This window comes from Jaculus jaculus, chromosome 11 (genome assembly GCF_020740685.1).
Source record: "Jaculus jaculus isolate mJacJac1 chromosome 11, mJacJac1.mat.Y.cur, whole genome shotgun sequence".
Taxonomy (NCBI): Eukaryota; Metazoa; Chordata; class Mammalia; order Rodentia; family Dipodidae; genus Jaculus; species Jaculus jaculus.
In genome coordinates, this window is record NC_059112.1 from 42,759,137 (window position 1) to 43,047,494 (window position 288,358).

Genomic DNA, 288,358 nt, shown 5'->3' on the forward strand with positions numbered 1-288,358 from the left:
CATCATAGTCCAAGAGTTCAATACTCCACCATCATCAATAGACAGATCATATAAGCAAAAAATCAACAGAGAAATAATAGAGCTCAACAACATCATAGATCAACTAAACCTAATGGATATCTACAGAACATTCCACCCCAACTCTACAGAATACACATGCTTCTCAGCAGCCCATGGAGCCTTCTCCAAAATTGACCATATATTATCCCATAAAACATTCTTGCATAAAGTCAGAAAAGTTGAAGTAACTTCCCCTCCATCATGTCAGATCACAATGCTTTAAAGCTAGAAATTAACAAGAGACACATCAAGCATTCCACCAGCTTCTGGAGACTAAACAAGACACTATTAAACAATGAATGGGTCATGGAAGAAATCAAAAAAGAAATTGTAATTTGAACTGATGGCTTCTCAGCTGAATTCTATCAAACCTTCTTGAAAGAACTGAAACCAATTTTTCTCAAACTGTTCCACATAATCAGAGACCAAGAACTCCTCCTGGACTCCTTTTATGAAGCCAGCATCACCTTAATACCTAAATAAGACAGAGATGCAACAAGGAAAGTAAACTGTAGGCCTATATCCCTAATGAACCTAGATGCAAAGATCCTGAACAAAATCCTTGCAAACCAAATTCAAAACACATCAAAAGTATTATCCACCTTGATCAAGTAGGCTTCATCCCAGGAATGCAGGAATGTTTTAACATATGGAAATTGGTCAACATAATACACCACATAAATAAACTTAACCATAAGAACCACATGATCATCTCAATTGATGCAGAGAAGGCCTTTGACAAAATACAATACCACTTCATGATCAAAACACTGGAAAGAATAGGCATAGAGGGTGTATATCACAACACAATAAAGGCTATATATAAAGTTCCTAAAGCCCAAATAATACTTAATGAGGAAAAACTCAAGTAGTTCCCACTAAGAGTGAGAACAAGACAGGGCTGGCCATTCTCACCACTGTACTTCAACATAGTACTAGAAGTGCTAGCCCAAGGAGTAGACAGGAGAAAGAAATAAAAGGGATTCAAATCGGAAAGGAAGAAGTCAAGTTAACCCTATTTGCACATGACATGATCCTATATATAAGTGACTAGGAAAATTCGAAAGGTGACAAATTCTTTCAGCAAAGTGGCAGGATACAAAATCAATGCACAAAAATCAGTAGCTTTTCTACATGCAAAGGACAAATACACAGAGAAAGAAATAATTGAGGCTGTCCCATTTTTAATAGCAACAAAAAACATTAACACTTGGAATAACACTAACAAAGGATATGAAAGAACTATATAATGAAAACATTAAAACCCCCCAGAAAGAAATAGAGGAGGGGACTTGAGAAGATGGAAAGACCTCCCATGCTCCTGGATAGATAGAATTAATATTATGAAAATTGCAATTCTTCCAAAAGAAATATACAGATTTAATGCAACATCAATAAAAATACCAACATCATTCTCCACTGAGATAGAAAAAAAGATCTTAAAATTCATACAGTATGGGAAAAGTCTTTAGATATACAAACATATCCGCAGCAAAAAAAAAAAAAAGCATATCCAATATAAAGCTGTATTATGAAGCCATAGTGACAATAACAGCCTGGTGTTGAAATAGAAACAGAAACATAAAGCAATGGAACAAAATTTCAATTCTGACATTAGGTCAAGTAACTACTGCTGCTTGATCTTTGACAAAGGTGCCAATAATGTAGACTGGAGAAAAGACAGCATCTCCAACAAATGGTGTTAGACAAATTGGATGACCATATGTAGAAAAATGAAATTAGACCCACTCTTTTGCCCATATAAAAAATCAAGTCCAAATGGATTAAAGACCTCAATATAAGACCTGAAACACTTCAACTACAGGAAGAAAAAATAGGAAGCACTCTCCACTATACAGGACTAGGAATAGACTTCCTGAACAAAACCCCAGGAGCCCAGGAAATTAAACCAGCAATCAACCAATGGGATCTCATGAAGCTAAAAAGCTTTTGCACAGTGTTGCAGTCAGGTTCATATTGCTGGTAGAAATCACCTAACCAAGAGAAGCTTCAGGGAAAAAGAGATTTATTTTGGCTTACAGGCTCTAGGGGAAGCTCCACGATGGCAGGGGAAAACGATGGCATGAGCAGAGGGTGGACATCACCCCCTGGCCAACATAAGGTGGACCACAGCAACAGGAGGGCGTGCCAAACACTGACATTGGGAACCTGGGTATAAAGCCCATAAGCCTGTCCCCAACAATACACTCCCTCCAGGAGGCATTAATTCCCAAATATCCATCAGCTGGGGAGCTAACATTCACAACACCTAAGTTTATGGGGAACACCTGAATCAAACCACCACATTCCACCCCTGGCCCCCATAAACTGATAACCATACAAGATGTAAAATGCAGTGTGTTCATCTAACTTTAAAAGTACCATAGGTTTTATCAATTCCAATGATGTTCATACATCCCCATAGTCCAAGATCTTTCAACTGAGCCATAATACCAAAAAAATAACCTCAAAAAACCCATTATGGCACAGAATAAATACTCACACTGCAAAAGATGGCATTGGGCATAGCAAAGAAACATTTAACCAATACAAGATTTAAAACAACCAGGGCAAACATAAAACTCTGTAGCTTCAAGTCCAGCAACTCTAGCCAGTGAAAAATCTTCAAGTCTGATAATTCTAACCAGCAACAAGTCTCTGGCATTCCAATTCCACCCCTCTAGCTAGGTTACTCACAGTCCTGGGAAACTTCATCAGGGCGGGCAGCTCCTTGACAGCCATCTCATGGTCCTGGCATCTCCACTGGGTCTCTATTGCAAGCCACGGTTCATCCTCATGGCCCCATGGGGTCTCTATGCAGGCACCTAGCAAACCCGCTTCACACTGCCCATGCCATTTCCAAAACACAAGATCATGTTGCAAACTCAATGACCCTCATTTCTTTTACTCCACAATACCTGGTAGGATGCCAATTTGTTAATCCAGGGGGGAATAAAGCAGACTTTGAAGAACAGGACACTCCTTGAGCACCCATACCCCTTCAAAAAAGTCTACATTCTTCTTGTTGCCCCAGCGCAGGTCAGCTAGCCCAGTCTCAAAGGTTGTAATTTCTCAGTTGCAGCTGAACGGGCCACAGTTCACCCAAAGGTTTTTCTTTCTGTGCCATATCCCTCTGCTCACATCAGTTCATTTTTGCACAAAGCAACCCTGCACAATTTCTCAAGACATGGGCATGAGAGTAAGCTTCTCACACAAACTGCTAGCTCAGTCCAGGCAAAGCTCTTTCACACCCTCATAAGCCAAACCTCACAGTCCATCGTTCTTACTGCATTCAGGTCTTGCAGCTCAGACCAGAACAGTCCATCAAGCTGTACTTACAGCACTGCAAGGCATCTCTTAGGCCAAGGTTTCAACTCCTTCCACTTTCCTCTTGAAAATCAGCTACAAAAGGCTGAAGCCACATAGTCAGGTGTCTAGCAGCAACCCCACTCCTCGGTACCACTTTACTGTTGTAGTCCGGTTCACATTGCTAATAGAAATCACCCAACCAAGAGCAGCTTCAGAGAAAAAGAGATTTATTTTGGCTTACAGGCTCAAGGGGAAGCTCCACAATGGCAGGGGGAAAACGATAGCATAAGCAGAGGGTGGACATCACCCCCTGGCCAACATAAGGTGGACCACAGCAACAGGAGGGCATGCCAAACACTGGCATGGGGAAACTGGCTATAGAGCCCATAAGCCTGCCCCCAATAATACACTCCCTCCAGGAGGCATTAATTCCCAAATATCCATCAGCTGGGGAGCTAACATTCACAACACCTAAGTTTATGGGGAACACCTGAAGCAAAACACCACACACAGACAAACATACCATAAACCGAGCCAACAGGTTACTCACTGAATGGGAGAAAATCTTTGACAGCTATACCACTGACAGAAGCCTAATATCTAGAATCTACAAAGAACTCAAAAGATTCAACAATAAAAAAAAAAAATCAAAGAATCCACTCCAAAAGTGGGGCAGAGTACTAAATAGTGAATTGTCAAAGGAAGAATTATAAATGGCTAGCATACACTTAAGAAAGTGTTCAATATCACTAACCATTAGGGAAATGCAAATTAAAATAACTATGAAATGCCACCATACCCCAGTCAAGATAGCAAACATTAAAAAACCAAATAGAGGGCTGGAGAGATGGCTTAGCCGTTAAGTGCTTGCCTGTGAAGCCTACGGACCCCGGTTCAAAGCTTAATTCCCCAGGACCCACGTTAGCCAGATGCACAAGGGGGTGCACTCATCTGGAGTTCATGTTCAGTGGCTGGAGGCCCTGGCATGCCCACTCTCTCTCTCTCTCTGCCTCTTTCTCTCTCTCTCCCTCTTTGTCACTTTCAAATAAATAAATAAAAATAAAACAAAAAAATTAAAACAAACAAATGTTGGCAAGGCTGTGGAGAAATAGGAATGCCCATTCACTGTTGGTATGAATATAAGCTGGTACAACCACTATGGAAATCAATATGGACACTCTTGAAAAGAATGAATATAGAATTACCAACAGACCCTGTTATTGCCATACTGGGCATTTACCCTAAAAGTTCCACATCTCAGTTCAGAGATTTTGCTCAACTGTGTTTATAGCTGCTCAATTCATAATAACTAAAGACTGGAATCAACCTACGTACCAATCAGGGATGAATGTTAAACAAGATGTGATCTATCTACATGATGGAATAATACTTAGAAAAATTCTACTCAGGAAAAAAAACATGACATGTTGAACTTTGTAGAAAAATGGTCAAACTTGGAACACATCATTCTAAGTGAACTCACACAATCACAGAAAGACAACCATCATGTCTCATCTGCAGCTCCTAACCTGGATCAGCCCAAGTTGCTGACATACATGAATATCATCTTGAGGCTTGGACAATAGTGAGGGTAGAGCTTAGGGGAAGGGAAGGGTTGGAGCCACACAAAACTGAACTCAAATTGAACTGGTACCATAGAATTCTATATCCTGGAAGTTAGGCTAAAAGTTGGAGCCCTCAAGAGGACCCTAGGGGAGCACCTGAATCAAAGGGCCCTAGAGAGGGTGAGATAAAACCTAACCTCAAAGTTCCCCTGTTTCTCTTTCTTCTTTGTCTTTTTCTTTTTTTCTATTCCCTCAGCACTGGCAGCACTGGCTTGTATTTCCCTATACCAGGTTTTGGTCTACATCTGTAATGGGCTGTTGATCAGAGAGACCCATTAGATCTCCTGAAAGAAACAAGACGATTTCTGTCAGAACACTTGATTACCCACCAGAGGTTAATAGTGAGACTCTACCACTGAAGACACCAAATGCTGTTGGCACGGACCATGTACAGACCTGGTTGGAATCTAGAGGAGAGCCAGTCCCCAGACAATCAGCCCATCTAGTGCTGGAAGGTGCTACATGAGCTACCCGGGGAAAGTGGACAATATCTGTCCAAGCAACTCAAAGCCTAAGTGACTCAGAAGCAAACAACCTGACATGCCACCATGCCTGATGAATAAAGTTTTGTTTAGTTTGGGTTTGGTTTGGTTTTTCAAGGTAGGATCTCACTCTAGCCCAGATTGACCTGGAGTTTACTATGTTGTCTCAGGGTGACCTTCATCTCACAAGGATCCTCCTACCTCTGCTTCCCAGAGTGTTGGGATTAAAGATGTGTGCCACCACTCCCAGTCTTAATAAAGTATCTTTAAGTCTTATCCTCTAGTCTATGGATTTTAATTCTTTAAATTCATAAGACAAGAATCTGGGATACCCTAAATTTATTGGTACATCAGTGTATTGGTGTATTGGCAAGTATACCACAGTAAATCTATGAATGTAGTAAACCAGAATCACACACTTCAAGTACGCCTTTTTGGTATGATTGTTATTTTGAGCTCAGTGTTTTCAGAAACAGCTTACCAAGGAGAAGCATTAAAAAGAGAATGTACCACCCTTTCATAAAGGAAATTTACCTTATTGTAAAAGTGAATCTTTCCCTGTACCAAGATGAGACGTTAGCTCTAAGTAATTACAGACAAAATGCAGAAGGCATTGAGTTAAATCTGTGTAACAAACCTCATTACTGCTTACATTCTCTCCCTGCCTACCTTTCCATAACTATCCACTCCTTCACATTCTTCTTTTGTTTTGCCTAAAATGGCAATTGTATTAATCAATTTTCTCATCACTGTAGTCAAATACCTGACAAATAGTGACTTAAAGAGGATGGATTTATTTTGGCTTATAGTGTGTGGATGCCCATGGTAGGCAGAGCAGCAGAGCACTTCATGACTATGCAGCCTGAGCTTGAGGCTGCTTGGTCACAGGGTCATTCAGGAAGCAGAGCTGGGACAGGAAGTAAGGATGGGCTAAAACTTCAAGTCTGACCCCTAGTGACCCATTTTCTTCAACTAAGCTCCACCTTCTAAAGGTATCAAAACCTCTCAAAACAGTCATGCCACTAGCTAGGGACCAGTGTTCAAACACATGATATTATGGGACTCATTTCTCTTATAAAACCTTACATGGGCTGGAGTGATGGCTTAGCAGTTAGGCGCTTGCCTGTGAAGCCTAAGGACCGCGGTTCGAGGCTCGGTTCCCCAGGTCCCACGTTAGCCAGACGCACAAGGGGGCACACGCATCTGGAGTTCATTTGCAGAGGCTGGAAGCCCTGGCGTGCCCATTCTCTCTTTCTCCCTCTATCTGTCTTTCTCTCTGTGTCTGTCGCTCTCAAATAAATAAATAATAAGTAAATAAATAAATAAATAAAAAACCTTACAGTATTGGAACCCAATTTTTAGCAAAGCATTTGAGTTTACTCATACAAAATAAGGGTGTTTACTTATTTGGGGATATTTTATTAACATGTTAACTATTGAAGATTTTTCTCCTGTTGATCTGCTTTCTCCAACAGGGGATTGCACAAAGAACCTAGAAGGATAGAAGTAAAATAGTTTTTTGTTTGTTTGTTTGTTTATTGGCATGCACAGGTGACATATTTGCCACAATAAAAGTAAAAAATATGAAAATTTGCAGATCTGAAGGTATGCAGAATGTCTTTATTAACAAGTAGTCTATGTGTCTATTCCTGCATATATTCATATACAGAATAAAGTATACTTCGTTATTTGTTAATAAAAAGATATTGCTAGGATATCTCAAAATGTTTAATACTGGAAATTGAAAGATAAACAAGACAGCTTTGTCTATAAGGATCTATTCTACAAAGAAAAAAGAAGATACAAGCAGAAATTAGCTTTGAAGGCTGAGTAAATGGCTTAGCAGTTAAAAGACCTTTGCCTGCAAAGCCTAAGGACCCCAGTTCAATTCCCCAGGTCCCACATAAGCCATATGCAAGGGGGCACATGTGTGTGGAGTTTGTCTGCAGTGGCTAGAGGCCTTGAGGTGCCCAGTCTCTCTTTCTCTCGGCCTCTTTGTCTTTCTCTCTCTCAAATAAGTAAAGAAATAAAATATGTTTTAAAAAAGAAATTATCATTGAGAGCCTAGCAGACAAAGAGACTAGCTTTACCTGACATTGTAAGTCATGTAAAAGAAGTAAATGTAACCCGAGCACTCCTGAGGAAGAGGTAGGAGGAGTGTCATGAGCTCAAAGCGAGCTTGAATCTACAGAATGAGTTCCATGCCAGCCTAGAATAGAGTGAGACCCTACCTCAAAAAGAAGGATGGGGAGGAGGATGAGAAAGAAAAGAAAGGGGAAGAAATAAATTTCAGACTAGACCTTGAAGTATGGACAAGACTTATAAAGGAAAGAATAAAGGCCATACAAAAATAATAATTTTAGTAATAATAAAGTTAAAACCAAAGACAAAGTAGAAAAGGAAGTTTGAAATTCAGGATCCCTTCCTTCTAAGTCCAGAGGCCAAATTGATGTGAAAAGACCATGAACAACAAAATACATTGGAAAGCTACTTGAGATCTCATTATACCTACAGAGGAAGTTAATAACACACTTAAAAAGAGAAAGGTGGGCTGGAGAGATGGCTTAGTGGTTAAGCACTTGCCTGTGAAGCCTAAGGACCCTGGTTGGAGGCTCGATTCCCCAGGACCCACGTTAGCCAGATGCACAAGGGGGCGCACGCATCTGGAGTTCGCTTGCAGTGGCTGGAGGCTTTGGCATGCCCATTCTCTCTTTCTCTCTCTCTTTCTCTCTGCCTCTTTCTCTGTCTGTCACTTTCAAATAAATAAATAAAATAAAATATTTTTTTTTTAAAAAAAGAGAAAGGTATAAAGCTGGGCATGGTGGCATATGCCTTGAATCCCTGGTGTCATAGTTTTGGAGGTTAGGAAGTCCAGAGTCAGTGTCAGGTGCTTGTGGATTTGGTACCTGGTAGGGGCTCACTTCCTCAGAAATAGACCGGCTTTCTGTGCCCCACATGGTAGAAGGCACAAACAAACTCCCTTATGCCACTTTAAAAAATGTTTTCTTGATGGGGAGGTAATATGATGAAGAATGGAATTTCAAAGGGGAAAGTGTATGGGGGGGAGGTATTACCATGGGATATTTTTTATAATTATGGAAAATGTTAATAGAAATTGTGAAAGGAAAATAAAAGAAAAATAAAATAAAATAAATTAAAAAAAAAAGAATTTGGTGGGATCACCTTGCAATGACTTAGAAATCATGCCATCATCATGACTTAAAGAAAAAGAAAAAAAGGGGCTAGGAGATAGCTCTGCGGTCAGTTAAAGGACTTGCTTGCAAAGCCAGTCACCCTGAGTTTGATTCTATCAGAAGTTCAGAAGTTTGTTTGCAGTGGCAAGAAGCCCTGGTGTGCCCATATACACACTCTTTCTGCTTGTAAATAAATAAGTAAAAATGCTATCAATCCACATGCTTGGGCTTCAAGATCACTGAGAAATCTTGCTAGAGCTGAGGTGGAAACCTCCTCCGTGTAGACCAGCTGACAGAAAGCTGGAAAATGCTACACTATATGCAGTTTCATGGGAGAAAGAGAAGTCATCAGTAGAGATAAACAATAGTTGATACTGCAAGCCTTAAATTAGACCAGCCAGGCCAAATGAGCCAATGGGTACGATAGTGGCATGTCTGTTATGGGGGAAACCAGCTGCTCTCTAATTGGAATGGAGGCCTGCTTCATGGGAGGAAACACATGCCTGATACTAAAATCCTATGATGGGGGAAGTTATGAGCCCTAGAGGTGTAACACCTTCTGGTGTCTGACTTAATACATATATTATGCTCACCAAACTGCCCAGTGAACACTTCTCTTAATGTTCAAACCCATATATTAATGCTACTGTCAATTTTCATAAGAGAAGTTTCTCTTTTCAGATGGTGGTAACCTCTGGGATGACTCAAAAGGCACCACAATGCTGAGAAGAAGTGAAAAAAAAAAAGGAAAAAATGTTTTCTTGGGCTAGAGAGATGGCTTAGTAGTTAAAGTGCTTGCTTGGGAAGTCTAAGGACCCAATTTTGACTCCCCAGAACCCACGTAAGTCAGATGCACAAGACGACACATGTACCCTGCCACAAAAAAATGGTCTCTTGCCTCCACATGCACACAATACATATCCATGCACACCTCAAACATGTGTACACACATGCACATACCACACATGATGAAAAAAAAAGAGCAAGACTTTGGGAACCATTTACTTATCAGCACATCACACATAAATCACAAGATTATGAACAGAGTTAGCAATGTGCTAGTGCGTCAGCTACTTTTTTTGCTTCTGTGACCAAATACCTGACCATAAGCAGCTTTGGCTTGCAGTTAGGGGGACACAGCTCATCATGGTGGCAAAGGCATGGCAGCAGGAGCAAGGGTATGGCTGGTAACCTTACGTCTGCAGCCAAGAATCCGTGAGTCAAAAGGAGGTGGGACAAGGCTACAAAACCTCAGAGCCTTACCACCTCCCAGTGACACACTTTCTCCATTAAGGAACACTTACTCCATTAAGGCGTCACCTGCTAAATGTTTCACAACTTCTGAAACAGTGTTTCCAGTTGGAGATCAAGGATTCAAACACATGAGCCCATGAGAGATATTTTATCTTCAAATCACAGCAATCAGCAATACCTTTAATGGTATTACTCCTTGTGTCCTTGCTTTCTGTGGCACACGAATTCCCACATGATGTCTAATGACATTGTGTTTGGGGAATCATGACGTCACATATTTTGGTCTTCTAGAATGTTGTCAGGCCCTAATCCCTAACTTCATAAAACATTGTATCTACTTATTTTACTTTTTCTTTCTTTCTTTCTTTCTTTCTTTCTTTCTTTTTTTTTTTTTTTTTTTTTTTTGAGTTTGAGTTTCATTCTAGTTCAGGCTGACCTGGAATTCACTATGTAGTCTCAGGGTGGCCTTGAACTGGAGGCTATCCTACTATGTCTGCCTCCTGGGCACTGGGATTAAAGGCATGCAACATCATACCTGGCTATGTTGTATATGTTTAAAGTGTACAATATGGTGTTTTGAAATACATATACATAATGACACAATTACCATAGTTAGGAAATTAACATATCTATTATCTCACATAATTACTTTTTATGGCAAAAGCATCTCACATCTAATAAAAACTATAAGTGCAATATGATATTAATTTCATTTCTCATATTCCACAATAAATCAAGTAAACAGAGTAAAAGTGATATTGCTAAAATCATCAATTTGATAAACAATTCATTGGAGTCTCTGGCTCTTCATGCTTCCTTGTTCCGATGGAGAGGGTGCCTGATAAGAACCCAACAGTACCTGGTTATCAGTGGACAAGGAACTGACGGCTTTGGGCCGACTACCCATGAGTAATGGAAACTTGCTGACAAGCACTGAAGGAGATTGGAGGGAGATTCTGTCCCAGACCAACCTGAGATCACACACTGACACCCCAGCTACTAATTGGAAGTTGCTTTGTTTGTTTTGGTGGTGCTGAGGATTAAAGTCAGCCTTGCACATGCTGTTGAATTCTCTACCACTGAGCTACAGCCCCAGCCCCTTGCTTTGTAAGAACACTTATGGAATGGACCCCAAATGAACTACCTTCAATTTCTGGCCCTAAGAAATTATGTGCTATGAAATGTGTGCTATTTCAAACCATTAAGTTTGGAAGAATTTCGTTATCCAACCATAGATGACTAACACATGACTTAAAGTCACATCTTTAATATCAGCCACATTGTCACTTGCAAAAGACAGACCTACTCATCCCTCCACCCAAAATCATGCAGCACTTTCCTATCTCATGTAGAGTAAAACCCCAAATGCCACAAGCAAGTGCCGATGTGTTCCTATTTGGTCAGGGCTCATATTTGTTCTCTGACATTGTCTCTTGGGAGTGTCTTGTGTCTTTGCTTCACGCTGGTCCCCCAATTGTTCTGTAACATTGAAAGCATGCTTCCTTATTTATAGTCTATGCATTGCTCTTTCACCTGCCTGGAATACCTTTCTCCAAATACCCACATGGTTTACTCCTTCCCTCCTCCTAGTCTGTTCAAAAGTCTGCGTAACAGTGAGGGCTTCACTGGTTTCCTCAAAATGTACCAATGGTTTCTCTCGCACATACTGTTTATCTTCCTTTCTTACTTTATTTTGTCTCTCTACTTATGACCTATGCCTTTACTTATGTATTTCTGCATGGTCTTTCAGTCTCTACTAAAATAAAAGTTCCAGGAGAGAACTATGCATTCACTGCTGCTTTCCTAGCTCCAGAGCCCAGCCCCACTATACAGTTAACATTTGCCAAATGAATGAATGGTTCTTGAGCACTGGAACTGGTACATGTGGCCATTGTAAACATCTAATGAAAGAAAAATGAGGATGGTGCAGGGTCTTTTTCAGAAACTATGTAGCAGATAATATATATACAGCCATAGGAATATGAATTTTTATTAACAAGCCACCACTGGCCAGGAGATATAGCAAAATTGTAATTCAATGCTACTATAAACCAGTAATTTTTCACATAAAGAAAAAAAAAGATCTGTTCCATAATCACAGACTGTACCCCTAACCTTGGCTAATCATCTTGCAAATGCATGTGATTAGTCACAATGGGTAATGGGAAAAAGAGTGCCAGGAGCTTAGGCGGCACCATCCATCACCCACACAGGGGAAATAACTCAGGTTCTGTGTCCTACTAATGGTGGGTCAGTAACATCAATTTTGTATTTGAAGGACAATTCAAACCAAATTCCCTAAAATGCATCCAAAATTTGATAACTCTCTGCTAAAAGTAGCATAATATAGCTAAACAACAGATTTAGGATTAAGACAATGTATATCAGTTGGGAAAACAACAAAATTAAAAGTGTACAACAGAGGGCTGGAGAGACTGCTCAGTGGTTAAAGGTGCTTGCTTGAAAGCCTGACAGCCTGGGTTCAATTCCCCTGGACGCATGTAAAGCCAGGTGCACAAAGTGATGCACGCAGCTGAAGTTCAATTGTAGGGGCAAAGGCCCTGGCACACCCATTCTCATTCATTCTTATTCACTCCCTCTCTCTCTATCTCTCTCTGTCCTTGCAAATGAATTAAATAAAAAATTTTAAAAGCATATAACAAATTGTGCAAAGCAATCTTATACTATTTTTGTAGAACTACTATGTGGCTACTTAAAGGGATGGGGTTTTTGAAATGTTAAAAAAAATTTACTCGGCTGGGTGTGGTTGTGCTCTCCTTTAATCTCAGCACTCAGGAGACAGAGGTAGGAGGATTGCTGTGGGTTCAAAGCCACCCTCATACTACATAGTGAATTTCTGGTCAGCCTGTGATCCAGTGAAACCCTTCCACAAAAAAACAAAACAAAACATACTCACTTACTCATTTTTCATTGAGCCTAGTAATTTGTTACCAACTGCTCTTCAATACAGATACTATGTATTGAAAACAGATGGAAAATAAGATATATGGCCCCTCTGTGGAATCATTATATTTATCCTATGTTGTCATATTTTAAGATTGAAAATTTAGTGTAAAAAAAAAATAGTGAGAATCAAGAATTTTTAGGAGTAAAAAAAAAACCAACTAAGTAAAAAAGGGTATCTAAAGACATAAACGATGACAGAAATGACCTTTACAACTGTTTAGAACAAGCAAAAGTAATTGGACAGAAAATACACACACACACACACACACACACACAGAGAGGGGGGGAGGGAGGGAGGGAGGGAGGGAGGGAGGGAGGGAGGGAGAGCTAAGAGGTGATAAAACACTAAAATATTTCTATTTGGTCTCCTTCAAGCTGAAAAGGTCCAATTTTTAGAAAGGATTCTAGCTCAAGATAGTTGAGAAGATAATACAAAGGGCACACAGCCACTCTAAGTGAATTTAAGTCTCTAAAACCAAGCAAATTACATCCTCAAGAGCTGAAGGAATTTGTAGATGGAATCTCAGAACTGTTATTTAGGATGAAGAATGGTGTGCAAAGCAGAAACTTGAAGGTAGCTTTATGTCACTCTGGCTTTTCTGGGGTATGAAATAATACGTTTTTTCAAGTGACAAATAAAATTTGAGAGTGCATTTACTAAGCAAATACACTTTAAACATTTAGAAAATACTATGGCAATGGTGATGCATGAACAAGAGCTTATAAACCCAAGGTCTAAATCGATCTAGTTTGCACTGTTCTTGATTGAACTTTAGAGTTAGGAAACTGAACCTAGATTAGAATGTATCTAGATGTACCATTTTCTTTTGGGGAAATAGTTTCTCTCTCAATCTCTCTCTCTCTTCCTCTCTTCCCTGCTTATATGACTTCCTCAAAAGACTACTGTAAAGATCTCAAGGGTAAATTAAAGTAAAAATCAAAGTGAAGCACCTTTCATCTTTTCCAGCATATACTTATGAATTAGAGGAAACCCTCCATGTTTCTACCTTTGTAATTCCTTGTAGAAACACTTCAGCTATAGTACATTTTGGCCTCTCCCTACTCCACCCATTTACCTTTCTCTAGTGAATACGGGAGAAGAAAGAAGATCTGCCTACCTCAGACCTTCATCTCATACCTTTGGAGACAGCTTATTGGAAGGACACACACATTTTTGTCATATCTTTGCCCAAGCAGAAAATTTATCAAACAGGTTTGCTTCATGCAAAATGGAGACAAATTGTTTGCCAACACTACCTATGACTTGGGAGGTGAAAGTACCGAATGCCACAAAGTACTGAAAGCTACAGGCTAAGCCAAATTCTTCACTTCAGTTTGATCAACTTTCGCGTAACACAGGATAACTAGATAAAATTAAAGTGATCTTTAAGCTGTACTCACTTGTTTTTTAAAAAATTAATTTTGTTTCTTATTTTTACTATTTTGAGGGGGACGTTAGTGATCAAACCCTTACTACATGCTAGGCAAGGGCTCTACCACTGAACTACATCCCAGTCCTGGAATTTGAAGTTCAATACACTAATTCAATAACTTTGTGGTATTGCATGTGAAATGTCATCCATGGTCTCCTGAGTGCATTGTGTGGGAAGTTCTGGAAACTTTAGGATGTAGGCTCTCCCTAGAGGAAGTACATCACTGCGGGCAGGCACTTGGGTACACTGTGTCCGTCCCTGGTCCCCTCCTCTCTTTTTTTCTCTGCCTCTTGTCTATGGTGATGTAAAGGAGTCTATCATGCTTTCCTGCCAAACAATTGACACAACATTCTAAAACTGTCAACCAAAATGAATATTTCCATCTTTAAGTTGTTTTTCTTGGGTATTATGACAAAAAAGGCCCAACTAATACTCCTCTTCATAATGTCATTATTTTAAAATTATTTTTTTCTACCTAAAGCCTCAACATTGATTTAAAATTAGTATAAGTTCTTTATGTTCTGTCTATTAACTATACCAACCTTGACCTTTTGAATGAGCTGAGGCAATTGCTATCCAGTGACTATTAGGACCAGCTTCCAAACTGGACATATGGAGCTTTTTCTACCTCATAGCATCAAAATTTTAAAATATATCAGAAATAGACTATATAGTTCATACTAAAATGCATGTATCTATCATCCAAGTTCAATATCTACTTTGAGAATAACTTTATTGTATTTATAAGTCTTGTTCCCTCAACCTCCACTAACATATTTACCACTAATAAGACTGAAGAAATGTCTTAGTGGGTGAGGCCCTGAGATGACTGGAGTCTGATCTTCAGCACCCATGTGAAAGTCTGAGCATGGCTACATATACCTGCAATGCCAGCCCGTGTGGGGTAGAGGGCACAAAGGGGAATCTCTGGGTCTGGCTAGCCAGCCAGCCTGACCAGTGAAAAACTCAGTCAGCTCTAGTTTCAGTGAGAGACTAGTCTCAATAAGACAGTGAGGAAGAGCAATAGAGGAAGGCACCTGACATTCTCAAGCCTCCATATCTGGGTACATAGGGTACACAAGCATCTTCATATGTATGCATACATAATATATACAACACTGCACACATGTCATACACACGTGCCACCATTTTGGGGTTTTTTTTTGGGAGGGGGGCTTAAGGTAAGGTCTCTCTCTAGCCTAGGCTAACCTGTAATTCACTATGTAGTCTCAGGGTGATTTTAAACTCATGGTGATCCTCCTACCTGTGCCTTGAGTGATGGGATTAAAGGCATGCGCCACCATGCCTGGCTACCACCAATTTTTAAAATAAGTAAATAAACAAAACTAATGGTAGACAACATGCCATTTCAACCATAAATGTTAAAGTTGGTTTTTTTTTTTTTAACATAAACACAAGGATATGTATCCAAAGAGTACAAGCACAAAGGATCTGTGTGTATATTAGTAGCAACAAACCTGAAAGGTTGCTCAAGTTTGGGTATTCATACAATGCCCTGCTTGTAGGCTTGACATTATATACTACATTTTCTGCCCAAAGTATGGTAACTCTGAAAGCCATGCTACTCAAAAGCCATTAGGAAAAACAATTCAGGAACAGTTGTAGCACTTTCTATCATAGGCATGAGCTGATGTAAATTGTTCACCAAGCAGTGAACCCCCAGAGAGTCAGTAACAAAAGCAAGACAGTGTAATAAATGAGCATGAGAGTCAGAAAGAAGCTACCCCTGGCTACGGTGTGCCAGCAAAATTAGTAAGTATCCCATATACCATATGTTCTTGAGAAATCCTATACCAAAGTTACCAAGGCCACTATATACTCTCAGATTGCAATGATACTGTATGGCTATTGCTTGAAGTTATCCTTAAAGTGTGAGGGGAGGCTTTTATGTTGTGTTGTGGGTTTTTTGTTGTTGTTGTGTTTTTTTTTGTTTTTTTTTTTTTTAGATAGGGTCTTGCTCTCGCTCAGACTGACCTGGAATTCACTATGTAGTCTCAAGGTGGCCTCAAACTCACAGGAATCCTCCTACCTCTGCCTCCTGAGTGCTAAGATTAAAGGTGCACACCTGACCAAGAAGTTATAATTTATCTTTAAAGGAGGCCAGCACAAATGGGGCATGTGTGACTGTTCTTGCAACTTATAAGGATAATTTTGCTCTATGCGAACAATTTTTAAAAGATTTTGTACAGCTGAAGAGATGGATTATCAGTAAAGGCATTGACCTGTGATGACAAAGAACCCAGGTCCAATTCCCCAGGACCCACATAAGACAGATGCACAGCATAAGACAGATGCACAGGTGGCACATATGTCTGGAGTTCATTTGCAGCAACTGGAGGCCCTGGTGCACCAATTCCCCTTCTCTCTCTCTCTCTCTCTCTCTCTCCATCACTTCTCTCAAATGAATAAAAAAGTAAAAAGGTCTTGTATAAAAACTGGCTCCTATAATATCCCTATCCATGACCAAGCTAAGGTTGTTATTCACCGTATTATAGAACTCCACTTCTATATGGCTTTGGTATGTCAAAGTAGTGTGATGGCTTGTTATTATTGTCAACTTGTTCAGATCAGGAATCAAGTAAGACACATGCCTCCTGGGCAGGTCCAGGAATGACTGATGGGGGAAGGAAGATTTTTTTTCCCAGAGTGTGCAGCCCTTCTAGTGGTGGACTCCATACATGGAAGCTTCCAAGAGAACACGGGGCCCTTTGCCAGGCTGCCCATGCTGTGTGCTGGTGCGTGCACCTACCCTCTTGCTGTTATCTTTCATTGGCATTGGAACTCAGCTACATCAACCTTTCCAATGTGGACTGAAGACCAGCAGCTCTCAAGGAAATTTCTAGGCATCAGTACCAGATGGGCACTGCTAATGTAGCCAGCCTCATGGACAGAGTAGCCACCAGGGTCTTAGACTCTCTAGCTTTCAGACAGCCATTGTCAGAAAACCCAGCCTGTATCCAGAAAAGGTAATCTGATAAATAGTCCCCTTTACTCATTCTTTCAGTCCTGTTCCTCTAAAGAACCCCTACTAATATAGCAGGAAAGGAAGTCTAAATTCTTTGAGAATCAGAACTTTGGTTCAAGATGGTTCTTTTTAAAAATTGGGCTGGAGAGATGGCTTAGCGGTTAAGCGCTCGCCTGTGAAGCCTAAGGACCCCGGTTCGAGGCTCGGTTCCCCAGGACCCACGTTAGCCAGATGCACAAGGGGGCGCATGTGTCTGGAGTTCGTTTGCAGAGGCTGGAAGCCCTGGCGCGTCCATTCTCTCTCTCTCTCCCTCTATCTGTCTTTCTCTCTGTGTCTGTCACTCTCAAATAAATAAAAAATAAAATTAAAAAAATGTATTTATTTTATTTGAGACAGAGGGACTGATAGAGAGAGAGAGTGGGAGTACCTCAGCCTCCAGCCACTGCAAATGAATTCCAGATGCAGGCACCACTTTGTGTCTCTGGCTTATGTGGGTTCTGGGGAATTGACCCTGCATCCTTAGGCTTCACAGGCAAGCACCTTAACTGCTAAGCCATCTCTCCACCCCAAGATGGGTCTTTTAGGTTAGAAACATTGATTAGAATTGTGAGAGGATTACAGTAGTCCAGGTTTGGTGAAAATAGAAGGGCATATATACTTGAATATATATCAAGTATAGTAAGTTACAACATGTCTATTGATGCTTCCATTGAAGAATGGATGAGTATTTGGAAAAACATTGACTACTGAAGTACTGAAAATGAAGTATTGAACAGTATTATGATTTGGATGTGAGATACTCCCCTCAGGCTCATGTGCTGAACATTTGGTCCTGAGGTGGTGGTGCTGTTGAAAGGTTCTGGAACCTTTAGGATGTAGAGACTAGCTGAAGGAAGTGAGTGGAGTGGGTTGTTAAGTAGCAGACCTTGAAGGTTATGGCCCTTCCCTGCTAAGGTCTCCAGTCTCTCTGGTTCCTTGATACTCTGAGATGGGAGCAAGCTGCTGTAGGCTCCCACTGCCATACCTTCCTCACCAGGTAGGACCTCATCTCTTCAAACCATGAACCAAGATAAAGCCTCCTCCCTCAGATTGCTTCCTGTGAACTGTTTCTCACAGCCACGAGACAAGTAGCTAATACAAATAGTGAAGTCATGCTAAGGTGAGCAGTTATCTGTGGAGCATGGAGGGAAGTCAGCTTCTTAACTCTCCATTGCTCAAACTTTGGTGAGGGTTGGTGGTTTCAGTTATCAACCTTCATCTTCAAATCAGATATGTTTTTTTTAAATGTGTACGAGATAGGTAGATAAGCTATACAATACAGGAAAATGTGTACAAATATTTATAGATAACCTCTATACCGTATATGTTTTAATATAGTATGGCCCTAGAGAGTGTTTGGTCTACGAGGTTTGTGGTTAAGTTGCTACTAAGTATCAAAGCATGAGTCATTAGGTATCTTCTTTGTTTTCAAGTTATGCCAATTTTCTCTTTCTTGTAACTTCTGGTGTGGTCCCCTTTCATTTTTAACATCAGAGTCTTATTACCAATTGTCAGAAGTTCTAGTCTCTACCTGCTGTGATTGAAAGTTTTGGTTGCTAATGCAGGTGCATCTTTGTCTCTAGTCAAAAGGAAGGTCTTTCATCTATTCTTTCCACATATGCTTGCTTGGAATTACTTTGACCCCCCCAAAATGTGTTTTCTTTTTCTTTGTTTTTAGGGCTAAGGATTGAACCCAGGGCTAAGCACAAACACACAGCACCTAAGCCCCAAGAAATGTTTCTTATTCCATCAATGTTATGCAGAATGTCTGCAATGTGAATTAACACGTTTCCTATCCTCCCTGAGAACAGCAGCTTTGAAGGGGAGATGACTGACATCCTTATAATTTTCACCAGATTTTTTACTTTTGGCAAATAGTAAAAGTTGAGATTATTTGTTCAATATGTAGGTATCTTCACCAAAATTTGTGGGGAGACCTTTGAAATGAACTATTTTCATACTCATGCAGCAGCATGGACTAAATTTCTAGCAAGTTCTGAGGAGAGGACACACAGCGATCTGGGTCTTTCCAAGGCCCATGTGAATAAATTCAAAACTCAGCCTGTTTCCAATCAGCTTCTCAGCCTCAGGTGCAGCAGTCCTGCCTTTACTTCATGGAACAAAGCATTCATCTCTAAAGAAGAAGGCTCAAGGAGAGAGAGATGCCACAGTGCAGAAGAAATTGCATGGAAAGCAACTACCTAAGTGGATTTGTCAGCCAAGGAGTGTGCTTGACTTTCTGGTATCTGTTTACTAACCTCAGGGTCATTTTTAAAAAGAGCTAATACCTCAGGCAGCAGTAGTCCTTTAATAAGCTACTTTGGCACTCTCTCCTCTCTCTTCTACCTTGCTACAATAGCACAGGCTATCCTAGAACTCACTATATAGCCCAAGATGACCTGTAATTTGCACTGATACTCCTGCTTTAGTTTCCAAAGTGGCAGGACTACAAATATGCACTGCCATGCCTAGTTTCATTCTGTTTTCCTGGCTGTCCTCAGCTGTCATGAGTCCTCTTTGTTTCCACAGCACCTCCAAACCTTGTGCAAGTTGGAAGCATAGCTGTTGTCAGTATAAATGTCAGTTTATCTTGAGCGAGCTTGTACACTCCCGGATGGGCTATGGTTTCTACTATTTGTGCTGATTTAACCCAAGGTAGTATAAGAGAGTGAAAATACAGGTTGTTATGAGCGATTTGGACTCAACAATGTATGTTTTGACACTTAATTACATCACATGCATTTTGTAGTCCTCATGTCTCCAAAGGAGGTCAAGCAAGGCCACGACTGGGGCCGCTGAGGGAGGGGATCCTTAGGAAGTGGCTCCTAGCTCATTTGCTCATTTGTCAGCCAGAGAGTTTTCTTTTAGTGTGAGATTCAAGTTTTGGGGGTTTTCTTGGAAAGCCTAATCTCACAGCTTTTTGTTCACTACAGTTTAGGGCTTTTAATTTGTCCTAAATCACTGAAGCAAAAAAATCATGATAAAACATTATTTTACAACCCCCATGCAAAAAAAAAAAAAAAAGAAAAACATTTGTAGGAAAAATAGTTTTGTACATGGGATGAAATGAAACAATATATTTAAAAATTTATAGATAAGGGTTAGCTCTAACACCCATCTCTTTAAAACATTTCTATGAATATCTAGTCAAAGCCAACAAGGGATCTTCCTTGAAATGTTATCTATAGGGATTACCAGTAGACCATAAGACTGTGTATGGCCTTTGAATGTCCACAGAAGGCTCTGTCATTGAACAGGTTACAGAATGTAAGCCCCAGTGTCCTTTCTTTCCAATGGAAGAGGGAAAGACCGAGACAGAAAGAGCTATTCAAATTTTGTCTTTGTTCTTCGGGGCTTGAAGTCTCCGCCACCTCCTCTGCCTTTTTATGGTATCTGCTATAGACCAAATTATGTCTCTCTAAAATTCATAATCAGATGTTGAATGTACTTATGACTGTATGTTAATCACTTATGACTGTATCTGGAGATAGAGCCTTTAAGAAGGAAAGTAAATTTAAATGAGTGTCATGAGGGTGGGGCTCTGACCCAGTGGTTTGAATGTCCTTTTGAGATTCTCTTTCTCTCCCTCCCTTGTTTGTTTTCTCCTCCCTTTCTCCTCCTTTGCTTCTTCCATGTGCAGACACAGTGAGTCAGCTGCAACCAGTGAAAAGAGTGCTGACTGAATATCAACTGGCTGACATTTATTTTGGATTTCCCAGCCCCGAGAACTGTGAAAAAATTAAATTTCAGTCATTTAACTCACATTGTCATGGTATTTTGTTATGCCACCTTTGCTGATTAAGAGAGTACCCTATGGTCAGAGTCTGAGGGCCTCTGAATGTTTGTCTCCTGGCTGGTGATATTACAGAATTATCTCTGCAGAAGATCCCCTTGTGAGCTATATCAAAAATGAGAAAAATAGGGCTGGAGAGATGGCGTAGCGGTTAAGCACTTGCCTGTGATGCCTAAGGACCCCGGTTCGAGGCTCGGTTCCCCAGGTCCCACGTTAGCCAGATGCACAAGGGGGCGCACATGTCTGCAGTTCGTTTGCAGAGGCTGGAAGCCCTGGCGCGCCCATTCTCTCTCTCTCCCTCTATTTGTCTCTCTCTGTGTGTCTGTCACTCTCAAATAAATAAATAAATAATTTTAAAAAAATGAGAAAAATAATAAAGATATGAAACAGGGGACTAATTGAACCCAAGTTATCAGAAAAAAAAAAATTGGTTTCAGCCACTCTGAGACTACATAGTGAATTCCAGATCAGCCTGGGCTAGAGCAAGATCCTACCATAAAAAACCAAAATAATAATAATAATAATAATAAAAACATTGGTTTCATTTGAATAATGTAGTCTATGGAGAAATCATGTACTGAAAGGTGGCCATCCGATCATCTTGGGTGTAAACCAGTCAAGAGGAATTTCATGACCTCATTGTGACAAAACCTGGACATATACAAAGAATGAAACAACTTTCTCTCTTTATCTCTCTCTATGCATATACACACACACATGTATGTGTGTGCGCATGCATGCGCACGCGTGTGTGTGCACCAGATTCTGGCCTACTAGGTATTATTGGCCCAAGGTCATTTCAGGCTAAGGCTTCTAAGCATTCGAAATGCAATTCAAATATTCATATTGATTTTGCAAGCTGATAGCAAAAGAAGAACTCCATGGGTTAGATTCCCTCTCAAAATGGCTCTAAGTGCTTATAATTACATTTCAAACATCTGCTGCAACAATCACAGTTCTGTGCTAGTTTTTGCAACACATAGATTGACAGACACCATCACCACTGACAACAGCTCTAGTTCAGCCTCAGCTTGAGCTATGAGAATTCGTAGTTGGGAGCCTTATCGGAGCTGTCACCATTATGTCTTATCAACCCCAAGCAAATGGCCATCCCTGGATGGTGCACACTACTAAGATTGCCTCAAATAAGAACGGTAGAGGGACTAGACTCCAATATTTGCCACTTTTTTTTCTCCCCCTGAAGTTTAACATTTTCATTTTCAACAGCTAGAATTTAGTTTCCCTAGTTTGGTACTGGGAGAGGTGGCAGGTGGTGACAGCTCAAGTGAAGACCTGCCATGGTGGTCATCCTGCTACAAGATCGTAAGTTCTTATGGATTCTGTGTGTTTCAGTGGATAGGGGCAGGGGCGAAATCCAAATAACAGTAACATGGAAAATGTAAGAAATTAAAGTCACATGTGAGCGCTGTATAAAAGTCCAATTTCAGTGTCTGTAATACAGTGTAACTGGAACAGAGAAGCAGGATTCCTTTATACTTTGTCTGTTACTGTTTTCACCATAATAGTTGGAACTGCTCTTTGCACAAAATGTTTTCTGACTCCTGCTTTAGCATGCTGGAGACAAAGGAAACTCTCTTTGAAAGTCAGCCAATCCAAATGCACTAGCCTTTCCCCAAAAAGTAAATGTGTGTGTGATACATGCATATATGCATGTTTGCAGGTGTGCATGCACATGTGTGTGCATTCATGTAGAGGTCAGAGGTTAACCATGGATGTCCTCCCCCACCCCACCTTATTGATTGAGACAGAGTCTCTCATTAGAACACGAAGCTCACTGATTCAGGTATCCAACTTGCCCTTGGGTTCCTGTCTCCACCTCCCAAAATCTGGAATTTCAGGTAGGTTTCTATGCTCATCCTGCATTTACATGGGTGCTCTGGATCTGAATTCAAGTCCTCACACTTGTATGACAAACCCTTTAGTAACTTAGCTTTCACTTTAATCAAGAGTAAAGTTTTACTTAAGCTTTGTGACCATCTTAGACTAGATGTATAAGAGATACATATGGGAAAAGTTTGGTCACAGTTCAATGACTGATGGACATGTTATCCTTCCATTATGATCTGACAACAGACTACAGTAGACCACCAAGAAGCACAGTAAGCCAGCCATGGTGGCACACACCACAGAAAATTTGTCATGAGCTTTCACTTTACTCTGAAATGCTACACTGAACTGTTTTCTCCATCCTCTCCTCTGTTTTCACTGTCTAATTCTTCTGTTACCAATTCTTTCCTTCTCCCTTCTCCTCTACCAATAGTTAAAAGTAAGAGATGGAACTTAGGTAATCTATTTTGCATTCTATAACTTTTTTGCATAGAAAAATCTCAGTAACACCTATGGCTTCAAATAATGTTTATATACATTGACTAACAAGAAAAATAATAACATACACTATCATTAAAAAGAAAAAAAGGTATCTCTAGCTAGGACTGGAAATTCAGAACTATTTGTGATGCTCTCTATTTTATACAGCTTAAGTGTTTAAAGTGGATTTCAGACTCAGCATGTCCCAACAGCACCCGTGACCCTTCCTTCCACACTGGCCTCCAGAGGTCCTGTCTTAGAGAATGTTATCCTCAGCCACTCAGGGAAATCAAAACACTGGATGTCTCCTCCCTCAAGTGTTTCAAACAACCATAGAAATGAATCTTGTCATTTTTTTAACGCCTGCACTGTTCTAATATGACCAGTTGTCTTTTGTACTTTTATTCCTACAATCCTTCCTTCAGCTGCCCACATTTCTCCTGACTTGTGGCTATACTCCTAATCATTACCAAAATTTGTTTTTTGGTATAGCCCAGCTTCGCTCTACAATCTTACTGTAGGAGCCAAAAGAAACACAGATCATGCAACTTTTATTGCTTTAAACCCTTCAATGACTTTCAAGTGTTACTAAGGTGCAAATAATGTGAGCGTGTGTGCGTGCGTGTGTGTGTGTGCATACTATGCATGTACCTACACCTCCAAACAAAAAACATTATTTTTTTCCTTGTTCTTCCAAAGACAACATTCTTTTTCATTCATTCATCCTTTCTTTCTTTCTTTCTTTCTTTCTTTCTTTCTTTCTTTCTTTCTTTCTTTCTCTTCTTTCTTTCTTCCTTTATTTCTTTCTTTCTTTTTGTTTTTTTGAGGTAGGGTCTCACTGTAGCCTAGGCTGACCTGGAATTCACTAAAGAGTCTCAGGATGGCCTTGAACTCATGGCGATCCTCCTACATCTGCCTCCTGAGTGCTGGGATTAAAGGCATGTGCCACCTCGCCCAGCTTGACAGCATTCTTAATTAACAAAAGTACAAGCCCTGCCTTTGCAGGATTTTACCTGTGCCCATATCACAAATCTCATTAGTTGGCACTATTCCTGTCTCTTTCAGTGCCTTGGTCTTTTCTCATTTTCCCGTATTCTCTTTTCTTTCCAGATGGGGGAAACTTTCAGAATGTGTTCCCTCTCCTGGGATTCAGCAAATGTCCCTTCCTCCCAATAGAACTGTCTGATGATCTCTTAGGACCTGCAGAGATAAATAATGCTATTGAGCCTCAGAAGGGTCTTGGCCCTCAGAGGCTCTTCTCTATCCCTGTTCAAATTTACTCACATTTTCCTTCTAGTGATCTGATTGATCTACCATTGAAGGGATATGAAAAAGAACAATTTTGGCCAACTTATTAAAAATATAAGACTCCCCCAAGGCAAGGAGTACCTTCTTGCTTTTTATTTCTTACTCTTGCATAATGAACAGGCTTCCTTCAGGGGACTCCTTCCAGAAACAGAACATGTTCTGTGACCACTTGCTGTCTGCTGATGCCAGAAAATTGGAAAATGTTCTCACAGTTGTTTGCTCTTTGTCTATTTTTAAAAATCAATGTGTCTTTTGATTAAAAAGTAAAATCAATATGCCTTTGAAAAATAAAGATGTAGGGAGTTTTTTAAAGAATCAATTTAATAAAGCTGTAAATAATGAAGTATAAGTCTTCTTACAAGTCTTTTCATTATCAACACTGTCTTATATATCCTTCCAGAAATACTCCACGAATACACTGCACAAATACATGCACACACAGATGTTTATTGATAGAAATGAAGCCCCACTATGTCTCTCCTTGTAACCATCTAGGAAATCATCACAGATAGCATATATAGATCTCTCATGTGTATTCTCTTTCCTCAAGCCTTCATTTCCCTCCACTTGTACTTGAGAACAATTTACAATGTTCATTCACTTTAGTCACTTGTTCAAGGACATGTGTATTATTTCCAACTCTGAACATTATGTAAGAAAAAAAGCACCAGTGTTCCATGTGTCCTGTGTATATTAGGTGGGTATTGTATTCTAGGAAAGAGTCATTGAAACAATACTTTCTGTATCTTTTTGGAAGACCGGTACCAAGTCATCTTACAAAAACAGTTGTTTTGTTATCTGTTGCCCAAGAGATGATGGAGAATGTTAGAATGTTGATTTTCCTAAAACTGGAGGTCATTAAATATTATCTAATCTATTGTTCTGTTTTTTTTTTTTTTTTCAGTATGCTGGGTGAATACTGTTACTTCAGTTTTGGTTGGTGTGTTGCCATGTTTGCATGTATTTCTTTAGCCACTTGTCAAGAGTGAACATCTTCTCAGGATGTAAAACCTTCTATATTTTTTCTCTCCTGATCTAAGCAAGCTCATTTTTCATGTAGTTTCACTAGGTGACTAAACATTTTCTTATGAAAAACTTATTCTTTTTAATATATTAATAATACAATCATCATATATGTTGCCACTTTTATCAATTTAACTTTCAATTTTTGATATTTAAGTCTGAATTTAATATTCTATAAGATAAAGTATGAATTTATGTCTTACAGTGGTATGGCATGTATACACATAAATCTATGTGATTATATGTGCATATGTCTATATTATTTTAAGATATATTTTATAACTGAATTTCAGGCAAGCACCTTAACTGCTGAGCCATCTCCCCAGGACCCTATAGTTGTATTTCTATATTTAAGGTTTTGGTCTCTGTTAAGGAGGAGAGGAAGAAACAGGGAGCAAAAGAGTGAAGAACCATAACTGGTAACTCATAATGACCATTTTCATTGGCTGAAGGGCTTTAAAGACCCTCTCATCAGTGATTACATCAATGTTTGTTTATTTTACACATCTGACAACACACACCCTGAAGGCGGTAACCAAGTTTATTCTTTCTTTTAGTTTGTCTTCAGCACTCTTTTGAAGAGTGCTTTTCTCACAGTAGACTACTCTGAATGAAAAATCTTATTCATTAATTTAGTAACATAAATAAATGTAGAACATAATACTAGTATTGATGAGTCATGTACATTAAAGATCAAAGAAAACATGCAACAATAAAAAACAAAACATTAAAGCTCACCTGCAATGTTGCTATCCAAGTTTAACGTAACATTTTGTGATTTTTCCTTCCTAACATTTTTTTTTTCTTATCATTTTATATGATACTAGGAGTAAGAACAGGGTAGGAGATAGCTTTGGTCTTATTTTTGCCATCAGTGATCTATTTGAAGAACTCCCCCATCCTGTCCCCATTCTTGCAGGTGTTTAAACTTAAGGGAGAGAAATTGGAGCTTCACTGACCCACACATCCTTTTCAATCTTCAGGGGTGAGTGACCCAAAAACAAATCAATCCTATCCCTTATTGGGAATACTGGAAGGTAGGTGTGATGATTTATGTTGATTGTCCATTTGACAGGACCTAGAATCACCTGTAAATGATCATCATTGATTTTGGTTAGATTAATTAAATTGGGAAGACCCACCTTAACTGTGGGCACCACTCTATGAGCTGGGGGTCCTGGACAGAATGAAAAGGAGAGCGTTGTCTGAACAGCAGTGCACACTACTCTCTATTTCCTTACTGTGGGCTGGATATTACCAGCTCTGCTTCAAGCTCCTGCCATGGTGAACTGCAACCTGGAACTATCAGCTGAAATTCCTCCCTTACATTGTTTTTGGTCGGGTATTTTGTCCCAGCAATGACAAGGTGGGACTATTGCTTTTGTGTTTCACATCCTAAAATGTGAGTGTGCTATATGGGGTGCCGCTGGTGGTTCTTCCCTTGCAGGTAAGTTGTTCTTACTCGAAAACAAAGCTAACAGTCAGCTAGGAGACAGCATTGGAGGCATTATTTTCAACTACTCTGGATCCAGCTTTGGCTGAAGCAATTTCTTACTGATGTGAGCCAATGTTTCCAAGCTTAAACTACTTGGAATTGTTTGTGTCACTTTTACTGAGATTATTTGGCTGACATTGGAGGAGATTTTGTACTATTTGGAGTAGTGTGGTACTGGAGGAGCTGACTTGACTTCTCCTTTTAGAGTTCTGTTCCAGCTGGGAAAGGAGGGTTTGCAAGCAAAAGAACAGCAACAGTAAAGCTTATTTCAGGTACCGATGAGTCACAGCACCACACATGGCCCTAGGCAATATCTCCAGCTCAAGACTTTACACATTTCCATATCAGATGCCAGAGAGGTTGATTTCACTACATATTTCCATCAAAATGGACTGTGCTTTAGTTAATGAAGATTAGAGAACTTAATTAAGTGGATTTCAGAATTTAATATACATGGCTTTTACTGCCAAACAGGCTTCAAATAGATGAGTCATTATCTTGACTGGGGCTGGCTACGAAGTCAGACTGCTGGGGGTAACTGTTTATAATCTAGTGGGGATAGCATCAAACAAACTGTTTTTTAAGAAGTGTAACAAATTTCTCAACTGAGCTGAGAATTGAGTTCATAAAACTAAGTTCTGCTGATGGGATTAAGTTGTGGCTTTCAGTAGTCAGAAAAAGACAAATTAATAAAAAAGGTTATTTTTCTTTTGTTCACTCATTCATAAGTTCATTCCTCAGTAAATATTTATGGAGCACCTATTGAATGCCAGGCACCCTCAGAGTATAAAAACATTAATAAACAGGAAAAAGACCTTTCTCTCTCACACTGTACACTCAAAAAAATCTCAGTTACATCAACTTGAATTCAGGATGTGTGTATGTTGATCTGTGGATTGATGAGTATTTGCTTCCAAAGGAATGAGGACAATTGAGGTAATTAACTGTTCAAATAGGACTGTTAATATGGAGAACAGGAGCTTGCTTATTTTCTGTGTGGTTGTCTCAATTCCCTATTTTGCCTTGCTATTAGAAACATTATCTAAGAATGTTTGGGCAATTATTTCAGTGGAGTTTTAGAGATCCAGGGATGAAAGGAGCTGATCTAGCTAACTGTCATTTTATTAAAGATAAAATACTTTCATAGTTTATAATGATATTCTGTGATTAGATTGAATGTTTACCTAGGTGATTTCTCCCATGAGTCTCTAATGTGACTAACTAGAAGGCAGTTGGCCATCAGAATCTCACAATTTTACAGATAGGGTAATAGGTAATTAGCAAGTTACAGCATTTTACTAAGTTTGTCAGAAAATTTTCTCACAGGCTTATTAAAGGAAAGAAATTATACCAGCACAGCTCAGCTGGTTGGTTTAGGCTTTTATAAGAACCAAGGATAAGATTATGGGTACAGTTAATCTCTGTAAATCTCAATGTCTTCATCTGAATTATGAGGTAAGAGGCCAGATTCAGATCCCTCTTATCTTTTGGAATCATCTCTTATGTGCCAGATATGTGCTACAGGCTTTCAATGTTAGATCAACTTAAATTTAATTTCACAACCTATGAAGAAAAGTTATATAATATGCTTATGGTAACACAGGTAAACATAAACATACAGTCCATAGTTTCATCTGGTCTCCAGACTTCAAGATCAATGTATTTTCCCTTGTACGCTTTAGCATTGTGTATATTTTAATATTCTTGAACTTATACAGAAATGTACATATATTTTAAATTATCAACACATAAAGCAACATTAACATATAGACTAAAGGAACTCCAAATATTATAGATGTTTACATCATGGTTGAAATCATCAACATACCTAAGTTGTAATTTGTTTACGTTTGTCAAATTCATACCAACTCTTTGTGATATAGTAATGCTTGATGTTTGGGGCCACTAAGTAATAAAAGAAGGTGATTAAAAAAATAGTGGTGGGGGCTGGAGAGATGGCTTAGCAGTTAAGCGCTTGCCTGTGAAGCCTCAGGACCCCGGTTCGAGGCTCGGTTCCCCAGGTCCCACGTTAGCCAGATGCACAAGGGGGCACACGCGTCTGGAGTTTGTTTGCAGAGGCTGGAAGCCCTGGCGCGCCCATTCTCTCTCTCTCCCTCTATCTGTCTTTCTCTCTATGTCTGTCGCTCTCAAATAAATAAGTAATAAAAAAAAATTTTTAAAAAAAAATAGTGGTGGATCTAATTGGTAGAATGTTTGCTTAATATGTACAAGGCCCTGGGTTTTAGTTCCAGATCATAAAAACAAAACAAAAATGGAAATGAAAACAAAACTTAACAACAAATCCTGCATAAGTGTGTGTGTTTGTATAGGGAGTGCAAAACATAGGAGGTTCAGTGTGTTAACATTCTGGACAAAGGTTGATTCAAATTAGTAACAATTGCTACTTGTTGATAAAGGAAAAATCTCATTCTGCCCATCTCAACAAAAGATTTTGAATTATGTTACCTGCCTGTATAAGACAGGTTATATTTGGTACACAAACACAGGAAATACTGTGTTTGAGAAAACTATATCATGGATGATTTTACTTCTGCATTTCTCCTACAGCCACCGTTCCTTCTGTTTGGCGTCTTTGGTATCAATGGAGAATATTTGATCCTACTCTACAAAATGTGGTGGAAGAAAGGCAAGGTGGAGGAGATAAATAATATTAAGTATATAAGCAGAGAGTTATGAGATGCAGCAAAAATAAGAAAAGTAAATAGAAGAGGCTGTGGTAAGCAGATAAAAGTGATGGAATGTAGGGAGAACTGAGCAGATGACTCAGTGGTAAAACGTGCTTGTTTGCCTTGGGTTCAATTTCCCAGCCACCCACATAAAGCCAGATTCACTTGAAGTGGCAAGAGACCCCAACAATGGGTGTATTGTTGAAGTTATCTTTTGTGACTGGGACAAACATCTGACTAGAAGCAGTTTATGGGAGGAAAGAGTTTATTTCAGGCTTACAGCATCCAGGGGAAACACCATCCGTGGCAGAAGAAGGTAGCCTACACAGACACATAGCAGAGAGACACATCCAAACAGCCAGAAAACATGAGCAGCCAGAGCTCAAAACATGCTCTATACACACCTTAGGGCTAGACTAAAAGATCCACCTCTCCAATGACACCTCCTCCAGCAGGCTGCTGAAGATTCAAGTAGGAAGCTGAATCTTGGTCAAAAATGCGAGTCTATAGGACCATACATTCCCTTTCAGTCATCATATTCATTTTCCCATTGCATTACTTTTCATTGCAGGAACAAATACCCAACCAGAAGCACTTTATGGAAGGAAGGAGCATATTTTAGGATTATAGAATCTAAGGGAAGTTCCATCATGGCAGAAGAAGCTGACTCACTCTCATAGATCTATAGTGAAGAGAGACCATCAACAGCTAGCCAGCCAGCACCAACACCCAGAGCTCTAAATGCTCGCTATACACCCGGCAGGGCTGAACTGATGATGTGTTCCAATGACACACCTGTAGTAGCAGAGCTCCCTTATGAGAGTCTTAAGTGGGAAGCTAAACCTTAATCAAAATTTTCTGCAGCTATGGGGACATACTTTCACATTTAAACCTCCACATTCTGCCAGGCTCTCATGTACTCATGATTACCTTACAATGTAAATTGTACTCAGGCTGGGTGTGGTGGAGCACACCTTTAATACCAGCACTCAGGAGGCAGAAGTAGGAGGATCTCCATGAGTTCAAGGCCACCCTGAGACTACATAGTGAATTCCAGGTCAGCCTGAGCTAGAGCAAAACCCTACCTAAAAAAAAAAAAAAAAAAAAAAAAATGTACTCAGTCCAATTTCAAGGGCCCCAACTTTAACAGCATTCAATTCAGAAGTCCAAAGTCTCACCTGAGATTCAAGAATATCTCTTGGGACTGGAGAGATGGTTTAGCAGATAAAGTGCTTGTCTAAGGACCCATGTTCAAGTCTCCAGATAACATTCTCACCAGATGCACAAAGGTGAGGCAAGAGCAAGGTCACACATGCCCACTAAATGGCACAAGTGTCTGGAGTTTGATTGCAGTGGCTGAGGCCCTGGAGTGCCAATTCTCTCTCTATCAATCTCTATCTCTCTGAAATAACAAAATTTAAAATGTGATTGTCTCTTGACTGTGAGCCCTGTCAAATCAGAACACAAGCTACATACTGCCAACACATAATGGCACAATGAAAACATTCCCATTGCAAAAAGGCATAACAGGGAGAAAGTGCACCAATGCAAAATCAATGATCAGTTGGCAAACAGTGAACATCTGCAGCTCCAAGTTTGACATCTGTAACCAGAGATGAAAGTCTCTGGGTTTTAATTCTGCACCTCCACCTGGGCTGAGCAGCCCAAGAAAAATTCCACCCCATGCCAGCAATGCTCCATGGCAGCCATCCCACAGTTCTGGCATATCCATAACATTTTTGTGTCTACACTGCAAACCATGGTTCATCTTTATAGCTCTATACAATGGCCTTAGTCAGCTCGAGATCCCAATCTGGTTTCACATTGCTGCATCTCGGCTCCTGGAACTGGTTCATCCTCATATGGTGGCCTTATTGGGCCTCCACATAGAGATTTCACACATACTTCACATTCCTGGAACCAACTTCATGATCCATTTCCCTGCATTTTTCATGCTTCCATAACCAATATTAGGTGTGCAACATAGTCAAAATTTTAAATCCAGGGGGATAAACCAAAGGAATTTGCATTCTTACTAGTTTTGGGCTCATCATTGGGCAGCTTCCTTATTGTACCAATGCAAAGCAACTGTACTCTTAATCGTGGTAATCAACTTAACAATTGCAGCTTAAGTAACCTAAAACTAGTCCCTGTGCCAGTAACTTCAGGCTTGCTTAAAATTTTTCCTATGAAAAACCACACATCTTTCTTATCATCCTGATCTTTATCCAAGCACATCAGCCCATTACTTTTAAATTCAACCTTGATCAAACTCTGGGCATGGGTAGAAGAATGCAGCCAGCATTAAAATTTTTAAAAATAGTTTATTCATTTATTTGAGAGAGAAAGAGAGACAGGGAAAGAGAATGGGTGCTCTAGGGCCTCCAGCCACTGCAAACAAACTCCAGATGCATGCACCACCTTGTGCATCTGGCTTATGTGGGTCCTGAGGAATTGACCTGAGGCAAATGCCTTAACTGCTAAACCATCTCTCCATCTATCCAGCCCAGTAGCCAGCCCTTTCCCCTATAGCTCATTTTCAAAAAAGTTCTCTCTTTTCCCTTTAAAAGTTCATAAACTAAGCCTTCACAATCCAGAATTCCCTGTGCATTTAACATTGTCAAACACTCTGCTTATAGCACTGCAAGACTTTTCCAGTCCAAAATACCAAGTCCTTCCAGATTCATTCCTCCCACAAATAAGTTCCTAAAGATCAAAACCCACCTGGTCAGATTTGTCACAGCAACAACCCCACTTTTTGGTACCAATTTTCTGTTACAGTTACTTTCTCATGTCTGGGATAAACATCTAACTAGAAGCAGCTTATGGAAGAAAAAGGGCTTATTTCAGGCCTGTAGAATCTAGGGGAAGTTCCATCAGTGAGAAGCTGGCTTACTTCTATAGATCCATAGCAGAGAGACACCACTGACAGCTAGCAAACACCAACAGCCAGTGTCCCAACTGCTCACTACACACTCGGTAGGGCTGGATTGAAGATCCGCCCCCAATAACACACCTCTATCGTTATTACATCAATGCTTAACCTTAATCAAAAATCCCTGAGAGGCTGGAGAAAATGGCTTAGCAGTTAAGGCATTTGCCTGCAAAGCCTAAGGACCCCGGTTCGATTCCCCAGGTCACATGTAAGCAAGATGCACAAGGTGACGCATGCATCTGGAGTTTGTTTGTAGTGGCTACAGGTCCTGGAATGCCTTTCTTTCTTTCTTCCTTCCTTCCTTCCTTCCTTTCTTTCTTTCTTTCTTTCTTTCTTTCTTTCTTTCTTTCTTTCTTTCTTTCTTTCTCCCTCTCTCTCTCTCTCTCTCTCAAATAAATACATATAAATAAAATATATATGTTTGATGGAGAATGGAATTTCAAAGGGGAAAGTGGGGGGGTATTACCATGGGATATTTTTTATAATCATGGAAAATGTTAATAAAAATTGAGAAAAAGTATTTTTAAAAATCCCGGAGGCTGTGAGGGACATATATTCACATGCAGAACACCAAATCCATATGTATACACATAAATAAATAAATATTTTAAAGTGGCAGAATGTAGAAGAAAACCATATATACACTGGAAAAACGGAAGGTCTGAGGAAGTGCCTTCTATTTGTGAGTCACTGAATACATATGGTACACCTGAAGCCCTCAATATGCATGGGGTTGAAAATCAGCCACAAATCAGTGACATAGACACTGGTCCTCATGTTTTCTGTTCAAAAAGAACAAATACAGGATTTAGGGAGATGGCTCACTGGGTAAAATGATTACTTACTATGCAAGTAAGAGGACCTAAGTTCAGATCCCTAGCACCTATATAAAATGCTGGGCATGGGTGTCATGTACCTATAATTATAGTTTTGGGGAAACAGACCGGAGGATCCCTAAGGATTGCTTGCTAGATAATATGGCCAAATTGGTGATCCCAAGGTTCAGTGAGAGGCCCTGTTCCAAAAATCAGATGGAAAGAGACCGAGGGAAACATCTGATGTTGACCTCTGGCCTGTACATGCATGTGTACACATGTATGTCCACAGACATGTGAACACTCATAAACACATGCTACCCTAAGGAAAAGGAGGAGGAAAAGGGGGTGAAGATGCAGAAGTACAAACACTGTTCATAGTTCTTTCCTGGGCTTTTGTCTGGCTATAATTGTAGCCAGAATGATTGCTCTGCATCTGTGCAACAGAACAAATTGTCCCTAGTGTCTTACATTTGTCAGGCCACCTTGTTTTCTGGCCTCACATCTGGACATTCAAATTGTCCCATCATTGGAGGACACTTATGTTGCTGAGTTCAACGAGAAAGTGACACATACATGAATTAATCCAGACAGCACATATGAACATTGGGTAAGCCAGTTTACAGACAGAGATCCCTATCTTTCATGGGTTGTGTTCCTTCCTTGCTTTTCATTGTGCATTTAAACATGCAATAAACCATGTGATTTTAACATTTTAGTGTGGATTACGAGTTTTGTAGTCAGCTCCGCAATGCTGGGATGAAATTAGAAACACACAGTTTATGGGAGGAATGGGATTTCTTTCAGTTTACAGATCCAGGGAAAGTTCTATCTTTGGCGGAAGAAGTTGGCTCTCATTCATAAATCCAAGCAGAGAGAGAAACCACCAGCAGCCAGCAGACACAAAATAGACAGCAAGTAGGGACCCCAGAGCTCACACCTCCCTGCATAACTTTGTGTTGGAATTCAGATGATACTTTAGGGCTGGACTCCAGGATCTACTCCCAGTGACACCTCCTGTAGCCAAGCTGCTAAAGTCCCGAATTACAAGCTTTAAGAAAAAAATAAAATAAAATAAAACCTGAGTTGCTGGACATGGTGGCACATGCCTTTAATCCCAGCACTTGGGAGGCAGAGGTAGGAGAATGACCATGACTGCGAGGCTACCCTGAGACTACATAGTGAATTAAAGGTCAGCCTAAGCTAAAGTAAAACCCTACCTGGAAAAAAAAAAAAAAAAAAAAAGGTCAAAACAAACAAACAAAAACACTTCAGTTTGTGGAGGACATACATTTACTATAGTGAAATTTTCTGTTCCATGGCATCAGAGTTAGCCTACTTGGCTAGAGACCTTTTGGGGAACTGCTGTTGTATCAAAGTCAGTTCTCACAGCAGTGCTATCTGACTTTTGCCTCTCATTTCTACTTTATATGCATAGCTGAGAGCAAATGCACTGGAGTGGGTATGGAAAATATCATTTCAGGAAAATGTTTGGCCACTTAAAGAGCCCATTTTACTGTGACAGGGATATATTCAATGTAGTCTGGCAGCAGCAAAGAAAGACTTCAGGGTTTATCAGGACAGTCACAGCCTTGTAAATCTGTTGCAAGCTCAAACTGTCCTTTCAAAAAGTGAGATCTAGTGACTGCTGAAGGTCACTATATCTCATAACTGTAAGCCAAAACAGGAGCCAAACTGTCTGAAGAGGCTTCAGGGACATTTGAGATAGTACTGCTGATCCTATCTGTGTCCTGGGTAATGACCAGGAACACATTCTAGTACATGCCATGAAATCACTAAAAATATAAACCACAGCTGTCACAATTAATATATTAGCATTCAATGATACAAAACAAACAGAGAATATGTGCTTATTAACAAGGCTTATTGGAGGTGTCACAGACATGGTTCAAACATTAAAAACTGCAGTTCTTTTCTGTTGTTAATTTAATCATGACATTGCACTGTCTGTTTGAAACTTGAAGACTTAACTTCAATATTACCTGTTGCTTAATTCAACAAAATATTTGCTCATTATCTAACACAGTTGAGGAATTGTTTTAGATATTTGAAACACAAAAATGAATAAGATTTAAACTATTTGACTCAACAAATGCTTTCAATATTTATTTCTTTATTTATTCATTTACTTACTTATTTGCAAGTAGAGAGAGAGAAAGAGGAGAGATGGGGGGAGGAGAGAGAGAAAGAGAGAATGAGCGCTCCAGGACCTTAGTCACTGCAAATGAACTCCATATGCATGAGCCACTTTTGTGCATCTAGCTTTATGTGGGTGCTGGGGAACTGAGCTTAGATGGTTAGGATTTGCAGGCAAGTGCTTTCACTACTGAGCCATCTCTTTAGTCCAACTAATGTTTTTAAGTGTTTTAAGTTTTAGGTACCAGGAAATCACAACACTGGTATAAAACCAAAGATATTCATCATTGATAAAAAGAACTCTAGTGGCTTGATAGTTTAATTATGATTCCAGTGAACCAAATGGTTTCAGTCCCTCAAATATCTTTCATACTTTTGAATTTTTTTCCTTTAGGGTATTTGCCTTGTAAGCACAAAACACGTTTCACCTCTAGCAAGTTTTTACAAGACCATATCCAAAGTTAGGAGAATGTAAGTGATAGGCAAAAGATGGATTATTGGCCTTTAACAGTTTTATATTTTTGTTGTTCATTTATTTATTTATTTATTTGAGAGTGATAGAGAGAGAGAGAGAAAGAGACAGAGAGAGAGAGAGAGATTGAGAACGAGCACCCCAGGGCTTCCAGCCACTGCAAACGAACTCCAGACGCGTGCGTCCCCTTGTCCATCTGGCTAACGTGGGTCCTGGGGAACTGAGCCTCAAACTGGGGGTCCTTAGGCTTCATAGGCAAGCGCTTAACCGCTAAGCCATCTCTCCAGCCCCTTTTATATATTTTTTTTAATTTTAATTTTTTTTTAAATTATTTATTTATTTATTTGAGAGCGACAGACACAGAGAGAAAGACAGATAGAGGGAGAAAGAGAGAATGGGCGCGCCAGGGCTTCCAGCCTCTGCAAACGAACTCCAGACGCATGCGCCCCCCTGTGCATCTGGATAACGTGGGACCTGGGGAACCGAGACTCGAACCGAGGTCCTTAGGCTTCACAGGCAAGCGCTTAACCGCTAAGCCATCTCTCCAGCCCAATATAATTTTTTTTTTAAAGAGATATGTACTATGGAAGTTTATAATATCTCTTATTGGCCTCTTTTTAAAGATATTCACATTAGTAGTTTCTAGAACTATTGTAAAGTCTATGCTATTCTGTTGCAGTCAGCTTCATATTGTTAGGATGAACCTCTAGACCAGAAATAAGTTATGGAAGGAAGGGAGTTTATTTGAAGCTTACAGATCCAGGGTGTAGCAGACAGCTTCATGTTCACTGAGATGAACTTCCAGACCAAGCACAGTTATGAAGGAAGGGATTTATTGAAGCTTACAGATCCAGGGGAAGTTCCATAATGGCAGAAGAAGCTGGCCTGCTTTCACAGGACCAAGGAGAGAGAGAGAGAGAGAGAGAGAGAGAGAGAGAGAGAGAGAGAGAGAGAGAGAGAGAGAGAGAGAGAGAGAGAGAGAGAGAGAGAGAGAGAGAGAGGGAAGCGCAAGCCAAAAAGACAAAAACCACACAGTATGCTTCAGTAGCTCCAGCTAGGCACACTTTGCATATCTTTAGATTGAAATCTGAAACCCATCACCACACCTTAAGATCCACTCAGTGACACTGCCTCCATCCAGGTGGCTGCAGATGCAAACTACAAACAAATAAAAAAATGAATATATTGGGGGCCATCTATTCAAACCACCACACAGGGGAAGTTTCATGATGGTGGAAGAAGCTGGCCCCCTTTCACAGGTCCACACAGAGAGAAAATACCACCAGCAGCACCATAAGCAAGCACACTCCAAGAACCCAGACCAAGCTCAAGCACTCTGAATACCTTTGATTGGAACTCCAGATCTGACACCACAGCTTTGGGATGGTCCCTAGGATTCACCCACAGTGATACCTAGTTACAACCTTGAATAAAACTTCTGAATCTACTGGGGACATCCATTCAAACTACTACACTATTCAAAGTGATATCCATCAGCCACAGTCTAGTGAGCATTTGCATTGTGACTTGAGTGACTTAAAAAATAGAATTTTAAAGTAAACTTTGTCAAATTTTTAGTTTAAATTTATATACTATAAGTGCTTAGTGGTTACCATATTGGACAACAAAACATCAATTTTTTAAAAATATTTCATTTTTGTTTATTTATTTGAGAGAGAGAGATACAGAAATAGGCAGGTAGAGAGAGACAGAGAGAATGGGTGCACCAGGGCTTCCAGCCACTGCAAAGGAACTCCAGATGCCTGCGCCCCCTTGTGCATTTGGCTTATGTGGGTCCTGGGAAGTTGAACCTGGGTCCTTAGGCATTTGCAGGCAAGCGCCTTAACTTCTAAGCCATCTCACCAGCCCATTTTTTTTTTTTTTTTTTTTATTAAAGGTAGATCATAGCTGGGCATGGTGGTGCACACCTTTAATCCCGGCACTCAGAAAGCAGAGGTAGAAGGGTCACCATGAGCTCAAGACTATTCTGATACTACATAGTGAGTTCCAGATCAGCCTGGGCTATAGCAAGATCCTACCTTGAAATCTCCTCCCCCACAAAAGTAGATCATATGCTACTAATAGTTACAGAAGTGAGGGTTAGTAAGAGATTTGCTTAAAATGGAAAGTTTGGGGAGACTCCTGGGCAGTGGCCAACAGTGAATGCCATGAAAAACAATAAAACAGACCATTATGTTCCTGAAACTACAATGGGGGAGGCTCACCACAAAAATCATGCCAGGGAGATGGCTCAGTGGTTAAGAGCACTTGGTGCACAGGCATGTGAGCCTGAGATTGCCTGAGTTTGATTCCCCAGCACCCACATAAACAGCTGTGGGGGGGGGGGGGGTTAGCCACACATGTTTATAATCTAGTTCTGTGGTATATGTGTGTGGGAGGGTGTATGTGTGGGGGGGTGCAGAACCTCAGGATTCCTGGGCTTGTTGACTGAAAAAAAAAAAAAAACAGTGGTAATGTCAGCTCTGGATTGAGTGAGAGACTCTATCTCAAGGAAATTGCAGCTGAGCAAAAAGAAGAGGTCACCCAATGTTCTCCTCTGGCTCTCTCTGCATGCACATGCACAGGGCGCTTACGTCAGCATACACACTACAGGCCCATCACATTACACACCACACCACACATTCTCTACACACATATACAAATATACCAAAAAAAAAAAAAAAGTCAAATAAGGAAAAAGAAGTCATCAGGATTGTCTACCCTGTGTCTAGATTCTAGAGTAACAGAAAAGGATGGAAAGTGGGAGGGAATGACTAGAAAGCACTGGGGGGTGAAAAAAGTTTCCAGAACCTCATGTTCTCCTAGAGAGGTAAGAAAAATGTATAAAACGAAGTATCTGAGTGTCTTTTCTTAAACATTTTATTCTTATGTACTTATTTGAGAGAGAGAGAGAGAGGGAGAAAGAGAGAGAGTGAGCGAGCGAGAATGGGCACCAGGACCTCCAGCCACTGCAAATGAACTCCAGATGTGTGCACCCCCTTGTGCATCTGGCTTAAGTGGGTCCTGGGTAGTTGAACCTGGGTCCTTTGGCTTTGTACGCAACACCTTAATGGCTAAGCCATCTTTCCAGTCCCTGAGTGTCTCTTTGATATCTTCTACAAGCCTTATATAGTGTAGCAAGACAGCAAGGATTCATAGCACAGAAGCACTGGAATGTGGTCCTACCATCCTTAAATCAACAGCTGATGTAATACTGTTTTACTGGACTGTGTGTACATGTGTATGTTTACAAGCAATTTCTCAGTTTCTATAGGACTTTCTAAAGAGGGATAGTCACAAACCCTGCAAGAACTCTAAAAGAACCAGTGAGGTCCTATAACTTTAAGTATTGTGATGTGCTTGAGGCCCAAGGGGGGATTAGCAGTAGCTAGACCTGTTGGGCAAAAAGCTGTCAGGAATAGGATAGCTTAGTTCAAGCTTAGAGTTTGGTGTGACTAAGGGACAAAAGACTAACATATATATATATATATATATATATATATATATATATATATATATACACACACACACACACACATATGAGATTCACACACACACACACACACACACACACACACACACACACACACACGGAGAGAGAATGTGTATGGACCGAGGCCTCCAGCCACTGCAAATGAACTCCAGATGCATGTGCCACTTTGTGCATCTGGCTTTTGTGGGTGCTGGGGAATTGAACCTTGGTCTTTAGGTTTCACAGGCAAGAGCCTTAACTGCTATGCCATCTCTCCACCCCAACTGTAACTTTCAAATAGCATTATCCTCTAAGACCTTTGTTATCTGGAAAATAACTAAACAAATTCTCTTATGGCCTCAGTGCTCGCCCAGAATGACAGAGGGTTCTGTGTGCTCCAAGGACTAACGTGCCACTGTTCCAGCCTCACTGAATTACTACTTGTGATATTTGTGACCTTTACTTTTGAAGATGGTCTAAGTGATTTCTGACCAAGATCAGCTGAAATTATTCATACAATAGGAAGCATTTTTCCTTGGATTGGTGGTAAATCCTGTGATACCTCTTTTTATGACTTATTTCATGTAGCTTTCTCAAGTATGGTAAATAAGAAGAGGACACATACTAAATTAATATTGGTAGTTGTAGTAAACATATTTCAACATAGACAAGCACATCTCCTTTCACTATAGGTCTTAAAATATTTATATACCCTAGGTTCATAGGCCAGCTAATGGCTATATCAATAGTAACATGGTAATTAAAAGCTTCCATATGGCTATAGTAAGAAGACTTCATTTTTTTAAAATTATTATTTATTTTTAAGCAGAGAGAGGGGAAGGGGGGATAATAGACACCCCAGGGCCTCTAGCCACTGCAAACAAACTCCAGATACATGCACCACTTTGTCCATCTAGCATTATGTGGTTACTGGGAAATTGAGACCAGGTCATTAGGCTCTGCAGGCAAGTGCCTTAACTGATGAGCCATCTCTCCAGCCCAGAAGTTTTAATCTTATTAAGAAAACAGGCCATGATGATGTTGATGAGGATAATTTTTTACAGAATAACTTTTAAATAATTTCAACAGAACTGTGACCCAAGGTAACAGCTTCCTTTCAAGGCTAGTTATAGGTTTAAAGCCACTTACTAGTGGCCATAAACTCTCTCTTCTTCTACCAAGTTAGTGTGCAGGCATGTATGTTCAGCACAAACATGGGAGCCCCTGGGCATTTAGATTTCAGTTTATTAAAATGAAATTGACTGAAAAATCCACTTTTCACCCTTACTAGATCCATAGCCACATGTGGCTAACTACATTGGACAGGACAACCCTAGAACTCCCTGCCCCTTTCCTTGGGGTAATGTTCCTTGTTAGACCCAGGCCATTGTGAAGTGCTCTACCCCTCTGTCACATGCCCAGCTCAAGTCTAGAACAATTCTATTACCATGAAGCATATTATTAGTGTTGGACATTATTAGACTTACACAGTTCAGTCTCAAAAATGCTGGTCAAATGATCCACTGTTCAAATTTATTTAAGTGTAAAAAATAGAGGATATTTACTTGCTGTTGGGAAAGCCATTGGGAAATGGTCTCTAAAATAAAATTGTAGAGCCCTAACTAGTAGTGCTCTGTAGAACCAGGCAAGAAAATTCTGCCAGGGCCCCTGCATTTTACAGGCTACAATCTAACTCTCCAGTTTCAACATTTCCAGGGCCGGGACCCAGAGCTTTCCTATGCTGGGCAACATTCCCTGGGCTCAGGAACCCAGAATACTCCTGTGAAAATTCCAAGGCCATCTCCAGACCTCTTCCTACAGTTCGCTCACTGTAGAACCAAATAACTTCTGAGCCCCAGTGGCAGTCTGAGGGTTGCTGTTTGAAGGTGCTCATGGGTGCGCATGGGTGTTCACAGACTTGTGGTGCGCCACCGGTTGGATGGACAGGTCACAGGAAGTAAAAAGGGCAGGAGGTGTGCAGGTCAAGGGACTCTGGTACTCCTAACTTGCTCTTTCAGGGTGGAACTCCAAGGCCTGCGAGAAGTCTGTAAATAAAAGTGTCCTTCTAGGTCGTGAAGGAGGTATACTTCTCAGGATAGAGTAAAACTCATTGTTGTCTTGATATGAGTCCAGAAAAACTCATTGTTCTCTTGATATGAGTCCCTGTAAAATTTACACACAGGGTAGAGAAGCAAGGACTTCTCTCCCCCAACTTTCCCCACTCTCCCCCCTCCTCCCCAATGGTTGGCAGGTTCTTAGCTGATGGCCAGCAATAGCTTCAGAGCTCACTTTATTAGAGAAGAACCTGTTTCCCAGCTCTGGTGTAGTCAGCATGAGACCAAATGAGGTGGTAAAACAGTTTTCTTCGGAGATAACTGAGTTTCCAGTACTTTCTAGGTCAGGTTGGTTAGGAAGGCAATCCAAGCCTCAGGGCGTGTTCCCCAGGCGCAAGGGGCGGCCCCCAGGGGCGCACAGGGCGGCTTTGTCTGCAGCGGGGCAGACGCCCGAGTTGGAGTTTGGACTGGAACTTTTTTCCGGCCTGTGCACGAGTTACGGTGCCCAGCGGGGCGCGCACGCTCGGCTCCTCCGGAGCGGGCGCGCCCAGAGGTCTGGGTCGGGATCTGGCCCCGCAGGTCCCGGGGCGCGCGCGGGCCTCAGCCGCTCGGGAGGGCGCCGGGGAGTCGGGGCGGTGCCGGAGGAGGGGCCGGGCCGGGCCGGGCGCAGGGCGGTGGGGAGGAGCCGCCGCGGGCCGGGCCCGGGCGGAGGAGGAGGAGGCGGAGGAGGCGGAGAAGGAGGCGTCGCTCCCACCGGGCCGTGCAGCGGCGCTGGGCGGCCGTGACCCCCGCGGCTCCCGGGAGGCTGAGCGCGGCCGCCTGCGGACAAAGGAGCATGTCGGCGCGGAGGAGGGCCCGTGTCCCCGCCGTCCGGAAGCTCCGGGCGCCTCTGGGCCCGCGCGCCCGCTAAGGCCAGTGCGCCGCCCGCCGCTCGGCCCGCAGGCCCGGCTCGCAGCATGGAGCCGCCCGGGCGCCCGCGGGGCCGAGCGCTGCTGCCGCCGCCGCCGCTGCTGCTGCTGCTGCCGCTCGCGCTGCTCGGAGGAGGAGGAGGCGGCGGCGGCGGCGTGGGCGGCGGCGGCGGGGTCGGGGCGCTGCCTGCCGGCTGCAAGCACGACGGGCGGCCGCGCGGAGGCACCGGCCGGGCAACGAGTGCCCCCGAGGGCAAGGTGGTGTGCAGCAGCCTGGAGCTCGCGCACGTCCTGCCCCCGGACACGCTGCCCAACCGTACCGTCACCCTGTGAGTAGCCCTGGCGAGCTCCCGGTCCTCTCTCTCTCTCTCTCTCTCTCCCCCCCCTCCCCTCCCGGCTCTCTCGGTTTCTCCCGGGCGCCAACTTTTGCGGGCATCCTCGCTCCTTTGTGTGAACGGGGAGGGGGGTCAGGGGGGTGGTGCTGGGGAAAAGCCCTCGGCCGTGCTCGGCGGGCGGGGTGCAATGGTAGTGGCGGGGTGCCCGGCACGTGAGACACCCTCCGGCTCCGGTAGTTTGCAAAGAAAAAGTTTTTGGGTTCCCCGAGCGCGCCCCGCGCCATCCCCGTGGTTGCGCTTGGGCTGGCGGCGCCGGGCCACGTGAGGACGCAAGTAAACACGGCGGAGCAGGCTCATTCATCCCGGGCGGGCGCGCGCTCCCTGGAAGCGCGCTGGCAGATGCTCCTCGTCCGTCCCGGGCAGACTGAGTGGCACCCAGATCGTAGGTTGCAGAACACCAGTGCTCGGAACGTGCCCCTGTGATTTTTACCCCCCAGACCACCAGACGCCCTCGCCGTTTGCTATCTTAGCTTTATTGCAGTGTTAGAGCACCTTCCAAGAGACGTGTTATTAAGGGGTTAGGAACGTGGGCTGAAGTTGTGCAAGCCCCTTCCAGGCCCATTCTCCGCCCGAGAGAGCTCTTGTTCAACAGCCAAGACCTTGGGAACTGAAAACTGCGTTTGTGGAAGTGAGCCTTTCCACTCCACAGACTTTGGCATTTCGCGTTGAGTTTCTACCTGGAGGGAAAGATTTTAGTAACTTAACTGTGTTCTAGGAGCCACACTGTCCAGTTCTGCAAGCTTAGTTCTTTCTGCCAATCCTAGCTGCACAGTTGACCCCGGTGACTTAGGTTTTTTTTTTTTTTTTCTCTTCTGAACGATGAATTGGGTTGGGAAAGTTTAAGCCTGAGTGCTTCTAATGGATATTTTGTTAGACTGAAATGTGAGTCCCAGGGGCTGCTTGTTCCTCAGTGTTTTTTTGGTTCCTTTCCTCAAAAAGAATCAAGGCTACTATTCTACACATAAGAAGGCAAGAGCATGCCTGAACTCTGAAAGCGCTTAAAATGCAGTTTTTAACTTAGCCCAACATCAGCAAGAGGAGATAGGATGCAATGGATACAAATGGTTTTGTCAACACCCTTGTTTACTCTTCACTTCCTTTATCTTACTTTTTTTGGGGGGGGAGAGGGCGAGGATTAGCACACTCCATGTGTTTTGGTTCATGGATGGGTCCAGCCGGTTTTATTTTGTTTTGTTTGACTCCTTTATCAACACATTACCATTTGGTGGTAGCAGCACTTGGAATTACTGATTTCTTGGCTAGGTGCTTTGAAGTGGAAAGTATGGGTACCTTTTCACAGTCTTGAGTTTAGTGGGGAAAAGTCCCGTGTTGGAGAAGTCCCCATGGCTGAAAATCAGTCATCCTGCAAGGGATGTGATAAACTTAGGTTCTGGGTCAGTGAGTGGTACTCAAGTTGATTCCTGTTTATGTCCACTTTCTCTGGAATGACAATTCCAGCTGGACTGGGTCAAATGCATGTAAATTGTTGATTTTGACTTTGCTTTGCAGGGAAAAAACAAGATTATATTGTAGAAAATCACTTTTTGGCTTATTATTAATTTAATTATTATGCTATATTTTTCATGAGTGTATGCATGTAAATATCTTTGAACTATCAGGTTGATCATTTTTTTTTGCACTCAAAAGCTGTTTAGATGGAAATAAAATTAGAAATATTAATATAGTGAATGGTAAGCATCAGCTAAGGCTTATGTTTTGGATAAAGACTTCAGGGTGTTTCAGACCTATAAAGGGCCTGTTCAGGAAAACACTAGACCAAGAGCAGCTTGTGGGTGGGGAGAGGTTTTTTGTTTTGTTGTTTTTGTTTTATTGGCTTACAGACTTGAGGGGAAGCTCCATGATGGCAGGGGGAAACGATGGCATGATCAGAAGGTGGACATCACCTCCTGGTCTGGAAACAGCAAAGGAGAGTGTGCCAAACACTGGCAAGGGGAAACTGGCTGGAATACCCATATGCCTGCCCACAACAGTACACTGCCCCCAGGAAGTGTTAATTCCCAAATTGCTATCAGCTGCAGAGTATTCAGAACACCTAAGTTTATGGGGGACACCTGATGCAGACCACCGCAGGGCCTTAGGGACCACGTCTGGCGTTTATGGGGCAAGGAATCCAAAGCTCTGGGTAAATGGCAGGTCCAAGTTCGCAAAGCGATGTGGTTTCTGGGTCTTGTTCCCAGACTCATGCCTTGCAGTTCGTATTTTTCTCATATATCCTCCATTGCCTTTTTGTTACTGTTTGTTCAACATAGTTTTCATAGAGTGGCTCCTCTGTGGATGGAATCATGTGGTGGTTTGGATTATGTGTTAGTTTCCTATAGCTGCTGCAAATTGCCACACACTTGGTAGCTTGAAACAACAAATTTATTCTTCCACAGTTATAGAGCCCAGAGACCAAAGGGAGGTTTCAGAAGGACCATGCTCCGTCCAAAAACTTTTGAACAGAATCCTTTCTTGCTTTTACATTCTGATGTCCCTCAGTTTGTGACAGCATAACTCCAATTTCTCTGCTTTCATCTGGCTTTTCCCCTTGTGTTCTTGTGTCTCAGATCATCTTTTTTTTTTTTTTTCTCTCAGAATAACAGCAGGCATTGATTGAATTGAGGAACGACCCTAAGTCCCAAATGATCTATCTCATGTAAGATCCTTCTCTTCATTATTCCTGCAAAGACTGTTTCCAGATAAAGTCACATAGGTACTGACAGTTAGGACGAGGGTGTGTATCTTGTGGAGAGGTGCTGTGCAACTCATTACAGGATAGGAATCAAATCACCATCCAGGGCAGGCGATGTAGCTCAACTTGCTTAGCCTGTACACTGCCAAGAGAAATAAATAGTGTTTTGCCTTTTCTCCTCCAGGAATTTACAGGTATTTGGGGAGGAGAATCCATGAGTAAAGGTAAACACGTGATTACTGTGGTAAACATGTAGCAAAAGGAGCCCGGAGGTGGACAGCCAGGGCCCTCCTTTTTGAGCACAGTTGGTGTTATATCCAAGAATTCTGAGTCACTTTTGGAGAAATGAATGAGTCCAATCACTGAAGAAACGGGTGGAGGAGAGCAAGTGAGGAGAGCTGGAGTGGGCATAATACCTCAGGCCTGCTGAGGCCAGTGTTCCGTGAATCCTCTGCAGTTGGTGGTGGTGTTGGGATGCTAAAGGCAAGTGTCCGGTGCCCAGATCGTCATAAGAGAGGCTCTGGAGGCCAGTTTAAGGATGTGGCAGCCTCCCTGATTTTGGTCCTTGTCTCTTTCTTAGGTGTGGCCAGGGGTTTTTGGTAAGCTGTGATAGTGCTACAGAGAAGAAAGCTTCATTCATTGGAGGACGGCAAGGATATAATTAGCTTTCTGTTGATGATGGAATGGAACTTGCTATAGCCGGAAGCTCAGACTTTCAACAGTGTTAGTGACTAGCACTCATTTCTAGAGCCATGTTTACCAGTAGAAGTCTGGCAGAAGCGTTTGGTTGGCCATACTTGTGCCCAGGCTCTCACACAGACTTGTTGGAGGATGAAATTGCATGTGTTACTTTAGCATACAAATTGAACAACAACAACAACAACAAAGATAGATGTTTTTGCAGGACATGGCAATTACTTACCATATTCCCATTTTTTACATGGGTGATGTCTCCAAATATACATACATACATACATACATATGTTTGTTTGTTTGTTTGTTTTGTTTTTCAAGGTAGGGTCTTGCTTTGGCCCAGGCTGACCTGGAATTCATTATGTAGTCTCACTCACAGTAGTCCTCCTACCTTTGCCTCCCAAGTACTGGGGCTGAAGACATGTGTCACAGTTCCTGGCTGGCCTTGTTTTAAAATTTTAAGAACTCTATTAATGGAAAGTTTCACAGGTTTAGTCCTGTTTTTCCACATGTGTGTCTTCCTTGCAATGCCACATGCTGATTCTAGACAAACAAGTAAAATTATCATGGTTTGTCAGGGAAGTTAAGGAGAGTTGTTACTGAGGGCTGGCCATCTCTCTTTGAATCTTAGTCCATCACAAGGAAAAACACATTGTTCCTTCCACCCTGCTAACTTCTGTAATCATAAAAGGTCCTTTCCACTCCTTCCAACTTCCTCCCTCACCCTGTGTCACCTTTGAGAACACCAGAGCAGTGGGGCATGAAGCCCAGGTTTTTTTCTTGACAAATTACAATAATGTATAAGTTTGGGTTTTTACTATAAAAATGTTACATTGTTTCCTATCAAGTTTAACTGCTAATTAGTTGGACATTTGCAGTGTGGCCCAGTATCAGGTACAAGAACAGAAATGTCTGTATTGTTCACAAACTTAAACGTTGGGGAGAAAGGGTTTACTGCATAGGAAGCAGGCTCTTAGGATGCAGTTAGAGAACGTCTGGAGTGCCATAGGCTATCCATTGTTGCGGCTGTTTCTGTGTTTAGGGGACCTGAAAGCAGAGATGTCTGTGTTGCAGTGGAGCCTCTGGAAGAAGTCAGGACTTGCACATGACCTGGTGGAAGAGAGAGATTGGACTAGAGGAGTGAGAGCAGAGCATGGTGGCTGTTAGAGGAGGGCCTAGTGGCTGTCTTAGTTGAAGTGGAGAGAAACTTTGTTGAACCACTGATGGAGAGGCAGTTTTCAGACACGGGGCTTACTGTGGTATTTCAGATACCTGTCTTGTTGAGGTGACTGGGGGAGAGATGGGGAGGAAAAGGAGGGATTCAGGTAAGTCCACATGGGAACATGTGGAGCTTGGCAGGAGTCTCTGGAGGAGGAGCCACTAAGCCTGGGGCAGCAAAGGGAGAATTGGCCATGGGAGTCAAAGAAGTTAACATTTCAATGCAAAAGAGTTGCTTGTGGCAAGACCACTTGTGGGAAGATCAGGGCTAGGCTTTGGTGGTTCAGAGCTTGAGGTGCCCATGGCGAACAGTGTCCAACTAAAGATAAGTGCTGCTCTCATGGTTAGCCAGATAACCTCCTTCAGGGAGATGGTGGTAGATACTGTAGACTCCTAACTCATTCATCAAAGTAGAAAATAAGAGGCTGATGAGAATTCAGCAGTAAAGGAGATATAACACACCCTCCAAAGGCCCTGAGTGCATTGCAGAAGAGGGGACAAAAAGAATGGAAAAGCCAAAAGGTGGGAAGGTGTGTTTGGGGCATTGTCTCCTCCTCCAAAGACTGACCTGTGCATGCATGACTCCACAGTGAACGCTGATAACCCCTCTGAGGAGGACCCTTAGTGGAAGGTTGGGGGAGAGGGGTCAGAAGAGGAGAACTTGATGGTAATTTGACCAATTTGCAGTATATTCATACATGAAATTTCCCAATAAAAATTAATTAAATTTTAAAATTTAAAATTATAAAAAATGTAGTGTCTGTGGAACATTCAACGCAAGGGAAAGACACCAGGCTGGGTGGCTTCAGGGGAAAAATATGCTGGGAGATTGGAAACAGCACACGCATGAGGCAGATGGTATGAGAAACCAAATGGGTACAGTTTGGAAGGAAGGTAGGTTTCCTGGAAAGGTGAAGAGAGCACATTTGAACAGGACTGGTGTCAGTTCCCAGGAGGAGGAATGCAGTAGAAGGACTGGTGGGATGGGAACTGAATACAAGTAGAGAGTTTGGCATTTAATGGATGGCGAGTGATCGGAGAGAGGGTGGAAGTAGACACAGAGGAGGGCAGAGGCTGTGGGTGTCAGCGAAGGAGAGCTCCTGCCCCATTGCTCTGGTGTTCTAGTCCGTGGCAGGGAGAGGGAAGAAGGTAAGAAGAGGAGTGAAGGAGGAGTAAAACAAGAGTAGAACAGGTCTTCTGTGATTACAGAAGCCAGCAGGGTAGAGGTATGCCTACTTTTCCTCGTGATGGACTCAGCTTTGAAGGGAGGTGGCCAGCCGTCTTGTTTTCTCCAGATGTATTCAGCCTTGAGATGTAGTTCCTTGTAGGTACTTTGTTGCTTTCTTGCCAGAGGAGGGTAGTCAGGGGAGGAGGTGGCAGGAGTTCTGCCAGGGTGCCAGGGAGTTAGAGTCAAGAGTAATAAGGCTGTAATCTTTGGACTCAAGATGTTTCACATATATGAAATATATATATAGATGTTTTACTCTACAGCTGCATTATCCTGCATTTGGTGTAGATTAGTTTTCGTTTTCATAGCTGTCTTTTGAGGTCCTGCTTCCTTGCAAGTACGCCTTAGTGCTGGAGGCTCTGGGATTTAATAAGAAGACAGGCTGCTTTCTTTAAAAGTTCAGTCTCAGAGAAGTCAGAGCAATCAGCAGAGGTTGTATTTAGCTCCTTGTAGAAGCCTGGGTAAGACCCACCCCTGCCTTGGGACTTACGCTGTGGTAAGTTCTGAATCCTTTGAGATCTAGCTCAACTGCTGTGAATTTTTCAGGCTTTCCTCCTCTCTTTGAGTGCTTGTGTCACTTTCTATTCCTCCTCTTCTTCCCTCTTCACTTCCTCGCTGGGGGTCGAACCCACTGTCTCATGCAGGCTACTGTGCTCTGTACCATGGAGCTTTGTCTGCATTCCTCTTGTGGCCCTTTCCAGGACACTGGGTGTTGTCCTCATAAACACATACCCTTGAAGGGAAGGACTCTGAGGCCTGTCCTAGCGTAGCACTTGGAGAATGGGTGGGTATAAAATTGTCCTTTATTGGCAAAAGTATTCCTAACAAAGACACAAGGATAGATGGTAGAAAATCCAGACAAGTTAGGGATAAAAGAGGGATGTGAATTCAGAGTTTTACCCTGTTAAAAGCAAATGAAATCATTTGTTTATTTAGTTTGCTTCAGCATGGCATAACTGTGGGATCTGTGATTCAAAAATGGATGGATTAAATGTCTCTACAGTTACATTTGACCTACTTGATCGTATAAAGCAGCCTAAATTCTGATCAAGAATATAACTAGAAATACTGCACAGTTTGGGGTAAACTTAGGCATTAGGTCCTTGAATGTAAATGTTGGTTCTTTCTGATATGATGACAGTGTTTTATGGGACCCAGCCTCTGAATTCTGTTTGGAGTCCTTCAGCATCAGGAATACAGGAGAGAAGTTGGTGGGTTTGGCAGTATGCCAGATCCAGACACTAAGGAACACAGGAACATGTGGAGAGATTTGTTCCAGTGTTGTTTCCACTTCTGTCCCCAGGAGCCTATAACCATGTTAAAAAGCAAGCAAAAGACAAGTAAAAACAGCTGGAACAAAATTCAGAAAGTGAATGAATTCTTTCTTACTTATTTTTTCTGAGACAGGGTCTCACTGTATAGCCCTGACTGGCCTTGAACGTCGAGTAATCCTCTTTCTTCTATCTCCTGAATGCTGGGATTACAGGTCTTAAAAGTCCTGTAACAGCACCTGGCTAGTAGAATTTCTTCTAAGACTATTTGGTGACTTTTAACTCACTCAGCTGCTTCTTGGAAAGCATTTGTTTCTACACTAGCTTGACCCCATGGTAAGTCCAGAGAATATATAACTAATTCATTATTGTGTCAACATTTTTCCTATAAACAGAAAAATTCAGACTCATTCTTCATTAAGTTTTAGTATCATGTTAATTCAATTTTCACAGAGCTTAAGAAGCTATAGATAGAAACTTGCTCCAAAAGTTTTTAATTGTTGCCTGTCTAAATTTACTTTACAACTCAATATGCTTTTAACACACTATAAACAGTTTAGCTGCATGCATATTCAAATATAATTTTACTCATAGGAAAGCCCTTCAAAAAGGAAGTTCATCCCATGGTTGGGGTTTTCTTTGTTTCTTTTTAAAAATTAATTTATTTATTTATGAGGGAAAGATATATATATATAAAGAAAATGGGCAGGCTAGAGCCACTTGCCATTGCAAATGAAGTCCGGAAGCATGCACCACTTTGTGCATCTGACTTTACATAGGTACCGGGGAATTGAACCTGGTCTGGCAGACTTTGTAAGCATGTGTCTTGAACTACTCCATCTCTCCAAACCCAGATTTTTCATTGATTAAACTTTTCATCACTTTTGCATTGTCCAGTAAAGGAATCTCTGCATGCTGGAGTGGGCAGGGGACGGAGATACCGTCAGTGACTCCAGAGACTCTTGTGTATCTCTGTCACTTTGAGTGCCATACTGAGCAGAGCAGCTGTCGGGATTTGCATTTGCTTTTTACTTAGTGAAACATGTCTTGTCCTCCAGTTCTTCCTGTTTAGAACCTGGAGGGGACAAGAGCATGGCTGGACCCCAACTCCCAACACCCAGCCTTCTGCTCCTTCTATCTGAGTCTCTTTTTTTCTGCTTGTCTCTGTGCCTTCCCACATACGGTGAGGTGTCCAAAGCTAGAACTTACTTCTGCCAGCCACTCTTCTCTAGTGTTATTTTGATGGTAGATGCCCTAGTATTGAAACTGCTTGGATGCTTGTAGCAGATAGACATCCAGCATTTGTGGTAGTTTAGGAGAATCAGGTGACTCTTTGTCTCTGAACTTGACTGTTTTGGGCCTGTTACATGAATATCCTAGTCTCACGTGACCATTCTGGAGTTCCTCCACTTCCTTTTTAGCTGTCTGGTATCTGTCATGTCTCCTTTAGTAGCTGTGACTGTCCAGTTCTTGATGATGTGATCTACCCTGCTTTTGCCCCACTCGCGCTCTGCTAAGGCAGCAGTGCATGCAGAAGGGTGACTTGAGGGGTTTTAGAAATGCTAGCAGGCATGCAGGAGTTTCCATAGGGGAATTTGCATGACTGGCTTAGGAAGGGTCTTGCTAAAGGGATCTAAGTGGTGAATTTTCTTATTTCATGACCATTACTGTTTTCTCTTTCATGTCCATTTCCTAAGCACTAAGCCTTGCTGTAGCCCTGAACGTCTCAGACCTGCTGCACACAATTACTCCATTGTTTATGCAAGTCTTTCCAAGATCTTTCACATCATGACAGGACACCTAGGTGATGGTGTTATGCGACATGCCAAAATAAGCTGGTTAAGGTTGCTGTAGGCTAGACTGGCCTATAGCCATTAAGCTGGTAGAAGGGATCAACTATCTCCACTTTTCTGTAGCCTTCTTCGGAATGTGCATTTCATTTGTTTCAGCCAAGTAGCATTAAACCTTCATTCTTGGACCACCATTCCCTGTTTCTATGTTGTTGTTTGGGGGTGGGTCTCTGGAAATTGGTATTTTTCAGTGATTCCAATGTCTTCTCAGGTGGAAACCCATTGTATAGGATCCCAGCAGCTTGAAGGGTTGACTGAAGTCACCAGCTGTCACCCCCTGCAGCCAAAGAAGATGGACGAACCGAGGAACAAATGGAGGGCAGCTGTCTCTATGGAGGGAAGGGCTCTTCAAGTGGAGCAGAGCTGTGGAATCAAGTGCCATTCCTGAGACTGCCCCTGAGACAGATAGCTGAGGGCTGTAGGCTGGGCCCTTATTCATAGGAGTCAAGAATGGCTTCTTAAAATAAGGAGCCGTGTGCAGATGCTGGGTGTTAGGGCAAGCTGTGAGGCAGGGATAGTGAGGTGATAAGACATGCATGGAGGAGCCAAAGGAATAAACTTGAAAGGGCTTAACAACTGCCAGCATTTGTCCAGCTGGCATTTGCGGGCTTAGCGTGTCTTTGGATTGGGACAAATACAGTCCTGCTCAAGCCTCTTTAGTCCTTTTCTTAGATTTAAAAGAAGAGATTTGTTTCTTGGCTTTATTGGAGGCCCAGTTTCCTACGTGTGTACTTTCTGTAGAACTTTTTTTTTAACTTTACTAGTCTGATAAATAAATTAAAAAAATAGATTTGTTTTAGTCTGTATTCTAAGTGAGGTTTACTGTAATTTTTAAGTGTATAGAAACACCATTTGCATTTGAATACCACCTGTGAAATTCTTTTTTTTTTTTTATTTGAGAGAGAATGGGCATATCAGGGCTTGCAGCCACTGCAAACGAACTCCAGATGCATGCTCCACCTTGTGCATCTGGCTTACATGGGGCCTGGGGAATTGAACTGAGGTCCTTTGGCTTTGCAGGCAAGCACATTAACTGCTAAGCCTTCTCTCCAGTCCTGAATGTTTTTAATTTCTAATAATTTTTTTTCAGTTGACTCTTCCTGTGGAGACAAGCTATCATCTGATAGTATGCGCATTTCATTGTTTTTGGTCTGTTTCAGCTGGTGTGAGGGAGGCAGGTCCTTGGACCTCCTTGTATTGCTGACTTCACAGTTGGCATGGGTGCCAGCGAGGCCATGGTGAGAGATTATCAGGGCACATAACTTATTTGCTGGGCCATGTATTAGGTTAGCTTTCAGGAATTTGCCAGTTGCTTTTGGCTCCTTATCAATTCAGTTCACTGATATTCTTGGTTCTTAGCTTCAGTAAAACACAAATATTCCGACTTTTGTCCTTTTCCCCCCCTCTTCCCATATTTTCTCCTATGTTTAAATTTCACAATATGTGACTTGTGCATATTTGTAATCTTCCTGAGAGATTGCTATGGAAGGGTAGGTCTGTATGTTATCTATGCTACATGAAGAAGGCAGAATTGCTATCTTCACAGTTTGTCAAGAACTTTCATCAAACCCATTTATGAGCTCTTGTGATGACAAGCCACAGAGTGGAGAAACATCTGCAAGATTGCTGGCTTTGTGTGTGGAAGTGCTGCCCCCACCTGTTGAAGAAGTGAACTTGTAGACCCAGATGTTTTTCCACTTGAGGACTAAATATGCTCCTTTCAGGGCTGGAGGAAGTGGAGGCTCCCTAGCCTTGTCTGGACTCCTCATCTCGGCTCCTCGCTCCCCAGTCCCCAGGCACAGGGAATTGTATGTGATTGGTAAATGTGAGTTATACTTGTAACTTCTGTTAGGAAGACATTTCTCATGCGATTCCAAGTGACTGGCTCCACCTGAGCCTCATCTGTTCCTCAAAGGTGTCAGAGACTGGTCTGCTCCCTCTGTGGGGAGCACCTGCTGCGGAGACACACATCTAACAAGGACTCCTGCGCTGGCCTCACATTGTGGGTGCAAGAGCAGGCAGAGTGTGGGTCGCGCAGGGAATGACATACTGCTTTACATTTGCCCTAGACTGGTCGGAAACTTAGTTTCAAGTGTGGGACTATAATGATGGCTTTTTAATTAGTGTTAAAGTTATCTTTCTTCTTATTTATTTATTTGAAAGAGATAAAGAGGCAGATGGGGGGGGGGAGGGAGAGGGAGAGAGAGAGAGAGAAAGAGAGAAAGAATATGAGTATGCCAGGACCTTTAGCTGCTGCAAACGAACGCCAGAGGCATGTGCCACCTGATATATTTGACTTATGTTTAGGCTTGACAGGCAAGCGTCTTAACTGTTCACCTATCTTTCCAGCCCAAAGTTTTCAGTCTTTAAACCTATTTGAATCTAAGTTTAATTAGGTTGATTCTTAGCATTCTTGGATTGTGCAGTTTTTCTGACTGTTAATGAAAAAGGTGAGGAGGATTTGCTGTGTTCATCTCCAGGGTAGTGTGTAAGATGTCCTTTCTGTTAGATTCATGTTTTCATTTATAAAGCTGCCTTTGTTTGCTGTTCAAGAAGCCCAATGCAAACTCTTCCTTTAAATCCCAGACTCAGAATTCTAGACTGTTTCCGTGGAGGCATGAACCGCAGTCTACCCTCCGTGGACAGTGCTGGACTGTCTCCTCTCTCCTGGGGCCCACCTCCTACCTACAGGGTGACAACTGTCCTTCCTTTTTGAGATGATTGGCTTTGTGGTTCTTGCTGTCTTACCAGATTGTGAGCTCTTCATGGTCATACTGATCTGGATTCCCGGTATCTAGCATCCAGCACTCAGTAAGCCTCTGCAAAGAAATTCTATTTTTTCCCACTGTTCTTCTGGAGTCAGAAGAGTTGGAGTGGTAGGAGGCATCTCACATTATTCTCTTTTTAAAAATTGTTTTTAGCCTGGCGTGGTGGCTCATGTCTTTAATCCCACGACTTGGGAGGCAGAGATAGGAGGATTGCCATGAGTTCAAGGCCACCCTGACACTCCATATTGAATTCCAGGTCAGCCTGGGCTAGAGTGAGACCCTACCTTGAAAAATGAAAACAACAACAACAAAAACTGTTTTTATTGATGTCTTCCATAAATATATACCATGATCATAATACCTTCCCAAATCCCCCTCCAGTGAACCTCTTCTTCTTTCCAACTTGTCTGTCTTCTATTTTGATGGCTCACTTCTTCCCTCCTATATGCAGGTCTTGTGCAGGTGGCATCAGCAACTGTGAGGTCATGAATTTCTAGGCTACTTTGTGTCAGGAAGACAGCATTGTAAACATTCTTCTTCTTCCTTTGGCTCTTACATTCTTTCTGCCATCACTTCCTCTCAATGGTCCCTAGCCTTGGAGGGTGTGATAGTGATGACTCACTTAGTGCTGAACACTCTTCTGTCTTTTCATCTCAGCACTTTGATTAGTTTTGATTCTCCTATAGTCACCACCATCTGAACAGAGAAACTTCTTTAACAAAATGTGACATCAATATTAATATATAGGCATAAATGTAAGTATTTAGAGGGCTGTTTGGTGAACATATATCCATTTAGCCAGACAGCAGTAGTAGTTCCCCTCTGGGGCTTATGACCTGCCAAGCCATAGGCTTTTGAGTAGATTTTCAGTACCAGGCAGGAATTTCCTCCTTTGGAGCAGGCCTCAAGTCCAGTGGGAAAGCACTTGTTTTCCCCATAACAGACATGCCTTTATTGCATCAGTTGGTACCTTTGGCCTGGTTGGTTAGCTGTGAAGCTTGCAGGGTATCTCACATTATGAGATGGATCTGTGGTGGATGACTCTTCACAGGGGAGCATTCAGCATGTAAGCTTAAAGCATAATCTGCCACGCTATCTGATTGTGAAAAATGGCCTTGTTTCATTTTCCTTCCTGAGTTCTGAGAAAGCATGCCTATGTTTCCACTTAAACTTTTTTTCTAGTTTATCATACTTACCCACTGGCAAACACAGCCATGTCATTTCTTCTTTATTAAATACTTCTCTCATATGTGGATCCTAACTTGTCATGTTTGCATGTATGTGAAGGAAGAGATGTGAGACTGATTTCAGAGGCTATGATTTCAGAGGGGAGACCACAAGAGGGAAACAAGAAGTGATGAGAATTGAGGAAAGTACAAAAAGCAGCATAGTATGAAAGCAGAAAAGGATGCTAAGTTGGAGGGGAGAGTGGAAGGAGATCAGGTGTTGAAAATGGGGGAAGTAAAACAAAAATTGTCTGAAAATACCATAATAAAACCTAATTCTTTACATGTTCATGTTAATAATAATAATAATAAACTCACTGGCGTGGTGGCACACACATTTAATCCCAGCACTTGGGAGGCAGAGGTAGAGGATCACTGTGGATCTGAGGCCAGCCTGAGACTATATAGTGGATTCCAGGTCAGCCTGGGCTAGAGAAACACCCTACCTTGAAAAGCAAAACAAAACACCAACACCTTCCCTAAGTATGGCTGAGAGCACCATGCTATGTAACCCCTCCTTTTCCACAGTAACTTGCTTGATTCCATGATCTTCCTACCCCTACCTCTGATTTCACCTGTAACCCATGCTGTCTAGTTTCTTTTGTGCTTTTGCAGAGTCTGCTTAGATCTGAAACTTTCCTGATGATTCTACTACATGTTTGTTTGTTTGTTTTTTTCACTCTGTCCCTTTAGTTTGGCTGACTACATGTGTTATCATACTACCTGATTATTGCATTTCAGCCACTGAAACTTGGCTTTCATCCTCAGGTGGTTTGGGCTGTGAAGCTCATATGAGAAACAGGCTAGCATGACTACATGCTTTTCCTCCCAGGGTAGAATGATCCAGGTAAGGTGGCACCTGGAAACAGGATGCTTTTGATGGGAGGCTCTTGAGTGTCATCTAGTATAAATCAATGAGAAATAGTGATTGTTCGCGTTAGGTTATTTTTTGCTAGAGAAGCCTAGCTAACTATGCTCCTGAGATTTGATTTTTAGACTCTTTGTTGGTGAGAAAATAGGGTTTTGAATATGAATCGTGTGTGTGTGTGGGGGGGGGGGGGTTACTGGGGATTGAACCAGGCATGAACTAGGTATTTGATTTATTTCTTCAGTTGATGAAATCATCAAAACAATACAACAGCAACAAAAACCTTGCCCATCATCTTAGCTGGAAGTTAGCAACCACATCCTGGAATCATGACTGCAAGAACTTTGTAACATTGAAATTTACTTTTATGTTTTTTATATTTATTTACTTATTTGAGAAAGAAAGAGGGAGATAAACAGACAGAGAAAGAATGGTGCTCCAGGGCCTCTAGCCACTGCAAAAGGAACTCCAGATGCAAGTGCCACCTTGTGCATCTAGATTACATGGGTACAGGGGAATCAACCTGGATCATTAAGCTTTCCACACAATCACCTCAATCACTAAGCCATCTCTTCAGCCCCTATTTTTCTGGTTTTTTAAATTTTTTTTTTTAATTGACAACTTCCATAATTGTAGACAATATCCCATGGTAATTTACTCCCTCCACCCACTTTCCCCTTTGAAACTCCACTCTCCATCATATCTTCTCCCTCTCTCAACCAGTCTCTCTTTTATTTTGATTTCATGATCTTTTCCTCTTATTATGATGGTCTTGTGTAGGTAGTTTCAGGCACTGTGAGGTCATGGATATCCAGGCCATTTTGTGTCTAAGGAGCACGTTGTAAGGAGTCCTACCCTTCCTTTGGCTCTTACATTCTTTCTGCCACCTCTTCTGCAATGGACCCTGAGCCTTGGAAGATGTGATTGAGATATTTCAGTGCTGAGCACTCCTTGTCAGTTCTCAGCACCATGATGCCTTTTAAGTCATCCCAAGGTCTTTGCCATCTGAAGAGAGAAGCTTCTCTAACCAAAAGTGAGAGTAGCATTAATATACAGGTATGAACATCAAGAGAAGTGCTTACTGGGCAGTTTGGTGAGCATAGTATATATATTTAGCCAGATAGCAACAGATATTACACCCCTAGGGCTGATAACTAACCAAACCTGTTGTAGGTTTTCAGTATCAGGAATGCATTTGCTCCCATGGCACAGGCCTCCAGTCCAATTAGAGAGCAGTTGGTTTCCCCCATAACAGACATGCCACTATTGCACCTCTTGGCTCATTTGGCCTAGCTGGCCAAATATAAAGCGTGCGGTGTCCACTATTGAGTGTCTCCACTGGTGATTTCTCTCTCTCCCATGAACTGCATGCATTTCCACCCTTCCAGCTTATGAAATCTTTTAAATTGGAAGCACTCTGCATGACTTGTACAAGTGTGAAAGAAAAAACAGGAAGCACTGGAACATGTGAGCAGGTGGTGGCAGTTTTATAATAGGAAGGACAGTGTGAGTCCCCAGGATCCATGGCCAGTAAATAGACAGACTCTCTCTGGCCAGTCATTCCATGGCTGTCTTCCATGGCTCATTCAGATTCTGCATGCTGTTTAGTTTCTGTGCTGAATCACTAGTAAACTATGTGAGTTTTAATTGTCACGCTTGATTCTGAAGCAGAGTTTACTTTCCAATAATACATTAGTTTTTGTTGGAATATTGCAGAAGAGTAAAGCAAAGCTAAAGATCTGAGCCCTGTCCTCATTGTTCTCTTCTAAGACAAGGATTTCAGAATACATCTCCTAAGCTTTGGATGGATTAATTTTGAGATCTGATGGTTTCACTTTTGATGTAACCACATGTGAGTTGCCTCACCCACAGGTGTACTAGGGTTCAGAGCCAATAGTAGATGGATGGTTGGGGGGAGGTGGGTGAAATTGATCTGTTATGCGAGTTGGGTCACTTGGTTATAGAGACCAACAAGTCCCCTCAGTACGTATATTGGAGAAACAGGAAATTTGTAATGTGATTTAGTCCAAGTTAAGGCCCTAGAATGTGTGAGCATCAAGGTATGAGGTGTGGGGAGTGGTGATATAAGTAAGTCCCAGTCTGGATCTTTAAGATCCAGACTGCAGAAAAGGAGGTTGTCTAAGCTCTAGTAGAAAGTGAATTTGTCCCTCCTCCTTTTTGTTCTGTTCAGGCTCCTGATGGATTGGATGACACCCTCTCTCCCTCCCGCCAATTTAGATGCTGAGCTCTTCCCAAAATGCCCTTGTAGACACAGCAGAAATATGTCTTACCAGTTACATGTACATCTCTTAGCCCAGGCAAGTTGACACAGAAATCCAGTCATCTGAAAGGACTAAAAACTTGGATTCTCCTAAAACTAGTTTGGCAATTGTCAGAAACTATCATGCATGACTTGAAACACCAAAGTCTGTAGAGCTCTGATGTTTGGAACTGCTGCATCCGTGCAGCAGGCAGCTTCAGGTTCACTGCTGAACCTCCAGACCAGGCACAGTTACGGAGTAAGGGATATTTATTGAAGCTTACAGATCCAGGGAAAGCTCCATAATGGCAGAAGTTGGCCCCCTCTTAAAGGACCAAGCAGAGAGAGAAAGAAAAGCCCCAAGCCAAAAGTCACACATCACAGTTCAGGAACTCCAGGCACTTTGTGTATCTTTAGATTGGAATCTCAAACCCACCACCACACTTTGTAGACCAGTGGACTCTGAAGATGGATATTCTAGACCATTTTGATAAAGGTGACTGAGCAATGGGGAGGCAGTAACTGAAAAATTTCCCAAAGTACATATTAGCTCCAAGTGACCAATTATTGAAGGAAAGAATTTTAGCCACCAGTTTGTGCTCTTACCTAGTGGCTGTGGAATTGGCTATAGGTGGTAATGCTTAGGATTCAAGAATTGAGAATGTTGGAGCCTTCCTTTTTAGTCTCTTAGGTAGGCAGTAATGCAGGAGGTAGGGTGCCAGACCCTCATGGTCCAACAGAACTGTCACTGAATTAGTGCCTTCTGAATTCTTGTGTTAGGAATTTTGATGAATGAAACCCACAGACCAGAGGATAAAGCTTAGAAAGATTTTATTATAAAGAGCCTGTAGAGCTTAAGAGAAGGAAAGAACAGACTCCTGCCCAAAGAGGAGGTAGGGGGGTGGTTCCCAGAACATGGAAAATCCCACCTAGAGGCCCAGCTTGGGGTCTTTGTGGAGGTTTACTGGGTGGGGCTGATCTGGTCAGTCCAGTCCCTGGGCCCTAGGTGACTAGGTGCTACCAGGTTTTCTGGACAAGTGAGTAATCCCGTTGTATTCCTTTCTCTTTTAAGTAAGGAAGGAAGAAGAAAAAAAGGTCAGAGGCACATTTTCACATTTTCGGAATGGTTTTTTAGGAAGAAAGATGAGAAAATCCAGCTTCTTCCTTACTCCCTTTCCTACTCAAGGACATTCCTCACTTCCCTTAATGTTCTCATTTAGCTTCGCAGTTTTCTTGGTTATTCCTCAGTCAGGCTCGCTTTGTCTACGTGTGTTCTGCAGATTGAAATTTTGACTTGGGAATCACAAATGACCTGTCAAACCTAGCTGCCACATTCAGAGAGAAGGACAAAGAACACGGGGATGATGGTGGGGGGGGGGGCGGGGAGGCTACGTTTTGTTAGTTCTTCATCTCAAGTGAGAACAGTTCTTGCCATGCTTGGCATCGATCTTTTAGAAGGTTCAAGCTTTGTGTCCAGCTGTTGTGTGTATGCAGAGACTAAATTCCTTATTTAATAAAGATAACTAGAAAGGAAGATGCAGGAAAATAGCAACTGGCTGAATAGTTTCAGCAAAATTCACGTAGGCCTTAACTACCAAGTGGATTGTGGCTCTCAGCTAATCAGCATCTCTGGCCTTCACTTTTCTGACTAGTGAAATGAGGTTTTTGAACTAGATTGTCCTTAAGGGCTCTTTAAATGCCAGAATTTTGTGAATTTACATTTCCCACAAAACCGAGCCAAACCTGACAAGATCACTGAGGTGTTTTTTAAAAGGCACAGACGTTAATGAAGCCCCAGCAGTTTTATTAGAACAGATTCATTGCATCATTATATTGCGTTCTAACAGCAAGGGCAAGGGCTGTCTTGGAGGAAGGTGGGGAGGCTGGGCTCATTGTTAGCAGCAGGCATGCCTCCTTCCTTCCCCTGCCTGCTCCATCGCTCAGCAGCTCTAATTGCCCCTTGCTTGCCAGTTGAGACCTGCCCTCCTTCCCCTAGGGCTAATCCTAACATTGGGACCTTGAACTCTTCTTGTGTTAACCAGGTTTCTTTCTTATCCCTGAGTTCCTGTCTCTAAGAGTTGAACACTTGAGGGGCCCTGTTATCACATGAACCCTGCCAGACCCCTGTTCCCTCCTCCTCCACAGCCATACAGATCTTTTAACCCCAGTTCCCTGAGTAGGCCAGGCTGTGTCTCCAAATTTCTGAATGTCTCATGAAAGTATAGGTGTCCATGAAGTTAGGAAACTGACATTTATTTTTTACATAATGAGGATACACTTAATGACGTAATGTGCATAGGTGTGTGTGTATGCACACATAGACACACATACACATTTGCTTTTTTTTTTATTTTCAGACCTCACGTCCTCCAGATTTCACATCATATTATTATTTTTCTGGCTTGCATTTCCCTTACACTTTCACTGTTTTGCCTGTGTGACCATGTGTTTCTCATGGACTCTGACCATGCCAATGCTGTCCTTCATAGTAGTTCCCCCGCCCTCTTCCCCACCGTCACTTGACACCTAATTCAGTCTCAGGCCAGCTCTTGGTCATGACCCTTGCATGGGTTACAATAGTACATTTGGGTTCTACTTGTCTTTAGCATGATCTTTGCCATAGATCAGTGGGGCACAAAGATTGCCTTGCACATTCCGATGCTTAAGTGAATTGGGAGTGGATGGTAGGGTGCCAGGGCTGAATAGTGACCTGAACTCTGGTTGTCTCCTGACATATCCTGGTTCATAACTTAATTAATTCTTGGGCTTTATAGCTTTAGGATCATTTTGGCCTCTGCCATATGCTATGACTCCTCACTGAATGAGACACAATTTCGACAGCTTCTGTAAGAGTGGTTCATCTACCTACATTTATGAAAGGTCTCAAATGATGGTTTTTATAAGCAGTGGATTTACATAGATTCTGTCACTATTAGTATGCTCTGTTCCTGTCAAAAACATTGATTCCCTTCCTCAGCCATCTTTTCTGAAATGTCTATCCATTATTCTAATGCAGAGTAACTTCCAGAGGGTGGACCAGTTACCTATGGCTCTGTAGTGGGCTGTATTGCTGGTTCCTATGGATTGAGAACTCCTATAAATGAGTAAGGAAGGAACAATGATTTGTTGGAAGTAAGGCCTAATTATAACAGATAATTTTGCTGAGTATGCCAGATCTTGTGGTAAGTATAGAAGTGCGGTATTACTTTCTCGGTTCCCTAATGAGGTCATTATCACGATGATCCCTGTTTCATGCATGAGAAAATAAGGCTCATTAAGTTCCTCTGAGGTCACCCAGGCAGTAAGTGATGGAACCAGGTTTGAGCTCTGGCAGCTGGACTCCAGAGCCCATCCTTTAGTATGTTGGTAGTCAGAAGACACGCACGCACGGAGCAGTATAAATTGAAATTGTGAGGCATACTTCACCCCTCGGATTCCAGTGTGGCTGGCAGAAAGGGGATCTGTCTACATATATTAGTGGGTACATAATATCTTTTAAAGAAAATGTTTAATGGCTAAATGTCATTCCCTAAGTCAATAGTATTCGTGTTTGTATAATTATGATGTTCAAAATTTATTTACTTATTTATTCCTTTGAGAGAGAGAAAGGTAGATAGAGAATGGGCACGTCAAGGCCCCCAGCCACTCTAGACGAACTCCAGACACATGCACCGCCTTGTACATCTGGCTTACATGGGTGCTGGGGAATTGAACCTGGGTCCTTAGGCTTTGCAGGCAAGCACCTTAACCACTAAGTCATCTCTTCAGCCCATAATATTCTAAGTTTATCATTCCTTATCCATTGATTAGCTCTAGTAAGTCTAGCAAAGATACTTCACCTTGCATTAGTTACTTTTCCCTTCCTGGGATAAAACATCTGAAAAGAATCAGTCTAAGAGGAAGGGTTTATTTCAGTTTCCAGGCTCATGTCATGGTCTGTCGTGGCACGACAGCAGGAGTTTGAAGCAGAGCTGGTCACTTTCAGTCCACTGTGAGGAAGTGGAGAGCATTGAATGCTGTTGCTCAGCCATCTCTCCTGTTTTCTACAATGCATTAGCCTAGCCCATGGTATGGTGCCACCCACAGTTATGGTAGGTCTTCCTAGGCTGGGTATTTGGGAGGCAGAGGTAGGAGGATCACTGTGAGTTTTAGGCCAACCTGAGACTACAGAGTGAATTTCAGGTCAGCCTGGATGAGAGTGAGACCTTACCTTAAGAAAAAAACAAAAACAAAAACAAAAACAAGAAAAAGGGGCTGAAAAGATGGCTTAGTGGTTAAGGCATTTGCCTGCAAAGCCAAAGGACCTTGGTTCAATTCTCCAGGACCCACATAAGCTAGATGCACAAGGGGGTGCAGGTGTCTGGAGTTTGTTTGCAGTGGCTGGAGGCCTCTGTGTGCCCGTTTTCTCTCTCCCTTTCTCTACCCCTCTCTCTTTCTCTCAAATAAATAAAGTTTAAAAAAAGAACAAGGGAAAAAAAAACCCAAAACAAAGGTAGTTCTTCCTACTTTAATTAATTAATTAACCTCATAAAAATAATCGTTCACAGGCATGTCCAGCGTCTAACCTAATCCAGATAATCCTCCCCAGGTGATTGTTGGTCCTTTAAACTTGACAATTTCTGCAAACCATCACACCTTGATCACTTAGGAGATTTCCTAGAAGTCACTTAGTCTGGAAAAGTCAATATTAATCTTTGTTCCTTTCTTACTTACTTTCCAAGCAATGAAATTCTTTTCTATTTGTTTGTTTCTTAGCTTAAACTTACTGACCAGTCAGCCCCAGCAGTCCTCATGTCTCTGCTCCTCCCTCAGTGCTGGGGTTATAGGAATGCATCCTCATCATGCCCAGCTTTTTACATGGTTACTGCTGGTCAAATTCGGGTCATCACATTGACATAGCAAGCATTCTTACCCCTAAGCTATCTCTCCACCCTCCAGCTAATGAATTGGTTCTCTCTGTAGATCTTTGTCGTTATCTTTTACTCATATAAATGCTTTATTTAATTAAGAGTAGGTAAAAGTAGTCTTTTTTGGGGGACTGAGTTTTATGGTAGGGTCTCACTGTCTAGCCCAGGCTGATCTGGAATTCACTATGTAGTCTCAGAGTGGCCTTGAAACTCATGGTGATCCTCCTACCTCTGCTTCCCCAGTGCTGGGATTGAAGGTGTGTAAAAAAGTAAAAAAAAGTAATCTTTTCTGTTGAAAATGAAATAGAAGATTCATGTAGAATGAGAATTAGATTTACTTAGGATTTAGATTTTAATGGTTTGACTCTCTGTTGTTGTGATAAAAACACTGAAATCATGTAGACTTCCTAAGTAGTTTGTGGTAGTTTTAGTTTGCATTGGAAACTAAATGTGTTAGTAGTGTTCTTACTGCAGGATGTAATATGTGCTTTCCAGAAATGTCGCAGACTGGAGTGTACATGAGAATCCACTGGGATAGTTTGTTAGAGTGTGAGGCTCCTCTTTCAGGAGAGGTCCAGGTGCTTCACCCAGCTGCCAGTGTAGGATCCGAGACCCCACTTTTGGGTCTTTCTAGCCAGTCTGCAGGAGTTATGGGGCAGGAAAGTGGTGGCTGAACTGTCAAAATAGCACAACAAAGAATCCTCCAGAACCCTCAACTTTACTGTTTGGTTTTGAGACAGTAGCACTCACTATGTAGCCTAGGCTGGCCTGATTCTCCTGCCTCTGCCTCTTGGGTATTGGTATTGCAGGCAAGAGCTCTTACTGCAGGAGGGTTGGGCGGTGTCATCATGTTGCCAAGCACAAAATCAAGGGATAGATGTGGTCTTAGATACTAGTTTATACTACTGTCTATAGAGGATCTTTTGAGCTAATTAGATAATTTGAGTGTGATCTAGATATTAGGTGAGATAAAAGTGCTCTAAAGGGAGGGTGGAGGCCAGCAGCTGGAAATGCTGGCAGCAGGGGTACCTACAGATACCATCTTGTTTTATGCTGACAAAACCCACAGCTGTGTTTGTATGTGGGCGACAATATCAGGAATGAGGTTTATTAAGGTGTTACAGTGATCACCTCTAGATAAGGGGAATGTAATTTTATTTGTATTTTTATGAGAGAGCAAGCAAGCAAGACAGACAGATTTGGCATATCAGGAACTCCAGCCACTGCAGTTGAACTCCAGATGCTTACACCGTCATGTGTGCATGTGAAACCTTGTGCACTTACATCACCTTGTGCGCCTGGCTTACATGGGATTTGAGAGTTGAACATGGGTCCTTAGGTTTCTCAGGCAAGCACCTTAACCATTAAGCCATCTCTCCATCCCTGCAATTTTTTTTTTCTAATAATTCTTTATTTTTTTGAGGTAGAGTTTCACTCTACTTCAGGCTGACCTGGAATTCACCATAAAGTCTCAGGATGGCCTCAAACTCATGGTGATCCTCCTACCTCTGCCTCCCAAGTGCTGGGATTAAAGGCGTGTGCCACCATGCCTGACCCTTAATAATTCTTTATAGTATAAATCTCTTGCTACTATAATGAAAGTCATCTAAAAATAATCTATCATTTTAATGAAAATTGCCATTAGCCACTGTTCCCTAAGACAGTCTCTTTACTCATACCTCATACCTTGGTGTCTTAAGTGTCTGAAGGTTTTTTTTTTTTTTTAGTTTTCTCAAGAGAACTTTTCACAGGCCTCACTTACTACATACTGACTTGTTTATTTTTTTCCTGCCTTTACCTCACTAGCACATAGACTTTTTGAGAACTGGAATTTTGTTTCTGTAATCATCGGAATGCCTGATCTGATACTGAATGAGTAACAACTAATGTGAATATATACTGAGTTCTTTGAGGAAACTATGGGTGTCAGTGCAGTTATTTGTTTTTTAAATTTTATTTATTGAAAAAGAGTCGAATAGAAGGACAGAGAATGGGTGTGCTCGGGCCTCCAACCACTGCAAAAGAACACCAGACACATGCACTACCTTGTGCATCTGGATTACGTGGGTCCTGGGATATTGAACCTGGGTCCTTTGGCTTTGTAGACAAGTGCCTTAACCACTAAGCAATCTCTCCAGCCTATCAATGCAGTTTAAAAAACAATGTATGAAGTATATTTTGCTCTAATCCAAAAAGCCCTTAACTTGAGTTATCTTACGTCAAGTTCCTTCTGTAAGGAAAGATTCTAGAATAGAGAAGGCCAGCACTGGGGGCTGAATATGGTTCTGAATGTTCCATGGTACCATATATTTAGGTTATAGTTATAGACAGGGAAAGGTAATGATGTATAGAAACAACTTGATGGGCTTCTTTTGTCTTATATGGTTTTGACAACTGTCAGCCACCTAATTGGCTGGTAGTTTACCTGCTACAATTGGCTACTCAGTTGCTTGGTCAACAATATACTTTCAAGTTAGGTTATAGTTTATTTTCAGATGAAACAAGGTTAATTGGGGACAAACTTTTCACATTCAAGTAGAGAGACAAATTTAGACTTAATTTAACATCCTAAAAACACTATTTGTGTTAGAGTCATATACCTTGTAGGTCTATTTCTCTTACTTAAGATCTGTTTATTTTCAACATTCTCTCCCTCTCTTCTTCCCTCCCCCTCTTTTTCTTTCAATTAGAATTAGGCTCAGAAAATTAAGAGGGGTCAAAAGGGGGCTTGGTTCAGTGGTTAAAGACACTTGGCTTGCAAGCCTGCAAGCCCTGATTTATTTCCTCAGCCAACCGTGTAAAGCTGGACAGTTAATTGTTCATTTGCAGCAGCAGAAGATGCAGGCACACACGTGCACGCACACACAACACACATTCAATGTGCATGCAAGTAAATAAAAATTAATAAAAAAAAAGTGGGAGCAAAAAGGTTAGCTGTATCATAGTTTATATCTTTCCTCCTTAATGTGCCTTTTCTAGTGAAGCTAATTTTGTATTCTTGCATTGACTCTCTGCACACCAAATGAATTTTTCTTTCCTACTGCAAAGCTGTGATGTGGGAAGTGCCTTGGAGGGAACATGTTTAGTGGGGTTACTTGGCAACTTTTATTTCCTCCAAGCTGCACATTCTCAAGAGGAAGGGTCAACAAACTCCTGCTCTGCTGGCTTTTGTAAGTCTCAAAGCTGAAAATGTCTCTGCATTTGAGATTGATTTGGTGATCAGCAACTTCAATTAAGTTATCCTCTTCCTCTACAAGAGGAAACGTGTGCTTTCATTACTTAACTAGTATGTGAAACAGAGAATTGTTATGACCCTTGTTAAAATGACAGGGACAAGTATTTAAGGCCTCTGTGATAGATGTCAGTTTTATTACAACTGGGAGAGATACTGGGCTTAACTCCAAGTATAATAAGAGCAAACGGGGGCTTTAAGCCAAGGGGGTTGGACAGAGGGGTCAGTGGATGGAGAATTACTAAGAGGAGTCATTAAGGTGAGGAGATTGTCGCAAAACTGACCTAACAAGGTTCTTGCTGAAGGCAAATTAACCTGATGTGTTGTTACTGAGGGGTTGGGGTGGGGGCAGAGCTAGAGCATGAGGAATTTGGCCAGGTATGGGACTATCAAATATCAAGGATGGGCAGTTCGCTCTCACTTGCAGGATTCTCGCTGGAACTGGACTCTTTAAGTACATATGCAGATACCCATTGCGGAGGCCTCTCAAGAGGAAGGCCAATTGAAGTTTACTAGGAAGAACAATCATATTTGTTCTATTATATTTTGAATGTCACTAACAAATTATGAAAATTTGTTCTTTTCTTTGTATAAACTCCTATGGAGTCCTAGATCTTGCCTCGGGTATACAGCGCCTGCAATATCTGGCACTACTTGAAGTTAGTTGGCTGGCTGACCTCTGTTCTAGACTTGAGAACTGCCTTTGTGAATTAAACAGGAAGCTGACTGTTGACGTGTGAACCTAGGGCTCCTTGCTGGCTGCATGCAACCTCCTCAGGCAGAAAGGACTTCCTTCCCTAACCTTCTCTTTCTCCTGTCTTGAACTCAGGATCTTCTGCCTTTTTATTTGTGTGTCTGGGCACACACATGCTACGTTGGGTGTGCGTGTGGAGGTCAGAGGATCTCCTCTGGTGCCTCCTATTCTTGCACCTTCTTTTGTATTTTTTGTTTGTTTGTTTGTTTGTTTGTTTTGAGGTAGGGTCTCACTGTAGCCCAGGCTGACCTAGAACTCACTTTGTAGTCTCAGGCTGGTATCAAACTCAACAATGATCCTGTCTTTGCCTCAGAGTGCTGGGATTAAAAATGTGTGCCACCAGGCCCAGATTCCTTCCACCTTCCTTAGAGACTGGGTTTCCCTATTTTTTTTTTTTTTTTTTGCAGGGGCAGCTTGGTAGCTTCCATCTTCCCCTGGCTCTGCCTCCCATTGTCTTTGTCACACCCCGCTTTGCCCTCTGGCCTTATGACCACTTGAGACTTGAACAGGATGAAACCCTGTCAGCAGGTTTACAAGCAAGTATCTTTTAAGTACTGAGTGGTCTTTCCAGCTCCAGGGACCTTCTGCATTGTTGATGCCCAGGCCTTTAGCAGTTCCCTGATCAGGCTCGCTGCCTGCCTGGATTCCTGCAGAGCCGAGAGCTGACAGAGGTAAACTGTTCTGCAGCAGTCTGATGCGAGCTTAGGGCTTTGTGAGGCAACATCCAATTAAAAGGATTTTCTTCTTCCCCATTTGCCCATTAGCTTCCTATACACTTAAATTTCTTTCATCCTTTTTTTCCCTTCATTTTTTTACAATGTAGTTCTGAAATGCTTCCAATAATCATCTTATTTTTCAGCCACACTTAAATTTTGAGTTATTCCCTTTGGATCATTTATGCATCTTCTTACAGCATGGATACTGGATTCCTGTGTAATACCAGTCTTCGAGGTCTGTGTCTGTGTCCTTGATGTCACTCCCACCCACATAATCACTCAACTATATTCTGCACTAATGAGTAATTGATACACCATCAGCAATTGAGCTGAAAAATCAAAACTCTGAATCTTTAAGAACTTCAGTATGGTCCCAGTAGAGAGCTTTCCATTTGATTAAAATGCCAAATAAACTTGCTTTTATGGTATTCATAAATATTAAGTGTCCAGTGTTCTTTATGGTGCACCGACACCTTGAAAAATGGGCTTCCTTTTCTCGGGGAGCTAATGTGTTCATGGGATAAGATGAAGTGTTATTTCACAATAGTTTTTCATCTTTAGACATTTTTGAAAGATATCTAGTATGGTGTTTAAAAACATGTTAGGTTTTTTTAACCAAATACTATTCAACTTTGTGTAAACTCACCAAGGCAGAAACATAGGTTACTTACTTTTTATTTGAAAAGTACTAAATTAACCCAGAATGAGAAGCAAAATGCAGGTCTTTTTGTTTTTATGTCAGGGCTTTGATAAAAATGCCTGGCAACTTAAACCATTTGTCGAGTGAAGGGTGCCTGACTCCTGGGCAATGTGTGTTGTCTTAGAAGTTATTCATAGCCCTTCCTTTTAGTCTCAAGACCGTGTATGATGCATGTTGATATTTTTGACTTGCTGTCTCATTTTAAATAATTCACTTAGCTGGGATTGAAGTTGTGCATACTGTTTTGTGTTGAGAAGGTATAGTCAGTTCTGTAGGCTGAACTCTTCCCTAGAGTGCCAGGATTTCCTGGATGAGTAGAGCTGAGAAATGTTTAACTTCACAGATGTGAGTGTCTTCCATTTAGGCCTGTGGTCTCAGCTTCCTGAGTATGTATGATGAAAGAGCTCCTTGAGGGCTAAGGAGATGGCTCCATGGTTAAAGGTGCTTGCTGTGCAAGCCCGTCAACCAGGATGCAGATCCCTAGCACCCTTGTAAGCAGGACACAAAGTGGTGTATGCACATACACCTATTATTCCAGTGTGCCTATGGCAATAGGGGACAGGGATGGAGAATTCCAATGCTCAGGGGCCAGCTAGATGGGCTTTCCCAGTGGCAAAGTAAGAGACCCTGTCTCTAACAAGATGGCAGGGGAGAACCATAAGGTTGTCCTCGACCTCCACACGTGTGTGCATATAAGCACAGATACACATACATACATGTGTGCCCCCATACTTATAAGCATACACATGGAAAAAGCTCCTTGGTAGACTGTTTCTTTGATCTCTCCTGCTTCTGCTCTGGGTCTGTGTTGTTCATGATGTGGTAATATTCCTAAACTATCTGACCTGGGGGTGCCCTATCATCTTAACTTTTTATTGGGTGCCATCTACTGTGTTACAATATAAGGCTGTCAACAGCATAGCAGCTGTCAGAATTAGCAGGACTCTGTTGCCAGTCATCAGTGGGCATTGCTGCATGCAAACATCTCCTGTCAGTGTTGCCCTTTTCTAGCTGTCCTGACGTGTGGATCTCATGAGGCGCTGCTATGGGGTTTACTGTAAGTGCCTTAGCACATGTTCTGGCTTTCTTCCCTTAGAAGTGCCTGGGGTGATTTCAAGTCAGTGGCAGAGATTAAGAACCCATGCAAAATGGTGAAGCTAGCTCCTGGTGTTGAGATTCAAACTAAGGAAGTTTGCTTGCCAGAATCTGTGTCCTGTCATGGCATTACATACTCAAGAACTACTAGGGAAAGGCAGGACTCAAAGACACTGAGCCAACAAGTGGTTAGTCTCCAGTCAGGGAATAGAGCTCCAGCATTTTCCTCAGCCAGGCCTAGTATCTGATCTGCTTGGTGTATCCCCCCAGGAGGATGGCCAGGTGCTTAGAAAATCCTCCCTACTTCCCTTTCTCCTTTCTTTCTTCTCCCCCTCTCCTTTTCCCTCCCTCTCTCCCTTCCCTCCATCTCTTTCTCACTCTCCCTAGCCTATCTGCGTCTCATTTGTAAAGGATAATGTTACCTTCCTCAGGGGAAGACATAGGATGGAGTCCCAGCCTTCCTGAGGGCTTAGGAGAGGACGGAGGGAATGACTCCAGTACAGTGCCGTAACTGAGTGTATTGTGAGCCGACCTGGCTTACTTTTCTCCTAGTACTATGTTGACAGTGACCAGCGATATGACAGACCCACAGGGGGCTGAGAATAGAAAGGCCCAGGAGCACTGTGGCCCCATGGAGTAAGTGCAGCAGACAGGTCAGATTGATAGTGAAACGCCACAGCAAGGAAACATAGACTCAGGAGAGAAAATTCTGAATAACTAGAAAAATGCATTTCTGAACAGTATCCTGGAAGAGACCCAAGAATTGAAACTTAGGGAGTGGCAGTAGCCATGGGTAATGGGAATGAGAATGCTCTGCCAGGAAGTAATGACCTGGAGACAGCTGTTCTTGTGCTGCTGCGGTGTCTCCAGACATTGTGGTCCAGTTTGCCTGTGCTACAAAGCCATTGAGCTTGGGTTCAAACAGACTTCTGGTACTTTTTGTGTCTCCACTTCCAAGTTTCCAGACTTCTCAAACTCACCAATATGGCAGGTTTGCCGAATCACTTTCATTTTCATATATGCGAATGAACTCTTTGCAGCCACCTGGACAGATCAGCACACTAAACACCCAAGCAGGGTCATCCGACCTTTGAGAAGAAATCAGAGACATGAACAGCACTGAAGCAGTCTTGCAGAGCGATTGGCAAATGGTTCACAGAAAACTGCAAGCCCATTGTCTCACATGCAAGAGTATCACAGATCCATAGGGCAGGCACAGTTCATGGGAAAAGATGAGAACAGGAGTTTGAGCAGTTAGCCATGGGATTGTGTGCTAAGACGCGTTGGCTTTGGGTCAGCGGATAGGCTGAAGGGCAGACTGGAAACAACTCAGACCTAAAAAAATTAGTGGTCTGGAAAATTGAGCAGAGAAGATATTGGAAAATTCAAAGCAGATGGATTAAGACGAGAAATGCGGAGAGTAGATCTAAGAGACTGGTGCCAACCCAGGGGCAGCTGGAGCAAGGCAGCCAGGCTGAAAACAGCTCTGATTCTCAGATGCTATCACAGAGCTGCAGAGACAATCATTGCTCATAAGCTAGTTTCTCCCAGAGTGTGGGGTTCTCTTTCCCACGCCGCTAAGTACCATTTCTTCAGCACTGCCGTCTGTCTCCAGCCCTCTCATTTGGATGCTGAGTCACACCATTGTGATCTGCGTAACATCATTTTAACACCAATGCATTTTCTAAGTGACTTGCAAATAAGTTCAAACGTCCATAATCACCTTATGGGTAGAACCGCTTTGTATTTTTTTAAACCCAGAATTACCTGATATTTCTATTCCTAACATTTTGACCTTTTATCAGGATTTTTTTTTCTTTCTTACAGGTGTGTGATAAAGATATTTTAAATCACTGTTGTACTTGTTGCATATAGCATAACTCTGTAATTTAAAAATAAATGATTTTGACTTTCTTAGAATATCATTAGTCATAATACTATAATTTGCATGGCTCTGATGTGTGTTTTTATTTAGTTAGTTTATCAACTTCTTTTCTCATCTTTCTCCCCCACATTGAAACATGCATCTGTGAAAGTTTAAGCGTTTCTCTTACAAATAAATTACTTGATGGTGTAAGAGCCAAGTGACCTGTGGTTCTCCATGACATCCAGGAACATACCCAGCTATCCCCTCCAGGATGTTAAATGCTAGGAGCTATCATTTTTCTCTGCCATTCATTACACTTACTGTCATCAATGCTATCTACCTTAGTGTGGTATGACAGTGAAACTTTAATGTATGAACTTGAAACCATTGTTAAGGACCCAGGCTTACACTTCTGTCACCAACTATGTGTGGTGGGCCAACAGTGATAGCTACTATAAATTCCTAACTTTTTTCCCTTTCCTGACAGCAGAACATTTCTTTTCATATTAGTTTTAAATTGAAGCTAATTTTAGCAAGGTTATAATGTGGAAACATATCTTAGGACACTTTTATTGGGATTGGTAAATAAAGAAAACAAGACATTCTGGTAGGTTTGCAGAAAGTCTCAGAAGCCCAAGAAAGAAGCCAGTGGCTTGAGATTTATATTTTTCCACTGCACCACTAGAGGCCAGTAAATTACAGCTGCTGCATCACTCCATCTTCAGGGAAGGATCCTTAAGCCGAGGAACTTAAACACAGCCATATTTTCATTTTATGCATTTATTGAACAGATGTTGTGAGCACCTTGTCAGGAGGCCCCTTTGGGGCTGCACAGGTCAGTGTGGAACTACAAGATAATTTATTGGGGAAAACGACTGAAAAATAAAGGGAAAGGAAGCAGAGATTGGCGAGGGTGCAGGGTGAACACCCGCGAAAGCACAAGGGATGGAAGGACAGGGGTAGGCGAGGTCTTAGGCTCTCCCACAGCTACAAGCAAGTACGGGACATCCTAGTAGGAAGCTTCAATGTGGATGTTACCGCGGGGAACAAGTCTGTACCAGGCAGACAGCTAGGGATGCTTCTCTGCAGCCCTTGGCCATGGGCTGGTCTCTGCCTGTGGAATGAGCACCTTCTGCTTGAGCGCTGAACAGTGAGGCAGATTCTCTCTGCACCTGCAGCTGGAGGCTTTCCGCCAACTCCTGTCTTGCAGCATGGCCCTCAGGAAAGGAGATCCAGTGTGTACCTCCATGATCACAAATCACAGATGTGTACCAACCATTGTTAGAATCTTAACTCTGTCACATAGCTGTGAACTTGGACAACTTATGACTAGCTGTACACATTTTTGTTATTGTCCTAGAGAAAACGAGGAGACCTTTATTCTAGGGTTCTTAGCATGAGTGAGACAGTCCACATAAAGGATAGTGACCATACAGTATCGACCCTCAATATTTCCAATCGTGTTGTTTTGTAAGCATGTGGGATCCAGCAGTGACAGGAAGAGATGTGCACATCCTGTAGATCTTACCCTGTCATGGGAGATGTGACTGGACAGAACACTTTGAGGATGTGAGAAGCCCAGTTAAAGTAGTGAGGTGAGTAAAGGCAAGGCATCTGGTGGAACTCACAACCTGAAAAAATACCTAGACTACTTTTATGTAAAAATGAGTCAAGAGATGAACCTTTGATGAACTGAGTGGGCAATTGAATGTGGTCAGCCCTGGACTAGAATTGTGAGAAATGTGGGCTCACTGGTTCATATACAGGATAAATTAAACAAAACACTACACATTGATTTATGAGGTATTCCCATCCCGATTCTAGCTTAGGGAATATTGCCCTAAAGGTTTTAGGATGTATGCCAAGCATGGTTGGTGACTCATCTGGCTCCAAACCTAGCTTGCATTTGACTGGGGAGGGTATGGTATGAGTGTACATTATTCTACACAATAAATTTACTCGGTAACAATTTGTATTACTTAACCAAATCAGACATGCCAGTGGATGGAAACATACTGTGTGCCTCAGTCTTTCTGAGTGAATGCTAAGGAACTTTCTCCCTTTGAATCTAAGTCCTCCATCTTCTTGGCATCCCACCTGATAGAAAAAAAAAATCTATTAGTAGAACCCACTTAAAAATTCAGTAATCAGCTTTTACATATGCTTTAGGACAACGAGTTATTGGTTAAAACATACTTTATTTATCTTTGAGAGAGAGAGGCAGATAGAAAAAGAATACAGTAGGGCTTCTAGTCACTGTAGTTGAACTCCAGATGCATGTGCCGCCTTCTGCATCCATTTTTACATCAGTGCTGGGGAATCAAACCTGGGTCCTTTAGTTTCGCAGGTAAGTGACTTAACCGCTAAGCCATCTCTCCAGCCCCCAATCATTTTTTTTTAATATTCATAGAAGTATATAATACACAACATGTAATTTTTTCACAAGTGCAGTGTCTGTATAAGGTAGAGTTCTGAAGAGGAATCAGTGGAGCAGGTACTGCATGCTCATTGGTACTTTCTCCTACCATAGTGATTGTGAGTAGCTCAGAATACACAGTGTTTTCACATCATCACAAATATTATCACAGCATACCTGACAAGCAGTAACTGAAGATAGGAAAGGTTATGTTGGCGTACAGTTTGAAGGGTTTTCCAGCCCATGGCAGGGAAGGATGGTGGTCAGGAGCCAGAAGCAGCGGGTCACAAAGCTTCTAGTCAGGAAGCCGAGATGAATGCGGTGCTTGTCATGCTCCCTCCCAGTGAGGGTGGGCCTTCCGCCTCATGTAACCAACTTAGAAAATCCCTCACTGACACTCCCAGACATCTGTTTCCTAGAGATTCTAGATCCTTGGAAGTTGACAGTATTAACCAGCATAATTGGATACCTATTTCTTCTTTTCAATATGCTTTTTGAATTTTGAGAAGCACATGCCTACATTCGGTCTTGCTCCTTTATTCATAGTTCAGTGTGAATGATCTATTGGGCTGGGTCCTGTGTGCAGTGATAATTGACATCAGATTTCCTTACGATTTCTGAACTCAAGAAGTGTGAGTCGGCATGGCACCTCTATACATTGTCTATAGATCTTGTGATGTTAACATCATTAATGTAGAACAGCAATAGGTATATATAATGTGTTTTATAACTTTGGTCAAGTTTTATATTTTTCATTTACTTACCTCCTAGGAAGTTTGAAATTTCAAAGATGTCAGCAAAAATATTGATTATGAATGGGTTGTAGCTTTATCATGATATATGATTACATGCTTTTGCTAGTTGCACAGTCTCCCGTTTCAAAATTGAGCATAAAAGCTGTCTACAGAGTAGATTTATTCTTACTGATCCTGTTTTCCTGCACAAAATCCTTAAACACATCCAGTAATGTGTAGACAGAATATATTAACTTGAGGTTGTAAACTATATTTTTAAGGTTACAGTTATAACTTTTTAAGTGTGATGAAATGTCTTCCTTTTTCCTCTCCTCAATAAAGCCTACCATTTATTGTACTAAAAGCCTTTATGACTGAGCAAATGACAGTCCCTTTGCTGAAGCAGTCCTGAATCTCAGTGAAGGCAATCCAGCCAGTACCTGGCAGTTCTTTGCAAGTTACTTCCATACTGGGGCTTCATTCTTCACTCAGAAGTGGGGTTCAAAAGTCACTGAGCTGGAGAGTGTATGTTTTTTGTATTTTCATTTTTGGTTTAATGGCTGTAGATTCTAAGTCACTGTGAAGTGCCAAAGGTTTACTCAGACACGAATAAGCATAGCAACTTAGAAGAAATGGAAGGGGTTGTAGTAATCATTCTAATCTAATGTTTTCCAGTCCTAGGATGTGGTTGAATCCTATGTACTAAAGTGAAGTGGTTGCCATGAGGTTGAGTTGTTTGTTAGGCCTCACACTTGAGCTCCGAGTACAAACATTTGTTCTCCTTAGTTCTCTTTTCTTTTCTTTTTCTTTTTTTTTTGAGGTATGGTCTCATTCTAGCCTAGGCTGACCTACAGTTCTCAGGCTGGACTCAGTCTCATGGTGATCCTCCTATGTCTGACTCCCAAGTGCTGGGATTAAAGGCGTGTGCCACCACGCTTGACTGTCTTCCTAGTTCTTTTCATGCCTGTAAAGTTGCTGTGGTGGTTTGTTTCAGGTGTCCCTATAAACTTATGTGTTCCAAATGCCAGGTCCCCAGCTTGTGGTGCTTTGGGAATTGGAGCCTCCTGGGAGTGGGCTTATGGGTGTTAAAGCCAGCTTTCCTTTGCCAGTTTTTAACACACTCTCCTGCTGCTGTTGTCTAACTGATGTTGGCCAGGAGGTGATGTCCACCCTCTGCTCATGCCCTTGTGGAACTTCCCTTTGAGTCTGTAAGCCTAATAAACCCTTTCCTTCCACAAGCTGTTCTTGGTCAGGTGTTTTCTGTCAGTTATGTGAAGCTAACTGCAACAGTTGCCCACATTAACTACCACATGAACTGTTTTAAATATAAATGAAAAAATAGGATTCTTCAGTCTCAAAGCACAAAGTATTCCTTCAGGTTTTTTTTTTAAATTTCTTAGATTATGATTATACTCAAAATTAACTCAATTTTACTTATTTAGCTATTAAGATCTGTATGTTTATCATCAGAAGAAAAAAATAAAAATAAGAATCTTACTGTAGATATTTCAGAAGTTAAAGCAAAATCATAATAATCCCTCACTAAGATCATGAGCAACATGCTCCCAGTCTCTTCTTTAATATTTATTTTTATTTATTTATTAGTGAGAGAGAGAGAGAGGGAGAAGAGAGAGAGAGAGTATAGGTACACTTGGGCCTCCAGTCACTGCACACTAACTCCAGACTCTTGTGCCACCTTGTGTATCTGGCTTACATGGCATCTGTGGACTCAAACCTGGGTCCTTAGGCAAGATCTTTGCCTTCACAGGCAAGCGCCTTCACTGCTTAGCCATCTTTCCAACCCCCTAGTCTTTTTGATAGGCATTTTCTTTTTCCTCAAGTATTGCTTGACTTATTGTTAGTTTTTGCATTCATGCCTGTTGCCTGCAGTATCATAGTTGGTTCTTCCTGACAATTCGCCTCCTTAATAGCTTCTAGCCCTGTCTATTCCACATCAGGTTGAAATGAGGTGGCAGGAAAATCCTTACTGTTGGGCTTAGCGACTGTGAGCGTAGGTTTGATACCTGCTCAGGATGGTGAGAATTGGAGGCTCTTGGTGTACAGTGCCAGGCTCCTGGAGAAAGCCTGCTTCTGCAGTGATCCTGGGGACATGTGTATTTCAGATGACTGCTGGTGCCGGTGGCTACCTTTCTTTTAAAAAGCTTTGACATTTTGGTTTTTTTTTTTTTTTTTTTTTGGTTTTTCGAGGTAGGGTCTCACTCTGGTTCAGGCTGACCTGGAATTCACTATGTAGTCTCAGGATGGCCTTGAACTCTCGGCGATCCTCCTACCTCTTCCTCCCGAGTGCTGGGATTAAAGGCATGTGCCACCACGCCCGGCTGAGCTTTGACATTTTGATGGAAGAAAATGCTATTATAATTTTGTTGGGAATTTTTTGTACATAAATAAATTAATTTGAGAGAAAGAAATGAGAAAGAGGCAGATAGAAAGAATGGGCATGCCAGGGCCTCTAGCCAATGCAAACAAACTCAAGGTGGATGTGCTACCTTGTGCATCTGGCTTTACATAGGTACATGGGAATTGAACCCAGATCATTAGGCTTTGCAGGTAAGCACCTTAATTGCTGAGCCATCTCTCCAACCCCCATTGGGCTGTTTTTAGTCATCACATTTTCTCAGTCTTGGCATTTGAAGGACCCTTGCATCAGTAACAGCTTGGGGATGGGGCAAAACACGACCTCACAACATACTTGGAGTGTAAAGTATGCTTTGGCCATGCAGACATGGAAACGAGTGAGGATGTATGCTTCATGAAAACCAGATGTGGCTTAATGGCTGCTCCTGGGTGGTGTCACACCTTTTCTAATTTCTTGTTGTGTCTATGAGGGAAACTCCGTTACCAGAAGCTCCAGGATGGTTTGGAAGTGAGAAAGCTGGAGCCCAGACCCAGGCAGGCTTGGCTCTCAAGAGTTCCTAATCATCTCATGAAAACTGCTCTCATAAGATTTATCTCAGAGCAGGGAAATTTTTTTTAATCTGACATATTAAAAGAAAGTTAAATGTCACCTGACGATTTTTCACTTGTTTTAATGTAAACAACAACTTTTAGACAGAGATGCAAACCTCAAATGTTGCTGAGGGCTATCCTGCTGTCCTGTGTGCACATAAGACTGCTGTCCTGTGCTTCTGAAGGCTGCCCTTTGAAAGCTAGGCAGCATCGTGTGCCATGCAGAATCTTCTGCCCCATGCGCCAAGGGTGTGGCTGTCTGGACAACATGGGTGCATGTCGCGGAATGTGGGATGTGGGCGGGAGTTGCTTGGATTCAAAATATGACTGTCAGTTGTTTATGTAGTCTGCTCATTTACCTCTTGTCTTAGTCTTCAGTCTTGTCATTTTTTTATAACCTTAATATCCACACCCATTTGAATCAGAATTTTTTTTTTTTTAATCTTGTTTCTGGAAACTCCTGCTTATTCAGGCTGCAGAAGCCACAGAGCATTCCCAGCCTAGAGAAAAGGCGAGGTGGAGTACCTGTAGTTTCTCCTGCTGGGAGCACAGTCCTGAATGTGACTTTTTAAAAGCTGAGGGTTTTGTTTGTTTGTTTGTTTTTTGAGGTAGGGTCTCACTCTAGCTCAGGCTGACCTGGAATTCAATCTGTAGCCTCAGGGTGGCCCCAGACTCACAGTATTCATTCTACCTCTGCCTTCCAAGTGCTTGCATTAAAGGCGTGCACTACCACGCCTGCCTGGCTTCTACTTTTAACAAGCATCTGGCTTACTAAGTTGACCAATTACATAAATGCACATACTACTCTTGTTCCCACTGGTGCATGGAAACTTTTCTTCTATTTTGTTTTCAAGTTTTTGGCCAAGTGTGACAAGGATGATTTAAGATGGGACACAATGTATAAGTGGAGTTGTTTTGGGAAAGAAATTCACCTTTTCTCAACTGAGAAATTTTGGGTAGTGATTTCTGAGAATTCCACCTAAGCCTAAACATTATGAACTCAGTTAACTTTGATACTACTGGTGTTTACTAGAAAACTTATTCTTTTTTTTTTTTTAACTGTCATTTTTAGGATTCTGAGCAACAATAAAATATCTGAGCTGAAAAATGGTTCATTTTCTGGATTAAGTCTCCTTGAAAGATTGTGAGTATCCTTTCACTATATTTCTCTTGTTTTATATAGTTTATTTTCACTATAAACCTATGCTAAAGCCTCAGTTATCCAAAATAAAAAAAAAAAGAACTTTCCCAGAATTTTATCATGCAAAATTTGAGGAATTTAATTTTACAAAACAAGTCATCACTTAAAGTGGAGGTCAGCAAACTCTCCGTCAGGGGTCAGATTGCAAGCATCTGGGCTTTGTGGGCTGCGTGTTTGGCCCAGCGTCTCAGTCGTGCCCGTGAAGTCTGAAAGCAGCAGACACGGCAACTTCTCACAGATGAACTACGGAGGGCTGTACAGTGGTGATGGGTGAACCCAAGTGGGCTTTGTCCAATAAAACTTGATTTATGACACAAGCCATTGACCCATAGTCTGGTGACTACCAGCTTAAACCTAGATGTTTTGAAATTCTGTATCATGAAATAATTTGTGTCTTCTACTTGAAATTGTAAAAGCATGCATCAGTGGTGAAATCTAGTTAAACTGATATTTTAATCAGATATCTTTCAATATAAAGAGTGTGATTAGAAACGGAGTCCAGTTTTCTCATGAGCTGATATGTCACAGGTAGCACTTACTTTGGCTGCATGGATTTTAGGATGTGGATATGCCTTATGCTTGTGTTCCGAGCACTGTTCAGGTTTCCTCTTTCAAGTTGTCCCATTACTTATGCATTTAGGATAAAATTAAAACACATGGGAGCTACATGGAACATGTCCATTCCTGTGAAGGTACAGCCTGTCTTCATTTTTCTCAGCCTCAACCTTCTTTCCTTCTCTCTTCAGCTTTGCTTCACCATTTCACGTGGAGACTTTTGCAGCACAACTCCCACGGCACTCGATAAATTATTTACACTCACACCGCTGAGCGTTCTTTATTCTTGGATGTTTGTCCTTGTTTCAGAGTAGCTGCCTTTTAAGTTACATATGTGTTTACACACACACATACATGTAGCAATACACCCACATAGATATGAGTTTATATACACTTAATATACTTATATATGTGTGTGAGTGTGAATGCAGGAACACTTCACACAAAGCCACACATACAGATCCTTAACAGTATTCTTGGCACTGCAAGACTTAATGCTCAGTACATTTTTTGTTCAAGTATTCTGTCATGCCACATTCCTCACAGGCTGTGGGGCCTCCAAGGATGCTGGCTGCAGCCTCAGCTCCAGGCCTGACTGCTGAGAGCAGTCCTTTGTACACATTCTGCCTCTTCTGATTCAGGAATGGGCATGTCAATCAGTTGGATTGAGTGGAGATGTGAGTGAGGCTTTTGGGAAAGGTATTTGCTCACTGTCACTAGAAAGCTGGCACAGAACCCAGCCTGCTGGGCTGGGGCTGAGCACAGAGACAGTGGGGTGAGAATTGACACTAAGCAGTAGGGAGTCTGGAAGGGGGTGCTGAACTCACATCTTTGGACCACTAGAGTCAGGGAGACTGTACTCCCATCCCAAGATTGTTGGCAAATATCCCAGAGCGTACAGCAGAGGCCCAGGCATTGCGGAGCTGCTCAGATGATGCTCAAAGGACTCCTGCTGGTGGAAGAAGGACACTGGGCCTTGGGAGTTTGTATGCATACTTTCTTTCTGGCATTCAGGCTTGGTGTGGTTATACATGCACAACCTAGACAGTGTGGTCAGCAGGGTGAATGTTATAGACTGTGACGTGAATCCCTAGACTTCTTCCATGTAGTTTTAAATTTCTTTTGACTTTGTTCTTATTTTCAGCCCTTTGTTGATAATAAATCCCCATCCATGGCTGAAACAAATTAGGTTGCCATTTTTGGGAATTAAGATGCAGCACATATTTCTAGCCAGGGGCCTGTTTATACATCAATCCCAAAATACCATCTGTCTTATGGGAAAAACATACCGGTGTTTATGGACAGATATGTAGACACAGATATACATACAAAGGACTTTGAGAGACTATATTATTAATGGAGGCTGCAGCCAAGACCCCAGTGATGACTCAGGGACCCAGGCCTCTTGTGCTAGAGACATCTTTATCTGTACTCACCCATGACTAAGCTCTTGATGTGTACAATGAAGTCCAGACCAGACATTTGGATTTACTATTGCAAGGAAATAGAGGCAAGGCGAGGGAGAGGAATGGGCGGGTGGGTGGGTGGAGGGTGAAGAGAAGTAAAAGGAAGGGAGGAAAGGAAAGGGCAGGGTGCCCAGAGGAGACTTGTTATCCATACTATCCTTGTGGGAGAGGGGCATCTTCAGAAAGAAACTAAAAATGCATAAGGGAAGGAGGGAGTAACAGGGTCATAGAGGAAGCCTTGCATCACAGGTCTTGCGGGGACAGGAGCCCAGATGTCCCCCTTCTGAGGACAGACATTGTTTCTTCACATGGACTGCTCCTATGTGTCTTTCTGTTCTCTGTGTGGACACCTGGGGGCCACTGTGGCTTCATTCATGGCATGGAAATCGCCCCAGTCACCCTCCATCTGCTGCTTGTTGCTCTTAACCCTCACCTTGTGGAAGCTGCCTTGACTCACCACCTGGATGGGCCACCCTTAAGCTATAGTCTTCACACACCTACAGAGTTTGCTGTGGGATGGATTCTTTGACCACAACATGACCTTCTCTCACTTCCTGTTCCTCTTCCTCAACACACTCTAGGACCTCTGAGTAAACCAGACACTTGTGTGCTTCCCTGGGAGAATTGTGCTCAGAGATCCAACCAGCAATACACAGTGCTTGCACCCCAGAGTTGGCTACTAGAGGTCCTTGAAAACAAGGATGCATTAAATAAACAACTGGACAAGGTGACAGAATAGGATATGGTGTGATGAGTGCTTTAACAAGGGCTGCTCAACCCAGAGTCAGGGCTTCAAAGCTGTGTAGTCAAGTCATGCACGATGTAACAATGACTTTCTGCTTGCTGAGACAAATACCTGACCAGAAGTAGCTTAAGGAAGGAAAGGGTTCAGTTTTGGCGCATAGTTTGAAGAGGAGGTCTGTCATGGTGGGGAAGGCATGTCACATCACCTGAGAGGAAGTGGAGGAATGACAGCATGTGGGGCTGGGTTGTAGCACTTCAAGTGAAGCCCACTTCCAGTGACACACTTTGTCCATCAAGGCTTCTCCTCTTAAGGTTCCACAACCTTCTCCAAAAGCACCAAAAGCTGGGGATTAAGAATTCAAAGACATGAGGCTTTGGAAGACATTTTATTGCCACACACAGTAAGGAGTAAGATGTGATGGGGTCAGTAGAGAGGATGGCAGGAGTTGGCTGAGTTGAAATAGCAAACATGTATGCCTCAGTGATTGGAGAAACTGGGAGCCAGCGCCACCCTTGAAGGTCCTTTGAGTTGAAAGATATACTCATGGGAAGATTCGTTCTCATTCCCATATAATTTCCTCCCACTTGGACTCTTGTAGAACTAAGCCTTTTACATTTGTTCTGCATGCACTCATCCATCTCCCTCCCTCCCCCTTGCTTTAGGGTAATGTCACTCTTACGTTACATACTTATCAGTGGTTAGTAACATATCTTCCACATATTAGACCCCCTGATACCAGGGGTTTCCTGTTGATCAACATGGTTGATTCCCCCATTGTTAGCTACACTTCCCATGGTAGTCTGGTTGCCAGGGTAAGTAGCATCTCTCTCTTCCTGGCTATTGAAAGAGCTTGTTGTAGCTCATAAGAGATAAGGAGCTGTGCAAACTTCTAAGGAGATGCAAGAAATTTCTATTCTTTTTTATGACTTCGTGTCTGGAGGGCACCATGGTGTGTTGGAGGCACACACACAGTTCCTTGCTAAGGACAGATGTTCTCAGAGGTGGATGGATAGTCAGCCACAGAAACCACTTTACTGCTTGCTTGATTCTTTTTGATGTGAAGGGTTTTTCTTTATCTTGACAGTTGAAGGTGTTCTGATGCCAGGGTATTTTTCGTAGTAGTTGTTTGGTTTCATTTTATTTAAATTAAAAAATGTATGTATATGTTTGTGTACATGTTATTCGTGAGTGTGCACCTGCATGTGCACCGTAGCACGTGTGTGGAGGTCAGAGGATGTCGTGGGGTGTCACTCACCTTCCATCTTGTTTGAGGCAGGGTCTGTCTTGCTGTTTTGCCCAGGGAATGCCAGACTTGCTGACCCATGAGCTTCCAGATTCTGTTGGCTTTACCTCCCGTTGTAGTAGGTATGTTGCAATTACAGATAGGTGTGCCATTTTGTGCCTGGCTTTATAAGGGTGCTGGAGAATTGAACATGAGCTGGCAGGCTTGTGTAACAAGTTTGTTTAAATGCTAAGCCATCTCCCTAGGCCCTCATTTTGTTGTTTTGAGGCAGTGTCTCACTGTGTGTCCCTGGTTGTCCTGGAACTCGCCTAGATACTTCTGCATATACCTCCTGAGTTCTTGGGATTACAGGTGTGTTCTATCCTTGGCCCAGTCGGAGTGAGGGTTCTGATGCTTGCATTTGAGGGCATCCCATCCCATAGAGGTTCTTTCCTAAAGAGGTTAGTGCTTTTACCAAGTGTATTACCTATAGCTGCAATAGAGCACCTGGCAGAAGCAACTGAGCTCATAGTTCCAGGGAGTTCAGTTCATCATGGTGGGGAAGGCATGGTGGTGGCAGCTGGAGCAGTCAGGAGCAGCTCTGTCTGTCTGTGAGAGCTTGCTGCACACAGGAAGTGAAGAGTTCCTGTGGAAGTGGACTGACTATAGCCCTCAAAGGCCAGCTCCTGATCACCCATCTGTTTCCTGTCCCAAAGGTCTGATAGCCATCCAAACCCGTTACACAAGCTACAGATCAAATGTTCAAACACGTGAGCCAAAAGGGACATTTCACATTTAGATTATAACTAGGCACTGTTAAAATATTCCTTCAGTTTTGAAACTCGCCATGGTGGCGCACACCTTTAATCCCAGCATTTGGGAGGCAGAGGTAGGAGGATCACTGCGAGTTCTAGGCCACCCTGAGACTACATAGTGTATTCCAGTCAGCAGCCTGAGCTAGAGTGAGACCGTACCTCCAAAAAAAAAAAAAAAATCCTTCAGTTTTGTTAGAAACTTTCAAGTTTGTTAGTTTTTGTGCTTCTTTTAATGTCTATTTAAATGACCTAATGTTTCCTGGTTTAGCTCTACATCCTAAAGTTAGACTACTGTGGACTAGGGATTTTGTGGGTTGGTGAGGGAGGGAGATGTTAAATGATAGAGCCTGACTATAAATATCTTTTGGCAATGCCTGATTAATATGGCTGTTGTTAAATATTATATAATATGTCGAGAATTTTTATTATTAAAGAAAAGGTGTATCTTTAAATCATGTTATAGTACTCAGTATTCATGAGAAGTATTTCATGGAAACACACAGCAGTTCATCACTGACCACAGATTTATGTACTGTTTCAGCTAAACCAGTTCCTCTTGTAGAAGCTGTTTAAAACATGAAAAGGGAAACTTATGCTTTGAAAAAACATAGCTGACATTATATAATTCTATTTGCAGAGGTTTTCAACATATGCAAAACAAGTCGAACACATATGGATTGGGTTTCCTCATAAAATCACCTAATCTCTTTGAAGTCTAAGGTTGTGGCCGTTGGGGAATGGAGGTAGAGTTATGGTCATGAAGTGTAGAGATGGGGTTGTGGTCATGGGGGAGGGGGGTTAAGATAGGATCTAGTAAGTTGGGACTGATGATTTAGTTTGCTTCATGGAACTTAAGATCTCAGAAACTCAGAAAGGTGGAACCTTTAAAATTGAGGACAAAGTCAATTTTACGAAAATTTTCAGATGGGAAAAATATAATTGAAAGGACAAAGTTATCTCCAAAATGACTGATTTCCTTATTCATGTTCAACAATTCATTAACTGTTTGCCCCACCCAATTGGAATGTGTCTGTATAGCATACGTACATTTTCTGAATTACCTGAAGGTCAGTTAAAGTCATCATGACTCTGTTTACTGAGAAATACCAATGCCGATGAATGAGATGCAATGTTCTCTCCACTGTCTGACTTTATGAATATCCTGGTGATTTTGTGGCTAGCTGTAATTGACTAAAATATTTGTATAATCAAGGCTAGTTAAGGTAATTCTTCCTATCAGACTTGGTTTATTTATTTATTTTTATCCATACATCTCTCCATCCACCTACCATCTATTGAGTTTTTCCCTCTGTCTGGGCACAGCAGACCTTGGTTGTATGTGACTTTTGGTATCATGGGATCTTCTGGGGAAAGCAATGCAAGCAGCGAGAGCACATGGTGACAGGCATGGTAGGAATGTGCTTCAGACTATCCTGGAGAAAGCAGGATGTAGAGCGTGTTTGGCAAGCTTTTTTACCAAGAAGCTACACCCCCAGTGTCTAGATACACCCATCTCAAAAGGGACCAATGTAAATGAAGGTTAGGAAGGTTGAATGAGTGTGTTGGAAGGTGTTGTGCAGAGTAGAGATGAAGGATGGAAGCAGTAACGGTGGCCATGGTCATCATGGATAGCTTTGTGCATTGCTTTAGACACTTTGAACTTTTCTTCTGAGAGATTTTGGAGGTCTTAATCAAGCAGATACATGGTCAAGATAATGTTTGGAAAGACCACTTTGGATGGAGAGTGAGTGGCCAGGAGTAGTGAGGACATACCAAACAGGTGCAGACTGTGTGATCTCAGTCTGGGTTTCGGTAATCACGTTGAGGATGAGAAAGATGGTTGGCTTGAGACACTGCTGTCACAGTACAGTCATTCATGCTAAGTTTTCAAACATGGAAGTTGAAAGAATGTAACTGCAGCTCTTGGGTTTATTTATGCTCAACTTCTTGGCCCATTTGCTTGTTAGTCTCCCAAGTGGCCCCAAGTATAAATTTATTTGGTTCTGTGAGCACCTGACAGATGTAATTAGGTGCTGGCCACTTTCTGGTATCAAGAATTTTCCAGGTTTGTTAATCTTTCTACATGTGTACTTGGTTTTCTGAAGTAATGATACTACTTTCTAGGGTGGTTGTGAAGTTTGAAAGGGATGAGAAATGTCAGATGCAACTCATAAGGGATCTAGTGATCTGTGCAGTTGTGGCAGTCACTCACTGCCTTTCAGGGACAAAATACCTGCCCAGAAGCAGCTAAAGGAAGGAACAGGTTTATTTTGGCTTACAGTTTCAGGAGAATTTCCATCATGGCAGCGGGAGCATGGCAGGAGCAGGAAGGAAATGGAGACAGAGGGAGAGCACTCATTGGGGCTGGACTGTAAGATGTCAGAGGCCCTCCAGGGACACACTTCCTTCAGCAAGGCTCCACCTCCTCCTACAGGTTCCACAACCTTCTCAAGCAGCATTACTAGCTGGAAATCAGGTGTTCAAGCACATGAGCCTATGGGGTCCATTCTAACTGCCTCAGGAACCTGGCATTAGAACTGGATTTTAGCTGGATCGAGGAGGTCACCATTTGTCCCTTTTCCCCTATCAGCTGGCTCCATCAGACTGGCTGTTTTTTTGTCTTTGTATCATGAGGTCTTCCACTAACAGCTCTAAGATCTCTAATCAAATCAGTGGAAACCACACTCTTACCTTTGGTTAGATCAGAGTCATACCATCAGGTCAATTCTATATTCAGGGATATCTGAGGGAGAGTGCAGCCAAGGCTGACCAAGTCAATCTGGAGCGATGGGTTGAATAGAGAATTTGAAGTTTTATCTGTATCATTTGGAGAAGTAGAGTGCATTTCCTTAATCAAGAGAGAAGTCTGCAACTCCCCCTCCCCACATACCATAAGCATAGCATACTGATTAAGCATTAAATTATAGGCAACAACAATTAGCATTACCACAGTTGCCTTCTGGAATCTTTCTGCCTTTTCCAGTCTCTATCTACCCTCAAATTTCTGAATTTTTAGGTGACCTCTAGTTGGTTCCTGTCATCTTGGCGCTGGGTGTTAATTCTTGTCCTGTTTACTGGAAGGGTCATGTTACCAGCCAAGGTAACATGTGTTTTCTAGCAGCAGGTCCTGGGATGTGTTTAGCCGGTTTGATTAGGGATGTCAGCAGTGTTATGTATTTGAGTGAAAGACTGTAAAAAATGGGGCTGAAGGCCAATGTGCAGTGCCTTACGTGCCGCAGACTGCGGGGATTCTGTGGCTAGAGGCCATCCATTGACAAGTGTGACGATATGTGACGTGTGACGTTGGAGTGTGGCCCAGCCAGCTGGAGCACGCCTGTGTAAAGAAGGCCAAGGGTGTTGCTGTTAGGCAGACACAGAGCTGCAAAAAGAGTAGCAGGGAGTTTCTGTGCCAGTTGGTATCCATCTCCCAGACTGGTAGCCAGAAGCCACTCTGACTCCAGGGGCAAGGCCATAGAGTCCTGACATACAGGCGATGGGTGTCCAGCAGAGCTTCAGTGGCCTGTGAAATAGATAAAACTGAAGGTGGGTCTCCACAGAGGTCTAGCTCAACACTTGGATAAGGTATCTTCAGAGTCCCCACCTGAGCCTAGGAATGTAGAGGGACAGAACTTGGGCACTCACTACTGCTGCTGTATTGTCCTGGTGTGGGCATGTCCGCATGGTCCAGAAGGAACAGAAAATTGCAGGAGATGAAGCCTCCTGTGTCTTGGCGCTGGGCTATATGCTGTGACGTACAACATGTTTATTTATAACCTCATTTTATGGAAAACTCAATCATGGAATCCCAGGGAGGGAAAAAAAAAAAACCACGAAAAACCAAATGACATGATATTTAGAGTATTTTAAAGATGTGTTCTGCAAAAGTTCAATTTTATGTTTGTCATAAATGCAATTGCTGATTCATTTTGGTAGCCAAAGTATGGCATTTTAAGGAAGAAATTATAGAAACTGTGTGATTATGACTTAGTGATAACATTAAATTTGAGTAATTTTAGGATGTACGTACCTGTGCTGGTGTACGTGTGTGTTTGCGTATGTGTGTGCACATGCATGTGTCCTGTGCATATACGTGAGGAGGGCAGAAGAGGGGGATGTGTACCTCTGTTGTTCTTTCACCTTATTTTCTCGAGACAGGGCCAGCTACTATGTGAAACATGGATCTCTGTGTTTGCTAATTACACTGCTGACCAGAAAGCCCCCACCAGTCCTCCTCTCTCAGCAAACCTCGCTTGCTTGGTTTACAGGCATGTGCAGCCAGGCCCAGCTTTTTACGTGGGTCCCGGGAATCAAACTCAGGTCCCGCTATTCATATAGCTAGCTCTCTTACCTGCTGAGCCATCTCCTCAGTCCCCACATGTGCCTTTTAACGTATGCTTTTATTCATTTTTGCTTGTTTGCTTGTTTTGTTTTTCCGAGGTAGGGTCTCACTCTGGTCCAGGCTGACCTGGAATTAACTATGTAGTCTCAGGGTAGCCTTGAACTCTCAGCGATCCTCTTACCTCTGCCTTCCAAGTGCTGGGATTAAAGGCGTGCGCCACCACACCTGGCTATGCTTTTCTTCTCCTTATCCTCCCCCTCCTCCCCCTTCCCTCCCCCTCCTCCTTCTTCTTTCTTCTCCCTCCTCCTCCTCCTCCTCCTTCTTCTTCTTCTTGAGAATTTTATTTTATTTTGCCCAGTGAGAACCCTTGAACAGAAACATTCATATACATGTATATGGACATTTTCAGAAATACTAATTGATATTTTTAAATATATTGGCTCAATGCTATTTATTTACAATTTTAATTTTAATTTTAAACTGTTTGCTCTGTTGACATTTATATTTTTGCTGAAAAAGTACAGCAATGCAAAATAACTACAAAGTTTGTACACATTTTCAGTAATTGCATTAGTGGTTTTTAACAAAACAGTACACAGAAACTTTTACAAACCATATTCTAAAAGCATATTCCAGAAATTACCATAGAGGTGGTTACTGGGACTGAATAAGATTCAAAGAAGAGAAAAAAGTGAAGCAAATGGACACCACTCACATGTGCAATGTAAGGTCACACAGGTGCAAGCTCTACAGCATATGCTTGTATTCTTAACATTGACAAAAATAAGTGACTTAGAAGTTGGAGTTCTAAATTTGAATTCTGACTTTGTCACTTAGTACCAGAGTGACGTTGTCTTAAGCCCTTTGGCTGTGGTTTCCTCCCATTTTTATCATGACTGTTGCTTTACAGCAGGTAAGTGTAGTAAGTCAAAGTACTTCTTAAAGGGTTGGTTATGTGAGTAACTTTTATTTTGTCTTTAACAGGGACCTCCGGAACAATCTTATTAGTAGTATAGATCCAGGTGCCTTTTGGGGACTGTCATCGCTAAAAAGATTGTGAGTAATTTAAATTGCTTCCTTATGAACTTGAGTTATTCCTCTTACATTCACTGTGAACTTGTGTTAGCATGGCAAAAGATCGACATTTAGTAATTTGTAGAGGCTCATCTGGCCAGATGCCTGAGAGAAGACAGTCATCTGTTCTGTTTGGTGATAGGCCACTATGCCTGTCTTGTGCTAATGTAATCACTACCACCACAGCTTTGCACACTAGTTTACTGTGTATATGACTTTTAAATTGTGACTCTACTCAAACTCGATCTCTTATAAATTACAGAAATTCAAGTCCCTCTATTAATGATGCAAAGTTTTACCATTTCATGCATGTATTTGTCTTTGCATTATTATTATTTCAAAACCCAAAACCTGGTTTTAATGACTGTCATTGTAAACTTCGCCCATCATGCTCCTTACACAGTGTCTCACATGAGTGCAAAGCCACGTAGACTGGCTCACCACTCTACACTTACTTTAAAGAGTTTTTGGCCACTGCTGGTCATCATATCATACCTCTTTAGAAGAACTCAGTGTAGGAAAGGAGAACTGATTTTCTTTCTACTGTGCTAAGTTCTTATAGAAAAATGCTACCAAGAGAAAAGCAGACAGGTTTATTTTATTAACATGCATATTCCATATATACATAGGCCAAAAACCAGGAAACAGGTGACTGCTAAACAGGTGGCTTAGGACTCCAGCTTATGGAGCATCTGTAAGAGGGAACAATATATTTTTAGAGAACCTGCAGGATGAAGGAAAGGACCTGGAGTCTCCAGGGTCAGCAGACTGTGGGAAGGCAAATAGATGGGGAATTACTAGTAGATAAACTCTACCCTATCTGAAACGCTGAGGCTCCTTTCACCTTCCCAGTAATAGTGCTTAGGATCTAGAATGGTGTGTCCTCATAGCATCAGCTATAGCCACCACCCATTACTCCTTCATTCTGTGTTTCCCACCATTATAATCACAGCTGCTTTGGCATTAGGAAGGTTTTTGTTAATAGTACCTGATATCAAGATACAGGCAGAAGGGCCTTGCTTGCTGGGAAAAAGCAGTGTCTTGAGGATGTTTTGAAGATCTTACAGAATATTATATGTTCTTCATCTAGTAGTTCTTAATCTTACATAGTTTTTCAAATGCTACCATGAAAATAAATTTAAAATTTTGCAATTATTAGCATTTAATTAAATTACTGATAATTGTACTAGGCTTTGCCTTAGCATTTATCCATCTCATCACACATTAAGTAGTCTCTTATGTTCTTGCCTAGGATGGTAATTGCTGTTTATAATGTTCTTCCCACCAGAAAATACATCCTAAATTCCAAATAATTGACTTGTCATTGAATTTACAGTGTATGACTTGTCTTGTGTATAGACACATGGCATCTACAGACTGCCATTTAGTAAGTTAATGTTTGCTAGTTAATTATAGACCCAGTCACTCTTTACAGGGCCCTAAGTCTCTCCTTTCAGTGGCTACACACAAATATGCTAAAGTACACCGTGATTTTGCCTGTTGCTCATAGATTATTTGAGTCAGGAAGATTAAGTAGCTTTTTAAAAATAAACAAGCAGAAGTAGCTGAAATCTCTACCATTCCATTTCTCTCACTTTTGCAACAAATTCAAGGTGGTTACCAATAAAAATGAAAAAAAAATTATCAATATCTAAATTCTATTTTAAGCAGGTATAAGTATAATCTAATTGTTTTGCAAAGAAATAATTGCATCATTTAAAGCTCAGAATTGAGCTAAGACAATGAATTTAAATCAGAAATGCTTACTTAAGCAACAAGTTACCAGATGATGCCTTATTTCCTTAAATACTAAAGTCTAGAAATAACATGATAATATGCTAGAAATTTTAAGTCACACACAGTTAAATACTTAGTTTTAATATTTGAGGAGCTTGAGCTATACAACAGGCACAAATAAAGATTTATGTCACTGAAGATTCTTGTAGCAAAAGTTACTATAACAGAGGGATGACAGGGCTATGGAATTTTGGAATACCAGAATTACTCTACATAGCTTTTAAACATGTAAAAGTAAAGATTAGACAAATAGGAATATGGTTCAAATAATTTCTTATAATTTATGTTCTTGTAATTTATAGTCAGGCCACCATATTTTCTGCCATTACCAACTACCCAATTTGGAATCCTAACAGCTTTAATTTATAAATGGGCACTTGAAATAAATTTTTATACATAACTAAAAGTGTAACATAAAGAGTATTTACTTGTCCATGACAGAGGATCATGTGGACATTGAAGAAAATATAACATTTTTGAAGTTTGGTTTAATGGGGCCTTTTCTAATTCCTTTACTAAAGTTTAAAAAGAATTAAATTATTTAGAATCTAACAAGCAATAAAAATTGATGATGTAGTATATTGTAGGGTTCTCCTGGATAGCTCAGTAAAATGAAAACATGCCACTTCAGTTGAGAGTTCTAAAATTGAGGACCTTATCTCCCAACGTGAAACATCACTTACAACTTGTGAAGTTTGCTGAGAAAAAGTAAAATTCAAAGTGTGTCCTTTGTTTTTCTAAGGAAGAAAATACAACTAAATATTAATTAAAACTTGTGCATCAGTAAGAACAATCATTTCACAGCTTGAGGAAAAGAAAAAAATTATTCAGAAGGTAATATGTGATAAGAAATAGAAGGTAGGGTTGATAAAATAATTTGGCCATTATCTAAATATTATAGAAGTTGTTTGGCCTGAGACTAAATGATAGCTCTGTAAAGGCAAAGCTAATACAGTTTTGTTTTTTTTCCCCAATACAGTCAAAACTTCTGAGAATTTAAGCAATGAAGTCAGAAACCACTAAGTTTCAGATGTTCTGGAGGAAATACAAGTCCCAACATGCTGACAATGTACCCTTTAATCCATTAGCTGTCATTTGCTGCCTGAGATTGTGCTTAGGTCTCCCACTGCCCTGGATTAATTATCTCAGGAGTTGTATCCCAGACACTAAGATAGAGTGCCCTTCTTTTTACTACTTTAGTTATAGCCTGAATAGTTTTGTAGGAATAAATGCTTAAAATATAAGTTAGTAGATTCTAGTTTCTATGTGCCAGGAGTAAGTGAAACCAAGAATTCCCTTTTGTGTGTGCTAATCTTTCCTCACTTGAGGTGGCCACAATCCCAAGAATGCACGCAAGGCAGGCCTTTAATAATACCAGGGTGTTGCTCTTAAATACTGAGTGCATCAGGTCCTTATGAATAAAGAGAATTAACTGAACACATCTTTCCCCCTCTTTCTCCTCAGGGACCTGACAAATAATCGAATAGGCTGTCTGAATGCAGACGTATTTCGAGGACTTTCCAGTCTGGTTCGGCTGTAAGTACCTCCTCTTCCCTACGACAGTATATGATAGTGAACCATTACCCAAGGCTTACAGACACCGGGGACAACTTAGTATTAATCCAAACTCGGTTCTAGAAGCTGTAGAGACAAGGAGGTCTCACTGTCATCATGGATATTTAATGCTTTTAGGATACTGTATGGGCTGAGACTAACTATCCAAAATGCTTCGGAGCAAAGTGTTTAAGAGTTGGTGATATTTCATAAGCATAATGAGGTATTTTGCAGGTGGGACCCAAATATAAACATGAAATTCACTTATGTTTCATAAAGACTTCATACTCGTAGACTGGAGATAATTTTACACAAATCTTTTAATAGTTTAGTGCATGAAACAAGGCTCCATGGTATAAAATTTTCCGTGATGTTGTTGTGTTGATCAAAGTGTTTTGGGTTTTGGCTTTCAGGTGTTCAGATGAGAAATGTTGAACTTGAAATTCTTTACAACACCACGTGCAGGCACTCAAGCATGTTTACCTCTGCAGAGCAGACATGTTAATGTGGAGAACCTGGAAGCTTGGGCAGGTTTTCTGAGACGAGTTATAGGGGGAGCTCATGGTCCAGGAGCTCTTCAAAGGTTTGGATAGTTAGGAAAGAAAAGAAGCTGGACCAGTGATGCTCAGAGGGGAAAGGAAGGCAAAGACCTGCTTGACATGGAGAAGCCAGGGTGCCCTGGGGAAAATAACTTGTAGCCATGTGATCTGGGGCAATTTTTTCCATTTTCCATCTAGTGAGTAGTCTTGAAGGTACCTCAAGATTTTTATAATGATTTAAAATTTAAATAAATGTCAATTATTACTATCTGGTTATCTAATAGATGAGGAAGAACATTGTAAAAGCCATTAAGTGTGTTTTTGCAAGAAGCTCTGTTTGAGAGTAATTAGAAATGATATAAGTTCTCTGTAGTAAAGTTTTGTTGGGAGGTGTGAAAATTGGGCAGAAACTGAGGACTGAATCAGTAATGCTAAACCGCTGGATGATGTACACATGGGAAAGTGGCATGGAATTAAGAGAGGAGCAGCCTGGGACCAGGGCTCCACTTTTAGAGTAGAAGGCCTGGTCGAAAGTCACTTCTGGCTGTTTCTCCTTGTATCCTTTTATACTGTTTCTCATACTGCATCTTAGTGGAAGGGACGAGGCTTTGCCAGGGCTTTTGTTAATGAGGTTACTATTTTCTCACTATGCCCTTTGCCACTGGTCTCAAAAGCAAGTTTTTTTGTTTTGTTTTTTACAAAGCCATGGTTGTGTCTTATATTTTTATCAATAACCTGATGATTCTTGTGAAATATATGGGTTGCAGAACACAATGACATTTACCCAGGTGAGTCAGTAAAACAAAACACTGTCAGGCTTTCTACTTTGACATTTCGTTGAGCTGATGTATTAGCCCTTATGATAATAGAGTTATTAAGGCTCTTTTAGATGAAGTAGCCTGTGGGTATATAGAATTATACTTGGCTTAAATACTTAACATACTTTCTAAAGACAAAGTGCCCCCTGCAGTGTTTTGTAGCATTCAGGGTGTATTGTGGTGAAGTGGCTCATGGTACTTTGGGTTGACATGTTCAGCATGAATCTGGGAATGGTGGGTGGGTGTTTCTATGTGCCCCTGTAGAGCCTATAGCTCTGAGCTCTGCAGGACCAGGCCTTGTGCTGGGTATGAAGGCCATGGCAGCTTGCATGTCAGCATGGAACAGTTTTCTCCATCCCACAAATGATAAGCCAGCTGGTGATGAGCTATAGGACACACAGGACTGAAGAATAAATTTTCCCATAGAAATAGATACCTGAGAGCAAGTCCACATCCTCTCTGTTCAAGTTCTGTCCTCTGCCATCTTTGCAGCACATTCTCTAGGACATCTTGCAATTGAGGGCCTGTACCACGGGGCTTATTTAACAAGCCAAAGGGGCTGTATCCCCCCCCCCCCACATCCTGAGACCCTTATGATACCTTAGCCACATAAAGCATTTTTGCCTACAGTTTTCATAACTGAAAAAAAAAAAAAACAGCGTTGACCTTGGATGTTTATTAAGAATTGAAATGTAATGTTCTCTGTGATAGAGGCACCAGTGGACACAGGTGGGTAGGCTGACTGTGTTGATTTTCCCCCTCACTGATGGGCTTGTTTTTATGAACATACTCTCAGACAGCCAGACAGAGTAGGTTAGATAGCTGACGAAAGAAAGGCTGGGACTGTTTTAAAAAAGTTTTATTTATTTATTTGCAAGCAGAGAATGGGTTTGCCAGGGCCTCCAGCCACTGACTCCAGATGCATGAACTACTTTGTGCATCTGGCTTCACATGGGTACTGAGGAATCAAACTGAGATTGTTAGGCTCTGCAAGCAAGTGCCTTAACCACTGAGCCATCACTCCAGTCCCTACTTTTTCTCTTTTATCTGGGAAGTTTCCCAAGGTTGGCTTCTAAAAAATCATGAGTTATTTCACTAAGAATTATGCCACGCTTCTTAAGAAAAATATGTGACTCATATTTATTCAAATTTCTCTTATAGTTTTCTTTTTGCAAAAAAAGTTACTATACGTAAAATCCTTGTACAAAGGACTCCTTTATACAAAGCTGTGGATGTAGCTGAGTAATAAAATCCTGTGGAAATATGAAGGAAAATTAAAATGCCCACTGTCATTTTATTCACAACCTCTGTTAATGGTCTGGTATATATATTTCCACATTTTCCTTTTTGTTGCCCCTGCAAATGTGAGGCATACCCATATGGGGTTTTAAAAGTGCACCGGCCTGGGGCTGTTAAGATGGCTTGGCAGTTAAAGGCGCCTGCTTGGAAAGCCTGTTGGCCCAGATTTAGTTCCCAAGACACCCACTTAAAGCTGGAAGCAAAAAGTGATACAAGTGTCTGGTATTCGTTTGTAGTGGCAAGAGGCCCTGCCACACCCATTAAACACAGATAATACACAAATAAATAGTAATTTTTTAATGCACTAGCTATTAATGATACCTATTTAAAACATTATCAGTGAGGGATGGCTTAACAGTTTCATGCACTCATACCCAGGCATGAGGGCCTGAGACCACCTAAGTTTGAATCTCCAGAATCCATGTACACAGCTGGATGTAACTATGGATATCTGAAACCCCAGTCCCTTGCGGGAGCAGAGGCCTGAGAATTGCCAGGGTTCTGGTGTGCAACGGGGATCTCAGGGCTCAGTGAGAAATTTTGGCTCAAATAAGAATGAGTAGCAGAGTGATGGAGTGGGCTATCTAACATTTGCTCTGGCCACATCAGTTGAGTGCACCTGCCTGTGGTGAGTACACGGGGCAACACACGGGCACATGCATGTGTATACACTCACATGCCACTTTATACACACATGCAAGCAAAAAACTTATCAATAAATTAACATGGTTTTAGAAAGTACTTGTTGATTTAGTTCATGTCTACAAAATATCCAGGTATGAGACCGATTATAATTTAACCAGTTGCTTTAGTTACTTTCTCGTTGCTGTGAGAAAATACCTGATCAGAAGCCACTTATGGAAGAGAGGGACTTATTTTTGATGTAACAGTTTCGAGGTGGGGAAGACATTGGTATGCTTGCTCATAGCATGTCATTCAGGAAGCAGAATGGACAGTCAGTGGGACTGGCTGTAAAACCTCAGGAGTCATGCCCGCTGACCCACCTTCTTCAGCAAGGCTCTGCCTCCCAAAGGTTCTACCACCTTCTAAACAGCACTACCAATTGGGAGCCAAGTGTTCAAAGACACTAACCTACAGAGGACATTTTATATAGAACCATAACACCAAACTTTACTTTTTGGATTTCCTTTGATTTTATGTTTTTGCTTGTAAAACTTTGCTGTACTAGCTTGCCTTACATAGTCACAGGTGATGCATGTTGTGCATATAATTGTAGGAATGCAAATATATCAGCATAGCAAAAATTTAAATGTGTGTGAAAATTACAATATAAAGGTGGAGAGTAGATAATTCACCTGCCACTCCATTCCTGAGCTCATTATAATGCTGTCACACTGTCCCTGCTCTTGGTGTCACACATGGTTTGTATTGTGCCAATCTGGTTTTCTGAGCTTTCCTTGTGAGCACCTCAGCACCAGCATGTAATGCAGCTGTTTTAAAGTCCATGTTCAGGGCTTGAGAGATGGCTTAGCAGTTAAGGAGCTTGCCTCTGAAGCCTAAGGACCCAGGTTCAATTCCCCAGTACCAGTGTAAGTCAGATATACAAGGTGGTGCATACGTCTGGCATTCGTTTGCAGTGGCTAGAGGTCCTGGTGTGCCTGTTCTCTCCCCCCCTCTTTATCAAATAAATAAATAAGTATAATAATAAATATTTAAAAAGTACATGTACATTTTATGTGCTTTTGCCCTGCCCAAGCCAGTTGCTTAATGTGTTATTAAATTAATGCTAGTTTTTTCAGCCCTGTGGGTAGTTGGTCTGTATTGGAAATTGCTGGGAATGTGGTTTCTCAGGGCACAGAGCTAGGAATGTGTGTGTTAGGATCAAGATGTCACTGCAAGGGTTTAATGGAGAAGAGGTGGTGGAAAGAATGTAAGGTAGGACTCCTTACAACGTGCTCCCTCCAGACATAAAATGGCCTGGATATCCATGACCTCACCGTGCCTGACACTACCTACACAAGACCATCATAAGAGGGGGAAAAGATCATGACATCAAAATAAAAGAGGGACTGATTGAGATGAGGAGGGGATATGGTAGAGAATGGAATTTCAAAGGGGAAAGTGGCGGGGGGAGGGGGTTATTACCATGGGATACTTTCTATAATCATGGAAAATGTTAATAAAAATTGAGAAAAAAAACAGGGCTGGGGAAATGTCTCAGTGGGTAAAGTGCTTGCTGCGCAAGCATGAAGACCTGTGTTCAAATCCCCAGAACCCACTTACGAGCCTGTAATGCCAGTGCTTGAAGACAGACAGGGAGTCCTTTGGTGCTCCCTGAGTGAAAATGAGTGGAACACGTTGTGAAAGGTAACATGCATACTTTCACCCTTTGGTCTTCATGTTCAAACACATGTACACGTGCGAAAACTAAGAATAATAAAGTTTACAAGCATGCAAAAAAAAAAGATGTCACTGAAAGATAGTGATTCTGCACTATTATGAATCTTGTGGACATCCTAGCGATATCTGTGCAAGGAATCACTGCATATGCTGCATGGGTGGAGCACTCAGGAACGTAGAGACAGAATCTGACTTTAGTCAGACCCTGCCTTTCTGCCAGCCTTGGCTTGTGGGCCATATGTGTCTTAGGGGAGCAATGAATATGGCCTTACACATTAGTAGTTGATAACATCATGTTTCATTGTTAAATCTTGGGTACTCTTATTTTAAACAGTTATAGTAATAATATGTTTCATGGGACTTTATAAAAGTCCACATATGTTTTAATTAGTTGGTTTCTTAAAATATTATTTGTGCTTTGATGAGGCAAGTATCTTTTCCTTTTTATTAATTTTTAGATTAGCATACACAGTATTGGGTTTCATCATGGCATCATCATACCTATGTGTCATTATGCTTTGTTCTCACTCATACCCCTCCCTCACTGTCCCTTTTTCACAAACCACATTTAGCATCCATTGTTAGGCCACAAAAGGAGATGACATCTCCCCCCCTCCCTTTTTTGGACTTCAAATATCCATTGTTTGCTTTTTTTTTTTTTAAGTTTCTAGGCAAGTCTATGAAAGTCATAAGCATTTCGTCCAGACTTTTAGTCTTGTAAACTGCGTAATACATACATGAAGACATTTATTAGTTAGTCATTTATTGCTGTGATGAAATGCCTGACAGAAACAACTTAAGGGAGGAAACACTTAATTTTGGCTTTGGTTTCACAGGGTTCAGTCCACTGTAGGCTGACAGCACAGTTCATGCCATGGTGGGCAGGAAGCAGAAAGAAGGGAATGCCAGTGCTCAGCTGGTTTCTTGTCAGTTTTTACTCCATCTGGGCCTCCAGTACATGGAATGGTGCCCCCACATTCAGAGTGGGTCTCTCCTTTCCAGCTTATCTCCACTAAGAACACCCTTATAAGCACACCTAGCAACGTGTTTCACCATGTCTTAGATGATTCTACCTAAGTTCACAATGATTGCCCATCACAGTGGCTCCATGATGTTCTTACTGATGGTTATTATGTCCTGATGTAGGAAGGTTAGATGTTGTATGAGAGCAGCACTCCCACTCAGGAACCCATTGCTGCTGGTAGGACTGGAGGTGCTCCCTAACACCTTGTAATTCTCTGCCCCCTTCTACTGAAGAATCTACCAGCATAGTTGGCCCTGCTCCCATATGTGACGGACACAGTCCAAGACCCAGAGGAGCCCTCAAGCCTCTGCCCTGTGCCATGCTGTGTGTCACCTTGAGCCTCCCCTTCTACACTAAGCCTCTCTGGTCTTAATACCACAAGCACAGAGCAGGTCCAGTGGGGTTTGTTTGCACTGTGTGGCCATTTTTCCTTGGTCCTATTTTAATGTTAGAAGTCCCTGGAAGGTGTAGGTTTCATCCTGAATGGTCACCACCATACTATATCCCAACCTGTTCCTAGCTGTCAAAAGCAGTCCCACAAATAGTACTCATAAGCGCCTCCAGAGCTTATGGTAAACAAGGCTCGAAGGAAGTATGTTGTTCAGTCATCTGGCTGAAGTACTCCTGGTTTACCATATCATTAACTGAGAGGAAACACCACAGGACTTACAAGCAGTCTCCTGGAGGGTGGGACCTGGGATGGGATGCCTGACTGCCTAAGACCAAAGCTATGTCATCTGCTAGCAGCTTCCCTAAGCTGGGGTTCATGGTCGTTTGCTCATATTTGTGCACAGCTGTGGTGTGTAGCTGCTACTGTGTTGTCATTTCATATTCTTGTATTTAAGAATTTTACTCATTTTTTTGTTTGTTGTTGTTGTTGTTCTGCTTTTCCTAAATAGCCTCAAGAGAACATATAAAGAGACATCATTCTGGTGGGAATCAATAAGGTGTCTTCTAGGTTCTCCTACTACTTGATAGGATCATGTTCTGACCCCAGGACATTTGAGAAATCAGAGAAAGTAAAATAAAATAAAATAACAGTATTTTAAAGTGTGTTTCTTTCTTTTTTTTTTTTTTCTTAGAAACCTTTCAGGAAATTTGTTTTCTTCATTATCTCAAGGAACTTTTGATTATCTTGGCTCACTACGGTCTTTGTAAGTAAGATTTTTTTTGTATTACTTAACTGATATATTCAGTTTTGGAAATATGACACATAATGTGTTTTAAGAAATTTAATGGGAAATGCCTTGTGGACTTACAAGTATTAGCATTCAGCCCTAAAAACACAGTAACTTTCAGTAAGGTACTTCAGATAGGTCAAACATTTCCTCAGAATATGTTGTCTCTCCCAAATACATTCAGAGTCAATAAACTGGTGGTAATTGCTTCTCTTTGACTTCATTTTCAAATCAGCAATGAAGTTTGTTGTTGGCTAATTAAAACCCCCAACTCTAGACTCTTCTTTCTTAGGAAGAATTCACAGAGAAGGCAGTTTTCTACTTTAGGGATTTAGTTTTATCCTGTAACCCCTGCTCCATACGGAAGTCACTTCTGGTCACTGCTATTTCTCAGGTTGCCTGTGGCATGCTGTCAGTGTGAGATCTTAGTCTTTAGCTCTCTGGAGTTATAGAATTCATGATTTTTTTTTTTTCCTATTCAAAGAGATTGCAGTGGAGTTACTTTTGAAAATAACTGTATTTCCAGATAAGTGTTAATCTATTTCAGCCTATGGGTTATATTGATGTCCAGTAGAATTGTAACTAATTGCTCATAAAATTTTCATTGTGTGTAATTGAGTCATTTTCCAGGGACAAATTTCTTCTCTTCCAGATGTCTCTGTTCAGTGTATGACTTCTCTCTCTCTCTCTCTTTTTTTTTTCTTCTTGTTTGTTTGTTTGTCTTCCTTAGGTGCTAGGGATTGAACATAGGGCATTGTACATGCTAGGGAAATAGTCTGCCATTTAACCCACACCCCAACTCTCTCCTATGTTAAATAAGATGACAAGAGATAAGCTGGTCTTGAACCTTAGTAACAGGCAAATGGGAGTTATTTCTGTGCAAGAAAAAAAAAGAAAAGAAAAGAAAAGGAAGGCATTGCCATTGTTTGGCCTAAATTACTTGGCAATGACCAGAAGGTGGTGGGTAGGAATTAGAAGTTTATCAGGCCATTCTTTTGATACTGCGTGTAAATTTGTTATCTCTATGTTCCAGTGCTCCTGTGGTGCAGAGCTGGAGATGAGTACTGTGCCGGCCTGCTGTCTGTCTCAAAAGCATGCACACTTGGTTTTGCTCTGTGTGTCTCGTGGATTTATGTTAAGGAGTGCGTTCTGTGCTGTTTCTGTTTTGTCTTTGTTTTGCTCTTCCACTGGCAGAGGCGATCTCTGGTAGTTATGTTTGCTGATGGGACTCCGCATGATGTGTGGCGGTGCTTAGTGAAAGTGCTGTGCAGGTTACTGGGCTGATATCCAAGCTCTGTATGTACATCTTTTCTTTGTTTCTTACAAGAATCGAAGACCAGAGGCTGGAGAGATTGCTCAGCAGTTAAGGCACTTGCCTGCAAAGCCTGAGGACCTAGGTTCAATTCCCCAGTACCCACATAAGCCAAATAAGCCAGATGCATAGGGTGGCATATGCATTTGGTGCTAATTTGCAATGGTTAGAAGTCCTGGCATGCCCATTCTCTCATGTCTCTTTCTGTAAAAAATAAAGTAAAATGAAATGAATTAAAAAAAATAATAATTCAAGGCCAAATTAAAGGCTTCGGCCAACTTTAACATTCTGTATTTTCTGTTATGTTGACTTTGAAGACGTCATACTCTCCTTTTGGCATGTGCTCTGGTGTGGTGTGTGGAAGAGCAGTGTGTGAACATGAGTTTGTGATGGATGAGCTCCACAGACCCGTGAGCAGAGGCCAGTGGAGAGCCAACTGCTCAGTCTTCTCCTTGTCATGTTTCCTTGAGACAGAGGCTCACTGAGCCTGGGGCTGCTGGTTCTTTGGTCAGAGTGGCTGACCAGTGAGCCCAGGAAGTTTTCTTGTCTCCACCCTCCACAGGACTGTGGTTATAGGCACCTGTGGCCACACATGGGAGCCGGGGATTGAATTTACACCCTCTTGCTCATGGCAAGTGCTTTTCCTCACAAAACCATCCCCCTGGCCCATCGTATTCTTGTATTTGCCAACTTTTTATCCCTTACATTTGTAAATAGTGTCACCTGGTGCAAAGGAGAAAAATATCAAAACAGTTTCTACCCTCAAGTGGCTTTGAATCTAGCCAGATACACAGAACACTACCATACCTAGTAGTCCCATATTCCTTTATGTGGCATTTCATTTCCATCATTAGTAGATGGTAGTGATGCTGTAACACTGAGGAAGGTGTCAAAATCCCTAAGTATGTGATAGAATGGTTGGGGACTTGGTCTTCCAGAATCCCAGAGTTACAGAACTTGCTAAACAGAGCAAGTCGAAGAGTTCCTTTTTGTTTGTTTTGGTTTTAAATGTCTACAAGCCTACTTTGAACAAATAGCCCTAGGATTAGTGGGAGGAACTGTTGGAGCCAACACTGTAAAAGACAGAGTGTTAGAAATAAAGGAGATCTTCCTCTGTTGGTGGCTTGTGCCACTGGCATGGGGGGGGGGGTTGCTGTCTGTGCTTTTAACCAAAAGTTAACCAGAGCTGGAGAGATGGTTTAATGGTTAAAGTGCTTGCCATCAAAGCCAAAGTACTCAGGTTCGATTCCCCAATGCCCATTTAAAGCCAGATGCACTAGGTGGCACATATATGTAAAGTTAGTTTGGAGTGGCTAGAGGCCCTGGTGTGGCCATTCTCTCTCTCTCTCTCTCTCTCTCTCTCTCTCAAATAAATAAATATTTTAATAAAGGTAAACCAATACAAAACCAAATCGGTACTTGCCATTATTCCTAATAATCCTAACTTGTGTGCCCTAGGGAATTTCAGACTGAGTATCTTCTGTGTGACTGTAACTTACTATGGATGCATCGCTGGGTAAAGGAGAGAAACATCACTGTGCGGGACACCAGGTGTGTTTACCCTAAGTCACTGCAGGCCCAGCCCGTCACAGGTGTGAAGCAGGAGCTCTTGACTTGCGGTAAGGGAGACCTCAAAACCGAGTGAGCATCCACCGCTACATGCGTGGCTTGACAAACAATAAAGGTCTTTCGGAAGAAATTAAGTACAACCTTTTATCTTCTAGGATTCAGTTAATGCCAGAAGCTAAGCTAGCCAGATTAGAAAGCATTAAGGTAGCTGTTCTTTGGTTCTAAACAGCTTTCTTTATGAAAATCAGCTTCAGAGAATTGCTTAAGTATTGTGTTTACTCTCAGTGGTCTCATCATGAATTTGTTGAAAGTAATAAACATCTCAAGATACTCATATAGTTACTGGTGGTGTGATTTGGTATAACCTTGTTGTTGTTTCTGGTTTGTGGTTTTCTGCCTTGAGGATCAAACTGGGCCTCCGAGATGGTAGACAGCACCCTACGGCATGGGTGACACCCATAGTCCCAGGGTACAGGTTTTCTGAAATGTAGTTCATCAGGATGTGTCAGTGCTCACAAAAGATCTACACAGTTAGATCTGAAAGTTCTATAGGTTGGAATTAATTCTTGAGAACCAAGCACCTGAATATCTCAAAGACTGTATGAGCATGTCACAAGTTCTCAAAGATCGAGGACTAGTTTGATGTCTTTGAACACATTCATTCAATAAATGAATATGCTGCCATTGAGCATCATGATCATGAAGCTCTGCAGACAAGATCAATATCACATTTACCTTCTATGAAATGATAAAGTGTTCTCCACCAACCAAAGACACACCTTAACATATGAGAGGGAGGGATGGAAAGATTGCTCAGCATCCTGTGGAAGCCTGAGACCACCTAAGTTTGAATCTCTAGAACCCACATAAAAAAGCTGAGCTTGGCCATGCAGGCCTGTAACCCCAGTCTGTGGAAAGTGACAGGAGCAAAAGAGTGGCTGCGGCCCACAAACTGTAAGCTCCAGAATCAGTAAAGCTGCTCTGTAGCAAAGCAAAACAAGGCAGGTGAGTAAAAGTGTTTTCTTCCAGCCACCCCAGGATGAGCACATGGGATAGTGCATCAGCACATACGCGTGCGTGTGCCCCCACCACACACACAATGCACATGTAAGAAAGCCAGGTGCTGTGTTGCACTCCTTTATTCCCACCAGTTGGGAGGCAGAGGTGGGAGGGTAGTTGTGAGGTTGAGGCCAGCCTAGGACTACAGAGTGAGTTGTGAGTTCCAGGTCAGCCTGGGTTGAAGTGAGACCCTATCTTGAAAGGAAACTTAAAAATTATTTAGAAAGGATAATAGAAGATCTCAGCTTAGCTTTTGTATCCAAAATAAACAAGCTTATACATTTATTTTTCATTTACCCTTTATTGGTGCAATTGTTATTTTACAAGTAAAATAATGTTCTTTGAGTGAAAATGAAGAGTCATGAAGAGAAAGAAAAAGTTATAAGAAGGAAAAAACAAACAACAAAACAAAACTAAACTAAAAAACAGTCCGTGTCTGTCTCAGTGCTACTGCAAGGTGGCTAGTGGCGGTTTGAGACCAGTGTTTTATCTTCCTCACCTGTTTTGTATATTCAGACAAAAATATTGTCTTCCTAGTGACATTTTATAACTTTGTTGAAGTTAAAATAATGTAAACTTATTTCTTTTTATAAAACAGGCATGCTAATGCATTGTGTAGGTGTAGCTATAATTTAACAGCTTCCTTATGACTGTATATTTAGTTAGTAATTTCTCACTCCATAAATAATGCAGTTGGTAATTTCTTTGTATATATTTTCACATATTTTCTATTATTCTTTAGGATACACTATTGCTGAAAATAGAGTTTTTGTGTTAAAGACAAATGAACTAAATATTTTAAAGGCTTTTAATGAGTCAGTGTATATTTTTGTATATACATTTAAAATTCTTTCATTTTTATGACTAGAATGAATTATATCATCTCAAATAGTGACTATCAATTATGGAACCTTAAAAGATTTTATTTTAAATGTTTCGAATTCTCTACAACAAGTATGTACATCTTTTCAACCAGAAAGAAAGTATATTAAATATAATGTCCAAAATGTATTTTAAGATAATAAATGTCAGCATTTATTCTTCAATTGCTAGATTTAAGTCCTATTTTACAGCTTATTCTTTTAATTTACTTCTGTCTTCATCTTATGGTGCCAATTAAAGGGACAGTTATAAATACCCGAAATCATTTTATTTTTACCTGTTTTCAGCTGTGATCCCACTGTGCTACTCTGTTTTTGTTACTATAATAAAATAACCGAAGCTGGGTAGACATGAAGGTGAGTTGTATTTAGCTCAGTTTTGGAGCTTAAAAGTTCCAGATCAGGCTGTCCCATTGGCCTCAGGTGGCAGCCCTCTGGGGTTGTCATGGTTGGTAAGAGGAAGTGTGAAAGCAAGTTACCCTATCTCCAGATAGGAAGCCATAGCGTAATTTCAGGGTCAGTCTATACCACCTGACTCTCAAAGGACTCAACTGTAGGAGAAGACGTTCCTTTCTGCTGGTAGTACCCAGTGTCCCAAGGACCTCCTAGGAGGCCTCACTTCTTAAAAGTTCCATCACCTTTAACAATGCCACACTGGACACCGAGTCTCCAAGATGTAAATCCTTCAGGAGTGGGGAGCACAAAGCATTGCATGGCCCACGGTAGCCTTACTTGCAATGGTGTTAGGATGTAGGCCACTAGGGAATATTTGTTGTTCTGCTTTTGGTCACTTTATATAGAATTTTTGTAGCTTTGAATGATGTGTGATTTGGTTCTATATTTGTTCATTAAATGTTTGTTTTGCCCTCTCTAGATCCTCCCCTTGAACTACCATCCTTCTACATGACTCCATCTCATCGCCAGGTTGTGTTTGAAGGAGACAGCCTTCCTTTCCAGTGCATGGCTTCGTACATAGACCAGGATATGCAGGTGTTATGGTATCAGGATGGGCGGATCGTGGAAACAGATGAAGCACAGGGCATCTTTGTGGAAAAGAGTATGGTTCACAACTGCTCACTGATTGCAAGGTGAAGGGTTAGGTGGACGTTATTTCCCTGGAACTTACTTGTCTTTTCGGTGGGGTAGACTTTAGTTGGAATTTGGATTAATGTTTCATATTCTTGCCCCGCCTCCCTGCCCAATGCCATTAATAGGACATTTCTTGCTGGTTGTGATGGTGCACACCTTTAATCCCAGCATTTGGGAGGTGGAGGTAGGAGGATTGCTGTGAGTTCAAGACCAGCCTGACACTATAGAGTGAGTTCTAGGTCAGCTTGGGCCGGAGCATGACACTGCTGTGAAAAACAAACAGACATTTCCATGATTGTTACTTTTGAAAATTAATTATCCATCTTTTCTTTCAGTGTTGGTAAGGACAACTGAGTATAAAAGGGAGATATTTAAAGTTGAATTATTGTTCTTTAAAGTTTGAATAGTAAAATGAAAACTTAGTGTCAAACCCATTTGGTAACCATTTATTTGTGCCACTAAGATTTTATTTTTACCTATAACAATAGCCACACTTTCACTAATTTGTCTTAGGACCAATGCTTTTATTTTAAGATACTTTTCCTACCTCCATTTTCACTAGTATAAAAGAATATCACACTTGAATTGTTGTCAGTCCATGATGAGTGGGAATGTCAAGATAGATTTATTTTTTTTAAAAAAAAGGTGTATTTGTTACAAAATACTAATTATTTAAGCTAAAAACATAAAAATTGAGGTCAGGCTATACTAAAATATATACATACCCTTCTTTCAAAATTATTCAAGATTGAACTAAACAGATGCTTTAAATAAAATAAGCTATTCTCTGAGGATATTTATCTAATTAGCTGTGTTGTATTGTGTTTGGCAAAATTACAGTTGAAAAGTTTTGCTCTCTTAAAAGTCAGATTCACCCCATTCCTCAGTCTTCTGCTACTCCCCAGCGGAACCCCTTATGTTGGCTTGCACAGGTAGATTTCAGTTACCAGGTGTGATGTTCCCTATTACAAATCTCACCCCCGTTCTGTGAACAGGGAGTCATTAGACACACACAAAGGGTTAAATAGGATGAAAAAGCACAGCCCAGAGGGAAAGGAAGGTCCCTTAGTTCAATTACACAAAATCTTCCCTAGTTAAAATAGTAAGTGAATACATTGGAGATTAGAAATCAGAACAAAGTGTACACCCATCTACAGATAATCATTCACTTGAGAAAAAACCTTCAAAACCACTCAAAAGACTTAATTTAATGCAAACAGGGTAAAATTTTCACTTGTGGAATATTTTATTTTGATATTGGGTTTACTCTGTCCCTCCTGTTCCTTCTGACTTCCTGTCTGCCTTCCTAGAAATACAGTCGAGCTATGGTTTGTAAACTTACATTTACTGGGAAAAAAGTGCAGGCAGTTTAAAGACTGAACTTTTATCACGTCTGGGAACTTCTCGCATTGAATTTTCCAATATTTTATTTTATTTGTTTCTTGAGGCAGGGTCTTGTCCTAGCCCAGGTTGACCTGGAATTCACTGTGTAGTTTCAGGGTGACCTTGAACTCATGGTTATCCTTTTACCACAGCCTCCTGAGTGCTGGGACTAAAGGCATGCACTACCATGCTTGGCCAAATAATATTTTTTTAAATTAATTAATTTATTTATGAGAGAGAGGTAGATAGAGAGAATGAGCATATCAGGACCTACAGCCACTACAAATGAACTCCCACCTGCATGTGCCATCTTGTGCATCTGATTTATGTGGGTCCTGGGGAATCAAACCTGGGTCCTTAGGCTTCGTAGGCAAGTGCCTTAACTACTAATCCATCTCTCTAGCTTCCAAATCTTCCTTTTAATTAATGGTCCATAATGGATCCCAATCAGAGGGAACTTAAAAGTGTCACCTAATGGGAATATGACCAATATTTTCATATATTAAAGTTCACAATCAACAGTTAATTATGTGTAGTATGTGTATGTGTGTAGGTAATTACACCCCATGTACACATGTTCAGAGGCCAGAGTCAGACCTCTGGTGTCATTTGCCTTTTTTTTTTATCCTTTTGCTCACATTTCCATGAGACAGAGTCTTTCACTGAACCATGGAGCTTCCTGTTTTTCTGTCAGACAGGCTGACCAGGGAGCCACAATGATCCACATGTTTCTGTCTCTGCTCTCTCCCCGACTTTTTGCCCAGCACTGGGGTTGCAGGTATATGTGACCATGCCTAGCTTTTTACTTTGCTGCTGGGAATTGAACTTAGGTTCTCATCCTTGCACAGCAAGCCCTCCTGCACATTGAATCATCTCTCCAGCCTGGTTCCATTTTTATGCAGTAGCCTTCATGTTTACGTTGCTTGTTAAGCTAGCAAAATTTTAAATATTTATAGTCTGGTTCTTGAAAAATGTTCTGGAACTTCATTCTTTTAGGTTCTGTTGTATTCTTCTCAAGAGAGCAAATTTTTCTTTGGCTGAACTCACACTCCTGTGTGATTTTTCTGGTCGCTGACAGCTGAAATCTGTGTATGTGTCATTCACAGTAAGAGATCTGAGGGATTTTTTTTTTTTCCCTGTAGCGCAGGATATTGAGCCCAGGACTTCACACATGTGGGGCAAGCACCTCACCGCTGGGTTTCACTCCTGGTCCCTCAATGGATCTCCTGTGTAAGAAGTTTGGGCTTCTAGCCACACACTTTCCTCCCTCTGTCTTCTGAAATTTCAGGCCAGTGAGAATGTGAGTTTCTGGTTTTGACAGAGCCTGTCTTTTGCAAAAGACATTTACAAACCATCTTTATTCTTTCTCCATACCAGGATCTGTCTGCTCCTATCAGCTTTTCTTTAATTTCTGCTTGCTACCATTCATTCTTCACAGGTTCCAGTATCCACGTGGTCGTTACTTTATTCACTTGTCAGAGCCTGTCCTTGCTAACTGCAGGAATGGTAGTTGGATGGGAGCTGCTCGACCATTAACAACAACAGAATTCCCTTATTAGGAGCTGGGATTAATTATAAGATTAATTATATTCATTGTTATACTATTTTTTTCCTGTGGTGATAATTACACACACATATACATATGTCAGAAACCATCAAATTATTCATTCTTAAGGAGTTTATTGTATAAATAGGCAATAATTGACTTAATACAAAACTTTAAAAAATAACAGACCTTTTTTTAATACAAAAGCTTTAATTAATCTAAAAGTCCCAGTCATGTGACTACAAAGTAGATATACTTTATACATATATTTCAGCAGCCATGCTTAAATCAATCTGAATTCTGTGCAGCAGCACAAAAATTTAATTTTAAGAAGAACAATTTAGGGCTGGGGAGTTGGCTTAGTAGTTAAGGCACTTGCCTGTAAAACCAAAGAACTCATGTTCAAATCTGCATGTTCCACATAAACCAGACATACAGTGATGCAAGTGTGTAACTGTGCACATGTGCACAAGGGAGTGCATGTGTCTGGAGTTTGATTGCAATGACTGAATGACTAGAGGCCCTGGCACACAAATTCTTTCTCTCTCTCTCTCTCTCTCTCTCTCTCTCCCCCTCTCTCTTTCTCTCTCTAACTCGCTCAACTCACATAGACAAAACAAAACAAAACAAAAAAGCAGTCTGTTGGGTTTGCCTCAAAAAAAGAAAGAATAAACAATTTAGCATAGTGGCACATGACATAGATCCCAGTACTCGGCAGGTAGATTTAGGAAGATTGCTTTGGGTTCAAGGCCAACCTAGAACTACATAGTGAATTCTGCGTCAGTCTGGACTAAAGTGAGACCCTTCCCCATTAAAAAAAAAAGAATAACAATTTAGCTTAACAGTTTTGTTGGTAAAACAATTGACAATCTTTATATGAAGACTGAGTCCTTCACCCAAAGTTCCTCAGAATAATAACGACCTTGGAGGAGAAGGGAGTATGTGGCTATTGAGTTGAGTGAGGTGAGATGATTCTCAGTTGGTCTCCTAATGATGTGAAGACTTCAGCAGCAAGGATCCATGGTTATGGTTTTCTTAGAAGATGCAACTGAAGTACTTTCTGCTTGTACATTCCTGACTCTCCATATCTGCTGCCTGGAAGGTCCTTGGAAAGTTTATTATAATGATCACTTTCAGCCATTGAAAGCCTTGTTCAAAGTTACCCACAAGAAGTGTTTGCAAAATACATGATGGTGGTGGTTTCTTGAGGGGATGCTAGCATGTACAGGGGCCCTAAGTTGGCTCTGCAGAAGTGAAGCAGGGTATTTTGTTTGTTTGAAGAGACTACTAATCTTTTTTAAAATTTGTATTTTATTTATTTATTTATGAGAGAGAAAGAGACAGAGGGAGTGAAAGAGAGAATGGACATGCCAGGGCCTCTAGCCACTGCATATGAACTCCAAACACATGTGCCCCCTTGTGCATCTGGCTTACGTAGGTCCTAGGGAATCAAACCGGGGTCCTTAGGCTGTGCAGACAAATGCCTTAACCACTAAGCCATTTCTCCAGTCCCCAAGATTGCTAATCTTGACACTACTTAGATACCATGCAGCTCCTAGCTCCTACTAGCATGCAGTGTCTTCATGGGTCATGAGACATTTTATGATGCATATAGGACTTTTGATGATTATGGTGGTTTATAAAGAGGGCTGAGTGTAGATTACAATGGAAGAAATAAGGGTGCCAGTTGTCTGATCTGATTCTATTTATTTTTGAGTACCCAGTAGTCAGTCATAACACATTTCATAGTTATTGTGTTTACTTAAGAATAAAGAAAATATTCATTGCTGTGTAATTTTTACCTCTTTTATTTTTTAACTGTTATTTTTTTCAGATAACGACTAAGTGTTTTGGTCATAAATCAGAGTATCTTACTGTCTTTTGAGCCCAAGCTGGCCTCCTGATCCTCCCGCCTCAGCCTCCTACATTCTGGGATTCTGGTTGGATACTCATTTTGAGATTTAAGTGCTGACATTTGGGGAGGATTAGGTGCACAGTGAAAAAGTGACCTTGTCAGTGAGGGCAGTGGAGCTAAGGAAGCTTGGAAACTTCTGAATGAAGGAAAGGTTTTCATTACCACAACTTCTTTGTCTGCTTTTGTAGTCCATTGTTGCCACATGAAGGGGATTGATTGTGGTGTTTCTGGTTATTATTCAATATTGGGTTAGAGAAATCTCAGTAGGTAACAGTATTCCCTGTGTAAGCATTAGTGTTGGGGACCTGAGACCCTGAGCTTGATTTCTAAGCATCCACCAAAACAGCCTTCGGTGGTATTGGACATCTATAACTCCTGTCCTGTGGGAAGAGAAGACTGGTGTATCGCTGGGTCCCATGAAACCACAAGCTCCTGAATCAGAGAGCTCATCACAAGGAATCAGTGCAGAGGAGTGATGGAGGGCGTTACCCAGTGTTCTCCTGTGGTTTTTGCACACATGGTTGGTGTGTGTAAATAAGCACACACACCACACACACACATATTGAAATTAGTATCAAATGCACTCTTTTGTTGCTCCATCTTAAGGATTGCAGTTGCTGACTTATTTTCCTAATTTATGCAGATGATGATCACTTCCTTTGATGATCAGAGTATGGGCACCTCAGAGGCTCTGTTAGAACACTAGCTGTACCACCAATGACTTAGGAGACCAGACAAGTGTGTTTTAACTTAGGACATAATTTGATAAGTTAATTAAGATGGTACATGCTTTCTGTCTAATTATCTCTTATCATTTGGGTCTACGTAACAGCAAAGTGTGGTGGATCATGTGGGGGTAAAGGTTAATTGAACGTTTTGGCATTTGCTCTTTAATTAATAGGTTTTATATTAGAGAATTATAATTTCATTTTGAAAATGTGATTTACTGAAGGTTATTTAGAAGTGCACCTCTTTTATAAGTGGGAACAGAGCCTTTCCTAAAAACTTTCTTTAGGAAAACATTAATTGATAACTTACTAATCCTTTCAGAGGCTTACTAAAATTTTTTGTTTTGTTTTGTTTTGTTTTTTTTTTTGAGGTAGAGTCTCATTCTGGTCCAGGCTGACCTGGAATTCACTATGGAGTCTCAGGGTGGCCTTGGCCTTGAACTCATGGCGATCCTCCAACCTCTGCCTCCCAAGTGCTGGGATTAAAGGCATGTGCCACCACGCCCGGCCTAAAATGTTTTTAGTAGAACCTTTTCCATATATATTGCACCCTATATATTTTTTAAATATACTTTATTTATTTATTTGAGAGAGAGAGAGAGGGAGAGAGAGAGAATGGACATACCAGGGCCTCCAGCCACTGCAAACGAACTCCAGATGCTTGCACCCTCTTGTGCCTGGCTTACGTTTGTCCTGGAGAATCGAACCAGGATCCTTTGGCTTTGCAGGCAAACACCTTAACCGCTAAGCCATCTCTCCAGCCCCTCATCCTAAATATTTGTAATTGCATACTTGACAAGAGTATTGTCCTTCCCTCATGACTGTTTGCGGAGACCCTTTGGGAAAGTAGGCATGTCTTAGAGCAGTGCCACAGCTTGTGCCCTCAGGCTGCAAGTTCCTGTTCCTAGTCTGCTAGTGTGCTAGGGAAGTCACGTGACACGGACCCATGAACCATTGCACACCATGCAGGATCATCTCCTTGCTCCTAGTCTAGCTGAGGATCTCTTCCCTTGAAGGACTTAAGGGAGGTAGCATTTTTGTTTTTCCTCTCTTTTTCTCTAGGAAGTTCTTGGTTTACAGTATGTATTCAGGCGTAAATTGCTAAGAAACCCAGGAGTGCCTTCCCTTTTTGCCTAATCATATTTTCTCTCCTTTTAAAATCTTTTTTTCATGCAGTGCCCTAACCATTTCTAATATTCAGGCTGGATCTACTGGCAATTGGGGCTGTCATGTCCAGACCAAACGTGGGAACAACACGAGAACTGTGGATATTGTGGTATTGGAAAGCTCTGCCCAGTACTGCCCACCGGAGAGAGTCGTGAACAATAAAGGTGACTTCAGGTCAGTAACATTGAGAGTACTGAAAAAGTGTGATCTGTCCCAAATCTTTTATTCTCAAAGGTACATAATTGGGCTCTCACTCTTAGTTAATAAAGTCTGTAGTAAATGATAATTTCAGAATTGTTTATGAAAAGAAAAAAAAAGATGCCTGAACTTTAGTTCAGACTTGTTGATTTCAGAGTCTCTGAAAGTATAATCATTTTTAACAATAGTTTTATTACAGAAGCTTGAGTAGACTTCAGAATTAGGAGAGACACATATATCTAACTTTTTTGCCATTCAGTTCTGACAAGCCATAATGACTTTGGGAAATGAGAGCTGCTGGTTAGCCTGGAATGTGCGGAACCATTGGAATCCCCGGGTTTCATGGACTTTGTGAAAATAAGTAGAATGAGTTATCTTCCCCCCCCCCCCCCTCCAGAAGGTTTAGAACTAATATGAGGAAACAGCCTTTCCCCTAGACTTTCTTCTCAAGGCTTTAATTTGCCTTTGCATGTACACTACTAATGTAACACACTTGTGTTCAGATGTTCTCGTGAGTTGTCAATACAAACAAAAGGAGCTATATTGCTCTTTAAGTCGTGTAAAGATTGCTTAGTACTGAGCTTGTGGTGGGTTCGTTGCTGACTTCAGGCTGCCATCCCCACGTGCTAACCTTTCCAGTCCAGAGAGCAGTAGCAAGCATGCCATCTTTAGCTCACCTTGTTTTTTGCTGGGTTTGTTCTTGTATAAACAAATACTTATGTACTTTCTTCGTGACACAAGTGTATGGAAATAAGCATCTATTATGGCCAATGGATAACTCACATGTGTTGAATATTGATCTGTATTTCTGTAGTGCACATGAATGTAAAATGTATAACATTTGTTAATTTTGTTATATTCAACATCCTTTGTGAAGTAATCATAATGTTTTTTTCTGTTTATGGTGGATTTTTTTATATTATTCACAATTTTTAAGTGTTTTACATTTTTCAAAACAAAAAATCTAACTGCTCAGCTGATTAATGAATTATTTATCTTGTGGCACTCCTTAGGTTTTATAGTATTAAACTTCCACTGCATTAATAACATTTGGTTGACTGTATCCTGATTTGTTTATGTATTTGGATAATGCATTCTATTTTGATGTGATTGATATTATAATTTAGCAGTTCCTCTTTATGCATCATCTGTAACTTGCATTAAATATGCTTAACTTCATTCCTGATGTTTGAGAAATAGAACTCATGAATAGCAAAGCTTTCTCTCAGTACTGAGGGGTGATGACTCAAGTCAGCTGGTTTGTGTAGCCCCCATAGAGTAAGTGTAGTAAGGCCACCTTTATAAATTTTGCAAAGGCTATACTAGAGACCTTTAAACCATGCCCATGCTCAGAAATTTACTAGTAGGATACATGCATAGGACTTGGCATAGAGTTATTTACTGTTAAAATCTGATCTCTATGTAGTTGAGAACAAATAGGGAAAAGACACAGGAAAGTTCTGGAAGACTGGATTGGCAAGTTTCTTTATGCCTGAAGAATCACACAGTCATTCCTACCAACTCAGCACCCAAGGCTTTGATTGGGTGCTGGTATTGTTGTTCTCTCTACTGAGCACACACCATACTCTCACACTCCAGGAAGAAAGCAAATTTTGGCATAACCCAGACTGCTACTTCCGTCAGTCTAGGCACAGTGAGTCTCACTTAATGGTTCAGATGAGGAGAAAACCTTAATTCCTGTAGCTTACACACAACCACTAAAGAGTCTCCTTTGCATATAGGCTTGTGACCTGCTGTGGTACCTTCAGTCTTCACATCGTAGCCCTACGTGTGCAGAGGTTATTAGGAAAGAGTGACCTCTTACATGCCAAAGGCATGACATCTGTCAAACAAAAATAAGACCATGCATAGCACCACTTTTCTTTGTTGTTGGATAGGATGTAATCTCCTTTGTCCACTTATACCACCACTTAAATTTATTGGTTGAGAAACATTTTATTGTGTTATGGTAGCAAATATATTCACTTCTTAGATTAAATAGTTTTAACAGATTATTCCTTGCTAACTTAACAGTTTTAAAATCTTTCTACTTAAGGAAGCTTTGTTTCTTGTTGATGGTAAGCGCACCCTAATCCTTGTTTTTTCCTATTTTTCTATTATTAATAACCCATCATTATTGTATGGTTCCTTTTTGCTTTTATTTGTGTGTGTGTGTGTGTGTACACCAAGGTCTCTTGCTGCTGCTCCAGATGCATGTGCCACTTTGTGTCTGGCTTTATCTGTGTGCTGAAGACTTGAACTCAGTCCAACAGGCTTTGCAAACAAGTGCTTTTAACCATTGAGCTATCTCCCCAACCTCATTCTAAGCTTTCTTTCACTATTTCGTCTTCACCTGTACAGATGGCCCAGGACACTGGCGGGCATCACGGCCTATCTGCAGTGCACCCGGAACTCCCATGGCAGTGGGATCTATCCTGCAAACCCCCAGGATGAGAGGAAGGCATGGCGCAGATGTGACAGAGGTGGCTTTTGGGCAGAAGATGACTATTCTCGCTGCCAGTATGCAAATGATGTCACTAGAGTTCTTTATATGTTTAATCAGGTAACTAGAAAGCCTTTAGATTTTCTTAGGTCATAAATTAAACATGATATTTTAAATACTTGGTAATGCATAAGCACTGGACATAACTATTTCAGATGTTGTGTCTTTGGGAACATGTGTTCATACCTGACCAGTTAGAGTCCCAGGCTTCCTTCCAGATTGTGGGGAAAGCCATCTTGGGGGTGTCTTCTGTGTACATTCTCTTTGTCAAAAGTGCCCCCTAGAGTCCTTGTGTGACTGATCCTTGCTTCTGTGAATCTTTCTGGACCAGCCCTGAAGGTGGCTTCGGGGTTACGCATTTTCTCTGTTCCTCAGTTCTGGCTTACCATTCCTGCGGTGGTTGGTGCTAAGACAGTGTTTGAGTCCATAAATGAGCAGATGTAAAGCATTGCCGGCCGTGCATGGCAGTGGAGATAAGCACTAAATGAGTGGTTCGCACTCTGGTGCGGAGGGAGCTCTGGGAGAGGTATCGGTCACTCCCAGCTGGAGTAATTGGGAGAGGTTTTCCTGAGCCACTGGGAGCGAGGTGTTTGGAGAATTTAGATAAGCGGAGAGGAGATGGTCCAGTGTGTTTGCCCAGTGCAGATTCAGGTATTATTATATTGTATTATTGTTATATTTCTAAGTTTAAACAAATTTTCTTGACAGTTTCCATTAAAATACAGTTGGGCTTGCAAAAGCATTTGCTGAATATCTTGATTTTAATTCATTGCTGTGTTTTGAACTACAGCTAAAAATGTCAATATTTGTTCATCCTTTTGCATAGTGCTTCTTTTTGATTTTTTTTTTTCGTGTAGATGCCCCTCAATGTCACCAATGCTGTGGCAACAGCTCGGCAGTTACTGGCTTACACTGTGGAGGCAGCCAACTTTTCTGACAAAATGGATGTTATTTTTGTGGCTGAAATGATAGAAAAGTTTGGAAGATTTACCAAAGAAGAAAAATCAAAAGAGGTATATGTTTTTAAGTTCAGATTTATATAGCATAGCATTGTCAACAATGGTGATGGGACTGAGTTGAATTTGTATTTTTAAGGCTCATTTATGCTGGCTGCATTTAAAGCCTGTATGCTTTTTAATTCCAAATGTCATTGCAGCAATTACTGTGACTTGTGGGCTGTTGGTCGATAGAGGTGGCTACCGGGTCACGAGCGCTGAGCTGCTGAGGTAGTTGTAGTAAGCAGGTGGCCTCCGCTTCCCAGCGTCCTCACACTGCTGCTTACTTCAGTCTCCTCATGTTCCTCTGGAACGGACAGCCACGTGCTCCTCCTCATCCTGAATGCTAGCCTCCCAGGTCTTGTGCCTAACTTGGTAATGTCTTGGTTAAAACTGGTAGGTTTTTCAGTATACTTTCTGGTGAGAGCGAGAAAGAGCGTGCACGCGAGCAGGTGCCTGTGCCCCGTTCACGTTTGTGGCGGCCCGAGGAGAACGTTGGCTGCCCTCCTCTGTGATTCTTCTGTTGCTTCCTTGAGATGGAGTCTCACTGAATGTGGAACTTCCCTCACCCCCTCTTAGAATCTGATTGGCATACTATATGAAGCCTAAACAAACATAAACGGAAGCTGGTAAAAATTACATGATTTTTCACGGTGTACACTTAATGCAGATCTGAGGAGTCCTTGGTGATGGATTCAGAAGCATTCCTCCCAGTCTCCCATGCACTTTCCGTTACACTGGTGCCCTGTCTTGCACCACTTCGGGAAGCAGGCTTGGCCCTGTGTGTTTCTGTACATAGGACACAAGTGTTTCTGCCAGGGAAATACCATGCCCTGTTCCTTAGCAACATTAACTAGTTTTTTAAGCTTTTTTTTTTTTTTTTTGGTAAACATCTATCTTTATCTTGCATTTTGATAGTAAATCTCCTAACTGCAGTCTAGTCCATTTGTCACTTGATAGTACTCACTTATTAAAGGATAATAGGTACATGTATAAGTGAGACTCGGTCATGGGGTGACTTCACAGGACAACAAGAGCACTTTTCAGCATGTGAATTGAGAGACTGAGTTTCACAGAAATGTTTTTGTGCTTTTGGCTTCCTGGAGGAGTTGTTGTTGCTGTCTCTTTTCACAGTCACAGGGTAGCTACCCATGGGATTATGGCACCTTTCTGTAAATGGAATATTTTAGTTGCCAGATTAATTACAGTGATGTTTTTAATGTGATTGAAAAATTATATATTTCTTGCATTGCTATAGTTTGATGTGAGGAGCTTTTACTCAGTTCTCAACTTGTGAAGAGCAGCATGACCACCATGGATGTGTATTTGTCCTGCAGTGTTTGCAGTGAACACTGTGGTGCGTGTTTGACTGTGCCCCAGTGTGTGCAGTGAACACCGGTGCGTGTTTGACTATTCTCCACTGTGTATATAATGAACACCGTGGTACATGTGTAACTGTTTTCCAGTGTATGCAGTGATCACCCCGGTGCATGTTTAACTATCTGTCAGCGTGTTCTATGAATAGTCATCTCTGAGTTCTTGGTGGAAGCATCTCATTGAACTTGAAGTAGATATGACTTTGTGAATTATTAATGAACCATTGCCTAGGCTTATTTTAAACATGAGGCTAATAATAGTCCCATTTTGTTTACAAAGTTTATATGAACAAGTTAGAAAATTCAGGTAAAGATTTTTCAGAGAAGTTGCAAAAGTTGGTTTTATGGTGTTTTTAAATTAACTTTTTATCTCAGAATGTTTTGATTGATTTATTGACTGATTTATTGTGTGGTATTGTGGATCTAACTCCTCTTATATGCTACCACTGGACTGTATCCCAGTCCAAAGGAGATCCTTTAACCAAATCCTGAGGGCTTTATTTGCTTCTCCAAAAATTTGGTTTGAGGGCTGGAGAGATGGCTTAGCAGTTGAGGTGCCTGCCGGCAAAGCTGAAGGACTCAGATCCAGTTCCCCAGCACCCATATAAAGCTAGACACACAAGGTGGCTCATGCGTTTGGAGTTCATTTGCAGTGGCTAGAGGACCTGGCAAGCCTGTTCTGTCTTCCTCTGTCTCTCTCAAATATATAAGTAAATAATTTAAAAAATTTGTTTGAAAGTTTTTGCTGTCACTTTCTCTGGTTAACACAGTAAAGTTAGTGTTATCTTCAGAAATAAGTGACAATCAAATTATTAGATATGGATTTCATATTAAATAATGGAAGTATGAATGTAATATTCCAGGTAATGTGAGTCACATTGTACACAATTCTTTGGAACCTTAAGGACATACCTTTCACTGTTTATTAGTGTAGTAAAAGGAAATTATGAGGTTTAAGGGCTTTTTAAAGTTAATTACCACAGCATTAAATTATGCTAAGATGCCCTAAAATGCATATAGCTTAGATAGACAAGTAATTAATTAAATTGATTTTTAAATTATGTCCAGTGAGTTCTTCTGCTATGCATAATTTCGTAGCTAAACTGTTGTGAGGCAATTGCTTTTTACACTGTGATTAAGTCTAGCCTGTACAAGCCAGTAGCCTGCTGAATCAAAATAGGTACTGAAAGCTATCAAACTGCCAAATCTAAAAGATGCATTTAGTAGTCTTTTAAAGACAGAGAAAGGTTGTCTGTCAGGAAAGAGAGGGTCTGTTCCATGGTTGCTAGAGTGATTTGTTTTTTCTTTTTAAAATATTTTTACTTATCTGAGTGAGAGGGGGAGAAAGGGCATGCCAGGGCCTCTAGTCACTGCAAATGAACTCCAGACATATGTACTACTTTGTGCGTCTGACTTTACGTGGATACTGGGGAACTGAACCTGGGACCATAGGCTTCTCAGGCAAGCACCTTAACCATTGAGTCATCTCTTCAGCCCAGAGTGATTTTTTTTTTTTTTCTTATGAAGCCCATATTCACCCATTCCACAATACAAACAGGCACACAGGATCAGTTTGGGTTATGCTTTGCAATGCTTTTGCTATGTTCTAGTTTCAAATGTGAGTGAGACACACACCTTAGGCTAGTTTACATTGTTTATGTAGTACATTTTTTTCATGTGTGTGTGTTTGAATGTTTGCTGGTGCATATACACTTGTGTGAACGTGACTATGAAGGCCAAAGGTTGAAGATGGGTGGCTGTCTCACTTGAAACCAGAATTCACTGATTCAGCTAGCCTAAGCTAGCCTAGCTGGCAAGCCTGCCCTGGGGAATCTTCTGTCTCTGCTTCCTGTGCATTGGTCGTAGGTGAATCACCATGTCCACCTGGCATTTAATGTGCTTTCTGATGTTTCCAAACTCTAGGGTCTTTATGTGGGGCAAGCAGTCTATCCATGGAGGTCTCCCCAGCCCTAGTACACTTTCATGTTCAGATTTTCACACATGTATACTTAATTCATTTATTCATTTTAAAGTAATCGCTTCTGTTTTGACAGTTATGATTCTTCTTTTTTAAAAATACAATATTTATTAATTTGAGGAAGCAAAGGGAAGAATGGGTGTGCCAGGGCCTCCAGCCATTGCAAACAAACTCCAGACGCATGTGCCTTCTTGTGCATCTGGCATGTATGGGTTTTGGAGAATCCAACCTGGGTACTTAGGCTTCACAGGCAAGTGCCTTAACTGCTTAAGCCGTTTCTCCCACCCCTGATGATTCTTCCTCTTTTTTTTTTTTTAATATGTTATTTAAGAGTGAAAGGAAATACTAGAAATAAGGCTTTAACCACTAATCCATCTCTCTAGCCTTATTTCCAGTATTTTCTCCCTTTTCCCCTCCTTTGTTCCTTCCTCCTTTTTTTCTCTTTCTCTCCCTCTCTTCCCTTCCCTTCACTCCTCTTCCCCTTCTCCCCATACCTTCTTTCTCTCCCTCCCTTCTTTTCTCTTTTGTTTCCCCTCTCTTCCTCCCCCTTTCCTTTCTCTTCCTCTAGGCCTCTCTTCCCTTCCCCTCCCTCCCTTTCTATATTTCTTTCTCTTTTTATTTCTTTCTTATGGCTCAGCAGTTAAAGACACATGCTTGCAAAGCCTGTCAGTTCAGGTTCAATTCCCTAGATAACCACATAAAGCCAGATGAAAAAAAGAAATGCATGCATCTGACATTTGTTTTCAGTGGCAAGAAACCTTGGCTTGCCCTGTAATTTGTACACACAAACACACAAATTAAAAAGATACAAAATGTCTCCCTCACTCCCAAACAACCATTAACTGCTAGCAGTCCCTCAGTGAGCCCCTCCCTCATCTACATTGGAACATTGGTAGGCCCATCTTTGAGTATGTCCGGTGCACGTGGCCACAGTGTGTGTGAGCTCAGCGTGCAGTGATCACATCCTCAGTGTTTCACAGTACTTCCCCCCATCTTCCATTTCTCACGTTCTTTCTGCCCCCCTCCCACATTGTTCTCTGGGTCTGCAGGTGGTGATATAGATGTCCATTTTAGGGCTGAGTGCTCAGGAGTCACTTATTTTCAGCATCTTAACAAGCTAATGAATCTGCCGTTTCTGTGACCAGTGCTGAGAGTTGCACGAGTCTGTGGGTAAAGCACAAGTCTTTAGAAGGCATTTTGACAGTATGTCCACTAAGCAAAACAAGAGTAGTAGGTTCTCCCACTACCTATTTTAACAGACGTGTATTTTTCTATTCTTCTTAAGCCTATTTTCCTCATAATTGCTTATATTTTGTTAATTAAAAATAATATTTTTGGAACGGTAGCACAGATCCTTTCCACAAGTAAAAGTAGAAAAAATGTAGAAATTTTTGCATACAGCAGCATTGGTTTCTGTTTTCTATATGTACACATACACACACACACCAAATTTAAAAAAAAATCATGGTTTGCCAATTTGGAACAATTCCATCAGTAAAAGTAATCACAGTAATGCCATGTTCAGATGCCTGTGATCTCCATGTTCTGCTTAGTTTGTAATTCATAGGCAACCATAGTGCTCTTGATACCCTTGTCGTCAAGTTTGGATGGCATGCCACTTGAACTTCTTACCTTCCTTGTAGCTGTGCTGGGCACTTGTCTACCTGACTGCCCCAACTAAACACTGCAATCCTTCCCTTTTTTCCTTTCTGGTTATTAGAATTGACAGAAGTCCTGCTTTCTGCATGGGGCTTGCAAGTATAGATGGGAGGCAGGGAAGAACCTGGGGTTTTCTTGCAAACGGCATGCTTTCTGTTATTTGTAGTATTACTAGTTGTGTAAGAATGTACCTGTCTTCTAGGTTTTTTTGGTTTGTTTGAATTGCCATGGAATGAGACATGCTTAGCATTTCTATGGGGATTTTGGTCTCAATTTACAAATGAGCAATCTGATCCTGGAAGAAGCTGGTTTGCTCAGAGACAACTCACTTGTAAACGACAGACTTGAAATCCTCACCCAAGATTAAATAACTGCTAAGACACATGAATCTTATCTTTGGTGCTAAACACTCTATGCCTACTACATTAAAGTATCATCAAGTTAAAGAAAATATTTAATATCATGTTTGTATATGATCTTGTCAATTACATATCAGAAAGTCATTCAGTTTACAGGGGATTTTGACCTAATTTTGAGCCATATTCCAAACTCTAATCATGAAGAATGTAGGGAGGTCTTTATCTTAGAAGGCATGGGTCAGCACACTTTCATTGTTATTCATGTGGTAGTTTCATTTCTCCACCATTTAATCTCTGATACTGCACCTTCAAATGTGCCTGCAGTTGCTTTGGTGTGACAGGTGCATGGACAGGTGACTGATTCCCCTGACCCTTGTGAGTCTTCAGCCTTCAGGGAATGAGGCCAAGGAGAAGTGTGATGCTTTTGGCTTTTGAACTATATTTGTGTGTCAGATTCCAGGAATATTTCTTTAATCCAATGGAACTTTCATGGATCATTACCCTATCCTGACCTTTCCCCCCTCTGTGACATGTTCCAAACTCCTCCTGGAACCAAGCCACAGACACGTAGAGCATTTTATGATGATCTGCTTTAGGGAACATTTTGGCAACAAATACCTTTCCTTAATTCTTAGCCATTTGGTGTCAAACAATGAAAAAAAAATGCTCTTTCTCAGCTAAAGTCACCACTCTTGTTACCTCTACCTTCTTACAGATCATTCTTTCTTTTCTTTTTTTTTTTTTAAGGTTTAGTTTTTATTTATTAGGGACAAAGAGGGAGGGAGGGAGAGAGATGAGAGAGAGAATAGGCACATCGGGGCCACTAGCCACTGCAAATAAACTACAGATGCATCTGGCTTATGTGGGACCTGAAGAATTGAACCTGGGTCCTTAGACTTCGCAGGCATGCATCTTAACTGCTAAGCCATCTTTCTAGCCTGGTCATTCTTTCTTTAGGATGATTAACACAAGTTATATTCCTGGTTTGGCAGTATCTTGTGGGGCATAGCAGGAGTTCTTTGTGTCATAGTAGTAATTTTTCGGGAGAGAAGACATGTATATTAGGTATCATTTCAGATCCTCATAAAATCTACCTTCATAATCTGCACAAATTTAAGCAAGTTTAATTCTAATTGTGCTAATATTTCAGTAGCTCATATTTTTACTTAGGTCTTGGAGTAGAATCAGCATTTCTGTGTACTTTGTTTCTTGTCCTTTTTGTAGCCAGTAGGGAATTTTGTTTCTGATAGTGAGCCATTTGTACACTTCCTCACCTGTATACTTTTGAATAAAAACTTAACCATAAGACCAAGTCAGAGCTTAAGTTGTTCCACCACTCTGAAAGTATTTAACATTGGGGCTTATTATTCTAACATTACTTTTTATAAATGCCAATTTGACAGGCTCAGAAATTGGTGAATCAAGACTCAACACCAATTTCCATAAATCCAGCAATCAGGACATTTGCCCCCTCATATATTGTTCATAGAAGAGTGTCCTAGGATGCTGATATTCCCATAAATGAAGTGAAAAGGGACACATGAAACTCAAGAAAACTTAATGTTTGCTGCTGCTGCTTCTCTTCTCCCTCCTTTCTTTCTTCTTTTTTAAAATATTTATTTATATGGTGAGAGAGAGAGGGAGGAGAAAAGCAGAGAAAATGGGTGCACCAGGACCTCTAGCTGCTGCAAACAAACTTCAGAAGTACGGGCCACTTTGTGCATCTGGCTTTATGTGGGTACTGGGGAATCAAACTCAAGTTGTTAAACTTTGCAGGCAAGTGTCTTAACTGCTGAGCCCTCCTTTTGTATTCTGAGATGAAGTATCAGTCCTGCTCAGGCTAGTCTCTGCAACTCTCAGGATCAGACAGTCCTCTACCTCATCCTCCCAAGTGCTTAGTCTGTACCCACTTGCCATCATGCTTGTTAGTATCTTAAGTTTGGGAGAATACTCCTTGAGAATATGTGAAGCCACCGAATAGAGTGTTTGGATTCTTGTTCAGTATTTTCCATCTTTTTATTCCCCTTCCTCAAGTGGTTATTCCAATCTAGATGATTTTTCTCAAAATCAGAATCCTGGCCTTGTTTTGGGTTTTCTTTGCAGCCATGTAAGCTTGAAAGGAGTGTGTCTCCACTGCTCAGGACAGTGTGGCACATTCAGTATTATTCAGTGACAGTATAAATGAACACCAGTAATGAACATTGTCACTACTGAGTGAGTAACCATCGATAACTATGGCTGTTCTACCTCATATTACACTCATGAGTAATTACCAGCTGGCAGATAATTAAAATCAGTCACTGTGATACACTATGGTAAGGATAGTATAGGTCAGAAATTTATATATATATATATATATATATATATATATATATATATATATATATATATATATATATAATGTATGTATGTATGTGTATATATATACACACATATATATATATATATATATACATACACATATATATGTATATATATAATTTTTTATTTGCAGAGAGAGGAAGAGAAATTGAGAGAATGTGAATAAATGAGCATGAATTTGAGCAAGCCAGGGCCTCCTGCCAATGCAGATGAACTCCATATGCATGTACTGCTTTGTACATTTGGCTTTACTTGGGTACAGGGGAATTGAACCTGGGCCATCAGGCTTTGTAAGCAAGCACCTGTAAATAATTGGATCATTGTACGTAAAGTAGGCAAATGTACTTAAAGTAGGCAAAAGGCCAATTTTGTTCATCTCATTTAGATGTGAACACAGACTTACAAAATGTCCTTATTTTATCACTTCAGCGAGAGCCCATCATCCTAAGAGAGCGAGGGCTGTTTTGGGATGGGAAAGGTTTTTGTAAGACAGGCAAGGAGAGTAAAGTAACGAGAAGTCAGCGTGGCTTGTGTGCTTGCCCCGGGCCAGGCAGGAGGCTTATTGGTATTGAAGCTTCATCTGCACGGCAGTGAGGAGACAGGACTGTTGTGACCATTACAACCCAAGGAACTGAGCAGTGACTGTCTGTTCCAGGCACAGGATGTGCTGGTCTTCACCTGTGTTCTCACTGAGCTTGCTTCGCCCCAGGGGCCTGCAGCTGGCATCTGGAAGGTTTCCACAGGCCTGTAATGTGAACCATGGTGGGGTGGGCCGGACTTCTTCGTAAACCATGACAGTCCTCACAAGTGCATATCCTGTGCAGAGAGGGAGGCAGAGCAGGATTGGAAATCTTCACTGCAGTCTTTTGGGATGATCAAGAGCCATCTGCTAGAACAGCCGTGGCTGTCTGGCTTGGCGCTAGAGCTTACAGCCTTTGATGCTTGCTTCATGGTGAGAGGAACAGCCGGCCTGTGAATGATGTTCCTGCACCTCGAATGTTTTCTGCCCTCTACCACAGATCTTCTCGGGAACATTTTGTCGTGCTCAGAACCTGTTTGACACCAATGTGTGTCATTAGCTGCTAGGCTGCCTAGTCTATTCCTCTGGTGACTCTTCACTGACATTGCCTTATGCTTACGCCTGCAAGGCATGGTGAGCTAATGAACAGGCAAGTAGAGGAAACCAGTAAGGGAGTGAGCACCTCTTTAGACACATTTGTGGCGTGGCCCTGGGTGTTCCAGCCTCCGCTGTGTTGGGAAGCACGGAAGAAGCTCATTCATCTAAGGTGAATAGCATCACTTGTGCACAGGCATGGCTCCACATCTCAGCACGTGTGGGGAGCACACAGATATTGGATGTGACTTTAATTTTGAACATGATAGAAGGAAAAAGAGTTTCATGGTATATGTTTACTAATAACAGAGTTTGACAGTACAGAAGCATTTGTAGTGGTTTTCTACATACAGAGTTGAGATCTGGGCCTGGAGAGATGGCTCAGCAGTTAAAGGTTCTAGCTTTCAAACCCTGATGGCCTGAGTTCAATTCCCCAGTACCCACATAAAGCCAGATAAACAAAGTGGCACATGCGTCTGGAGTTTGCAGTAGCAAGAGGCTATGGCATGCCCATACCTATTCATATTCTCATTGTCTCCCTCTTTCTCCTTATAAATAAATAATCTATAAAAATATTTGGTAAGGGGCTGAAGAGATGGCTTAGCAGTTAAGGTGCATGCCTGTGAAGCCTAAGGACCCAGGTCCGATTCTCCAGGTCCCACATAAGCCAGATGCACATGGTGGCACATGCGTCTGGAGTTCGTTTGCAGTGGCTAGAGGCCTTGATGCACCCATTCTCTCTCTCTCCCCCCCCCACCTGTGTCTCTAATAAATAAATCTAAAAAAATTTATTAAAAAGCAGTAGAGATCTTTGTGTTCTGAGATGTGACTTCCCCCTCCTAACTCTAATCACCCTTCTCTCCCTCTGAGATACCACAAAACAGTCTTGTCACTCCTGATATAGATATAGTGGCTATTTAAGTGCACTGTTTTGAGTTAAATAATACCAAGTGACCTTAATTGAATGTACTCTTCATATCCAAAGAAGTAGAAAAGAGAAACGAGTGAGGTGCCTACGGTTTTTCACAGGAGAAATTTAGGAAGATGACAACCTCACTGCCTCTTCAGGGTTTTGAGTCTGTCCAACAGCTTGTTTTGGTTTTCAAGATCTCCCTCTCTCCCACACTCCTCCTAGCTCGGTGACGTGATGGTGGACATCGCCAGCAACATCATGTTGGCTGACGAGCGTGTCCTGTGGCTGGCTCAGAGGGAAGCAAAAGCCTGTAGCAGAGTTGTTCGCTGTCTGCAGCACGTTGCTGCTCACCGGCTGGCCAGTGGGGCTCACGTGTACTCCACGGTAAGTGCGCTGCTGTCCTAAGCTGAGGAGGTGACGTGTGTGACCACTCCACCCCAAGGAGCCCAGCACACCCCTCCTCATGAGGTTCTGTTCTAAAACATTATGAAAGTTAATTTTGATTTTGAGTAATCTGTTTTCTCAGTAGCTGGAAAATTGCTTTTATTCTGTAATGTGAATGGTTGTCATTATCTAATTCACTCAAATTATTTCTATAACAAAAATAAGAGTAGTACTCTATCTATGACAGCTGACCCCCAAGCCCTTCTGAGCCCGTTCTCAGTTTTGGACCCTGAAAGATACTTTTGGGAAAAGTATCTGATTGCTTTTGCAGGTTTCATCTCAAACAAGAACTGGGCTGCCCTCCAACGCTTGCAAAGCTGTTGGCACGATATAATAATCACTCAGTTAAATAGCATGAAGTTACATTCATGCTGAGTTGAATGCTTAAGTATCTTTGTGTAGTGTTTATTTTCTGTTCTAAAGATATGATAAAGTAAACATTATGATTCCCTGAGCAGGCACTGTGATCAGTGGTCATTGTTTCTACTTCCTAAATTCAGTTGGCAATCATGTAGTGCTGAATATTAGTGGGAATATTTGACATTTCCACTTGGGATTTAGTATAATTCAAGATTCTCATTCGTTCCATTGATTTCCATCCAAGGTCTTTTTAATCATACTGTCACATTGTTCATGATTGTATCTTTTTCTCAGTTAGGATTAGGATTGCTTTTCTGAATAATAAATACAATAGACAGCTGGCATAGCAACTGCCTTTACAGCAATAGCACAGGGTAGTTTTGCTGTAAGTACGTGATCTTACTTGTGACTAGCCTGCTATTTTCTGTTTGACCATTCCTGTCCTATTGCCTTGCATCTTATTTAGCCAGAGGAACTTTCTGTCTCTCTGAACCCCATTTGTCCCCGCTGCTAGTATGAGGGCATAATAAAAGATCGTGGTGGGTGTTTACATACTGTTTATACATGGAAAGCAGGTTCTGCATGCTACACAGTTGTCTTTTTATCCCTGGGGAAATAGTCCAAGAAACAAGTGGATGCCTAAAGCCATGGGTAATACACCCATGTATACCATTTCTTTTATAGATCTGTGTAAGCGTCTGTATACACACACACACACACAAACACACACACACACACACACACACACACACGCACCCTATCAAGTCAGTTTAGAGATTAACAACACATAACAATATGAAGAAATTATTTGCAACTTATAAATTATTTCTGAAAATTTCCACCTAATTTTTTAAGATTGGTTGACCATAGGTAGCTGAGACTGGGGAAATGGGAAGTGGGATGAGGGGAAAACTGGGATGAAGTGAGTGCTATAATTTGTACAGGTAGACATGGACAGTTCCAGAGTGAGCAAAGAGGTAGAGCTCTGTGGAAGGATAGGTTCCTTATTTTACTTGCCATGTCATGATTATGGCTACTTGTGTGAAGCTTTGTTGGATCTTGGAGTATCCAGAAACCCTGGAGTATACATTGGTGTACATAGATAATTTAATGAGTGCAACTTTTCAAGGTGTGTATAATGTATGAAGCAAAAGCTAATGCCAGCATTATTACTCTTGAAATTTTGCAAGAAAGGATGTGCTGTATTTGTCAAAGCTCACTTCTGGCTTTTGAATTTGTATCCTCTCTTCATATTAGATACCAAAGTCCCATGCCAACACACACATAAAAGGCTGCAATTTGTCTGTGGTGTCTGTGGTGCTTGGAATGCTGTCTTCCCACCATGGTTGGGGCTTAAACATCCTAAACAAAAGGAGAGGTTCCATGTTGTCCTTATGTTTGTAGTAAATTCTGCCACCTTGTGGGGTTTGGAAGTGCGACTTGTTACCTTTTCACTTCTAGTGCCCTCTGTGGCACGGTTCTGATGAGTGGGAAAAATGCTCCAGATCTTCCAGCATGTAGACCCGCAGGCTCTTGGAGTTGAGGTACATCTGGGCGGATCCCTTTAGTTCAGCTGCTACTGAATTCCTTTAAAGCTCTGGGGCACGCAGGTGCTATCTCTTCCAGGAGATTTTTCTGACCTACTTTACCCATAAAATCTGCTTATTTTCTAGCATGTGGTTGAGCATCTGCTTCCCTTTCTGAAGAAACAGCTTTCTAGTGAGTCTGCAAAATTGCTTCCTAGGAATCTAGTGCAGAAACCTCACTAGATCGCAAGACGAGGGCCTATTTTTTATGCTTGTTTTCAAAACTTCCAAGGTCTCTTCCATTTCCTTCTGTAAAATAGTCACTAACGGGCTCAGGGAGAATTGATAGAAGTTTGTTTTCAAAATAACAAACTTACATTTTTAGCTTTTAGCTTCCTGTAAACTACTCTTCAAGTTTTGATTATTCTTATTTTTTTCTTTAATGCTGGTGTTCCAACCCAGTGTCTGTTGCATGCTCTCAACCCCTGAGCTATAAGTCCCAGCCCACAAATTATTTTTAAGTGAAATTTGAAACGCATCCATTGTTTGAGATTCTTTTTTTCATTTTTTATTGATATTCTTTCCATTTTAGTCTTTTATTATTATTACTTTTTATTCTAGGGTTCTTTTGGATTAAGAACTTGGGATTTCTGGCTTGGCTTATGTGTATAGGTTTTTGTGTTTGAAGTCTTGGGAAGTTTTTGCCCTTATATTCCAGATTGTTCATAACTACTTTTTGGTTGACTTTTGAAGTACTCTCCCAATATTGCTCTGGAAGCTTATGTCATCAAGGCCGCTAGCTTCACGGGGATGACCTGCACCGTGTTCCAGAAAATGGCTGCCTCTGATCGCACTGGCCTTTCTGACTATGGAAGGCGGGATCCTGATGGAAACCTCGACAAGCAGCTAAGCTTCAAATGCAACGTCTCGAATACGTTTTCAAGTCTGGCTCTGAAGGTATGTTACACTCGTCAGTTATTGAAATTATTTATTCTTGGGTTTGAATACATGAAGTCTTTGCTTTGCACAGAAACCTCATTGCAAATTTTTGAAACTTTACTGACAGTGATTTGGAGGGAGGGGAAGACAAGTTGTGGGAAGCTCAGGGGACTGGAGAAATGCTTTGGCACTTAAGTGCACCTCCTGTGCAAGCTTGATGGCCTGTGTGGATCATCCCAGATGCCCAATTTTGATTTGACAAACACCTACATAAGTATCTGGGTGTGGCTATGCATATCTGTAACCCCAGTCCTGTGGGGAACAGAGACTGGATAGTCTCTGGGGCTTGCAGAAAATGGCAAGCTGCAGAATCAGTGAGAGGCTTGTCTCAAGGACAAACAGGCCAATGACCAATGCAGGGGGCATGTGAACTTTTGACCTTCTTTGGTTTCCAAAGCTGTGTGCATGGGGTGTCTGCCATATTAGTACATACACAGACATACACCATACCACACATACCATGCACATGCAGGAGAGAGAGAGAAAGAGATTGAGAAAGCAACTCAGACCAGACCAGGAAGAACTCTACAATGACTTTCATAGGTCCTTCACATCTTTGTCTTGGGCGTCCCTTTTCCCACTGAAAAGTACAAAAAATTATATTCTCGGGCTGGAGAGATGGCTTAGCGGTTAAGGTGCCTGTCTGTGGAGCCTAAGGACCCATGTTTGACTTCCCCCTGTTCCCACCCCTGCCAGGTAAGCCAGATGCCCAAAGGTGAGGCAAGCGCAAGGTCACGTATGCCCACTAAGTGATGCAAGTGTCTGGAGTTGGATTGCAGTAGCTGAGGCCCTGGTGTGCCAATTCTCCATCTTTCTCCTATCTCTCTCTCTCTCTCTCTCTTGCTCTCCATAAAATAAAAAATACATACTATAACTTTTTATGCAATTGTATGTTTATTAATATTACTTGTTCAATTTTTTTCAACTGCAAGGTTTTCTAAGTTTAAGACAAAGTATTTTCATAGCCACCTAGAATGATTATGGTCTCCTGGCACTATGCCTACTGGAGAAGTCAGCCCCGAGGATGGATATTTAATCAAGCACTTATGGAAAAGTGCAAAGATGTGACATATGTTTAAAAATTCAAATATGTGATATATATCTATATATACATATGTTCAAAAAGTATATTTTATTAGATCAAGCAAGAGAAAGATGCTTTCATTGGCTTTTAAAATTTGGTATAGAGGGAACTCACTCAACCACATCTAAGCAAATAATTGGAGTTAAAACTTAAGTTCTCTAATGGACCCACAGCTTTTCCCTTAGCTTCATGTGGTTATGTGCTGATGTGTTCTCTGTGGCTTTCAGTTGCACAGAACTTTGTCTCTGGCTTGTCCCTGAATGATGTAGCCAACAGTATTCCAGCCGTCTTCATGCCTCCATGATAACTGATCAGATAAGTGTGAGACACTGTGCTACACCAAAGGTGCCCGTGAGTGTCAGGTGGATGAATGTGTATTTAGTGTATCTTGTCATATTTTACCCTGGTGCTTTCCATAAGGAGATCTAAAACTTGCTAACTTTAGAAATATCATAGCCACCCAAGGTAATCTGCCCTGGGTCAGACTGTCTGGTACTGCATAAGTACTTAATACCATATACTCTGAGGAAAATTGGCAGGATTAATTTGTTACTCTTGGCCTGACTGAGAGAGAATGACATACCAGCCCAACTCAACTTTCCATGTTGGATCTTTTAATGGTGAAAATACTTTTGGAAAGGCAGAGAAACTAGTAACATGCAAAAGCCCAACGGGAGAAAGGCATGTGATTCTGAGGAGCATGTAAGATTAATGGACCCTTCTGGCTTACATGATCACAGTAGGTAGGATGGGAATAAAAAATGACAAAACCCTAGATATCATCAATTTCACAATATACCCTCCTGTGAGGAGAGTTTCCAACAGCTAAAGTTGAAAGCTTTAAGTGAACACTCAAGAGATTTGCCAATTTCATAGTACTGTGTCCTGCAGCTGGAGAAGCTCAGCACACCGCCTTGTTCTTCGTGCCTCACAGATGGACACGCTGGAGCTGCATGGAAAACATACCCGGATGACATACGATCAGTTCCGAGTTTAATGCCTACAGTGGAAAATGAACTTGAACTTGAGCTTTACCACTGTGCCGGAACACTTCATGTTTTAAAATTTATGCTGGCCAATCTTTGTTCTTTCTGTGCATACTTTTAAAATTCCTGTAATAGACTAACTAGGCAACATGAACATGGAGTAATTGATGCCATTATCCTTCAAGGGGGGCATGTGCTAACATATGAACTCCAACCCATAAAAAATACAAAAGGATATCTATTGTTTAACATGTGCTCTATTTGATTTATTTCCTGCACATTTTTTTCCACATTTCTGCTTCTCTGCTTGCCATCACCCTAGCTTGACTTAAACTTCTGTCCTATCCACATGCTGGTTAACTTAGGGGTAATGTCTTGATAAAACTATGTGATATTGAAAATATCCTGTCAAAATTTGTTGAGAGCTGGAGAGATGGCTTAGCAGTTAAGGCGCTTGTCTGCAAAGCCAAAAGTCTCAGGTTCGATTCCCAACATAAACCAAATGCACAAGGTGGCATATGTATCTGGAATTTGTTTGTAACAACTGAAGGCCCTGGTGTACTCATTTTCTCTCCCCCTCTGTCTTTCTTTCTCTGTCTTGCGCTCGCTCGCTCTCTCTCTCTCTCTCTCTCTCTCTTTCTCTCTCTCTCTCTAATAATAAGTAAGTAAATGAGTAAATACATACATTTTTTTAAAAATATGTTGAAGGTATATCCGACCTACACCAGACATCATAGCTGAATGTGGTGATTTGAATGTGAAATGTCCCCACAGCTTCATGTGTTTGTGATTAAGCCTCATTCTCGATCTCCAGCTGGATGGTGGAGCCATGTTGGAGGAGGTGTGGTACTGGGGTGGACCTGGAGGTTTATTAGCCTCGCTCCAAGCCCAGTACTTAGGACTACTTCAATACAAATAATGTGAGCCAGCATCCTGCTGTGCTGTGCTTTCCTGCTTGATGAAACTTCCTCAAGACTTTAAGCTGAAATAAACCCTTCTTCCCATTAGCTGTCTCTTCCCCAGCAATGCTGAGGGAACTACAGGACTTCACTGCACAGAACACTGGAGAGCCTTGGAGTTCTCTCCATGACCTCATGACATACGGGCCTGTGGTTTGCTGCTGCTGCCTGGTGCCACAAGGAAGTATGGCACTACAATCTGCTAGTGGAGGAAATGGCCAGAGGATGTTGCTACTGAAAGTATTTCTCTGAATGAAAAATTTACAACTGAAGCCCTCCTGCATTAGGGTCCATGTATATTGGCCAAACCATTGTAAATCCCTCTTTGGCCTCTGTACCTATGGGCTATTCCATAAAGGGCTTTTCTGCCCTGGCCTATTGACAGCTACCAGCATGTGCTGATGCAAACCCACCAGTTAATACAATATGTAAATGCTTTTTTGCCATTCAGCAGATAGCTTCTTCTCAGGCCACTGAGAACCTCCTCAGCATCGTGGTCCTTCTGTGGGAAACATTGTCCAGACATTTGTGGAGCTGAGGGCCTGGGTGCTTCTCCTCCATTGAGACTGCCAGTGGCTGTTTAATCTCAGGCACTAAGATTATAGGCATTATCCCCACATCTACTCCTGTGCACCCCCTGATGAAAATGTCAAGTCTCTCTGGAGGTGCTGTTCCCTTAGTATTTTTGCTCACATCCTCTCCTTCCTCTGTCCTTTGTCCACTGTCCAGTGACAGCGACAGCAAACTGTCCTTGCTTCCTCTCACTGTCATTTTGAGGCCTTGCGCTAATTCTGCTAGAATTCCCTATTTGCTTCTTGAGCTCCTTGGTTGTGTCACCTAGCTGGAATGTCACCTCCAAGAAATCCCTGACATCATCTGTTTAGCTCTATCATGTCCCAGCCCTGGGCTTTTCATTTAGCTTCCTCGTGTTCCTGCTGCCCATCTCATGTCACCATGAGACACGCGTGGGAGAAGCTGCAGGAGCTGAGGTGTGTGTGAGCCCTTGTCTGACGCCAATGGCGTGTCTCGTTTAAGTACCAGGTGCTTGGGTGCCTCTCACTGACACCATCAGTGTGTGGTTAATCTTCATTTGTCAGCTTGACAGCTTTTGGAATCACCGTAGAAACAAATGTCCAGGCATGTCTATGAAGGAGTTCTAGATTTGGGTAATTGAGGTGGGAAGATCCATCCTAACTGTGTGTAGGGGGCGGGGGTGGGTGGAGCACCATTCCACGGCTGGGGTTCTGGACAGAATAAAAAGCCATAAGTGAGCTTATTAGCAGGAGCATTCCTTGTTCTTTGTGTCCTAACTACACTGAGTGTGACCAGTGTCATCAAGCTGCCATGGCCGTGCTTTTGCCACCATGATGGACTGTCACCTTGAACTATGAGCTGAAGTAAAGTCTTGCTTCCATTAGTCACTTCTGGTCAGAGGAACATGAAAGTAACGCCACCAATCAAGGTTATTGTTGACAAATGATTTCTTTTGCTTTTGGTCTTACACTGCAGATGTGCGTGAATAGCAGAGAGCTCTGCTGTTCCTAGTGAGCTACTGTGAGCGGTCATCTAGTGTTTTGAGCTCAGTTGTAACGTAGCCATAAAGAATTAATTCTTTATAACAGTTCAGTCGAAGTTACTTTTTCTCGCGCACCCCCTTTCTCTCATCACAAACACCTGGGGCTTTCACCCACCTGAGTTCCTGTCCATGTTCCATCCTGGTCATTGTGTGTCTTCAGGCGTTGATTTCCACCTTTATCAAATGCTCAGTCCATCGCTGTCCTCTGTTGTCCCTCTCCGACTCTGCAGATGGCTGCCATCGTACTTCCTTCAGACCGAATTACTCACTGTCTGATTTTCCCAAGGTGCTATGTTCACTGGCTGAAATAGTTACAAGTCTCATAATGGTGAGTTGGCTAAAGGTGAGGTCACAGGACACGACTGATTTCTGCAGCCCAGGCTTGTGTTCTCTTCTCCATGGGGCAGCCCAGGCTCCTGTCCTCCCCACTTTCCACTGGGCTGCGCAAAGTGTCTTACCCTCTCTCATTGTTAGTCCATGCTCTCAGTGGTGGCTCATGAGATGGGACTAACTCAAAGAGTAATGGAAAACGGTAAATGAAGGAACCGTGCAGACATCCACAATAGTACTTGGCACAGGAAAAATTACTTAGTGAATGTTAGCTATTGTCACTCCTGTTTATGGTGCAGGCTGTCATCAGTCCGTAGAGAGTGTGGGTATGCAGTAGCAAGGACTGGGGTTGTCTTTAGTTTCTGTACAAGGTCAAGCATGGTGTCACCAAACATTCAACAACTATTGTCGAGTAAAATTAATAGTGAAACCTAATTAACAGAGAAAGTCAGATAAAAATTAATTCTAAAGGTAGATATCATCCCTGTCATTTATGGCAAGGAGATAAAAGGTAATGACAGCTAATAACTAGTTATAGTGAAGAAAATAGTAATGTTCACAACCAAGTAAGTTGATTGGGAAACATGAATAAGTTGGTATTTCATTGTTTTGAATCCAATGGTTTTAACTTACCCTGATTTAAATGTTAGTATTCTGTATATTTTTTTAAGAAATCAATATTTCTCAAAGTATTAGTTACATGATGAGGAAGTCTTTGCTCTTTCATCTGATGTTAAAATTGTGTTCAGCATCCATGGTGATGCTCACCTTCCCTTAATGTAATGCCATTGTAAACAGGGAGCTGCATGTGGATGTAGCAGATGACAAGAGCCTCCTTATAATGTTCCTTTTGTACGTGTCTGTACTATGCTCACATTTGCAATAAAATGAGCACTAAACCTGAGTTGTTGAAATCAAGACACAAGGTTCGGGTTTATTGCTGACACTTTCTTCATAGCCCTGGAGTACTGTCTTCTCCACTGACTGCCTGTGCGGTAATGACCCTCTCCCCACCCCAGATGCCTCTGTTGTCTTTGGTGTCTGTCATGACCACAGGTCATTCAGTTTGGTCCTGACCACTGTTTGCTGAAGAGGCCATTAGGCGCTTTCTGGAAGTGAGATTCAGGCTATACAGAAATGAGCAGTGTTACTCAGTTGCCCACCCACCAGTGATGAGGCTGCCACATCGCCTGTTCTCTTCATCTGACACATGATCTCTCAGCAACAGTAAATCTTACAATAGAGAGCTGGCATCTCTTAATGAATCTTAAGAAGCTTTCCGCCTTACTAGCTATCCTGTGTGTATACATCTACCTCATTGTGGGACTGCATGCTGTGGAGAAATGCACATATGATCAGCTGAATGATAACCCTGCTCTTCCCTGTCTTCAGGTCAAGAGAAGAAAGGTGTAATTATGTGAAATGTAGTAAAAAAGTGATCTTCAGAGATTTCTGGAACTAGTGATCAACACTTCTTTGAAAGAAATGAAATGTACATGTTTTATGTTCTTACTATAACAGACTAACCCTTTTTGTCCCTGCTGGAGTTGCTCTTACCAACACCCGAGGGCTCCCTCTCTTCATCCCAGGGAACCTGTAATTTTTTATTTAGTGATATTCTTTATTGTGCTTGGAAAGAGTTTAGAAGCCCTGACTGTTTAACATCCATGAGTTTGTACCTCTTATCTTTTAGTAATTTGGGGTTTTGTTTATTTCTAGTTGGCTTTATAAGTTTAAATCTAGATATATTTTTGTTTCTATGGAATATGCATGTTTCCTTTTCCCCGCTTTCGTTTTTGTATGTGTTATGTGTGTGTGTGTGTGTGTTGATGTCAGGTTCCCTGAGCACGTGTACAGAGGCCAGAGGGAACAGCTGATGTCCTTCTCTGCCACTCTTCCATGTTTCCTTGCTGCAGAGTCTGTCTCTGAACCCAGAGCTGCTGTTTGCAGTGAGACTTGCTGACAAGCCAGTGGTCTCTGTGTTCACTACCCCATAGGGCTGGAGTGATATGTGTGTGTGGCCACACCCAGCTATTTATGTGGGTACTAGGGAATTGAACTCAGGTGATCAAGACCCTCATGTTTGTGTGGCAAGAGCTTTATTGGACTTTTAATTAATCAATATTTGTGATTTTCATCTTTATGTGCCTCATTATGTACTTAAAAATTGTTTTATAGAAATTTACAAGATAAGATCTGGGGAGGTGGCTTAGTAGTTAAGGCACTTGTCTGTGAAGCCTAAGGACCCAGGTTCAGTTTCACAGTACCCAGGTAAAGGCAGATGCACGAGATGGTGCATGTGTCTGGAGTTCTTTGCAGTGGCTAGAGACCCTGACGCACCTATTCTCATTCATTCACTCTCTCAAATAAAATATTTCTAAAAACATTACTTAAAAAAGAAATTTAGAGGGCTGGAGAGATGGCTTAGCGGTTAAGTGCTTGCCTGTGAAGCCTAAGGACCCCGGTTCGAGGCTCGGTTCTCCAGGTCCCACGTTAGCCAGATGCACAAGGGGGCGCACGCGTCTGGAGTTCGTTTGCAGAGGCTGGAAGCCCTGGTGCGTCCATTCTCTCTCTCTCCCTCTATCTGTCTTTCTCTCTGTGTCTGTCACTCTCAAATAAATAAACAAATAAAATTTAAAAAAAAAAAAAAAAAAAAGAAATTTAGAGCCGGGCATGGTGGCACATGCCTTTAATCCCAGCACTTGGGAGGCAGAGGTAGGAGGATCGCCATGAGTTCAAGGCTACCCTGAGATTACATAGTGAGTTCTAGGTCAGCCTGGGCTGGAGTGAGACCCTACCTTGAAAAACCAAAAAAAAAAAAAAGGTTGTAAGAAAAGAAATTTAGGCCTGTGAAGCCTAAGGATCCCGGTTCAAGGCTCAATTCCCCGGGACCCACGTTAGCCAGATGTACAAGGGGGCACACGTGTCTGGAGTTTGTTTGCAGTGGCTGGAGGCCCTGACACGCCCATCCTCTCTCTATCTCTGCCTCTTTCCCTCTCTGTGTCTGTCAAATAAATAAAACAAATTTTTTTTTAAAAAGGAATTTACCAGATTAACATGAGTTTATAATAAACTATTTTTATATGAAGTTTTATTTGTAAGACCAACAAAAACTTTTTATGTACTTTTTTACACAAAATGTTTTCATGCATCATTAATTTAAAAGTAATACTTACACTTGGAAAGTACACATACTCAACAGAATATTTTCTGATATTGGCTCTGTCCTGACGTTGCAAGTGCACTACTTAAATAATTCTAAAGTCTGCCATTTGCTTCAGTAGACTCACTTTGTATCTTAAGCAAATGTGTGCCATGCTGACTTGGTTAAGTTCACAAACAGCAATGTTTAGTGAGTGCAATACCAGGAAGCAGTAATGTAGAGGTCTAAACCAGTGAGTTAGATCCACTGCAGCCAGAAACCCTTGTCTAGTCTTGGTGCAGAGAGGGAGGTGAGCATTCAAACTACCATCCTTTGCAGTGGTACAGGTGACACAGGGTGCTTGAGTCCAGAAGAGGGCACAGCCAACTTGGCAAGCAAGAGGGCCCTGTGGTCAAGACTTCCTCCTGCCAGCTTCCCATTCTGATCTGTTTTTCCCATTGTCAATAGAATTATCTTGTGAAAAATCAAATCCAAATCTATGTACTCAGTAGTTTGTCAGACAGCAGAATAGTGGCACATCTCAGCTAGGAACTTCGGTCTATACAGCAGGCGAGGTAGTTTATCGCAGATAGACTAAGCTGAGGCCAGCCACATGATTGGACACAAATTTAAGCAGATTTCCATCAAATTCTGTAACGCATGTAAGATTTGGGCACTATTCTCTAGACATCTCAAAGCCAAGATGTCATTTAAACTGAAAAAGCTGTCATCTTTGTTAAAAGGAAATTCTGGTGGCAATGTGGACACTGATTTGGAGGAAGATGGGGTTGGTGGCCAAGAGAAAGACTTTGATAAATACGTCAAAGTGATTTTTTTTTTTTTGTTTTTGAGCAGAGAATCCTTTTAAGAAGGATTCTTTGTTCAGACATTTTTCTTTCTTTGTTGAGAGAGAGAAAGAGAGAGAATTGGCACACTAGGGCCTCTAGCCACTGCAATTGAACTCCAGATGTGTGTAGTACTTTGTCAAATTGCTGAGTGAACACTGTGATCACCTATTTAGTATGTGCTGTCATTGAAAACTTAATGATGGAATTTGTATTTGTCTGTCTTTTACACTTTGGATCTATGCAGCCATGTACTGTTCAGACTTTTTTGCTGAATTGTTTTAACCATTAAATTTTATATATACACTTTGAATAAATGTGTTTATCATACAAGCAGAAAACCTTCATGACTATTCAACATTGTTTTGATTTCTTCATGTTAACATCATGACCATTGTTTTTTTTTTTTTCCTTACTTTTTACATATGATTTCAGAATACGATCGTGGAAGCTTCTATTCAGTTTCCTTCATCCCTTTTCTCACCAAAGCGAAAACGAGAAGTCCGACCTCTGGATGATGCTGTATATAAGCTTCAGCTGATTGCATTCCGGAATGGGAAGCTGTTTCCAGCCACTGGAAATTCCACCAATTTGGCTGATGATGGGAAGCGCCGTACAGTAGTGACCCCTGTGATCCTCACCAAAATAGGTGTGTGTGTGGCAGACGTTAGCCTGTCTTCACCCTCACTACACACTGTGATTTATACGTCACTTTTCCTTTAAAAATGCTCATTTTTTTTGTTCCTTCTCATTTTAATGAGTCACTAGCGAATAAAAGATCTTACAGAGTACTCATTGAAGTATAAGTTGACATTTAATTGTTCATGGAGTTTGTTTGAGAAATAATGTTGTTTCCCATTTTCTCCAGATGGTGTGACCATAGATACCCACCACATCCCTGTTAATGTGACGCTGCGTCGAATTGCACACGGAGCAGATGCTGTGGCAGCGCAGTGGGACTTTGATTTGCTGAACGGACAAGGAGGCTGGAAGTCAGATGGGTGCCGTATACTATACTCGGATGAGAATATCACCACGATTCAGTGCCACTCCCTGAGCAACTATGCAGTGCTAATGGTATGGCAGTTGTTAGCTTTATGCATAAATACTAAATATTCTAATTGTTCTCTCTGCATAATTAAGCTCAAATGAAGAATTTACTTTTTAACTTAACATAAATTACTCCCTTTCATTATGTAAGGGTAATTCTGGATTTCAAGGCAAGTTGACTTACTGCCAAGTGGAATGGATAGGATTGTTTCATAAAGAGATGCTCTCTGAAGTGAATGGGGTCAGCTAAACTTTTTGATCTGCTGAAAAACTGGGGAGAATTTGGGCCTCTGCAGTCCAGCTTTATGAATGTAGAGTGATGTATTTTCCCAGAGATGCCCAGCACACAGTGAACAAAGGTTTTCCCCTTTGCTATCTACTGTCTCTCCGAATACACATGGGCCTTAGGAGTCCTTAGAGTTGAGAAGGAAAGGTGATAGCATTCAGTTTTGTGTCTGCATGTGACAGCATAAAATTGTGTTTCTTTACTTTTAATACCAATCAGTGTGATGATGTGTGCTATTATTTACCATTGCTGTCACCTGGTAATCTTTTATAAAAAGCAGCTCATTATTAATATGCAGAAAAAAAATCTTTCACTTGAATTTGATTCCTGAGCACTTAATTATGCAGGTAACCATACATATCAAATACTTCAGGGTGTTCTTTTTTCTTTTTTTGCTGTTATTTATGCTACAATTATCATGTGATACTGACAGCATGTAGTGGATATAGCGTTCAGTGGGAGGAATTATTGAGGTGTTTGAAAGACATCTCTCAAAAGCGGTTTGAGGTTGGCTGGGAAGGGAAGACTTCCATGTTTGTGTCTAATTCTAGCTGTGAATCTGGTATCTAGACAGTATTTTATACAGGTGTTCCCCAAATTTAAGACATGATGTATTTTATACTTTGTAAGTTTTTCTTTTCTGAAGAAGCAAAATAGCATTTATCACTGAATGATTTTGAAGCACATCCAAGTTATACTAAATTTTCCTTTATACTTATTTCATTTTCTTTGCTTCTTACCTTTCTCTACCTGGCCCCTTGGCCCATGAGGCAGGAAAGAGAGCAGGTTAATTAGCAAGGATGAGGGACAGCCTGCAAAGACACCATGGAGCACTGCGCATGACCCTGAAGTTACACTAGAAATTGTGGGCATGTGCAGTACTGGTGGGTGGAGCCTACGTCACCTAAGTGAGCTACATTTATTTATTTATTTTGTTTTTTTTTTTTTTTTTGAGGTACGGTTTCACTCTAGCTCAGGCTCTCCTGGAATTCACTGTGTAGTCTCAGGGTGGCCTCGAACTCACGGCAATCCTCCAACCTCTGCCTTCGGAGTGTTGGGATTTAAAGGTGTGCATTACCACGCCCGGTGAGCTAGATTTATATAAGATTATCTATAAAGGACCCTTTGTCCTAAAAGATAGTGTTAATAGTTTATAATTCTTTTCACCAATGGAAGTTGTCTAACTTATATAAATTCAGAATGTGTTGTTGTTATTTGTTATTATTATTATTTTGGGTTTTTTGAGGTTGGTTCTCACTCCAGCACAGGCTGACCTGGAATTCACTATGTAGTATCAGGGTGGCCTTGAACTCATGGCGATCCTCCTACCTCTGTCTCCCAAGTGCTGGAATTAAAGGCATGCGCCACCATGTCTGCCCAGAATGTATTTTCTATTTGCCTTTTATTTTTACTTTTTAAATTAATTTTATTTGCAAGGAGAAAGAGAATGTGGGATGAATATGGGCACTCAGAACCTGTTGCCACTGCATAAGGAACTACAGATGTATGTGCCACTTTGTGCATCTGACTTTTTACATGGGTACTAGAGAATCAAGCCCAGGCTGGCAGGCTTTGTAAGCAAGCGCCTTTAACTGCTGCACCATCATCTCCACAGCCCTGCAGTTGCCTTTCATATTAAAGCATTAAGTAAAGTATGAGACAACTTCTCTTTTTCAGTATAAAAGTATGTCATCATTCAGGTTTTGAGTGTAAAGTACTCTAAAACTGTGATTTGTTTGAAGGAAAAAGACAAAAAGATAACAATACATGTAACAGTTAATATATATAACAATTAGAAAAGTTGAGTAAAATAAATGACACAGAAAAAATGGTATTTTATAAGCATTACTGTGATATTGCACCATGTGGCAATTTTATTTCTATTCAATACCAGTTTTCAACATCTAGTTTTAACTTCCTTGCTGTTATTCTAAACTATTTAAATTAGTATAATCCCTTTCTAGAAGGAACAAGCTATTCTTTTATCTTTCAGACTTTTAATCTTTTAAAATGTGATACACAATTCTTAAAAGCCAAAATACAGTGCTAAGATGTTTTTCTACTTATTTTTGGAGTATCCTGTTTTCTTAGATGTAAGTGTGCCACCTAGAGGTAGCAGGATAAAATACATCTAGAATTATTGACAAAGTTATAATAAAGTTAGTATAAGGCTGTGTGTGTGGTTTAGTGGCTGAGCACTTGGGTGACATGTGTGAGGCTTTAGGTTCAGAACCTTCTCAGATTACTCCAAAGAAAATTAGAGTAATTTTTCAGTCACTAAGGTTGGTCTAAGGTAAAGAAAGCATCTTTTATTTCGAGTAGGGTCTTGTTCTAGTCCAGGCTGGCATGGAATTCACTATGTAGTCTGAGGCAGGCCTCGAATTCATATGACACTCCTACCTCTGCCTCCCAAGTGCTGAAATTAAAGGCATGTGCCACTATGCCTGGTGGAAATATGTTTTTAAAATTAAAACTCCACAATTTTTTCTTTTTTCATTGTACAATCCTGTTTTTCTTAAATGTTGTCTTAAAACATGCCATTTTCTTTAGAAGTCTAAATGTTCCTATCTCTTGGCAGAGAGTCCATATTCCCTTTCCTGATCCAGTTTTATGGAATTTTGAGTAATAATTATAATATATAATATATTGCTATTAAGTTCAGATTAATTATAGTGGTCAATATCATTATTTCCTGCTATGCCAGTCAGTTGTATCCTACACTCTTGGGAAAGTTCAGCAGAACCTGAGTTTGCAGAGTGAAGTCAGAACTAGCCAGCTGGGGCAGGTGGTCCCAAGTACTCCTTGCAGGAAAAGGACTAGAAAGCCGAGCTCATGTACCTGTTAGTAATAACAGTATCTCTCTGCTCATTTCCCTTTACTACCCTTGTCTGAGCAATAGGGAGCCACTTGCTTTCCTGTCTGGTGGCTCTTGTCCCGTGGTAACTTAAGTGTGTTTATAGAAGGAACAGATGAAAACAGACTTTAGTTTCATTTAGTCTATAGTTGACTGTCACTGCCACCAGTGTTTTTGTTCAGGTCATTTTAATAGCACATTCATCCTCACCAAATGTTTTAGTTACTTCTGCACATTACTGTCTACTAAAAACCTACCCCTTGCCTATCAACCCTAGAGAATGATGATTAATATTCTCTGGTGTATTGAAAAGATTTCAATGTGTGCTGAGTCAAAATGAGTATATGGCAAATCTCTCACTGTGATGCAGATCATGTGCACCGCAAGCACACTGTTCTGAACTACACTTCTGTGGACGGATGCATCCTGACTTCAGTGATGCTTATGTGACTTAAAGGCAGTTGATCGTGGTGGTGGCAGCAGGGGTGGCTAATCTTTAGTAATCTTTAGTAGGCACAAGTGTGTCGGGTATGCTTCTGATGTCTTTATGTGCTGTACGTTATTTAATCCTCAGAAAAACCTCATGAGGTATAGAACATTAACCTGTCCTGTTTATAAGTGTGGAACTGAGCTGAGTCAATTTTGGAATGTGGATTTGAAGTCAGTCCGGCTCCATAACCACCGCTCCTTACCACTGTGCTGAATTCCGTTTCTTACATTGTGTATTGATAGAAGAACTATGTGAGCTGAATATTATTTCATGACCCTACCATATATATATATATTTTTTTTTTGAGTTAGGGTCTCATTCTAGCTCAGGCTGAACTTGAATTCACTATGTAGTCCCAGGTGGGCTTTGAGGTCATAGTTATTCTCCTACCTCTGCTTCCCAAATGCTGGGATTAAAAGCATGTGCCACCATGCCTCATGACCTTAATTTTATTAGCCATTTCTCTGTTGTATTTTCTTGGATACTATATCATTTTGCACATTTCATAAGTGTCTGCTGGGTAAATTTCTGCAAAAAGATATTGGCCAGCTCTTTCTTCCTTCTTCTTGAAGGTTTGGCATTGGGCAGTGTACCCAATGTGGAATATCAGCTTAATGGTGGTCCCTGGGTGTTGTAAACCTTTAGCCACCATAAGCCTCAGGCGTGCACTGCATTACTTACTAGCGCCCAGGTTTCTTTTCTTTCTGTATGTATGTGTGTGCATCTTAATAGGTATTCAGGTGCACATGTATGTGTGTGCACCTATGTGTGGAGGCTAGAAGCCAATGTCAGATGTCCTTTAGTACTTCTGTACCTTCTTATTTTTAAAACATGGTTTCTTGCTGACCCAGATCTCACTGATTTAGCTAGACTCCCAAGACAGCAAAAACCCCTGGGATGCCTGTCTGCCTTCCCAGCACTAGGACCCTCAGTGTATGCCACCGTACCTGGCATTTTCCATGGGTGCTGGGAAGTTGAACTCAGGTCCTCATGCTTATGTGGCAAGCACTTTACCCACTGAGCCATTTCCTCAGCCCTTTCCCACGTTTCTTGATAGCAGTTGCCCCCATGACCTCAGGTTCTGCTAGTTCATAAAGCTCACATGCTTGAAATGTACAGTGTGTTACTTTGTATGTCTGGTTTCTTTCTGATCATTCCATTGACAAGATTTTCCTTTTATCTTTGCAAGCAGCAGTAGTTTATGCTTTTTCATATGTCATGTGACTGTCTGTTATTCATGAGTGTGTGGCTGTTGAGAAAAAACAGCACTTGAGAATTCATACGCATGTTTTGGATAGACACACGTGCTCAGGAGTGAGAGAGGCTACTGGATGCAGGCCATCCTCATGTGCAGGTTTGGCATTAACATCACATCATTGACTTTGGTCACCACTTGTGGTCTTCATGGGTTAGCAGTCATGACATCTGGCCACCTCTTGCTAGTCATTGTTATCTCCTGTCTTTGTGATGAGTGTTGTGGTTTATTGTGAGATGGGTGCAGCTCTACTGACTGAAAATGTTGAGCTCTTTGGAAGCCCCTCCTGCATTTGCTTGTTTTTTATAGGCGTGTCTTAAAGGAATTATTGGTAGTTGCTGGGAGGAGGAGTTCTTTGCTGGGCTTGTGTTTCGCAGGTCCTTTCTCGGTTCATTGCTTTCCTCCTTTCTCTTAATCATCTTTTTGTGAGCAGAGTTGCCTAATATCCTTGAAGTCTGGTTTCTCTCCAGACTTCAGATTTTTTTTTTTTTTTTTTTGTAGTTGTTGGTTTTATGTCCTGTGTAGGAAATCTTAGTCTGTCCCAAGCATGAGAAAATCTTTGTTATCTTCATGGCATCCTGGTTTGTTTTACCTTTTATTAGGTCAACTGAAACTGATTCTGTGTGTTGTGTGATTAAGGTAACAAAATCTTTAAATTATCCTCCTTTCTTCCCAGGGAATATAAAGTCAACAGAAGCCACAGTCTGTTCACTTGTGTTGTCTGATGTTCCTTTATTTTTTAAACATTTCTGATTTCAAGGCCAGGCGTGGTGGCGCATGCCTTTAATCCTAGCACTCAGGAGGCAGAGGTACGAGGATTGCGTCATGAGTTCAAGGCCACCCTGGGACTACAGAGTTAATTCCAGGTCAGGCTGGACCAGAGTGAGACCCTACCTCGAAAAACCAAAAAAAGAAAAAAAAAAAAAAAAAGGAAAACATTTCTGATTTCATACCTATTTTTAAATTTAGTTTTATTGATAACTTTTCACAACTCTTTTTGTATTCTAGGTTTTTTTTTGTTTGTTTTTGACTGTGTCCTTTGTGTTCAGATAATTTGTTTAATGGTTAAATACTCTTGTTATTAGTATTCATGATCATCATTGTGAATTATTTAAAAGTTTCATTGATTTCATGTTGGCATCATTGGGCTTTAGGTATTTCTTGCTTCTTTTTTTTTTAAATTTTTTTTTTGTTCATTTTTTATTTATTTATTTGAGAGTGACAGACAGAAAGACAGATAGAGGGAGAGAGAGAGAATGGGCGCGCCAGGGCTTCCAGCCTCTGCAAATGAACTCCAGACGCGTGCGCCCCCTTGTGCATCTGGCTAACGTGGGACCTGGGGAACCGAGTCTCGAACCGGGGTCCTTAGGCTTCACAGGCAAGCACTTAACCGCTAAGCCATCTCTCCAGCCCTATTTCTTGCTTCTTTATCAGATAAACAGTTTCAAAAGTCCTCCCCTTTACTTGAAAACTTATTCATTGCCCTGTGACTTGTCCTACACCTGTAGGGCTCAGTTTTGTGTATTTCTGTGGAAAACCTTACTTGCCACTTCCTGCGTGGATTGTGTTCACCCCAGTAGCCAGCACAAGGTTACCATCTGTGGTAGTCCAAGTAGATGGCCCCCAATATATTCATTGTTTTATTAGTTGGCAGTTTGGATCTACAGCCACCTGGCTCGAGGTGTCACTGGGTATATCTTCAAGTGAGGTGGAGGGTTTAAAATTACAATCTGAAGATACGCAAAGTGCCTAGTTCCATCTGGAGTTCCTGAAGTGTGCTGTGTGGTGTGTGGCTTTTGACTTTTGGACTTGTGGCTTCTCTCTCTCTACTAAGACCTGTGAAAACAGGCCAGTTTATTCTGTGATTATAAAACTTACCCTAAGCTTCTGTAAGCTCCAATAAATATCCCTTCCTCCATAACTGTGCCTGGTCTAAAAGTTCATCTCAAAAAACCTGAAGCTGTCTGCTACAAAAATTGGTACCAAAATGTGGCGTGAGGTAAATCTAACCATGTAGATTTTGTTCTTTTAAAACTCTTGTTTTAAAAAAAATGGACATAGACTTGACTTGGTACTTTAAAACCCAGAGACACCTCCTAAAACAGTAAGCCAAATATTATAGACTATTCTGATGAGAGTTTAAAAATGATAAGTACAAACAATATTAAACTTCAAGGCTTGGCTTATGAGCTTTCTAGAAAAGAAAAAAGAGAGACTACAGAGGACTTTGTTGAAACTTGGCTACTGACATAAGGGCTGACTGTGTTCTGCTGTCTAGGCCCAAAGAGTTTGATCAAGGTTAAATTTGTAATAAACTAATGTACTTGGTTAAAAATATTAGACTAAAAAACTTGAGATTTTAAGTTAAAAAACCTCAAACTAGTTAAAAATCACAAACAAGAAAACTGGTTTTAGGTTACTAGATCTACTATTGTCAACACATTAACAATCTTAAAAAAGAATGGCCCAACTGATTTACATTAAAACAATAAAAACGACTAAAATAAAAATGCAAACTCTTTTGAAAAGAGTTGACTAAAAAAAAAAAAACTCCTGATTTTCAAGGTCATAATTGATTTTGTCCCTAAATTAAAAATATGACTGTGTCCTACACATCTGGTATTGGTTTTAGAAACATGAAAACACAGAAAGTGGGTCAAAAATATACACACAGTTCTATGAGCTGCTACTAAAACACAACATATAGACAGGGCATGATGACCCTCATAAATAGGCTAAAAGAGCTTTTAAAAATAGATCATGATTTATGTAAAAACCCAAAGATGTTTTAAATATGCCAACACTATACAAAGACTACCATAGAACACACTGTTGGCCAAAAATAAAAGTTTTCCCTGGCTATTCTGCCCAGCTAGAGGGGCAAAATTAAAAAATCTAAAACTGCCAGTTACTGGTAATAATGAAATTTAAACTACAAAAGTTTAATGTTGCTTAATGATGGTTAAGTTTACATTGTTCTAGTCTCTCATTGCTACGCCTTATATCAGTTAAAAATGTTTACTCTATGAATTTATATGTTAAAAATATTTAACTTGTTTGATTTTACAGGACTCACAACTAAAACTAATCTTAAATCTCAAAAAAAGACTTAAGACTTTAAAAGTATCTTAAGTTTTTAAAGATTGTGGGAACCTTTAAAATTAAAATATAATTTACAATATATAATTTTAAATCTTCGAGGGCCAGGAACAAAATGTGGTAGTTTAAATAAATGTCCCCCCCCAATATATTCAGTGTTTTATTAGTTTGTAGTTTGAATATATAGCCACCTGGCTAGAAAACGTGGCACTGGGTAGATCTTAAAGTGTACTGGTAAGTTTAAATTTCCGATCTCAAATTATACAAAATGCCTAGTTCCACCTAAAATTCCCAAAGTGTGCTGTGTGGTATGGCTTTTGACTTTTGGATTTGTGGATTGCCTCACTCTTCTTAAACCTATATAAACAAACCAGATTCTTCTGCCATAATAAAACTTCCCCTAAATCTATAAGCTTCAATAAATATCCCTTCGTCCATAACTGTGCCTGGTCTAAACGTTCATCTCCACAAACCTAAAGCTGTCTGCTCCCTCATCAGCCTTGGGCTGTGCTGGTGTGAGGTCTGGGGCAGGACTCCTCCTGTCTAACTAGTTACCAAATTGCTACAGGGAACAGAGATGTGCATCTTCTGATGAGCATCCGTTAGTGCCATTTTTATACAGTGTAGTAGTAATTTTTATATTCTCATTCTGCATTTGTTAGTGTAATCATAACAATTTGATTCATAGTTCTGTGCTCTCACTTGGGATCTTTAACTTGCTTCCTATTTACCTAAGCCTCTCCATTGCCTTAAGTCTTGTGCTGTTCAGTGCAGTACATTAATTAGCCCCTTCCTCCCTTCTGTCCTCCTCCTGTTTCTCTTTCCCTCTTCTTCCCTTTCTCTGTCCCTCCCTCCTTCCTTCTTGAAAGGTTATAAGTACCTATATAAAAGCTTCCATTTATGTTCCACATGCACTTGCTAAGGTGCTTACTGCCTGGCCCTTCACACATTCTCTTGCGCCTGCTTTGAACAAGGCTCTCTTTGCTTTTGGTCTGGCCTCCATGCTTTGGGAACAGAATTCATGGTGATAGGGCAGAAGTGCTAGCTTTTGCTTTTCGTCAGTTATTCCTTAAAATTATTTGAGAACTAAATCCAGCTCTTTGAAATTTTATTAACTGTTATGCTGTTCCCCATAACTGCACATTATGCTCTGCTCAGGACTGTGTCGCCTTGGGCCACACCCCAAGCCCTGTTAGGTAATTGGTGTGTCTCCATTTTATGAGAGGCTGGGATGACAGCACCAAGTCCTGTAGCTTCTCAGTGGCAGATGCTGTTTCCTCAGGTACCTAGAACAGGCTGCGCATGTGTGAAAGGAGTCTACAGATTGAGGCCTGGGTATTGTAAATTTATCCTCAGTCTTTAATTCTGCACTGCCACCTTTCAGTAATTGAGGAGAAATATATCTGTTTTTCATATCATCTTTGTAGTTTTCTTTGCCTAAGCATTTAAAACATTTCCCTACTAATACTGTGGTCTTCTTAATGTGAAGGCCACTTACTGTATGCCATTTTGTGGCACCTCAGAAGGCTTTCTGTTCTTTCCTTTCTGTGTGCTTAGTGCACACTGAGTCCTCTGGGAGTGGGGACTCTGTCCTGCCTGTCCCTCACATCTGGTGCTCAGCACTGTGCTGCTGTGGTGAGCACCCAGCTAACGACTGTCAAGTAAATGGATGGGTCCGAAGTTGGAGCTGATCCTCCTGTAGTGGACATTAAGTTGGAATTCAATTTCCTGTGTTCTGTCTCCAGTTTCTATTAACTGTTTTTTTTTTTTTTTTTCTGTCATTAATTTTTTTTAGGTGTGTTAGGTGTAGGCTGTTTTAGGGCAGCCTGATGGGATCTTTTTCAGTTGCAGATTGTCATCTTGTGATTCTTCTAGGGGAGGGTTTGTTCACTCCCTTCCCTTTCCCTGCCTTCCTGTTCTTCTATGTCCTTTCTTTTTATCTTGTTTTTCCTATTTCAGATATTGTCAAGATCCTTCTGGTTAGAGACACATTGCTGTGAACTCTTTCTTGCATCTAACATCTCTTGTAGCAGCATGGGTCAGTATGGAAAGATAATGTAGTAAAGAGACATGGCACGTCTGCAGCTGTGGCCAGGGTGCAGGTATTTTCCTGAATTTCCTTGGTCTTCTCTAAGTAGTACAGAATTAAGATGTCTGTTTCCAGTTTAGTGAGAAAATGTCTACATTGTGTTTGAATACACACAAGGAAGCCAAGCTCCTGTGGATGTAGTCTTCAGGGTTCTTTTTCCTCAGTGCTTAGCTCTCTATGCCTCACTTACATAGTAAAATAAGTTACAAGCTATAAAATGGGCACTAATACTGTACATTGTGTGGAGGGAAGGATGATGAGTGGCTGGATTATGAACTCAGTGGCTGACTGTTTTTGGAGCTCTCACTGGGTTCTGCTTTGCTCATAACACTGGACTTCTCATGCCATCAGCAGGCATTATTCAAGTCTGACTCAGGCCTGTCTGCTCTTGGGCTTTGTCCTTTGCAAGGTCAGGTCCACATCTTTCCTGTATCCTTTAGGACGTTGGTCCTGCATTTTTCTGTTTGTATTTGTGGAACTTAGACTTGACCTTCTCATGGCTGGAAATGTCTGATCAGGCCTTGTTGACTTGGAGACCCTATCCTCTGCTATGCTTCTTCGACTGTAACTTTGAGAGTAATAAGTGGCCAAAAGAGTCTTTAGGTAAGTGGGTCTAGTTACCCATACCCACGTGCAGGCTGCTCTTCCTCCATTACCCTCGTTGCAGAGGCCTATACAGACCTATATAGTAGCTCCACTTATAATAAGAGTGTGTCATAAGTAGTTAACAGAATATAAGTTAGGAAGGCAAGAGACATGTGTCCTTGAGGAAAACAGATTGCAGGTCCAGAGTATGTGGTCAACAGTATGTTCCAGTCACTCAGAAATCCTTATGGTTTAGCTCCCCTAACAGTGCTCCTAGCATAATGTCTTCTTTCTCCCTTCAGGACTTGACAGGCTCGGAACTGTACAGCCCAGCAGCCAGTCTCCTGCATCCTGTGGTTTACACTACTGCTGTCATTCTCCTCTTGTGTCTCTTGGCTGTCATTGTCAGTTATATATACCATCACAGGTAAGAACACGGCTCACAGTTGCAGCATCACAGTAAGAGCACATGTGATAGATACAGTTACATATAGCATCACGGTAAGAGCATATCTGAAGAGCATAGTTACAGTTATATGTGTAGCATCACAGGTAAGAACACATCTGAAAGTTACAGTTATATTTACAGCATCATGACAAGAGCGCATGTGATCATTACAGTTACATATAGCATTACAGATAAGAGTACATCTGATAGTTACAGAGCTGTTAACTTGGATTTGGAGGACTTTATTATACATTTAGTTTTTAATTTTAATTTTATTTTATTTTATTTATGTGCAAACAGATAGAGAGAGAGATAAAGAGAGCAGAGAGAGAGAGAGAATGGGCACACCCAGGGCCTTTAGCCACTGTAAACGAACTTCAGGTGCATGCACCTCCTTGTACATCTGGCTTACATAGGTACTGGGGAATCGAACCTGGGTCCTTTGGCTTCATAGGCAAGTGCTTTAACTACTAAGCCATCTCCCCAGCCTACACATTTAGTTTTGATGAGCTAAGTTGGACACTGTTGTATCCTGCCAGAGTAACAGTTCTTATTGTAAACTGTATACCAGCCTTCATTCCATGCCATCAGAGTCATGAATAATTAGCACATGACATGGCAAAGTCTTGCTTTTGGGATACAGCCAGTTACTGGCCTGTTCCTGGAAGAGTATGTGAAAGATGTATACTGGAACAAGAGAGGCTCTAGGAAGGTGGAGGCCTGTCACCTGTCGGCAGGTGTCTCTCAGTAGTTGACTCTGTCAGCTCTTGTATTCTTTTGGCTTTTTATCTGTTGTAATCTGTTCTTTTAGAGATGACATTTGTAAGAAAGTTTATGGCATTTAAAGCATGGAGTGTGGTTTTCGTTAATTGGGGGAAGGACTATGGAAACTTTTACTTTGGGTTGGAAAGAATGAACTAAAAGAATTCGCTAAGCAGGAAATTCACTTTACAGAAGGTTTTTAGAGAACATATTTTCATTTAAGTTAGACATATATGACATTTCTTGACATTTAGTTAAGAAACAAAAAGGTGATTTTGACACAGAAAAAGAAAGACTTCAACATTTCATTTCAAAAGGCCAGGAAACAAAATGCATTGAGCATTTAGACCATGTAATCCTCGTCAGTCAGAACAAAGACCCATTTCTACATCATGAAATTCTCCAGGTAGCCAAGCACGGGTAATCCATTCATCCAGTCACCTCAGCTAGCCTGCATGGTGTGTGCCTGGCCTGTGTGCTTCTCACTGTTGAGCACGTGCTTAGCTTTTTGTGGATGCAGTGGGTTCATAAATAACTTGCCTTTTAATGCATGAAGTTAAATATTGAGAACCAGAATAGAATGAAATGATTTTTCAGCTTGTTTATGCATGTGTGTGATAGTGTGTGTTCAGATAGTAAAATGTTTAAATGTAAAACATTTAGATTTGACCGTTCAGGAGCTAGAATGAGCTCACAGATCAACATTATACATAGTCCCGTTATACATTTACCACATGGGATGCTATTAATGTGTTCCTCTTTCCTAACAGCCTGATTCGGATCAGCCTCAAGAGCTGGCACATGCTGGTGAACTTGTGCCTGCATGTGTTTCTCACCTGTGTGGTTTTTGTGGGAGGAATTACCCAAACAAGAAATGCCAGCGTCTGTCAAGCAGTAAGTCATAGTGAAAGACTTCAGAATGGAAAAGAATTCTTGATACTAGAAAATAATGTTGTGCTTCATTGGCTGTTGAAGGACAAATGTGTCCTAAAGCCTTCTCTTCACCTAAAGTTAATGTCTATTCATTAAGCAGTTACCCAGTATACTTCAAGTTTTGAATTGTCATTTTGCAACCAAATGCCTAACTTAACAGCATGTCTGTCCTTGGCAATTGAGTGTTAGTTGTCATGTCTATTATGTTACCTAACCATTCATTTAAATGTTTATAAAATTTTAAATTTGACTAAAAAAGAAATGACATTTTCTGATAGTAATTTTTAAATAATTACTTTATCCATAGTTGGATACAGTAGAAATTATATAAAAATATGAAACCTATTAGGATTGATAAATGTCAATAATTAAATATTTAGTTTTTTTTATTTTCAAATGAATTATTACATTTGTAGACTCAGCTATAATGTTTGTCCCCTATTCTTACAGCATAAGTGAAAAAGTTAAAGCTCATCAATATAGACATAAGAAATACATAGTTTTGTTTTCATATTTGTATAGTATTTGCCTGATAACAAGAGATATAGCATCATAATTAAGCCTGGACTTGTGTCTCAGTGCTACCATTTAGTGAGTGTGTTTTGGGTAGCATTTGTTAAATGTTTTTCTTTTCAAATTATGGCAAAAAAGCATACAACATAAAATCTGCAAATGTTTCGGTATGTAATGTATTCTGTTATAGCCCAGTGCTGTGCAGTGGATCTCTGCAACCCAGGAGTGTGCAGTGGATCTCTGTAGCCCAGTTCTGTATGGCGGATCTCTGGCAGTTCTCTAAAATTTATCTCTGTAACTATGAGGAACAGCCTTACCCCATTGGCCAACAGCTTCTTGTTTTCTTGTCCCTTTAGCTGTTAGCAACTCACAGTCCTATTTGCTTCTATAAAATAATTACTGTGGATGACTTATTTAAAGAGAATCCTGCAGCTTTTATCCTTTTATGACTGTATAATATTCTCTAGGTTTGTGTGTTGTAGAATATGACACGATTTCCTTCTTTTTGTGGCTGAATACTATTTTGTGTTAGTGTATGTATTCATTGTAGACAGAGATCATTTCCACCTCCTGGCTGTCGTGAGTACTGCTACAATGAACATGAAGCGCAGATTTCTCTTTGAAATTCTGATTTCAATACTGAGTTTTCTGAACTTTAAATTAAGAATAATAGTCATTTGTCAATTGATATGATCATTTATATTAAAAATAATTTACATATGAATTATAAACTTGACAAAAGATAGTAAAAGATGAATGTAAACTTAATATAAAGAGATTGCTACCAGTATGTAGAAGTGACTATGTAAAAAATGTAATGTATAAGAAAATGCCATTTTTATAATATCACACACAAACTCTCAAGATTATAATAGTGAATTAAAGAAGACTTTCATAGTAGAAAGAAATACCAGATCTAAAGATAGGATAACAATAGCGATGGTGATTTGAATCAGATGTTCCCCATAAATTCTTGAGTTCTGAATGTTTGGCCTCCTAGCTGATGGCTGTTTGGGAGATGAAGCCCTGCAGGAGGAGGTATGTTGTTGGGAGCCAACTTAGGGTGTTACAGCCAGCTCCCCCTTGCCAAAGATCTGCTTGTTCTCCTGCTGCTGTTTTCCACCTGCTGTGGCAGGGCTGTTGTCCAGCCTCTGCTTGTTACATGCTTTCCCCTGTCATCATGACGATTCCCCTTGGGACTGTAAGCCAGAATAAAAAACTCTTCTATCAGCTGCTTTTAGTCAGGTGCTTTCTCCCAGCAAGGAGAAGTTAACTACAGCAATATGAGATCAGTGCCCTAAATTAATCTGTAGATAAGTTTTCATGAAATGGGAGGACTTCTAAATTTGTATTAGAGAGCCAAAGAAAATCCAGACAGTGCTGAAAAAGAGAAGCCAAGTCAGAATCAGCAGTGGCGATTAAAGCATGGCCTTTGCCATGGAGGTAGATTGACCAGCACATTAGAAGACAGAGTCCAGGTACAGACTCTTGCAGAACCAGTGTACAGAGTTGGCCTGCCGCCTCCACTGGATGGAAGTGTCCACTGTGAGGACATACAACCAGGGAAACCCCCTAGGGAGTGCTCTGTTTACAGTGTCAACTCTGGGTAGATTAAAACTCAGTGTCCAAAAAAAAATGTTAAAAGTGTTACTAAAAATTCTTGTATATTTTGGGAGAAGAAAGAATTTCTTCAATAAGACAGTAAAAGGCATCCATTAGAAAACATAAGCATTTGATCTTAAATAAGTAGTTTTGTTTATTCAGAGTCCTTAAAGAAAGGCAAGACAAGTTACAGGTTGGGAGGGTCTATCAGAATACTTATAACTGACAGGGCATTAGAGTAAAAATATGTCAGTAATTCCCTACTGAAGTGGTAAGAGATGAAATAGCATATCCTAGAAGAGTAAACGCAGTGCCCATGTGATGTGCAGAAGTGTTCACTATCAGAGGTGGTTATAAACATGGAAATGAAGGGGCTGGAGAGATGGCTCAGCAGTTAAGGCACTTGCCTGTGAAGCCTAAGGACCCATGTTCAACTCTCTAGATCCCATGTTAGCCAGACACAAAGGTGAAGCAAGCACAAGGTCACACACGCCCAATAGGTGGTGCAAGCATCAGGAGTTCAGTCGCAGTGGCTGAGGCCCTTGTGTGCCAATTCTCTTTCTTTCTCATTCTCTCAATGCAATGAACACAGTAAATTTCTATTTTATGCTTTTCCCAATGGCAAAAATTAGGCCTAATAATATTAAGTATTGGTGAGTATGTGGGTTTACAGGTTCCAGCGCTGAGGTGGAGTAGATGTTCGCTAGGAGGAGTCAGCTTCTCAAGTGATACGTCCAGCAACCCGGGAGCCTGTTGTTGCACTTCTGGGTCCAGGGAGTGACTCTGTCTCTCTGTGTATGAATATGCACATGACTGTGAATCATCATGAAGCACAATCCAACATAGAACAACCTAGAAGCAACCCAAATGCCCATCAGTGAGCAAGAAACAATGAGCGTGCAAACACTAGCATTGCACCCGAGTCAGAGATGACGAATTACAACAGGGCAGAATCGTACCCGTGACTCTTGGGCGGAGAAAGTGTGGTGCTGAAATTACATTCACACTCACATATTTTCTTGTTTAAAGATAAAAATGACTAAAGTGACACATTTTCAATAAAAATAGGTATACACAATAAAACTATAAAAAAAAAACAGCGAGCTGATGTACAAGGTGACGTGCACACAGGCATGCGTTGAGTTTGTTTGCAGTGGCTAAGGGCCTGGCGTGCCAATTCTCTCATTTTTTTAAAAAAAGTGTAAGAGTATAGGGTCATAATTACCAAAATAAAAGAGTGTGTGTGTGCACACATACATATATACATATAGGCCATACATGACCCAGTGATTAGTTGTGTCATGGCCTAAGGCAATCCAGTATTGGATGCCTGAGATCCAATTGAAAACCTGTGTTCCTGTAACATTTGTGTAGGGGATTAGGTGACAGGATGGTTTCATTAGTAGCAGGCATACAGTAACTGCTCACTAAATGCCATCTAGTGGTACCACTGGAATGGTTGATACAGTCACATCTCAGCTGTGCATGGTGTTTGTGTTGCAGGCCACCTATTCACTTGAAAGCGTACTTTATTTTAGATCACATGAGAAGTCAGTAATGTGGTCTTGCATTAATTTAATCCATGGACAGAAGACACCTTTGTTCTCAGTCCTTCCCTCAGTCACATGGCTATTTCTTGCTTATCTTGAAGCTGTCAGGTTGCCATGATTATTTCAGAGATCTTTTCCTTAGCTCCTGGTTATAGCACTTGCTAGAATTCCATGGCACTGACAAAACTTCATAATTTACTATTTGTTGTCTCTGGGCCCTGTGCTGTCCCTAGACTCTTAAGCGCTCCCTGCATGAGAACCGTGTCGATTTAGTTTATCTGTTTATCCAGGGACCAGTCCTGGAACTGTCCCACAGTAGTTAGTAGTAGCTCAGCAGTTATTTACTGATGAACCCAACAAAGCCTGTGTTTGCTGATAGGAGAAGTTATTCACCCCGAGCCACGGCAAGGGTAGGTCCTGCTAGGAGAACACAGAACATACAGGTATGAATGGTCACAATTTTATCTAAAAGTACTCATCAATTTTCCGAAGCAGTCACATTATTTCATTTCGTTAAAGAAATGAATAGGAAGAGGCCATTGTAAAGACAGCTGCCTTTCATTGTGTTACTGTTGCTAAAATGAAAAGAAGAGGATATGCCTAGATTCTTTAGAGCAATGTCATTAAAGAGATTGCAAAGAAAAAGCAAAGCCAAATCTTCAGATGTTTTCACATGTCCTTTTCTGTTTGCACTACGTCCTGCCTTGTATGAAGGACATAGCTTCATTCTTGTGTTTCTGACTCAGACATCCATCGCTTTGCTTTCACATTGTAACACTTCATTCAGTTGCTAGTGGCTACGAGGAGCATGGCGAGGTGTAGAAAGGACTGGCTGAAGAATCCAGATCCTGCTAGGTAGGCTATTTCTCTCTCTCTGACCACCAAGATCTAGTTACTCAATCTGGCAGGGTCTGCGATAATTCTGCATAATCATGGGTTGGGCTGGCTACCTTACATAATCCTTAAATTTCTTCAGTCTCTAAAGCAGCCTCTATGTGTCCTGTTTTATCTGCAGTTTTGTTAGCTTTCTCTTTCTTATCTCTGGGTCAGAATTCATGTATTTTACCAACAAGGTGATGGTTCTTTCTCATTGCTGGGACAGAATACCCAAGAGGAAGCAGCTTAGGGAAGGGCAGGGATTTCATTCAGCTCAACATGACAGAGGCTAGAGTCCCTCACGGCAGGCCTTGCTGGGAGGCCGGCATCACGTCATCACACCTGCGTGCAGGAAGCAGAGTATAGCTTGTGAAACAGGCCCACCCCATGGTGACACTTTCCCTCCAGCCAGCTAGTGTTCAAACACAGGAGTCTTCGGGAGCATTTAATATTCAAATCGCCGTAGCTCTCATACAGTGTGTGCTTCTCAGTGATTTGTTGAGGCTATTAAAAGGTGCCACCTGCATTTCTCACTTCAGTTTCTAAATCAGTTCTATACTCTTTTTGTGGCCTTATGTGTTTTGTAAATAAATAAATAGATAAATAAATTTTTGAAAAGATGCTGGAGGACTAAGGTGGAGTGGGAGAGTAGAAAGGACCATTAACCCAGGGTTGGACAAGTCTGTTTTCTGGTGCTCCAGCAAGTTACTGTTTGATGGTTCATTTTTCTGCCCTTGGTTTTCTTAGCCTGGGTGTAAAGGGATTTGGCTGGGCCTTGTTTAAGTCATCTTGTGGCTCTACCACTCTATGATTTAATCCATCAAGTTTAGTGCCAGCTGCTGTTCTCAGGTAGTGTGTGTGTGTGTGTGTGTGCGCGCACGTGTGCACGTGTGTTCATTCGTTTTAGAGAATTACACTGCTGGCACCGGAGAACCAGTGGAGAAGATCTAATCAGTAAATGGGAAGAGCTTCCCACTTGCCACCTATCAACTTTTATATTAACCCTAGAAGGTACTTTTGCTCCATATTTTATTAATACATAAACTGAACTAGGTAAAATTAAAGTAACCTAAAATCACTACAGCTGTTACATAGCAGAGGCATATCTAAAATGCTAGCTTGTTTGGCTCTACAGTCACCTCACCCCTACCCCACCCAGCCTTGCACTCTCCTAAGGGCAGGGGCCAGGGAGACCGTCATACTTCAGCATGGAGTCTGTTGCCTTTAATGGCAGCACTCAGGAGGCAGAGGTAGGATTATCACCTGTGAGTGTGAGGCCAGCCTGGGACTACAGAGTGAAATCCAGGTCAGCCTGAGCTAGAGTGAGACTCTACCTGGGAAAAAAAATAAAACAAAACAATATGAAAGAGCCTGTTGCTTGCTGTGGAACCTCCGTGTTTATAGCTCTAGGTTAATCACATGGACATGGACTTGATAGTGATTCTCAGAGGATAAAGATCACTTACAAAAGTACATCTGTGGATGTATAGTTAGCATTCTCTCGTGGAAGGTAGTTCTTAATTCTTTTCTGTATCTATGATTATATTCATAATGGTTATTTTTGTGCAGTTGCAGTGCATGCTGCAATGACAGTTAAAAGCAAAGCTCTCCAGTACATGGGAGTTGTTTCTTTCTTCGTGACACATACATCCTGCATGACTCATTTCTTTATGCATGTTTTATAATACCAGAGCTGGTAAGGTAGCATTCTTAAGTAATCATGTATTTATGTGACAATGAGATTGTATTTCATGTGTGGCCCAAGTCTTGGGTAAGTACCACCCTCCAGGAGAAGGGTCTCCTCTAGGTCTTAATTCCTTTGTTTTTCTGGTTCCTGTGGACTAGATATTTGTTCATTTGACTGTTAGCAAAGATTATCAGACTCTTAGAAGCCTCTGTCAAAATTATTTAAGTGGAAGGCCTTCCTATTTCTTTTTAAGAACATCAGGGTCTGTGTGTGTGAGTGAATGTATGTATGTATGTCTCTATGCATGCATGTATGTGTGTGTATGGATGCACCAAGGTCCCTTGCTGCTGCATTTAAATGCCTGTCGGGCTTTATACGAATGGCTAGATAATTGAACCTGGAGCTTTGCTGAAAATTTAGAAATGTTATAGAAAACAATTCAGAGCCTTAAGATTGGATTTCTCCTTAGCAAACTGCCTTGTGCCTGTGCGCTGGACATATTTTTAACCTTCTGTGTTTAAAACTTCTGTCCCATATTTGATGGAGTAGAACCAGCCTTGAGTCAGAAGTCCATGATTCCACTTCAATGTATTGGCTTCTATGCACCAAATTCATTTTCTTTTTTTAACTGACGGTGCTAGGTATAACTTCAGTGGCTCAAAAGATTGTTTTGTGCTTTCAGTGTGAGTTTTGTGGGTACATTTTCTTCTACAGCACATCAAGCAAAACTCTGGGGACCAATGAGCCATTTTTATCTTTAGAAAGAAGATAAGTTGTGGCCTTTCTAGTTTAGCTCACTGGATTCCACTCCCAGCACTTCCAGAATCTGTGAGCTTTACTCAGGACAGGGAATATCCTGGTTTTTTTTTTTTAAATTTTTTTGTTCATTTTTTATTTATTTATTTGAGAGTGACAGACACAGGGAGAAAGACAGATAGAGGGAGAGAGAGAGAATGGGCGCGCCAGAGCTTCCAGCCTCTGCAAACGAACTCCAGACGCGTGCGCCCCCTTGTGCATCTGGCTAACGTGGGACCTGGGGAACCGAGCCTCGAACCGGGGTCCTTAGGCTTCACAGGCAAGCACTTAACCGCTAAGCCATCTCTCCAGCCCGTGGTTTTTTTTTTTTTAACCTCTGCAAATGAAAGCTTAAGTTTTATTGCTGCCAGTTGTAGCTGCAGCTTGGTTTTGTGTTACACTCCAGACATTGGTTCCACCATTTGTTATTGACTAGGTTTTACAATGTCAATTTGGTATTCAAAGAGCCATTTCTTTAGAATGAGATTTTTTTTTTTTTGGTGATTTTCATTGCAAGAATTTTACCTATAATATTTATGAGGAAAAAATGATCAGGACCTGGGGTTAGTAGAGTGCTTGCCTAGCACCTGAGTTCCCTCCCCAGTACTGCATAAAACCAGTCTGGTGGTCAGAGCCTGTAACACCAGCACTTGAGAGGTAGAGACAATAGAATCAGAAATTAAAGATCGTCTTTGACTACATAGCCAGTTCCAGGTCAGCCAGGGCTACTTGAGACCCTGCCAAAAATAAATGGATGGTAGGTAGGTAGATAGATAATGGAGGGATGGATGGATGGTTGATGGATAAGCAAGCAAGCTGGATTTGGTGGCTTACACTTGTAATTCCAGTACTTTGGAGCCTGAGGCTAAGGGGATTGGAAATCAGGCCAGTCTGGGTTAAAGAGTGAGATCCTGTCTCCATTCTCCAAAAATGAAATTTATAAAGAAAACTAGATTCTGACTTCTATTCTTGATGCCCCAGTGTTATATGATTACTTGTCTTCTTTAGGAAAAAATAAACTATAAGCTTCTCTTATCCCCTTGTATCATCATTTAGAATTTCACCCTTGATTAAGTTCTTTTCCACATAGGTCACAGGTTGGAGAAATGGCTCAGTGGTTAAAGGCATTTGCTTGCAAAGCCCGATGGCCTGGGTTTAATGTCCCTAGTATCCATGTAAAGTCAGATGCACAAAGTGGCAAATGCATCTGGAGTTTGTTTGGAGTTCTCCATACTCATTCATTTTTGCTGCTTGAAAATAAATAAAAATATGTTAAAAATAGGTCTTGTGACTAGCATGCTTCGAGCATCCCCTCCTGAGCCCCTAAAACTATCTGTTGATAATGTTCACCTTGTTGTATTAAGGGAACTTAAAATTCAGAGAGGTCATGTAATTTTCTGAACACCACATCCTAGTAATAATCATGTATGGTACAGGTATTTTACTGAGGACTCAGTGCATGCAAAGTGTCTGATGCAGTCAGCTGATTGAACCTCGCAGTCCATTCAGACCATCCTTAGCTCCAAGTCGGTGAATTGTTGCTTGGGGTGTCACGTGGCTGTGCTTGTCACGCAGCTGGTTGAAGATGGGTACAGTTTTAAAGCCGGGCAGTTTTACTCCTGAGTTTACCCGCTTCACCACCATTATATTATCTTCCTACCAGTGATTGGCAGCTCTGAGTCAGACCCCTGTGTCTTCTCTAGAACTTGCCGTGTGCTGTTGTTTCTCCCACATGTACCCTTTCCCTTTATGTTTCTCCTTAAAATGGATGATAAATTGAAACCCAGTTGATCGTATTGTGTCTGTTAAAAGCATGTCTTTGGTTTCACATTGCCCAGGCGCCAGCTCGGTGGCATGTTGTCATCTTGAGCACATGTGGCCATTGGTGGTCCTCCTAGATCCAGATGCTGGTTTGTGAATTGCAGGAGTGCCCTTTTCTGTTAAGAGTGCTTGATGTCATTAGTAGGCTTTGTAATCAGATTTGTGAAAATATTTTTCATTTTTTTCCTTCAGTTTTCATCATTCATTGTTTAATCTTCCTCATAGGTTGGAATCATTCTTCATTATTCTACCCTTGCTACGGTGTTATGGGTGGGAGTGACTGCTAGAAATATCTATAAGCAAGTCACTAAAAAAACGAAGCGCTGCCAGGATCCTGATGAGCCACCACCGCCACCAAGACCGATGCTCAGGTACCTCAGGCCTTTGTTGTGTTGCACCTGTTGAACCACTGTCATAAGTTGTAATGAAAACTGGGTGCAGATGTTGTGAAGCACAAGAGTGACGGGTCCAGACTGCCTGCTTCAGAGCGTGGGCTAGACTTCCGCCCGGTGGTCAGTCCTGCTTGACTTCCATATCCTCACTGTGCCGGCTCAGGTTTGAGGTCCACTGCAGGGCTGAAGAAGTCACGTGCAGAGCACTGAAGCTGGCACTAAGCTCTGTGAAACACTAACTGACTCCATGAGGCCAGGGAGAACCGAGATGAGTCTCTTCAAGAGTCCACTTAATTCTTCATAAAAGTCCAAACACATTTGGAGCTGTCCTGTATTAGTGATCTTTTTGATTCCTTTGATAAAGTACCTGACAAAAGTAACTTGAGGAGGAAGGGCTGATTTTTGTTGTTATCGTTCGTTTGCTTTTGTCCTTGAATTCTAAGCTTACATGGGGGAAGGAGCAGGAAGCAGCTGGATGTATTCAGCCCATAGTCACGAATGCTGCTGCTCAGCAGGCCCTGCCCCTTTTATGCAGAGCAGGATTCTGGCTACTGGGATGGCGTTGACCACACTCAGCGTGTGTCTTCTCACCTCAGTCAATCTAATCTAGAAAATCCCTCACAAACATACCCAAAGATTTTTGTTTCCATGGTGATTGTAAATCCTGCCAAATTGACAACTGAGATTAGTTATCACAAGTCTACCCCTTGCTAAACTGACACGGAAACACACCACTTTTAAAGCCTAACCATCTTCCCCTTGTCTTTAACAGTCCTATCTCTGTTCAAAACTGTGAGTACAAAGTCTCTTCTGAGACTTACACTCTGACCTGTGACCTTCTATAACATCAAAAACCAAGTTATACACTTCTAGCCTTCAGTAGCACCAAGCCAGCATCCCTAATCCCACAGGGCAAGAATGATTGGGCATACTGCAAGAAAAGATCACCCCAAAGCAAGACTGATATCCATCAGGGCAAACTTCAAATTAGTCTAATGGAGAAAATTCCTCAGATATGCCCAGAGATTTACATTCATGGTTTTCATGATGACTAAATCCTTTCAAGTTATCAACTGAACTTAGCCATCACACCCACCTATACTTTTGTAGCAGACAGCTTCAGGTTCACTGAGATGAACTTCCAGACCAGGCACAATTGTGGAGAAAGGGATGTGTTGAAGCTTACAGATGCAGGGGAAGTTCCATAATGGCAGAAGAAGCTAGCCTGCTTTCACAGGTCCAAGCACAGAGAGAAAGAGAGAGAGGGTGGGGGGGAGGAAGGAGGGAGGGAGGGAGGGAAGCCACAAGCCAAAAACCAGGCCATACAGCCCAAGTTCAGGAACTCCAGGTGGAATATAAATTGGTATACTCGAGAATCACTTCATTGAATCACTCAGGTCTTTCCTATACAGAAAGGAGAGACATGAGGAAGCTTTTCTAGGTCAGATGGCCAGTTGGATTTAAGAATGTGAGGGTGAGAAATTTAAAGATGTCTGAACAGTTTGCTCCAGTGAGACAGCCTTCTGGGCAGATGGTGGTTCCATCAACTGAGAAAATACCAAAGAAAAAGTAGCACTGGTGGAGGGTCCTGGAGAAGTCCCTGGAAGTGGGCTTACCAGTGCTTTCTTTTGGAAAGCATACTTTAAAAAATTGGGAGGGGGGGGGCGGTCTGGAGAGATGGCTTAGTGGTTAAGGCATTTGCCTACAAAGCCAAAGGACTTCGGTGTGATTCCCCAGGACCTACGTAAGACAGGTACACAAGGGGGCACATGCATCTGGAGTTCGTTTGCAGAGGCTGGAGGCCTTGCTGCTCCCATTCTTTCTCTCCCTCTTTCTGCCTCTTTCTCTTGCAAATAAATAAATAAATAAAGTTTGTTGTTTTTTTTTTTTAAATTTGCAAGTCTAGAGAATGGACCCATTCTCTCAGGGTTAGTTGAGAAGACACATCCATGCTTAATAGATGGGCCATGGAAGAAATGAAAGGTAACAAAGATTCTGGAGGACAGTGGGTCTGTGGAAGACAAGGGACAGAACAGGGCTGCTTAGCCAGCACAGAGTCACATTATAGGATGAGGTTGGTCACCGGGCACTTGTGTGAAAGAATGAGACATGCTGCTTAGCTCAGAGGATGGGGATCGATCTAGAGAAATGGCTCAGTGGTTAAAGAGCTTGCTATACAAATGAGAAGGACAGAGTTCACCCCCCACCATCCGGCACCCAATCCCTACCAGATGGACTTCGAAGCCCATCTGTAATCCCAGGGCTCAGGAGATCCCCCGGTAAACTGGCAAGTTACACTAGCTGAATCAGTGATTTGGGTTCATCTGAGAGACTCTGCCTCTAAATAAAGTAGAAAGTGAGGAAGGAAGCCACTCCCTGGCCTCCACGTATACGTGTATATGGACCTCCAGACGTGCTTTCACGCACGTACACACACAATGCAAAAAAAAAAAAAATCTGAATTTGCAAATCCCCTTCCTAATTGTCAGGTTCAAATAAAGAAACATGAAGAGTTGCCTTTAAGTAGTGTGGGCTTTCAGCCCTATGCAGTGTCTGAGTGACCCACAGGAGCCCCCTTGCTTTAAGCAGTGCTAGTTCCACCCGCTAGGCTGGGGCTCTCCTAAGGTGAGCCCATGAATTTTGTGGAAACTGAGTCGTGTTCTGTGTGGAGGCTGGGGTGGGGGGTGGGCTGCCAAGTTTCTGCTGGTCCCCAGGCATCTGCAACATTTTCTTAATATGGACAAGCAAGGCCAGTGATGGTAACTTTTCCACAAGTTTAAAAGTGGAGAGGGGGGAGTAGGGAAGGAGGGAGTGGGGAAGGGAAGGAGAAGTAGTAGTTTCAGAAAAGTTTTAAAGGATGGGGAAACTTGAAGCATGTATAAATGAAAAATGAGAGGCAGTGGGGAAGATCTTAAATCTCTGAATTGATAGCAGGAGGCTCCAGGAGAGGAAACAGGCTGCTGAGAGGATTGCAGAAACCAAAGCAAATTTTGGAAAGGTTGTCTTGCTCTCAGGGAAGCAGCAGATGGGAATTAGTGTGGCAGGAAAAGGGTCACCACTTTCAGCTTTCCTTTTATATGTGACATAGAAACCACAGTTATAGATTTCTAGGACAGCTAACCTCTCCAGCAGTACTTACATCATAGTTAAGGATTTTAGTAGCTAGGTATGATGAGGAAGTAGTATAAGGAAAAAAGTGTTAAACATCATCTTTCCTAGTCTGTGCTGGTTTGGAAGGAAGAGGAAAATGTGGATTTAGGGTTATGGCGGTACAGAAAGCCTTTTTTTTTTCAAAGGGCCAGAAAACTATGTTGTGGCCACCATGCTTTTCATGGAAGGACTGGTCACTGTCCTGTCCCATCAACCTTTATTTGTTTTTTGTATTTTTAATATTTTATTTATTTATATGAGAGAGAAAGAGGCAGATAGAGAATATGCACGCCAGGTCCTCTAGCCATTGCAAAGGAACTCCAGACTCGTACATCACCTTGTGCATCTGGTTTTATGTGGGTACTGGGGGAGTGGAAACTTAGGTTTTGCAGGCAAGTGCCATAACCACGAAGCCATCTCTCCAGTCCTACCTCATTTCTTATTGCACCAGTATGTCCTTGGCTTTCTGCAGCTGCTCCAAAGGAAAAGAGGCCAAGCATCTTTACACAGGCAACTGCTAGGGTCCCAACACCTGCCTTCCTTTCAGTTGATGGGGGAAGGCCTGAGACTTGTAGGGGAACATGAACCAGTCACTAGTTCATCACTACATTTTTCCTGTACGGATCCTGACAAAGCAACATCTTAAAGGCTGTCTTGTAGTGTGGACTGACTTCCTGGTGCGCCAGTTGAATCTGAAGGAAGCCAGTTCCATCGCCTGAAAACATACAGCTAGCTGGCTACAGGGGCTTCGAGTGTTCCTCTGTCTGTCCACAAGGTGGCAGCAGCCGACAAGGTTTTCTCAGGCCTGGAAACTTCCTAGGCCTCGCTTCTAGAACAGAAATCCAACCCAGAACAAAAACATCAAGTCTCAAAAAGTGAAAATAACAAAATAGCCAAGCCTCCAAAAGCTAATTCTCAATTTATTGCGGGGGAAAAAGGCCGTAATATATGCAAGGGTATCGGGACACTGACACTATGCCTTCAAAACAGAATCATGAGCCATTGTGCCTCCTAGGTTCTACCTGATTGGTGGCGGGATCCCCATCATAGTTTGTGGCATCACAGCGGCAGCGAACATCAGGAACTATGGCAGTCGGCCAAGTGCACCCTAGTGAGTATGCTGCGTTCTCTGTGCCCCTGACTACTTCTCTTTCTTACATGCTGTGAGCATACCAGAGATTGCAGGCTCCCGGGTGGTGTGTGGGAATCTATCTGCAGCACCTAACCTGGCTCCGTGTTCTCTCCTAGTTGCTGGATGGCGTGGGAACCCTCCATGGGAGCCTTCTACGGACCGGCTAGCTTCATAACTTTCGTAAACTGTATGTACTTTCTGAGCATATTTATTCAGTTGAAAAGACACCCTGAGCGCAAGTATGAGCTCAAGGAGCCCACGGAAGAGCAGCAGAGATTGGCAGCCAATGAAAATGGCGAGATGAATCACCAGGACTCGATGTCTCTGTCTCTGATTTCTACGTCCACGTTGGAGAATGAGCACACTTTCCATTCTCAGCTTTTGGGGGCCAGCCTTACTTTGCTCTTGTATGTGGCCCTGTGGCTGTTTGGGGCCATGGCCGTTTCTCTGTATTATCCCTTGGACCTGGTTTTTAGCTTCTTTTTTGGAGCCACGTGTTTAAGCCTCAGCGCGTTCATCGTGGTTCACCACTGCGTCAATAGGGAGGACGTGAGACTTGCGTGGGTCATGACGTGCTGTCCGGGGCGGAGCGCCTACGCTGTGCAAGTCAATGTCCAGCCCGCGACCTCCGGCGGGGCCAACGGAGAGGCCCCCAAGTGCACGAACAGCAGCGCGGAGTCCTCCTGCACCAACAAAAGTGCCTCGAGCTTCAAAAACTCCTCCCAGGGCTGCAAGCTGACAAACCTGCAGGCTGCCGCCGCCCAGCGTCATGCCAGCGCTTCCCCTGTGAATGCCGCTCCCCAGCTGGACAACAGTCTAACCGAGCACTCGGTGGACAACGATATCAAAATGCACGTGGCGCCCCTGGATGTGCAGTTTCGAACAAACGTGCACCCTAGTCGCCATCACAAAAACCGCAGTAAAGGACACCGGGCCAGCAGGCTGACAGTCCTGAGAGAGTACGCCTACGATGTCCCGACCAGTGTGGAAGGAAGCGTGCAGAATGGCCTACCTAAAAGCCGCCCCGGCAGCAATGAGGGTCATTCGAGGAGTCGGAGGGCGTATTTGGCCTACAGGGAGAGACAGTACAACCCGCCCCAACAGGACAGCAGCGATGCCAGCAGCTCCCTTCCCCCAAACAGTCGAAATGTTGAAAAGCCTGTTTCAACTAGTAGCAAAAAAGATGCAGGAAGGAAGCCGAATGCAGTCGAACTTGAAAGTCAGCAGAAGTCTTACGGTCTGAACTTGGCCTGTCAGAATGGACCAATTAAAAGCAATGGGCAGGAAGGAGCCTTGCTAGCTACTGATACCACTGGTAACGTTAGGACGGGATTGTGGAAACACGAAACTACTGTGTAGCGCTGCTGGGCTGCCTAGACCGAGGTTGATTAAAAACTGTGACACTCACATTCCTGTAAGCTACGAACATTTAGAAACAAACTGTTTACAGCTACCTTAGGGATTCAAAATAATTTTAAATGCACTTCTAAGTTTTGGAATTTACTTACTTTGTATTCACACATGGTTGCTTTTTTTCAGGAATTAAAAATATCCTTTAAAGTAGTATTTTACTTGTTGAAGCACCAGCCGGACATTTTGGGAATCAAAAATGTAATGTTTTCGAGTCTGTAATATCTACTTAATATTTCAGGTTTGTATTTAATAAAATAAATAGGACTTGGTCTTAATCTTTTAGTTTTACATTTTACACTATAAAAAGCATTTTGCCTGTAATGAAGTTTATGCAGCGGGTTCTTAGGAGGCGAGTCAGGCATTTCAGTTAACTACTGATAACATTCGTGTCAGTGATTTTTGAATCTATGTATTTTATAAATACAGTTTTAAATGTTATAGGCTTTAAAAAGGATCTCACAGAATGTTTTTAAAATGGAAATGCCTCCAAAACCCTTTTCTGACTTACATAATTTTGTCATCACACTCTGGTCCTATTAATACTACCTTTTTTAACACGTTTGTGCCTCTTCTGGTTTATATTTGAGTTCAGCTTTCTTACTGGTTATTTTCCATGTTGGCGGGGGTCCTGCACGTGTGCTGTCCTTGAAAGCAGGTGGGGAGCTGCCTGTCAGGATCCCATTCACGCCCTCACATAAATCCTCCGTGCTTGGTCATTGTGCTGCCTTTGCTCTGTACATGAACAGATAAAGTTCCTTAGGTGTCTGCTGGAATACTGCCCTTTACGTCCCGCTCTAGTGGCACACAGCTCGGGCCTTCTCTCTCTCAGTGGTCAGCGCTCTGCTGCCCTTACCCATGCAAGTCTTCAGTCTCACCGGGGATCCCACTTTCTTCTCAAATGCAAGACAGCATTGCAAGGCTTAGATCTATTTTCAGCAAAAGTCTAAAGGTTTGAGTTGAATCAGATTCAAAAGTACATATTCTAGAAGTGCTAAAAGAGAGAAGCAGCTTACCTTGATAGACCTCAGGTTCTGAGAGAATTAACTGCCTGCTTACCAACAGCAATTCTCCATCACCCTGCAGGGCCACCCGCCCAGCCATGCCGTGCTTCAGCTCCTTAGTGTCCTGGGTGAGAGACAAGTTTCTTTGCTTTGCAATAAGAAACATGATGCCTCCAGTTAGGACATTTTTAAAAAGCATTTTAGATTTAGAGACGTGCTAATGTTGCAGAAACAAGGCAAACAACCAGTAGAATTGCTGTCTATACATTTAATCTATGTCCCGTCCCATGTTTTCTGGTGAGTTGATGTATCATGTGCATGATGGTATTGGCAACTGATAAAACTAAACAGTGCATCATGGAGTGTTCAACCCATTTGTCTGCCCTGTTGCTCAGCTCTCCACAGGAAGAGGTAGTGCTCTTCTTCCCCCATGTCTCCATAGAAACAAGGAATTATAAATGTAAACAGTGTCTTTTAAGGAACAGAAAGTTAAGAGTCAAGAGTGGAGAAAGTAGAAATCAAATGCCTGAAGATAAAAGAATCCACTTTAAAAATGATTTATTTATTTATTTGTATTTGAGAGAGAGAGAATGGGCACACCAGGGCCTCCAGCCACTGCATATGAACTTGAGGTGCTTGCGCCACCTTGGGCATCTGATTTTACATGGGAACTGGGGAATCAAACCTAGGTCTTTTGGCTTTGCAGGCAAGCACTTTAACCGCTGAGCTATTTCTGCGGCCCAGAATTCACTTTTTTGTTTTTGTGTATATTTTGTTTAGTTTTGAGATAAGGTCTGGTATACCCTAGTCTTGCCTCAAGCTCTCTGTGTCACTCAGGATGATTTTGAACTCCTTACTCTCCTTCCTCCACTTCCCAAGCACTAGGAAGGATTGTACTTCAAAGCAAATTATTTATTTACTAGAGAGAGAGAGGCAGATAGAAAGAGGAAGAGAGTAAGGGCACACCAGGGTCTCTAGCCTCTGCAAACGAGCTCCAGACACATGCACCACCTTGTTCACCTGGCTTACGTGGGTCCTGGGGAATTGAATGTGGGGCCTTTGGTTGTGCAGGCAGGTGCCTGAACCATGAAGCCATCTCCCCAGTCCAAGATCCCACCTTTTAGTGACACTTTGGGCACTGCGGAAATAGACACATCTAAGGGAGAGTTTTGTTATCACATAGAAAATGATGACTGATGACTCTTTGTACCCTTTGTGTATGAATTAAAATTTGATGTTTGTATATAGGATGTGAATAATACATGGTGGTTATCTCCACCTTTCTCTTTTATTATTTATAGCTTACTGCTGCCTGAAATATCGGTATTTTTTTCATAGAATCATAAACTGCTAATAGATAATTCAGTTTTCTTAGCTAGAATCCAGACTTCATTTCTCTCTTTAAAAAGTTGACAATTTTGGCTCTCGATTTTCCAAGTTCCTGAATGTTCTGGCAGGTTATACTGTGTCCAGAAAAAAAGACTTGTTTCCTGATGGTGAGGCCACCAAGCTTACTGCTACCTTTCATCTTGCTTTTTTGTAGGGCTTGCTATCTACAGTTTCATTAGACTTAATTCTCATCCTTCTTTTTAGTTTGATAATAAAGTCAAGTTCGTTATATTCAACTTAGGGGAACCCTTGTGATTTATTTTGTCCCATGAAAGTTAACTATTTTAACCCTACCATATAATGTGTATGATTTCCATATTATACACATTATTTACATAACTTGATGTTAGCTAACCTACTTTTCAAATTAAGAATTAAATACATGGTCTGTGAAAGGAGTGTATTTGTGAGTAGATTTATGTATTAATGTATATTAATATTTCAGGCCACTTATGGGTAATAGCTGATTTATAACTCTCATGATGTTTTATATATGCACATTAATTGTATTCATGTTCAATATAATTAAATAAATATAAATGGAAATTTATATGTAGATGCTGATTGGGCTCATATGTTTCAAGCATTGAGTTCGCCATGCCCAAGATGAAGTTGGTTGAGAATACAGAAAATGAAGAAAGCTAACTGGAACCACAGGACACAGAAAGTAGCCCAAATCACCAGGGGAAGTGATACAGAGAGTAGCATTCCAAACTCTGTATTAATACTGGCATTTCTATTCAGCTTTTTTTTGACAGGATCTTACTATGTTGCATGAGAACTTACAATTTTCTCCTGCCTCAGTCTCCTGAGGGCTGGGATTATAGTTGTGCACCACTATACCTGACTTCTTTTAATTTTAGTGTCGTCTTTTTACATAGGAATTTTTATCCACAGATTCAGCCAGTTGCTATGGGTCAGAAAAAAAAATAAGAAGCAGCAGCACCAATACGGAGCAGAACAACCCTGATGTGACATTTACACATTTACAGTTGGTTGAGGTGTAAGTAGTTTAGTGATGATCACAGTGTAGAGGCTGTGCATGTGTTATATGCAGATATTGTCACTTGAGTTTCTGTGCACTTCTGTGTCTGAGGGCTCCTTCTTGCCACCACCATCCTCCCCATGGGTACAGAGGAATGAGGTGTTGATTCTAGTTCTAAGATATGACATGTAACTACTTATTATTTATTTAAAATATTTATTTAGTTAAGAGAGAGAGAAGCAGATAGGAACCAGGGCCTCTAGCCACTACAAAGAACTCCACATGCATGCACTGCCTTGTGCTTCTGGCTTATGTGGGTCCTAGGGAATGGAACCTGGGTCCTCAGGCTTCACAGGCAAGCATCGTAACCAACACTCCATCCAGGTAACTGCTTATGTTAATGTTTCCTAAACTCAAATATTTCCATCGCTTTTGCTAATTTTGCCTCATTGTCATTGATATATCAGTGCAGTCATGTGGGTCAAATAATTAATAAACCAACTGGATTTATTTCTATAACCAAAGAAACTACTCAAGAAAAAAAAAATGGAATCTGTCAGTGTTAAAAATCTGATTGCAGCCGGGCGTGGTGGCACACACCTTTAATCCCAGCACTCGGGAGGCAGAGGTAGGAGAATTACTGTGAGTTCAAGACCACCCTGACACTACATAGTGAATTCCAGGTCAGCCTGGGCTACAGTGAGATCCTACCTCGAAAAACCAAAAAGAAAAAAAAAAAAAAATCTGATTGCACTTGTTTCAATTTCATCTTAAGCAAGGATAAAATTACAACCAAATGAGCTGGTTTCTTAAGTTTTAGTATTATCTCTTAATTCTTTTTTGTAACCTTCCTAGGAGCCTCTAGTCTATAGCCATGACTTCCCTATAGCTAGTGGGGATGCTGGGGTCAAGGGCATCAGTTCATACCTGCACAGTATGGTTTTTGTAGGCAGCTCCATCCTTTGTGTACCCAGCTGCCTCTGAGATGAAGCCCCACATAAGCTTGGGTCAAAGCTTCATTTAAGGACAGGGGAGGTGGCTCAGTGGTTAAAGATGGCACTTCCTTACAAAGCATGGTAGCCCAAGGTCAGTTCCCCAGTACCTATGTAAATTAGATCCAGATGTACAAAGTTGCACATGGATCTGGAGTTTGTTTGCAGCTGCAAGAGGCACCCATACTCTCCCTTCCCCATTTCTTTCTCTCTCAAATAAGTTTTTATGCTGTCTTGTCTTTTCCTAACATAAAATTTCTAGATTAAATCAATTACCTTAAAGTTATTGATAAAATAATATTGATAAAACATTGCTTTCAGGACTACTAAAATGTTCTGGCTATACTTATAACTGACAGATACTTAAAAGGTAGAATGTGTGTGCTTCCTCTATTCCAGCTATTCCTTACACTGTCACCTGAAAACTAAATTTAAATATTAATCAGAATGATTTTAAACTATTGTGTCACTCTAACCAGATCTGCTCTGCTAACCAGATATGTTCTGCATCCTTTATACTAATCTGTTTTGCTAATCAGATATGTACAGTCTCTCTTGAGTGATTAATGACCATATGTAGAAGCCAAAATCAATTGGAAACATTGGAGTTAAAAGAATAAGCAATATTTTGGTTCCTGCTCCCAGGTCAGAAGGCCACAGGAGATGATGAGATGCTTGAACTTCTAGTCTCTGGTAAGTTACCTGTCTTCTTGATCACAGAGGATGTGGAGACACAGAAACAGGTTCCAAGTCAGTGTATCTGCAACAGGAGTGTCATGTTGGAGAAAAATCAGTCCTCCAGGCTTCCCAAAAGAGGAAGGGCCACTTGGTCAGCATGGCCTTGACTTATCCTAGCAGATGATAATGCTGAGAGTCATGGAATTCCTCACAGGTCTCTGAAAGTCTCTTCTACAGTGCCATTATTGATCTCTAAAATATACAGTTAATACTGGCAGCCTACATGATCTTAATCACCCAGTAAGAAAAATATAACTACAATATAAACAATGATTTGGACTAATAGGCTCCCCTGTCTGATGCTGACTTACAATATTAAACACTAACATTAATTCAAGTCTTCTGCCTGTCCCTAGTTAACTTCACCTACCCTGACCACAGCTCCACCTACTTGCCTTAGCCAGAATCAGAGCTATTCCTCTGGCCCCCTCCTTCCTTAGCCCTTACCCTATGTCATTCAGGGATAAGTACACTGCCACCCCAGTGGGCACTCTCATACTTAAACTCTATTGTGTTCCTACTCTTCCGCTGATCCCAAAATGCCCCTCTGCCTCCTCTTGCCCCAATCCCTGTATCTCTCATCTCTGAATGCTCATCCTCCCTTTACACCTGGTGTTTTGATGTCATATCTGTTGACAAGAATAACAAGCTCCTTTATTCTCCCTTCAGTCTTCTCACAGGGTGCACAGAGCCCATCTCCCTCACCTTCTCTATAACAGGTGTCTGTCACTGACTGCCCTGAAGCCAGCTCAATACAGGGATCGTATGACAGAAGTCTCTGCTTCACTCAGGACCAAGTCATAACAACATGCTGCACTGGCTCTATCGATCTCACCACTCTGCCTCTAGCCACCATAAAACTGCCTCCTTGTCACCTGCCCTGAAAAGAGACCCATTGACTGCATTATCCAGCCTCTCCCATAAGAACTCATCACCCTTATGGTCAGCATGAAAAAAAAAACAAAAAAAAAAAAAACCTCTGTCTCTTACCATTAATAAAAGGCTGGAATGTTAGGTCAGGACAAATTAGAGTCACTGAGAACAGTAGGAGTGGGTTATCCACATCCCTCAAGGAACCACCCAGCCATTATCCCTTCCTTGCTTAACAATGCCCCAGGTCTAGGTTCCCTGCCCCCTTATCTCTCAGGACACCTGGTTACTGTTCTCGTGTCACACCCTGGCTACCTTAGATCTCCCCTAAACAAACCTTTTTTTAACTTCCCCCTTCCCTACCTTCCCCCGACTGAAGAGTTCTATAAAGCCCACTATCTGTAATCCCAAGTGGACTGCTCTGCAGAGTTAGTCCTAGCAGCCCATGTTTTTCCTATTCGAATAAAAGCTTCCATTTTTGCCTCAATAAAAACATATATGTGTGTGTGTGTGTGTGTGTGTGTGTGTGTGTGTGTGTGTGTGTATGTATATGTACATTTGCTGGGTATGGTGGTGCATGCCTGTAATTCCAGCTCTTGGGAAACAGAGGTAGGAGGATTACTGTGAGTTCAAGGCCATTCTAGGACTGCAGAGAGAGTTCCAGGTCAGCCTGGACTAGAATGGGAACTTTACCTCAAAGAAACCACTGCTTCTGTTTAATTTCAGATACTCAGTACACATTTTGTTTCATGAGGTTAGAGACACAGAATGACCTAATTGTGTTCTATTCATAAAGTAAGCAGCTTCATTTGAGTCTCCTTTCTCTGAAGATAGCAGACGGAGAGGTAGATAATGAGTGTGAACGTCCAGGACCATGGTGTTAAGAAGGTCCCACTTCTGGTGTCAGTAACCAGCCACTATATTCTCATAGAATTGAATGCTTCTGTTTAATTTCAGATACTCAGTAAACATTTTGTTTCATGAGGTTTGAGACACAGAATGACCTAATTGTGTTCTATTCATAAAAGGATAGGGAATAGGTTTGTGTGTGTGTTATCCGTTATCCCCTGTTGCCATCTGGTTTAATCCATTATCTGTGGCTGCCATCTGGCTTGAGAAGATGTGCAGGAGCTTTAGCAGAGCATCTCAGGTATCTTCAAAAAGTGCAGAGTGTTTTCAGGGAACTTTTCAGGTTATTCCAACAATGTAAATAGTCCAACTAATCAAGCCTTCAGTTTTGCAGTTGTGTTCACTCTGGGCATATAACACTGATGGTTTGCTTTTACAAATAAGATTAAATTGTTCAAATGAGGATGTAATTTGCAAGATACAATTGCTTTCAAAGCTGGTAGTCATGAATACCAACTCAGATTGAAGACTGTTCAGAAACTCATAGCCACAGCATGAGCTAGAGCGCTTTGTTATCTCCTTGGCCCTCCCTTTATAAAACAGAGCAAAAATATCAATTTAGTGATCAACTGATTAGTAAAGGTGTGTATTCATTGTTTTTGTTTTTGTTTTTTATCGTTCCCATTAATTCTGGGCAGACTGCTATTTCATAAGTGCAGTATTCCAGGGTCCTAACACACCAAGTTACCTACTGAAGCAGTAGTGTGGTAGGTTTGGGATTCACCTGGAAGCTCACCTCACTGAGGCTCCTGAAATGTGGCTCTATCCTCCATTAGGACTTTCTCAGAGAATGGACAATAGCACATCTTACAGGGTTTTGTGGGTAGGCCTAGAGATCCTATATGCTATTTCTACCTATTGTCGGCTGACAAGGACACCATTGTAGCTACATTTAACTGTAATGGAGGTCTAGTAGTAAATCCAGGAGGGAAATGTAGATGGATTGGTGAGTTAATAACCACTGCTACAAAGATAGATTCCTGGCATGTACAACTGCATGTTACTCTACCTAGTCTGTCACTATCCTGAAAAAAATCATATTTTTTGTTTATCCTGCATCTGTGTTATATAGTTAGTATGATGTGATGTGTGTATGTGTGCACACACATATGTGCAGATGTCCATACCCTATGGGTGCACAGACAAGAAGAATACTGGGTGTCCTTTATTGCTCATTCACACATTTCCTTAACAGAGTCTCTTACTAAACCCAGAGCTACCATATTTGGTCAGACTGGCTGACCGGTGAGCCCCAGAAACTCTTTGGTCTCCAACCCCGGCCCCACAGGACTGGGGTTACCAGTATGCATGGCCACACCCAGCTGTTTATATCGGTACTGGGGCTGGACAAATCAGACCCTCCTGTTTTCATGACAAACTCTCTTACTGTTGATCCATCTCTCCAGCCCTGAAAAATCTTAATTTCAATTACTGGTCCATTATGGGTCCCAAACAGAAATGTGAGGATTTATGTTAGTTTTCAAATTATGTGATATTAGCATCATAGTATCCTTGGGCTGTCATGGCAAAAACATGAATGAAAGTCCATGACCAGAATGGCAGCATGACTGAGTTCTGGTGCAGGCCATTTTTCGTCTTGCTGAGTTCTCACATGGTAGATCACTTCAGTCATGTCTCTTCTTGCAAGAGCACTAATCTTATTTATTAGGGGGTCTATGCTCATGACCTCTTTATTGCCCACATGCTGCACTTCTGAGTACCCTGCACTAGAGATTTGGGTATCAACATTAGGATTTGGGACTGTAACTCAATCCACAGCAATCCCTCCAAATCCATGTCCTTGTCAAATGAAAAATAGACTCATTCCCTCTTAAGAACCTCAAAAGTCTAAACTTCCACATTGGTTCTAATGTCTATGACCTCATATAAATACCCAAGTTAAATGTAGGAAGTTCAAAGTAGGATTTATCTTGAGGTAAAAATTCTCATTGTGAAACAAACCAAACTAACCCTGTGCTTTCAGCATAGAAGAAGCAGAATAGAAAGTATCATTCCAGAGGAGAGACATCAGAGTAATGGGAGGGTGAAAGTCTCTAGTAAGTCTAAAACTTAATGAAGCAAATCCCATCACATCATAAGAACTAGTAAAGTCATCTTGGGGTTTATGCTTTGCTCTCCAAATGAGAGTGTTTTGCTCATGAATAAATCTTGTGACCCACAAGTTACTGCTTCCTGATCCTATGATCTTAGATCTTATATTTTGGTGGCCTGAAGTTCTGTGTTCTAGAGGGAGGAATTCTTGAAGCAGGAGGTACTGAGATTCCATCAAACTGGAAATTAGGATGGCCACACAGTTGTTCTGGGTTCCCCTGAATCGACAGGCAAAGGGAGTTGCTGTGCTGTTTGGAATGGTTGATCCAGATTGCTTTGGGGAATCTTAGGTTATTTTCCCACAGTATAAAAAGTATGTCTAGAATACATTACATATTTATTACTATTCCCTGTGATTATGCTCAGTAATGAACAGAGGTCTCCATGTATATTGCTTTTGTATTTGGTTTATTTTGTGCAAAATTTTGGAATTTATCCATGTTATATATAACACGAACTCATTCTTTTTCCATTGATGTGTTACAGTCTAGATTGGATATCTTTACATTTGTCTGTTGGTAAGCATAAAGACTCATTTCTATTTGAAATATACAGAGAACATGGGACATATACTTAATTAAAATTGTTCCCCCTTCCCCTGTACACACATTCTGGTCACCATCTTTGGCTTATAATTTCATGTTCTTAATGGCCAGCAGGTGCTAGGTACTTATTCAGGATCCTCTTAAATAATTGTGGTCTCAGTCCTTTTTCCTAAAAATGTCCTTTATCACATATATGCATGTATTGTTTCTCCAAGTCTCTTATTTGTGTGTGTGTGTGTGTGTATGTATATATACACACATACATATATATATATATTTATACACAGAGAGAGAGAGAGAGAGAGAGAGAGAGAGAGAGAGAAGAAGAAGAAGAAGAAGAAGAAGAAGAAGAAGAAGAAGAAGAAGAAGAAGGACGACGACGACAGAGAGAATGGGCACACCACTCCAGGTGTATACACTTCTTTATTCCTCTGGCTTTATGTGGGTACTGGAGAATCAAACACAGCTCACAAGGCTTTGCTGGGCATATGCCTTAACAACACACACAAACACACACACTCTTTCTATGTATGTATGTATATATATATGTGTGTGTGTGTGTGTGTGTGTGTGTGTGTGTGTGTGTATGTGTGTATATATATATATATATATATATATAATACACACATAGAGGGGGGGAATAAGTGGCATCTCGTTATCTCGTTGGGGGCTTTCAAGGTAGGTTCTCACTATAGCCAAGGTAGACCAGGACTTTACTATGTAGTCTCAGAATTGCCTCAAACACATAGCCATCCTCCTACCTCTGCCTCCCTAGTGCTGGGATTCAAGGTGTGTGACACCCCAGCTGGCTTTCTGTTTGCCTTTTTAATCTCTTCATGTTTTCTTTTTGAAAGTTACTTATTAAAAAGGGTTACTTGGGCTGGAGAGATGGCTTAGCGGTTAAGCGCTTGCCTGTGAAGCCTAAGGACCCCGGTTCGAGCCTCGGTTCCCCAGGTCCCACGTTAGCCAGATGCACAAGAGGGCGCACGCGTCTGGAGTTCGTTTGCAGTGGCTGGTAGCCCTGGCGCGCCCATTCTCTCTCTCTCTCTCTCTCTCTCTCTCTCTCTCTCTCTCTGCCTCCTTCTCTGTCTGTTGCTCTCAAATAAATAAATAAAAAAAATAAATAAATAAACCAAAAAAAAAAAAAAAGGGTTACTTGTTTGGCCAAAGAAATGGCTCGGTGGTTAAAGGCACTTGCCCTGGTGGTCTGTGTTTGATTTGCCAGTACCCACGTAAAGCCAGAGGCACAATGTGCATGCATCTGGGGTTTGTTTGCAGTGGCAAACTGCTCTGGTATGCCCACTCTCACTTTCTCTTTGCAAAAAAAAAAAAATATTGTTGTCTATTATTTTTCTGAGTTACTGGTTTGTTTGTTTTTTTAAGATTGTATATTGTTTGTTTGAGAGAGGGAGAATGGGCACACCATGGCCTCCAACCACTACAAATAAACTCCAGATATATGTGGCACCTTGCACATCTGGCTTAAGTGGGTACTGGCTCATCGAACCTGGGTCCTTGGGCTTCACAGGCAAATGCCTTAATCACTAAGCCATCTCTCTAGTCCTAGAGTTACTGTTTTTGTGTTTATTTTGAGACATAGTCTCCCCATGTAGCCTAGGCCAACCTCAGACTCAGAATCCTTTTCCTTCAGCCTGCCAAGTGGGGCTATGCACTCACACCACCATGCTTAGCTTCATATTATCTTTTATTGGATAGCTACTTAATTTAATGATGTATAGAACATAAATTTTACTTTAATGGTTAATGCTTTGTCTCCTGTTTAAGAAGTCATTACCAACCATTAAGTTATGAATACATACTCTCAGATTTTCTTCTAGCTTTATCATTTCAGCACTCATATTTAGATCTACAGTGCACCTCATATTAATTTTTATGGCTAGAATGTGGGTTAGAATTAAGGTCCTATGTCTGTCTTTTGACTACTGTAGCTTTCTAGTAAGTTTTGAAATGAGGATGTATAAGATCACTAACTTGTTTCCTTTTATAATTTTGTTTGTTTGTTTTGGAAGAGGTTCTTAGCCCCAGCTGGGCTGGCACTCAGTATTTAGCCCCTGGCCAGCCTGGAGCTCAGGTGATGCTCTCCTTCCCAAGGGCTGGGGTAATCTTCAGATGCCTCTGTGCTCATCTCCAGCTTTACTCCTTTTAAGGTCTCTCATTAGCAAATACCATGGGCTCAAGTAACATACATTTATCTCTTATAGGTGGAGACACAAAATTCCCCCAAGATCAGGGTATCAGCATGTCTGTTTTCTCCTGAAATTTTTCTCTTGTGCTTGTTGATGGCCATCTTGCAGGGTCCTCAATGTCCTTTCCTCTGCACTTACATCCCTAGTTCCTCTCTTTGTGCCTACATTTCCTATTCTAAGAAAAGCACTGCTTGCACATGCTGAGGCCCGCAGTCATAACTGCTTCTAGATTCACAGATTAAAGACTGCAGCCCACAGAGCAAGGACTAGGCTTTAGCCGTTGGCCCCTGGGAAGAACTTCTTGGCCCTACCCTGCCTGAGCCTTAAGAGCTTTGGAAATTATAGGGAAGGGGTCACTCCCTTCTCATACCAGCACTACAAAATCAAAAGAACCTGAAGAGAGGACAATGCAGAGCAGCTCCAGACAGTACCCTGCCTCCCCGCTCCCATGCACCAGCACGAAGAGCACCACTGCATGCTAAGGGAACCTGACCACCCCTCCCCACACAGCTTCCACACCAGCTGATTTTATCCAAAGGGATGGCCAACCTACTGACCTAAGATGAGACAGTAATGCACCAAAGAGAGAACCTGCTTAACTCAATGTAGGTGAGATAGAAACTCACCCTAGAAGGAAACTGGGCTGTTTTACACTGGGGAAGTACATATTCCAAAGCTGGGTATAAAACTGGAAGTGCTAATTACATCTTCCATAACAGGGGAGGTTGCTAAGAAAAAAAATTGCAACCCAGCCCACTAAGACAAGAATACTGATTTGCTAGATTTGACGAACATCTAGCATATTTTGCTCTGTTTAACTGATTTGTTATAAGGTTTAACATTTAGCATTTTTGATATTTCTTCATTTTTAGTGCAATCTTAACTATGGCTGAAGGAGTCTACACAGGGTCTTTTGCTGACTCCTTCAATAGCAATAAGACAAGAAAAACAAATGAAAGAGATACAAACTGGAAAGGAAGATGTCAAATTACCGTTATTTGCTGATATCTTTCCATACATAAGGGGCCCTAAGGAATGTACCAGGAAGCTGTTGGAGCTAATAAATACTTTCAGCAAAACAGCAAGATACAAAATTAACAGAGAAATCCATAGCCTTCCTTTATAACATAAATACACTGAGGGTGAAAGCAGGGAAACAACCTTATTTACAATTGACAAAAAAAAAAAAAAAAAGAAAAGACTTGCTTTTGAGTAAACCTCACAAAAACATGAAAGACCTCTGTAATTAACATTTTAAAACACTTGAGGAAGAAATTAAACAAGACACTAGGAAATGGAAAGACACTTCATGTTCATGAATTGGAAGACAATATTGTAAAACTATCTAAACCAAAGCAATCTACAAATTTATTGCAATCCACATCAAAATCCCAAGGGTATTCTTCATTGAAATAGAAAAAAAATCCTAAAATTCATTTGAAACCACAGAAAAATCCTCAGATATCCAAACCCATAATGAGAAATAAAAATAAGGCTGGAGGTATCACCATACCCAATTTTAAGGTATATTATAGTGTCATAGCAACAACAACAGCACAGTCCTGGAATTGCTATGTAGATCAATGGGACAGAATAGATTTGCATGTATACCCAGGGAATTATAGAAATCTGATTTCTTTCTTTTTTAAAAAAACCAAAATGCCAAAAATACTCACTGAAAGAAAAGGAAGACTTTGAAAGACTTTAATAAATGGTGCTGAAAAATACTAGATCTCTGTATGTAGAAGAATGATAATAGATTATTATCTCTCTCTCTGTATGCAAGAATCTACTCCAAATGGATCAAAGACCTTAATATCAGACCTGAAACTTTGAAACTGCTAGAGGAAAAATATAGGAAATGCTTCAACATATAGGCATAGGAAAAGATTTTCTGAATTGAACTCCAGTCCCTCAGCAAGTAAGTCAAGTCAACAAATCAGACCTCATGAAATTAAGAAACTTCTATACAGAAAAGGACACTGATAACTGGGCAAAGAGGCAGTCTACAGAAAGGGAGAAAATCTTTGCAGTTCTACATCTGGAAAGGGAATGATATTTAGGATATCAACAGACTCAAGAAACTAATAAGAGATCAAACAACCCAATCCAAAACTGGCTGGTGCATTCATGACCTCACAGTGAGTACTGATAATGCAACTTAGAAGAGCCCTCAGTCGAATGGGATTGGGGGAGAGGGAACATAAGAGTATCAACCTGGTGAGAATATGACCATTATTCAATATGCTAATATTGTAAAGTTCTCAATTAGTTTTAAAAAAGGCCAATAAATACTTTAAAAAATGTTCAACATCCCTAGCTATCAGGGAAATGCAAATTAAAACTACTTTGAGATTCCATTTCACTCATCTCAGAGTGGATACGGGTGAGTGTGTGGGAAAAAAAAAGAAGAAACCTGCAATTTTTGGTGGGATATAATTGGTACACCCATTATAGAAACCAGTGCAGAGGTTCCTGAGACAGAAACAGGTAAAAATAGATTTACCATAAGAATCAACTAGGGAAAAAAAAAAAATCTTCTGGCTATTTACCCTAAGGACTGTGCACATCACTATAGAGGTACTTTCTCATCCATGTTGACTGCTAATCTACAAACATACAAAGGAAATGGAACCAGCCTCAAAGTCCACCAAGAGATGAGTAGGTAATGAAGATGTGGTGCACATACACTCTAGAGTCCTATTTTTAGCTGTAAATAAAAGTGAAATTATGAAATCCTCAGGAAAAATAAATGGATCTTGAAAAGATTAAGCCTAGTGAGGTAACCCAGGCTCAGAAAGACAAACCCCATATATTCTCTCTCATATGCAAATTCCAGCTTCAAATGTTTAGGTTTATATGTGAGTTGGATTAAGAGTCAGTAGTAGAGACCAGGAAGCTAGAAAGGGTCTATGAGGGAGGGAGGAGAGGGAATAGTTTAAGGGGAAGACATAGTAAGGGACAAAATACTGGGAGTGGAAATGTTGAAGTGGGGTCAATGGAGGGTGATGGAGGAAAGGAGAGGCTAGGAGGAGGGTTTATCAAAATCAAAGATGTTATGAGAAAGCTATATGTAAATCTATTTCACTAACATATATATTATACATATTACATTACATATTATATATAATATATATAAAATGTTAAAAAGAATTTTGGTATAAATACCTTGTAAGGGTGATGGAATAATGCTGTGGCCAGAAGCCAAAGATATTAGCAACGAATTTCAGTGCCAGGGTTGCAATATCTCCCAGTTGATCAGGGAGGCCCCAGAGGCCCATAAAACAATACAGGTTATTGTCAAGGCTCTTGGCTGTCCACTAGAACTAGATGGCAAAGCCTCTTGCTGAACACACTACAATTGTCTTCTAAATATTTATGTATATGACTGTATACTAAAGCTACTCATGCTTTTGGTTAGAGAAGCTTCTCGAGAAGCTTCTCTTTTCAGACAGCAGTAGCTCAAAACTCATCAAACTGCTGAGAAATGGCAGCGGGGTGAGTGCTCAGCACTGGGAGACACTTCTTTCACACCCTCCATGGCTCAGGGACCATTGTGGAAGAGGTGGTAGAAAGAATGTAAGAGTCAAGAGATAGAGGAGTGCTTTGAAATGCTGTCTTCCAGAAGCAGAATAGCCATTTCATGACCTCACAGTGGCTGATGCTACCTGCACAAGACCTGCATAATTTGAGGGAAATTACAAAAAAGGGTGAAAACAAAATAGAAAAGGAACCAACTGGAAAGGAGAAGGGGTTCAGTGTTAGAGAATGGAAGGGGAACCAAGGAGGGTTGTGTGAAGGAATTATGACCTAGATACATTGAATATATAAATGGAGTTATGATTTTAAAAAGTTGAGTTTTGCCATACACGGTGGCACACGCCTTTAATCCCAGCACTCAGGAGGAAGAAGTAAGAGGATCCTTGTGAGTTCAAGGCCACCCCAAGATGACTTAGTGAATTCCAGGTCAGCCTGGACTAGAGTGAAATCGTACCTCGAAAAACCAAAAAATTAAAAAAAAATTTTAAAGTTAATATTTTTTAAACTGCAAAAGAGAAACCACACCACTGGGTAGGTTGGATTAGGGCCCATCCTAAAGGCACAATTTTAATATAATACACTCATTTAAAAAAAATTTATTTCTTTATTTTTATTTATGTTATTTATTTTTGATTTTTTTGAGGTAGGGTCTCACTCTGTTTCAGGCTGACCTGGAATTAACTCTGTAGTCTCAGGGTGGCCTTCAACTCATGGCGATCCTCCTACCTCTGCCTCCTGAGTGCTGGGATTAAAGGTGTGTGCCACCATGCCTGGCTAAAATTTCATTTATTTATTTGAGAGAGAGAGAGAAAAAGAGAGAGAGAATGGGTATTGCACAGCCTCTAGCTATTGCAAATGAACTCCAGATGCATGCACTACCTTAGACATTTGGTCTACTTGGATGCTGGGAAATTGAACCTGGGTCCTTTGGCATTTTCTGGCAAGTGTGTTAATGACTAAAACTTCTCTCCAGCCCTTAGTATACTCATTGAGGTTTTAGTGCATTGATTTTGAGGGATTATAGCCTAGTCAATTACTTTGGCTATTTTGGGTCACTTAACATTGTATGTGAATTTTAATATGCATTTTTATATTTTCTACAAGAACTGCTGCTTGGATTCCCATGGTTATTATATTCAGTCTGAAGATGACTTGGGGTAATGTTGAAATTTTGACAATATTTAGCATTATGTTATATGGACATGGTATATCTTTTCATTTATTTGTGCAGTTTTTAATTTCTTTTATCAGTGTCTCACAGTTTTTTTTAATGTAAAAGTACTTCCTTGGTTAAGTTTATTTTTAAAGTATTTTAGCCTTTTTTTAACAAAAGTATTTTTATTTGTGTGTGTACACATGTACAGGTGTATGGGCGTGCCAACGGCTCTTGCTGCTGCAAATGCTTGCCAGACATAAGTGTTACTTTTTGTGTTTGGCTTTACATAGGTGCTGGGGAATCAAACCTGGATTGGCAAACTTGTAAACAAACACCTTTTACCACTGAACCATCTTCCCAGCCCCAGTATTTTTGACACTCTTATAAAAATAGATTGTTTTCTTAATTGCCTTACCAGATTGTTCATTGCTAAGGTATAGAAATTCAGTTCACTGTTGCATGTTGATTTTTCTGTCCAACAGCTTTGCTGAATAAATTTATCAGTTCCCGTGGTCTCCATCGTACTCTGCTGCTCTCTTACTGTCCTCCCCTCCCCTCTCCTCTCCTATCCTCCCCTCCAACTCTCTCCTTTCATCTCCCATCTCCTTGGGGTTTCTCCAATATGAATTTGGCTAACATATTTATTTTTTCATGTTAAATTCCTTTGGCTATGCTTCCACTATTATGTTAAATAAACAGGTAATGATAGCAAGCTTCTTTGTTTTGTTCCTTATTTTCAAGAAAATGCTTTTAATTTTTAGTACTAAATATAGTATTAGCTATGGATTCTTCATGTAAGGCCTAAATTGTGTTGAAATTCTTTGCTTTTGTTCTTTGTTGAGAAAGTTTTTGTCAAATGATGTTTCTGCATTAATTTAGATCATGACATATGTTCTCCTTACAATGATTTACATATGTTGAATCATCCTTGTATCTCAGGAGATAATCTCATTTAGCCATAGTATATCATCCTTTTAAATATGCTATTTTGTTAAAGATTTTTACATCAATAATCATCTATTTGTCCTTTTATTTTAATATGTTAGGTTTTGATGTGTGTAGAAAAGGACTTTATGACATTTAAATGTTTAGTCATCCCTAATCCTAGTTTGCTGAGTTTTTATATGAATGAGAACTTGATTTCATCAAGTATTCTTCTATATGTATTAAAATATTAAAATGGGTGTTATATTTTGGATCTGGACTGTGACAAAATCTATTTGAGAAAGATATGGTCTCAACCTTGGAACTTTTGGGAAATGATGAAAACTTCATGAGGTAGGAGGTTTTATGTTATTTTTTACATTTTATTTATTTATTTATATTTTATTTATATTTATATTTTATTTATATTTATATATTTTATACCAACCTTGCATACACAGAAAAATGCTAAGTGATGGAAATCTTTGTCTTCCTCCTGGCTTTAGGAGAATTATTTCGTCACACAGCATTGTCTTTTCTATATAATATGGCATTTGATTTGCTTGTAAGCTTTGGTTTTTGTTTGTTTGGAATTTTATACCTACATTTGTGAGAAAAAGAAATGGATCTGTAATGATTCCTTTACTTTAATGTGTTTACTATATTTTAGAAGTAAATTAGATGTCTTAGTTATTCTCTGTTCTCTGGAGGGACGTTTTGTAAGATTAGAATTCTAGCAGTATTTGGAAGTTTTCATGTTAAGCACTTGGGGCCTCAAGTTTTCTTTCATGTGCAATATGCACTTAGATTCAATTTTCTGATAGATACTGTTATTAACGTTTCCTGTATCTTCTTGTTCTGTTATGCTGAACTGTATTATCTGTCTTCCTTCAGTTTGATTTATAATGTGATCATAAAGGTCTTCATCATGTCCTCTAATGCCACCATTTTTTCTCTTAATAATGTTATGTTGTGATTTCTCTTTATAAATTATTAGTATTGTTAGTAATTTCTTACTTGTAGTAACATTTTTAAGGGAACCAACTGCAGTATTGTTAATTTTTTTCATAGTATAACTTTTCTATTTTATCACTACATTTTGCTCCTCAGGATTTATTTCCTTTTTTCTTAGCCACATTTTTGGTGATTACATTGTTGTCTTTCCCAAGCTTCCTAAAATGTTCTTTTAAACACTTAGAGCTACATTTTTCTCTCAACATTGTTTTAAAGTAATGGTGATGTTAATATTATCTACACTTTAAAATAGCATCTAAATTTTTTGAAGTATACTTAAATAGCTTTGTAATGGTTTGAGTATGATTTGAGTCTATCAACACAGGAATTCATGTGTTGATACTTAATCCTTATGTGAGGTATTAGGTGGGTGGAAATTTAACTTGGCCAAAGCATTCAGAGGTAGGAACCATTAGGAGGTGATGAGAATAGATCATTAGGGTAAATAAGGGGGCTTCTTTAAACTTTTTCTATCTATAAATCCTTTATATCTGAGAAATTTATATAAGTCCAGGCATGTTGGGCTATAAAACAGGTATGCAAACCATATGTTTACAAGTCATAAAAACAAATTTATTTTAGAACAATTCTTTTTTTTAAATTTTTATTAGCATTTTCCATGATTATAAAAAAAAATCCCATGGTAATTCCCTCCCTACCCCCCCCCCCCACTTTCCCCTTTGAAATTCCATTCTCCATCATCTTACCTCCCCATCACAATCACTGTACTTACATACATACAATATCAGCCTATTAAGTACCCTCCTCCCTTCCTTTCTCTTCCCTTTATGTCTCCTTTTTAACTTATTGGCCTCTGCTACTAAGTATTTTCATTTTCATGCAGAAGCCCAATCATCTGTAGCTAGTATCCACATATGAGAGAGAACAGGTGGTGCTTGGCTTTCTGGGCCTGGGTTACCTCACTTAGTACAATCCTTTCCAGGTCCATCCATTTTTCTGCAAATTTCATAACTTCATTTTTCTTTACTGCTGAGTAGAACTCCATTGTATAAATGTGCCACATCTTCATTATCCACTCATCAGTTGAAGGACATTTAGACTGGTTCCATTTTCCAGCTATTATAAATTGAGCAGCAATAAACATGGTTGAGCATGTACTTCTAAGGAAATGAGATGAGTCCTTTGGATATATGCCTAGGAGTGCTATAGCTGGGTCATATGGTAGATCAATCTTTAGCTGCTTTAGGAACCTCCACACTGATTTCTACAATGGCTGGACCAGATTGCATTCCTACTAGCAGTGTAGAAGTGTTCCTCTTTTTCCACATCCCCACCAACATTTATGATCATTTGATTTCATGATGGTGGCCAATCTGACAGGAGTGGGATGGTATCTCAATGTAGTTTTAATCTGCATTTCCCTGATGGCTAGTGAAGTAAAGCATTTTTTTAGATGTTTATATGTCATTCGTATTTCTTCCTTTGAGAATGCTCTATTTAGCTCCATAGCCCATTTTTTGATTGGCTTGTTTGATTCCTTATTATTTAACTTTTTCAGTTCTTTGTATATCCTAGATATTAATCCTCTATCAGATATATAGCTGGCAAATATTTTTTCCCATTCTGTAGGTTGCCTCTTTGCTTTTTTCACTGTGTCCTTTGCAGTGCAAAATCTTTGTAATTTCATGAGGTCCCAGTGATTAATCTGTGGTTTTATTGCCTGAGCAATTGGGGTTGTATTCAGAAAGTCTTTGCCAAGACCAACATGTTGAAGGATTTTCCCTAATTTCTCCTCTAGCAGTTTCAGAGTTTCAGGTCTGATGTTAAGGCCTTTAATCCATTTGGACTTAATTCTTGTGCATGGAGAGATAGAAGAATCTATTTTCATCCTTCTACAGATACATATCCAGTTTTCCCAACACCATTTTCTGAAGAGGCTGCCTTTTCTCCAATGAGTATTTTTGGCATTTTTATTGAATATCAGGTGGCTATAGCTACTTGGGCTTACATCTGGGTCCTCTATTCTGTTCCACTGATCTACATGTCTGTTTTTGTGCCAGTACCATGCTGTTTTTGTTACTATGGCTCTGGCTCTGTAGTATAGGTTAAAATCAGGGATGGTGATACCACAAGCCCTATTTTTGTTGCTCAGTATTATTTTAGATATTCTAGGTTTTTTGTGATTCCAAATGAATTTTTGGATTGCTTTTTCTATTTCCATGAAGAATACCTTTGGAATTTTGATAGGGATTGCAATAAATGTCTAGATTGCTTTTGGTAATATTGCCACTTTCACAATATTGATTCTTCCAATCCAGGCAGTGGGGATATTTCTCCACTTTCTAGTGTCTTCTGCAATTTCTTGCTTGAGTGTTTTAAAGTTCTCATTGTAGAGATTCTTTACTTCCATGGTTAGGTTTATTCCAAGGTACTTTATTTTTTTTTTGATGCAATTGTGAATGGGAGTGATTCTCTGATTTCATCCTCTGTGTGTTTGTTGTTAGCATATATGAAGGCTACTAATTTCTGTGTATTTATTTTGTATCCTGTTACATGGCTGGAGGTTTTGATCAGCTCTAACAGTTTGCTAGTAGAGTCTTTAGGGTCCTTTATGTATAGAATCATGTCATCTGCAAATAATGATAACTTGATTTCTTCTTTTCCAATTTGTATCCCCTTTATGTGTGTCTCTTGCCTTATTGCTATGGCTAAGACTTCCAGAACTATATTAAATAAAAGTGGGGACAGTGGACACCCTTGTCTTGTTCCTGATTTTAGTGGAAAAGCTTCCAGTTTTTCCCCATTTAGTAATATGTCGGCTGTAGGCTTGTCATAAATAGCTTTTATTATATTGAGATATGTTCCTTCTATTCCCAGTCTCTGTAAGACTTTTATCATGAAGGGATGTTGGATTTTGTCAAATGCTTTCTCTGCATCCAATGAGATGATCATGTGATTTTTGTCCTTCAACCCATTTATATAATGTATTACATTTATAGATTTGTGTATTTTGAACCATCCCTGCATCTCTGGGATAAAGCCTACTTGGTCAGGGTGAATGATCTTTTTGATATACTCTTGTATTCTGTTTGCCAATATTTTGTTGGGAATTTTTACATCTATGTTCATGAGGGAGATTGGTCTGTAATTTTGTTTTTTTTGTTCTATCTTTGCCTGGTTTTGGTATCAGGGTGATGCTGGCCTCATAGAAGGAGTTTGTTGAATTCCTTCCTTTTCTACTTCCTGGAAAAGCTTAAGAAGCAATGATGTTAGCTCTTCCTTAAAGGTCTGGTAAAATTCAGCAGTGAATCCATCTGGGCCTGGGCTTTTTTTAGTTGGGAGATTATTGATAACTGTTTGGATCTCCATGTTTGTTATAGGTCTATTTAAGTGATTGAATTCATTTTGATTTAATTTAGGTAGGTCATATAAATCAAGGAAATCATCCATTTCTTTCAGGTTTTCATACTTTGTGGAGTATATGCTTTTATAGTATGTCCCTATCAGTTTTTGAATTTCTCTGGAATCTGTTGTGATGTTACCTTGTTCATCTCTGATTTTATTAATTTGTGTCTCTTCTCTCTTTCTTTTGGTCAGATTTGCTAAGTGTTTATCAATCTTGTTTATCCTTTCAAAGAACCAACTCTTTGTTTCATTAATTCTTTGGATTGTTTTTTTTTTTTTTTTGTTTGTTTGTTTCTATTTCATTAATTTCTGCCCTAATCTTTATTATTTCTTCCCACCTACTGATTTTTGTTTTGCCTTGTTCTTCTTTCTCCAAGGCATTAAGGTGAAGCATTAGGTCGTTTACTTGCGACCTTTCTATTTTCTTAATATAGACAATTAAGGCTATAAATTTACCTCTTAGAACTGCCTTCATTGTGTCCCAGAGATTTTGATATGTTGTGTTCTCATTATCGTTTGACTCTATAGTTTTTTGATTTCCTTCTTGATTTCCTCATTGACCCATTCATCATTTACTAGTGTATTGTTTAGTTTCCATGATTTTGTGTATGCTCTATAGCCTTTCTTGGTACTGATTTGTAGTTTAATTCCATTGTGGTCAGATAGAATGCAAGGAATTATTTCAATTTTCCTGAATTTGATAAGATTTGCTTTGTGTCCTAGTATATGGTCTATTTTAGAGAATGTTCCATGTGCTGCTGAAAAGAATGTATATTCTGCAGCCTTTGGATGAAATGTCCTGTATATATCTGTTATGTCCATTCCTTCTATGACCTCATTTAGTCCAGATGCCTCTCTGTTTTTTTTTTCCCAGGATGACCTGTCAATTGATGAGAGTGGGGTGTTATAATCACCCACTACCTCTGTGTTTGGTGTTATCTGTGACCTTAGTTCTAATAGTGTTCGTTTGATGAATTTGGGAGACCCCATGTTAGGTGCATATATGTTTAGGATTATAATGTACTGCTGTTGGAGTGTGCCCTTAATCAATATAAAGTGGCCTTCCTTGTCTTTCTTGACTAACGTTGGACTAAAGTCTACCTTGTCAGATATTAGCATAGCAACCCTTGCTTGTTTTCTAGGCTCATTTGCTTGAAACACCGTCTTCAAACCTTTCACCTAAGATAATGTCTATCCTTTGTAGAAAGGTGAGTTTCTTGGAGACAACAAATTGTAGGATCCTGCTTTTTAACCCAGTCTGCAAACCTATGTCTTTTTCGTTGGGGCATTGAGGCTGTTGATATTAAGAGATATTATTGAAAGGTGTGTATTTCTGTTTGCCTTTTTTTTTGTGTGTGTGTTTCCAGTTCTACCTGTGCTCTCTTGTGTTAACTAGTATTTGAGTATTGCTTGTTTTTTCTAGGTTCCTTATATGTGTGCTTTTCCTTTTCTTCAGCATGGAGGATTCTATCAAGTATTTTCTGTAGAGCTGGTTTTGTTTTCAAATACTCCTTTAACCTACTTTTTCATGGAATGTCCTTATTTCTCCGTCTATTTGAATGGATAACTTTGCAGGATAAAATAACCTTGGTTGACAGTTGTTACCTTTCAGAACTTGGAATATATCACTCCAAGCCCTTCTGGCTTTAAAAGTTTGTGTTGAATAATCTGCTGTATTCCTGTTGGGCTTGCCTTTGTAGGTAACTTGATTTTTCTCTCTAACTGCTTTCAATATTTTTTCTTTGGTGTGTGTGTTTGGAAGTTTGATTATATTATGGCTAGGAGAGGTTCTTTCCTGGTTTTGTCTGGCTGGGGTTCTAAAGGCTTCCTGTATCTGCATTGGTACCTCTTTCCCAATTTGGGGGAAGTATTCTTCTATGATTTTGTTGAAGATGCCTACTATGCCTTTGGTGTAGAATTCCTCTCCTTCTACTATGCCCTGAATTCTTATATTGGATCTTTTCATAGTGTCCCAAATATCTTGAAATTCCCACTCATACTTTTCTATAAGTTTGTCTTTCTGTTTGTTGGACTGTATTAGATCTGCCACCTGATCTTCTAGCTTAGATATTCTGTCCTCTCCCTCATCCATCCTACTGGTGAATTTTTCTACAGAGTTTTATATTTCATTAACTGTGTTCTTCATTGCTAGTAATTCTGACTGTTTTTTTTTTATTATTTCTATTTCCTTATTTATGTCTTATATTGCCTTCATTATTTCATTAAATTGGTGTCCTGCATCTTCTTTGATTCCTTTGATTTCTTCTTTGATTCTTTTGATTTGTTCTTTGACCTCTTTGAACATATTTATAATCATTCTTTTGAACTCTTTCTCAGGCATTTCCTCTAAATTTTTCTCACTGTAGGACATTTATGATGCATTTTAGGTGGATTTATATCATCTTGCTTTTTAGTGTTTCTTGTGTTATAATGTATATATTTTTGCATCTTGGATTAAGTTAATGCTTGGATTTTCTAGCTAGCTGGGTATTCTTAGCTGTATCACTTGATTTGATGTTAAATATTTTCAGGGTAGGAGCTTAAGGTGTTAGGTGTGGCTCTTAAGACTCTCAGAGTATCTACCATGGTGTTCCTAGGGGTTGAGTTTCCCTGATATGGGAGTATTCAAGTAGGCTGAGCGGAATAAAATACAGGTAGATTCTAAAATTTAACTAAACACTGTACACATTCAATCAAAAACAGCCCCAAGTATGTATGCAAGAGTAGTTATTATAATGACCAGATCCTCTATCAACAATGATGTTAAGATTTCTGGTCTGTTGAGGGATTCAAGTCAGCTTGCGACCAAGTGAGACCCTTCCCTGGTGCAATCTCAGTTACCTTGGATGATTTTGGTCTCAGTCAAGTTGCTGCCTGGGTCATCGGGCGGCTGTTCTGATTTCCTGAGCTGGGCACTGGCTTTTCCTATGGGGCAATCTGAGCCTGGCAGGTGTGGCCCTGCAGATCAGCACCCCTGCTTCTGGAACTGCTGCTGCTAAAGCTGCTGCTGCTCAGTCTGTAGCCACTGCTGCTGGCTTTTCCTGCACCTGGAGCCGAGCCTGGTGGCTTTCTGGTGCACTGCCGTCACTGTGGTTGGCAGAGCTTCTGGGGCCACTTTTGCCGGCCTGTGTGGGCTCTGGATGCTCTGGATCTCTTCTACTTCTCTGCTGCCACTTCAATTTTCAATTTCCTATACACCTCACTTTTTAGTAAAAGTGTGTATTTTGCTGAGTTTTTTCTTCTCCCCCCCCCCCCCAGGCTGCTTTGGTGTGGTACCTATGCAGCCATCTTAATCGGAAGTCCTAGAACAATTCTTTGATATTTGTATCATTTTGCCATTCACTAGACACAAGCAAGTTCACATATGAATGAGATGGATGTCCTTATTTGTTTTTACATAAAGAATTTGCCTTTTTTTTTTTAAAGGTATGGATCTCACTCTAGTCCAGGCTGACCTGGAATTCACTATGGAGTCTCAGGCTGGCCACAAACTCAAGGCAATCCTCCTACTTCTGCCTCCCAAGTGCTGGGATTAAAGGTGTGTGCCACCATGCCCAGCTAAGAATTTAGTCTTGACTGAATATTTGATAGTGCATGACACTCAACATCTTTGATGATTTTTATTTGTTCAATATTTTGACTTCATCTTCATCAATTCTGGGAATGCCACATCTAATAATAGTATTATAAAACTTCAAAAATATGTTTAGAGCCATTTCAGAAATTATTGGAAATTCTGACATGATACCAAGCCAAAATTAATTTGATGATATTCTAAATGAAAATTCAACAGCTCAAACCACAATGTTTTTTTTTGTTTTTTTTATTTATTTGTTTGAGAGTGACAGACATAGAGAGAAAGACAGATAGAGGGAGAGAGAGAGAATGGGCACGCCAGGGCTTCCAGCCTCTGCAAACGAACTCCAGACGCATGTGCCCCCTTGTGCATCTGGCTAACGTGGGACCTGGGGAACCGAGCCTCGAACCGGGGTCCTTAGGCTTCACAGGCAAGCGCTTAACCGATAAGCCATCTCTCCAGCCCTCAAACCACAATGTTTTTAAATTAAAGATTCTGAAACAATGCAACCCAAAGTTAAACTAATTTCATACATGCTGTGGTGGTTTGAATATAAAATGTCCCTCATAGCCTCATGCATTGTTAAGGCCCATTAATCAGCTTGTGGAGCGTTTGGGAAGTGGAGGCCTGCTGGAGGAGACATGTTGCTGGGGAGGGGTACAGGCCTTGGGGTGTTGTTAGAACCCAGCTTTCTTCCCTCAGCTCACTGTCTCTCTGCTTCCTCTCTGCTGATGGAATGCAAGCTTGCTGCTCAGGTTTTCCATGTCTTCTTCACCAGGATGGACTCTGAAGCTCCAAGCCAAATTAAACCTTCTTTCCTTAGGTGTTTTGGGTGGAGCATTTTGTCCCAGCACTGAGAAAGCAGCTGCTACATATGTTGTGCAATGATGGTAGGAAAACATTTTTTGTTTTCTGTAGTGAAACAATTATGTTTCTATAAAAGCAGAAAACTTTGTAAAATCACTGCAATTCACAAAATACAGACATACTGAACTTCAGCCAGGGTGTTTCAGGCAGCACTCACTGCATGAGTGCATTGCATGTAGTGCAAATTGCTCATGCTACATGTCAGAACCAAGGCTGCAGTGACGTCATATGATACAACACAGGCAGTTACTGTCAGGAACATCTCACATTTGCTCTGCATTTGGTTATGGAAAATAAAAAAGCTTTATGCCATTGCCAATTTTTTTTTGCACTCCCACCACATTTCTTATGGGATCATGTCCTACAGCTTCACAAGCTGTGTGACAGAGCACCAGTGTTGAATCCTAACGGCTTTAAAGAAGAGGGAGAGAAACTGGAACGACATGCGGCCATATATCCTATCAGTTGTTAGGTGACCCCCTGCGCTACCTTGAGACTGATGGTGAGACCACTGCCAGCTGGACCCTGTAGAACTATGAGTCCAAATAAATGTTTCTTTTAAACTTACCCACTCTTTGTTATTGTGTTACTAGTAGCGGAAAAAAGACTGAAATACCTTCAACATTTTCTTTTCCTTTAAAGACAGTGCCTACCTTTTTCTTCTCTTTGGATGTTTTTATTTAATTGTGAACTTTCCTTTATGAACATATTGCATATTGGTCACATGCCCCACAGATTATGCTCTTACGTTCCCTCTCCCCTATCCCTGTTCCACTGAGAACCCTTCTCAGTGGAGTTATCAGTATTCACTGTGAAGCCCTGAATGCACCAGTCAGTGAGAAGGGGGACAATGCCTCAGAATACTCCTGCCAACTCTATGGCTCTTACATTCTTTGCACCCCCTTTTCCAAAATGCTCCCTGAGCCTTGGAGGAGGATGTGTTATAGGTCTCCTTTAGTGTTTTGCTCAGTGCAGCCTCTGATTTTTTCCTTTGATGCATTTTGAGTCTCTTCGATGTCTCCTGCCATCTTCCTGAAGAAGGATCTCATTCTAGTCAGGACACAAACACTCATATTTAACATGGCACTACCTCTGTGATATGTTCTGGGCCATGGCAGATGCAGTAGAGATGAGTCATCTTGTGGTAGACATTGGCTTTCTTGTCATACTGATGGATCTTGGGTCTCCTCAGTATTAGCTGCATAAATCAGATTCTCTTACCCTGAGTGAGAGCAGTATGGATCAAAGGAATTTTGATGGGTATACCCTCTCATTTTAGCCAAAGAACAGTGGGAATGTCTCTCAAGAAATACTGAGCCATCGTAACAAAAACAGCATGGTACTGGCACAAAAAATAGTCATGTAGATCAAGGAAACAGAACAGACAACCCAGATGTAAGTCGAGGCGGCCACAGCCACCTGCTCTTTGAAAAAAAAATACTCATTGGAGAAAAGACAATCTCTTCAACAAATGGTGCTGGGAAAACTGGATATGTATATGTAGAAGGATGAAAATACATTCTTTTCTCTCTTCATGCAGAATAATTTAATCCAAATAGATCAAAGACCTTCATACCAGACCCAAAATTCTAAAACTGCTAGAGGGAAAAGTAGGATAAACCCTTCAACATACGTAACAACTTTCTGAATATAACCACAGTTACTCAGGAAATAAAATCACTAATCAACCACTGGAAACCTCATGAAATCAAATCTTTTCTACAGCACATAGAGCAAAGAGGCAACCTACAGAACGGGAGAAAATCTTTGCCAGCTACACATCTGACAGAGGACTAATATTCAGGATAGACAAAGAACTCAAAAAACTAAATAGTAAGAAATCTAACAACCCAACTAAAAAATAGGCTATGGAACTAAATAGAGAGTTTTCAAAAGAAGAAATACAGATGATAGGGCTGGAGAGATTGCTTAATGGTTAAGGCGCTTACCTGCAAAGCAAAAGGACCCAGGTTTGACTCACCAGGACCCACGGATGCACAAGGTGATGCACACATCTGGAGTTTGTTTGCAGTGGCTGGAGGCCATGATGCACCCATTCTCTGTCTCTCTCAAATAAATAAATACAGATGACATATGAACATCTAAAAAGAAAGCTCACAGTTTTAGTCAACAGGGAAAGGCAAATTAAAACTACTTTTGAGATTCCATATTATTCCTATTAGAATGGCTACAATCAAGAAAACAAATGACAATAAATTCTGGCAAGTATGTGGTAAATGAGGAACCCTTCTACACTGTTGGTGGGAATTTAATCTGGTACAGCCATTGTGGAAATCAGTTTAGAGGTTTCTGGGACAGTTAAACATAGATTTACTATATGACCTAGCTATAGCACTTCTAGGCATATATCCTAAGGAATTGTCACACTACCTTAGAGATACCTGCACATGCATTTTTATTGCTGCTCTATTCACAATAGCTATCTAGGAAATGGAACCAGTCTAGATGTCCCTCAACTGATAAGTTGATAATGTAGATGTGATACATTTATACAATGGAGTTCTACTCAGTGGTAAAGAAAAGTGAAAATATGAAATTTGCAAGGAAATGAATGGACCTGGAAAGAATTATACTTAGTGAGGTAAGCAGGTTTTTTTTTTAATGTTCATAACCATATATAAATGCGACTCTCACTTTTGGTTAGAGAAGTTTCTCTTTTCATGGCAGTAACTTCTGGGATAACTCAAAAGGCACCACAGTGCTGAGAAGAAGTGACAGAAAGATTCTCAGCACTGAAACATCTCTATCACACCTTCCAAGGCTCCAGGGTCCATTGCAGAAGAGGTGGCAACAGAAACGTAAGAGCCAAAGGAAGACTAGGACTGCTTACAATGCAGTTTTTCAGACACAAAATGGCTTAGATATCCATGACCTCACAGTACCTGGCACTACCTACACAATAGCAAGAAAAGATGATGACATCAAAACAAAAGAGTGACTGATTGAGAGGGGGAGGAGATATGATGGAGAGTGGAGTTGTGAAGGGGAAAGTGAGGTGGGGGAGACTTATCATGGTTTGTTTTCTAAAATTATAGAAATTGTCAATAATGTAAATTTTTTTTAAAGTACATTAGTTTTCAAGCCATAGGCTTCTGACATGGTTTTCAGTACTTGGTATGAATTCCTCCTATGGAGCAGACCTTATATCCAATCAAAGAGCATTGATTGCCCCCTAGCCTGTGTGCCACTATTGCAAAGGTAAGTACGTCCTCCCTAGCTGGTTAATTTTGTATCTTCTATCTCCTTCACTCTGTTGGTGGCCATTATCCCCCACCAGCTCACATAGTACTTTCCAGAACTACGAGGGCTAACTGGCAGGTTTCTGGCTTCCCTGTCAGCTCCGGCATGACCTCTTGATGTCCACAACCTGTGGTATCTTCAACAACAGGCTATAAATATTTACTTCTGTTGGGTAACCAAGTGCTTTGCAATGTCCTCCAGTAAGTGACTTTTATTTTCCCTAAAGGACAGTGAGAAATTATTTTTAAACTGTCATTACTTATTTTCCAGGAATTCTCTTTACTGCTTAAACTTCATAACTCTACATTTAGTTGTTTTTTTTCAAACTTAAAATTTAGAATACCTTCTCACAAGGAATGATCCCTCACATAGTTTAGCTTTATGAAAGGCTAAAACAACCATGCAATCTTAGAATTAAAGTAATAAAAAATATAAAAGTATAAAAGGAAATAATTTGACTCAGATAAGTTTATCTTTATACTTCAAATGTGACTTGTGTTTACCAAGTGATATTTGTGTGAGATGTCTGTTGAGTTTACTGACATCAGCCTTCCATCAGCAAGCTAAGACTGTGGCAGGCCTTGTAGATGTGGCTGTTTTTTGTATTGTTTCTTAAGGCCCTATCTGTTAAAATCCATATTGGAATAGGCGGTGCCCAGACAGGGAGGGAGTTGCTACTAAGATAATGCATAAAGCTGAGGTCCTAAGTGAACTACATCCACAGGAGGAAATCCACCCACACACTAGAGGAAAAGACAGTGAAGGTCACCCAGTCATGGCATAGCCTCTGGTCTGTCACCTCTACTAGCTTATGACTACATAGGTTTTAGTGGTAACTCTATACTGCTTGCTGTCATCTGTACTTATTCCCAATTAGAAATGGCTACTTGAAAAGAACACTAGGGCTAAGGAAATGGCTTGGTGAGTAAAGTTGTTTGCCGTGTAAGCATGAGGCCTTGTGTTTAGATCTGCAGAACCCATGTAAAATGCCGGGTGAGGCTTTCATGTGTAATCCCAGCACTGGGGGAGGGGAGTATGGGAAAATTATAGGTTCACTGTTTAGCTAGTCTAGCCAAATCAATGAATTCCAAGTTCAGAGAAAGATCCTGTTATCAAAGAAAACAGCGGAGAATGTTTGAGGAAAACACCTAACATTAACGTCTGGCCTCCACATGCACACACATATGTGACCCCCCACACCTAGTGTATACGTACCCATCAGCTAAAAAGCACACTTCCTAGGTGCCACTTCAGAGGCGGAATAAACAGAATAAACCCCGAACAGACACACTTTCAAGTACCTGTAGGCTTTATGTACTTAGATGTGAATTTCTTGAGTTTTCAGCATTGCTCTGACCAAACTCTTGCAATGACTCGCTGTAGATAATGGTGTCTTGTACTCCTACATCTTACCCCTCATCTGTGTGGAGAAAGCAAAGTAATCCTCTTGAAGTATGATTCACCTGGCCATGGGTAATAGTGCAGGAAGGAGTCCACGGGAAGCTAGGGTATACAGGCTCTTTCCTAGGTGCCTGCCTGTGAGAATTTACTGATAACCAAAGTACAAAGTATAAAGAAGAGGGGCAAGCTGGGAAGAAGTGATTCAGTGAAATGGAATGAGAAGGGTGGTCAAGAGAAGGTAATAGGAGGTGGTTATGATTAAAATATATTTACACGTCTAAAAATTGTCAATTAATACATTTTTAATTTTTTTATTGGGCTGGAGAGATGGGTTAGTGGTTACAGTGTTTGCCTGCAAAGCCTAAGGAACCAAGTTCAATTCCTTAGTACCCATGTAAACCAGATGCACATGGTTGCACATGTGTCTGGAGTTTATTTGCAGTGGCTAGGTGCTCTAGCATGCCCCCTTCTCTTTCTCTATCTCTAATCTGCCTCTTTCTGTTCCTCCCTCTCTCTCCTTCAAATAAGTAAATGCATATAAAATAAAATTTTCTTGAAGTAAGTTCTTACTCTAGCCTAGGATGATTTGAAACTCACTCTGTAGGTCCAGACTGGTTTCAAACTCACCACAATCCTCTTACCTCAGCCTCCTGATTAAAAGATGTGTGCCACCATACCCAATCTAATAAATATGTTTCTAAATTAGTGGTTCAGTTGACAATTTGGCTCAGAATCGTTTGATTGTGGCCTATTGTGTCATGTAACACTGTAACTGACAGAATGATGCCAAAAGCTACAAGTGGCAGAGCAAAAACAGGACTGATCATTCCTGTGTTCCGTGCCTGTGGGCTTTGTGGCATACTGGATGCCCCAGCCTCGCCTGTTTTGGTTGACACTAGGGCTGAATTCTGTTATTTGCATTTAGAAAGAATTCAAACCACCAGAGCATCCTCCCTTTCATTTAAAAAACATATTCTTGACGATGTCTAAGTTCAGTGTTCATCAAACAAATGTTTCAGATCTGACAGTCATGTCCTTTTTAAAAAAAAACAAACACTAATTCTCATTTGAGTGAAAATGTTAACTAATAATGTGGATACAATTTGTTGCATAAAATGTGGTGGATTTTTTATCAAATATCTAAAGCATTATATTGCTAGAGGCAGCTTTAAGAATGAAAGAAGACATTTCTTTGGATAAAATACAGTATGTCAGTCTCATCTGCATTTAGTATTTTGCAGGTGAGACTTACTCTTCAGCTAAAATTATTCTTTTTCATATGAATAAGAGATTGGGTGACTGATTGTTCTTAATTCAAGATAGAACAATATAACAGACTAAAAAGCTATTGGAAGCAAAAATCTCATCCAAAAAATATTTTTGGATTCACTTAATATTCACCTTTGATTATTGAAATTCTTTGCTCATCAAATACATTGTCATAACAGAGAAGACATCCCAAGAATTTAGCAGTTCATAAAGATGCAATTGTAATTTCATCTATGTACATTAGTGGAAGAGCTATATGCAGGGTGCTAAGAAGGCATTCTCCCTGCTTCTGTGTCAATTGAGGTGCCAGTTCAGGGGCTATCAGGACATTAGAAGTAGTGAAAGTGCCATCATTAAAGTATATGAACAAAAATGACAAAAGAGTCTGTTCTCTGCATTTTAGCTGTTAGACTGATTGCATATATCTTATCTCCAGAAACATAAAAGTTGTTACTATGGGAATGGAAAACTGTTAAAACATAAATGCAGTCACTTCATGAGAAGAAGGCAGGTGAGCAGGTCCAACCCCCCTGCTAGACAGGATCAGCATCAAAAGCAAGACCAGCAAAAGCCACTTGAGTTTTGCCTTGGGTCCTGTCTATGAGCAGGACAGTGTAGAACAACCCCTGACGCTCTGTGGCATTGAGGGACCAGAGGCCTGCTTGATCTCCCACCCTCCATTGCCTCCCTTACTCCTAGATTGGGTGGCATGGAACTTCCACCACCCACAAAACTTATGAGAGACAAGAAGCTTCCTTTGTTGTTTATATTTCCAAAGCCTCTCCCTGTGGCTTTGGATCCCACCTGGCATGGTGCCATAACTCTCCCATCATGCTTTTTAATTCTAGAGGGTTGATCACCTCCTCTTGCTGGAGCAGCATGCTCCCAATATATGCCTTTTGTAAAATTATTTTGTAACAATTAAAGTTCAGATCAGCATTATTTTTAATATTTTTCAATATTTTATTTTTATTTATTTATTTGACAGAGAAAGAGGGAGAAGTAGAGGGAGGGAGGGAGAGAAAGAGAGAATGGGCACACCAGGGCCTCTAGCCACTGCAAATGAACTCCAGACGCATGTGCCACCTTGTGCATGTTGCTTAAGTGGATCCTGGAGAATCGAACCGGGATCCTTTGGCTTTCCAGGCAAATGCCTTAACTACTAAGCCATCCCTTCAGTCCAGCATTATTATTTTTTTTATCATGTAGGAATATATTAATTGAAATTTGAAGCACCTTGGGCAAATTAAAATTATCTCAATGTAAAGCATTTAAAAATGTAAAAGACAGTCCTTTCCTTGTGGGCTGAAAGGCTTCTTGGTTACAGTGAATTCCTGTGGTTGTCTTCATCTTCCTGGAGCTTATTGTGGAAAGCTTCCACAGCCAATTCTAGGTTTCTAGTTATTAAAAATCCGATGACTTTGTAGCTTTTTATTAGATTTTCCAAAGTCCAAACTGGCCGATGTGTTGGCCACAGTGTTGGGAATTGCAGCTGTGACCAGGACCAACAAGTACAGAGCATGGGGACATCAATGAATGGGAATGCTCCATGCAGCAGAAGCAGGCTGCGTGGCAGTCACCTGGCAAAACTGGTTGCAGAGCCCATAGTCTCCCATCGGAGCTGGGAGTTCGCAGCATGAGGATGGAGCCGTGCCACTGCCTGCCTGTGCAGGAAGGCATTCCAAATGAGTGTGCACATCCACCTTGTGCATCTGGCTTAATGTGGGTGCTGGGAGTCAAACTTGGATCCTTTGGCTTTGCAGGCAAGCACCTTAACCAATAACCCATCTCTCTCTAGCCCCCCTCCTTTTCTTATTTCCATCCCTCCCATTATTCCCTTCTGTCCTCCTACACAATTTTGCTTCTACTTTCATGTCATGCGTGCATTCATGATTTTATGTATCTACATATAATTTGGAACCAAAAGTGTGGTATTTGCCTTTTTCAGATTGGCTTAGTTAAGTAAATATGATTATGTCAAATTGTATCCACATTTCTACAAACACCACGACTCCTTTATGGTTGAAAAAAAGTTCCATTTTTTATCTATGTATCTGTCTGTCTATCTGCTTATCATCTATATATCCATCTACCTACTTAATTTTTTATATACATTTCCTTATTGTTGGATACCTAGGTTAGTTCTATAACTGAGTTATTGTGAATAAACATTGTTCATTGTCAATAAACATTGATGTGCAAGTATCTCTGTGATATGTTGACTTGAAGTCCTTGGGGAAAATACCTAGGAGTGATACAGGGCACATCTGCTTTTGCCTTTTGAGAAATCTCTATACTGACTTCCATACTAGCTGGACCACTTTACACTCCCACCAGCAGTGTATAAGGATTTCCTTTCATTGAATGTTTGCTAATGTATGTAGCTTTTGGTTTTCTTCCTCTTCTTTTTTTGTTGAGGTAAGGTTCCACTGTAGCCCATGCTGACCTGGAATTCACTATGTAGTCTCAAGGTGACCTCAAATTCACAGTGATCCTCCTACCTCTGCCTCCCAAGTGCTGGAATCAAAGGTGTGTCCCACCATACCCAGTGGTTTTCTTGTATTTTTTAATATTTTATTTATTCATTTATTTGAGACAGGTAGAGAGAGGCAAATATATATATTTAATATAATATTCCATTATATGGATGATATGTATATTAATATATGTATTATATCATGTAATATATAATACATATTATAATATGTAATATAATATATCATATGATATGATTAACTATTGCCAGCAAGTGCCTTAACTGCTATGTCACCTCTCCAGCCCCAGCTTTTGGTTTCCTTCATGACTGCCATTCTGACTATGGAATGTCAGTGGTGTTTTGATTTGCATTTCCCTGATGGCTACTGAGATGAAACATTTTTAAAATATATTTATTGCCCATGTTTTGAGAACTGTATGTTTTTAGTTCATTTGTTGACTGGGTTATTTGCTTTCTTTTTAGTGTTTTGAGTTCTTCATAACACAGGAATTCTCCATCAGATGTACACCTAGCAAAGACTCCCATTCTGTGGGTCTGTTTCTTTATTTGACTAATAGTTTCCTTTTCTGTATAGAAGCTTTTGAATTTTATGAAATCCCATTTGCAAATTGCTATCCCTCTTTTCTGAGTGACTAAAGCCCTATTGACAAAGTTACCATCTACTTCTAAATCTTAAAGTATTTTCTTTATTTTTTTTTTCCTCTAACAGTTGTGCAATTTCAGGTCTTACATTAAGGTCTTTGATCCATTTGGAGTTGAGTTTTGCTCAGAATAAGAGATAGGGACCAAATGTCCTTTTTTTTAAAAAAGAACAATCACATGTAGATCCAGTTCAGCAATAACTATTTGCTGAAAATATTGCCTTTACCAGCATGTATTTCTGGCAACTTTGCCTAAAATCAAGTGGCAGGGTAAAGCTATTTTTAGAGGTAAGGTGTAGCCAAGGGAAGCTGGGTTCCACCCAATCCTGTGTAGGCTTTAAATTGTGACATTCCCAACAATTTGGAAGATAGCTTAAAAAAACAAGTCAATTTACAGTTCATTATCTTGAACTAGACTTTATAATACATATCCAAGACTTTTCAGTGGTAGAAAGGACTAGAGAGCCTTGCATAATTTTCTTCCAGAGAGAATTGCTGTTTCTTAATTAAAGTGCCTACAGATGGCAAAAGACAACATTCATTGGCACTTTTTATTTTTATGAACATTTTCAAAACTAAAAACTTGGACACAATAGTGTCATATCTTCTAGGTATTGAATTTTGTCTCCCAAAATTTATGAACATTTGTGAGACTATATGCAGAAAGTGCTTTGGGGAAGCAATTAAAGTTACATGAATGCATTAGTATGTAGTGTTAGCCCAATACAACTGATGGCCTTGTGAGGAGGGAAGAGGAAAGACCCTGGACTCTCAGTACACTCCGAGGAAAGGTGAGCACATCCACGTGCATGTCAAGACAAGATCCCTCATCAAAACCTAACCATTGCTGGCACTCTGGACTCTTACTTTCTCCAGAACTAAGAGAAAATAGATTTCTACTCTTTTAAGCCACCTAGTCTATGTCATTTTAAGATGACTGTTTGAGTATAACCTCTAGGCACACCTTATGCTCAGAAATTGTCAAAATTTCATCCTATACTCTTTGTCTATAGCCAGGCCTGGCCCTGCTTAGCTTCCAAAATCAGATGAAAGTGGATGCAATCAAGGTAGGCCATAGGTTTCACCTGTAATAATCTATACTCAACCTTTCCTTTCTTTCTCTCTCCCTCCCTTCCTCCCTCTTTCTCTTCCTTCCAAGACTACTTTACTATTATTTTTGTTGTTTATGTGTCTAAATATGTGTGTGTTCATGTTCAGGTATGTGTGTGCCATGGTGTGCATATGGAGGTCAGAGAACTCCTAGTAGGCTGGCCCTACCCTATTGACTTGATTTGGAGCAGAGTTTCTGGCAATGAATTCTCTCCACTATTTTTTTTTAATTTTTTTGTTCATTTTTATTTATTTGAAAGTGACAGAGAAAGAAAGATGCAGAGAGAGAGAGAGAGAGAGAGAGAGAATGGGCATGCTGGGGCTTCCAGCCACTGCAAACAAACTCTAGACGCGTGCGCCCCCTTGTGCATCTGGCTAACGTGGGACCTGGGGAACCGAGCCTCGAACCGGGGTCCTTAGGCTTCACAGGCAAGTGCTTAACCACTAAGCCATCTCTCCAGCCCCTCTCCGCTATTTTTGCACTTTCTTGGAGCTTCCAAGAAATTCTCCTGTCTCCATCTCCCATGTAGCTATCAGTGTCAATGTGCTAAAATTACAGAAGTCAGTCACAGCTTTGGGATTCTAAGTAAAAAAAACCTATGTAAGGGTCTGGTGGATCAAATACAATCCTCCAGTTTGAATGACAAATGCTTTATCCACTGAGCCATTACCCCAGACCCTCCCAATGTTGTTTTAATTAAAGTATTTTCTTTTTCATCTTCATTATTCAAATTTTTTTATTTTAATAGACTTTATTATATGTACATTTCCTTTGAAAATATATTAATAGTCTTTATAATTTTTAGACCTTTGGGCACTAATTCCATAATATGTTATTTTAGTTTTTTTTATTTATGTATTGATTTTGTTTTGTAGGCTATTGGGTTCCATTTTATAACTACTACTTCTTCTTCTCCTCCTCCTCCCCCTCCTCCCCCTCCTCTTCCTCTTCCTCCTCCTCCTCCTTCTTTTGTTTTTTTGAGGTAGGGTTTCACTCTACCCCAGACTGACCTGGAATTTACTATGTAGTCTCATGGTAGCTTCAAATTCATAGCAATCCTCCTAAGTGATCTGCCTCCCAAGTGCTGGGATTAAAAGCATGCACTACCATGTGTGGCTTCCAGATTCTTGACCTATTAATTTTTACTTAAGGCTAAACATTATAAATTTTATGCTGTTGAATTTTGTACTTTGTTGTCTTTCTGAAGGAACATTAATATTGTTTTGTTTTGTTTGTCTGGAAAGCAGTAGCTTGTGTATTTGCTTGATTCTCCATCCTTTGTACCAGTTTTGCTTGTACATAATAGTCAGAATCTTCCCCAAGGAAATCTCGTAAGCCAAGTTGTTACAATATTTAGCCTAGGCTTTAAGTTAAAAGTGGAGAATGGCAAATTACTCTTTGTCTCATCAGGATGACTTCAGACCCTGATCATGTGGAGGGCTGATCTGGTAGAGGTAATCATTGTTTCAATCTTACAGGACAATAAGCTATAAATGGAAGTCACAGTAGGCCCTCAAATAACACTGGTAAGAAAGAGATTTGCTTGCTTTCAAGGATATGCATAAGGTACTATTCACTGCAAGTTTGGCTTGTCCCTGCTGCTAAGCAATACTCCTCAGGAATTAATTTACTCTGGGTGTGCAGTGCTGTCTTGGTTGGCAACACAGTCTGTCTAATCTGGGTGATTAGAACCCCAACACCCCTCAGTCCTCTGTGGGCTCTGAAAATAATATCACTTAAAGTTCTCAACTGCTTATCTGAGATTGCACTGTAAGCATGAAAATTGTAATATTCATTACAGTCTGGAGCAGGCCCTATGACATTCTTAGGGCTTTTTCTTCATGTGCCACCCTTGTCTCTGGTGCCCTTCTACAATTTCCAGCCATGAGCTTCCCTTAATTCCAGTCTTTCAATAGTGAAATCGGTGGCATTGTTGATTTATTCTTGAACCCTCTGTTGTAGCATCATCTGGAAGTTTCCTGCCAGCTAGGGGCAGGGAGTGTGTGTGTGTGTGTGTGTGTGTGTGTGTGTGTGTGTGTGTGTGTGTGATTTGACTTTCCATTTGATTGTATCTCTTTTGTGAGTGATCAGAGCTCTGTATGTTCTTTAATCTTCAAAAGAGTTGTTTCCTGTATTTAGTCTGGTGTTCCAGTTCCTCATGAAGGTGGGCAAATCTGATCACACTTAGCATAGTTGGAAGTGGCTCTGTTGGATTTTAAGACAACTTGCATCAAGGCATATTTATTCCCTCCATAGTAACTAAGGTATGCATAAAATTTTTTCTCAAAATGTATTTCTATTGGTAAAATGGAAATTATATTACTCTTGCAAATTAGATGAACTAATTGTGAAAATTTACATCTCTTAAGGAAGAGAGGCCTCAGTAGGCATTAAGAATGTTCCCTGGTTCAGAAACAAACCCATATAATTGAGCATCATTATTTTGGTCCAGGGAGCATTATCGTTTAGTGTCTGTATAATTTTGTCATTCTTCTCTAAGTTTGGTGGAACATTTTTATTGTCTATTTACCTTATGATAATGTCATTTTCATCATTTTCTAAAGACTGAATTTAATTATATTTTGAGGAATAATTGATTTGTGGTTTTTATGAATTTCAGAAACCTTTTTTCTTGATGAATTTTTCTGGTTTGAAGTGATGCAAATTATGCTTTCCTTATTTTTTCAGCCTTATACAAACAGCCTTCAGAAAACATTAATTTGGAACTATTCATTTGTTTTAGAGACACCAAAGACAGCTTGCTAGAGATTCAGTTTCTTCTCATTGCATTATAAAATTTACATTTGTACAGAGTTTGAAAACATTGAACTCCTAATGAGTAAATATGTAAGAGGCCATAGTTGGGATGGGATAAGAAAAATCTTTCAAGGACCTCATATTGCTGAATATATAAAAGAAATACATACAAAACAAGAAGGCTGTGAATGAGTACCTGTTTCCTCTCATACCAACTTCAAATACCTCAAATTCTAGAGACTCTGTTTCTGAATGAGGTGAGCATATCAGACCAAATCAAAAAATCACCATGAAAGCAAATCAATTAGAATCTTGAGAATCAATTAGAATCTTGAGAACTCTCAACCAAAATAAATGTTTTTTCTTTATAAATTGATTATCTGAAATATTTCATTGTATTGACAGAAAACTAACACATATAAGGTTTTAATTATGATTTTTTTTTCTTAGATTCCCTTCTCTTTTCTCCTTTATGTCATTAGGTAAGTTTTAGTTTCAACAAAATGTCATTATCACCTTGGAGGGTAGGACTAATTTCAGGCCGGTAGGGCAAGAACAAAAGGAATACATTAGACATTAGAAACACATTCTTTAAAAAATGTCATTTTTCTTTCTAGTATGAATTAAGATGACAACATGGAAACATTTATATATGAAATACTTGCATTGAAAGGTTAGTATGAATTTTATAAAATATGACTTCTTCTATTAAGATTCTGGAGAATCCAAAATTCAAAAATGTCTGCGCATGACAATATGAAACAGCGTGGCAGGAATACATCGACACCGCTTTTATTTTACTAAAGAATTTTAGGAAATCTGAGGATTTCATCAATACAAATATGATTCTGCTAAGACTGATTTGTTTATTTGTTATTTAAAAAAAATTTAAGGTCAGATGTGTGGCTCATGCCTTTAATCTCAGCGCTCAAGAGGTAAAGTTAGAGGAGGATTGCTGTTAGTTCAAGATCACCCTGAGATTACATAGTGAATTTTGGGTCAGCCTGGGCTAGAGCAAGACTAGCTTGAAAAACTAACTAGATAAATAACTTTTAACTTATAGTTTTAAGCTAATTATTTTGTATGCCATTACCGGTTGACAAAGACTAAGTGCTTTTGATGTAAGCTTGTAGTCAGGAAAGCAACACTGGGAAGAAGTCAGCTACCTGTTAATTACTATAGTGCTTAGCAATTTTCCACAGCTCACAAAGCAGTCATTCCCTTCAAAGCCATGTCTATAAACCCTCCCTGTGTCATCTGAATGTATCTGTGGTAAGATATTATTTCAATGTGATCCTTTTAAGAAGAACTTAATGCATTCCAAAGCCACAGAGAAATAACTTTTGCATTAGTTTTTATTTGCTTCATGAAGCATTGCCCATTTCATGGTTCAATTAAATTAATCATTATTTATACCACTTATTGAAATTGCCATTTGGTGAAATGATAATTATGAACTTACTTTCTCCCTCCTTAAAACATTAATCCCTAAGGATAGAGCCCTATTTTAATCTCTTTGCTTGCCACCAGGGGTCATGTCTGGCATATTCTAGGTACTCAATTAATATTGACTGAATTCAATTTAGGCTACTTGTACCATGGCCATATTCCATGATGCATAGAAACTAAATATAAATGCTGAACAAATAAAAAGAATCCGCAAATCAAAAGTTATATGAATTATAAAGGAGAAATCTGCCCCTAAAGAAAAGATATATGAATTACAATTGTAAACTGAGCGAGCACCCACCGTGGATTGTTTTTTTCATACCTGTCCAAAGGGGAATATAGAACTAAGCAAAGATGTCACACATGCATCCTAACTGGCCAACTTAGTCAAGATGAAAGACTAAAGAGAAGAAATGGTGAAGGCATGTCCTAACTGTGACTCTTGTGCATCTAGCTTACATGGGTACTGGGGAATCAAACCTGGGACGTTAGGCTTGGCAGGCAAGTGCCTTAACTGCTAAGCCATCTCTCTAACCCAAGAAATGTTTGTTGAGTTTTAGTTGTGTATAAGGCAATGTGCTATATAGGCCCATGAGGAAGTTTCAGGCTAACAGACAAATGTGCATACCATAAAATAGACAAGTCAGGTTAAGTAGGTTTCAAGTTCTATGGTTTGGTCACAGAAAAGAGGCAGACAAGTAGAGCAACTAGTTTAAGCTTCATGATACTGTGTTTGGCTTCAGCACTAGACCCAACCTTCTTCTCAACAATGCCCTTCGTAACCTGATAGGAACTTGGCATCCCCACCTGTACTGAGCTGCACATGCACCCAGTTCAAACAATGGACTCGTTTTTTCCTCTTATTGGTGACCATTCTTTGTGATCGGTCCCCATTCAAATATATTCTTAGAAAGATCCAGGATCTGACAGGGTCCCATCCAGCCTGAACTCATTTTGGATGCAAGCACAAAAAGGCAAACTGTTTCCTCTAAGTGAACTTTTAGGGAGAAATCCCTATTTAACATCTTATATCTATGCATAATTGGGACCACAGGACCCCACATAGTACAACCTTAGCAACAGATCCAGCCTTCCCTAAAAGTCCTATAAAGAGAATCCCTGACTCATTTTCTGATGCCCTTCAGTACTCTCCATTCAAGTGGACCACTGTCCCTGTGACAGTATATTTAAGCATTTATTATTTCACTATCTCATGGTTCTTAATAAAGTGTCATTATACTTAATTTCTTATGTGTGACTTTTTTCAATCCTTTGAATAAGATGCCAAGAACCTGAAAACATCTAGAAACCACCAGTAACAGAGTGATTCATCCTGAGTAGATAAAGTCCAATAATATGTTCATGAGGAATATTTCATTTAAGTTGACCTTGAAGAATACTTTCTTTTAAGTTGGAGGCATGGTTCAGCAGTGAAAGGCACTTGCTTGCAAGGCCTGATAGCCTGGGCTTGATTCCCTAGCACTCATGTAAAGATATACAGAGGCACATACATCTGGAGATGGTTTAAGGCAGCAAGAGGCTCTGGCACACCCGTTCTCTCTTTTCTCTCTGGCAATAAATAAATATTTTTAAAGTAATATTTTCTTTCCTTAGAGATACCACAACAACTACTTTCCACAATTTAGATGCTAAAGCAGCAGATATTTATTCTCTTATAGTTCTAGAGGCTTGTGGTCAGAAATTAAGGCATTTAAAAGCAATCCTTGACTTCCAGGTAAGATGGTGGCATAGGACACATGCCAAACCAGCCTAGGGAGGGATTTAAGCAAAATACACTCTTTCTGAAAAGTAAAGGAGTACAGGTTATTTTTAGACATAGCAGAGAAGCAGGAGAGACAAATATCCACCAGAAAGGAAGAAAATGGCCAGAATCCCATTGAACCATTTGCAGCCCTGTGATCCCTGCAATCCGTACACCCGCCAGGCACTACCCCACCAGGTGTGCCAAGTAGTGGCAGCAGAGAACAAACAAGGGGATTTTCCAACCTCATTAGCCTCCTTGCAAAGTCAAGAAAGCTGAAAAAATACAGCTGAGATCAACTAAGGAGCTGCTGAAAGGAATACAGGCAGGACCTTGTGAGAAACCCCCGGCTTTCTGCACTCTCTCACACCCCAACCACCAGAACCTCTAACTCCCAGCACTCAGCCCCCAGTGGCAGTGAATCCAGCACAGCTGATCAGAGCTCCAGCTTCATAGCACAACACAGAGGGATCAAGGTGGACACTCAGCATTGGTGAGATTGCAAGGCACCCCAAAAGTAATGAGGCCAACTGACAAAAAAAAGAACAGGTGCACAGGCCTGCATTGGAAGAACTAATCTCTCTTTCCACATCAGGGCAGGTTATGAGTTATATATTCTTATTTGGCTTTACCAATAAGCTGTATTTGGGGGTTGAATATTGTTGTCTTTTATGCTTTCAGATTTATAGGGCCTTTGTCTTTTGCTTCTGTCAGTACTGGGGGTAGGGCCTAGTTCAGATCCAGGCTGACCTCGAACCCAATTCAGAACGGAAATCTCTACCTCCCAGCTGACAAGACTAAGGGTGTAGAGACACACTCTCTTAGGGATTTTGGCTTTATAAGACTGTTTGCTTAATCTCCACAACTGCAAACTTTGTGCTGGTTATTATTGAATGTGTATATTGTTCAGTTGAAGTTTAGAATTTGCCAGTAAATTGTTCCACCCAGTCCACTAGAATACTTGATTAACAAGCAAACTCAACACCTAGGATTACTTCTGTGGTTGGATTGGAGTAGAAGAGCTACACCTGACACCTTAAATTCATATCCTGAAAGTATATAAAGATAGGTCACCACACCTAGGAACAATACAGATAAGTAGAAGACCCAAACATCAAATCAATTCAGAATGAAAAAGTAACTAGATTATAATACAAGAAACACAAAGAATCAAGACAACACAATCCCATAAAAAATTATAAAACCATTACAAATGATCACCAATGAGTCTGTTTTAGATGAAATGCCTGATAAAGATTTTTTTAAAAAATGATTGTATGATTGTATCTATACTCAAAGAAATCAAAGGAGAATGAAAGGAATCAAAGAAGGAAACAAAGGAATTAAAGAAGAAAACACACTTCTGAAAGAAAACACAGGAAAGCAGTTTAATGAAATAAGGAGGTCATTACAAGATGTGAGTAAGGAAACAGAAATACTGAAGAAAAACCAAGCTTAAATTGTCGCTCTGAAGAACACAGTCACATAAATAACTCAGTGGAAAATCTCACCAGTAGAATGGATGAAGGTGAGAACAGAATAAACTAGAAAACCAGGTGGCAGATCTAATAGAGTCCAACAAAGAGAAAGACAAGCTAATAAGAAGGTATGAATGGAACTTGCAAGATATCTGGGACACTATGAAAAGATCAAACATAATAATTTAGCATATAGTAGAAGGAGACGAATTTCAATCCAAAGGCTTAATAGGCATTTTCAACAAAATCATAGAAGAAAAACTTCCCCAAATTGGGAAGGAAATGCCAATGTAGATTTACAAGGAACTTTTAGAACACCAAACAAACAAAACCTGGAAAGAACTTCTCTCCATGTTATAATTAAGGTACTAATCACAAAAACCAAAGAAAATATATTGAAAGCAGTTAGAAAGGAAAAGCAAATCATCTACAAAGGCAAGTCCATCAGCAGATTACTCAGCACAAACTTTAAAAGCCAGAAGGGCTTGGAATGATGTATTCCAAATCCTGAAAGATAACAACTGTCAACCAAGATTACTTTATCCTGCAAAGCTATCTATTCAAACTGATGAAGAAAAAAGGACATTCCACAACAAAAAGAGGCTAAAGGAATTTATGATAACTAAACTAGTTCTATAGAAAATACTTTAAGGAATTCTTCATGCTGAAGAGAAAGCAAAATACACACAGGAGGAAATAGGAAAAAACAAACCATACTCAAATAATAAGCAAGTAAAGGGAAAACAGGAACCACTACAAAAAAAGAAGAATGGTGATAATAAATATATGCCTTTCAATATCAACACCCTCAATGCCTGAACCAAAAGACACAGGCTTGCAGACTGGGTTAAAATACAGGATCCTGCCATTTGTTGCCACCAGGAAACTCATCTCTCAATAAAAGATAGAAACTGTCTTAGGATGAAAGGCTAGAAAATGGTATTTCAAGCAAATGGGCATAGGAAACAATATCTGACAGGATAGAATTCAAACAAACATTAGTGAGGAAAGATAAGGAAAATCATTTTACATGGATTAAAGGAACATTCCAACAGGAGAACATTACAGTCCTAAACATATATGCACCTAATATGGGGACTTCTGATGTCATCAAACAAACACTATTAGACTTAAGGTCACAGATAATACCAAACATAGTTGTAGTGGGTGATTTCAGTAACCCACGCTCATCAATTGACAGCAAAAAATAAACAGAGAGACATCTGGAGTAAATGGTGTAATGGAACAAATGGACCTAACAGATATCAACAGAACATTCCATACAAATGCTGCAGAACATACATTTTTCTCAGCAGCACATGAAACATTCTTTAAAATAGACCATATATTAGGACAAGAAGCAAATCTCAACAAATACAAGAAAATTGAAATGGTCCCTTGTAGTCTATTTGACTACAATGGGATTAAACTGCAAATCAGCAAGAGGAAAAACTACTAAGCATACAGGAATTCATAGAGACTAAACAGTATACTATTGAATGAGGAACAGGTCATTGAAGAAATCAAAAAAGGAAGTCAATAAATTCATAGAATTAAATGATGATGAGAATACAACGTACCAAAATCTTTGTGACAGAATGCAGGCAGTCAGAAGAGGAAAATTTATGGTTCTAAATGCCTATATTAAGAAACTAAGCCAGGTGTGGTGGCACACGCATTTAATCCCAGCACTCGGGAGGCAGAGGTAGGAGAATTGCTGTGAGTTTGAGGCCACCCTGACACTACATAATGAATTCCAGGTCAGCCTGGGATAGAGTGAAACCATACCTCGGAAAAAAAAAAGAGAGAGAGAAAGAAAGAAAGAAAGAAAAAAGAAAAAAAAAAGAATTCCCCACAGGCTGCTCTGAAAAGCCCTCTTTGCATTGTTCCGGGCTCCGCCTCTCTGCTCCCGCAGACACTCGGGGCCTGCCTTCCCTCCCTCTCTCCGGCCGGGACTCCGGCAGGCTTTCCGCCAGTCTTCGAACCCTCCCGTTCTATTTCGCCCGCTGCACCTGCTCACGCGCGCCACCATGTCAGACGCGGCTGTGGACACCAGCTCCGAGATCACCACCAAGGATTTGAAGGAAAAGAAGGAAGTTGTGGAGGAGGCAGAGAATGGAAGAGAAGCCCCTGCCAATGGGAATGCTAATGAGGAAAATGGGGAACAGGAGGCTGACAATGAGGTAGATGAAGAAGAAAGAAGAAGGTGATGGTGAGGAAGAGGATGGAGATGAAGATGAGGAGGCGGAGGCAGCTACGGGCAAGCGGGCAGCTGAAGATGATGAGGATGATGATGTTGATACCAAGAAGCAGAAGACCGATTAGGATGACTAGACAGCAATAAAGGAAAAGTTATTGAAAAAGGGCCTCCGTGACCTATTCACCCTCCACTTCCCGTCTCAGAACCTAAAGGTGGTCACCTTCGAGTAGAGAGGCCGCCTGCCGGCCAACCACGGGCAGCGCCACCCGCAGGAGACGCACGCTCTTCACCACCCCACCAAAACCACAATGAGAATTTGCAACAGGGGAGGAGAAAACCAAAACTTCCGAGGCCCTGCTTTTTTTCTTAAAAGTACTTTAAAAGGAAAATTTGTTTATATTTTTTATTTACATTTTATATTTTTGTACATACTGTTAGGGGTCAGCCATTTTTAATGATAACGGATGACCAGACCAGCCTTCAGAGCGTTCTCTGGCCTATTTCTGACTTTGCTTGTGGTGTGACCATGTTCATTATAATCTCAAAGGAGAAAAAAAAAAAAAAACTGTAATAAAAAAGCAAAAAAAATCTTATTTTGATCATTCCAGTAACTGTTTTTGTCTATGTACCTAGCTGTACTATAAGTAGTTTGTTTGTATGAGATGGTTAAAAAGGCCAAAGATAAAAGGTTTCTTTTTTTTTCTTTTTTTGTCTATGAAATTGCTATTTATTTATTTATTTATTTATTTGGCCTGTTTGATGTATGTGTGAAACAATGTCCAATAATAAACAGGAATTTTATTTTGCTGAGTTGTTTTAAAAATAAGAAATTAAAGAGTTCACAAGTAAACAATTTCATGCTTCACCTTAAGGCCTTGGAAAAAGATGAAAAAGGAAAATCAAAAATCAGTATATGGAAAGAAATAACAAAGATTAAGGCAGAAATTAATGAAGTAGAAACAAAAAAAATTCCAAAGAATAAATGAAGCAAAGAGTTGGTAATCCCTTAGCAAATCTGACTAGAAGAAAGAGAGAAGAGACAAAAACTGATAAAATTAGAGATGAAAAAGGCACCATTACAACTGATACCGAAGAAATTCAGAAAAGCCTAAGGACATACTTTAAGAATATATATTCCTCTAAATTTGAAAATCTGAAAGAAATTGATGATTTCCTTGATTCATATGACTTACCAAAATTAAATCAAGATGAGATAAACCATTTAAATAGACCAATAACAAGTACAGAGATCCAAGCAGTTACAAAAATTCTCCCAAATAAAAATAGTACAGCCCAGATAGATTCACTCGTGAATTTTACTAGACCTTCATGGAAAAACTAACCTCACTGCCTCTCAAATTTTTCCATAAAATAAAAAAGAAAGGCATCAGGGCATGGTGACCCTACCTTGAAAAAACAAACAAACAAAAAAACCCAAAAAACCAAAACAAAAAAAAAAAAGGAAGGAATTCTACCAAATTCCTTCTATGAAGCCAGCATCACCTTGATACCAAAACCAGACAAAAACAGAACAAAAAAAGAAAATTACAGACCCAACCTCCCTCATGAACATAGATACCAAAATTCTGAACAAAATATTGGCAAACAGAATCCAAGAATATATCAGAAAGATTATTCACCGTGACCAAGTTGGCTTTATCCCAGAGAAGCAGGAACAGTTGAACATAAGCAAATCAATAAATGTAATACATCATATAAAAGGTCTGAAGGACAAAAATCACATTATCATCTCAATAGATGCGGAAAAGGAATTAGACAAAAAACAACATTCCTTCATGGTAAAAGTATTACAGAAGCTGGGAATAGAAGGAACATATCTCACCATAATAAATGCTATTTCTGACAAATCTGGAGCCAACATAATACTAAATGGGGGAAAACTTGAAGCTTTTCCACTAAATTCAGGAACAAGACAAGGTATCCTCTGTCCCCACTTTTATTTAATACAGTACTGGAAGTCTTAGATATAGCAATAAGGCAAGAGACACTCATAAAAGGTATACAACTTGGAAAGGAAGAGATCAACTTATCATTTGTAGATGATATGATTCTATACATAAAGGACCCTAAAGGCTCAACCAGAAACTGAGAGCTGATAAACATTTTTAGCAACATAGCAGGATACAAGATAAACACACAGAAATCATTAGCTTTCCTAAATACTAACAACAAACATGTGGAGGATGAAATCAGGGAATCTTTCCCATTCATAATTACCTCAAAACTATAAAGTACCTTGGAATAAACTTAACCAAGGAAGTGAAGGAACTCTACAATGAGAACTTTAAAACACTCAAGTGAGAAATTGCAGAAGACAGAAGGTAATGGAAAGACATCCCATGTTCTTCAATTGAAAGAATCAATGTTGTTAAAATGTCAGTCTTACCAAAAGCAATCTACATACTTAATGCAATCCCCATTAAAATCCCAATGGCAAGTTCAAAGAAATAGAAATAAAAATCCTAAAATTCACTTAGAAGCACAAAAAAAACCTCAAATAGCCAAAACAATTTTGAGCAACAAAAATAAGGCGGGTGTTATCATCATACCCAATTTTAAGCTATAGTATAAAAAAAATCCATAGTAACAAAACCACCATGGTATCAGCACAAAGACAGACATGTAGATCAATGGAACAGAATAGAGGACCCAAATGTTAATCCAGGCAGCTACAGCCATCTAATTTTTGACAAAAATTCCAAAAATATTCATTGGATAAAAGATATATATTTTCTTTGGTTTTCATGTTTAGTAGTTTAATTATAACATGGTGAAGAGAGGTTCTTTTATTGGAGAAAAAACAGCCTCTTCAACAAGTGGTGCTGGGAAAACTGGATATCTATATATAGAAAGATGAAAATAGACCCTTGTCTTCTTCCATGCACATGAATCAAATCCAGTGGACAGGGACCTTAATATCAGACCTGAAACTCTGAAATTTCTAGGGGAAAAGGTAGGGGAAAGCCTTCAACATATTGGCATAGGCAATGACTTTCTGTAACCCCAGTTGCTCAGGAAATAAAACCACTAAGCAACTGCTGGGATCTCATGAAATTGCAAAGCTTTTGTACAGCAAAGGACACTGTGAATAGAGCAAAGAGACAACCTATGGAATGTGAGAAAATCTTTGCCAGCTACACATCTGACAATGGATCCAGAATACACAACAAACTCAAAAAAACAGAACAATATGAAATTAAACAACCCAGTTAAAAAAAATGGGCTATGAAACTAAATAGAGAGTTCTCAGTGGAAGAAATACAGACTGAATATAGACATCTAAAAAAGTGTTCTACATCTTTAGCCATCAGGGAAATACAAAGTAAAACTATGTTGTAATTCCATCTTACTTCTGTCAGAATGGCTACCATCAAGAAATGACAATCAATGTTAGTGAGGATTTAGAAAAGGGGAACCCTTCTACACTATTGGTGGAAATGTAATCTGGCACAGCCATTATAGAAATCAGAGTGGAGGTTCAGTTCCTCCTGCACTAACTGCAGGCAAGGGGACCCTGGCCAGAAGGCCAGTGTAGCTCCACATATGCATCCACATGTGCCAATGCCATCCCACTAGCCACTGCATAGGCCAACACCACCTAACTCGCTGCTGCACCCCACCCCTGTCCCCAGACCCAAGGCAGCAGGCCAGCATAGCTCCACCCATGCATCCAGTCTTGGGAACACCATCCAACTTTCCACTGACCCCTATCCCTATGCACAGACCCAAGCCAACAAGCCAGTGTAGCTCCACCCATGCCTCCAGGCTCAGGAACATCATCCCACTCACCACAACCCCCCACCCATGTGTGTGGACCCGGGCAGGCCAGTATAGTTCCACCCATGCATCCAGGCTCAGGAATGCCATCCCACTAGCATCTACTCCACATCCCCTGTTCCACTTTGGGCCAGGTGACAATGCAGTCTCATACCCCAAATCCCAGAAAAACAAGCCCCTACATCAGGTCCTTGGGCCCCCAGCAGAGTCTTATGGGTTCCTTTCCTCTTAGCAGGCAGGGCCAATTGCCACCAGAAGCCTAGGGGAAGCAAACATAAAATGGAATAACCACTGAAGACACTTCAAGGGTACCCTATTTGCTTCCTCCTAAATTAAATAAGACTCATACACTGTAAAGGGCAGACCACAACACAAAAGGAATAACATTAAAAAATCAAATACTATACCAAGGCCCTTGGTTTCTCAACAAGAATAGATGGTAAGACCCTACTGCTGAAGATTCAACATACTTGAATTTCAAGGCCACTGAGAAATCCTGCTGGAATTGAGCTGATAACCTCCTCCATGTGGGCCAGCTGACAAAAAGCTGGAAAAAAAGCCATGCTTCATGCAGTTCAATGGGACAGAGAAAAATCACCAGTGAAGATACCCAGCAGTGGACACTGCAATCTTTATATTTGGTCAGACAGGCCAAATGAGCCAACAGGTGCAATAGTGGCATTTCTGTTATGGGGGAAACCAACCACCCTCTAATTTGACTGGAGGCCCCCTCCCTGATACTGAAAACTTACAACAGGGGTAGTCATGAGCCTTAGGGGTGTAACATCTGCTGCTGTCTGGCTAAATGCATGTACTATGCTCCCCAAACTGCCCAGTAAGCATTTCTGTTAACGTTCATAGCCTTATATTAATGCTACTCTCACTTTTGGTTAGACAACCTTGTCTTTTCAGATGGCGGTGACTTAGGATGACTCAAAAGGCACCATGGTGCTGAGAAGAAGTGACAGAGGAGTGCTCAGCACTGAAATATCTCAATCACACCTTCCATGGCTCAGGGTCTATTGCGGGAGAGGTGGAAAAAAGAATGTAAAAGCCAAAGGAAGGGTACCACTCTATACAACATGCTCCTCCAGACACAAAATGGCCTGGTTACCCATGACTTCACAGTGTCTGACACTACCTACACAAGACGATCATAACAGGGGGCAAAGATCATGACACAGAAATAAAAGAGAGACTGATTGAGTGGGGGAGGGGATGTGAAGAATGGAGTTTAACGAGGAAAGTGGGGGAGGGCATTACCATGGGATATTGTTTATAAGTGTGAATGTTGTTACTAAAAATAATAATAAATAAACTTTAAAAAATAGAAAAAATCAAATGCTAGTAATTCCAATAAGATCGTCCAATCCCACAATGGATGTCTCTAATCAAAACATAGAAGTGACATTAGGATCAGCACCCCAAAATTAAGATGTAAGCTATGCAACACTAACCAAGCAAATAGCACAACTTGCAAAAAAGCAACAAAGGGCTGATAATTGTATGAATACTGTCCTCACTAGACTAGACCTAATAGATAAGAACCAGAAAGATTTCCAAAATAACCTGAAGAAGAGAGAGAGAGAAAAAAAAAAAAGAGGATATCAATATCCGGCTCTCTAAGCTCAGTAAAGACATAAAGAAATGCAAGGATGAATTCCAAGATGCATTAAGAAAATCAGAAAATGACATGAAAAGGGAACTTGATAACGGGATGGAAACTATACTTTAATAAGTAGTAGGAAATGCAAACCATATTGTACAAGCCCAAAACTCTATCGAAGCATTCAAGAACAGAGTCAACCATGTGGAGGATAGAAACTCAGAACTGGAAGACAAAACAGAAGAAACATTATGTGAGTCCATAAGTTTCAGTAAGTTCAAAATTTTCTGTGAACAGAACATGAGGGAACTGTGTGATACCCTTAAACATTCCAATATTTGGATCATGCGAATACCCCAAGTGGAAGAAATTCAGACCAAAGACATAGAGAATTTATTCAACAAAATTATCGAAGAAGGGCTGGAGAGATGGCTTAGTGGTTAAGCGCTTGCCTGTGAAGCCTAAGGACCCTGGCTCGAGGCTCGATTCCCTAGGACCCATGTTAGCCAGATGCACAAGGGGGCGCATGCGTCTGGAGTTTGTTTGCAGTGGCTGGAGGCCCTGGCGAGCTCATTCTCTCTCTCTGCCTCTTTTCTCTCTGTCTGTCACTCTCAAATAAATAAAACAAAAAATATTTTAAAAATTATCTAAGAAAACTTTTCCACTCTCTCATAAGAAAGGCACATCAAGTTATAAGAAGCTAACAGACCTCCAAACAGACTGGACCAAAGGAGAAATTCTCCAAGACATATTCTCATTAAGACTTTAAACATTGATATCAAAGAGAAAGTCCTAAAAGCACTTAGGGAAAAACAGCACATTACATATAAAGGAAACCCCAGTAGAATTACTCCAGACTTCTCAATGGAAACCCTGAAAGCCAGAAAGGTCTGGAATGGAACGCTGTAAAGTCTAAGAACCTATGGCTTCCAACCCAAACTACTATACCCAGCAAAAGTATCTCTCATAATAGATGATGAAAGAAAAACTTTCCACAGTAAAACCCAGATTTATAACTATATGAACACAAAGCCAAACTTGCAGAGAGTACTTCAGGAAATTCTCCACATAGAAGAGTTAAATAATCAACCTCAAGTGCCTGTAAGAAGCAAAACAAAAAAAACTTAGAGAAGGCACACACATACACACACACACACACACACACACACACACACACACACACACATAACAAAACAAAAAACTACAAAGTCCAGCAAAACACTAAACCACATAAACCACTATGATATGGCAGGGATCAAATAAAACTTACAGTCATTACCATAAATATTAATGGCTTTAATGCACCCATCAAGAGACATAAGCTAACAGGGTGGATCAGAAAATTATACCCCTCAATCTGTTGTCTACAAGAAACCCACTTCACCAATGATATTCCAAGCAAACAGGAATAAGAAACAAGCAGGTGTTGCTATATTAATATTGGATAAAATAGACTTCCAACCAAAAGTAATCAAAAAAGACAAAGAAGGCCACTTACTACTTATCAAGGGAACAATCCAACAATAGAATATCACAATCATCAATCTTTTTTTATATTTCATTTATTTATGTATTTATTTGACAGCACATGAGGAAGGGGGAGAGAGAGAGAGAGAAAGAGAGAGAATGGGCATGCCAGGGCCTTCAGCCATTGCAAAAGAACTCCAGACACATGCACCCCCTTGTGAATTTGGCTATCGTGGGTCTTGGGGAATTGAACTTGGATCCCTTTGCTTTGCAGGCAAATGCTTTAACTGCTAATCCAACCCTCCAACCCAACAATCATCAATCTTAATGCACCAAACACTGGGGCACCACAATTCATAAAACAAAACCTACTTGACAACAAAACAGAAATAACCACCAACACCTTTACAGTTGGGGACTTCAACACTCCACTATCAGCAATAGATGGATCATCCAAACATAAAATCAACAGGGAAGTGGGAGAGTTCAACAAAATCTTAGAACAATTAGACCTAAGAGACATCTACAGAACATTCCACTCCAAATACACAGACTACATTTTCCTCTCATCAGGCCATGGAACCTTCTCTAAAATAGATCAAAGACTTAAGTCATAAACCCTGCCTCCATATATTTAGGAAGACTGAAATAATTTTTTGTATGACATCAGAACACAATGCTGTATTGCTAGAAATTAGCAACAAAAAATGTACTAGGAATCCCATCAGCTCCTGGAAACTGAACAACACACTTTTAACAAATAAATGGATAGTGGACAAAATATGAAATGAAATTGCAAATTTCTGGAAATGAATGACAATGAGAACACATCATACCAAAATTTATGGTACACAGTGAAGGTGGACCACAGGTGAAAATTCATAGCACTAAATGTCTTCATACAGAGAGATACGAAATCAATAACCTAACCATCTACCTAAAGGCACTGGCAAAAGAACTCAACCCAAGAATCTCCCAATGGAAAGAAATAATTAAGATCAGAGCAGAAATTAATGAATTGGAAACTAAGAAAACAATTAAGAATTTGGTGAAACAAAGAGCTGGTTCTTTGAAAAGTAAACAAGATTGTTAAACCTCTGCCCAACTTGATAAAGTGAAAAAAAGACACACTTCAAATGAACAAAATTAGAAATGAAAAAGGAGAGATCACAATAGACATAAGTGAAATTGGGAGAATCATCAAGACTTATTTCAAAAACCTCTACTCCACGAAACTGGATATTATGGAGGAAATGGATGAATTCCTGGACAAATACCACCTATGAAAGCTTAACTCAGAGCAGAATAATTTCCTAAACAAACCTATCACACCCATTGAGATTGAAAAGGTAATAAAAAATCTCCCTCAAAAGAACAGTCTAGGATGAGATGGCTTCTCAACTTAATTCTATCTAACCTTCATGGAAAAACAGAAACCAAATTTTTTCAAATTGTGCCACACAATCAGTGAATAGGGAAAGCTCCTCAACTCCTTCTATGAAGCTAGTATCATCCTAATACCAAAACCAGGCAGAGATACCACAAGAAAACAAAACTTTGGGTCTATTTCCCTGATGCACTTAGATGCAAAGATCCTGAACAAAATCCTCACAAACCAAATTCAACAACACAACAAAAGCATTATCTATCTTGATCAAGTAGGCTTCTTCCCAGAAAAGTAGGGGTTGTTCAACATATGGAAATCTGTCAAATAACACACCACATAAATAAGCTTATCACAAAAACCACATGATCATTTTTATAGATGCAGAAAGGCCTTTGACAAAAGACAACATCATTTCATGATCAAAACATTGGAGAGAATTCTCATGGACAATTTATGTCTCAACATAATTAAAGCTATGTATAAAGCTCCTAAAGCCCAAATAACACTTAATGGGGAGAGACTGGAGGAATTCCCATTCAGATCAGGAACAAGACAGGGTGTCCACTCTCACCTCTGCCCTTTAACATAGTACTGGAAGTCCTCCTCAAGCATTAAGACAGGAGATATAAAAAGGATACAAATTGGAAAGGAAGAAGTTAAGTAAGCTCCAATTGCAGAGGACATGATTCTATACATAAGTGACCTGAGAGACTCCATCCCAAAACTCTTGCAGGTGACTAACTCCTTTAGCAAAATACCAGGATACAAAATCAATGCACAAAAATCAGTAGCCTTTCTATATGCAAAAGAGAAAGAAATAAGTGACATTGATCTATTTTCAATAGCAAGAAAAAAAAAATACCTTGGAATAACATTAACCAAGGATGTGAAAGACCTATACAATGAAAGCATGAAAACACTCAGAAAATAAATTGAGAAAACAGAAAGACCTCCCATGCTCCTGGATAGGCAGAATTAACATTGTGAAAATGGCAATCTTGCCAAAGTCAATATGCAAATTTAATGCAATACCAGTAAAAATCCCAACATCGTTCTTCACAAAGATAGAAAAAATGATCTATGAATTCATATGAAAAGGCAGAAGGCCTCTGATACGAAGCATATCTTTAGCAACAGAAACACCTCTGGAGGGGTCACCATACTTGATCTAAAGCTATATTACAAAGCCATAGTAATAAAAACAGCATGGTACTGGCATAAAAGTAGGATTATAGACCACTGGAACAGAATCAAGAACCCACATTTTGGGTCAAGTAACTACAGCTACTAGATAGTTGACAAAGGCCCTAACACTATAGGCTGGAAAAAAGATAAGCATCTTTAAGAAATGGTGCTGGACAAACTGGATAACCATATGCAGGAAATTGAATTTTGATCCACATGTCTCACCATGCACAAAAGTCAAGTCCTAATGGATCAAAGACCTCAGTATAAGACCAGAAACTCAGCTACAACTGGGATAAAAAAATAGGAGGAACTTTCTATGATATAGAAGTGGGAAAAGACTTCCTGAACAAAACTCTAGTAGCTCAGGATCTTAAACAAACACTCACACATTGGGATCTCATGAAGCTGAAAAGTTTCTTCACAGACAAACATACACTAAGCAGAGCCAATATACTACCCACAGAATGGGATAAAATTTTTGCTGGCTATACAACTGACAGAGGCCTAATTTCTAGAATCTACAAAGAACTCAAAAACCTAAACAATAACAAGTTAAACAACCCACTCACAAAATGGGGCAAAGAAATGGACAGGCAGTTCTCAGAGGAAGAAATACAAATTGCAAACACACACTTAAGAAAATGTTCATTATCCCTAATTATCAGAGATTTGCAAATTAAAACAACTATGAGATTCCACCTTACCCCAGTAAGGATAGCAAACATTAAAAAAATCAAATGAAAACAAATGCTGGTGAGGATGTGGAGAAATAGGAACCCTCATCCAATGTTGGTAGAGTGTAAGATGGTACAACCACTTTGGAAAGCTATATGTAAATACGTAAAAAGGTTGACTATACAGTTACCAAAAAAGCCAGTTATTCCCTTACTGGGCATTTACCCTAAAAGTGCCAGGCCTCAGTTCAGAGAGATTTGCTTGTCCATGTTATAGTTGCTCAATTCATAATAGCTAAGAGCTGGACTCAATCCAGATGCTCATCATCAAAGTGGATAACCAAGATGTGGTGTATCTACACAATGGAATTATACACAGCATTAAGGAAAAATGACATAATGAAATTCGAAGAAAAATGGTTGACTCTGGAACAGATCATTCTCAGTGAACTCACCCAATCATGGAAAGATGATGGTCACATAGTCTCACTCATCTGAGGCTCCTAAGTTGAATTTACACAAGATACTTATATACCTAATAAGGTTTTTGAGGACTGGATAATAGTGAGGGTAGGGCAGGAGGGGAGGGTAAGAGTGGGGTTGGGGGACACAAAACTGTATCCAAATAGAATGCTACCATAAAATTCTACATGCTATAAGGCAAACTAATGGTTGAACCTTCCTCAAGTACTTAGATGGAACACCTGAATCACTCAGCCTTGGAGAGAGTATGATGAAGACTAACCTTAGTCTTCTGTTTTGCTCTCCACCCTTCTGTCTAACTCTTTTATATTACCTATCATTTTCTTCTGTCTTTTCCTTGGCAGTGGCCTGTAACTCCCAGTGGCAGCTTGTGGCTAACATCCACAATGAGCTATTGGTCAGAGAGACCTACAAGGTTTCCGAAAAGAAGACAGATTTCTGTCAGAGTACATGATGACCCACCAATGGTCAGGGGTAAGACCCTACTGCTGAAGACACCATATGCTGTTGGTACAGAACATGGAGTGACCTGGCTGGAATCTGGAAGAAAGTTATTCCTCAGAGAGTTAGCTTACCTAGTGCGAGAAGTTGCTACATGAGCAACTGGGGGAAAATGACCAACATCTGTCCAAGTGACTCGTGGTCTAAGGTACTCATTAGCAAACAACCTGACATGATGCTCACACAAGCACAATAGTGGCACACAGCCATGCTAAGAAACCAACTGCTCTTGACTTGGTAACTCATTTTCTCAGTGGAATGGAACCCATAGCTGGAGCTGGAAAACAAGACAGAACCATACCAAAAAATGAGCCCGCTCTACATTACCAAGCTCCCACCAATCATGGGTTACAAGAGGGCCTACACCTATTAAATTGTCTCTAAAATAACAATGGTTATCCCATTTATCTGGTGCTAACTTCAGTCTTCATTGGAGAATATGCTTCTCTTTTTCAGATGGACACAGACCTTAAGGAGATATCCAGCGCATCACACTTCACCAGGGACCCAACTGAAAAAGAGTAATTAGGGAAATGAGCAAGAGTGTTGATTTCTTGGTGAACCTGGTACCAGCAAAAGGGTGAAGGAGATAGACACAGAAAACACTCAACTCCTACCAAATCTGATATCCAGAGAGACAGAGGCCCCAAGACCTCCTCACTGAAGTGGACCTAAAATGAACCCAGCATGGCTAAGGGAAATTTGCAGAAGAGGGGGTGGAAAGAATGTTAGAGCCCCATGTTGGGTCATTATGCACAGAGACATTGCCTCTTACCCATAGCTGATGGCTAACCCCACAATGCATGACCCATATTCCCCAGTGAGGAGGGTCCCTGCAGAGGGGGAGGACAGGGAGGAGGCTAAGGATGATAACAGTATGACTGTATACACACTGTGTACATAACTAATAAAAAAAGAAGAAAAAATGAAAGAAAAAAGAAAGAGACTTATGTTCATTGAGATGCTCTGTCTCAAGGAAATAAAGTAGGAAGAACAATTGCAGAGGATACTGACATCCTCCACTGGCTTCTGCACATAAGTACAGTGAGGCATCCATTTACCCATTTACACACACATGTGCACATACATGCACACACATCACTCACCAGAGATATGCATTCACTTAAGTAATATAGCTCCAGCTTGTAGTATCAACCAGTATGTATGTATGTATGGGGGAGGGGAGATTATTATTTTTTTTTTTTGACAGTGACAAATGCTTCTTTTAATTCTATGGTTCATCTGGTTATCACAGACAGACACCTTGGCTCAGGCAGGTCAACTTCCAGGTAGGGAATGGTTGTGTCTCCCAGAAGCAAGGAGGGACAGTGGTACCAGCAGAATGCAAAACAAAACAAGACAGACAAAAAAGTCACTGGCTGGCTACAAACCAGAAGGTCCCCAGAACGGACTGGGTGCTCCTCTCACCCTCCAAGTCAAACCATCTAGCAGAGATGAATCTGTTCCCATTTGTTTCTCATCCTGGTCCCCTCCCTAAGAAAGTCCATAATTGCCTGTAGATGCACCAGTCCAGGGCATAAACTGCCGGGCCAGACACTGGTAGCAGGCTTTCCCAAAGGGCATCATTAGGAATGGCCAATAGATCTGAGCCAGGAAAGAGGAAAGGCAGGTAAGGTGGGAAACTGATTAGAGGTAACACCTAATAGCAATGGCTGCTAGGCTGGTGTCTGTATCCCAGCCCTCCTGGAACTTAACAGATGGAGAAGAGAAAGGGAATTGGAGATCTGGGGACAAAAGGAGGGAAGAGGAGGAGGAGGGGACTAGCCTTGAGGTCTCTTAAGGTACCCAGAGCTATGGCAGCTGCTCTTCAGAGACAAAATGATAGAGAACCAATTCACTTTGTGGCTTAAGCCTAAGAGAGCATTAGAAAAGGAACTTTCCAGAAGCTCTTAGCTTCTCTTACAGGGAAGTAGCAGATGGGGGCCAAAGGTCAAGGTGACCTGAAAGCCAAGGTGTTGTGTTCCAAGGTGGTGTCAGCCTGGAACACCCAAGTATGTTCTGTTTTATTAAGTTCACCTACTTCAGGTGAGATTCTGTGGAAGAAGGGAGGGTAAGATACAGGCAGCTGGTCCTTAGGTGAGAACCAACCCCTGGGCATCACACAGAGCTGGAGCCCCCTACCCGCAATGTCTTTCACATTGCTTGGAAAAGCACAGCCAGCGTCAAGGGCCAAGGGGTGCCTTAAAGAGGAAGAGGGTTCTGACAGGGTGAGGAAAGGCCAAGAGCCAAGCCCTGTAGTTCTGAATTGGGGGCAAGGGGTAGGGGAGGGGACAAAAACACTAAACTAAAACCTCAAGCCAGAACCCTCCCCTGCTCCTTTCCCGCCTAACCTTAAATTCTCTTCAGGTCATTGTACTTATAGCTGAGACTGGGCTTGGGTATGTCTCCCCTGAAAGAGTCCTATAGCCAAGGACAAGTGGAGCTTGGGAGGTGAAGTACCCTCTCACATGGTCGTATTTATGTTCCCCTCTAACCTTCTTCCAGGCCTAACCCTGACCTTTCTGCCATACCCAAACAGAACAGCTACTCCACCCAAGAACCCAGTGGTCACTCAGAGATACCCAGACACCCCAGTAGGCTTGGGGCAGCTAGACCTCCTCCAGGGTTCTAGAATGATTTCCATGGCCTGTGCTCCAACAGGGCCTTTACACCTGACAATTGCCTAGTACAGCCCGTTCTACAGAAAAGGTAGAATGGCTCAAGGGGGATCTAGGAGAAGAGGAGGGGGAAATAAAAGCCTGCTCTGCTCTGCATGACAAGCTATCAGAACCAAGGAGACCAACTCTGTACTTCTGTTCCCTAGGAGTCACTCATGGAACAGGCTCTGCCTCTCCAGTCCCTGCCCTATGTCAGGGCTGCCTCAGCTCTCCTGTGAGCTCCCCTTAAACTAGAAAGCTGATCAGACATGGGGATCTGGGATCAGTCTTGAAGCAGATACAAGTGGGACACTCAGCATTAAGAAAAAAGCATATGGGAAGGTGAGAGAGATCCTGGGTGAAGAGATCTGACAGCAGGGAGGAAACAAGGGGAGAAGGAGGTTCAGGGGCGGGGTTCTTGGTGGATTACAAGGACCAAGGGAACATCCCAGTTGTGTCCCCACCCTCCCTAAGATCTAACCACCAGTGCTAAATACTGTTGTTTCCCAGTGGGACCAAAGGTGGAAACGGCTTCTGCTCACAACCCTGCACTGGGGCACAAGGTTTTTGGCTATGCCTCCCACTTCCCCATGGGGGATCCATGGGCCAGGGCCAGAAGGGGCAGCGAGGGGAGGTGTAGTTCTAAACATACATCTATCACCACGACAAGAGACTTTCACAGCATATTTCACAAAGGGAAATAAACAAAGCTATTAATGCACGGGCCAGCTCCATGTGCAATCCATAGCTCTTGGAGTTCTAATAGCAGGACCCAAAAGGTAGAAGCAGGGGACAGGATATATATATATATATATATATATATATATATATATATATATATATATATATATATGCATATATCTGTTTCTTTGTACAAAGTGGGGGGTAAGGAGAAAGGGGAAGGGGGGAACCCGGCTTGGTTACCACAACAGTTGATGTGGCGTGAGCCCCTGTTCCATTGGCCCCCCAGCTCTGTCTGGCTTGCATTTCATGGGAGTATGTGTAGTTGGGGGTGGCAGAATACTGAGGTTGTTCCATGCCACCATGCGCCGCCCCCATGGCTGTGTTCTGTGTTGCCTGTTGTAAGTGAGGATTCTTCTACATCCTCGTGGTCCACTTCTCCTGGGCTTTACTGGAACTACCCCCACTGCCCTGACAGAATTTATGAATCATGCTCAGGGTGATGATGGAAACCAATTAGGGGGCAGTTGGTTTCCAGCATGACAGATGTGCCACTATTGTACCCATTGGTTCATTTGGCCTGGGTAGCCAAATATAAGGCTTGCAGTGTCCTCTGTTGAGCATCTTCACTGGTGATTTCTCTTTCTCCCATTGAACTGCATGCAGAATGTCTTTTTCCAGCTTTCTGTCAGCTGGTCTACATGGAGAAAGTTATCAGCTCAATTCCAGCAGGATTTGTCAGTGGCCTTGCAGCCCAAGCATGTGGAGTCTTCAGCAGTAGGGTCTTACCATCTATTCCTGGTGGGAAACCAAGGGCCTCTATAATGTTTTGGTGCATCAGTGACCTCCCTGGCCAACAACTCACTGGAATGTATCTGATTCCTGGCACTGATAATTTTCTAGCAATAATCAATGGCTCCTGAGTGTTTCATTGTCCTAAGAAGTAGGTTTCCATATGGTTTATTTATATCCTCTTAGATTTTGATTAGCCCTACCTCCATCTTTCATTTACTCAATCACTTCCCCTGACCTCACTTTGAGCCTTTTCACCCCCATTAATCTATTCTTCTACTTAGATATATACAGCACCATCCTATTAAGTACCTCCTCCCTTCCTTTCTCTTTAATTTATATCTCTTTTCTAGCTTATTGGCCTTTGCTACTGAGTTTTCTTCTTACTCACACAAAAGTCCAATCATCTATAGCTAGGATCCACATATGAGAGAGAACATGCAACATTTTGGTTTCTGGGCCTTCAGTCCAATTGGAGAACAGTCAGTTTCTCCCAGGGCAGACATGCCACTATTGCACTTTTCAGTCATTTGGCCTGTCTGGCCAAATTTGAGGCTTCCAGTGTCCACTGTTTTCACCACTGATGACTTCTGTCTCCCCTAAGACTGCATACAGTGCAGCTTTTAACAACTTTCAATTTGCTGGGCTACAGGGAGGTTTTCTGCTTAGCACAATCTTGATTTCTCAGTGACTTGTTATTATTACTCTCTTTGCTGTACATAATTCATAAATTAAGCTTTATTATATGCATGTATGTTAGAGAAAAATATATTTATATAAATGGCATATATTTACATGTATATATATATATATATGAATAAGATCTTTTAATGTTTTATACCATGATAGAATAACTGTATATTTCATAATTCTGTGGTTAACAATTGAAGATTTCATAATTCTAAATTAAAGTCATAATTATAAATATAATTTCCTATATACTATAGAACATACTGAGATTTTATATTATACATTATTTCAGGCACATACTGGGAGTCTTAGCCTAGGGGTATGACTGATATTGTCATTATCATATTTCTACTCTTTCTGTTATTATCCTCACTTTCCAGATGAGATAATGAAATATGTGTAAGAGTGCATAGCTGTTACCTAGTGCCTGACCTGGGATTTGACCTCAAATGTAGGAACAAGTGTATACTGGCCAGAACACTGTGACCTCTCACTGCAATTTTATAATAACTGAAAAGTTTTAATGAATAAAAGTATTATGGACTAAATTATGTATCCTAAAACTTTATGTCAGAGTCCCATCACTTACTATGACTTTATTTTGAAATAAAACCTTTAAAAATGTAGTTCAAATAAAATAAGACAATGAGGGTGAGGTCCTAAACTCCAGAGGGCTGGTGGCCTTCTGTGGGAAGAGAGAGAGAGAGAGAGAGAGAGAGAGAGAGAGAGAGAGAGAGAGAGAGGGAGAGGGAGAGGGAGAGGGAGAGGGAGAGGGAGAGGGAGAGGGAGAGGGAGAGGGAGAGGGAGAGGGAGAGGGAGAGGGAGAGGGAGAGGGAGAGGGAGAAATAAAGAAAGAGAGGGAGAGGAGAGACTGTGAGGAGCAGCAGTGAATGGACTGCCAGCCAGGGGAGAGGAGTGTGGGGAAGCTCACTCAGCAGTCAGAACTTGACCTTGGCCTTGAGCCTCCAGAATTGTGAACATGCTTTTTTGCTTAAGGCACCTAGGCTGTGGTATGTTATGTCAGTCTTAGCAAACTACTGCAATGACTTAGATTTGTTTCATATTTTACATGTATTAGGTTGATAATGAAAACATAAAGACCCCTGTTTTGAGGTGCACACAGTTTGCTAGGGCATCAAAGAATAGCTCCAAAATGAGATCCTGGGAGAGAAATAGTTGAACTCAATAAAAATAAGAATGTTCTCTAAGAAGACTTTCCAACATACCCTTATGATGCTGCCCTGGCTTAGAACTTTTCTGCTTAAAATACATTGACCCTTTTGTGTGATGCAGATGAAAGAGTCTGACACGTAGCAATCTGTTGGACTAGATAACCTTTAAGGTTTAATTTATTTCTCACCTCCTATCTCTGTTCTTTTTAAACACATATACAGATTATACACATATACAGATACAAAATAGTTTTAGATATACAGAAAAGTTACAAGGAGAGGACAAAGAGTTCCTATATACCACATTCTTTGTTGTTGTTAGTCTCTTATTTTACTGTACTTCATTTTTTGTTCTCTGCTGAAACTCCTATTGACATTTGGTTTCCAATGTGCTAGTGTTGGGAGGTGGTACGTATAATAGGTGATGGATCATTTCCCATGGGAAAGAGTTGGCTCCTGTAGGAATATGAGTCCTGGATCAGGGAGCTCCACAGGAGCTCACAGGTCAGCCTCTGCTCTACCTCTCTAGTACACTTCCCTTCCACAGTTTGGCCATGAGCTAAAACAGGAGACTCACATTCTCCGCAAAGCTCAGCACATGCAGCACTGTGCTTAGAAACCTCCAGACTAGGAGCCAAATAAGCTTCTTTCTTTGTTAAAAAAAATCATGTGTGCTCTACATGTATGTGCATATGGGCACATGTGTGTATGTGGGTGGGTACATGTGTTTGTGGAAACCAGATGTGGTGGTTTGATTCAGGTGTCCCCCATAAACTTAGGTGTTGTGAATGCTAGCTCCCCAGCTGATGGATATTTGCGAATTAATGCATCCTGGAGGGAGTGTATTGTTGGGGGCGGGCTTATGGGCTTTATAACCAGTTTCCCCATGCCAGTGTTTGGCACACCCTCCTGTTGCTGTGGTCCACCTTCTGTTGGCCAGGGGGTGATGTCCACCCTCTGCTCATGCCATAGTTTTACCCTGCCATCGTGGAGCTTCCCCTCGAGCCTGTAAGCCAAAATAAATCTCTTTTTCCCAGAAGCTCCTCTTGGTTGGGTGATTTCTACCAGCAACGCGAACATGGACTGCATCACCAGAGGATAACATTGAGTGTCTTCAGTCACTCTCCACCTTACTCTCTGAAATTGCATCTCTCACTGAACTCAGAGTTTGCCAATTCAGCTTGACTGTCTTGGTAGTGATCCTCTATGCCTGCTTAAGTTCTGCCTCCCAATGCTGGATTTTAAGTGTGCACCATTACGCCTAGCTTTCTTTTTCAAGGCCTGATCTTGCTGTAGTCCAGGCTGACCTGGAATTCACTATATAGTCTCAGGCTAGCCTCATATTCACAGTGGTCCTCTTACCTAAGCCTCTCAAATGCTGAGATTAAAGACATGTTACCATACCTGGCCTGCATTTTTTTTTTTAGTGATTTTAAAAAATTAATTAATTTATTAATTTTTTAATTAGTTTTGTACTCAGTGAACTCAGTCAAGTTGGTACCATTGTTAGGCTCATCAATGTCCTACCCATTCCCCCGGCCCCTCCTTGTTGAGGTATATGGGTTATGCATTGTGGGGTTATCCCAGTTATGGGTAGGAGAAATGTCTCTGCGTATCATGACCCAACATGTGGCTCTGACATTCTTTCTGCCCCCTCTTTCGCAAAATTTCCCTGAGCCATGTTGGGTTCATTTTTGGTCTGCTTCAGTGATGAGGTGCTGGGGGCCTCTGGGTCTCTGGATAACTGATTTGGTAGGAGTTGATTGTTCTCTGTGTTGATCTCCTTCACCCTTGTACTGGTACCTGGTTCACCCTTGCTTGTTTCGCAAGCTGTTCTTAGTTTCAGCTGGGATCCTTTTGAGGTATTATGGGTGGTTCTCTCCTTAGGATCTGTGTCTATCTGAAAAAGAGAACCAGATTATCCAATGGAGAGTAAAGTTAGCACCAGACAAATGGGATAACCCTTATATATTTTTTTTTTATAGAGAATTTAATAGGTATAGGCCCTATTGTAGCCCACGATTGGTGGTAGCTTGATAATGGAGAGAATGCTCATGTTTGGATGTGGTTATGACTTGTTTCCCAGCTCCAGCTATGGGTCCCATTCCACTGAGGCCTTGCCTGCATTTTAAAAAAAATATTGTATTTATTTACAAGGAGAGAGAAAATGAATGAATGAATATGGGCACATCAGGGCCTTCGGCTGCTGCAAATGAACTCCAGATGCACATGCCACTTTGTGCATCTGGCTTTATGTGGGTATTGGGGAATTGAAACCTGGTCAATGGCCTTGCAGGCAAGTGCCTTCACTGCTTGAGCCATGTCTCCAGCCCATGCCTAGCATTTTATACAGGGCTCTGAGAATCCAAACTCAGGTCCTCATGCTTGTGTGGCAAACCCTTTACTATTGAGTTATCTCTCCAGACACTACTTCTTTATTTAAAAATCACTCAGCTTCAGGTAATTTATTATTACAAATTAGAAAGACTGGGACAGGTTCATTTGTCTCAACCAATGAACTAATATCCCCTTGAACTGTTGAACTTTTTATTTTATAAAAAAAAATTATTTTACTTTCAACACAAAAGTGTTTCCTTGTTTTTAAAGTCATCATCAAAATTGTACTTATTTATTTCTGAGATTTTGGGGAATTTTTAGAAGTAAGGCTTCACTATAGCCTAGGCTGACCTTGAATTCTATATGTAGTCTCAGGGTGGCCTTGAACTCATGGAGATCCTCCTGCCTCTGCATCCCGAGTGCTGGGATTAAAGGCATGCGCCACCACGCCTGGCATGTTTCTGAGACTTTTAACTGTACAAAGAAGTATGAAGGATGCAGCATCACTTAACCCCACAGATTTTACACATGTAGGCGAAACAAAAGCTTTAAAACTTGAAAAAATAGATGTCTCAAAGTGAACATTGTGTAGAACCTTCAGAAAAGTGATATGCCTTAGAAAAAGAAAAGCTAAGGTAACTGCTGCTTTTGAAACTGTTATGACAGTAAAACCCAAAGAACCTATACCAAATCAGAAATGCAGAGCTCTAATTCCCCCCCTCTTTATTTTATTTTTTATTTATTTATTGGACAGAGAAAGGGGGTAGAGAGGGAGAGAGAGCGAGAGAGAGTGGGCGCGCCAGGGCCTCCAGCCTCTGCAAATGAATTCCAGACACGTGCTCCCCCTTGTCATCTGGCTAAGGTAGGTCCTGGTAAATCGAAGGTCCTTTGGCTATGCAGTCAAATGCCTTAACCTCTAAGTTATCTCTCCAGTCCAAATGTAAGTTACTTTCTTTTTTGGGGGGGTGTTCAAGGTAGGGTTTCGCTCTAGCTCAGGTGACCTCAAACTCATGGCAATCTTCCTACCTCTGCCTCTTGAGTGCTGGGATTAAAAGCGTGTGCCACCACACCTGGATTGAGTTTTGTTCTTTGTGCTTATAATGACATACTTCCTGTACATTTTAACACAGGTGAAATTTGCAGTCTTTCTGATGGTATTCTGAATGTTCTCTGACACACTTTTGGCTTGCAGATGTTTGACCTAGTATACTATGAACCCCTATGTGGACTATAACTGCCCCAGCTGCTGCAGAATGCTTATGTATCTTTGCATTCATTACCAGAGGTCACCATAAGAGGTAGCAATAAGACAAAAAGTGCTTGTTGGAGAAGCCTAATAACCAATGCTTCCCTTTCATTGTCTTCCTTTTCTTGTAGCACTGGGGTTCAAACCCTACACCTTGCTAATACTAGGCTAAGCTACACTAGCCCTGATTCTCTTTTAATACTGTATGTTTGTGAGCTAATAGTATGCAAATTGTTTGTTGTTTAATAGCTACCCTACTGTGCTCCTGGACACTAGTTATTTCTCCTACCTGGTTACACCCCTGTACCCACTAAACATCTCTTACATTCCCAATACAAAGAAATGGCATATGTCTGAGGAGATAGTCAGTTATCCTGGTATGATCATTATACTACATCTAGAGAGATTTATGTAGAAGTGCCACACTGTAGCCCATAAATATGCATACTGTTGTCAATTAAATATGTATGCACATTTTAAAGAGAATTTAGAATTAAAGTTCATGTAATGACGGATATGAAGAAAATAAAAGATTTAGTCAGATGATTCACTCTTTTTCTTGGAATTTAAATTACCAATAGAAAAGCAAATGAAAAACTTACCAAATGAGCCTAAGAAGATGGCTCAGAGGTAAAAGGTGCTTACTTGCAAAGCCTTCCCAGCCTGGGCTTCCCAAACCACCCACATAAGCTAGATGCCAAAGAAAAAGTGGTGAAAGCATCTGTCATTCATATTCATTTGCAGGGGCAAGGGGCCCTGTACACACACACACACACACACACACACACACACACACATGTGCAAGTAAATAAATAAAATTTAAAAACTTATCAACTATCCTATTGATCTCACCATACTGAAAAAACGGTGCTGTATTACACTACCACCTCTAAGTTCTAAGCTAAAATTTCAAGCTTTCTAAAAACATTAGACATGTATTTTCTACCTCAAACTGCAGGCCAAGCAAATAGATTTCAATGCAAACCCCTCTGCATCACAACTGAGCTCATATGGCAGCATTCAGCTTTGAAGCCCACACTATAGAGGGAATGGTTGGTTGACTTATGTGACGCACACTAAAAGCTGGAAAACTGTCTGCTTGGTCCCAGAAGCTGTTTGAGGCCCTCACTGAGTTTGCCAGACCTTTCTCTTCCTATGAAAATTTATTGTCACCCTCACAGTGCCATAACAAAGATGCTGTCTGTCCCCAGGCTGTCTGTCACAAGTGCACATGGCCAGCATGCTCAACATATTGGAAGACAAAAACATTGTAATTCTACATAGTCCTGTATAATATCTCATATTTTAAAATATGAAAGTTATCACAGCTTCCCAAATGTCAGAAGTGATATAAATACTCATGAGACAAGCTGGGAATCAGCAGATCAAAGTAAGCCACCAAGGCAAAAGAGATGATTCATGCAGAGTGAGAGGCTGAACACATTCCACCTCACTTCCTGTGGGCTTCATTCATTCTTGAGTGAGATTAGAACTTAGCTGTCCTCAGTGTTTGTTGTATGTGTGTTTCTATTAACTGCTGAAGAAATGAGAAATAGATGTTTGTCTATCCCAGGTTCAGGCCTTCTTGACTAATCCTGGTGTTGCTCTTGAGATGTCAGTACATGGACTTCTCCAGCAGTGAACAGGAAAGGTAGCGGAGCTGCGTTGTCACACTACCTGCATAGCCATCAGAAGGTCTGTAGAGCAGGTAACCAGGTACATGGCATATGTGAACAAAAATTCAAATTAGAAACAGACATGGCTCTGACCCCTTGTACCCAGTCTGTGATTTGAACAGGGATGAAGGTGGCTATCTGCATGAATTTACCACAGGTCTCTTTTTAAAAATTTAGATTCTGGCCTGTTTCCCAGACTTAATGAGCTAGTCTCTGGAGATGTCCAGGAATCTACTATTTAAAGACATACATAACTGTTTAGAATGAACAAACTAGGGATCAGAAGCTATGTTCTTATATATGGATAACAAAAGAATTACTTCTATATAGAAATTCTATGGGAGGGCAGGAGAGATGACTGAATAAGATGCTTGCTTGCAAAGCCAAACAACCTAGGTTTGATTCTCCAGGACTCACATAAACCAGATACCCAAGGTGGTGCTTATGACTGGAGTTTGTTTGCAGTGGCTGGAGACCCTGGTGTGCCCATTCTCTCCCTGTCTATCTGCCTCTCTCCTCTCTCTCTCTCTTTCAAATAAATACATAAATAAATAATTTTTTTAAAGAAAGAAATTCTATTGGAAACCACAGGATAACTTTGCCATTTCTCCACAGCAACAGTTTTCTGTATTTGTATCCCCGGATGCTTCTCACTTGGCACTGAGAGTATTTATAGTTTGTCTATGGAAGTAGCTGTAATTACCTGCCAGGGAACCCATATGACATAACCAGGCTGTGTGGCTACAGATGATTTTCAAATTATTCATGTGATGTAGAAAGCACTTATTTAATCATTAATTGATATCATCCAAGCGAGACAAATCTATTTTGTCAATTCCCACATTTCTCCATATATCAAACAACCACCTACATGTGTTCACAACAAGTTATATGGGTTTGTAAGTCATCAGTGTGAATCAAAGGTAATTAATGTAACTAGTCTCTGTCACTCCACTCTCTCGGTACCTACTAGAAAATGCTGTCAATATGATTATATTGCCAACATACTGACAAGTATGCTTTTGTAGCTAGACCAATATAGAGCCAACGAGTCTTATTTTTTGTTGTTTTAGTGCATGCGTATAGCAAGTGTGATGTTGTGTGTGTGTGTGTGTGTGTGTGTGTGTGTGTGAGAGAGAGAGAGAGAGAGAGAGAGAGAGAGAGAGAGAGAGGTGTGGCACATGCACCTGGAGTTCATTTACAGTGGCTGGAGGCCCATTCTCTCTCTCTTTCTATCTGCCCCCTTTCTCTCTCTCTCGAGTAAATAAATATAAATAAAAATATTTTTAAAGTACGTTCAAAGAAACTGCTGATGGAATGCAAAATGAAGATTGTGGAGTCTACTTTTTCCTTACCCATCAAGTATAAGACTAAGGGGCTTGACATGATATAAAGAACATGCAGGGTGGTGAACCTGGATGGAAAGAACTAGAAGAAGACATGTGGTGTGCTTACCAAGGAAGGATAAAAGGACACTTTATGGGAAGGACCCCTGATAAGCAGTCCTCTATGAGCATGGCTCCCAGGGACAGATAAGCTGCTCTCTGCAGGTTTGTGTATCAATGAGCTTCTCGGAGCAGAGGGCGAGGGTCTGTCACTGTGGGTGGGCATGAGAGCGGCAACAAAGGAGTTCCAGCTTCAGTCGGCAAGTTCTCGCAGATGGAGCAGTGAGTGGACAAACACTTGCAGTTGCCTTTCAGATCTGCAATTCTATTTATAGAACTGGAAATGCTACAGTCTAGAAAATCTCAAACTGATGTTTGGTTATGATTTCCATGTTATAGGATTATAGGTATTACATAACCATATTTATTAATTATATTCAGTTTTGAGAATGAAGAAACAGTTTCTTCACAAATAATGCTTTCTTCTAGCTTTTTTTTTTTTTTTCCTTTTTGAGTCAGTGTTTCACTCTAGCTCAGGCTGACCTGAAATTCACTATATAGTCTCGGAGTGACCTCAAACTCATGACAATTCTCCTACCTCTGCCTCCATGAGTGTTGGGATTAAAGGCGTGCACCATCACACCTGGCTGTTTTTTTTTTTGTTTGTTTGTTTGTTTGTTTTTTTTTAAAATGAGAGAGAGAGAATTGGCATACCAGGGCATTCAGCCACGGCAATCAAACTCCAAATCTGTGTACCACCTTGTATGTCTGGCTTACATGGGTTCTGAGGACTCAAACCTGGGTCCTTAGGCTTTGCAGGCAAGCACCTTAACTGCTAATCCATCTCTCCAGCCCTTTTCTAACATTTTAAATTACTCTTTAAATGAGTCATTTTTTTTTTATCATTGAACAAAAGTCGGATTTTTAAAATCTTGAAAATTACTTTCTAATGACATAACTCTTCTTAATATCCTTCCATTAACCACATTTTATAAACTTTTTTGTACTCTGAATGACAGGCATGTCATTGCTCCCTTTTTATTTTTACTGTTTACTCTCTCCTACATCTGTATGTAAATATAATAGCCTATATTCCTCAAGCATGGTATTTGTGGAAAAATGCATTTTCACAATTATTAGTCGCTTCCTTGTAGAAGTCTTTCACTATTTTTTTGCATTATCTGAAATACATGACACAAAATATCTGTTTCCTTGGAATTTTCTCATTTCTATAATATACTATCATCCTCCCTCTTTTATATTTCTAATATCTGAACGATCATTTTTGGGGTAATAATCACTCTGTCATGGCTGGGATAAACACCCAACCCAAAGCAGCAGATGTGAGAAAGGGCTTATTTCAGCAGAGTCCTGAGGGGTGTCTCAGAATGACTGGGAAAAGATGGTGGAAATAGAGCTGAACATCACATCTTGCCATAGCACTTGGCAGAAAGCAGTTAGAGTGAGCTTATCTCTTGCAATGGGGAACTGGGATATTATACCCCTAATCCTGCCCCCAGCAACACACCTCCTCAATAAAGGCTCTACCTTTCAAATTGCCACCAGCTGGGAGCCACATATTTGAAACACATGAGTCTATGAAGAATATCTCATTCAAACCACCACACTTGGCCTCAGGGATCTCATAGCCTAATGCAGAGAACAACTTGCTGGCAATTATTGCTCAGAGGCATATCCAAATTCAGGGCAGAAACCTATTCTCCCAACCATTTCCCTCTATCTTCTAGGTCCTCATTAGCCATAAAACAAGAAGACAAATGAGGCAGTATAGAAATGTGCACAGGGTGAAGTTATTTAAGTAGAGGAAATGGAGAAATTGTGTATAGGAAATGGTTCTAAGGTCTTTAAGGAAGAGGCTATTATTGCTCTCTTTTCAAGCATGCTATTTTATACAGGAAAATATTACCTTGCTTTGGACATCATCATTTTACTTACCATTTTGTTAGCTAGCATTTGTGAAGGTTTTCGCGTGTCCCAGGCAGTATGAAAAATCAGTTCCTTCAGTTATCTCATTGAAACCTTATATGATGATTACCCCTGGTTCATGGATACATAAACGGGACCTTAGTGAACTTAATCATTTGGTCTAATCATAACAATGCTGCCATTATCCAGTGGAGTAAGACTGAAGACAAGTTCTTTGGGACTCCAAAGTTGTTAACAACAGTATTCAATGGACTACGAATAGTAGCTAATCAGTGAGTACTTTTGCATGCTTAGACAAATAAAAATGTAGAATCAAAGTATAATGGGAGTTTTGGAGTTCCTTGCCAATAAATTTAGGGTACCCAAGATTCTTGTCTTAAGAATTAAAGAATTAAATCCCATAAACCATAGGCTGAGATGAGAGAGGTTTACCAGAGTAGGGTCCTGGAAGTTCAGAAGGTATGAAAAGCCAACAACAGGCCTGACCCACTGGTGAGGATATATTTATAATGTTATTGTGGTGGGTTTTACCCTCAGCCTCAGTTGAGTCTGAGGAGTCTGAGAGAGAGCTGATTGGTCTGGGATCAGGAGTAAGGAGGAAGAGAGCTGATTAGATAGACTGGATCCGACATTGAACTCTGGTTCTGCTGAAGTAGGCAGGTAGTGTCTCCTTTTCTAGCCCTCTCACCTAAGTGGCTACCTAATTTCCCCTCCAAAGGATGGAAGCTTATTTGATTCAGTGGATTAATAGACAAATTAAACTTATCTGCTGTCCCTGGGATGTCACCCTGCCGCGGACTGACTCTCGGGGAGATCAGGACCGAGGGAGAACAAGGGCGAAGGCTCAAGGAGAACTCGGGATTCGGCGAGGAAATGACAGACAGACACACTCTAGGTAGAATATGCTGCTGCAATTTACTGAAAGTTTCATGAAGATTTTATACAGATTGAACAGGGAAACTTAGCAAGCCAACAAGTGATCTCAGAAATCATTAATCTAAACAATCTTAAGTATTGTTCTATTGTAAGCATACATGCAATGTTGATCAGGCAGGAACTGTACCCATTTTTTAAGAAGGACGCCTTGCATCATTGACCACAGCTTTACATGAATAGAAGCTTGGGGTAAGGGATGTAAGGTGAACAATAGGTTATTTATTTTTTATAAACCGAGCAGAGAGCCATCTCTTTCCACTTATAAGATTATTTATATAATCCTCATATTCATTATAAAAATGTTTCTATCCAAAAGACCACGAATATTTTAAGGCTGGTTTAATGTTTTCCAGGAATTCTTTTCTTTCTTGTCTAGAGTATAAGTACCAAGGCTTACGTGTCCTTGCTAAGCATTTCATAAATGGAAGAGAATGCCATAGCCTCCTTATTCCTTCATAATTCATTCATCTATTACCGAATTCATCATATCCTCCCTCATAGGGGAGTGGATCTAGGTAGTTCCCAGCTCTGGGAGTCTACTATCAGCCCTTGATCAAGTACTGAACATACCCCCCAGGAAGTTTCCTGGTGGGAAAACCTAAGTTTTACAACTCCCTATCTGTAGAACTGTCATACTTCTAATGAACATTACCGATTAACATTTCTACTTTCACTTTCTCAGGATCAGTATTGTTCTAAAACATCATAAGCTGTTTCTACTCTACACCATCTAAAAATTGTTTTAGAGTTAATCTTTTATTCCTAGTAGAGTTATACATATCCTCCATTGCCCTAATCATAGGAGGGGCACATTCAATACTCAAATTGTTTTTTGTACTCTGATTGCGTGCAAGATTAATAGTAAGTGTAGCGTAGAAACTAGCTGTTCTTTGACAAACAACTAGAAGGGAGCAGGAAAGAAACAGAGCGCAGAATACAGCTGATTGGCACCGGCAATTAGGTCGTCATGACTTCATGGGCAGCAGGAACCTTTACAGTAACCGACTGCCAAGGGGTCACCGGGGGCATCCCTCCGAGGAGTGCTGGCCCTCTGTCCTCAGCTCTCATCCAGTACAGAAGCATCTCTGCTTGCTACACAGGCGAGGTCGCCGTGGACGTACCATCACCCCATGTTTGATTATGAAAATATGCTTGTCTAGTCTTTTAATATAACAAAGGTAATAATAATAGTGTATGACATCATTTAGATAAATAAATGAATACCATTACAGAACCATGTAGTAAATAATGTCTCTTCACTATCCAGGTTCAGTGATAGACTTTTTATTACTGCTCTTATATGATCCTAGATTTAATATGCTTTTGTCCCCCTGCAATACTGAGGATTAAACCCAGGTACCAACACATTCTAGGTAAAACTTCTACCTCGGAGCTACCCTTGGTCCCTTTATAATGGAGAAAGTCCCATTATACACAAACTGTGGACATTTGTTTATTTATATTTTATGCGTGTGTTTTATGTGTATGGGTGCACGTGCCATAGTGCACATGTGGAGATCAGAAAGAAACCTTGGGATATTTGTTCTGTCCTTCTATCTTGTTTGATTCAAGGTTTCTCTTATTGTTGTTTGGCACTGGAAAGGCCAGACTAGCTGGCCTGCAATCTTCTAGGTTTTCCTGGCTCTGCCTCTCACTGAATAGGTGTGTTGGAATTACAGGAAGGTGCATTGCTTTGCATCTGGCTTTATGTAGGTACTGGGGATCAAATTTGGTCCACAAGCTTGCAGAGCAATCTCTTTTAACTGTTGAGCATCTCTTGAGCTCCAAACTATAGTAATTCTTTATACGCTTTACTTTATTATCAGTTTTTGTTTTCAACTTTTTATTGACAGTTTTTATACATGTTCATAATGTATTTTGATGATAATCTCCTCACTTACATTCCTTTTTAAATTTAAGAAAATTTAGAGAGACTGAGAGAGAGAGACAGAGAGAGACAGACAGAAGAGAGAGAATTGGCACACCAGGGCTTCAGCCACTGTAATCCAACTCTAGACACATGTGCCACCTAGTGGGCATGTGTGACCTTGCACTTGCTTCATCTTTGTGTATCTGGCTAATGTGGGATCTGGAGAGTCAAACATGGGTCCTTGGGCTTTGAAAGCAAGTGCCTTAACCTCTAAGCCATCTTTCCAGGCCCCCAATTACTTTATTTCTTTTTTTTAATTTTTAAATTTTTATTAACATTTTCCATGATTATAAAATATTTCCCATGGTAATTCCCTCCCTCCCCACCCCCACACTTTCCCATTTGAAATTCCATTCTCCATCATATTACCTCCCAATTACAATCATTGTAATTACATATATACAATATCAACCTATTAAGTATCAATTACTTTCTTTTGTAGCACGTTCTCTTTCCACTGAACCCTTTCTTCTTTTCAAGTACTCCTGTTTCTACTTTCACATCTTTGTTTTTGACCTCCTTCCTCATCAATCAACTGGAACTTTTTTTGACTGAACTCTATAGTGCTGCTTTCACTATGCAGCACTATGCAGATCATCTATGCAGATGATAGTAGCAGTGAGAGTCAAAACTCATCAGAGCTGAAATTAAGAGGCTGTAAAGAGCTCAATAGTAACCAAGCCATCTTCATCACACCCTCCAAGGCTCAGATAACATTGAGAAAGAGGTAGAAAGAATGTAAGCCATAGGGGACATTGTCCTCCAGACATAAATTAAATGGTACATATATGACCTCACAAGATCTGGCCAGCTCTGAGCCCATCAACATTTTGACATAGAGGATGAAGGAGGACAAAAAGAATGAGAAATCAAAACAGTAGAAGGACGAATTAGAAAGAGGAAGGGGCTCAGTGGAGAGGGAGGAAGGGAGCAAAAGAGGGTCATAGGACAGGAAAATAATTAAAATATTCATGTAATAAGATTTTCAGTAAAAATATTTGAAAAGAAAACATATGTCCTCTTGGTGTGACCATTTACAGAAGTGTGGTATGGGAGATTGAAATTTCAGCTCTCTTTATTTGGGTGAGAGCAACTCTGAGATTAACACTCTCCTAGACTCACTCCCTATGGGCTCTCACTGAAGCTATTAGATGTAGGACTGGGTTTCTGATCATAGTCTTGTTCAGCTTCCTCTCCTTTGCTGTCCTACTTCCTTCACTTTGCCCTGCCTTTGCTAATGATGCACCTCTTTCCTGTGAACTGTCATTCAGTGTCTGCTTCTGGGGACACTGACCTAGAAAAAGTTATTCACTGAGTCTAATGGGTGCCCCTACTTTTTTTCCCTTAAATAAAATATTAGCAGTTTTTCAATATTTAGCACAATGTGTTTTTTCTTCATCTTAGATGAAAAAATAAATAACCAATATTAAATGCAGTGTCATATTAGAATGCCCCCTGCTATAACTTTATATGAGATGAGATGTGATCTGTAATCATTTCTGTAGCATGCCACACAGAAAAGTCTTCCATTGAGCAGGTTCACATATAGAAGCACAACTTAGCTACTTATTGTGTGCAACTAGAAATTACTTCGAAACTTTCATTATCAAATTTCTAGGGGATTGAAATTCTAAGCTCTTAAGTTGTAATCCAAATATAGTGAATTTGTGTTTGCCAAGTGGGTACACTTTGAATTCACATGGTTCAGATAATTTCGTCTCTCCCATCATTATGAACAAAACATGGGTATGCTTCCTGTCTTCATTTCCCAAGCGGAGCATTTCACTTCCTCCAGCAGGACTGCAGATAAGCAAATCATTCCAAATTTAGCACAGTGGAAACATCTCATGTTTAAATCATGGCTGCTGATTTTATGAGTTCCGGACCTTGTACTAACCTTATCCTCCACTTTGCTCCAGGTAACATTCTAAATGATAGCATACACTTCAGTAGCCAGGCTGGTCATGTTGATAAGGAACTTTCATAAATGGCTAGACCATAAATAAATCTTGTATTCTTTAAATAGATCTCAGTGGTCCTTGCGATATGCTAATAACCGGCCTCTCTTCCCTCTAGCCACTTTCCAGAGATGGTGAGCAATTAACGTAGTCCCCTGTGTATCACTGTGTATTGGCGTCTTTATGAGCATGGGTACTGATAACATGGAATGGAGTTTGCTAACTTATAAATTCTCCTTGGACTTTTAGGAAGAGCAGATATAAGGAGGAAATTTTAGTTGAAGATTCATTTTCATTGTAGTCCTGTTGAATACATATATTAGCTACATCCTGTATCTTGGAGGTTGCATTTGAGTCGTGATCAGAATGTATTCCAAAATCTCACAGTAGAATAGATGCTCTCATATTTTGTGTCAGCTAATACTCTAATGTGGAAGGCCAGGGGGTGGTAATTCAGGGAAGCTATTTTTGTATGGAAAAGCAGGTGTAAGACAAAAGATTAATTTCCAGAAATAACCTTGGGTGCTAAGATTAAAACCTAGCATCAAGTTCTAGATTGCAAAAGATTTGGAGCATAAGAGATGAAATGAAAAGGATAGGCATTGATTAAAGTAAGGGCTGGATAGGAAAGAGAAGGAAGTAGCAAGAACAAGGCAGGGAATTTTAAGACTTCAACAATATTCTGAGATGACAGGAGCCACCTTATGTGTCTTATGAGCCCATGTGGTTTAGTTCCTGTTAAAACTGAAGGACCCAGGAAAGAAGTATTATATTAAAAATTCTTTTATACAATATACATAATAGTTAAGAATGACTCACTCTAATTGAGGGTCTCCACATTAGGCATTGGGGTTACAAATAAGAATACTGATAATAACCATTATGATAATAGTAATAAAAATATCCCTCACATGTGGCTTATTTGTATGTTGTAGAAAATGTGCCAGATAATTCCCAAGGACTTCACAGTTATTAGCTCCTAATAAGTCGTCTGTAAGGTGTTACCATAATGGTTGTCTCTGTGTGCATGCTGATCAGAACCACACAAAGGTGAATTGCTTTGTTCAAGGTCACTTAGCAGGTATGTGGTAGTCAGCCTCCAGTACATCTGGTTTCTAGATCTACAATCACAGTCCTCACATGACCAACTCTTAAATCAATAAGCAGCACATGTACTGAGCCATGGAAGTGGCCATGGAAGTCAGTGCCCTTGATTTATTTTCTGTTATTTCAATAAAATACCTGACATCTGACAATTAAAAAAAAATTGGAAGTGTAACTTGGCTCATGATTCTCAAGGCTGGAAAGTTCAAGAACACATCTCTGGTCTTTGGTGACCATCTGGGATGGGACTTCTGGCTGCATCACAATATGGTACAAGGTATCACATGTCTACCTGGAGCAAGTATGGTCTCCTCCTCTTCTGATAGAGCCCCTAATACTACCCAGAAAACCCCTGTGTCATGACCTCATGTAATTACGTATCTAAGCTGCCACCTCCAAGTACCATTAACATGTGAGTTTGGATGTTAAGTTTCCAATGTACAAATTTGTGAGGGACACTTTGAACATGACACTTAGAACTGTTCACAAAAGTATGCTTCAGATGCCAGAAAGTGAGAGAAAATGCTGTGGATGAGTATTCATAGAGGCGATAGAACTTTAAGCATTTAAAACTAAAACTCAAATTTCCCTAGTAACAAGGGATCATTGGTAACTACCTGAAAAGCTCAAGCCCATCTTCTTTTTTTTGGTTGTTGTTGTTTATTTTTATTTATTTGACAGGGAGAAAGAGAGAGAGAGAGAATGGGCCCGCCAGGGCTTCCAGCCACTGCAAACGAACTCCAGATGCGTGAGCCCCCTTGTGCATCTGGCTAACGTGGGTCCTGGGGAATCAAGCCTCGAACCAGGGTCCTTAGGCTTCACAGGTGAGTGCTTAACCTCTAAGCCATCTCTCCAGCCCAAGTCCTTCTTCTTGAATGGCTTTAACCCTCAGACTCCAATGATGTTATTAAGATTATTCTCTACTCATTCTTTTTTATTTATTTACTTGTTTATTTTAGAGAATGAGTGAAACAGAGAGAAAGAATTTGTGTACTAGGGCCTCAGCCACTAAAACTGAACTCCAGAGGCCCACCTAGTGGGCATGTGTGACCTTGCACTTGTCTCATCTTTGTTTGTTTGGCTTATGTGGGATCTGGAGAGTCAAACATGGGTCTTTAAGCTTTGCAGGCAAGTGCCTTAACTGCTAAGCCATCTCTCCAGCCCTCATTCTGTTTTAATTACTTCTTTTAGCTTAGTTCCCACACAAGACCTCTTCATGTTGACTTCCTAGCAACTTTAGAATTTATTTTGCCTACTTACCACCACTAATAGGAAGCTCCTTGTGGTGGTTTGATTCAGGTGTCCCCCATAAACTTAGGTATTTTGAATGGTAGGTTCCAGCTGATAGAGATTTGGGAATTATCACCTCTTGGAGACAGTGTATTTTGGGGGCAGGCTTATGAGTATTATAGCCAGTTTCCTCTTGCCAGTGTACACTCTCCTATTGTTATTGCCTACCTTATGTTGGCCAAAGGGTGATGTCCACCCTCTACTCATGCCATTGTTATCCCCTCCCATAATGGAGCTTCCCCTCAAGCCAAAATAACACCCCCCCTTTTTCCCAGTCCCTGCTCTTGGTCAGGTGATTTCTGCCAGCAATGTGAACCTGACTGCAACACTCCTCCTATTCCATGTTTACAGAGATAATTCCAGAACTATGCTCTTTGAATATAATGCCCATCATTTCAGTGTAGCTTTAACTCACAGAAAACTGTGTGAATTAACCTGGCTTGCATGCCTATATCACCTGACTTGAATTGAGTTCTCTTCTGCTCACATTTCAGTCCAATCACAATACTAGGTTGTCTCCTCATTAGAAAAGGCCTCTGCCCATCTGATCTGTGGTGCAACTTGTATTTGAAATTTTAAACCTCTAATTTTATAGGCATTCTGAAAGCATAAACCAATGTTATTTCCAGTGTTTGGAAATGAGAATGCCTTTTCACAAAAGAGGGAGGGAAGTTATAAATGGTTTATAATTTTCCAGTTCAGCCCACTTTCCCTGGGCACCTGGCCCACCCCAAGAAAAAATTGAAAAGTGTGACATTTATCCTTGGCAGCTTCCCTGTAGTAGTTGCAGGTTGTACTTCATATGCCCAGCACACCTACATATATTCTCCACCGCCCCCCCACACACGGAGACATTATGCCAAATTTTAAACTAAAGGGATCGAAGAGAAACCAAAGGGAAAAAAGATGCAATGATTACTTAACTCAGTGGGTCTCAACCCTCTATGTGTATTACATAACTTCCACAGAGATTCAAACAACAAAATTCAGAATTCCCGTGGGTGGGGCTCACGTGCAGAACTGTACAGGTGACTGTCACACAACCATGCTGCAAACCAGCACCATCGTGTTTTGTCCTTTCTATTCTCTCTCCTGCACACTTGCAATATTACCCAGTGCATCCAGGACATCAGGGAGTGGCAGGCATCATCTGCTTGCTAGTGACTTCAAGGGACTCAGTGCCTGCAGATAACTTTAAGACTGCATCTCCCAGGGTGTGTGGAGCCTGTCACCTGCCTGGATAAATAAGTCCTTGTTGACAAGCTTACCTTCATCTAGCAGAACTCTGAGGTTTTTGTGAAACTCACAGACCTTATTTTGTTCCTGTGGCAGATGAGCAGAATTTGTACTTTAGGTTTTGATGAACAGGAAAAGGAAAAGTCAAGCCACATGGTCCAAAGGGAGGGAAAACTGGTTCAATATAGACACGGTTCTGTTTGCAGCCAAGCTGTCCTCTGTCTATTCAATCCTGCATTATGTCACTAAGCCTCCAGGAGTCTGCTCTGGCCCAAGAGCTCCTCTAGACATTGGTGCTACAGGATAAACAAGAGCCACAAAAGCGTTCACTTTAGTAGTGGGCACAGAAATAAAAATTTGTAAAATTTTCATTTTTATTTATCAGGAGAAAAATCAATTAGGGGAGGTTTCTGGGGAACTTTCAGAGGCAGAGTGAAGTAGGGAAGGCCTCCTGAAAAGGTAGCATTTGAGTGTAAGCCTGAAAAGCTGAGGATATGCCAAGCTGAAATGGCAGGGGACATGTTTAGAATGAAGGATGAATGCAGGGAAACCCCAGTTGAGCCAGTGAAGGAGAAAGTGAACAGAAATGAAGAGAAACAAGTCTTACTTGACTTCGGAAGGAAGGAAACCCCCACAGAGACAGAAAAGGGGCGTCATTCCTTCCCTTGATGACCACACTGTGTTTTAGAGTCTCTTACCCAAACTGAGGTGATCTTATCCCTACTTTTTCACATTATTTAACATGGGACTGTGTTAGTCTCACCCAAGCCTTGTCCCATTTCTTTCCTCAAATGCTTCAGATTGCCCAAGTTGTTTTCATCCCTCCCCTCAACATATTAGGCTACCACAAGGATGGAAATAGCTGAGTGTTAGAAGAAGCCAGTGTAATTCAGTTTTCACAAAGCAGCTTGCTAAAATGAAAGGACTTCTAACTCCTCAGCATCCCTTGCGGGGAGGAAGGAGTTTTAGTCTGGTGCCTCTTGGTTCAGGAATATTAAGTCATTCTTTTTTTTTTTTTTTGTTTGTTTTTAATTGACAACGTCCATAATTGTAAATAATATCCCATGGTAATTCCCTCCCTCCACTTTCCCCTTTAAAATTCCACTCTCCATCATATCCCCTCCCCACCTCAATCAGTCTCTCTTTTATTTTGATGTCATGATCTTTTCCTCCTATTATGATGGTCCTGTGTAGGTAGTGCCAGGCACTGTGAGGTCATGGATATCCATTTTGTGTCTGGAGGAGCACGTTGTAAGGAGCCCTACCTTTCCTTTGGCTCTTACATTCTTTCTGCCACCTCTTTTGCAATGGACCCCAAGCCATGGAAGGTGTGATAGACATATTTCAACACTAAGTACTCCTCTGTCACTTCTTCTCAGCACCATAGTGCCTTCTGAGTCATCCCAAGGTCACTCCCATCTAAAAAGAGAAGCTTCTTTAACCAAAAGTGAGAGTAGCACTAATATATAGGTATAAACATTAAGAGAAGTGCTTACTGGGCAGTTTGGTGAGCATAGTATATACATTTAGCCAGACACCAACAGACATTACACCCCTATGGCTCATGACTATTCCTGTTGTAGGTTTTCAGTATCAGGTATGTATTCCCTCCCATGGAGTGGGCCTCCAGTCAAACTAGAGGGCAGTTGGTTTCCCCCATAACAGACATGCCACTATTGCACCCATTGGCTTATTTGGCCTGGCTGGCCAAATTTAAGGCTTGCAGTGTCCACTGATGAGTAACTTCACTGGTGATTTCTCTCTGTCCCATTGAACAGCATGTAGCATGGCTTTTTCCATCTTTCTGTCAGCTGATCTACATGGAGGAGGTTTTGAGCTCAGCTTCAGCAGGATTTCTCAATGACCTTGTAGCCCAAATAAGTGGAGTCTTCAGCAATAGGGTCTTACCGGGCTGGAGAGATGGCTTAGCGGTTAAGCGCTTGCCTGTGAAGCCTAAGGACCCCGGTTCGAGGCTCGGTTCCCCAGGTCCCACGTTAGCCAGATGCACAAGGGGGCGCACGCGTCTGGAGTTCGTTTGCAGAGGCTGGAAGCCCTGGCGCACCCATTCTCTCTCTCTCCCTCTATCTGTCTTTCTCTCTGTGTCTGTCACTCTCAAATAAATAAATAAAATATTAAAAAAAAATAGGGTCTTACCATCTATTCCAGGTGGGAAGCCAAGGGCCTCAGCAGTAGCCTGTAATGTTTTGGGGACCTCCCTAGCCAACAACTCACTGGAATGTATCTGATTCCTGGCACTGAAAATTTTCTAGTAACAATCTATGGCTTCTGAGTGTTCCAGTGTCCAAAGTGTAGGTTTCCATGTGTCAAGTAGTCATTCTTTTGTTTTGTTTTATTGTTTGATTTGATTTTGGCTCGGTTTGGTTTTTACCTCTTTTTTTTTTTTTTTTTTTAATCTTTAGGTAGAGTCTCACTCTAGCCCAGGCTGACCTCAAACTCTGCAAGAGGTGATTGGACCTGGGATAGACCCCTCATTTTCTTTTGGTTTGCTGTCTTCAGCAATGCTCAGGCTGCCCACCCTCTCAGGGAGAACATGACCCCAGCAAGGACTTTTGGAAGAAAGCTTCAGAGAGTTCTCAGGGCCTTCACCACTATGGCAAAGTGATTCAGGCAGCAAGAGGTGAGGACAACTGGGGTGGAAAGCAGAGGGGAGGACAAATTTGTCTAGGAAACAGCAAGCCAAGACTTCCAGAGGAGCTCCTAGGGCCTACTGCTTTGAAGTAAAAGAAAGCAGACCAGCAGGCCAGCAATCAGGTGGCTCAAGGGGATGGAGGGTAAGGAGAAAACGCTCTAAGGAGCCCTGCCAGCACCAAAATTCATTTTTATTCAGGCTGACCAAACCTAAATTTAGAGTCTATTTATGGCCTATAGGACTCTGCTGACTCCAACAGCAGAAAGGAAGGCAAGCAATGAGGTAGTCCATCTTGAGACCTTGATGGTTCCAGCTTTCAGAAGTATGAAATCAAGAAATCTATATTCTCTATAAATTACTCAATCTGTGCGAATAATCCACAGCAATGAAAACTGGATGAACATATAATTACCACATTCGAGGATGTGCATCACTTTTCTCTGTCATGAAACACACACATGACACACACATGCACACACATACACACACATACACATACATACCACACAAACATGGACACATACACACTTGAACTTACTCTCATGATCCAAATAACAAGTTCAAGTTTCAACTAATGTTGACTTTAACCTTTAACCTCAGGGGTTTTGTACAGGTCAGCAGAAGGGTTTGGAGAACAGTGCCCCTGAGTTGGGACCAGAACAGCAGCCTCATCTTCCAGGGGTTGTTGGGATTGCTAATGGGACAGAAACTTGGAGTTTGTGATTAATGGGGAGGAGAAAGAATGTTTTCCTGACCGTTTGGGTGTTCTTAATTGGAATGGACCTCTGTGACTAAAATACCAGTTAGCAAGAAAAAAAAAAAAAAATGAGCAGGACTTCAATAATGTGTTTCTTTTACACTGTTGTGAGAGATACCCAGGGAATAAGTAAACTCCCAAAGAGATAGTTTTGCATCTTAGTAGACAGAACATCTTCAACAAAGAATAGTATATATTTTTTAAAAAATATTTGCTTAATTGAGAGTGAGAGATAAAGAAAGAGAAAAAAATGGGCACTCCAAGGCCACCAGCCACTACAAACAAACTCCAGACACATGCACCACTTTGTGCATCTGGTACTGGGGAATTGAACCTGGGTCCTTAGTTTTCTTAGGCAAGTGCCTTAACTACTAAGCCATCTCCCTAGCCCAATATTACATTTTTTCAAGAAGAAGATGACCAGCAACTTATTAAAGGGTAAATGATGGCAATCTTGAGTTCTAAGGCACCATCTTCAGGCTGCTAAGGGTCTAAGGTTGTGTTCAGTGGTAACCTCTTGTTGACTTCTGTCTAGTGTAAGGGGTGAGTGGCTGAGATGCCTTATGCCTCTAAATCTATGTGGTACTTGTAGGCAGAGGAAGAGCAGAGTTATTCTTTTTTTATTTTGCATAAACTTCTCAATTGCTTCAATTCAAAGTCATCCTTATGCAAAGAAAGCATATTTTGGGAGGTATATTCTAGTCTTGCACATGATCTAAGGCAATCTGGGAGAAATAAATGAAATATATGGAAATACCTTCACTAACATGATAGGATTTAGAAGATCAATAAAAAATACCCATAGTTTTGTTGTTCTAAAGAGGTCTTTTGCTGAAGGCCTTTCATTTGACAGATTGATAATTGTGAAAATGATTCAGGTAAGAAATGTTGTGCGATTGATTTCCATACTACTTCACATACCCCATGCACATGCATGTTAAAAGGCATTATGAGGTCCATCAGATGTTTATGTGGAGATCAAGAGGGACATGTCTACACATAGCAGAGACTTTGAAGATTCTTGTGTCATGAATAAATCAATGAAGGAGGGGAAACATTTTATATTATAATAGATTTTTTTCAAGCAAAGACAACAATATGGAGGTAATGAAAAGAAAAAGGAAAGTGAGTTTACATTGTGAAATTTAAAAGGCAAAGTACAAGTACAAAGCTAAAACAAAGTACATATTCTTAGCTGTGACAGATTGTAATCTGAAAATAAATACAAAGAGAAAACAACATTTTGCAGTGTGGCTTATTATATACTTGCAGTTGAATTAGTTTTATAATTTGGTAGGTTTCAGGTTGTGGCATTCTTTCTCTGTTAGAGCTTTGGAGTAAATTAGTACACGGTTCTTAAAGTCTGCTAAAGGCTTGAAGGAAATTAGAGTGTTATTTGCTAAGGTCCTGACGGAGAGAACAAGTTACCCACAATGCATAATTAACTGAAACAACAATGAATGTGAGGTAGTTTCCACTTCTGCTATAGCTTTAGTTATCTTGGTAGGAAGAAATTTAGTTCATTATTGCTGTTTTAATGTAGACATTAGAAAACTATTGATTAGTGTTTATTGCACTCTTTGCCCTCACTGTCTTCTCTCTAGGCGTTCTGCCCCACATTTAACCTTCTCATGAATACTACCTTGACCCTGAACTCTCTGATCTAAAGCAGTAAACAATTTTTGCCTAAAGCATCATTGCCAAAAGTGTATGCTTTCTAGCACACCAGTATTTCACAAGATATTATAAAATGTTTCTTTCCAAAGGTGAAACTTCAGAATGGCATAATTAAAAAATATATTTCTTCATATATTTATGTATTTTATAGATATAAATCTATAAATATATATATATATATTTTTTTTTCTTTACACATATGTATGTATGTATGCACAGCAGGGTCTCTTGCTGCCAAATGCAAGTGCCACTTTTTGCATCCAGCTTTAGCTTTACATGGATGCTGGGGAATTGAACTCGCATGGGCAGGCTTTGCATGTAAGTGCCTTTAACCACTGTTGTAGTCATCCTTACATTGTGGGGATGGACTTAAAATCCAGGAAAAGCTTAGGGGAAGAATAGGATTTATTGCAGCCTATACATCCAGGGGAGTTGACAGGAGCTGGCTCACATTTCACAGGTTCACACAGAGAGAAACACCACCAGCAGCACCGTGAGCAAGCACACTCTGGGAGCCTCAGGCAGAGCTCAAGCACTCTCTGTATCTTCAGGCTGGAATTCCAGATCCACTCCCCAACACACCTTAGGACTGGACCCTAGGATGTGCCCACAGTGACACCTCTACTATGGAGGGCTGGAAATCTAAATGAAAAGTTATAATAAACTCCTGAAGCTATTGGAGGACATTCATTCAAACTACCACAACCACTGAGAAATTTCCCCAGTTCTGGAAATGGTATAGTTTTTTTAAATGATAGTATCATTGTGTTTATTGCTCTAGGATTATCAGTATTTTAAGTCATTATGTATAAAATGAATGACAAAAGGTGCTATTATTGTATAATATTTCTGACATTATTTTTCACAGAAAAATAGAAAATATGGGTTATTTAATGAAAATATAAGAAAACCCTGGGGTGGGATACTGCCCTAGGCGTCTTTGGTCATGGAAGCCTCTGAGGCTCATAAAACACTTGAGTGCATTGCCATTGCTTTTGAATGTCCAGGAGAACTAGATACTAAGGCCCTATTGCCAAAGGCACCATATCCTTGGGCTGCAGAACACAAAGAAATCATCAACCTGGAACTGACCTGGAAGCTTCCTCCCTGCTGGCTAGCTTTCATAGTTCCAGAAAATGCTATACAGATTTCTGGGGAAGAGGAGACATCAACACTCTTACTTAGCTGTGGCCTGCAAGCAAGATGTTCCCTATGAATGTTATGAAGATAAACTGCTGCTTTCTAATTGGATTTAAGGCCTAGTCCACTGGAGGGAATTCATAGCTGGTATTATAACCCTGGCTAAAAGCCTGTGGCTGAGAAAGGCAGAGGCCCTAGTGAGGAACTAGCACTGTTTGGCTAAATGTACATGCTGTGTCAATAAAACTACCTTCCAAATATTTATAAATATGTATGTTTATGGCCATATATTAAGGCTGTCCTTGGCCTTGATCAGAGAAGCTTCTTTTTACCATTGTGGTCATTGCAGAGACACATAACTGACCAAAGTGCTGAGAATAAGTAACTGCCAAGTGCATTAATATTACCCTTTCCCAGGTTCAGGGAACATGACAGAAGGGGAGGTTAAACAAGTGTGAAGTGCCAGAGAAAGGGGAGGAGTGTGGTAGAATGCTTTCTATACATGACTTGGTCATTGCTCTCATCAACTTAAAGCAGCTATGGTTATCTATATATGATCTATACAAGACTGGGCTGATCAACATCCTCTCACACAGAGAGGAGGTGCTCATGAAACCTCAACCTACCCAAGGAGCTATTGGCAGTTAACAGTTGCTGGGCAGAAACATTCTCTACAGTTCTATAACCACTAGGTAGTTGGTAAATAATCCCCCATCCATGTTCATGTGAGCAACCCAAATTAAAGGTTACACAAATATATAAAAACGAAATGACAGTAGGAGAAAATCTTGCTGGGAAGAGAAAGGGCTTCAGTGGGAGTGGAAAGCAGACAAAAGAGGGTAATGGTGTTTGAAGATGTGATCAAAATGCATTATATACATGTATGAAATTGTCAAATAAAAGCTTGTCTTTTTTTTTTCTACATGCACTATAAGCACTTTAAAGCTTGTCCTTTTGAAGTATGTATTTAATTCATAAAACACTCAAATTATTCCAGAACACTTTGGAAATAATGACTAGAAAATGACAAGAATAAAGGCTTAACTTCTGATATTTGCAGAAGTCGTCTGAAGTTCCAGAATCACTTTTTTTAAAATTTTCTAACTTTTTTTAGGTAAACAAGTTTTCTTAAATATTTTAAAACACTGTTTTCTTTACTTGTGCACTCAACATATTTAAAACATTGTCCATTCTTTTCTGACAAGGATTTCATAACAAAGATAAATATACTTTGTGCCTTAATGGAATCTAAAATATAGTAGGCATTACAGTTATTTTCTCATTGCTGGAACAAATACCCATCCAGAAGCATCTCATGGGAGGCGAGGGTTTACCTCAGGCCTACAGAATCTGGAAGAGGCATCATTGTGGTGGAAGAAGCTGGCTCACTTCCACAGATCCACAGCAGATGATACCACCAACAGCCAGCAAACACAGGGCTCATATGGGCTCCTTCCTCACCTTAGGACTGGACCCAAAGGTCTGCCCCAGAGTGACATGTCCTCCAGCAGGCTTCTGGAGATTTAAGTAGAAAGCTTAACCTTAATCAGAAATCCCCAAATGCCCTGGCAGATGTGGAAGAGGTGGCAAGTCTCATGGTGGGCTGTTGATTATCTTCTTGCCAAATCAATGCATCTTGGCTCTCCTCTGTTTTCTCTGCCATTTGTAAAATAAAGCAGATTTTCCAACCAAAGAGGATATGCAAAGTTATTTGAAGAATTTTTGGTGGGCAAGATCACTCTTCTTTTCTCAACAGCAGTGGGGGCTTCTCTCTAAAGTCTGAGTTTTCTGACCATGGGGCTCTGACTTGGTTTCCAGGACCAGGTGGGTTCTCTTCCACTGCGTGGGCCTTATGTCCACCCAGAGAACATGGCCACCCACAGAGACTCATGCCACTATTGCATGAGTGCGTACTTCTTGTACAGCTGCCCGATTTAATAGTGTGCAGGGTCCCCTGCTTATTCATGCTGTTTGTGACCATTGTCCTCCAGCAGCTCTAATAGGGCTCTCTAGCACTATGAGAGCTAACCTGAACAGAGCTGGTTTCCCTCTCCAACATGGTATTCTAGTGTCCTGTCACTAAGCCTATGGTGTCTTCAGCAATAGTGTCTTACCTTTTCGATTTGGCAGACAATCAAGTATCTTAGCAATTGCTTACATTGTTTGGGGAATCTCATGGGTTTCCCTGGCCAATAGCTCACTGTGAAGGAACCAATTCTGGGCCAGGGAATTACTGATCAGAGTCTGTAGTTTTGAGGTTAATGTTTTTCCACCTTCTGTCCAGACTGCCCCCCCTTCTGGGTTTATTGTGGCTGTATCTTATAGAATGCTACTTAGAATTTTTATGAAACTGATTCATGTTCTAACTTTTGCTGAGTTCCCTCCCCACACTGCCAACCCCCTTCTGCCCCATGCCAACCCCCATTATTCTGCCTTTCCCTAACTTGTCAGGTAACTCCTCCTCTCCTTTCTCCAAATTTCTTCTCTCTTTATAGGGGAAATTGCAGTGGAAGTTGTACCATGAATATTGCTCTTACTGCTAGCCTGACAACCAGCTCCAGGATGAGGGTGGAAGACATAGTAAAAATCAAGCACAAACTATCAAAGCAAAATCCAGAGGCTGCAAATAACTCAACACAAAACCAGACTGCCAGCAGGTCTACCATTGCTCAGAGAACATTGTGGAAGAGGGAGAAGAAAGATTATAAGAGCCACAGAGTGGGTAGGGGTACCCTGAGGCACAAGCCTGCCCCCACCACTACCCAAAAGGGACTGACTAAGCTCTTTATCCCATAACCCAACTGAGGAAGGCTCCAGGGAAATGGGACCATGGGCAAGGGGATAAAAGTATATATATACACATTTATATGTGTGTGTGTGTGTGTGTGTGTGTGTGTGTGTGTGTGTGTATTATTTATCTTAATCCCTGAGGCTATGGGGGACAAACACATTCAAACCATCACAGTAGGTAAATCAAGCATTGCAATAATAACTGCACAAATTATTATATTTTTAATTACGACAAATTGACCATTAAAGACTACTTGTTATATCTCAATGTCCACTATTTTCTTTTTTGGAATCAAAGTTTTATTTATTGATTTATTATTGATTATTTATCTGTGCAAAATCCACAAGTAAGGATGACTTGGATTTTCAGCCTTTATTGTAGCTAGGTGTGAGCAAGTACCTATATGATATGATATGAGTAAATGAGTTCTCTGTGTTTTCTGCCTAATTTTTCTGTCCATTTAAAACTGCTCCAAAAATAGTCTATTGAAAAAGGAATAAAGATAATGTAGCTTCTCCTGGCTAAGAGGGTGCCTGTGGCATGGGAACATTTTTGGCCATGTAGAAGGGACAGTTGCCTAGAGTTGGTGGAAGAGCAAATGGAAAGGCGCCATGGCCCCTGAGGGCTTAGCAGAGTAGAATACTGTCCTCATTAGAAATAAAATGATATCTTTTCTTTTTCTTTTTAGATTTCTGTGACTGTAGCTCATCTATTAGATCATTGTATTCAGAGATCCACACTTGCGATTGGCTCCTTAGACTTAACAGAACCAGAATGTGACTTCAGCTTAGCACATAGGTAGATGGTATGTGGTGGGAACATAGGCACCTCAGAGAGCTGGTGACTCTTATGCTGTGATGGTTGTATTATAATTACTTTGACAACTGTGGGAACAGGGGCGCATGGTTGTAAATGCTGTATATATTTAAAATCTCATTGGTTGGGGAAATGATGGAGGACAATTGTATGTTATCTTAGCATATGGTGCATTTAAGTAGCAGTGGGTCCTGTTCAGGAAATTTCTTCCCTCACAGCTCCGTTTACCTGACCTGTCTTTGTCCTTCTGGCAATGTTAATTCAGGCAGGTTGGTTCACTTCTGGTACATTTTTCAGCAATGCCTAAACTATGTTTACTTAGTACTAATGGGCACAGTAAGCCTTAGCTGGGAAGAGCTGAACCCATACTTATAGCAATATACTAAATAAACAAATGAAATATAATGCATACTCCATGACATACTACTCTTGGTGTGGTGTCCTTTGGTTAAACTTATTTTCTTCTCTCTAAAAGCTAGCAAAACCTTAAATAGGGTGGAAGAGATGGCTTAGCAGTTAAGGTGCTTGCCTATGAAGACTAAGGACCTGGTTCAATTCCCCAGTACCCATGTAAGCCAGATGCATAAGGTAACACATGTTTCTGGAGTTCATTTGCAGTGGTAGAGGCCCTGGTGTGCCCATTCTCTCTCTCCTTCATACATACACATACACTCTTTCTCTCTCTCTCTCTCAAATTAGTAAATAAAATAAATTAAAATGCTTTAAATAGATGTGCTATGGGAGCTGTTTTTATCTGAGTTTTGACGTTGACACTGTTGGTCCTGCACCAGTCACAGTGGGTTAAGTTTTTTTAGGTCCAGATGTGCTGTTTGAATGAATTTGGATACAGCTGTAGAAATCCTAGATTGGTTCTCTCTGTGCTTCTTGGTAGTTGTGTAGGTGATGTATTATAGAATTCTCTGTCTCAGGAAAGGAAGACACAATCACAGCTCTGTGCTACAGCAAAGCATCTCCTGACATTAATCAAAGGCTGAGTGTTGCAGTCCGGTTCGCCTTGCTGTTAGAAATCACCCAAACAAGAGCAGCTTCTGGGAAAAAAGATTTATTTTGGCTTACAGGCTTGAGGGGAAGCTCCACAATGGCAGGGGAAAATGATGGCATGAGCAGAGGGTGGACATCACCCCCTGGCCCACATAAGGTGGACCACAGCAACAGGAGGGTGTGCCAAACACTGGTAGGGGGAAACTGGCTATAAAACCCATAAGCCCATCCCCCAAAATACACTCCTTCCAGGATGCATTAATTCCCAAATCTCCATCAACTGGGGAGCTAGCATTCACTACACCTAAGTTTATGGGGGATACCTGAATCAAACCACCACACTGACTTAATGTCATGTGGTATCATATTGCTTTTTATTTCTGTGCATAGAGCCACCTGGGATTTTGTGGTTTAAATACTTCATTTTCCTATACGCATCAGATATCTTGAGGCAGCAACAACAAAAACAGTGTTACACTGTACTGGCCAGTGCTAAAGATTTAATCTGTAATGATCAATTCACATGAAAACTGCTGCTTGATTATCTACTGGAGCCTTTAAATATCAATGGTTCTCTCTCCTAGAATACTAAATTTAAAATCTTCTAAAGATTATTTTAATACTTTTCCAAAGTACTCTGCTCATGTGTAATTTGTATAGATCAAGAAAGCTGTTAGGTGAAATATTTCGTCAGGTTCAACTCCATTCATTAAATCAATATATATCGAAATCCAAGTTCAGAGGGACTAATCTAAGCCCTAGAGGGTGTTCAAAGATTTCCTGTAGATAGACAACCTTTTTGGTTTCTTTCTGTACAAAATTTGACCTGTTTCACATATAAATGGAGGTTTATTTTAATTGTGACTCATCTAAATTGCAATCATATTTCTTTACATTGTATATGACATTTATTTCACAACATGAATATCATATTTAATAAATCAAGGCAGAAGGATATTATACACAATGTTATTTTTCCAAAACCAAAATATATTTAAAACATTTCACTTTGGCTCTTATACATATTCAATAATAGTATTTTGAACATTCACTATACACCAAACACTTTAGAATTATCTTGGCTATAAAATGAATAAAACAATATGCTGGCTTTCCTGGAACTGTAATGAATGCAAATATAGCCTAACATGCAACCAAAGATGAAAAAGGTGTTGTGTAAAAGGCATGAAAAGCTGCTGAAGACCTTAGACAAGAGAGCTGCTCCAAACTCCCAAGGAACTTGTCTAGCCCTGGAGCTGGCCTGAAAGTGTCCAGCTCCTGATCTTATTGGTTGTGCTGTTTTCATTCTGTCACCCGTGGATTCTCCACACCATGAAATAATGGTCTTTTTAAAAATGGAAATTTGGTCCGGGCAGGTGGCTTTGTTGGTAAAGTGCTTGCTGTGCAAGCATGAGGACACGAGTTTGAGCATGGCAATGTACACCTGTTGCCCCAGCACTGGGCAGGTGGAGAAGGGGATTCTTGGAGCTTGCTGGCCAGTAATTCTGGCCAGATTGATGATCTTCAGCTTCAGTAGGAGACCTTGTCCCAAAAATATAAGGTGGAAAGTGGTTAAGGAGAATACTCAACATCAAGTTCTGGCTTCCACAAGTCCCAACATGTATACCCACATATGTGTGACATGTGTGTACACATGTGCACCACACAGACATATAAATGAAAAAAAAAAGCAGAAATCAAATCATGTCATGTTCAATGCTCTTCAAATCCTTCCTCTTACTCTTCAAATTCTACCCCAACCCTGCCTAACATCAGTGACACCCACCATGATTTGTGGCATATCTTTTATTGTTTTCCTCACCTCTGTCCCTCTTCTATTCTGCTCTACCTTATAGCTGTGAAATGTACCATTAGTGACACATACATGTGCATGTATGTGGAGGCTAAGGGACAACCTTTCTCAGGAATTCTGTCATGTTTTTTATTTTTACAGTCTCTTATTAGCCTGATCTCACCAATTAGTCTAGACTGACTAGCCAGTGGCTAGCCAGAAATCCTCCTGTCTCCACCTCCTCAGCACTGGGATTATAAGCACACATGACATCATCTAGCATTTTTACATGGGTTTGGGGGATTGAATTCAGGTTCTGCATGCAAGGCAAGCACTTTACGAACTGAACCTCTCCTTAGTCCCCTGCTAGATATATGCTAATGAACGAATAAATTATTTTTCAGGGAAATTGTGTAAAACTAAGACCTTATGAGACCAAATGGCACAGCAAGAAATTAAGATGTAAGCAATTGTTTGTCCCAATATGGTCTGATGAGATACATAAGAAACAAGCTATGCCATGGTTAATTTCCCACCTAGAAAAAGATTACTGACAAGCAGCAAAACATGGCACGATATATGATTCACTCACAGAAACCCAGCTAAGACTAAGTACTAACTCTAGGAACATGGGTTTTGCTTATACATCTAGCATGTGTGTGTGTGTGTGTGTGTGTGTGGTGTATGCAAATGCATAGCCATGTGGTGCCCCATGTGCTTGCCTACAGTGGGGTGATCTTGACTGGTGTAGCTGGATCTGAATGTCAGGAATACCACCTCATTGTTCTTTCTTCTGTTCTTATTTGATCAAGGGTCTCATATACTGATCCTATAGTTTTCTGGTTTACTGCAAGCTATGGCAAGTCTGGTTTCTGCTCCCCACAAGACAAGGGTTTCAGATGTGTGTGGTGGTTTTACAATATTCCTCACAAACTCAAGTGTTCTGAATTCCTGGTCTGCAGATGGTGGAAATTTGTTAGATGGAGCCTTGCTGGAGGAGGTGTGCTGTTGGAGGTGGGCTTAGAGATGTTACAGGCATCTTTTGGTCATGTGCTTTGTCCAAGCTAGTAGAAGGTAACTACAACAAGGTGGGTTCTGGGAATTGGACTCAAGTGGTCGCTCAGGTCTCCTCAGGCCCTCCTCATGCTTGCACAGGAAGTGCTCTGGACCACTGAGAAAATCATTAGCTTTTAGAGTTTGGGCATCATCCAGTACTGGTATCTATATTCAGAAGTTGTGACAGAAGATACATATTTTCCAATTATACTTTTATTGAATAATACTTTTCATTTTTAAAATATAGTTTATAATTTAAATACTTTTATGGCTTTATAGTGATTGAAAGAGAGGTCATAAAAATTCACTGGTCAATATGTTGATGCATATGGAATACAATCAAGGAGCATGAAAAGGAACTTTGTTCATTCGTCAAAACAACTCTCAATAAATTTTCTTAGTGTATAGAGCTCCATTTTCCCTGAGTTCTGGTAATGTCACAATCAAGAAAATTCATTCTCCTCTGGGAAACCATAGTCTTTTTCACCACAGAATGTATCTTCAGTATTTAATGCAGTCATTCTTTTCTTCAAGGCACTTTTCAAACCTCATCTCAAAGATGTCTTTCTTCACAACTCAATTCTACATCTTTTTCCATTACTGATAATTTGCTATTAAGCTTTATTTTTTGTCTTGATCATGTCTCCATCACAAAAAAAAATTAGTTCAGCAAATTATTTTATTCAGTGTCCTTGCATATTTTACAGAGCCAAATTTTTAAAAAGTAAAAAACAAAATACCTTTGAAGAATCAATACACAGAACACTATGTATCACCAGAGTCTATTTAAGCTCTAAAAGGACAGGGATCATATCTTCTCTGTTCCCAGCTTCCTAGTCAGTGAGTAACACAATGCCTTGCATCTGGTAGCTGTCATATATGTGTATATATTTACAGATGAATGATTGAGACCATGAGTAAATAAAAATCTGATGGAATCAAAAGTAATAACTATGTCAATTTTGGTACAGAACATTCAAAAACTGAAGATAATCAATTGAAAGTAAAGTGCCTAAGACAGAATCCCAACTGCAATGTCACATGCATAGTTTAAAAATAGAAGCCATAGTATACATATGTTAAAATACTAGCCATAGAAAGTGTAGCATGGCAATCAGGTCAGAGTGGACTCTACTTTCCAGGGAGCACAGTTTCTAAGTGCACTAAGCTTTCCAGTGAGTGTCTGAAATCACAGGTAGTATGGAACACTATATTTTTTCCTGTGCATACACAATTACCTCATGCTGTAACTTATAAACTAGGCACAGTGAGAATAAACAAAAGTAACCAATAAGAAAATAGAGCAACTATAGCAATGCATTATAATAAAATGTGTACTTTGGCACTATTATTAAGTAAAATAATATAGTTGCTAAGTTATAATGGGTGAGTAACATATTTCCCATGGATACACTGGTAAAGGTAAAATTCACATACTGAGTGAGGTGCAATATAGCTATGTATGAGAGATTTATTTAGAATGACACACAACTTAACTCTTTTAAATTAATCTTTCAAGTTAGTATACAAGGTAATAAATTTACCATGGAATTTTTATGCATTTATGTCATTATACTTTGTTGGGCTCTGAAACACCCAGGCATGAGGCCTAGTGGAACTTCCTGAGCCTAGCTTAAGTTTGGCGACCTGTCTCTGGCCAGCTAGGACTCAGCAAGATGCCTAATGGCTTCTGGTCTGCCACTTCCCCTTGGCAGTTGTAATTACCATTTCAATAGTTACAGTTTACTATTGGCCCTTACCTCTCCCCCCCGACCCCCATCCTAAAATCCCTGGCTTCATCCCCAACATGATATAGGCAACTGCTCATAGCAATAAAGCGAGTTTTTTCTGTGAGTTCCTGCTTCAAAAAGACTCCCGACTCAGTGTGTTTTTTCTCCAGTGGCCAGAAGAGGTCTGGGTTGTCATATGCTCATCTTCCTCCTCAACCCCTTGGGAGTAACCAGCAGGCATGGTCCTTCCCTCAGCACTACCTACCTGCCCAGGAAGGATCCCAACATCTGGCGCCCAATGTTGGGCTCTGGGAACCCTGCAGTCTAGTGCCCTGTGAGAGGCAGTCATTGAGGAGGTAATTGGTGTACATGTGCAGGTGAGCATACTCTCATGAGTTATAAGGCAGTCTTCATATTTAATGCACTAAACTTTACTTCTAGAACCTGTACTTGTTTTTCAACATCTCTTCGTTCCCTTTCTCTTTCTCTTCACCTTCAGTTCACTGGTGGCTTTTGTATTTCTGAACAGAACCTAGCAAGCTGCATCTGTGGCTTTTATATTTCTAAAGGCTTGTGCTTCTCTCCCTCTCTCTGCTTGGGCCTGTGAAGGCAGGCCAACTTTTTCTGCCATTATGGAACTTCCCCTGGATCTGTATCTTCAATAAATATTCCTTCCTCCATAACTGTACCTGGTCTGGAAGTTTATCTCAGCACACCTAAAGCTGTCTGATGAGCTGAGATGAACCTGACCATGTGGATGTTAATCTTTTGGAAACTTTGTTTTGGAGAAATAGACATAAACTTGGTGCTTACAACTGATGGTGTCTTCTGGAGTGGTAAGCCAAATTTTATACACTATTCAGATGAAAGTTTAAAAATACTAAGTGCAGACAGCATTAAACTTTGAGGCTTGCCTTATAAGCTTTCTAAGAGGAAAGAAAGACTACAGGGAACTTCGTTGGAACTGGGCCACTGGCATAAGGGCTGGCTGCATCCTGCTGCCCAGGCCCATAGAGTTTAATCAAGGTTAAATTTGTAATAGAATAATATGCTTGGTTAGAGATATTGGACTGAGAAATTTATTTTTTGCTTTTTTGGTTTTGGTTTCTCGAGGTAGGGTTTCACTCTAGCCCAGGCTGACTTGGAATTCCCTATGGAGCCTCAGGGTAACCTAAAACTCATGGTAGTCCTCCTACCTCTGCCTCCCGAGAGCTGGGATTAAAGGCATGCACCACCACGCCTGGCTGAGATTTAAGATTTTAAGCTAGAAAACCTCAAGCAAGTTAAAATACAGGTACTAAGACTAACTTTAGGTTATGATGGTTCAATTTACATTGTTTTAGTCTCTCCTTGATATGCCTTATACCAGTTAAAAATGTTTACTCTGTGCCTTTATATGTTAGAAGTGTTTAACTTGTTTAATTTTACAGATCTTAATACCTTAAATTGGTCAAGACTGTGGGGACCTTTAAAATTAAACTGAGTACAATTTATAATATATGATAGTTATAAATCTATTGGGAGCCAGGGGTGGAATTTGGTAATATAAGTAGATGGCCCTCTCCTTGCAGCTTGTGCCCAACTCTCCCCTACTGGGAAATGGCGGGAAATCCATCTCCTGGGAGACTGCCACGTGGCTCCCTTGGACTGACCCAGGTGGGTACAGGGGAGAAGTCCTCCCTCTCATGGTGACTAGGCTCACTGACCTTTTCCTGCACCTACTGAACATTGGCATGTGCCGGGAAAACAATCTAAACATGCCATTAGTCATATGCTTCAATGTTTTGTCACTCTCCGGCTGCCTAATCAAATTAAAACAGATAATGGCCCCTGCTTCCTAAGCAAGGCCTTTGTAGATTTTCTCCAGACCTGGAAAATTTCACATTCCACAGGCATTCCATACAACCCCTGGGGCCAGGTTATCCCTAAAAGATATAATCAAGCTCGTAAGTCTCAATTACAAAAACAAAAGGGGGAATCCTTACCCCCACATGACCAACTAAAAAAGCAATTATTTACCCTAAATATTTTTGAATTTTTCTAACAATTTACAATGTGTGATGGTTATAAATCTGTTGGGCTCCAGGGAAGGAATGTGGTAATTTAAATAAATGGCCCCCAATATATTCAATTGTTTATCTTAAAGTGTGATGGAGGGTTTCAGATTTTAATCTAAAGATACACAAAGTGTGCCTAACAGGAGTTCTTAAAGTGTGTTGTAGCATTTGGCTTTAGACTTGTACTTTTAATGTCTAACTATCCTTCATAATCACAGTTTTAAAGTAGCTCCTGAGAACGTTCAAACTGTACCTCCATTTAAGATCTTGGGCTTGATCCTTACCCTAGATGCAGTTTCACCAGTTAGTTCTATATACTAGGGTTGAAAGTTAGAACTCTTTTGGAGTGTCATGTAGATTTTCAATGGATTTGTGTTACTTCTAAAAAATACATTCAGAGATTTTTGTCTTTGCAAAAATAATCATCTTATTTTTAATGTAGCTGAAGCTACTGATGACTTAATATCTGCTTTTAAGTCTGCCTTGCCTGGATGGAATTCTCTCACTTCTTGGATAGGAAGCTTTGCTACTACAGGTGTTTGTCTTTTGCTCATTCTGTGTCTGCTGCCCATACTCATTAAATGCCTTTTAAGATCCTTTATGGATATCCGTACAGAAGTACATGGTTTACAGCTATGGAACTGACCCCGGCTTCCTGAGACATTATTTTAAGGCCCCTGCAGAGGCTGGTAGTCAAAGATGGGTAAGATTCTCTCAAGTTAGGTCAACTTAAGGCAGGGCATGAATGATGGAATTCATGTACTGGTGATGGGTAAGGCCTAGATATCATAGAGGACAACCTAAGACAGACACTGTCTTTCTGCACTGAGGCCCAGAAGGGCCTGGTTCATAAAAAATAATAAAGAAAAAAGAAAAAAAAATTGTCAAGAGCCCTTTGGCTGGCCTTGTATCCATAGCTCTTGGCCATTTGACAGCAAGACTTTAGCACCTACATATAAGCAAGATTACAAACATTCATTGTTACTGATAAGAGCTGGCCATTCCTTAATATTTATGTTTATATTATTAAGATCAAAGGGTTTGTTTGTTTCCCAACCTTTGTACTGAGAAGTAATTAAAGTACAAAAAGTCTGTAACAAAAAGGAGTTTTTTGATAGAAACTTATGTGAAGCTCATGGAATTTTTGTCCATGGAAAAACTTTGTAAAAAGATAAAAGACCTATTTGGGTACCAGCAAGAGACCTAAAATATTTGTCTCAACAGGGGACACTGATAATCACTTCTCTAGGTAGTGTCCCACCCCTGAGGACTGGTCCTAAAATAGTCCTTCACCCTGCTAAACTAAATAACTCCCTCCCTTGCAGAAGATTTCTGGCTTTGCCTCTGATCTGGGCCTCCCTGGCTGATTGCAGTACAGTTGTCCATACAACCTTAAAAAATTGCTCAGCCACCTTCCCCACCCCCCGTCCAGCTTTTCCCAGTGTTTCCTCTTGGCATTGGGGCCCCGCCTTCCCCTAATAATTCCAATATAGATGTGGGATACATTCATCCTTCCTTCTGAACTTTTAATACAACTGAGCCCAGTGCTCAATGCTGCCTGCCTTCTGGAATGGCTTGTGTTTGTGGAAGCGGGATGGCCTATGACTTTCTGCCCACCAATTGGATGGGCTTTGTGCCCCAGCCACCTTAATCCCAGATGTAGATATCATTCCTGGAAGCTAGATTCCCTGGCTGAGGTAGTCCTACAAAACAGGAGAGGACTAGACCCACTAATGGCCGAAAAGGGAGGCATGTGTTTGTTTTTATAGGACAAATGCCGCTTTTATGCCAGTAAATCAGGAATCGTCCAGGGCAAGATTAAGAGGCTCCAGGAAGACTTGGAAAGGAGGCAATGGCACCTCAAGGACAACCCGATGCGGATGGGCTTACATGACTTCTTACTCTACCTTCTCCCTCTACCCAGACCCCTTCCCCTCCATCTCTTTCCCTCCTCCTTATCCTCACTGTCGGACCTTGTGTAATTAAAAAAATTACACAATTTATTCACCAGATTCCTGACTCAGTGTGGTTTTTCTCCAGTGGCTAGGAGAGGTTTCTGAGTCACTGTATGCTCATCTTCCTCCTCAACCCCTTGGGTGGAACCAGCAGGCCTGGTCCTTCCCTCAGCACTACCTACCTGCCTGGGAAGGAGCCTGGCAATACTTTACTTTTATTCATCCCTAATCACACTGGTCCAGCCCTTCCCATACCCCTGGCTGCTTTCTTTTATTTATATTGCCATCCAGGAAAAAAGGTAATGGGTCAAGGAATCAGGAACAAGGGCACATATGAGGGAAGAGTGAGGAGTGGTTCACCCAGATGGGAGGCAGGTGGAGCTGCCCAGAGAAACATGTTTGCTGTTACATCATATATGATTTTTCTTCCTCTCTTTCTTTTTTTTCTTTCTCTCTTTCCCTCCCCCACCCCTCTCTCTCTTTCTTTTTTTCTGTTTTCTTTTTTTTGTATTTCCAGGTAGGGTCTCACTCTAGCCCAGGTGAATTCACTATTGTAGTCTCAGGGTAGCCTTGAACTCACAGCAATCCTCTTACCTCTGCCTTCTGAGTGCCGGGATTAAAGCTTTGCACGACTATGCCTGACATGCCATATATTCTTAATAAAGAGTATATTTTAATTTAATTTTAATTTTCTCAGTTTTAGGAGTTTGCACTGATGTTAGAGTTTTTTACTTACATTCTATTCTAGTGTTTGCCATTAGTGTCTCTAGCGTTTGTTGCAATTGTAGTAAAATGACTTTTTGGTGACTGTATTCCTTTAGTACATGTCTTTTCTGTGACATGGAAAACCCACTCAGACTTCTGTGTCACTCTCATCTAGGATGTTGCTACATTGCAGGTGCCCAATGCATATTTGTTGAATGAATTAATGAATAGCTCAAGGTATCTGGATAAGTGTGTATGTATGTGTGTGTGTGTGTGTGTGTGTGTGTGTGTGAGAGAGAGAGAGAGAGAGAGAGAGAGAGAGAGAGAGAGAGAGACAAAGAGGAAAGACAGAGAGAAATTAGGGGGCAGAGCTTGAGATTAAAGTATTAAAATATTAAAGAACTAGACAAGCATGAAGATTCTGAAAAAAAGAAGTCTTAGAAAAAAAGTGATCAGGGCTGGAGAGATGGCACAGTGCTTAATGAGCTTTCTGAAAAGCCTGACCACCTGTGTTTGATTCCCTAGTACCCACATAATGGCAGATGCACAAGGTGGCACATGTGTCTGAAGTTCATTTCCAGTGGCTAGGGGCCCTGGTGTGTCGATTCTTCTGTCTCTCTCTGCTTGCAAATAAATAAATAATCAAATCATTAGGGAAATGAAAAACAAATACTAGGAGCAAACATCAAATTTGAACTGAATAATAAGAGGTAAGAACATGTGGGAGAAGGTGGCTTTTGAAGCTAAAGTGCTGACTCTAACTATTTCATTTGTATCAGTGATTTGGTACTGATGGCAATTTCCCCTGACACAGGGCTAATCAAGTCGTTTATATAAAGCTTGAATGGCTCCCACAGAAGAAATTATCCACCTTCTTGACTTTTTTTTTTTTTTTTTGGTTTTTCGAGGTAGGGTCTCAATCTAGCCCAGACTGACCTAGAATTCACTCGGTACTCAGGGTGGCCTTCCTTGAACTCACGGCAATCTTCCTACCTCTGCCTCCCAAGTGCTGGGATTAAAGGTGTGCACCACCATGCGCGGCTGACATTTTGTTTTTAAATTACTTGAACTTCTAGGCTATTCTTTCTTGAGAAAATGTACGGGAACAGACTTGAGAAACTCAAAGGAGAAAGAGCTGTTGTCACTGTCCAGGTATAATACAGGAAAATGTTCGAAGGTAAAGAAGGTCAAAATTTATTCAGACCCAAAAGTAAAATGGAAGAGAGAGAAACAGACTGCATGTCAGAAGAGAGCCGTTGGGTCTGGAATCTGCCTTCCCAGCGGGAGCGGGGCTGTGTATTGAGTCAGGAAAGCCGTCTTGCCTAGAGTCTATGCTTGATCAGCTTAAAGACAAAGTCACTGGTTCGTTCACAATACATTCACCACTGTGCTAGTTCCAGGGAAGCCCATCAGGTGTGCCCACCTGTGACAATCTGTGTCACTTTTCAGGGGTGGAAAACCAGGAAGTGAGCTATCCTCTCTACCATAATGGGTCATCATTTTGAAACATTTCTGAAAGAGAATGTAGCTCCCTCCAAGGGTCCAAAGGCCCTGCTCCTTGTCTATCTACCTGGCCAAGAAAACTAGCTTCCAGCTGGCAGAGCTAGGAGGATTTCTGTGAGTTTGAGGGCAGCCTGAGACTACATAGTGAGTTCCAGGCCAGGCCAGCCGGGGCTAGAGAAAGATTCTACCTTGAAATTCCCCTCTTCCCCCAAAATACTATTTACCTCCTAAAGTCTCTGTTACTATGAAACAATGTAACAGCCTGATTGTATTTATTCTAAAACCATTTAATGCCTTATAAAAAGAATGTAAGGAGAGTTATCTCTGTCTTCATCTCATCTTAAGCACCATATTTATATATATATATATGTAAATATTTAATTAGTGTCAAGTTTTTAAGAACTATATGAAAGTAAGTGAAATTTTATAATAAGGTATCATGGTTCTATGTGACCTTATCAAAATCAATATCAGAATACGTCTACTGAGCATACATTATGCAATTGTGGTCACATTGAAATTTTTCTTTAACTGTTAAAGTATAATTGTACTTTTTACACTTTTAATTTACTTATTTTATATGCATTATAACAGGTTTTACTCATCTATCCCCTTGCCTCTGTTCCCTTTACCCCGGGAGCACTCCTTAGTGGGGTTATGGAATTCACTGTGGGGTCATGTAGGCCTCGGTCAGTCGATGTGGGGTGGGGAGGACTGTGCCTCAGGATGTTCCTATCCACTGTGTGGATCTTATAATCTTTCTGCCCTCTCTTCCTCAATATTCCCTGAGCCATGGAAGACCTGTTGGCAGTCTGGTTAGTGTTGAGTCTTCTATAGCCTCTGGATTTCTTTGATTGGCTTTGATTGATCACTGTGTCTGTCACCGTCAGCATGGACATTGTTTTCAGGATAGCAGTAAGAGCAGTATGCATGCCAGTGCTTCCTCTGCAATTTCTCCCAGTCCCCAGCAGATGTGGTAGAGGCGTCACATCTCGTGATGGGCAGTCAACTATCATCTTGTCTTATTGATGGATCTTGGTTCTCCTCCATTTTCTCTGTCATCTATAAACTAAAGCTGATTTTCCAAACAAGAGTGAGAGCAGCTTGGGTTAAAGGTGGTATACAAAGTTATTTGAGATTTTTTTTTCTTTCTTTTTTTCTTTTTGTTTTGGCATGAAAGCCCACTCTTCTGCAGAGAGCAGTGGGGTCTTTCTGAAGTCTGAGTTTCTTGGCCACAGGACTCTGACTTGGTTTCCAGGACCAGATATGAATTCTCTCCCACTGAGTCCACAGAGGCTGTGTGCCACTACTGCTCAAATGTGTACCTCCTGTCCAGCTGGTTGATTTCGTAGTCTGCATAGGTCCCTGCTTATTCGTGCTGTTGGTGACCACTGTTTCCCAGCACAATGAGGGCTAGCCACATTGGTGCGAGTTTCTCTTTTGGTGACCGCGGCCTGTGGTGTCTTTAGCAACAGGGTCTTAGTTTTGAGTTCTGGCAGGTACTCCAGTGTTTTGGCAATGGCCTGCATTGTTTGGGGGACATTATGGATTTCCCTGACCAACAGCTCACTGTGAGGGGCAACCCAACTGTGGGCCTGGGATTTAGGATCCAGAACACATGGTTTTAAGGTTAAACTTTTTCCACCTTCTGTGCAGAATGTCTCCCCTCCCACTTTATTGGTAGTTATGTTGGGTCCGAGAATCACGTGGTAGTGGAGACAGAAAGACCAGACAAATGTGCACAGCAGCAGAATTTATTAATAGGCGCCTCGGGAAAATAGGCTGATTCATCAGGGACATATCCAGGCTTTGGAGCTAGGTCTGCGACCCTGAGGAGAAGGGGACAGGGTTTGTAAAGGGTAAAACCGCAAACAGGTGCAGGGAACAGATAAACAGAACTTTTCATGGAAGTTTGCAAGTTTCAGTAACTTTCAGTTCCTGCCAGGGTGGATGCTGACTTTAGGGTTTTACAAGCCCAGATGGTTAGGTCAGGTGATGATATCAGGAAACTGCAAGCCACCCAAGCAAGAAACTTCCCACCAATGCATTTCCCGCCTTGGGACTTGGCGCTAGGAGGCCTATGCCAAGTTTTTTTTTTTTTTTTTTAATTAATTTATTTATTTGAGCGCGACAGACACAGAGAGAAAGACATAGGGAGAGAGAAAGAATGGGTGCGCCAGGGCTTCCAACCTCTGCAAACGAACTCCAGACGCATGCGCCCCCTTGTGCATCTGGCTAACGTGGGTCCTGGGGAGCCGAGCCTTGAACCAGGGTCCTTAGGCTTCACAGGCAAGCGGTTAACCGCTAAGCCATCTCTCCAGCTCATATGCCAAGTTTTATAAGATGGAGTCGTTTTCAAAAAAATGGAGTTTCTCTGCTCCTTTCAGTTATAGTTCCCAAAGGTTTATGTGGTGTACCTATATGTGTATGTATGTGAGTGGTTTGTGCACGTGTGTGGGCCAGGTGGATGAACCTATGCAGATGTATGTAGAGGCCAGGCCAGGACATTTTGGCTAGGATGCCTGACTCGTGAGCCTCAGCAATCCTTCTGCCCTGGGGTTGCAGGCATGTGTGGTTGCCCCTGGCGCGTTTCGCGGGTGATGGGGATTGAGAACAGGAGCTTGTGCTCTCGCCCACTGAGACGTCTCCCCAGCTCCCCACACTCAAGTTGTTAAATAAACACTAAGACAGTTTTACTAGCCTCTATGTTACTCAGGTATTGGGTGTTTCCTCACCTTTGAAACTTAGGCAACAATCATTTCTTTAAAAAATATTTTATTTTTATTTATTTATTTGAGAATGAGAGAGAGAGAAAGAGGAGAGAGAGACAGAGACAGAGAGAATGGGCACACCAGGGTCTCCAGCCACTGCAAAAGAACTCCAGTTGCCTGCGCCCCCTTGTGCATCTGGCTAACGTGGGTCCTGGGGAATCGAGCCTGGAACTGGGGTCCTTAGGCTTCACAGGCAAGCACTTAACTGCTATCATTTTCACAAAGGAGTTCTTTCATGACCTAAGTGCCCAGCATGATAGCATAAAGTATGAATAATTCTTACTGGCCACATTGTATAAAATATCTAATGGAATTAATACAGTATTGTGGTGGAATCTTTTCCTAAATATGTAGTCATGACTAGAAATATCCCTATAAAACTTAAAATAATTGATAGTGGTATAAAAATATATTTTGCCAGTAAAATTGGTGTACCCATTAAAACTCTTTACAACCAAGACCCCACATTAAACTCCATCATGCTCCCTACAGAACAGTGGCTAGAGCTAACAGTCAAGAGAAGGGAGAAGCCAGGCGTGGTGGCACACACATTTAATCTCAGCACTCAAGAGGCTGAGGTAGGAGGATCTCCAAGCCTTTGAGGACACCCTGAGACTACATAGTGGGCTAGAGTGTGACCCTACCTTGAAAAACCAAAAAATAAAATAAAATGAAATGAAATAAAATAAAGAGAGAGAGAGAGAGAGAGAGAGAGAGAGAGGGAGAGAGAAGGGAGGGAAGCATGAGCAAAAATTGTAAAATAAAACAATTTCACACTAAAAAATTGGAATCCATTTTTGTCATTTGACAATCAGGTAAGTGTTAAGAGCAATTTGCATATTGCAATTTCTTCTAAATTGAAACATTCCATCCTGGAGGGCCTCATTAAAATTCAGGAAGTAAGTGAAACTTATGAGGGTCAGGAAGTAAACAACTCACAAGTCTTAGGAAGCTCCTGAAGTTTACAAGATTTCCCAGTCCTTCACCCAAGATTATATGAGGAGGAAAAACTGCTTGCACCAGGGGCCTGTGCCACCATCCCAGCTGCCTGGTAGTCATGCTTGCTAGTTGTGAGCCTCTGGGATGCAGCTTTTGCAAGTCATCACCTACGCTTTGTGGACATGGTGAGGCAGCTGCCTTTGAGTCAACCCTGCGCCTGTAGAAACCCCAATAAACTCACTGGTTCACCAAGCAAGACTTGGATGGAATTATTTATTTTTGACTCTTGTCAGTCCCATATCTGGTTAAATAGGCATCTTTTCCTATCTCCCCAGGAAGCCTAACACTTATGGGGCACTTAGCATGAACCAGGAATTTTGTATGTTACTTAATCCTTGCCACACCTCTGGAAGGTCAACTTTACCATAACCTTTAGACACCAGTAGATAGGTGAGAGGAGGTCAGGCACCATGCACACGGCACACAGCCAGTAAGTGGTAGAGCCAGGGTCAGCCCAGGATATATGGCCTGATGCCACTCCTTGACCAACAAGATGTCATGCCCCGGTGGTTCATCTCCATGACAGTTAATAGGTCCTCAGCACAGAGATGCTAGTGAACTAATGCCAGTGGCTGGGCGAGTTTTGAATGTCTAGACAGTCTATTTTTCTGTTGACTTCTGTTGGAAACAGGTGTGTGTTCTCTGCTGAAAACTGGAGAAATTTAACCTCCATTAAGGTTTTTGCACCTGATGTGGCCTATGCAATTAATTATTTCAAATGTTGTTCAAATGTTGGCCATTCTTGGTGTATTTCAGTGTATCTGAGCCCTAAAGGAAGTCAGAGAAACTGTAGAAGAAAAGGACTGTCAAGGGTAGAACGTGGGGGAGCAATGTAGTTTAGACATAGGGAGAATTTGAACAAAAGGACAGAGATGTGGGCAGAAACAAAGAAAATAAAGAAGGTGAGAATGCCAAGTGGGAAGAGAGGAATAATGGCTAGCCAGATAGGTGGGAGGCAGATCTGGAAAAAATCATGCACATTATTACAGAATCTAATTTTATTCAGTAGGCAAATTTAAGTTTCATTAATTTCAGATTTTTTAAATGTTCTCTGCAAGCATGGTAGTGGCTTAATTGGGAGGAGAATGGAACTTAGAAAGTACTAATCAGGAGCTCCTAGGACAACCCTTGTAAGACAGGGTGCGCTTTTCATGTGAGGTAATGGTAATGAGTTGGGAAGACAGATGGATGTCAGAGCTCTTTAGGAGTTGAGTCAGCAGTGTGGTACCCATTGTGGAAATACAGAAGAGTCAAAGATGACTACTCAGTTTCTTACTTGGATACCAAGATCCCTGTTTGTTTTTAACTTTCCTGAAGGATACAAGACAAGGTTTCACCTGGATGTGAGAGACAAAGTATTATTGCAAAAGACTTGGGGAGAGTGGTAAAGGCTTGAACTGTTGTGGTACAGGAGAGAATGATGCCTAGGAAGAAGCAGAAGAGTTGCTGGATAGGTTATGGGCTTTGAAGATGCTGAAGGAACAATAAACTGGTACTTTTACCATTCTGCTCAGTTTTGCTCAGTTAGTGGTACCTAACTCGCCCACCAGTGTGTTTTAATTGAATGTCCCCCAGACCCCAGTAATGGCAGGGATCATATCTCATGGCCTAGAGAACACGGCATGACTCAGATTTGATAGGCAATGCATCTTTGTTGTCTTGAAATTTATAAATTTATAGAGCCATCCATGGAATACTCCTAAAAACAGAACATTTTATTGGATTCTTTTTCTTTCAAGTGAATTAAATGGCAGTGCCTTTGAGAACACTAAAAGTAGAACAGTCAATATTTCAGGATGCTTCTCCCAGGAGTGACTGTTCTCTGTGTGAACAGGTGTATCTGGAAAGACCAATTTGCTGCCAATAGTCACTTTTCCACTGATGGCTTGGGGTTTAATGATTTAAGGCAAGGCAGAGCACCTGGCATTGTTTACCATGCTCCTTCTTCACAAAGTGACAGTCTGAAAGAGTCTGGGCAGGGATTTCAGAAAGAAAAATGAAGAGAATTGGGAAAATTAGACTAAAAAGGAGAATGAAGGTGACGAGTGAGCTGAGGCTAAGTGCCAACTGAGAGTTGTTGATTGACACATAAGTATATTCTGTAAGAACAGAGCCCAAGTACAATTAAGAAACACCCCAGTTTAATCTCAGACTTCTGACTACATGACCTTTAATGTGTGAACACTGATCAGGTTTCTGAGACATGAGTTCTCTTCCAAGGGAAAATGTACACCTTACCCAAATGTTGGTTTTTTTAAATAAATGGTTTGTGAATGTCCCTTCATTGTACAAATGTGTTCATCTTTATCATCAAAGCCTTCAGAAAAGAACTTTGACCCAAAGAAACCTTAAATTACATGCATGAAACTCCCATTGTTTCGCATTACTGATTTGACCACTGCCCTGCTCACTAACACCCTTAGATGTCTCCTCCTTTCTTTGTTAAGTCTCTTCAGAATTTCATGTGTAGAAAATCCTTACAGAAACACAAAAGCTTAAATGTAATTCAGAACTGTTTTGTCTATTTCAGCTTATGATCATCCTTCCAGTCAATGATGATATGAAGATGTGGGAAGGTTTGTCAGGACACCTCCACAGAGTGCAATGATGAGGTAGGTACACGGAGGGATGGACGCAATTGTTTCTGCACAAAAGAAATGTGACATTCTAAGAGTATAAGTAGAAATGCAGTAGACAGCTTCATTAATTCTAGGTAAGTATTTGCTATGATTTGGTCCACAGAGTTCCATGTGTAGTTGTCCGGAAGTTACAGACAGTGTAAGACATGAGATCCTAATTCTTTGGTCTCATGTGATGCTACTAGGAGATTCCAGCAGCAAGAACTGCAGCCACTGAAGGGTGAATAGCTTTCCTTGCAATTTATTGTCCCATTTCAAAACCTGAACTGTAAAAAGAGTGATGCATGTCTCAATAAGGTATAGTCTTATATACAATTTTTCATTTCAGGAATTTATGAATGTCCCTCAGGTATTTTTCCTTTCATGAGAATGGTGATGGTGGCATGGCATTTAGTAAGTTTGCAGCCGCATTAAACTCTCTTGATCTGAATTAGTATATCTGCTCTGATAGATTATTACTGTGCTTCATCGGTGGCCAGATGTGTGGACTCCTAGTGTCTACTGACTATGCTGGAAAATGTAGTACATGTCACTGGATATATTGCAAGTCTTGAGGGACAACATACACAACAGTATTTTGCTTTTGTATAGGACTTTTTTTTTATGCTGGCACTAATGTTCGTGCATAAACACATACAACAACATTCAGTAAACATTTGAATGAAACAATGAATGGAGAAAATCAGTGATGGATTTGACATTGATGTTTTATATTTGAGAATATTCAAGGCCACTAGTCAAAGAGAATTAGGTTGCTTGGTTAGGTCAGGGTTACAGTCAATAGCTTGAGACTCCAATCACAACGTACTATTTTGGTTATCTATCCTAGTTTTCATGGTCTAAGGACAAAAAGCTAATGGGACTGATTTTGTGGGATTTCCCTAACCAGCAGAGGTAGTAGGAAGATCAACTGGATAGAAGATGATTGCTGTGGTCTGAATTTGGTTTATCTTCTAAATTTCCATGTGCCAGAGGATTGGCTGTCAAGATGATGGCGAAGAAGTGAGGCTGAGTGGGGTTGATTAGTCATTGGGGCATCACTGCCATGAACTGGTAAGTGTCTATCTGGAGAGAGACTGTTAATTCTCTCAAAACTATACTGCTTGTGTCTGAGGTGGTTAGGTCTCACAGGATCAGATGAGTCGCTACAACAGTAAGACGTTATGAAGTACGTTCCCTTTGTCAGTCTTCACAGGTGTTTCTTCTGCACATGCACTTCCTTTTTACTTTGATCCATTAGTTGGTTTTTAGCCTGAATGCCTCACTGGAAGCTGCCCAGGTAAAACACAGGAAGTTTGATTTTGAAATGGGACTCTGATGGGATAGATTTCAGGAACTGACTGGCTATGGTTTAGGGAAGTTCTGGTATATGAGTAGGAATTTGAGGTTGGTTTTGCCTATTACATACCTGGCTACATTCTATTGCTGCAAAACTACCAAGTCAAGGTAAATTAAATGTACCTTAGAATTGAGCTTTTCCATAAAACAATATTACTCTGCCAGACAGTACTGTGGGTTATCTTACTTGACATTACTGTTGCACTCATTAGATAAACAGTGCACTGAGGTCTACAGAGTTTTGGTGAAAACACAAGATCAACACAGTGATGAAGTCAGGACTTTGGGTTCTAAATATAAGCTTCTTAGTCTTCAAAAGCAGAGTTAGCTGGGCTTTGTTGAGGAATTCATTATTTTCCTCATTGCTGTGAAACAGAATCTATCTTGGTAAGGAAGGCAAAGTGCAAGGATATGAGGTGGCTGATCACATTGCATCTAAAGTCAGGAAGCAGAGACAGATGAATTCGGAACTCTGCTGGCTCTCTCCTTCATCACTTTTGAATTTGGGATTCCAGCAGTTGGGATGGCACCTCCACCATCTGGAAAGGGTCTTTTTCCTTCAGTTAAAATTCTGTGTAAACTCCCTCACAGACACATCTAAATGTGTGCCTCACTAATGCCCCAGGAGTTTCTTAATTTAATCAAGTTGACAGTGAAGAACAATACTTATAGCCTCCTATATCTAGTCTGGTTTCTCAGTTAGTGACAAGAAATAAATAGAAAGCATTTTAACCTAAACAATGAAACAAACATCTTTTGAATAGAATTCTACTACGGTATCACCAGTGTCTCTGAGTCAGAGTCTTGTGCATTTGGCATTTGTGATGATGCTTGGATTTATTTCTGAAATATTTATTGAGAATATATATAGCAATGTACTGGACAGTGTTTTAGGCACATTCAATCATGAATGCAACTGACAAAGAGCTCTGACCTCTTTGGGTTTTTATTCTAGCAGACAAGATGGAAAACCAGAGAAACAGAGCATGGGACTGAACTAACTATAGGTTTCTTGCAAAGCTTACCATTACTATGGCTATAAGATGAGAGTAAGGAACATTGGGTGGGTGTGTCTCGGTGTGCACTGGACATGTAAGGTAGAATGACCAGCTAAATTTCACTGAGATTATGCTAGTTGGGCAAATACCTAAAGTGAAAAATCACTGCTATAGTAATTTTCATTACAAAAAGGGAGCTGAGCCAACTGAGGTATCTGATTTAGGGGACAGAAAGTACCTATGACCATGGGCAAAGCTATGCGCAAAGATGAGTTTGTCATGATGATTGGTCCCACAACCATGACCGTGTCAGACTCTTGAGAAAATGAAAAGTATAACCACCTGCCAATTTTCAACACAGGAGAGGAGAGCTTTGACAAGTGGTCATGAGAGCTCAGACATGCTGTAATCACCTTGAGCCATCAGGATGGGTTCTTCTGTAGAATGACATCCAGTCTCTCACTTGAAGGTTCTCCATCTGTGAGCTCCAGTGGGAGGGAATGCTGCTTCAGCCTCTTTGACTCACTCTGATGGTTAATCACTGGTTGTTACCATGACAGGATTTAGAATCACCAAGGAAACAAATCTTTTGGTATGTCTTTTTTTTTGTATGTTTGCTTTTGGGTTTTCTTTTTTTTTTTTTTTTCTTTCTGAGGTAGGGTCTCACTCTAGCCCAGGCTGACATGGAACTCCTTTTTGGTTTCAGACTGGCCTTAAACTCACAGCGATCCTCCTACCTCTGTCTCCTGAGTGGAGGGATTAAAGGCATGCAGCACTGCACCTGGCTCTCTTTTATGTCTTTTATGGCTCTCTTGGTTTGTCTCTTAAAAATTTTCTAGATTAGACAAAAATTTTTCTAGATTAGCAGTGGGTGGAGTCAATCCACAGGGCTAGATTCTGCACTGTATAAAAAGAAGAAAGTTAGCTTTGTGCCAGCATGTCTCCCTCTCTCTCTCTCTCTCTCTCTCTCTCTCTCTCTCTCTCTTTCCTCTCTCCTGATATGGCAGTGTGAGCCCATTTCCTACTCCCACCTGCTTTCCCTGCCATGATGCAACTTCCCCTTAAAACTTCTGGTCAGGTATTTTGTCCCAGCAACAAGAAAGGAACTAATATATCTACTAATCCCTTGTTGCCCCTAATATTCTGGCTTTTGAAACTTCTGACATGTTGAGGCCTAGGACAGTATTATATCTTGATTCTAGGAGGTCAAGCTCTTTGGACACAACTACATTAATTCAGAATGATGACACAAATGAACTCTACTACTAATCAGAACCTCAGAACCATTTACATGACTTTGCAAATAATACAGATGACAGGATGAATTATTACTTTGTAAATGCAATATGGAGGACTAAAACACTCAAATGAAGTGTTCCATGGGGGAATACCTGTTCCCTGATGAGGTCAGCTCCCCGTTAGTCTACAATTCTCATTACTTCTCTGTAACCCCTCAAGGCTGTCTCCTCTCAAGCCCTGTCTGAGGACTTTGGCCTTCAGCTGGGATTGGCTATTTGTCTAGTGAGCCATGAAATCAGTATAAAAGCCAGAACTGACAAGAGAATCATAATAGGGTCATTGTCTTATTGAGGTTGGTATGGCATTGAATTTTGTTTTAGAAACTTCAGTACTAAACCTTGCCTTCTTGTCAGCGGGCTGGTTTTGCTGCCAGAAGTTGTCACATGCTGCAAAGATGCTGAAGAATGCTGACACAGACCTCTGCTCAGGGCTCTGCCAACACTTAGTGTTGTGCAGATGAAAGCTGATTTTTAATTATTCATACTTTTGTGAATGAAAGGTGTGTGTGTGTGTGTGTGTGTGTGTGTGTGTGTGTGTGTACGTATGTGCATGTGTAGTATTTTTGTTTGGATCTCTAATGGAATGTTATATTAGAGTGGATAAAACCAGGAGATCCCATCCTGGACATGGTTGAAAAATGTATAACATGATTCAGTGAAAAGCTGAGGTTTTGGAGTCCAGCAAAGATTGGGTTCAAAGCAGACTATATCTTATTTTTACCTTTTTTGTGTGTATGTTTCCTTGTGATCATATTCCTGCTTTCTAAAGTTCAGTACTGTAATAGTTCTTATCTTCTTTTAAAATTTTTATTAATTTGCATGCATATGCATGTGTGTTCAGGTATGCATGTATGTGTGTCTGGGTGTGAGCATGTGTGTGCATAGGAGGATCTAGTGCCACTGAAAACAAATCCAGATGCTTGCTCCATTTTTTTGTGCCTAGATTTATGTGGATGGCTTGAGAATTGAACCCATACCAGCAGGTTTTGTAAGCAAACATCTTCAACCTCTGAGCCATCTTCCCAGGCCTTAATAGTACCTGTCTTGTAGCTTCTATGTAGACTAAATGAGAGAAGATAAAGGCAGTGAGTAAATAATCCTGTGAATGCACCATGATCCTCCCTTTAGACACACAGGAATGGCAGCCTGCATGTTTCTGAGAAGCTAACTCAGGACTCCAAACTCATGAGCTTAACTTTTAGCATAGTGGTCTTTCTGCTCAGCCTGCTTGAGTACACAGATAACACTTTGAAAGGACACAAGCTATATCATCACCATAGGGAACACCAAAGTAAATGCATTCATTGTCTATTAATTCAGACTGGAAGACTACAGGAAATGGCCACAGCCATCTGGGTTTCTAAATGCTGCATCAATGATGCAATGTAGAGCTTCTAACAAGATGTTACCCTGTCTAAAACCCAGTATCTATAACTGCGACCTTAGCTTGTAAAAGTTTATGTCCAATCTCCAGGATCTACAACTATGACTTTATTTGTCAAAAGGGGCTTTCAAAATTCTAACCAAGGCAAGAGTCCTGTGGTGGTTTGATTCAGGTGTCCCCCATAAACTTAGGTGCTCTGAATGCTAGGTTTCCAACTAATGGAGATTTGGGAACTAATGCCCACTGGAGGCAGTGTATTGTTGTGGGCAGGCTTATGGGTACTATAGCCAGTGTCCCCATGCCAGTGTTTGGCACACACTCCTATTCCTATTGTTCACTTATGTGGGCCAGGTGGTGATGTCCACCTTCTGCTCATGCCATCATTTTTCCCTGCAATCGTGGAACTTCCCCTTGAACCTGTAAGCCAAAATAAATCTCTTTTTCCCACATGCTGCTCTTGGTTGAGTGATTTCTACCAGCAATGTGAACCTGACTGCAGCAGTAGTGTTGGTACAGAGGAGTGGGATTGCTGTTAGACACCTGACTGTGTGGCTTTGGCCTTCTGGAGCTGATTTTCAAGAGGAATGTAGAAGGATTTGGAACCTTGGCTTAAGAGATATCTTGCAGTACTGTAAGTACAGCTTGATGGACTGTTCTGGTCAGTGTTGAAAGACCTAAATGCAGTAAGAATTATGGACTATGAGGGCTCTTTCTGAGGGTGAGAAAGAGCTTTGCTTGGTCTGGGCTAGAAGCAGTTTGAGAGGCTTACTGTTATGCCTGTGTCCTGAGAAAGTGTCAGGGTTGCATTGCATAGAAATGGACTGGTGTGAGCAGAGGGATATGACATAGAAAAATGAGATCTTTGGGCCTAAACTGCTGCCCATTCACATGAAAATTGTTTGAGAGATTAAAACCTTTGAGGCTCAGCCAGCTGACTTGCACTGGGGCAACAGGAAGAATATAGACTCTTTTGAAGGGGTTTGAGTGCCCAAGAAGTGTCCTGTTCTTCAAAGTCTGCTTTATTTTCCCTGGATTAATAAATTGGCACTCTACCTGGTAATGTGTAGCATAAGAAATGCAGAAAAGAGAAAGTCATTGAGTTTGTAACATGGTCTTGTGTTTTGGAAATGGCCATGGGCAGTGTGAAGCAGGTTTGCTGGATGCCTGCATGGAGACCTCATGAAGTCGTGAAGATGAACCATGGGTTGCAGTGGAGACCCAGTGGAGATGCTGCAATCATGAGATGGCTGCTAAAGGAAGCTTCTGGCCTGGATGACATTTTCCAGGATTGTGAGTAGCCTAGCTGGAGGGGTGGGATTGGAGTTTCAGAATCTTATTAGAATTATGGGACTTGGAGATTTGTCACTGGCTAAAGTTGTTGGACTTGGTGTTACAGAGTTTGATGTTTTCCCTGTTTAAATCTTGTGTGGTTGAATGTTTCTTTGCTAGGTCCAATGCCATCTTTTGCAGTGTGAATGTTCATTCTGTGACATTATGGGTTTGGGGGCGGGGACTTTTTGGTATTATGGCCCAGTTAAAACATCTTGGACTATGGGGATGTATGAATATCATTGGAATTGATAAAAACTATGGGGACTTTGAAAGTTGGACTAAAGACATGGCCTTTTGCATAATGGATGGTTAACAATTTATGGGGGTCAGGGGCAGTATGTGGTGGTTTGATTCTAGTTTCACCCATAAAATTAGGTGTTCTGAATGCTGGGTTCTCAGGTAATGGAGATTTGGGTATTAATGCCTGCTGGAGGCAGTGTATTGTTGGGGGCGGGCTTATGGGTATTATAGCCAGTGTCTCCTTGCCAGTGTTTGGCACACTCTCCTGTTCCTGTTGTCTACCTTACATGAGACAAGGGTTGATGTCCACCCTCTGCTCATGCCATCATTTTCCCCTGCCATCATGAAGCTTCTCCTCGAGCCTGTAAGCCAAACTAAACCTCTTTTTCTCACAAGCTGCTCTAGGTTGGGTGATTTCCACCAGCAATGAAAACCTGATTGCAACAGGTCCTGAGAGATACACTGATGATCATAAGCCCTCAGGGCTCTAAACCTAGCAACAGATATTCTTCTAAGGGACACAAGAGGGGTGGCAAAGAGAGGGCAATGTGATCACAGAGGCTGATATTGCGGTCATGCAACCCCAGAAAGTTCAACAGTCAGCAGAATCTGGAAAGGGCAAAAATATAGTCTCCCATAGAGCATCTGGGGAGATCCTCCTCCTCCCAGACTCTGACTTCAGCCCTGAGATAGTATTTCAGACTTACGGCCCCAGGGCTGCAGAGCTGCAGAGCTGTGAGATGGTAACATCCCATTGTTTTGATGTGATCACGCCTGACAAGTTTGCTGCACATTTGATGGCACGTAATGGTAGCCCTGTGAAACTAACCCAAGGGCTTAAAAACTCTGAAACGATGACCCAAGAGCACGCTGAATTCTGGTTTGGAGGAAAGTGCTGGGTGGGGAGGGTTTTTACATCTCTGCTTACTTATATTCAACACACAGTGGAAATGTTTAACTGGAGATCTGGCTCTTCACACATTACTACAGTCAACATTGAGAAAAATCAAATGCTTGCCCTCAAGTTACCTGTAGTTGCTGCCTAGTGAACAAATGCCCTGACAAGGAAGTTGTATCATATCACAGGTTGTGGTGGAGAGTGTGGGAGCCCTGTGCGCTGCATGGGAAGAAGCGATGCTTCTGAGGACATCCATGATAGGATTCAAGAGAAGTGCAGCTCTCTCCTGAGACTGGGACTTGTCAGCTTACAAAGAGGAAGGATTTTCTGGCAGAGAAGCAGAAGGTGTTCTTTCTCTAGTCTTAACATGGGAGTCCTGTGGCCTAGATGCTCGGCTTGCTTATCGCTGTGTCTGTTTCCTCCTTTCTGTGACCTGGCACATCTATAGAAGGAAGGCGGTAGCTGTTTGCTGCACTGTGATAACTAGGAGACAAAGAAGTGTGCCTGACCAACACATGACAGCCAGGTGTTCTGCAAAGATAAACTCAGCATGAGCACAGCCAGAGTGGTGGAGGCACAAGGCTTGTTGGCCAGGTGGGACCGCATCCAGTATTCCAGTAGCTGCTTCTATACCTCCATTGTCCTTGCCCTTGCCCTTGCAGCCTGGTAAACCCCTCTTGCCAGCTTCTGACATGGTTCAATTTATCACCCTCACTCCCAATCTGGACAATGGAACTAAGCAGGAAGAGAAGGAACAAATCCCTATCCTCTCCTTTTTCCTTTCTTTCTTTCTTTCTTTTTTTTTTTTTTTAATTTTTTTGGTCTGCGACAGCACTGTTCTATTCTCTAAAAATGTGTTCTGATTCAGCCATCCCCCAAGTCCTCTGGGAGAAGAATTGCAAGTTCCATTTTTCAAAGAGAAACACTCCTTTTAGGTTAAGTAACTTACCTGGAGCTGAAAAGCTGGGGCCTTCAAAGATCTGGCTTTTGTTTCCTTCTCTACTTCCAATAATGGTCACCACCTGCCTCTGATGTGTGCCCTAATGGTGCCAACCTCCTCCCAGGTCTTCTTATCATGTTTAGTGAAGTTCTGTTCCCAGGAGTAAAATTTGACAGTATCTGGAGACATTTATGTTAGCTATAGCTGGGGAGGCATGCCTCCTCTCCCTTTCTCCCTCAGCCCACAATGCTCATGGGGTTACATTTACCTCTAAATACCTAACAGTGCACAAAACAGCCCTTCTCTTCCCAGTGGAGAGTAAACTAGCTCGGTGTCACTGGGGCTGAGGTTGAGACCCTATCCTAGCGGTGGCTTATTAATGCCAACTAGATTTGTCCTGTCCTTTCCCCTCCTGGATGAATCTCTCCCATTCATTTGAGGCCCATTACTTCCTCTAGGATGAGATCTTATGTTACTTTTGTAAGATTTCCTATGTGCCCGACCTCTTTGCTTCCACCACCAGGGACCCAGCACTCAGCTCCATCTTGTTTCTACACTGCTCTGCTTTGTGTATGAATCCAAGGCTCCCACTGGGTAGAAAACCATATTCCTTTCATCTTTTTGTCCCAAGCAGCCAATGCAGAGCCCAACATGTGGCTGGCACATTCATTAGCTGAATAAAGTGGTGATTTAGGACATAAACACACCACAGAAGAAAAAGTCAGGGACATGGAGATGAATGTTCTCGGCATGCATGATTGACGTGCAAGAACGTGGCAGGCCCTTCTGCTGCGAAGATGCAGAATTGTTCCTGCTGGCTTTGGCTCCAGTTTCCTGAACCTAGGCACACAAACAAAGAATCTTAGAGATAAGAAAATGCAGCTGAATATATTTGATGCATGCCTTGTTCTTCTTAACCTCCCACTTCTTCCCCAAGTTATGATCATTAAAAGAATAATAAAAACCTTCCAACTTGAAGTGGAAAAAACAATAATTGAGCCTGGCTGTTGTAGACTGAACAACTATCAGATCCAGGGAAGGAAGTGTGGAGAAGTGACAATGTTTGTACAAGATACTGACTCTGGAAATATCTGCTGAGCCCGGTCCTTGCTTCTGTCAGAGGATCTCAAGTGGCAGTGCCACTTGTTCAGGGTGACAAAGGCGTTGGCTGAAAGTAGGAGCTGTTTGAGGCACTTGACACTCTATTTCTTATGTGAACTCTCCAGCTCCCTTTGGCACTTGGAAGCAGTGTGCGTCAAAGGAACACTGAGGGCCACTCTTTACAGTTCTTCCTCCTCTCAGTCTCCCAGTATAGAACAGCACAAGCACAGATGAAAGGTAGCTTCCAGCATGTTAGTTGAGCAGAAGAGGATGTAGTGATGAGGAAATGGGACAGAATAAACAGAAACACCAGGACCCTTCACACATGGGCTAGATCGGAATCTTACAGGATTTTAAATGTGTGACTGTTGAGATAGGAATTTTTAGCAATCAAATTCCAGATGCTTGTGCCTTCTAGTGGGCATGTGCAACTTTGCGCTTGCCTTGTCTTTGTGCATCTGGCCTACGTGGCACCTGGAGAGTCTAACATGGGTCCTCAGGCTTCTCAGGCAAGCACCTTAACCACTAAGCCATCTCTCCATCCCAGGATTTTTTCATATATATGTATTTTTTCAAAGATTTTATTTTTTTAATTATTTATTAGAGACAGAAAAAGGGACACACACACACACAGGGGGAGAGAGAGAGAGAGAGAGAGAGAGAGAGAGAGAGAGAGAGGGGGGGGGGAGAATGGGCGCATCAGGGCCTCTAGTAACTGCAAAGGAACTCCAGATGTAAGTGCCACCTTGTGCATCTGGCTTATGTGGGACCTGGAGAATTGAACCTGGGTCCTTAGGTTTCACAGGCATGCGCTTTAATTGCTAAGCCATCTCTCCAACCCATGTATATGTATTCTTGAGGTAGGGTCTTGCTCTAGCTTAGGCTGACCTTAAATTCATTCTGTACTTTCAGGATTGGCCTCAAACTCACAGCGATCTTCCTACCTTGGCCTACCCAGTGCAGGGATTAAAGGCATGAGTCACCATGCCTGGCGAGCTTTTCATATTTTTAAACCTACTTTTAAATATATGTCCTCGGTAAAGTCTGAACATAAAGCAATTTAAAAACTCTTACCTTGCTGTCAGTGTGATCTGATAGCCAAGATGGGTGACAATGATTTTCTTTTCTCCATGCTGATGTTTTCTCCTGATTGTTTTTTTAAATAAATAAATAAATAAATAAGAATCTGGCTTACATGGGTACTAGGGAATCCAACCTGCATCCTTAAGGCAAACACCTTAACTGCTAAACTATTTCTCTAGCCCCTGATTCTTCCCTTCCCCCCTCTCTTTTAAATTATTTATTTGAGAGAGAAAGAGACAGATAGAGAGAGAAGGGGCCAGCACTAGGGCCTCTAGCCACTGCAAATGAATTCCAAATGCAAGCACCACCTTGTGAAGCTAGGTGGCTTATGTGGGTGCTGGGGAATAGAATTTAGGTCCTTAGGCTTTCCAGGCAGTTCCCTCATCCCCTAAACCATCTCTTCAGCCCTTCTCCCAATTCCTAATACCTTTCTTACCTGACCCAGCCTTTGGGGAAGGAAAACATCATGATTAGGAAAATCACACAAGTTTAGCCAAAGAGCGCAGATCTCTTGGGGCAGGAGGCACTGTTCAGCAGTCTTGAGATGAATGATTGATGCCTTGAGTTCCTTCCACCAGGGGGCGCACTGAGCAGTAGTCCATGGAAGTCTCAGCATCCACCTCCTATTCAATGGGTCATGTGTTTTAATCTGTGGCCAATCGTGTAGTTATTCTTTATGGAAGGATGACAGAACAGAGTCCTCTCACTCCTGTAGCATCCTCAGAGAGGTCAGACTCAGAGGACACGGGCTGCATGCGGACACTGTTACATGGATGTCAATGGAAAGATGGGAAGAATTTGAAGTGTTAATAAACTTTAATTTTGTATTTTAGTGTAGCTTAAATTTCCATCTTTTCCTATAGTAAGTATATTTTTCAATAAATCTCCTCCATGGTTATAAAATATTTTCTAGTTTCATCTGGATATTTTAAATTTTAATATACCGGGGACTTTAGTGAAAGTGTGTGGAAATGATGTCAGAATTTATTTTCATCTTTGTCCACATTACTAACAAATGATTGCAGCTAATCTATATTAGACGCTTTATCTTGAACTGAGAAGCATTATTATAAAACATGCTTCAGGAACCCTTACTTGCAAAAGATTATTTTCTATTACCAGAAATCAATTTAGTGATATACTCATACATTTATTTCTGTAACTTTCTAAAAATTGACTTTGTATCATTATTTTTCCTTAAAGAGAGTCATTTCTGATTGTTCTATAAGCCTCAAGCTCCGTAAAACCTAGAAGTATCTGTTGCACATGATCTGAGTTTTGTGTGTGTGTGTGTGTGTGCATGTACATGCATGAACACCATCTGGCACCGGCAGAATAATAGTATCCCAAAGATGTTTACATCATAGACCCAGAATGTGTGGATATATTAGGTCCCATGAAAACAGGGAAGTAATGTTGTGGACGGAATTAAGGTTACTTTGAGATAGGAGGATTATAGTGGATTATCCAAGCAGAAACAACGAAGCAAAAGGATCCTTGAAAATGGAAGAGGGCAATGTGATAAAAACAGAAGGGTCAGAGGTGCAGCTTTGTTGGCTTTGAACATGGTACATGGAGAAAGAAGGAGCCGTTGATCAACTAATAAAATCTAATTATTTGATCAAATAATTTATTTGAGCAATCAGTTTGTCAAATAAAACGAAGAAAGGCCAGCCCTCGTGACACACACCTTTTATCTTAGCACTCTGGAGGCAGAGGTAGTAGGACTGCCATGAGCTTGAGGCCACTCTGAGACTACATAGTGAATT

The 288,358-nt window shown here is 40.9% G+C and overlaps 1 protein-coding gene and 1 pseudogene across 1 annotated transcript; both read left to right on the forward strand.

The window, feature by feature from the left end:
• The first annotated feature begins 42,844 nt into the window (after positions 1-42,844).
• Positions 42,845-168,335, forward strand: Adgra3 (adhesion G protein-coupled receptor A3). Its single transcript, XM_004656090.3, has 19 exons — positions 42,845-43,125; positions 79,726-79,797; positions 89,981-90,052; positions 93,332-93,403; positions 100,545-100,616; positions 103,411-103,571; positions 106,336-106,549; positions 113,299-113,463; positions 115,849-116,050; positions 116,848-117,003; positions 126,968-127,129; positions 129,829-130,032; positions 139,432-139,645; positions 139,865-140,073; positions 151,007-151,131; positions 152,685-152,808; positions 161,917-162,062; positions 166,249-166,344; positions 166,482-168,335. Exons 1-19 carry the CDS (start codon positions 42,845-42,847, stop codon positions 167,722-167,724), a joined length of 3,990 nt encoding a protein of 1,329 aa, XP_004656147.3. The 3' UTR covers positions 167,725-168,335.
• Positions 168,336-213,615: 45,280 nt separating this feature from the next.
• LOC123453321 lies at positions 213,616-213,960 on the forward strand (annotated as a pseudogene).
• Positions 213,961-288,358: the final 74,398 nt, after the last annotated feature.

Bases quoted from the DNA above. Each gene is read 5' to 3' on its own strand.
- Adgra3 (XM_004656090.3), top strand. From the start codon at position 42,845: ATGGAGCCGCCCGGGCGCCCGCGGGGCCGAGCGCTGCTGCCGCCGCCG. The intron at 43,126-79,725 runs GTGAGTAGCCCT...TGTCATTTTTAG, and splicing joins CCCAACCGTACCGTCACCCT to GATTCTGAGCAACAATAAAA. The intron at 130,033-139,431 runs GTATGTTACACT...ATATGATTTCAG, and splicing joins TTTCAAGTCTGGCTCTGAAG to AATACGATCGTGGAAGCTTC.